At 40.9% G+C, this 243793-nt stretch overlaps 1 protein-coding gene and 1 long non-coding RNA gene across 5 annotated transcripts; one reads left to right on the plus strand and one right to left on the minus strand.

The window, feature by feature from the left end:
* Positions 1 to 44576: 44576 nt before the first annotated feature.
* LOC150056198 (cell division cycle-associated protein 7-like) lies at positions 44577 to 241473 on the minus strand. 3 transcript variants are annotated; one of them, XM_090342621.1, is made up of 27 exons: positions 241394 to 241473; positions 228142 to 228333; positions 172925 to 173012; positions 168713 to 168814; positions 163316 to 163381; positions 161424 to 161452; positions 160734 to 160871; positions 155822 to 155908; positions 150552 to 150626; positions 144109 to 144215; positions 137584 to 137719; positions 124656 to 124700; positions 122791 to 122821; positions 122548 to 122687; positions 119272 to 119334; positions 118063 to 118155; positions 98555 to 98671; positions 95996 to 96070; positions 55151 to 55273; positions 54466 to 54702; positions 51442 to 51669; positions 50216 to 50296; positions 48918 to 49118; positions 48430 to 48567; positions 47232 to 47381; positions 46732 to 46868; positions 44577 to 46243 (listed from the first exon to the last, which is right to left on the minus strand). In XM_090342621.1, the coding sequence occupies exons 2-27, from the start codon at positions 228298 to 228300 to the stop codon at positions 46213 to 46215; spliced, it is 2877 nt and encodes a 958-aa protein (XP_090198747.1). In that variant the 5' UTR covers positions 228301 to 228333; positions 241394 to 241473; the 3' UTR covers positions 44577 to 46212. The 3 variants fall into 3 exon arrangements, with proteins under 3 accessions (XP_090198747.1, XP_090198745.1, XP_090198746.1); XM_090342619.1 differs by lacking the exons at positions 95996 to 96070; positions 98555 to 98671; positions 118063 to 118155; ... (13 more) ...; positions 228142 to 228333; positions 241394 to 241473 and adding an exon at positions 57274 to 57551; XM_090342620.1 differs by lacking the exons at positions 54466 to 54702; positions 95996 to 96070; positions 98555 to 98671; ... (14 more) ...; positions 228142 to 228333; positions 241394 to 241473 and adding an exon at positions 57274 to 57551.
* Positions 100804 to 107168, plus strand: LOC150056199 (uncharacterized). 2 transcript variants are annotated; one of them, XR_016537249.1, is made up of 3 exons: positions 100804 to 100921; positions 102739 to 102880; positions 107073 to 107168. It is a non-coding gene; the product is annotated as an uncharacterized LOC150056199 (long non-coding RNA). The 2 variants fall into 2 exon arrangements; XR_016537248.1 differs by lacking the exon at positions 107073 to 107168 and adding an exon at positions 104218 to 104315.
* Positions 241474 to 243793: the final 2320 nt, after the last annotated feature.

The raw sequence follows: 243793 nt of genomic DNA on the forward strand, positions 1-243793 counted from the left end.
GCTCTAGAGACCAATTTGCTTGAATGCAGAGGCTAAAACACCTTTATAAATGTCAAATGTGAGCAGTCGATAAAGGAAACGCACAAGGTAAATGCAATTAGTGAAAACAGAAAAATTAGGAAAAGTAGATTCTTGGCACTTGTATTTCAACCTCACGTAGAGATAAGTGGGGCTGAGTCACCTGAGCCTCAGGACTTCTTGTCCATAGCTAGCCTGCCACTGTTGGGCTGTGGACACGTCAGTGGGAGGCGTTCATGTGCTCAGCTTCTAAGGGCCCTGGCCATTCTAGACTTATCAGCAAGAAAGCTAGAGAGGGCTACAGTGTCGTGTACTTCAAAAGCTAACCATGGAGCATGATGGTCAAAGCTACTAACCAGGCAGTTTTTGACTTTGATGAGTTATTTATATCTCAAGTCATTAACAAGTAGCATTTAAAGAAACAAGAACATATTAAAAAATAGTAAGTAGCTACACTGATATCATGTTATTCTTGAGACGCTCTCTGTAACTTTCTCTATTTTTCCAGAGTTAAAAAAAAGTTATTGGGGCCAGGAGTGTGGCCTAGTGGAAGAGTGCTTGCCTAGCATACATAAAGCCCTGGGTTCGATTCCTTGGTACCACATACACAGAAAAAGCCTGAAATGGAGCTGTGGCTCAAGTGGCAGAGTGCTTGCCTTGAGCAAAAAGTGTCCAAGGTCAGTGCCCAGGTCCTGAGTTCAAGCCCCAGGACTGGCAAAAAAAAAACCCCAAAAACTTCTCTCCCTTTTTATGTAACATTTTAAGATGGCCTTTAAACCGTAAATACATAACAGAGGATCAAGGTTCAAAGCCAGCCAGGGCACAACAAAGCCTACAAAGGCCTGAGACTCTTATCTCCAATTAATCTCTAGAAAATGGGAAGTGAGGGTGTGGCTCAAGGGATAGGGCGATAGCCTAGAGCTAAAGAGCTCAGGGACAGCACCCAAGTCCAGAGTTCAAGCCCCAATGACCAACCAAAACAGAAAAACAGAACAAAACAAACAAACAAACAAACAAACAAACAACAACAATAAAACCAGGAGCCAGGGCTGGTGGCTCACACCTATAATCCTAGCTACTTAGGAAACTGAGATCTACGGGATCGCAGTTCAAATCCAACCTAGAGAGGAAAGTCTGTGAGACTTTTATCTCCAATAAAATACTCAGGAAAAGCTGGAAGTGGTGCTGTGGCTCAAGTGGTAGAGTGCTAGCCTTGAACATAAAGAGGCTCGGAGACAGCATCCAGGCCCTGAGTTGAAGTCCTAAGATTGGCAAAAAAAAAAAAAAAAAAGAAGGGGGGTATTCAGGCCCAGCCAGGGACTGAGCTGGAAATCACAAAGACAAGGGTGAGAACAGCAGAGAGCAGTAGAGGAGTGACTTGGAAGTATCCAGAGTTCAGGAGAAGGAACAGTGGGAAGAAATTATTGGTAAGGAAGAGATATGAAGAGGACGGGGACTGGGTGAGGTGCCAACACATTCATGTGAAACTGTAAACAGAACTGAGGGTGATCTGAGAGCAAGACCTCCTTTCCCAAGACAGAGTTCTGTGGGAGCTGCTGTATGGCCTTCGTGGCAGGGTCAGGGAAGGAGGTGGAGCACTAGTTGTTAAAATGAAGCCCTCTGCAAAACAGCAGCATAAGGACCAGAGATGTTGATCCTCCAGGAGCAGCAGAGATGCCCCTGCTCCGGCTGGATCCCGCGCCCTCCAACTCAGATGGAAGTAGCAAATGCTGGGTCCTGATCACCAGACTTCCAGAAAAGCAAGCCTTTTGGAGTTGTAAGGGGCCTAGAGAGGTAATCATAGTTCCCACGACATTAAAATAAGACCCGAGGGCTGGGAGTTTGGCCTAGTGGTAGAGTGCTTGCCTAGCATGCACGAAGACCCGGGTTCAATCCCATGGTACCACATACTTGGAAAAAGCCAGAAGTGGTGCTGAGGCTCAAGTGGTAGAGCTCTAGCCTTGAGAAAAATCCAAGGACAGTGCTCAGGCCCTGAGCCTAAGCCCAGGACTGGCAAAAATAAGTAAATAAATAAATAAAATAAAATAAAATAAGACCCGAGCCAACAAACATGAACTCACAGGAGTTGATCGAACCTATCTCTTTCCAACTCTGTGTCAGTGGAATCACATTGGTTGCTGGAAATCAACAAGGGCCAAAATACTTAGAACATGCAAAGTGACAAATGCTCCTTCTGTCAGGGCTCCTTCTATCAGGTAGAACTGAGGACATGGGGATTTGCAGGCTGGAGGTGCAAGTCTGTAATTCCAGAACTCAGGAGACGAGAGCAGGACATCAGCCTGAGTTACACAGTAAACCCCTATCTCTGATTAATTAATACTTAATTACTTAGTTAATATTAAGACTCTATACAAACAAGAGTGCTTATACTCAATTTAATATGAGAGAAATGAGTACTCAAGGAGTATACACTAGTCAAACAAGGCAAGTAAGGCCATTAACCAAAGAAAAAGTTTGACTGCCACAAGTATGTCAACTTACAATAACTTAAAATCTACATGACAACTTCAATTTAAAATAGACAGTCCCAAGCCTTCTCCTCTCCTAGTTTAATTTAACAATTTAAATACAGCAATAATTTCCAAGAAAAGCATGAAATTGAATTATTTTTAATTACAGCAGAAGCCAGGTGCAATGGCTCATGCCTGTAATCCTCGCTATCCAGGAGGCTGAGATCTGAGGATCAAGGTTCAAAGCCACCCCAGGGGCTAATAACTATGAGACTCTTATCTCCAACTAATCACTAGAAAATGGGAAATGATACTGTGACTCAGGGGTATGGCAGTGGCCCTGAGCTGAAAAGCTTAGAGACAGCACCCAGACCGAGAGTTCAAGCCCTATGACCCACAAAATAATAATAATAATAATAATAATAATAATAATAAAGATAACTAAAATTACAGCAGATAAATTTCAGTGTTTAGAAAAAATTGAGCCAGACTTGGTGATGAAGCTGGTAACCATTCCATTTGGGAGACTGAGGCAAGAGGATCATCAGTTCAAGACCAGCTTGTAATACATAGTAAGACCCTATCTCAACAAAGACCTGATAAAAAAATATTAAAAATCAATGTATGACATTAACCCAAGATATTTGGAGATTAAATTTTGATTTTTCTTTATTAGCCTTCCGTAAGAGCCGAATTATAATTTATTGGGTATAAAGACAACAATACCAGATTGGTACATTCAGATTTTTAGTTCAATGTTTCTATATTGAGTCCCTAAGGAAATGAAAACAGTTCATAGTAATTTACCTTTCTAGATCTTAAAGACATTTTAGGTAAACATTACATTTGTAGAATATTTGCCTAGCATGCTGAAGATGAAGGTGTAAACCCAACAACCACAAGAGCAAAATATGGTTTTTTCCTTTTTTGTCAATCATTGGGCTTGAACACAGGGCCTGAGCACTGTCTCTGAGCTTTTTTACTCAAGGCTAGCGCTTTACCACTGGGAGCCACGGTACCACTTCTAGCTTTCTGGTGGTTAACTGGAAATAAAGAGTCTCACAAAGTTTCCTGTCTGGGCTATCTTCAAACCAAGGTTCTCAGATCTCAGCCTCCTGAGTAGCTAGGATTACAGGGTGAGCCACAGGTGGCTGACTTATAAATTTCTTTTTGATAGATGAAACAACTCCAGTTCAGTGACAGACTATTGAATAAAGTTTGGTTGAAAATGTATTCATTTAATGATGAATTAATTGTCTTGCCTTTTATATGCTACTCAAAACAGTGAAGTTACTTAAATGATAAGATTTGAAGATTAAATTTAAAATGTCACTAAATTCATTTCATTATGCCACACCCCACAATATAGTTCAAGAAAGTAATTCTGGAAAGAGAAGACATGCATTCTCAAAGATGTTTGGCCTCTGCATTATTTGTCAGTGAAAATTTCAAAGTAATCCACACATTCAACCACAGCAGAAAGAGAATGTAATCAGCTCCATGGAATGTCATGTGAAGGTCATAGCATCTGGGTCTTACTCTCAAGGATGTGTTAAAAAAAAAAATCAAAGACTCTCCCCCTCCCCCTTCTGTCTCCTTCTCTCTTTCTCTCTGCCTCTCTCTTCCTGTGTCTCTGTTCTCCTCATTTCTCTGGCTTTCTTTGTTGCTGTGTCTCTCTTTCTCTGACTTTCTGTCTCTCTGTCTCTGTCTCTTTTGCTCTCCCTCTCAATAGCAACGGTGATATCTTGAGGTTTATAACTCAATCCTGTTTCACTCAGTCTTGGAAATTACTGATGGTATGATCAAGTCAGACTACATATTTAAGAGAATGCCTGGAAATTCTGCCCACTCATCAGCACATTACAGAGCTGATTTGTGTGCTTGCCTAGAGAGAAGGGAATGTGGCAAGAAACCTACAGTACATTCCCAGTTGTGTGTGCTCTGGCTAGCTTTCACACTGGACAAGATTTGTTAACGTAATGTAAGAGTTCATTGCAATGCAGCACAAACAAGGTGCACCCATGGGCAGGCTGCTCCTCAGAGCTGCCCCCAGGGCTGAGGCAGCTGGTCCTGATCCTGTAGAGCTGGCTGCCTCATCTCCATGGAGTTAGCTCTCTGGGCAGTAGACAGTGTCGTTGCTGAGCCAGTGGTCTGCCTAGCTGCTCACTTCATAATCGACTTCGTACATAAGCTGTTGCTGAATGGAAAACAAATGCAAGCACATCCAGTCTGAGCACAGATGGCGCCTCGGAGTGATAAGACAGAATGAGGGTGAGCGGGACAGCAAGTTGAGAAAAGATCTGCTCTCTGCCCCTGCCCCCCTCATCTGCCTGGCTTCCTCTCAAGCTGCCTCCCCAGAGCCCCATCCTCCCCCCAGCTCCTCCCACCTTTGTGAGGCTGAAAGATGATGTAGGTTAGAGAGGTACACAACAAATGCTTAATCCTAAATCCCCTTTGTGGGGTTTGGAGTGCTCTTGTCTCCCAAAGTCAAATAAAGAGACAAGGGCAGCTGTAAAATAGCAATGAGGCCCAACACAAAGAGCTCAGGGCATATGGTGACCTTCCTTTCTCCAATGGGTTGAGCCTCAGTTGTCATGCTGGGGGTTGATCTTCAATATCATTTGGATGCTATTGTTTGTCGGAGGCCTGGAAAAATGTGACTGTCTTGCTGAGCTGGAGAGAAAAAGAATCTGAAAAGGATTTATGGAAATGTCTGGAAATTCTGCCAAGATGTCAGTGTTCTAATTGCGGAGTTACATCTTAGGGGCTCCATCTCCAGACATCTCCGTGCATGGGGTCGAGAGTGTTAATACTTTTCTGCTGTCCCCTGGTCACTTCTGCCTTGTTTTGGCTCAAGACTGTGGACTTATACTGCAAGTGGTGTGGTACATGTGACAATGGATGTGGCATGCTAGGTTGACAAAAAGCACACAAATTTTACTTTCCAAGGCAGTTTGCATTTCAAACGTTTTGTGTGTCTGTTGGAACACTCCCACTTGTCAGACCAAATGTCACCCAGGGTTTTGATGCCAAAAAAATGAATCAGCCAAGGTCCCTTCTTTATAATGAAACAAGTACATAATAGACATGAATAAATACTGAAGACAGGAAAAAATATATTTGTAATTTCTAAGTCCATGGTGAGTCTCCTGCTAAAATCCCAGCCTGGCCAAGACTACCAATGGCTATTGCTAGCCAGGAATAATTCTGCACCTGTCTTCAGTACCTGCTCAAGTTCCTTGGGTAGTATCCTGCGGTGAAGACAAAAGCAAACAAAATCACTAAGCTTTTGAAGGCACCAAAGTATATCATGAAATAGTGATTCAACCATTCTTCACCTACTGTCTCTCAAGTCCTCTGTATTGCTTACAAATCTTAAAAAAAAAAACAATGAGAGGCTATCCCCATTAGACACATATTTGTTCTAGCTTAGTCACTTACTTAAAGTTTTTTTCCATCTAGCATAAAACCTATTGCCAAGAGCTGGTAATCCTAGCTACTCAGGAAGGAGGTTGGTATATGTTTGAAGCCAGACTAGGCAGGAAAGTCCATGAGGCTTTTATTTCCAAATAATCACTAAAAAGCGAGGAGTAGAGTTGTGGCTCAAGTGGCAGAGTGCTAGCCTCAAGCAAAAATGTTCAGGGACAATACCCAGGCCTGGGTTCAAGTACTAGTACTGGTACCAAGACAGAGAGAGTGAGAGAGAGGGGGCGAATTAAGAGAGGGAAGAAGAAAGAGAGGGAAAGGGAGAGAAACAGAGATGCAGAGAGAAAACACAAAGTAAAAGCTGTTATATACTAAGCTCTACTACATGGTGATCTACACAGTTCACCTAATTATGAATTATTTAGTTCTCACAACAGCTCTACCATTTGCAGATAGAAAAAATATATATAATATATATAATATATTATATATAAATATATATGTATATATAATATGTGAAAGAGAGAGAATAGTTCAAAGAAATCCAAGTCTCAGAAGCTTGGAAACATATTTGTTCATTCTAAAGGCATTTTTCAGCAAAAAAAAAAATGTTAGTGTTTTTAATCTCCACTCCCACATGTTTAAAATAAAAATCTTTTATTGAACTAAGATGCAAGTGGTTTGAGAATAAAGAAAAAAGACCCTGAAAACAACCTGGCATCATTTTTCTTGGAGGAGAAAGTGAGGGCGGACATACATATAAGCACTTTCCAAAATCTAAAAAAATGTTATGAGGTTTATTTTGAATATTAATTGTATGTCTATACAGAGACAATCACCATTAGCATTTTGACATATTTCCCCCAACAGATATTTATTTACCCAACTGTAATTATACTGATGACATAGTTTAACTGTTTTTTAGTTCCTTTCTTTTCTTTAATTTTTTTTTTTATTTTGCATCTTGGAAGTAGCCCTCATTGAAGTGGAGTTGCAGTTTAGTTTAGTTGCAGAGCCCCTTGTCTGTGGTACGTAAGACTCTGAGCTACATCTTCAGCATGTCCCAAAATAAAGAAATAAATAACCCATACAATCTTGGGAGAAAGTGAATATACCAATACTTAAAGAGAAAAAATATGGTGCCTGAGTTGATATGTCAAAAATAATACACAAGGGCTGGGAGTTTGGCCTAGTGGTGGAGTGCTTTTCTAGCAAGCACGAAGACCCCAGTTCGATTCCTCAGTACCACATACATAGAAAAGCTACAAGTGGTGCTGTGACTCAAGGGGTAGAGCTCTAGCCTTGAGGAAAGCCCAAGGACAGTGCTCAGGCCCTGAGATCAAGCCCAGGACTGGCAAAAAAATAATAATAATACAGAAGAAATTCAAAATGCAGAGAGCTCCTTGCAGAAATTGGCTGTCATTTACTGACGTTCACATTTGGTATCTTACCTTTAACTTTCACCATTCCTCCTACACAGAGAGCTTGATTCTACTCATTGAAACAAACAGAACTCTGATGGAAAAGGAGTTCTGAGATGTTGAAATATGAGTAGAGAAAATTAACCACTGGAAATATCTAAGTTTAAAACTTTCAACCCCAAATTTTGACACTGTAGAGATATGGCTTCATTTGATCATTTTCTTTCCTGATTTTTTTTTTTTTTGCCAGTCCTGGGCTTGGGCTCTGGGCCTGAGCACTGTCCTTGGACTTTCTCAAGGCTAGAGCTCTACCACTTGAGCCTCAGCACCACTTCCGGCTTTTTTCTATGTATGTGGTACCAAGAACTCGAACCCGGGTCTTCGTGCATGCTAGGCAAGCACTTTAACCACTAGGCCAAACTCCTGGCCCTCTCCTGATTTTTTTAAAGTGTGCTCAGAACTACACATAACCATTGTCAGTATTTAGCTCAATACGTGTGTTAAAAAACATCCCAAGTGACTTTTAACTTCAGTTGAAATAAGAAAACAAGAGTACAGTGTATTGTGGGATGCTAAAGCATAAGAAGTTCATAGACAGGGTTGATCATTGTGTTCAATAATGCCCAATATTTCTTGTTTGCCCTGCTGTGCAGATGTCAGGCTATTTGTCAGCTATGCATTCTGTGCTTCAGAATGGTGTATGTGACTTATACCAGTGTTTCCCAATATCCTGGTAAACTGGAAATTATCTGAAGTAAAAAAGCACTCAATATACCTAAGCTACAACACACCTAGTTAAGCACATCTTGGAGCGGGGGTTGTTTCTCCCTGTGCTGGTAAAGCACAGCTGACTGGGAGCTGCAGCCCACACCACTGCCCAGCACCATGAGAAAATGCCTGATTGTATATCACTAGCCCAGGAAATATCAGAATTCCAAATTTAAAGCACAGCCATGTAGGACACTGTGTACGTGTAAACCAAACACCTGAAAAGAAAGCTCAGGCAGGAAGATGAGAGAGGCAGGAAAGGAGAGAGGAAGGGAAGGGAAGAAAGGGGAGAGGAGGGGAAATAAAGGAAGAGAGGGGAAGAGGGGTTGACTCAAACACTGTTTCTACTGTATATCTCTTGCGTTTGTTTGTAGAACCTTCAAGTCCGAGAGTCCTAGTCAAGGCAGCATAAGTGAGGCCGGGTTGTTGTTTTGTGGGTGTGTGATGGTTAACCCAGGGCTTCTTAGCTGGATTGTTTAGAGTCTCTGGTGAGCTCTTATAACTCCTGATGCCCTGGCCCAGTCCAGACCAACTGCTTCAGAATCGTGAGGAGCAGGAGCAGTTCTGTCTTCCCCACATGGCAGCATTGTGCAGTCTGTGACACGCTGAGACAGACCAACAGTCCACTGGAGCTGGGCTCACGTGATGCTTCTGCTCCACACCCCCCATCAATGGTACAAATTCTAGTTTTATTTTCTCTCTTGGAAAGGAGATCTAATTCACCGTCAAATGTAATAGTAACTATCAGATGTAATAGTAACTATCAGATGAGAAATATGTGGGAAATTCTTGGTAAACATAGATATTAAAGTTTCTTTTCCTATCTTTTTTAAAAAAATGTCCTTCTAGAGCTTGAACTCAGAACTGGGCATGGTCTGAAGTTTGTTGCTCAAGGCTAAAGCACTCTTATCACTTGAGCCATGGCTCCACTTCTAGATTTGGGGTAGTTAATTGGAGATAAGATGCTCGTAGACTTTCTTGTCTTAGCTGGCTTCAAATCACAATCCTCGATCTCAGCTAGAATTACAGATACGACCCACACACTGGCATCCAGCCTTTTCTTTTAGTCTTTAATGGTTGCTGTATACTGAGACAACCCTAATTTGTAAGATTATTTCATGAAAATTGTTCAAATATCCCATGTCTTTTCATCCTGTCCAAAGAAATAACTTTCCAAAAATTGTGGAGTCTCTGACTAAACAACATTAGGAAGCAATAAATCTACTGTATTAATCACTGTCAAAGCCCCATGGTGAGAGGACCAGGGAAGGTTCCACTCTTAATATCTGACTGGCTGTCCAGAGGATACCTACATATCTTCTTTGCTTCTAAACAATAAACAATACACTTCTACTGCAAATAGAAGTCAGAATCCCCCAACACATAATGTCCAATGTGATTGTGATGTAGACTTCATCTTTAAAATAAGGTACATATGATGTAAAAATCAACATTAATAAATTCTTTAAAAAAATAAGGTACATAGTGTGGGTCTTAAAACCACAGCAGTTCTCATCTTGATGACTCTGAGGAGTCCTGGGAGGTTGGTCAAGAGGCAGAGAGGAGGGGGGTGCTCTGTGAGTCGGCATTGCTGACTCGTACGCAGGATGGGCCTGTACACAGCAGGTCCACTGCGCCTGCCTGGCCCCATGAAGAGTGAAGAGTTCAAAGGGGTTAAAGTTTGGCTGCAGCAGCACTGTTCTATCTTCACCTCTAGTTTGAAACCCTAAGGTTTCCTGGCCTATTCATCAATCTAGAAAGGACCAAGCATGCTATTGGCTTCTAGTTGACTTCAGAAAGAACGAGAGAAATATTCCTATTTCTTCATATTAGCCTGAACTACATATTACATTGTCTTTGTCATGTTAGGCATTTTGTCATGAGAGACTATATAGATTTGGAGACTTCAAGTTTAGACTCGAGGTTTTACCAGTCAGAAAAGGCTCATGATGGACCCTCAGCTGAAAATCAAGAAATCTGGGCTGAGCATTCAGCTCAATGGCAGAGGGCTTGCCTAGCATGCATGAGGCCCTGAATCCAGTTCTCAGCACTGCAAGAAGAACAATAAATGAAACTTCATCGCAAATAGCCATTACAGCTACATTGAAAGAAAGCCAATGGGGTTCATTTCAAATAAGTCCCCATTTCTTTCTACATCTGTGATGTGCTCGCTACAAAACTGAAATCTAGCTTTTCAATATGTGTCTAGATCAAACAGTATTAAATTGTCATTAAAATCTGATTTTCCCTTCTTGAGGAGCTGCTTGTAGCCTCACATTATATGTGTATTAACAGAGCAATGAATATTGTAGAAAATGTGAATTGCAACTGTCTTATGTGGTAGACAGTTTACTAAAGTATCATCCAGAACACATGCTATCTGATGTACTAACATATTATCCATTAAGAAAAAACTCCCTGGGTAAATAAATGTGTAACTAAAAGGATTGTTACTCTGTATAATCAGATGAATAGATACAAACAGGGAAGATTGCTGTCATTATGTTGTATATTGTGCTAAACAGATGCACATGGTTTTTCTTGGTTTTTATTTTCTTTTTTTTTCCCCCCAAATAGAGTGCTGTATTAAACTGCTTCCTTCCGTCTGGGCTTTGCTTTTTATCAATAAGATGCTTCATATTTCAAATCAATCATTCTGAGAAGACTCTCCTCCCCATCTTTCCCCGTCATTCCAGTCTCCTGCCCACCCCCATACACCAAGTCTTTTAGCCAAAAAGACTGGGCATGGATGAGAAAAGATCAGCAATACCAGATCTATAAACAATGGTATAAAGAGACATTGTACTCATAAACTGACATGTTGAGTTGAGACCCCTTTCTACAAATACCTAATTACATATACATGAGTATATATTTATAATGTCTGTGTGAATGTATTAGTGAATAGGTGCCCTTACTCTAAAGAGCATATCCCAACACAGGTCACAGTGGTTAACAAATGAAATGACAGGAGTCTGAAGCTGAGTGCTTGGCTGTGTCAGCTGTCCTTGTAACTGCTCCAATCATCCGGGCTACCCCCACGAGCAGCACATTTGGGGTTCTCCAGTAGAGAATGGTGAAGGAGCTGTGTAGCCACCTGGCTCCTGTTCACTGTACCCTGACACACTTTTATAGTACTTTTAAACGAAGGCAGAGGTCATAAGCAGAGATTTTAAAAAATACAAGCCATTCCTTTCATCCACCCCTACAATCTCATCCATCCATCCATCCCTCCCAGCCAGGACTCACACATGCTCTGGTCCCTACAGTGGCCAGCAGAACACAAAGAGGTGCAGGCAAAAAGTTTCCAGATGCTTTAGAAGTGCATAGTAGAGGCCAGCCAGCAAGGAACCTGTCAGATACTGCTGGAGCAGACAGGAGAGGAAGCTAACCCTAGCTGAGGCACAACTTGTGCCCTAATCCTTGGATTAGAGGCAGGAGATGACTGTTGCACTGAAAACAGAGTGGGCATCAGGATGAGTTCTAAGGTTTCAGTTTGGCAAAACAGTGTTTGGTTGAACAGTGAAGGCATGTATTAGGAAAAACAAGGGGGATATGGCCTTGGCCCCACCCCAAAAACTAGCCACAGTTGTGTCCCCACTGCTTCTCTTGCGTTCTCTTTTTTCTTCTCTCTTCCTTTCTTTTTGAATAGGGTCTTAGTACTTAGCACAGGCTGGCCTGGAACTCCAGATCCTTCTGTCTCAGTTTCCTGTGAGATAAGATTGCAGGCATGAATCACCATACCCAGCCAAACATGCATTTTCTTAACAGAGCATTATAGAGATACAATTTTTAGAGACTGAGCTTGGGACTTGAACTCAAGGTCTAAGCCACAGCTTCACTTTGTGTGTGTGTGTGTGTGTGTGTGTGTGTGTGTGTGTGTGTGTGTGTGTGTACGCTTAATTGGAGATAGGAGTCTCATGGGCTTTTCTTCTTGGGCTGATTTCAAACTGTGATCCTCAGATTTCAGCCTAAGTAGCTAGGGTTACAAGTGTGAGCCACTGGTGTCCAGTATGAGATATAATTTACACACCCATACAAGTGAACAATTAAATGCATTTGAATCATATAGTTGTTACCTCCATTTTAGGACATTTTCATCTCCTGAAAGGAAGTCTTGTATTTATAACACTCCAATCTCCCACCCTTGCCCCTGAGGAAACAACAAATCAAATGACTGTCTATACAGATTTGCCTATCCCGAGCATTTCATGCAAACACATTATAAAATGTGGCTGGGTTATTTCACTTCAGCATGGGACAGTAGTATCATGGAAACATTCTTAGGCAGCCACAGATCCTCTCACTGGTCACCACAGATAGGTTGGGTCTGTGTGCTCCTGACCAAGGCTAAAGTCCAGTTGGGAGAGATGTGCCAAGCGATCAGAACTGTGAAAATCCTAAGCACGAGAAAGCCTTACAAAACTGCCTGGAAGATTCCATAAGCAGAGTTGGTGAGGAGAGGGAGAAGAGCTATATGGAAATGGGAAGTATGAGTGGGATTGGGATAAGTGAGAGGAAGCAAGTACCAGCTAGCACAGGCCGTGAGGAGAAGAAAAGGTGGGCCTCCTGCAGAGTGAACCAGACTCTCAGTAGCAAGAGTGACCAATGGCAGAACCTGAAGACTACTGACTAAAGTGGCACCTGGTCTGAGTGGCACCTCTTTCCTGCACTGCCCTGACCTAAGTGCTGCTAGAGTCCCGTTCTTCCTACCCCACTACAATTTTTCCTTTTCCGAGCCCTAATTTGGAGTTTGGGTTTTTTTTAGTTCTAACTAGGTTCTTCTAACATAGCTACCCTAGCAATAAAACAATAAAACAATCATTACTCAAAATGACTCCAGTAAGCTTTGAAAGAATGCCTAAGATAGGTGCTGGTGGCTCAGACCTGTAATCCTAGATGCTCAAGAGGCTGAGATCTGAGGATCATGGTTCAAAGCCAACTAGGTCAGGAAAGTCAATGAGATGTGTATCTCCAGTTAACCACCAAAAAGCCAAAAGTAGAGCTGTGGCTCAAGTGTTAGAAAGCCAGGGCTGAACTAAGAGCTAAGAGAGGCCTAGAGTTCAAGTCCCAGTATCAACAGCACACACACACACACACACACACACACACACACACACACAAACACACACACAGAGTGAAATGCTCCAGGCTGGACCATGCAGCGTACTCCAGGCTGAGCAGATGTGAGGCTCCATACACACCTGTGGGAGTGAAGGTGGTGCTGTGCAAGGCAGCTGTATTGCTTCAGTAGCTGAAGGCTGCACCGAAGGCGGAACTAGGTGGTCAGCGTGTGGGTGAGGACTGAGGAGACTGTGGTTTGGAAATCAAAACCACAGCCCTAGTGTCATTATGCTACAACCCAGCTGCCACCCGTTGATCTTTGTCATGTGACTTTCTGGGTCTTTATTGTCTCCTCTACCTGCTTAGGAGAACAGACACAGCCTCCCTCTCAGCTCTGATTTTCATGGCTGCGTGAAATGCTCGCTGAAGGCTAAGTGAGGCAAAGCTCTGTGCTGTGAAGACATCTGCACATGTGGAACGAGGTGATTTGGTCCCTAGACACAGAGCCCAGAGAGGCAGACCTCGTGCTTACTAGAAATTGATCAGGCATCAACAGGACACCAGGCTTTAATCAACGTCATAACCTTCTCAACAACGGGTACAGGAACCATGGCTAACCATCAGCTCAAAGCAGACAACACATGACACTTTCTTTCATTTGGTTGGTTGGTTTTGTGCTAGTACAAAGGCTTGAACTCATGACCTAGACACTATCCCTTTGCTTTTATTGCTCAAGCCTGATGCTCTGCCATTTGAGCCACAATTCCACTTCTGCATACTCAAGATGAATTGGAAATAAAAGCCTCACAGACTTTGTTGCTCTAGCTGACTTTGAACCTCAATCCTGAGATTTCAGCCTCCTGAGTAGCAGAATTACAAGCAGGAGCCGTTAGCAACCAGCCTAACACAGAGCTTTCGATGGAGCATTAGTCAGAAATGGCAAAACTTTGCTGTCTAGTAAGACATGTTTCTTATTTATTTATTTTATCAATTTTTTCCCCAGTTCTGGGCCTTGAACTCAGGGCCTGAGCACTGTCCTTGAACTTTTCTCAAGGCTAGAGCTCTACCCTTGAGCCACAGCACCACTTCCAGCTTTTTCTGGTGCCTAGGAATCGAACCCCAGTCTTCGTGCATGCTAGGCAAGCACTTTACCATTAGGCCAAACTCCTGGCCCAACTTCTTATTTAATACTGTGAGTATATGAGTGCAATTCCTCCTGTGTAATGAGAGTTGTTATTATCATCATTGTTGTCCACTTGCTGGTAAGAGGGGAAAATGACCTATTTATTATATTTCTTATTTTTCAATTTTACCTTATAACAGCTACCCTGACAACCACAATTCAAGGCAAGACACAGAGCAGGGGAGTGGGTTGAGGGATGGATTAGTTTGCTCCTCTTCCATACTTGCTGGGGAAATCATCTGACCAATGCCACACCACAACTGCCCCCACATCCTGGGTTCAGTGCAGGGAGAGGCATTTTCTAGTTCACTTGAAACTGCCCGAAAGTGTTTTGTAGATTACAAAAACATGGACAAACATTCCAATTTGAGAGACCTGACAGTGAAGACCTAAGTTCAGCAATGTGGGGGTGGTTTTAGATATTTACAATCAGTTTTTCACGCCAGTGAACATTTGGGTGGGTCACAGACCCACCTTAGACAATAACTTAAAGTGAGAATCCTGAGGTGGGACTGCACGGGAGGGGTGGGAAGACAGGGACCAAGTCATTTCCCCGCGGGGCCTCTGAAGAACCCCACCGAAGCAGCCCCACATCTCCTTGTAGGCCACCTGGAGTGCTGTGTCATCTATGTCCCCACCACCTGACCAAAGCCCCCCACACACCCATAATTAACCACCAAGTGGTAAAACAGAAAGCCCAAGGAAAGACCACAGGAGTAGAAGTTGAGATGAATCCAGACCACCCAGCAAGGCACTTAATTCTGTCAAGTTCACAGAATCTTAATATGCAATATTATCAACAACAAATAATAAGAAGCAACCCCCAAATCAGACCCTCTAATTGTAAAACCAACAGAAACCAGTTGAAATCAAGAGAGACATTACAGATGGTTGCCATGGAGCTCAAAGCAAGACACACACACACACACACACACACACACACACACACACACTGCTCGAAAACACAGATTATGACTCCAAGGTGCAGGAACCTGCCTTTTGGAGACCATGCGATTTGCTCCATGACGATTTGCTGTGATTTGATACGCTGTGTTTATAAAATGCACACTGGAGGCAGGAAAAGATCGTTAGACTCTCCTGGAGCTCACATCCTATTTAGGCATTCGCAGGAAACCACACAATGGGGGAATTTATAATGAGTTCTAAGTCCTTTAACCCAGCCATAACAATCTGGCCGATAATCAATTAAGGTTGGAACAATCAGGGAAGGCTTCATGGCAGAACCTGGAAAAAAAGGAATTTCTACTTAATGGGAATAATCATCTGGCACATAGTAGGAGGTTAATCGATACTTGTTACATTAACATTGCAGAATATGGCCATGAGCCATAAACACCATGCCACAAAATCCCATTTCCTTGGCTTCCTTCTGCTGTCACTGATCAACTTTCCCCACAAAGACACTGCTGGTAATTCCATTTCCCTTCACCATTTCCACTCCAAGTGATGGAGAGACAGGGATTCAGAAAACTAGAAAAAAAATGCCTAGCTAATACAGAGGACCTGAACACCTCAGCCACCATCCTTTCTAACCACTTATAAACATGCTACATGTATACTCTTGGCAGTTGTACCATTTCATTAATGTAGTTTCTACATGCTCTCTGGCTCTTCTTTTCCTCTGAGGAGGTGGAAGTCCTTGTAATGGCTGTGAAAGTTCTGAGCAATCAAATTCAATAATTCTATAAATTACAACAAAAATTCTTGTCGTCTTGTACAGGAAAAGCAAAGAGATCAAGGCAAGTAACTATCTCAGACTAAGCAAAGCAAGCAACCACAGGAGTGGGGGGACTTGTACTTTATAAACCAAACAGGAAGAAAGGGAAACAAAAACCATATTTCCATATGAGTTTTGTCCCTTGGCAGACAAGCCTCTATAGAGTGGGGAGATCGGCCTAGATGTGGTGTTACATACCTGTAATTCCAAGTTGTTGGAAGCTAGAAGCACGATGACTGTGAAGATTGTGAACAAAAAGCTTAAAAGAAACCATTTCCAAGTTCTTTTCTTTTTTTTTTAAATCAGTCGTGGGACTTGAACTTTGGGCCTAGACACAGATTGGGAAAATCATGTCTTAAGGCCAGCCCAGCCCTCCTCCCAACTCAACCCCCCCCCCCAACTCAACAGAAAAAGCTGCTACCCTCTGTTACCCCAGCTATCTGAGCAACAGTGGGAAGCATAAACAGGAAGATCACAGAACAGGTTAGCCTGGGCAAAAAAGTAAGAACCTATCTCAGAAATAACCAGAGCAAAAAGGGCTGGAGGTGTGACACAAGTGGTAGAGCCGCTGTGTCACAGGGCCTGTCTAATAAGCACACAGGCCTGAGTGGAGTCTCTTGACACCAGTGTAGCCACAGCTCTGGGCTTTCCTGTTTCTTCCCCCCTAGAATCCCTAAGTGAGAGCCACAGAGTTGGGGCAGTGACCACACAGTGAGCTGGAACACTTGGAAATCCAGTCCAGCCAATCTGGGACAGCTCTGACAGGTGGGGTACCTTTACGTTCTCAGAGTCCCTGATGGAGAGATTTGAGTTGTATTGCTATTTTCCGTCCTTTGCTGAGATCTAGTCACCTGCTCCCAAACCAACACTTTAACTGTGTTTCCGTAAAGGCATTAACTGCCTTCACTGTCCAGGGACAGTGTGCGAAGGGACATCTCAGTTTCTGGTTCACCTACTTCTATGATCCTAGTTACTCCATCCATGTGACCTGAGATCGCAAGATTGGGAAAGGTCTGGGCAGGGTTAACACGCCTTTCAGTGACCATGGTCGGGTTTCCAGAGTTAGAGCTCCTCCTGCTGGAATCTACGGCACCTTGTAGTCAGGCCCGGGCATTTCATCTTGACACCAGCCACTTAAAACACACACACACACACACACACACACACACACACACACACACACACACACACACACACGCTCTTCACAGAACTGACATCGTTCTGCCAATTGTGATTCTTCTTCTTGGATATGTCACCTTTATTTAAGGACACCCCAATTTGCCCAGCCTGAATGTAATCAGACTCCCCTGCACTGGGAATTTTCCAGATTGAAACAAGGAGGTTCTTGTAGAAGTTTGTCACTAATGAAATTACATTTTAAAAATATCAGACACATTGCATTGCTCAGCAGGATAGAGAGGAACAGAGAGGGTAAGAGAGGCCGGGAGGGAGGGAGAGAGGGAGGGAGAGGGGCAGACATGACTTTCTACCATGGGAAAAAGATGTCATTTTTTTTTAATGCTTCCCTTAATTGGGATCCAGGGGCTGAAACATGAAAACCTGCCTGCGTGGTGTTCCCCTCTGGAGTGGAGTGAGGTCTTGGCGCAGAGACTGGAAACCTCTCTGATTGCTAAGCTGGTACTTGTTACAGGACCTTATGGTCTCTGCTGAGGAAAGAATGAATAGTAAATCTTCCCATATTTCTGGTTTTATCTTTAGAAAGCAGATTCTCCAGCATCCCCAGTGGCTGAGGAATTTTATGGCCTTCCATCTGGGGACTCCCCCTGGATACTTGCTATTTGTGACTGACAACTCTGTGCTGCTTTTCATTTGTCAAAGGCGAAGATGAAGGGAAAGAAGGAAAGAATAGAGAGGAGATGGTTTGAAATGGATCGCCAGCTTTACCATGAGTGACGGGAGCAAGATTTTTCTGCTGGCTTTCTCCACCGGAAGATGATTCACCCTGGCACAGAATCTGGAGTGTATAGGACGATAGAATGGGGGGACTTGTTTGCTGTGTGCCTATTTGGGGGTTCATTGAAAGTAAGAAATGGAAAGATACCAAATGCAAAAAAAATCTAAATGAAGGCATACCTCTTTCAAACCCAGTGAATAATTATTCAGATTTACAAAAATGAATAATAAAGGAGCAAATCTTCATTTGACAGAAGAGTGCACCATGGGATTTCTTTACATTCCAAGTTCCCTGATGCATAAAACATATGATTAGATTTACAAAAACTTGATTTACCCAGTTTTTTTTCCAGAAAACATCTTTGCAGAAAGATTAAGTGTGATTAGATCCAAGAAGAGCTGTTCTCAGAGAGAAAAACAAGTGAACTTCCCTACAAAGAACCAGTAGATTGAACAGCCATTGGAGACCATTGATCAAGTTTGACAGTTCTGTGCTGCTTGTGGAGACTGCTTCTAGCAACAGTACTGAGAACAGAACTCCTCCAAGACACTGCTTCATAAATGGGTGGTGTTCCATTTTCTGTAATTCGTGACTTCTAGAGAGGGGGAAAATAAGCCAGTAACACTGAACATGGCAGCTGGAAAATGAAGTCTGCCCCCTACAGAGCAAAGGAGCCCTGAAATTCACCCATTTCTCTCTTCTGCACATCAGCTCTTCCATTGCTGTGACAAAAAACACTGAGGAGAAAGAAGACAGGTGGCATTAAGCGAGTCCATTTTGCTGAGGCTAAAACAAGAAGCATCTATTATGCATCAGTTTGTTTCAGGGAGGTCAAGGAAAACCCTGAGAGCTTGCAGAAAGGAGGTAGGCTTTCTAGTTGTAATTTCCACAGACTTGTCTTTCCTGCAAAGCTCTGTGATATGCATGGTAAATGGGCATATAACATCCTGGTACATAATGTATATCATGATTTCTCACATTGCTCCCTGAATGTATATCATGATTCGTCATTCCAACCTTTAAAAGAAAAAGAATTTGCATATTCCTTGTCTCCCCCCTCCCAATGTTTACCTTATTTTGTTTTAAAATGATTAGGAATTTCAGTCACATTATGATCTAATTCCTGTTTTGCTTTGAGTTTTCAGATCTGCAAAAAAGTAGGAACTATGAGAACCCACATCCGGGTTCTTTTCCCACTCTCCTATTCTCTTCTCCACAGCACTGGAAGATAAGGAGGCAAGGGTATTCTGTTGCCCTATCTCTTCTGTCCCCTCACAGATGCAAAGCCCATCCACATGTCCACTTGTGAGGGCACCCATCGTTGCTCATGCTGTGCTATTTGTTTATGATCTTACACCATTCTGGTAATGCAGCACATTTACAGCTCATGAATATTTGATACCAAATTAAACAATTTGTCATTCTATTACATAAAGCACACAATTTAATTCAAAGCAAACCATTTGAAATGGAACTCATTATTATGACACCACGACTTTATCTTATTTTATTCTAGTGTTTTGATTGTTAAATAGACAATACACGTCTTTCTCTTTTTCTCTTTCTCTTTTAATTTTTTCTTTGTCTAAAAGATGAAACCCTGCCTTTTCCTTTGCAAACTGTAGAACTCGTTTTCATTTAAATAAAGGAAAGTACTTTTCTAAAAAAATTAAATTGTTTAATTTAAGATAAATGGAATCATAGTGTTTTGCCATAAAATAGTGCTTCAAAAATTAGAGAAGGAATGTTTTCCCTTAAAGAAGAAAGACCATGTTTACATTTAATAACAACTTACCTAAGAGTTCCAAGACTGAGCATGAGCCCCACCCTAGTGTTGGTCAACGGAGAACCGCATCTTATGGACAGATTCATCTAGGCTCGCTTGGATGCATTGTGAGTGTTGAATGGCTTTCAACATGACAGCTCCAACAGCAGATCCATTTCTTTGCACGGCTGATCAGAGTGCCGACTACGAGCAAAGATGAAAATAGCTGGAGTTTTGTTAGGAGAGCTGGACATGTGATACAATCTTATTTCTAGAGCAGACTTAGGCTTGAAGATGAAGGACTGCCATGGAGAGCTGGCCCTGACCCTTCCCATCCCAAGGTAAATCCTAAATAGTTGACAGTGACTTTGGGCAGCTCACACTGCAGCCTCAGCATCCATCACTGATAACAGCCATGCCACTGGTGGCCGTGAGCACCGAGCTATGCTCATCAGTACACAAAGGGAGAAAATTGTTCTCAAAGTGGCAAGCACATATGTTTTGTTTGATTATCAATTACACTTAACATAGTTCTTTCGTTTTTTTCTTTTTCCTTTTAATTTGACAAAAGCAAAGCAGAAAATTGTTTTACAACTTAACTATACATACATGAGTATGTGTGTGCATATGCATCGAATAAAAGAAATCAAATTATTGAAATCACAGAAATGAACAATAAAGTAAATTAACTAAAAGAGAGAGGAACTCCAAAAAAGAAATCATAGTAATATTTCTCTTTCATTTACAACAATTTGTAAGACTTGGCCATGTGATAAAAAATACTTTATTAAGCTACAGAACCTGTCTTGATACACATTATTAGTTGTAACTTCACCAAAATTTTCATCTTTACATTTTCCTCTCTATTAGAACTTTTTCTTTCCAAGACAAGTTGCCTTATAAAGGTCAAGGAAAATATTCCTCATGCTCAGTAGTTACTAACTCACAAACCAATGTTGACGATTTTAAAACCAAAGACTTTCTTTGGTATATAATTAGATAAGACTTAACTGGGGAAAACAGACCTTCATACTGTATATTAATTAGCATGTAAAAATACCAAAAATATTTGGAATTCCTCTGTTGTCACTTACACATAGCAGTCCTACTGCATAATACTCTTTTAAAAACTAATAAAATTGTATAGTCTATATCTTACACGACATCTAAAATGGCAAAAGATTCTCGGCCATTTTTGTTAAGTTTTCAAGACTCTAGAGAAAAGGCTAACCTACTCAAATAATGTTTTCTCTTCTGTAAGCTGTAGTAAGTCAACAAGTACTATGCATGTATCTGTGATCCTTTTTCCTCAGCTACTTTGGTGTAGTAATTTCCCCAGAACATCTGACTTAATCAGATATACTGTTTGGCCTATGTCATAATGGTTTTATTGTTGCTGTTGTTGATGTTGTTGCTGTGTTTGTTGTTGTTTGCTGGTCCTGGGCAATGTCCCTAAACTTCTTTTGCTCAGGGACATAGTGCTACTTCTGGCTTTTGTTTGTTTGTTTGTTTATGCGGTACTGAGGAATAGAATCTAAGGACTTCATGCATGCTAGGCAAGCACTCTATTGCTAAGCCATATTTCCAGCCTCACAATGTGTATTTTAATATTAGTTGTCCTTTATTGATGACTAACTCTAAGAGGGAAACAACCGTAAGAAAGAATTTATTTTTAAAGTTTCATAGCCAAGTGAAGTGTGGTGGCTCACGCCTGTAATCCTAGCTACTCCGAAGGCTGAGATCTGAGGATCAAGGTTCAAAGCCAGCCCAGGAACAAAAGGACATGAGACTTTTTATCTCCAATTAACCTCTACAAAATGGGAAGTGGGGCTTGACTCAAGGGTAGGGCAGTAGCCTTGAGCTGAAGAGCTTAAGGACAGCACCCAGGCTGAGTTCAAGCCCCATGCCCCCCCCCCCCCCGCCCTGCAAAAAAAATTTAAAAAATATTCATAGTCCATGGGCTGGGAGTGTGGCCTAGCAGTAGAGTGCCTGCCTACCATGCATGAAGCATGGGTTCAAGTCCTCCGTACCATATACACCAAAAAAGCTGAAAGTCGTGCTGTGGCTCAAGTGGTAGACACTAGCCTTGAGAAAGCACAAGGACAGTGCCCAGGCCCTGAGTTCAAGCACAGGACTGGAAAAAAAAAAAAAGATTCATAGTCCACATTCTGGAGTCATGGAATGGGCAAAATGAAGGGCTATGTGTGCATGTTTCAACTGCATTGTTTTATGGGTTGGTTGGCTGGGCAAGACTGATCATTTGAGACCACAGTCCACAACTGATAAGCAATGGGAGCTGGAAGACATGACCTCTAGATGGCTTCAACTGGATTTCCAGATAGGGTTTTTTAAAATATAAAACTTAGCTTCAGGGAAGGGGTGAAATGATTTATGTAGTGTCATCAATCACCTGGGGTCATCACCAGATCACCTAGTAGGGTGAATTACCTGTAAAATTTAGGGCAGGATGCTATTCTCTGCCTTATTTGTTGTTCCTACTATTGATTTGTGGGTTTTGCTCAAGTAGTCTGATTTCTTTATTTGGCCATCTTATTATATGTTCTTTCCTCTTCCTACTCCCTTCTTAGTATTACACAATCTCTTTTGTGTACAGTGTCCCTGAGTCTGCTTAACAGCTTAAATGGTTTGCCTCTCTTTGCCCTCCCATCTTTGCAAAATTTTTCTTCTCTGACTTCTCACTCTCTTTGCCATTTCCTTTGAGTAGTTGTTTCCAAATCACGGCAAACCTAGGCCTCCTTAAAAACCGAGTGTACCTCAATATTTAAGGGTTAGAGAATTCCATAACCTGTAATGGAATCAGGTTGACTTACTTCTGTTTGGGTTTTTGGTTCTGAGGGGTTGATCCCAGGACCCTCATGCAAGCTACATGAGTGCTGTGCCACGGAGCTGCACTCCAGACCTGAGGCTTATTTTATCTCAATATTGTGACTGGATTCACACACAGTAAGACCAAAGGAGAGGAATTCGAAGGCACGATACCTATGTGCATCCGATCATACAAAATAATACTTATCAAAATGTATATTGTATATATGTGAATATAATATAGCTCTTCTATTAATTATAATAAATACATATATTAAAATAATACTTATCAAAATGGACTTCAGGAAATGGAAACAAGAGTTTTTTTTCTTTTTTGTTGCTGTTCTTGTTTTCTTTCTGTCCTATTTGTTAATTTATCTGTCTTTGGGAAGGCAAGGGGGACACAGAAATGAAGGGACACAGGTGAACAAATGCAGCAGTGGTACTCACCAGACACTGTGTTGCAAATGAACTACACACCTTGTGGGTGGGGACAGGAGGCAAAAACTGGGAGAGAGTACAGGAAAGGATGATCTTGTCCAAAAAGAAATGTACTCTTTACCTGACTTGTGTAACTGTAACTCCACTGCACATCACTTTTATAATAACAATAGAATATTTGCCAAAAAGAATGGAAACACACACAATCTAATTATCTAAAATAGGGGAAAAAAGAAAGATAGACAGAAAGAAAGAAGGGAGGGAGGGAGGGAGGAAGGAAGCAAGGAAGAAAGGTAGGAAGGAAGGAAGGAAGGAAGGAAGGAAGGAAGGAAGAAGGAAGGAAAGAAAGAAAGAAAGAAAAGGGGGAGAGGTAGAAGCTTAGCCTAGTGGTAGAGTGCTCACTTAGCATGCACAAAGCCTTCGGTTTGATTCCTCAGTACCGCATACACAGAAAAAGCCGGAAGTGGTGCTGTGACTTAAGTGGCAAAACACTAGCCTTGAGTGAAACATGTCCAAGGACAGTGCCCAAGCCCTGAGTTCAAGCCCCAGGATTGAGAAAGAAAGAAAGAGAGAGAAAGAGAGAGAGAGAGAGAGAGAGAGAGAGAGAGAGAGAGAGAGAGAGAGAGAGAGAGAGAGAGAGAGAAAGAAAGAAAGAAAGAAAGAAAGAAAGAAAGAAAGAAAGAAAGGAAGGAAGAAAGAAAGGGATGTGTCACGTATCAGGGACTCACATCAAATCCTAGCTACACAGTAAGCGAAGCTCTAAGAATGGTTCAAAGCCAGCCAGCTAGCCAGGGACAACAAAGCTGAAAGACTCATATATCCAATTACCCACCAAAAAAACAAAGTGGAAATATGGTTCAAGTGATAAAGGGCCAGTCTTAAAAGAAAAAAGTGAAGTAAAAATGTGAAGCCCTGAGTTCAAGTCCTAGTATTGGCTCTGTGTGTGCTAACACACGAAGGGAACCCCACATGTTTCTGGTTCCTCTTATAGAGGAGCCCTCCACCCAGGGCTTCATAACACCTTTCAAGACACCCACTTAATAACTGGTATAAGCTGACCACGCTATTCTCATTAAGGGAGAAAAGCAGACAACGTGATCCCACTGCTCCCGTAGCCCTCCATCATGTGCAAGTGGAGAGCTCCATCAGCTGTATTTACAAAAGCAATTTTAAGTCAAAACGTAAATCCCATGCAAATGAAAACGTGGTCACACAAAGATTCAAACTAGCCAGGAGTTTGGCCTAGTAGTTAAGTGCTTGCCTAGCATGCACGAAAACCTGGGTTCCATTCCTCAGTACTACACACATAGAAAAAGCTGGAAGTGGTGCTGTGGCTCAAGTGGTAGAGCTCTAGCCTTGAGAAAGCCCAAGGGTAGATAGTGATCAGGCCCTCAGTTCAAACACCCGGACCGAAAAAAAAAAAAAAAAAAACACAAGAAAACTACATACACAGGAAAAGCCAGAAGTGTTGCTGTGCCTCAAGTAGCAAGCACTAGACTTGAACAAAAACTGTCTAAGGATAGAGCCCAGGCCCTGAGTTCAAGCCTCAGGACAGGCAAAAAAAAAAAAAAGGAAAGAAGGAAGGAGATTCAAACTGCATCATCTCAGTAGACATTTGGGCACTTAAATATACAGTGAAGCCAGGAGCTGGTGGCCCACATCTGTAATTCCATCTACTCAAGAGACTGAGGTCTGAGGATCATGGTTCGAAGCTAGCCTCAGCACTAAAGTAGGTGATATTCTTATCTGCAATTAACCACCAGAAAGGCGGAAGTGACGCTGTGGCTCAACATGGTAGAGCGCTAACCACAGAGAAGAAAGAATAATAGATGGCCAGGAGTTGGCCTAGTGGTAGAGCGCTTGCTTAGCATGCACAAAGACCCAGATTCGATTCCCCGGTACCACATACATAGAAAAAAGCCGGAAGTGGTGCTGAGGCTCAAGTGGTAGAGCTCTAGCCTTGAGAAAGTCCAAGGACAGTGCTCAGGCCCTGAGCTCAAGCCCAGGACTGGCAAAACAAAAACAAAAACAAAAACAAACAAAAAAAAACCTTATTAACATAGCAAAATAAAATGAGATTGTGATTTCCATCAACCAGTAGGCATACAAGAGATCTTTGAAACCATACAAAGGAAAGCCTCCAGCTCAGTCAAGATTCTGTTCTTAACAACCATGAATAATAAAAGCTCCCTTCATTTAGCATCCCCAACCTTGGGACCAACCAAGCTCCACACACATATGTTGAGCACTATTCTGGATCAGACCCAAGGGCATTCGGGAGAGACTGCTGAGCCCATAGCCTGAATTTTACACGGGCCTGGGATCCATTCCAGCTTAAGCCAAAGGAGTCCCCTGCCACCTAGTAGAAGGCATCTGGTTCCCATTGGCCAGAGACTCCCCAGTAGCCCTGGCAGGGAATGCTGTGAAATTGCAGGGTGAGCAAGGAGGAAAGGGGAAGCTCCTCAAAGATGCCCTTGGACTTCAGCCATCTGTCAAAACACATCTCCAAGTGCAAACTGTTCACAGTACATGGACTTCCATGGAGCTTGAGGTGCAAGCCTACCAATGTGATGTGAAACCACCTGCCAGTAGTGCCGTCCTTGCACTTAATGAAGGACAACTGTGGTTGCAGTTATGGGCAAAGCCTCTGTGGGGGACAATTTCCTATGTGGATACACTCACCTTTATCCTGTTTATTTCTGCATCAAAATAAATACCCTCTGTAATTTCAGTCTATAAAACTCTGGTCTTGAAGCTCTGCTAAGCCCAGGCCTCTCATTCTGGATTGCAAGCAGGAAGCTTTTCCTACTGTTGTTCTGGTTCCACGTGAGACTCGGTGTTCTGCAAACAATCAGCAATCAGTTAAAGTGCCCTAGGGAAAAGGGGTTTGGATGGGCTGGAAAGGTAGCAGTCCTGGCTTAGAAGTATGTGTGCTGTCATCTAAGGCATTTGCAGGCATTTTCATTGTCTCACCCAGCTCACTTTTTTTTTTCTTACATAAACAAGTTTCATCAATCGTGTGCAACATCCCACTTTCACGATTCAGCTATCTGAGGTGTTTTTATGGCAACCTTCTTCCTATCCCCACCCCCACCACCCCTCCATTTTTTACGTCATTTTATCACAGTCTCTTTAGGAGACGCAAATAGCACACTAATGTTTCCTTTTGTTAGGGTGAGTTGTCAATCTCCTCTGAGAGAGGGAACAACTGCAGACAGCTTTTTCTTTTGACAATCTTCCTGACACTTGCCAGAGACTGGCTGATCCCTTGCTTGGGACTGGGCTCAGGAGAAAGGCACATGCCAACAGTCAATCAGTATGGATGTCATTTTGTGCCCATCAAGAAAATACATCATGTGAACTATCATGTATTTTGTTCTAGTAAAGAGCCTTCCTTTATCCTAAACCTTGTGTGTTTTTCAGGAGCTGACAGTGTAAATCAACACACAGTACTCTGCTCTTTTATCATGCAAGTCTGAAAGTGGCCCTCTGGGTGGATCTGAGCATAAGGATGCATCAAATGATTCCTGGAGATGGACAGGAAGGTTGAGTCTCCAACATGGAGGGTAACAGTGCTGTAAATTTAGATCAAGAGCCCCTTGGTAGATTAGGAATCCTGGGTTGGGATGAATTGCTCGGTGGTGCTCTCAGCCAACAAGTTCCAACATCTGGGGCTCTTCCCACTTAGAACCAACTTCACTTCCCAGGAGAACAATTCACTGGACCTGGAAGGGAAGACAAGGAATGTGGAGCCAGAAAGACATCATGAAGTCATTTTGCTGCAAGAATTGTACTGATTAGCCTGGCCCAAGCCCAAAAGCTTTTCTTAGAACTTTCTTTTACCATTTAATGGGGTGGGGAGAAATCTGCCAGGGCCCCCGTGGTTCCTACCTAGAATTCTGGCTACTCAGGAGGCTGAGATGTGAGAATCACAGTTCAAAGCCAGCCTTAGCAAGCAGCTGCATCTAACACTAATTTCCAAGAACCACTATAAGGCTAGCTGAAGTGAAGCTATGGCTAAGTAGTAGAATGCCGATCTTGAACAAAAAAGCTAAGGGATAATGCCCAGGCCCAGAGTTCAGGCCCCAGTACAAGCACAAGCAGCAGCAGCAACAACAAAAATCATGTTTGAGGAAAGGGGGAATAAAAAAGAAAGATTTTGAGGCTGGGTGCTACTAGCTCATGCCTGCAATCCTAGCTGCTCAGAAAGTTTGAGATCAGAGCATGGTAATTCCAAGCCAGCCTCAGCAAAAAAAGCCCATCCGACTCTAATGAATCACCAAAAAAGACAGTAGTAGAGCGCTAGCCTTGAGCAAAGGTTGGTGTGCAGGCTCAGAGTTGGAACCCCAGTATAATAAGAAGAAAAGGAAAAAAGTTATTATATTTTCCAGTCTGGCCTTGGACTCCTTGGCTCAAGTGATCTTACTGTCTCAGCTTCTAGTGAACTAGTACTATAGGCATGTACCACGGTAACCCGCAATTAGGAATATGCTTAACTACTCTGGATTATAAGTAGTATAAAACATTTTTATTGTATTTCCTTTGTTCCATGCTCTTTGTTGCAGCTCACACTACACTAGAAGAGAGGATCAACGTGTGTGTGTGTGTGTGTGTGTGTGTGTGTGCATACATATGTATAGGTGGGTGTGTAATTTCTATGCTGATGTTCTAGTACTTTCAATCTAGCCCAGACATGGAGTGGGAGACATAAAGCATATTTAGATTCACATACTGTGTTATATAGTTTTAAAAGTTGCTTTAAATTTCTCACCAGATGGCATTTGTAGTTTTGAAGAATTTCTTCACAAATTGTTCAATTCCTTGAAGTTCTAGGGGAGGAAAAAAAAGAAGCCACAATAACAAGTATGTGGCTTCAGGGGCCTGGCTGAGTGCCTGTACTGTCACGTCTTGTGCTTGACTGGTTCATGCTGGGTGAACACACACACACACACACACACGCACGCGCGCACACACACACACACAGAGCCCCTTTCTTCCTGCTGTAAACCATGAAGCTCAGTGCTCTTGCTCCTCAGCTCTCTCCCCAGGCTTTCCGTGTCATACTCTGCTCTTTCTGAGTCAGATGCTCTTCCAGCACTCCAGGGCTGGGGGTTGTGAGCATGTTTGCTGAATTTTCATTTGGGGATCACATTCCTGGTTGGTGATTTATTTTTTAAAACACATTTTAAAAATAACTTCCATCCAAAAAAACAAGTAAAAATAATTCCAAGATAATGTGTTTAATGTGGAGAAGGTTTTTATTTGGATGTTTGTTTAGATCAATGATACCGAATTCTCTTTAGTCTACAGAAGCCATGGGGATTATTACTTCTTTGTCACAGAACCACTAGATCTTTGTGGGAGGTCCAGAAGCGCCAGTTTCTCTTTTCTTTAAACAAATTCAATTCAGTTCCTAGCATTGGCAGAACACACCAAAATCTTATTTTTCTCAGTTACAAAAAGCAAAATTGATCTTACCATAGCTTGTTAAATTCACATTTCTCCCACTCCCATCTCCATACATGCTCAGAAAAGAAAAGAAAAAAAATACCCACTCTTCTCTAAAGAAATGAGGACATGTAAAGTTTCTTTTTGGAAACTGTTTCCTGATCCAGAGATTGTGATGCGTGAGTGAAAGTAAGTATCACTTTCTTAATATCTTAAGTAAATGATGTACTGGTGGCTGTGTAGTCCTAAGGCTTGAACAAACTCAGGGGTGTGATGCTGTCCCTGAGCTGTTTTAAAATCAAGACTAGGTGCTCTCCACTTGAGCCACATCTCCATTTCTGGTCCTTTGGGGTAGTTAATCAGAAATAAGAGTCTCATGGGGCTTCCTGCCTGGACTGGCTTTGTGCCATAATTCTCAGATCTCAGTTTCTTGAGTAACTAGGATTACAGGCATGAATGGCCAGCACTGGGCAATACTTATTTGCTTTAATTAAGCAAAATAAACTATGGCTAGGTCTCTACCATTCCCAAGGTTAATCCTTAACTGTTGGCGCTCGTGTCCTGCTTTAGAGAGAAAAGATGGCCTGTATTATCCATATTAGCATGCAGAAAGGAACTTTACATTGTAGGGACACTTCATGGCAAGACACGAAGATCTAGCTCATTCCTGAGTGGCAGCAGGGGATCCTATAGAAGAATAGCTTCCTATAATTTACTATTTTCTATTAATGGGCAGCTTGGTTTTCTGCAGAATTTTTATTGTTGTTTAAAATCCAAGATGTTGGGCTGGGAGTTTGGCCTAGTGGTAGAGTGCTACCTAGCATGCATGAAGACCCGGGTCGGTTCTAATCCTTGGTACCACATACACAGAAAGGCCAGAAGTGGTGCTGTGGCTCAAGTGGTAGAGCTCTAGCCTTGAGAAAGCCCAAAGATAGTGTTCAGCCCTGAGTTCAAGCCCCAGGACTGGCAAAAAAAGAAAAAGAAAAAAAATTCAAAGGGTTGAATCTGAGTAGATCCAGTTATATTGCAAGCACTGCCAAGCAGGGGAATTGTCACAATTGATGAGTGGCTACTTTTTCTATATCTACTTCTAAAAAGGAGAGAATGAAACATTCCAGATCCTGTGCCAGCCTGGCAGTACAGAAATGCAAGTGTGAAGCTGCTGTAGTCCGAGTTCTTGGAAAGCTGCACTGGAAGGATTGTAAATCTGAGGCCAGCCTGGGCTTCAGAGCAACAATCTATTAAGAAAAAAAAAAGCATCCTTTTTTGTTTAAAAAGAAAGCTTAAACCGAAACACTATTAAAAAATACTTGAAATAAGTATGTTCATCAGTATTAGCTCAAAAGTAATTTTAAATGATCATTTTTAGCCATCAATAGTTAAAAGTAGCCAACAAAAACATTATGGTGCCCTAACTACAGTGGGATGCAGCTCTTATAAAGAGTAATATTTGGGCTGGGAGTGTAGACTCGCAGTAGAGCGTTTGCCTAATGTGCATGAAGCCCTGGGTTCGATTCCTCAGTACCACATACACAGAAGAAACTGGAAGTGGTGCTGTGGCTCAAGTGGTAGAGCTCTAGCCTTGAGAAAGCTCAAGGATAGTGTTCAGGCCCTTAGTTCAAGCCCCAGGTCTAGCAAAAAAAAAAAAAGTGATGGTTTGGGGATGTGGCTCAGTGGTAGAATATTTGCCTAGTATGCAGAAATCCCTGGGCTCCATCCCAGCACCACATACACGCAGACACACACACACACACACACACACACACACACACACACACACACATGAGAGTCTAGTGTTATAGTTACTGACAGGAAGGTATTCTATAAAATGATAGTTACAGAAAGTATATACATATGAGGTTATTTTTATTATCTTTAAGGAGTTATACAAAGGGGTTTCGATTCATGAGTACAGTGCCTTTTGATCACCACCACCCCTCCCATCATTCTCCCCCATCTCTCTAAACTCCATAGTTTCATTGGTTTAAAGCAATTTGATAGAATTAAAGCATGTTTGTCGTGTGTGATATATAAAGTGTAATACTGTGTGGAAATCCGATCCATTTTTTAAAAGGAAGTATGTGCCGTACATAATGCAAAGTGTAAAAAAGTAAAAATATGGAGAAAACAACCTAAACTGGTACTTATGGTATATGAAATAGTGCATGTGAGCGATTTCACATTATATATGCATATTAGCAAGGAGGAGAGGACAAGCATGGAATCAGAGCATGGTCACTCATTCTTCAGGAGGACATGGGAGATGGGAGTGCTAGGAGACCTGATATCATTTGCTAGGGGACAAAAAAAACCCAATAGCCACTGACAGTATAGGTATGTACAAATTTTAAAACTATCTTTAATTTTTAATGTATTAATTTATTGTTATTATAGAGGTGATGTACGATAACGTGAGTCAGGTAAAGAGTATATTTCCTTTCCTACAGAGTCTTCTGTTCCCTCCTCTCTCCCTCCCATCTCCACCCATGAGTTGTATAATTTACTTTCTTCTGTGTCCAGTGAGCTCCACTGCTGCATTAAAACTATTTTAAATGTTGTAATGTCCATTTACTACTTGTACACCTTTCTGTATATATATGATATTTCACTTTTTTTAGTTTAAAAAAGCATAGATCCAAGATGTCAAGAATGCTTTCTTTGAAAGATAGGCTTGGTTTTTATTTTTCCTAGTCCATTTTTGTCCCTTACCTAAATGTTTTATAACAATTATATACAGATGGCTTTTCTAGGCTGCGCCACAAATAATAGTCATTATCAAAAATATCAAGCCATGAAAACTAAGCTCACAATGACATTTTGAAATCAAGATATAATTTCTCTCTGCAGGATTCTTTTCTTCACTTGTGATAGCCAGGCACTATCTGTATGGCACTTTCCGCCCATCTGAAGAATGTGCCCCAACCCCAATGAAATCAACAGTTTCCCCTTGGTGGTTAAAAGGTGTGAGTAACACGGAGACCTAATCCTCCTGCCTCATTAGGAAAATAGCCAGCCCAGAGAGGTCACAAACCAGAGCAGTGTCCAGCCTGGGAGGGAGGTGAATGGGAGATGGGATGAAGGAAGCCTCAGCTCAGACTCCTGCCGCTCTGGCCTACAAGTTGAAGGGCTCCGTTGAGGTGTGTTGCTGTGTACGTGCCAGGCTCTGTTTATTTCATCTTCTGAATGATTCCTTTTTAACCTACCAAGTATTTATAGCCCATAGAAACTCAGAGATGAAAGTTGTTCCGATGTGCAAAAGCCACAAATGACGAGATCTTGTTAGAGTGGCCAAAGCTAGGAGGGCTCTCCAGCCCATCTGTGTGCGTGCGTCCGTCCGTCTGAAGCTCCTGTTCATTACGAGGGGGCTTTTCTGGGCTGGTCCTCAGAGGAGAATGGATGACCCTGGGAAACCACTGCCCACCACTGTGTTGTGAGCTGAAGGAGAGCCATTGAACACAAACAGAAAGAATGCTTCAAGGACGCATGGCAACACAATCGGAACCATGCCACACGCTCTGATGGCTAGAGGGGACAGCAGGAGTGACACAATTAGGGACAGGAGTGGTTCAATTTAGGGGGGAAAAAAAACCAACAGAAGTGTGCGGTTTGCTGGACAAAGAGGCCGAGTTCTAAAGCACCCCCAGTAAGCGGCTTCCACAAAACGCTGACCATGTGTGTGGAGCAGGCTCTGCAGATGGCTCTTTAAGCCCCACTCAGAGCTGGCACTCTAAAAAGAGTTCAGGGGCAGCAGGCTGGCAGACCAGGGAGAGCGAAGCTGCATGAGGATGTGCGTGTGCCCTCACGTACCTGAGGCAGTGTGGGCAACAAAGCCTCACCTGGCAGGACTGGTGAGTCTCCAGCCTATTTCTGCTCTCTTCCTCTTCGTCCTGCTCTGTCCTTCCCAGCACTCCTGGCTTTATGCATTCTGAAGTAGTAAGCTACTTTAGAATTCCCACATCTCATTTGTTCAGTTCATTTTTGGTTACACTCAACCCACACTTTCCTTCTCAGTAACAACTACGGGCCTAAACCCCTGTGGGAGAATAGGTTGGAAAAAGCTGCATCCCATGTTCCATGTACAGAGTGTTCCCGATGATGGTGACCTGTTCAAGACTGCCTGAAGAAGATATAAATGATGGAGACAAGTGGAATTAAATATGTATGTTAACCTACTTGCTCTCCCGGAATATCAAGCCCAAGTGAATCTTCTGGCAAGAAGTTTATAGGCTCTGAGCGTGGTGGTACCAATCTCAAGAGGCTAAGAAAGGAGGATCAAATTCCAGCCCAGCTTGGTCAAAGTAATTCAGATCCTGGCTCACAAAATAGGCCAGGTGTCCAGGCTTCACGCCTACCTTCTACGAGGGAGGTAGCGGGTGGAGGAACCAACTATGAGCTTGGCTAAGCAAAAGCAGGAAACTCTGAAATAAAAACAAACTAAAAACAAAAGGCATGATTCAAGTGGTAGAGCACTTGACTAGTAAGTATAAGGCCCTCAGTTCAATCCCCACAAGTGCACCCCATCCCACCCCACTCCCCTCCCCCCCAAAAAAAAAAGGAAAAGAAAAAAGATATTTACAGCAAAATAAGTCTCCATCAGCCTTTGACATGCTGCTCCAGTGGGAAAGACAAGGACACTCTGAGCTTCACTTTACCATGCTGCCCTTGAATTTGAAGGAACAGAGCCCTTGGTCGCAGACAGCTAGCTCTACAGATCCTTAGGACTGATGTTTGTTTGAAAGTTTTTGGGTTTTTTGTTTGTTTGTTTGCTTGCTTGCTTGCTTGCTTTTGTGCTGGTCAGGTCCTGGGACTTCAACTCAAGAGTCTGGGCACTGTCCCTGAGTGCTTTAGCTCAAGGCTGTCACTCTACCACTTAAGCCACAGCACCACTTCTAGTCTCATGGACTTTTGTGCCTGGGCTGGCTTTGAACCTCGTTCCCTGACTTTTTTTCTCAAGGTTAGCACTCTACCACTTGAGTCACAGATCCACTTCCAGCGTTATGGTGGTTAATGGAAATGAAGAATCTCACAAACCTTCCTGCCTAACTGGCTTCAACCCACAATCCTCAGTGCTCAGCCTCCTGAGTAGCTAGGATTACAAGTGTGAACCACTGGCGCCCGGTAGCATGGGTCTTTCTTTTCCTTGTAGTTCATGGTGAACATCTTCCTTGTCCAAAGATAAGTACAGTTTGTGATAACATTATGGACTAGGTTAGCATCTTTTGGAAAAGATAAACACTGAAAATCCTATTTTTATTAGGAAAGAGACTTTCTGGAATCATTGGTGCAAAGGCCTTGAAAACAATACAGGCCACATTAAAAAAAAAAAAAATCAGGCCTGTTGCTGTTGTGTTTCTGAGTGTGGCCTGGACACAAATGTCCTGTATATACCCGCAGGTAAGTCTCAAACAGACAATGGCAAGAACAACTAATAGATTAGTAAATGAACGTGTGTGGTGAGTGCTGCGTGTTAAAGCTCAGACCAGTACCTGTTGCTACTTGTGTTGCATAGCAGTGCCAAGATGTGTGTCCCTCTTCCTTTATCTGTCCTATGCCTCCAAAGACCATGTACCACAAAATGAGGACAGGTATCTGCAGTGCCACATGGAAAGCTCACCAGCCCACCCATCGGTCTTGATCCTGTCCACTAAGAGCCAGGGCCTAGCAGACGCTACTATTTAATCCTTCACAACACATGGAAGTAAACTGGCCACATTTCTCATTTGTTGATTATAAAATAGGCATCACTTCCCTCCAGGTCCCCCAACCTCCCTTCGGTTCCTGGGGCTCTGAGCTTCGGCTGCTTTGCCTGGAAGGTCCTCTCCCATCCTGACTACTGCTGATCCTTTGGGTCCTTGGCTTCAGAATCATTTCCTCAAGCTAGCTTAGGCCTCTCCCGTCCTATTCCCTTCTTCCCCACGGCACTGGCTGTGGCTCTGGCCCTGTGCTTCTTCTGGGTCTGTGTTGTCACACTGAGAGCCTTGTGAGGGAGGATTGAGCCTGTCATATGGATGACTGGGTGCCCAGTGCCTGGCACATTGATCTGATGAACAAGTATCATGGAGTTGCCTTTAGATTACATCTCCTCTAGCAACATAATTCTCATTGTGAAGAAAGCTCGCAATCCACATTGGTTCCCTCTTTCAGAACCACTTTGTGAGCTGGGCACCAGTGGCTCACTCTCGTAATTCCACTCCGGAGGTTGAGTTCTGAGGACCACCGTTCAAAAACAGCTTAGGCTGACAAATCCATAAGACTTGTCTCCAGTTAATGAGCAAAGAGCTTCAAATGGAGGTATGACTCAAATGGTAGACCACCAGCCTTAAGCAAAAAGCCAAGAAAGGGCAGATTGCAAGGCTCTAGGTTCAAGCCTGAGCACTGGCACAAAAGGAAAAAGGAAATCATTTCTGGGTGCTCATAAGTGTTCCTCCTTGTGCGGCTTCCTCGAAGCAGCTGGCCTCTTTCCCCACCTGTCTCCTAGGATGGATTTCATCCATCCAGAGAGGGCTTCTTGACCACCTTGAGATTCTGGCCTCTCACCCACAGGGGATCCCATTTGTCTGCCTGCCTTGGATGAAACCCAGCCTGCTCACTCCTCTCCATATTAGTACGACTGGGTCCCACCATTAAGTACAATATTACTCCTTAGTTTCATGTACAATGATCATATTATGGTGATATAATACACTGTGACAATCTCGATACTTTCATTTGACAAGCCAACAAACCTGACAATCTCATTTTAAAGGCATCTACAATTTAAAGGGGAAAAAATGTACACTCTAATGTCATTGTACCCTCCCCACAAGAGGAGGGGTTGGACCCACTCAGAGTATGACATTCTGAGATGCTGTCAGGATTCTTAAAGTTAAACAAAAAACCCTCTGGGTGTTACAAGCAAGAAGACAATAGCAGCCACCACCTGAATAGATAGCTGTCACTCCAGATGACAGCCTGCCTGCCCGCTATTCAGAGATGCTGCTTTTGAGAGGAGCTGTGCTGGGGCTGCTGAGGGTGTTTCGACTGGGTACCCCATTCCAGCTGCCTTGCAGATAGGGTGGGAGGACCCTACCTGGCCTGGCGGGTCCCTCCTCCAGGCTGAGCTCTGTATCTGGGGAACAAAGGCTGCCAGGTTGCACAGTTAAACTGCAATTCCTTCTGAGCACTGCAACAAGGCTCAGTCCAACCAGGCTTCCCCAAGAGTTAATATTCCCATGTAACAGTATTTCCATCTGTTTTAAAAATCATACCTATCCCGAGATCAGTTTGTTTGGGCTTACAAATAGGTTCTCAATCCAAATTAATTATTTGCATTCTTTAATTTTTTTTTTTAAAAGGCAACCAGAAGCTCCATGCTATACATAGAAGAGCAAATATTGCAGCACTTGTGCTCCTTGGGAGTAGAAAGAGCACCCCCACCAGCCCCCAGGACTTGGGGAACCCCTCCATCGAGCTTGGATTTATGTGCCGGAGTGCCATGTTCCACAGGCTGGATTTGAAAGAGCCGGCAGATTCTGGCCTCGGGTGTTTGCAGGGCGGCAAGGCCGTTTGTGTCTGCAATGATTTCTCAGCCTTAATAAGAAGCAGCGTTCTGCCCAGGCGGGCGGCAGATGAGTGGCCCTGGGTGACCCCAGCACACAGCCGCCCTGTGTCCCGTGCAGAGGTGATGCTCACCTTTGGGGAAAGAAACGCTCTAATCTTGATGTGGCTCTCAGGGCTGCAGGAAAGCCCCCTGGGTCTGTGTCCTCGGCCTTTTTTTCTGGCTTGCTTTTGTGCACTGGGGACACTGATCCTTTCCTGGCTGGGTGAGAAAGCAGTGGGGCCTTGGGGCTTCCTCCCTTCCAACCGCCCACCTTCCCTCCCTCCCTCCGAAGCTCCTCATCTGGGTAGCAAGCACTTCCAACCCCCAGCCCTTCTTCACAGGTAGGAAGCACATCACAACTCATTAGTAATTTACTGCTACAGTAATTTTTATAATTACTGCCAGGAGGCCTCATTAAATTTGATCTAATGAATAAATATTGTATTTTTCAACGTGATTACCAGAACAGCTTAAGCTGAGTGCCATAAACAATTATTTTCCTCACTACTCAGGATGTCGGGTGAGTATTGATTTTTATTTCATAAAGAATTTACTGTGGTAATACCAATAGTAATGATTTCAGGAATTGATGAAATCCTCTGTGTCAAGGCGCAAACAACATCTAGCTCTAGAAACAGCCAAAAGGCAGGGCTGGGAGGCCAGAAGAGCACCACACCCAGGGTCTGTCCATCTAAGGATGGATAGCCTCTGGACCCTCTGATTTCTCACATGGTGGGTAGTGAGCTCCAGGGTTGAACAATAAAGACAGCAGTTTTTTGCCATTTTATAAAATAGTCCATGAACTCTGCTCAGTTGGAAATTCTCAAAGAAAATATGAAAATCAGGCAGCTATCACCTCATATCAAATTCTTGTTCATGTATCTGTGGATACTGTGAATTCTCTTGCCTAGCTTTTCCTCTGTTGATTTACTCTTTTCCTTTTCTAATTTCATGTAATAAAATTACGATTTTCTTTTTGTAAGTGTGTATGTGTACCAGTACTAGGGCTTGAACTCAGGTTTTCAAGTGCTCTCACTCAGGTTTTGTAGCTCATGATGAATGCTCAGCCTCTTCTGGCTTTTTGGTAAAGATGAGTCTCTGGCTCAATGGTTTCCCTCATTTGTCATAATCAGTAGAAACCTTGGGCTCTACTAGCAGAGATCTGCAATAGAGCAAAATCTTGATACATAAGGCCATATAATGTGAAGCTAATCGAAAGGACCTCCAGGATATTGAAACAAAAGCCATATAATGAATGATTGTTGTCCTTAATGTACTATGTTGTCTCTCATCTCCTTTGCTGTCCCTTGGTTATCTCATATTGGTATAGTATCTCACTTTGTTATCTGATATATTGAATTTATTTGTATTTGGATATTTGAAATTTGATAGGGAAGGGGGAAAAACTAAGACGGGATGGGGGTGTGGGGGGAGGAGGGAAATGGGTACCAAGACATGTGAAAGGGTATCAATCTATGCGAATTAATGCACCTTCTATCTGGCAAATATCATGTAACCCTTTTACTAATTACAATAAAAAAAAAGAGTCTCTGGGACTTATCAGGCTGGATTCAAACCATGTTCCTCACATCTCAGTTTCCTGAATAAACTAAGACTATAGGCATGGACCACTAGAACCCTGGAGAATTTTACATTTTAACTAATGGGATGGTTATTCCCTTGCTTCGTGATTCTTTTTATCCTCCCGATAATATAAACTGTGAGATATGTGGAGTTTCTTTTGATTCTAATTTCTCTTCCTCTAACCAAAGTAGCAGTTTGCTACCATGGGTGTCCCTGGCACCTGTCTCAGACCTCTTTCCTCCTAGGTTGGTGGGCCAAAACCCAGACTCCACATTAGATTTACCAAGGAATTTCTAAAACATGCGAATCTTCAGATCTTAAGGATAAAGGCAGGTTGTAACACATTCTCTTTTTAACTCACCAGGCAATTCTAATGCACAGTCAGGGGCTGAAACCACTGTCCTGCAAAGGGATCAAGGACTCAGTCTACATAAGAGCTCCAGCCCTGCAGAACTCCACAAAGCCTGCAGGTGGTCAGTTGGGCCCAATTGTTTCTTTCCAAAACTCCTTTTGCTAGGCTTAGTGACTCACACCTATAATCCATGCCATTTGGGAATCAGACAAAAGGATCAAAGTTGGAGTCCTAGGACCTAACAGCTAAAAGCAGAGATCCTAGAAGTAACCAGTTAGTTCCAAATCCTGACTCTGGAATATCCTTGGTCAAATTACTTCAGAAAGTTACATTAATAGCCTTTTTCCATACTCGTACATTCTGTGAGACAGGAATTTAGATGACATTCTAGTGGTGACAACCAGTCTCTGGGACACTGATTACCGGAAGACATGTCTTCTATCATGTCCAGAAACATGTACCTCCAGTCCTTTTTACTATGGTTTAGTTTTGATTTAGGGACTCACTTTTTGCCCAGACTGGCCGGGACTATAACTTTCCTACACAGAGTTTATTTCCCACAGAATGTATTTCAAACACTGCTTTTTCTGTTGAGATAAAGGTCTAATTAACATTTTGCTCAAGTTAATCAGAAACTATGATCTCGTTGATCTCTACCTCCTGAGAAGCTCAGAGAAAGGAATGATACAGGCTTGAAATTCCTAGCCTTTGAGGTCAGCATGCCTATGTTGGCCAGGCCTTGAGAGAAGATCAAAGGCCTCAGAGGCTGTTCCTGCCTGCCTGGAATTGTGACATCCTCCTCCTTCTCTTCCCCTTCAGCATCCTCTCTTGCCAGACAGGGCCAGGGACACACTGCTCCAAGCGCTATCCATGTGATCTCACAGACTCCTCCCCCAACCCTCCCACTTCCCCGCCTCCAGCCTTAACACTGGACATCCAGGGTTAAAAAACTGGACCTTCCTCCTTCCTCACCACTATTAATTCACTCACCCCAGGACAAACAGTCAGGGCAAAAACCTGAGTTGAAAAAAATCAAGTTGCAAAACAATACCTCCAATATGATCCCATATTTACTGAGGAAAAAAATAGCATATATATCGGATGCAAAAAGCTAAAAGTGCTAAATGTTAAAAATGCTGAGCCAGGAACTCATGGCTTACACCTGTAATCCTAAGTACCAAGGGGACCGAGATCTGAGGACTGGCTGCAGACAAGTTCATGAATGTTAGATCTCCAATCAACCAGCAAAAAGCTCTCAAGTGGTTAAAGCACGCGTGGAAAAGCCAAGCAAGCACTCAAGTCCCAGTAAAAACAAACAAACATAAAAAAGTGTTTGAGGGGCCGGGAGTTTACGAAGACCCAAGTTCGATTCCTCGGTACCACATACATAGAAAAAAGCCGGAAGTGGTGTTGAGGCTCAAGTGGTAGAGCTCTAGCCTTGAGAAAGTCCAAGGACAGCGCTCAGGCCCTGAGCTCAAGCCCAGGACTGGCAAAAAAAAAAAAAAAAAAGAATATATTAGAGGGGCCGGGAGTTTGTGCCTAGCATGCACAAGGACCCGGGTTCGATTACTCAGTACCACATGCATAGAAAAAAGCCGGAAGTGGTGCTGAGGCTCAAGTGGTAGAGCTCTAGCCTTGAGAAAGTCCAAGGACAGTGCTCAGGCCCTGAGCTCAAGCCCACGACTGGCAAAAAAAAAAAAAAGGGGGGGGGGTTGAGCTAGAAATGATCAATCATTTAGAAAGCATTTGTACGAATCAATCCACCAATCCTTCCATGTCTAGCCTACAGGTAGCATAAACCAGCCAGGAGTTTTCCCACAAGCAAAAACATTCTTGGTTTCCCCAGAGAAGTAGAAATGAACTATCCAGAAAGAACTAGACCAGTTAACCCATATGTTATCCCCCACTATGAAGCCTGCTTGCATTTGCAAGTCTCATAGAGAGTCAGCCCACCTACCCCTAAAGCCAGCCTGGCTTAGCTACGTGGGGCCAAAAGTCAGTCTTCCAATATCCCCATTCCCAATACAGACCGAGAGATCCCAAGATACTGAAGAAATCCTGAAACAAAATTAATTATAGAGGAAGGAGCTGAAAGATTATTCTCAAATATTCAAAAAGAACATGAGATTACTAAACATAACAAAAACAAAAAAACAACCAGCTAGGCACGGTGGCTCACACCTGTAATCCTAGCTACTCAGGAGGCTGAGATCTGAGAATCATGGTCCAAAGCCAGCCTGGGCACTAAAGTCCGTGAGACTCTTATCTCCAGTTAACCACCAGAAAACTGACAATGATACTGTGGCTGTAGTGGTAGGGTGGTAGCCTTGAGCTGAAGAGCTCAGGGACAGTACCCAGGCCCAGAATTCAAGCCCATGACCAACAAAAGAAAAGAAAACAAAATAAAAAGCCGTAAAATATAGGATGCTATGAAAAAAAAAATCATGGAACAGGAATGAACTTTTGGATATGAAATATATAGTCAAAAAATAACACAGTAGGGCCGGGAGTTTGGCCTAGTGGTTAAAGTGCTTGCGTAGCATGCATGAAGACCCGGGTTCGATTCCTCGGTACCACATACATAGAAAAAAGCCGTAAGTGGTGCTGAGGCTCAAGTGGTAGAGCTCTAGCCTTGAGAAAGTCCAAGGACAGTGCTCAGGCCCTGAGCTCAAGCCCAGGACTGGCCAAAAAAAAACAACAAAAATAACACAGTAGTAAACCGAAACATTTGAAATGGCAGAGCTTTTAGGTCCCATGTCAATAGCCACTTTGTATGATACAACGGACTCAATGGTAAAGTCAAGGAAGCTTCAGCACATATTGAGAAACAAACATTATACTTCATGAGAGATGAAAAAAAGGAACCATGTGATCTCTTTGCCCATGTGATGAAACTGAGTTGGGCACCGGTAGCTCATGCCTGTAATCAGGAGGCTGCTATCTAAGGATCACAGTTCAAGGCCAGCCCAGGCACTAAAGTCCATGAGACTCATATCTCCAATTAACCACCAGAAAACCAGAAGTGGTGCTGTGGCTCAAGTGGAAGAGCGACACCCTTGAGCTGAAGTGCTCAGGGACAGAGCCCAGGCCCAGAGTTCAAGCCCCATGATGGACAAAAACAACAACAAAGTATACAAAATTAAGATCATTTTTTTAAATAGAAAAAACAGTAAAAAAGAATTTACCCTTTATGGGGGAGGGATCAGAAGAGAAAAACTGGGAGCAAATAAGGGAAGGGGAGACACTGTTTAAAAAGAAGCTGGTAGGGCTGGGAGTTTGGCCTAGTGGTTAAAGTGCTTGCCTAGCATGCACAAAGACCCAGGTTTGATTCCTTGGTACCACATACATACAAAAAAGCCGGAAGTGGTGCTGAGGCTGAAGTGGTAGAGCTCTAGCCTTGAGAAAGTCCAAGGACAGTGCTCAAGCCCTGAGCCCAAGCACAGGACTGGCAAAAAAAAAGAAGCTGGTAAATTAGACTTCTTTCTTTCAGTTTGCCAAGCATACAACCACTATAGGAACTTTTTGTTGTTATTTGTTTTCTGGTCAACCCTCCAATAAAAATATCTTTTATTTCCCTGGGGGGGAAAAAAAGTATAGTCAGAAGTTTAGCCTAGTGATAGAGTGCTTGCCTAGCATGCACGAAGACCTGGGTTCCATTCCTCAGTACACATAAACAGAAAAGGCTGGAAATGGTGCTGGCTCAAGTGGTAGAGCTCCAGCCTTGAAAAAGCCCAAGGACAGTGTTTAGGCCCTGAGTTCAAGCCCCAGGACTGGCAAAAAAGAAAAGAAGCATCACTTATGTAACTATAACTCTTCTGTATACAACTTTACAATAATAAAAAAAAAGTACCCTACTAAGAATAGAAACTGCAATAAGAACAAATGAAAAATAAAACATATCAAGGCACATCATCACTGTGTCAGCACATTGCAAATAAATCTCAAAAGCCTTCAGAGAAGCAGACATATTCTCACTAGCAACAACTTCTCACTGGCACCAAAGACTGGAGGGCACACACAGTGTTGTGTGTGGAGGGAACACACAACAGTAAATATCCTGAGAGAAATCTGCTTTGCCTTCAAATTCTCTTTCCTACCAAACTACTAGTCAGGTTTGAAGATAAAACAACTTCTATGAGAGCAAGCAAGAATGCACTCCAGGAAAATGTGGGATACAGAAGTGATGACTTTTACTTATCCATTCCAGGAAGAGAGATGTGGAGCAAAATCAGTGATTGCACTGACTTCAGAAGAGAGTTCCAAGCAATAGGTGGATGAGAAAGGCCTATGGAAAAATATAATGACGAGCCAGCTACTGATCGATGACTCACACCTGTAATTCTGACTACTCAGAGGGCTGAGATCTAAGGATCACAGTTCAAAGCCTGCCTGGATAGGAAAGTCAGTAAGATTCTTATCTCCAGTTACACCAAAAAAGCCTGAAGTGGAGTTGTGGTTTAAGAGTTAGAGCACTAGCCTTGAGAGGAAAAAAAAAAAGCTCAGAGACATTGCCCAGACCGAGTTGAAGCTCCAAGACCAACACACACACTCTGATAAAGAAGGTATCCATAATTTTGCCTAGTTATTCTAGATCCATAGCATGTTTATCGTGATGATTGAGAAGAATCTGGCTGGCAATGAGACTTGCACAAAGGATTTGCATTGCAAAATTTTATTTACCTAGTTTTTCCTCCTTTAGCATCAGGATACTCAAATGGTCAGTCACATTACGGGAAACACAAGCTCCTATGCTATTCTGTAAATCTCCTATCAGATGGTAATTTGTACCTCATGATCATAATCCTAGCTACTCAGGGGACTGGGAGAGACTAGAAGATCAAGGTTTGAAGCCAGCTCAGGCAGAAAAGTCTGTGACTTTTATCTCCAACTAACCAGCAGAATGCTGCATTAGAGGTATGGTTCATGTAGATACCAGCCATGAGCAAGAAAGCAGGGCCAAAGCTCAAGGGCCTGAGTTCAAGCCTCACATGTGCATCTGTGTGTGTGCATGTGTGTACACACAAAGTTATTTGCAGCTACTGAGTTTGGAAGACAGACCTGAAGATCACTCTGAACACAGGGGTAACCAAAAAAATAAAGAGAAGCTGAGACATTCCTGAAGCTGAGACATTCCTGCTGCTCCTGGCTCTGGCCTCAGCTCTGGCCTCAGCAGGCGCTTACAGATTGTCCTTGGGCAAGAATAGGTTTTCTCCATTGTATGCTCCTCTGGAACGTTCATACCTATTTCTGTCTATTCATGGAAGTATACTTCAAAGTAAAATTTATTATGATTATCTCTCTCATATATAGCTAGAAGGGTAACAGATAAATTCAATTTTGAAAAATAAAAATGTCAATCCTAAAAAAACATTTTTTAAAAAATGGTCATTCATCCAGCAGGCGTGCTCAGGGTAAAAGGGGGCAGGGGTAGGGACTAGACTTCTAAAATTATCTTGCTTTGCAGATGTTATTAAGGCAGGGCACTGGTGACATGTCTATAATTTCAGCTACTTAGGTAACTCATCCCAAGAGGAATCGATTTATATCATAAAACTGAATCCTTCTGTGTGTGATGTGTACATACATGCATACACACATCATCCTAGGCCTTGAACTTAGTGTGGGCACTGTCGCCGAGCTTCTTTTGCTCAAGGTTAGTGCTCTTGGGCCATGTTCTACTTCTGGCTTTTTTGATTAGTTGGAAAAGAGACCTATGGACTTTTCTGCCCACGCTGGCTTCAAATCACAATCATATCTCAGCCTCTTGAGTCTGAGGCATTAGTAACCTGGGCACAACTTGAATTTTTTTTTTGGGGGGGGGGGCGCGGTCTTCAGCAAGGTATTGGTTTAAGTGGTAGAGTGCTAGCCTTGGGTACAAAAGCCCAGGGACCATGCCTAAGTTCTCAGTTCAACCTTCAAATATGGCACACACAAAACCATCATTAAAAGCAAAGGTAAACAATTAAATCCAATCATGCATATATACTTTTTTAAAAAAATTTAAAAAGGTATAGCCTGCAGCTGTAGCTGCCAATTCCTGGTCAAGCAATTGGGTTATAGGAGCCTTTTGCGAATTACCTTGCTATAATGTAGCCAAAGCAGGCTTCAAACCCCATCTTCCTGCTCCTGCTTCCCAAATGCTAGAATTACAGGTGTGTGCCACTGTTCCCAGCTAGGAGTTTAGAACATGCCTTCTCTGTCTTCTAGTTTTAATCATTTTGGAACAAGTAAGCACAGCATATATTTAGTAAATATCAGAATGGTTGGTAAAAGCAGCCAAATATTATAAAGTTGCTATTCTTTGGTCTGTAAATGCTAAAAGAAAACAATGGCATTATAAAACTTCACAAGGATGTGTGTGGGGGGTGGTTAATGGCTGCCTTCATTTCCTCATCAAAGCTAGTAATTACATCAAAGGGGACACTGTTCAAAAGAGCTGAACCTGGACCTCCAGAAACTTTAGCCAAATGGGAAACTTCTAAAAGGGGCAGACAAGGCCTTTCAAATTTAAAAATAAATAAATAAAAAGATTAAGTGCAATAAGAATGAGCATTTTTTAAAAAACAAACAGACCAGCTAGAACATAATGTTTTATTATTAAAATAAAAACTTTTGTATAAAAGCATTATGGATCAAAAGCTGTATTTACACTTAGTGATGCAAGGTCCAATTAAGCATCAAACACTGAGTGGTTCCAGCAACAGCTACACACTCGAGGAAGCCAGATAGAACACTTTAAGATGCCACCTCCTCCAGCCAAGTAACCTATTGAAAAGGGGGAGAAGAAGGTGACAGAATAACAAGGCAAGAACACCAGCCTGAAAGCAGTGTCAGCATTAACTAGTAAGTTAACAATTAGGTGAAAGTTACCCATTTCCAAAAAGGCACTTCTTATTGTTACAAAAGTGCTTAAAACCAAAACATAAGGCAACCCCCAGGGATGAATTTTTCAAGACGCAGGAAAGAAGAGACTAACTGTTAATTAAAAAACAAACAAACATTCAGAAACTTTATCTCAGCAATTCCAATCAGCCTGTTCCTGGATTTCACCATCCTAATTTTCAGAATGTCTTTTCTGCAATAATCTGACACAATACAGTTCAATGCTACTGACCATGCCATACACATGGCTGACCATATGTATGGGGCATAACCCTTAGGCTCAGGGTAGGTGGAATCAGCAGGGATCACATATTGGCATGGAAACCCATACACTGAGTAAAACAGAAACACATCCAAACTCTGTAACTCTGTAACTAATTCAATAACCTCTAACACAAGGCTTTAAGTTCTCTGTGCCTACATTTTACATGTTTTTTTTTCTTTCTTTTTTGCCAGTCCTGGGGCTTTAACTCAGGGCCTGAGCCATGTCCTTGGGCATTCTCAAGGCTAAATCTACCACTTGAGACACAGCACTACTGTCTTTTTTGGTGTGTGGTACCAAGGAATTAAACCCAGGGCTTCATGCATGCTAGGCAAGCACTCTACCACTAGGCTACACTCCGGCCTCCTAAGCTGCATTTTCAAAAAGTCAACCAGTCCTGGAATCAGTGGTTCACACCTGTAATGCTAGCTACTTGGGAGGTTGAGATCTGAGAAGGGCATTTTAAAGCCAGCACAGGCAGGAAAATCTGTGAAATTCTTATCTCCAATTAACCAGCAGAAAACCAGAAGTGAAACTGTGGCTCAAGTGGAGTTGAGCATAAAAGCTCAGGAACAGCAGTGATGGACAGACTCAGGCCCTGAGTTTAAGGCCCAGGACTGGCACAAAAATAAAAAAGCCAATTAGCGTAAACAACCATTTGTTTTTTTTATGTAAGCAAAATATAGGACTGCTCTCTGGAATTCAATGGAACGAGTAGTTGACATTAATATGATTCTAAGTGCTTGGATTCGTTTGGGTATATTCCACGACTACTTCAACATTATTGAAATGCAATATGTCTTCATGACTTTGTCACTTAAGAATCTGGAAACTAATTGTTAGGAAGGACCACTAGAATTAAGAAGGGCTCATCAGCAGGACTAGGAGAATTAGAAAATTACTGAAGGGCCAAAGAAAACTAGCAACATGCCTTCCAGGGTTCAGGAGTCTGAGTGTAATAGGATTAACCTGATTTGAGCTTCCTATAAAACATCAAGATTCTTAACTGGATTTTCAATCAAGAACAAAAATGAAAACTGTACGATGGCAGAGAAGAATCTTCCAGACATTATGCTTGCATCTCAAATTCCTGCTTCAGGCTGTGAAAGAGAAGGAAACACATTAAGATATAATTTGTGACCACAATTCCACTTTTAAAGAATGTTATTAAGTTACAATGTACATGGGGGGGGGCACCAGCAGCACATGCCTATAATCCTATGAGGATGAGATCTAAGGATCATGGTTTGAAGCCAGCCCAATTAACCACCAAAAGGCTGGAAGTACAGCTGTGGTTCAAGTGGTAGGTTACTAGCCTTGAGAGAAAAGAGCTAAGTAATAGCATGAAGTCCTGAATTCAAGCCTTTGTACTAGCACATTCAACACAACACACACGTTATCATGTACATACATATAGTCAGGTATGTGTGCCTCAAATATAACTTGAATTTTGCACAGATGTCTGTTTGGGAGGTTGGGGGAGAGAAAGAGGAGGAGGCCAGTGAAATATCTCCAGCCCTTTGCCCTGGAGATAATTACTGGTGTATCTTTTCATTAAGGAACATATAAAGAGAAAAACAGCCATTACCTTTTTAAGTAAGCATGCACATTCCCAAAGCCATGATACTTGGCTAAGTACACAAGGACCCCAGTGGCACACCGTCCATCTCGCTGGCGGCAGAAACTACAATTGCAGATTCCCCGGCATGGTGGGCAATGCCAGTTCTGAAGGTAAACAGTGAAAAGCACCATGAAACTAAACCTCAGCTTAATCATACACTACGGAAGTATCAAGTCACTAAACACCCTTCTCCTTAGTAGAGAACTCATAAGCTGGTTAACATGTAGTACTCACAGCTAATTTTTTTTTCCTTATGAAACCCAAAGAAGGAAGTTCTGTACAACTAACCAGGAGTAAGATGAATAAGAGAATAAATGTTCCTGAAACCGATGAGTGTGAGCCCTTTGGACCCAGCTCAGCTGCACCCTGCTTCACACCTGCCCATTACAATACCCCAAACATGCCTCTGAATACTAAAGATGCAACCTTCCCTTCTAGTACCCTCCTTCTTCCTTCAGGAAACACACCGGATCTAGCAGGGCCTCCTGGACCTCTTCTCCATAGCGGTTTCGAAGGCAGGGACCACAGAACTGGCCTCGCACACCCCAGCAGTCTGGGTTTCTACAGTTTGTTTTGGTATCAATAGTTTTCTGGCGGCACTGATGACAAGTAGAACCCTTCAAAGAAAGAAAAACTAAAAATCACTAAAAACATACCGCTATTTTATACAGAAAAAAACGGAAAAAAGGCACTGAAACAAGGCCCTCATTCCTACAAAAGTCTGACACTTAAATTTTATCTCATACCTGGGTACTGTTGACTCACATCTGTAATCTTAGCTACTTAAAGAGACTGAGATATGAGGTTCTGCAGTTCAAAGCCAGCCTACAAGAAAATCTGTGACACTCATCTCTAATTAAACACCAAAAGGCTGTAAGTACAGCTGTGGCTCAATGGTAGAGCACCAACTTTGAACATAACAGATAAGGGACAGTACCTAGGTCCTGAGTTAAAGTCCCAACAAAGATTGGGACTTCAAAAAATTACTTAACATTTACATACACAGGTAAATGCCAGGCCATAGAAACTATCTCAAACAAGGTGAATCAACTCAACAGACAGATATAATAGGTAACAGCACCAAAACTAATTTGGGGGAAAGGCTAAGGGCATAGTTCAGTTACATAACACACTGGCCTACCAAGAGCAGATGCCTAGGTCCCATCTCTAACACCACAAAAAATTACCCAGATCCTTTTTTCTTTTTTTGCCAGACCTGGGGCTTGAACTCAGAGCCTGAGCACTGTCCTTGGGCATTCCAAAGGCTAGAACTCTACCACTTGAACCACACCACCATTTACGGCTTTTTCTATGTATGTGGTACCTATGTGGTATCAAGGTCTTCCTGCATGCTAGGCAAGCGCTCTACCACTAGGCCAAACTCCAGGCCTCTCCAGATCCACTTTTATCTTTTGCAAACTACTGTATCGCAGCATCTATGTAATGCATATGCATGCAAGAGACTGGTAACAAACATAGGCTGAATCTAAATTGACTAAATACTGCTTCTGATTTACTAAGCATATATCTCAAGTAACAGAGAGCGAGTTTCTAGCACAGTTCTTTCCATGTATAGAACACACAGGCATGTGCCCCATGAACCCACACCACTGAGGGATAGAAGCCAGCCCTTCCATTTGCAGACACAAAGGAGATGGCTCTCACCAGTGACCGGCTATATATCTTCTTACGAGAGTTAGTGCAGATGTTCTTCAACTCTTCCTCTGTAATTTCTTCCACTGGGCGAATTATATGTGGAAGGGTCATGGATCCAGGGCGACGGCTCCTGGGCATGTCATCGTCCTGTGTGACAAGAAGCAGGAGATATTTCCTCAGTCCCTTTCCCAGGCTCTTACATTCCCAGGACCTTGCACTGGTAACAACTATTGCTTATGGAGAGGGGGCAAGGTCTAAATTGACTAAGGACAACTGAACTACAGAATGGACACAATTTGTACAACTGAGAAAAGCTGAAAATCAGACTTGCCTGATAAAGAAACCAAGTAAGTTAATGTACTACCTCCAGTGGTACTGCAGGGAATGAGAAAAATGTTCCCGTTGGATTATTTGGTGTTGTGAGGCTGTGCCATCTATCTGAGTTCACATGAGAGCTGATCTACAGAAGAAAGAGCACAGGAATTCAGAAAACTCACGTTCATGTAGCTGTCCAAACTCTTCCGCCTTCTCACTAATGCATACTTATCATCTTCCTCTTCCTCTTCCTCTTCTGTGGGTAGAGACCCCAGGGACCCCAGGACTCGAGACCTTGATCTGGTAAGAGGTCGGGCTTTCCGCTCAGGGTTCCTCCTGGAACTCACACCTGGGAAGGAACGCCTTGAAGGAGTCTTGGAAGGCTGAACAAACACAGGATAGAATTCATTTATTCCAGACCGGGAGCAGTGGCTCACACCTATAATCCGAGCTACTCAGGAGGCTGAGATCTGAGGATTGTGGTTCAAAGCCAGCCCATGCACTAAAAAGTCCATAAGACTCTCATCTCTAATTAATCACTAGAAAATGGGAAGTTTTCATACAGTATTTCTACTTCTTTTAAGTAAAAAGAAAGGAAAGTTCCACTTTTTCCTTTTCTTTTGTCCTTTTTATAACACATGATAATGAATCCAAAAGCCATACGATCATTATAATTGTTATGTATTCTGTTTAGCTCTTCTACTATATATTCTTCTTACACAAAACGTAAAAAAACAATTTTCAGTTTCAATTTTTTTTTATGACATCTCTTGACACTTTTCTGTGACAACACATGTGTCATACATATTGGACAAAAGGAGAACAGTAGGCTTTCCTTCTTCCCCTCCTCCTCCTCCCTCTGGGGAAGTTGGGATAAAGCAAGCTTTTCTTTTATAATATAGCAGATACAGCAAATTCTCCTTAGGTGTACCACCTCAGTTCTTCAAAATACAGTCACATTTGGTATTAGGCCAAGATCTAATTTTAAAAATTGTGTTTGCTTACATTTTCCTCATCCTCACTTTTAAAAAGGATCATCACCAGGCATAGCAGTGAAAGTCTATAATCTTCACTAATCAGGAGGCAGAGGTAGGAGGATTATGGTCTGAGGCTAGCTAGCACAAGATGCTCTCCTTAAAACAAATGAAAAGCAAAACTCCTAGAGGCATGGCACAATATGTGAAGTGCTTGCCTAGCAAACACAAAGATTATTTTTCCCAGTCTGATCATAACAAAATAGAGCATCTATTGTTCAGCTACTGTAGATAAGATTTAAGAGAAATGTGCTAAAGCCTAAGACAGAATAACACAGCTTCATCCTTCCCTGGGAAGGAGAGATGTGACCAAAGGCCACCCCACTGTCTAGAAGATTCTGCTACTTTCTCTCCAACTGTCTTGAAGACCAGAACCCTCAGTCTCACCCGAATCTGCCCTAGGCTTGCCGTGATTCCTTACTATACACACAAGCAAGCATACTTACTGGTGGTCTGGCGCCTGGGAAGGATCGTCTTCCTGGCAACGAGCCAGGGAAGCTTTCTAATTCTGACATGAGTTTTGCAAGCTAGAATAGGAAGAAATTAAACAGAAATTTCTGGTTTAGAATAAGTGTTAAAAAATGAGCAGAAAATAATGCTAGTCATAGAAATAATGCTAGCACATCTCAAGGCTTTGAATTTAGTGAATTGATAAGACAGCCTGTTACTTCTCCCTTAATCCAATCCAAGCCTTAAGAGATCTTTTTTAATGGAGAATAAAGGAAGGCATGACAATTGTCTAAGAAGCCATGTATTCTTACCCTGACATGGATCTGTAACCCCTTTGCACAACTACTTCATAATAACAATTAAAGCTGGGCAATGGCGACTCATACTTATAATCCTAGCTAATGCAGAAAGCTAAGATCTGAGGATCACAGTTCCAAGCGAGCCTGAGCAGAAAAGTCTATGAAACTTATCTCTAATTAATGTTGGAAGTGGAGCTGTGGCTCAAGTGTGAGTGCTGACCTTGAGTACAAAAACTCAGGGACAGCATTCAGATCCAAAGTTCAAGCTCTAAGACCAGCAAAATAACAATTCCCTAAGATGGCACTGATGGCTCACCCTTGTAATCCTAGCTACTCAGGAAGATGAGCCTATGATGATCATGGTCCCAAACCAGCCTGAAATGGAATGCTCATTGAGACTCTAATTTCCAGTCAATTAACTACCAAAAAAGCCAGAAATGGAGCTGTGGCTTAAGTGGTAGAGCACTAGCCTTGAAAAACAACAACAATAAAAACCTCTGACAGCGCCCAGATCCTGAGTTCAGGTACTAATAACAAATAACACCTCAAAACAAACAAACAAACAAACTACAGAGTACTGGTGGCTCAGGCCTGAAATCCTATCTACTCAGGAGGCTGAGATCTGAGGATCAAGTTTCAAAGCCAGCCCAGGCACAAAAGGACCTGAGACACTTTAATCACTAGAAAATGGGAAATGGTGTTGTGGCTCAAGTGATAGAGCGCTATTGTTGAGCTGAAGAGCTCAGGGACAGTGCCCAGGTTTAGTTCAAGCTCCACGACTAACTAAATAAAAAAATAAAAATATATAAATAAAACACCTTCCTGCATGCAAACAATTTAGTCTTAATGTTCTTCTCCAGACATTAACAAAGTTGCTTTCTGAAAAGCTGGAATTACAGCACACTCAAACCCAAATTACCTACCATTGCTTTGTTTTGCTTTATATTCAAAGCTCTTTTCTCCAGAAATTTCATGCCACTTTCATCTTCTGAGTCAGAATTGGACTCCATGGCAGAGTTCTCAGGGAGTTGGAGGGGAGTTGCCTTTTTGTTTGCTCCCCTCCTAGTGTTTCGCACTGGGAACTTCAAGGCTACCCTCAGAGGTCCGGACTGTAGGCGCTGACTGCGGGTCCTGCAGCCTTCCTGCCTCGGCTTAATCACAGCAATTAAGTTGTTAAGAACTTGGAAGTTTCATTAATGACTTTCAAATATAAGGAACTCAATTTGAACTCAATATTGGTAACAAAATCAAAGACATAAACAAACAACAGAGTGTACAGTCCCATTCCTTACAGCCTGTCTAGGACACAATGTTCTGAGCTACCTGGGCTTGGCATTCTAAACCATTTTGTAAAATGTAGTAAACTCCAGCCCCTTTCCCATTTCTTTAAAAATAGTTCTGTATGTATTTTAAAGGATTTTTGTAGGAATTGTGTATTCAACTACACACTGTGTGTGTATGTGTGCTGGTACTAGGGTTTGAACTCAGGTCTTAGACACTATGCCTTAAGCTTTTTCTATTCAAGATTAGCACTCTACCACTTGAGTAACAGCTCCACTTCCAGCTTTTTGCTGGTTAACTGGAGATAATCACATGGACTTTCCTGCCTGGGCTGACTTTGAACAGCAAATCCTCAGATCTCATTCTCCTGAGTAGATAGGATCACAAGTGTGCGACACAGGTACCCTGGTTTAAACAACTACTACTTTAAAGTCTCTATTTTCTAACCCATCTTGTAGGATGTAAGAAAATATACGTAATATAACATTTACCCTCTTAACTACTTTGAAGTATGTAGCTCAGTAACATTAAATGCGTGTTAATCACCTCATCTGCTTTAAAAAAAAAATCAAACTGAAAGTCCTCATATATTATATTAAATAACCTCCACTTCTGACTCTCAGCTCCTGGAAGTAATCACTAAATTTCTGTGTCTATGAATATAACTGGTCTAGTTATCTGTAATTTGTTTTCTAAGCTTAAAAGAAAAAATTCAGGCCTGTAATACTAGCTATTCTCAGGAGGCTGAGATCTGAGGATTATAGTTCAAAGCCAGACTGAGCTAGAAAGTCTGTGAGACTCTAATCTCTAACCACCAGAAAACTCGAAGTGACACTGCAGCCCAAAGTGGTAGAACAGTAGCCTTGAGCAAAAAAGGTTCAGTGGAGGTGCCGGGAGTTTGGCCTAGTAGTGGTAGAGTGCCTGCCTAGCAAGCATAAAGACCCAGGTTCGATTCCTCGGTAAAACACACACAGAAAAAGCCAGAAATGGTGCTGTGGCTCAAGTGGTAGAGCTCTAGCCTTGAGAAAAAGTCCAAGGACAGTGCTCAGGCCCTGAGCTCAAGCCCTGAGATTGACGGAAAAAAAAAAAAGTTCAGGGATGGTGCCCTGAGTTCAAGCCACATGACTGATGGGGGAAAAAAAAAAGATATTTAAGATTCCAAATGAAGGTATCAATATCAAAATGAGCTATCACTTCATGCCTATGAGAGAAAGTAAATCAAAAAATTTTGAAGTGTTGACAAGAGTTCAGAAACTGGGACCTTTATCCTCTTCCAGTAGGAATGTAAAGCAGTGTGCTAGTTCCTGGAGGCTGTCAGTTCCTCAAAAGGATAAAGTTATTATCTGACTCAACAACCTACTCTTTAAGAATATAGTTATAATAAAAACTTGCACAGACTAGTCCCAGCAGAAAAGACTAAAAAGCACACACACAAAAAAACCCCAAACCCTAAATATCCATCACCCGAAGGAATGTTCAGGAAGAATGGAAAATGAACAGTAACGGATACAGGGTTTCTTTGGGGGGGGGTGATAAAAATATTCTAAAATTGAGGGTAAACAAAAACAACTAATAAACGAAAGAGGTCAGACACAGTAGCTTAAGTCTACGATCACAGCTGCTCAGAGGCACATACCAGGAGGACCACGATTTGAGGACAGCCTAGGCAAAAAGTTAGTAAGAGTTTATCTCAACAATAAGTGAAACTTGGTGGTGCATTCTCATAATTCCAGTTGAATGGGAAGAGGATCAAGGTCTGAGGCCAGCCCAAGGAAAAACAAAAACAGGAAACCTTATTGAGAAAATAACAACAAAAGGCTGAAAGTAAGGTTCAAGTGGTAGAGAAAACCAACCTAGCTGTAAGATCTTGTGTGAATACCACGATACCAACGCACATGCGTGCACGCGCACACACACACCATCTTGGACCAGTATTGCTTGTTGAAGGAACACACCTCAGCACCAACAGATAAGAGGTGTAAACATGCCTGGATCAGGTGCTGGCATTCTTTTACCTGTCACTCAAGGGACTCATGTCAGAGCACTGGAAGTGAAGAAATTGTACCCTTTGTCATGAACACACTGCTGGATCTGGAGAAAGTCTTAGAGACAAGCATATGAATGCAAGGCACAGAACATGCTTGGAGAAAGTGGCTGGGTCCAGCAGCAACAGTGTGAGCAGGGTGAGCAAGCTGCAATGGCGGGAGTCTGCACCACAACAGCCCAGAGAGAGAAACAAGCAGAGAGAAGGAAGCAGGCCAGGCTGTGAGCAACTCTCTTGCCCTCATAGGCAGATGGAGCTAACCATGAAATCAGCCCTGGTCAAAGGACTGCTCTCTCTGCACCAGACACTGGGCTAGGCACCTAGTGCCCAGCTCGTGGATAGGACATGGCTGTTTCCTTGCATTAGGCTAGCTCTCTGAGAGAATGGAAATTTGAAGGCTGACCAACTGTATTTACTAAATTTCCAAGATGGTCAGAACCTACCAAATGTTTAAGACTTTCAAGTAAGACATTAGTTAAAATCAACTTTAAACCTGAGACAGCTTTAAAAAGTCAATAAAATCTTGAAAGCCACATGAAAATTGTTTTTCAAAAGTCAAATATCTCCTGCCTGTTCAACCAATGTCTCTTGCTTCTTCACAGTGGGAAAATCTCGGACTCACCATTCCATCTTGCCTGTCACTCTTTGAGAAAGTGCAAAGAGGTTCATCAGCAGAGTTGACATGAAAATCACTGGCCAGCACGTTAGTGACATCTGGCCTTGCTTTCTGTAAAAGTCCACAATGCTCTAACACATCTTGCACCTCACTTTCTGAAAAGCCGCAGAAAGATTCATTATCAGAGTCCTCATAAAAAACATTTGCCAGTTCTTCACTGATATCTGACCTGAATTTAGGTTTCTGTAAAATAAATAAATAAATAAATGTGACTGTGCATTTTTTTCCTCCCTGCTTTTTTTTTTCTTTTCAAGAACCCATTTTCCATAAACTGTGCAGAGAGCAAATCACATTTACAAGTGCACTACAAGAGAATAGCTTTTGTTACAAAGGAAAAATGGCTCAGAGGTTTACAAATGACTTGTGAGTTGTTATGGTAAATCATCAGGCATGTTAGGTTAGTCGACATTTCAAAAGGATAGAATAAGTAGCTAATCTACCTTCAACAATTACTACCTAGAACCACAGCAAAAAGTGAAATGAAATTACAGTGCGTACTGTATTTTCCTAAGGGCTGTATAGAAATGCAGGCAAAAAGCAAGCAGTTTTAATCATGCACAAAGCGTGTGAGGCGGGGGGAGTATTTTGAGCACTGCAGACTCAATTCTGTTTATTCTCAGGCAGCACTTACCGTGTTTGCAAAATTATCAGAAGCAAAGCTGTCACAACTGTCATCAGAGGATGATGAGGTTTCCATGGAAATCAACTTCATATAGCTGAATTTCTTTAAGTTCTTTACTCTGCCATCCTTTCGCTGCAAATGGAAATGGCAACACTATTAAGTGGGATGCTTACTGTGGGATCTAACTGGAGACATTGCTTTTTAGTTTAGCCCTACAGACAAAAAAAGATTTACAATTGCTAGAAAAAAACAAAAAGCTCGAACTCAGATCAAATCATATAAAAAGAAACCTGTTGAAGAACATTTTGATGGGATTGATCAATTTAGTCAAACATATACAGAACTACCTATTTTTCTACCTTAAGGAGCCCCTAAGCTCTTAGCATTACACTGAATTCCAGGAGTCTTATATAAAACTCCAAAAATTCAGCATTACTTTTTTTTAATTGAACGGTACTTCTACAAAGAAATATTCCTAAGTACAAAATGGCAGAGCCATTTTTCTCCACCAAAATTAACTAATGAGGTCTTCTTATTTAAGCTGTGGGCTCTGTACTGTGACGCTAATTTCCCAAACTACAGAAATTGGGCAGGACCTCTGCTTCAAGATGGCAGGCAGGCTTCCAAACAGGCTCCACTCCAACCGAGAAAGGAGACAAATCCTTACAAACCATATGTATCAATCCAGGAAACATAGGGTACAAACACCAAGTGAAAGACCAAATAGCACTGTAAATTCAGGTACTCCATTGGACTATATTTTAATAATAAATTACCCTGGGCTTCATTCAGCTCCTATATAGGCCTCTCAGTCTACAAGACTGAAGGTTTTAGGGATACCAATAGTGGAGGTGTTTGCCTTGTATATATGAGACCATGGGTCCAATCCCCAGCACAAGAGGAAAAAAGGAAACTTGTCTTATATCAGAGACCACAGTGCTCCTATAAGGTCAAATTATTTAATGCAAAAATGCTTTATTTGCTCACATAACAGCCCTGTATTGTTAATCAGAAAATGCAACTGGGAACTATTTTATGTAAAAAGGATAGAAATTTCTGTCGTTTCTGTCAAATTTCATGGATTTTTTTTTTTTTTTGGTCTGTATAATATCAAGGCTTGAACTCAAGGGAGCTCTGGTTTGCTAGGCAGATGCTCTACCACTTGAGCCACACCTCCAGCTCCCCAAGACTTCCTTTTATTTTCCTTTCTTACTCAATATGGGGGCTCTACCACTTGAGCCACACCTTCAGTCCAGCATTTGTTCATTAATTGGAGATGGAGTTTAATAATCTGCCTCACTAGTTGCAAATCCTAATCCTCAGGTCTCAGCCTCCTAAGTAGCTAGGATTACAGGCATTTTAGCCATCAGAGAACCTAGCTTTGTGTAATGACCTAAGAGTCACATGTGTGCCTGTGTTTCTTTTTTTTTTCTGGTGCAGGTTCTAGGGCTTGAACTTGGGGGCTGGTCATTACCCCCAGAACTCCTTGTGCCCAAGGCTAGCACTTGAGCCTTAGCTCCACTCCTAGGTTTTAGGATAATATACTGGAGATAAAAGAGTCTCTCAGACTTCCCCCTCTCCCCCACTTGAACCACAATCTTCAGCTCAAGGCCTCCAGAGTAGCTAGGATTATAGGCATGAGCCACCAGCACCCAGCTCTTTTTATTTTCTTAAAGAGAACCATGGAATAGCAGAGTCCTTATCATGAAAACTTAGAAAGGCCAAGTTCCAATATCTACTCTGGGAAAACAACAATGCTAACACTTAAACCTCAGGTACACCCTCAGCCTTCATTTCCTCCACCTTACATTTGGGAATTTCCCACTGGCAACCAATAGTTATTTCCATAAGGATGTCTTTCAATGTCCTTCCAGGAAGATAGGAAACTGACAATAGGCAGAGCTAAAAAGTATGTAGACAGGATATAGCATTAGGAGCTGAAGGGGATCTCAAAAAGTTTCCCATTTCACCTCTTCAGAAGAGAACATTCACCTAGGAGGGTGGAACAAGATTGCAGAACACCACTGTGCTGGAATGAGACTTGGAAGGTATGGGGAAGGGGCAGGCCCTATATATTGATTGATCTTTAACAAGTTAGGACTAGCCAAGAGTTATTTACCAGGCAAACTTACCTTGGAGGAAAAGGTATACCAAGAAGCAAAGCAAATGGCCATGGCTAAATGGAATGTTTCAGCAGACATAACTTTGTTTGCTGTGTTTTCCTTTATGCCAGGCATTGTGTACGTAATGCTTACACACCGTGTTTAATTCTTTGCGACACAAAGTGCTGTCACTGCTCTCATGCTGAAGTCATGTAGGTGCCCGAATTTTAACGAAGCCTGTCAGATTCCGAGCCAGCCAACCTGAAACCCTTCCCCTAACTTGTAATGATGCTGTCAAAAACTTAGCTCTTTTCCCCGCCCCCAGCCCCCACGCTCCCACCCATTCCCGCGCAGGAAGAACATTCTGGTTTCCGTTGCAACCAACGCTCCCGCACCGCGGCGAGTGCGTTCGGGGGTGGGGTCGAGGGTGGCGGGGAGCACCAGGGCCTGGAGCTGCCCTCGGTGATCACCACGTGGGCCCGCAGAAGCGCTCCTCCCCGCCGCACGAACCCAGTTCCAAAACGATGCTGCGCCCTGCAGGTTCACAACCGCAGAGCCTGAACAGCGGTGCGGATCCCGGCTCTGGGGACGCCGGGGCAGGGGGAGAGGACCCGGAGGCCAGCCGGGGCCACCAAGCCCGGCCGGAACGCCCACGGGACGCCCCACACCCGCCCGCGGCCCGCCGAGGGGAACTCGCTCACCCGCCCGCCCTAGGGCAGCGGCGACACGCACCGAGCCGCCGCCGCGGGCCTCGGGCGCTCCTTCCACCCCGCCCTCCCGGCCCGGGCGCCCACGTGCAGCCCCGGAGCACGTGCCTCGGGCGCCCCAACGCGACCCGCCCGCTCCCCCACCCCGCACGCCGGCGGGGGGATCCCCGGGCCCCCAGTCAGAAAAGTGCACAGAATCTGCAACTCGCTCCTCCGGGCGACGCCCTGGAGAGGGGCCGGGGCGGACCTCCGCCCGAGCTCCCTCGGCACCCCCTCACCCGCCCAGGGCCCCCCCGCTGGAGATTGCCCACCCAGCCCTCACCAGCACTCCGCGGGCCTTCATGCTGGTGGCCCCCACCCAAGCAAGCGCTCCGAGCGGGGAAGACGGAGCGGCGGAGCGCGGGGAAGCGGGACGCCGCAGAGCCGGAGGCAGTGGCAGCCGCGCGGTCCGCCGGGCGGGGCGCACCGAGTCGGTCCCGGGGGGCGGGGCGCGGGCCGACTTTCCCGCGTGAGCGCTCAGGTCCTGAAAGCTGAGGTAACAGCTGGGCCCCGCGGAGGACAGGATGGGCATGGAGAAAGAAAACCGCCGCCGTGTGTGCGTTTACGTTCGGAGCCCAGAGTAAGAGCGTCTACAGGCTCTCTTAGAACGCAGCTCTCGGAAGGCCTCGACGGTCGGCCCGTCTACAGAGCTGTGCAGTCCTCAGCGAGTGGCGCGAAACCGCTTCCTCCTGCCCCGGGCTAGCAGGCTGATGGGCGTGAATTCCTGGGCCGGGGTCCTGGAGGGCCTCGCTTGGCCCCTGTTAAAAACAGACAACTGCCCCAGATTGTGGGTGGAGCACCTCCTTTATGTGCAGATTTTAGGGTCACTGGGTGCATCTGATCTGGCAACTGAGGCGTTCTCTGAAATGATAAAATCCTTGCCAAATGCACGGTACAAATGACGGAGCCAACACCCCGGCGGGCTTTAAAGAGCAGCCACTGCAAGATTTTTTATTTTTAATGGCTTTGGGGATCATCTGCTGGAGATGAAAGTGGAGATTGTAGTAAAGTGATTTGGTGATACTTTATCATCAGAACTGGGAGTTATCTGAATTAGAGCTATTGTTTCATAGTCCTTTTAATCAAATCTGGCATGAGGACGGAGTAAAGTGAAGGGGTAGGGGTGTGTGTGTGTGTGTTTAGCAAAACATTTACCTTTTTAAAGAAGAAATCGGGTTGCTTTAAAAGACCTTGATTGTGATATTATATTTACAACAAATGCCTGAAGTGAAAACATTTCTTCGTGTTTGAAAACTTTTCTCTGGGGAATAATTCCTTGAGAATGAAGAGGGCGTGCCTAGAAGAGTTTCTGGATATAGGGACTGCAAAAACTTGTAAGTAAATAATGCACACAACCATGGTGCCGCCCCTGCAACCCGAGCTAGAGACAAAGAACTCTCTGATCTGAAGGGAAGGATCCCAGAACTGGCTGTTAGTCTCACTGCTCCTCAACAAATACTTGCTGGATGTAGAAACAAATGAACGATGAACTAAAATTAACTTTCAGGCACTGTCTCATAGAAGTAGTTAATGCATAGAGAAACATTTGTTTTTGCTATTCACATAAAATAAAGAAGCTAAAATCACTTTGCCTAGGAAAGGTTCTGATAAGAAAATTCAGTCCTGTGGGGGCATCAAAATAATTTACATGTTTTTGAAAGGATAATTTTTGGAAAAGGTAGACTTTTTTATTATGCCAAAAAAAAAAAAAACCCCACAGTAAAACAAGATGATACAGTTTTGCTCTAATGGGCAAACCTCTAAAATTTGGTGAGACCAAGAGTTGGTAAGAGGAGTCACTCACACACCATTAGTGGAAGAAATTGTTCACTAACTGATAAAACCTATCAGTTAATCCCACTGCAGGTTCAAACCTTACAAACCTCAATTTAGTGGGTTACAACTAACATATTATCTTATGTGTGTCTTTGTAATTTTATTTTACTGTGGTTGGTAAAAGTATTTGCTATCCTCCTAGCAAATTTGAAAGAGCATCATATTGCAGTACACATCCTTTAGAATTTACATGTCTTGGCTCACTGAAAGTTTAGGTTGATACTAACTTCTCACTTTCTCCTTCTTCTAGCCCCCTGGCTACTATTCGATTTGATTCTAATAATTTGACAGTTTCACATACCTCATGGAAGGCAGAAGACAGGAAGGCAGGAAGGAAGGGAGGTAGGATATTGCAAACATCTGTAAAAAATATTCCCTATGCAAAACACAAGCACAATGAGGTAGAAGTTAAGCTCTGGGGAGTGAAGGAGATGGCAATGAAGCCTTTGAATAAGGAATATTTTCTTTAAAAATAAAGACTATGTAGTAAAGATAGAATATTGGCCAATGTGGTCAATATGGGTACATGGATATTCTTTGTAATTTTAGTTTCTTTGGGGTTTTCTTTGTATCTGATACATTTCATAATTATAATTAAAGGTTGAAATATATATTTGTACATATGCATATATATAGTGTTAAATGTGCATTTCCTTTATAAGTACCAGTAAATAAGAACGCAAGTTTGCCTCAATGTTCAGTTCTTCATAATGTTTTAAGTGAGTGGATTAACCACTAAACAGGAAAAGCAGAGGCACAAGCCTGAGGGAACTTTTTACAAGGTAATGACAGTTCTGAGCCCTGGCCCCACTTTATCCCCTTAGCATCTGAGGCAAATGCTGTCAAAACAGTGGGTATTCAGTCAGCACTTATTATAAGTGTACTCTTAAATCTGTTGTAAATTACCAGTCTCCAATTTCAGAGCTTTGCATTTCTTGGGCTATTAAGAACTTTTAAGGATGGCAGTGTGTTGTCCCCTAGCTTTTATTCACTTTACACAAAGAACTCTTATTTCCTCTTGTTCAAATCTTGACCCAGAGGTTGTGAGCACCTGGAGCTTTTATAATGAGGTGAGCTGCAGTTAAACTTGTAACTCAGGATGATTGGCTTTAAAGTACTCCACAGTCAGTAAGATGTATCATTTTTAGATGAAATTCCCAAACAATGTTGAGGTCTGAATGGGGCCACACACCCCTCTCAGGCAGTGTAATGTGAACCCAGGCAGCCTGGGAAAACAGAGGCCTTGAGTAAACCAGACCCACCTAGAGACAAAGGGCTGGGAAGGGTCTTTACTGTGTCCCAGGTACCAACAGGTGGCAATTTGCCAAATCACAAATCTCTATTTTCAATAACCTTGTAATTACAGACTGACTTCCATGTATTAGCTTTCAGGATGTATATGTAAAAAAAGTCAGATTACCTTGCTAAAGGCTGCTGGATGGGAAGGCTCAATCTTACCACCCAGGCATAGCTACCTGGAAAAATGGACAGCTACAAATTTGAATATATATTCACATTATCTTAAGTACATTAGCTAACTGTTGTCCTATACTTGGTTAGAGAAAGGAATATGGGGAAATGAATGCAAATCTGTCCTTTTTTTTTTTTTTTGTCAGTCCTGAACTCAGGGTCTGGCACTGTCCTTGATAGGCCAAAGCTCTACCACTTGAGCCACCCACCACTTCTATCTTTTTTCTGTGTATGTGGTACTGAGGAATTGAACCCAAGTCTTCGTTCATGCTAGGCAAGCATTTACCACTAGGCCAAACTCCTGGCCCCAAATCTGTCCATTTTTAATGAGAGAAAAAAAATTTTTTCTGGGAAGAAATCTTTCTTTTCTTTTTCTCTTTCTTTCTTTCTTTCTTTCTTTCTTTCTTTCTTTCTTTCTTCCTTTCTTTCTTTCTTTCTCTCTTTCTTCTTTCTTTCCTAGGTTGTAGTGCTCGAACTCAAAGCCTGGGTGCCGTTTCCTGTTTTTGTTGTTGTTGCTCAAGACTAGTGCTCCACCACTTTGAGCCAGTTTTCTGGAGGTCAATTGGAAATAAGATTCTTGCCCCCATAGCTTCAAACTACGATCCTCAGATCTCAGCCTCCAGAATAGCTAGGATTACAGATATAAGCCACCAGCACCTAGCTTAGAAGAGTATTTTTCCTAGTTAAATGTTTAACTACACATCTTAAAGCATTGTTTAATAGTTTTGTTTGGTGTTGTTGTTTTTGTTTTTGTTAGCCAAGTGCTCTACTTTTAACCTATATCCCCAGCCCCATTAAATACTTTGAATAAAGTCAAAACTTGGATTAAGAAATCAGTCAATTCCACTATGGAAGCTGGCCTACAATTAAAAACTAACTCTGGCTGAGTGCTCATGCCTTTAATTCCAACTACTCAGAAGGCTGAGATCTGAGGATTGTGGCTCTCATCTACAGTTAAGTAGCAAAAAGCCAGAAATGGAACTATGGCTCTAGTGGCAGAAGCATAGCCTTGAGTGAAGAGGCTAAGGAACAGTCCCAAGGCCTTGAGTTCAAGCCCTAGTACCAGTGTGAGTTGAGGACCCCAAGGAACAGACCACAGACTCAAAACCGAATCTTAATTATGAAGAAATTTATTAATAGCAAGAAGGAATGATAATCAGCCAGGACTACCCCTAGGCCTCGGGAATCCAGAAGCTGTCCTGAGTAACAACAAGCAGGGATTTTTATACCCCAAGATAGGGGGTTCATCCATTAAATGGAATCTTTCCAACTCTCCTATATTATACAAGCTAAGCAAGATACCGAAGCAGCATACAGAAGCAAAATACCTGGTTTTCAGCAAGAATGTAGGCCCCAAGCTCACTTCTCAAAATCAGCTGCTCACAAATGATATCCTATACTTGTTTTTCTTAGGGGCTGTCACAAGCTTGTCTAGTGGTTTCTTGCCCTGATTCCCAGCATCATCATGACTCTTGCGATGGCTTCCCAGAACTATCATGTCTCCTCTCATGCAGAGTGCCTCGTTTCACCAGTGTGTGTGAGAGAGAGAGACAGTGAGAGAGAAATTGGTAGTCTTTCTAACTTGATAGGGCATTAAAAAAAAGTAGCTTCAAATTCTGCAAAAGACCCTATATTGAAGAATTCTGCTCACACTCTGCTCATACATGAGGCACATCCTAGAGTTCTGGCATGGAAAAAAGAACAAGTAATATTTCAGCTGCTGCCAAATGCAGAGATGTTTGCAATTGAGGCAGGACTAGATAACCTCTGTTCCAGCATAGTATCAAGAGTCTTTGGGAAAAGAGAAAGGAATCCAGAGTTTCTGCAGTGTATTCTCTACATTGCCTTAGATACAATTCAAAATTACCAGACAAAAGAAAGAAGACAAAAATGGAAAGACTTAGAAAAAATCACATTAAGTGAAGTAAGCCAGACTCAAAGGAACTTAGGCTCAATGGTTTCCCTCATTTGCCATAATCAGTAGAAACCTTGGACTCTTCTAGCGGAGATTTGCAATTGAGCAAAACCTAGATACATAAGGCCATACAGTATGACGCTAAATGAAAGGACCTCTAGGATATAGAAACAAAATCCATATAATGAGTGATTGCTGTCCTTAATGTACTATGGTATCTCTCATCTCTTTTTGTTGTCCCTTGGTTATCTCATATTGTTACAGTATTTTACCTTGTTATCTGATATATTGTATATATGCTTATCTGGTTATTTGAAATTGCACAGGAAAGGGGGGAAAACAAGATGAGGGTGGGGGTGGGGGGGAGGGAAATGGGGACCAAGACATGAGAAAGGGTATCCATGTATGTGAAATAATGGACCTTCCATCTGGCAACTGTAATGTAACCCTTCTATTAATTACAGTAAAAAATATATGAAAAAAAAGAGTCCCTAGATGATGAAACCAGCAAAAAAAAACTTTGTAAGTTGTTAAAATCATGTTCAAAAGATGAAATAGTTTATCATTAGTAAGCAAATAGGGGACACCAGCTGAAAGACAAAAAATGAGGGGGGAGGAAGAGCCAAATGAAAATTCTCGAGCTGAATAAAGGAAATGACCAAAATAGTAGGATTTCACAGATTATTGGAGGTGACATATGAATATGTGAAGATGGTGTGTGGACTTTGGCCTAGTGGTACAGTGCTTGCCTAGCATGCATGAAGGCCCAGGTTCAATTCCTTGGGACCACATACATAGAAAAAAGCCAGAAGTGGTGCTGAGGCCCTAGTAATAGAGCTCTAGCCGTGAGAAAGTCCAACGACAGTGCTCAGCACCTGAGTTCAAGCTCAGGACTGGCAAAAAAAAAAATATATATATATATATATATATATATGTGAAGATAACAACAGATAACTAGAAATTATTCAATGTGAGGACCAGGTAGAAAAACATTTGAAGTAGGGTTAAGTGAAGAGATTAGAGCAGGGGCTTCATGACCTACAGAACCATATAAAAAAATCTGATATGAGTCAGAGCCTGAGAATGAGTAGAACAATGATGGAATAATAACAGAAAATGTCCTAAATTTACAGCTTCAATAAGCTCAGTAAAATCTAAACAGGACAGGTGAGAAGAAAATTATATCTATGGTGGTATAATAAATTTCATGAAAACTAAAAAAAAAAGTCTTAAGAGCAATTAAAAAAAAACAAACCTATTATATGTAGGATATTGCAATACAAACAACTAGTGACTTAACCAAAAATACTAGTCATTTAAGCATAGCCATGTTTATAGTCTAAGTGTAATTGAACTTTAACAGCCCATGAGCCAGAAAAGGCAGTTGGCTGTGTATTTATGATATCAGTCTCTTAGCAGAATTCTTTCCTTCAGTCCCATCCTCCAAAATAGATCAAAGAGCCAGTTAGTCTACTGTAGATTACAAAAAAAAAAACCTAGTTGCTTAAGAAAATAAAACTGTGCCTTTGTGAAATAACTAAGTATTAACACTGGGTTGTCATATCAACCCTTGATAAGCTAGCATAAGAAGCTCAGGTAGGAAGAGATCAGGAAAAAAAATGCAGCTGATTAAATTGGATTATCATCCTTCCAGCTCCTTCTAATCTCTAGTCAATGCTGTCTCTCTGGGGGTTTATTTTCTTTATATTCTTTGGATAACAGAAGTGTTCATTTTTCAGGTGATATTGACCTGATCCAGGACTAGAGTCAAATGACTTAAAAGAAAATTTTATAACTCTTTTCAGGTTCAAGATCAATGTAGAAAAAAAAAAGACAGAGAAAGAAAGAAAGGTAACAATAGATACTTCTAAAATCGAAGAAGTTTTCATCAGAGCCATTCAAACAAATGAACTTATAGAGGTATTTTAAAGCTATCTTCACAATGGTTGGAGATATAAAGCAAAAAAAATCAAATAAAAAACATAAATCAGAGGTAGAATTGGGCATGTGATACTGATTCTTAGAAAAATGTATCAACGTATAAGGATAAAAACATCTCAGGGGACCAAAGACAGTCCCTCTTAGAATGGCTATATTCTCAACAATCTTCACATAAAAGTTGTAAAACATAATTCAAACAATGGCACTGGACTGAAGGTCTTCAGCCTTTGAGTTCTCAAATCTGTTTCTTGAATTTTCTTCCTAACTCTGGATGGCTACTCTCCATTTCCCATTCTTTCATGGGGAACTGTTTCCCTGACTCGCCTCCTTCCAGCTCCTTGGTCATGTTTTATCCTAACAGTGTAACCTCTGCATTCTTTATGTTGACTTCCACTCTTGCCTACATAAAAATTTTAAATCATGGCAACAATGAAAAAGACAATGTAAATTTCCATCAATAAAGTGATAGATAAATACAATATAAAACACAATTTTTACTTACATATGGTTGTCTTCTAAAATCTGAACTCTACTTTTTTTTGATGAATAAAAAGTATCCAATATTAAATAACATTAATGTCAGATGAAGTTTTCTCCTTGATGTAATTTTAAAGATTTTTATAGAATTAGTGAATACTGGTGTGTGTGTGTGTGTGTGTGTGTGGTATCCACACTGGGGTGTGAATTCGGGACCTCCTGCTCTTGCTTGGAGTTTTTGCTGGAGGCTGATGCTGTACCACTGGAAGCATAGCACCTCTTCCATCTTTTTGATGACTAATTTAAGATACGTCTCTCAGCTTCGTTTGTCCAGGCTGGCTTTGAATCTTGATCCTTAGATCTCAGCCTCCTGAATAGTAGGATTACAAGCTTGTGCCACCAACCAGCATCAGACAAGAACCGACAGACACTTTTTTGGGGGTCGGTCGTGGGGCTTGAACTCTGGGCCTGGACACTGCCCCTGAACTCTTCAGCTCAAGACTTCTGCCCTACTCCTTGAGCCACAGCGCCACTTCCACTTCCAGCTTTCTGCATTTAATTGGAGTTAAGAGTCTCTGGGACTTTAGACGTTAGTGCCTGGTCTGGCTTTGAACCGAGATCCTCAGATCTCAGCCTCCTGAATAGCTAGGATTACAGGCGTGAGCCACCGTGCCTGGATAAGAATTAACACTTTTTTTTGGGGGGGGGGTGCCAGTCCCAGGGCTTGAGCTCAGGGCCTAAGCACTGTCCTTTGGCTTTCTCAAGGCTGGAGCTCTACCACTTGAGCCACAGCATCATTTCCGGCTTTTTCTGCCACATATGACACCAAGGAATTGAACCCAGTTCTTCGTGCATACTAGGCAAGCACTTTATCCTGGCCCTCAACACTTTTTAAAAAGAGAAAAGGAAGAAAACAAAAATGGAAACCATCAAAATTGTTACACACAAAAATCAACTAAAATAAAGTAGTAAAGAAAATGGAAAGTAACTAGAATTAGATAGTAAAAGCAACTCTTAAATCACGTTGCCATTTTCTTTCCTTCCTTCTTTCTTTCCTACCTTTCTTTTCTTTTCTCTTTTTGTTGTATTGGTCACATGGCTTGAACCCAGGGCTGGACATTATCCTTGAGCTTTTATGGTGGAGGGAAAGGAGTAGTCATAGGACTTCAACTCTGAGCCTGGGCACTGTCCCTGTGCTCTTCAGCTCAAGGCTAACTCTCTACCACTTTGAGCCACAGTACCACTTCCAGTTTACTGGTGGTTAATTGGAGGTAAGAATTTCATGGACTTTTGTGCCCAGGTTGGCTTTGAACCACAGTCCTCAGATTTAGCTACGATTACAGGGGTAAACCATAGGTGCCCAGAGTCCTTGAGGTTTTTTCTTGTTGTTGTTGTTTTGTTTTGTTTTTTACCAGTTCTGGGCTTGAGCTCAGGGCCTGAGAACCATCCTTGGACTTTCTCAAGGCTAGAGCTCTACTACTTGAGCCTTAGCATCACTTCTAGCTTTGTTCTATATATGTGGTACTGAGGAATAGAACCTGGGTCTTCATGCATGCTAGGCAAGCACTCTACCACTAGGCCAAACTCCTGGCCCTCCTTGAGCTTTTTTGTTCAAGGTTAGCATGCTAACAACACTCTTTCTGGCTTTTCTGGTGGTTAATTGCAGATAAGAGTCTCAGGGTAGCTAAATTAATTCTAGGCACAAACCAAAACAAAAATGCTATCACATTCACAAGCCTCAAGTTCTACTACAGAGTTTTAATAACAAAAACAGCTTTGTCTTATTGACACAAAAATAGACACTAAGATCAGTGATGTAAAACCACATACTTACAGTTATCTGATATTTGATAAGATACACAGAGGAAAAAAGATAGCCTCTTCAATGACTGGAATTGGGAAAAGGCAGAAAGTTAAAATGGATCACAGTTTTTCACCATGCCCTGGTGTCAACTCAAAGGCCTCAACATCAGACCTGAAACTGAAATTATTGCAAGAAGGAGTAGGAGAAACACTAGAAATCATAGGCACAATAAGAAATTTTTTGAAGAGTCCCAAGGGCACAGCAGATAGGAAAGAGTTTTGACAAATGGGATTTTACCAAATTAAAGTTTCTGCACAGCAAAGACTAAACTAGAAAGATAGCCAACCAACTGGGAGAAGATCTTTACCAGCAATTTGCAGACCAGGATTCAATGTTCTTTGGAGAAATGTAACAGAAACCAGAGTTTCTACAGATGATCATCCACTAGGCCCAGTTACAAGGCATGGGAAAACAGGGAAACCAGGCCCCACACTGAAGAAGAAGGAAGTACACCATAGAGACATGCCAGGAGATGACCAAGATGCTGGAAGTAGCTGACAAGTACCTAAAGCTGTCACATATGTGTTTAAAGAGCTTTGAAGATACTCATAATGAGTGAACCAATACAGAATCGCAATGGAGAGACAGAAATGATAAGAAAGAATAAGTTGGCAATTTTAAACTTGAAGGCACAATTGCTGACATGAACCTGTCGGGATGAGCTCAGAAGCGATTACAGATCATGCAAGCTATCCATGGATGGTATATGCAGGTGTGGAAATACCACCGTGAATCTCATTAGTGTGTACAAGTAATATACATTCATAAAATACAAAAACAAGTGACACACTCTGGAGACAAAAGAAAAAAATACTTTGAAAAACAAACCCTCAGTCACACATAATACAATATGAAGTAAATTAATACACAAGTAGTTGATATCTTGGAGGGTGGGAGACCGCCAATGAGGCAGAAAATAATTTGAAGAAATGATGTCTAGATTTTTCCAAGGCTGATACATTTTTTTAAAAAAGAAAGAAACCACACGTACTAATTCATAGAGTGATTTATAACACTACTGAAATCAAAGAAAAAGAATAATTCTAGAAAGCAGCCAGTGTCAGGCCTGGGAGGTCCAGGATGGGTACACAGTGAGACAACAGTGGGGAGCTCTGCCAAATGTTTGATATGCCCTGAGAGGACTTTTAGAAAGGAGGCATCTGCTGACAAAACTCATCAGCAGTGAACCCATACTACAAATAAGAAAAAATGAAAGGAAGGAAGAGGGAGATATTTCAAAAGAAATAAAGGAAGGAAGGAGGGAGAAAAGAAAGGAGGGAAAGAAGGAAGAAGTATTACAGTAGAAAGGATATGATGCCATATAAAATTTGGATCAATTGGAAGGAATGAAGAAAAGAAAATTGGCAAGTATAAAGTATAAATGGCAAGCAAAAACCTAAGTATAAAGGCTGCTCTTTAAAAAAATTAACATGTATTTTTGGGTTTGTAATATATGTCAAAGTATATATATGATTCCACTAGCAAAATGATCAAAAGAAGTAGATGGAGGGCTGGGAGTTTGGCCTAGTGGTAGAGTGCTTGCCTAGCATGCACGAAGACCCAGGTTCAATTCCTCGGTACCACATACATAGAAAAAAAGCCGTAAGCAGTGTTGAGGCTCAAGTGGTAGAGCTCTAGCCTTGAGAAAGTCCAAGGACAGTGCTCAGGCCCTGAGCTCAAGCCCAGGACTGGCACCAAAAAAAAAAAAAAAAAAAGCAGTAGATGGAATTACATAATACATAATTACATAATCTAGATCTTGATTTCACATGAAGTGGCACAATATTAACTGAATAAAATGTGATAAATTAAGAGTCCTTATTGTAATCCCTAAAGCAACTATGAAAACAACAAGAGATACAGGTAAGAAGCCAATAAGAAACTGGGACTAAGTATTACAAGTATTTGATTTGCTAAAAATAAAGATGTAAAGGAAAAACAGATGAATGAAAAGCAGTTGGAACCAAAAAACCAAATAGTATAACTGAATTCACTATGTCAATAATTGCATCAAATGTCAATGAGCTAAATATACCAATCAAGCCAAACACAGAGCATCAAATTTGTTGTCCTAGCTACTAGACATACCACAGTGAGAGGATCACTTGAGCCCAGGAGACTGAGGCCAGCCTAGACAAACCAGTCAAACTGTATCTTTTTTCTTGTTGTTGGTCATGGGGCTTGAACTCTGGGCCTGGGCACTGTCCCTGAGCTCTTCAGCTCAAGGCTACCACCCTATCCCTTGTGGCACAGCCCTACTTCTCATTTTCTAGTGATTAATTGGAGGTAAGAATCTTAGTGCCTGGGATAGCTTTGAATGGAGATCCTCAGATCTCAGTCTCCTGAGTAGCTAGAATTACAGGCGTGAGCCACCTGCTTGGCTCAGACTCTCTTGAAAGCAACAATAACCTCTCCAATAAAAAATAAAAATATAAAAGCAAACAACAACATAAAAGCAAATATCAAATGAGGTATAGTTCAGCAGACTAGTGCTTGCCTAACATGTGCAAGGTCCTGAGTTTGACCCCCAGTATCAGACACACACACACACACACAAATACTTCATTTGCTTCCCAGTTCTTTAGGGCCTGTGTGATCCTGGCTTCCCCTTCCTTCCTTCTCTAATCTCATGACATTCCAGTGGTTCCCTGGCTCAGTGGCATCCAGTCACAGGAGGCTCAGATTCCCAACATGCTAAGGCCTGTTCCTATGCCATTCTAGCTGCCATGAAATGATTTTTGTACTCAGATACCTTCTCAGGGTCCAAATGTTATCTCTTCTATTCAGAGAGTCCGCCCCTAAGTTTTATTCTATCGAAGCATCCTGTTAATTTACTCCATAGCTCCTTGCCATTAGCTAGACTGCTGTCCTAATACCTGATGGTTGATGAGGCTCTTGTTCTGTGGAATGGTGAAGTGGTACTGCCTTGTGAACACAGGGCCTCATGGATGCAAAGTGCTCTAGATGACAGGTCTGTATGCCACTGAGTCCAGCTCTCGGTTGAGAAGGAGTCTCTTAAACTTATTTTTCTCTGAGCTGGCAATGAATTACTATCCTTGCTCTGTTAGATTCCCAAGTAGTTAGGATCACTGGCAACTGGCAGCCAGCAATAGCTAGCAAGGGTTTCTAGTACACATGTCATTGCATAGATAACCCCCCCATCCACCCCTTCTTGGTTCTCAGGTGTGCTTTTGGCTGGACCTTGGAGCCAATTACTTCTTGCCACTGGTAAATACAAGAGAAAAAAGCATAAAATGTTTATTAATCTTATATATATATATATATATCAGTCTTCAGAGGAAAATGACGTCAGAAGAAATGAGTAAAGTTTGATGCTTCTGTACATTTTACATAAAGATAGTACATTTGTGAAGACATGACAGGAAAAATTCATATCTGGTTTAGCTAACCAGGAAAATTCTGGAATGCTATTAGAAGACCCAGTGTAGCTAGCTAGTGTGGCCCCAGGCTCTGGTGATAAGTTTCTAGTGCTCAAGGCTACTTTTCAGCCTTGAATGTCAAAGGCATCTCTCCCAACAATCTTTACAGCTTGTTACTAGGAAAAAGACAGTCCCAATGGCCCTTCTGACGTTCCAGCAAAGGATTTCAACTTGAAATAATCAGGATGCCAGTTCCCATATTTCACCTTATATCCTTCACTCTATGATTCCTCAATGGCTCTCAAATGTTATTGAATAAAAACTCCACAATTTTAGCTCAGCCCAGCTTCTTTGTCTTTATTTCTTTGTCCTCTCCTGTGGCTGAGCTAGCTTTTCTTTGCATTTTAAAACTATCGAAACTCTACTAATCTACCAACTTCCACTTCTACTAATCTTCAACTTAGGAGTCCCTTTCTTCCTTCCCCCAAACTGTGGAATAGGTAACAGGCTCTTTGGAGCTCATGTACAAAAGCACAAAGGATCAAAATATAGCACCACCAGCCAGGAGCCAGTGGCTCGTGCCTGCAATTCTAGCAGCTCAGGAGGCTGAGATGTGAGGATTATAGCTCTAAGCTAGCCTCAGCAGAAAAGTCTGTGATACTCTCACATCTCTAATTAATGAGCACAAAGGCAGAAACAGAGGTATGATTCAAGCAGCAGAGCACCAGCCTTGAAGGAAAAAGGTAAGTGACAGCGCCCAATCCCAATCCCTGAGTTTCAAGCTCCAGTGGCAACACACACACACACACACACACACGCACGCACGCACGCACGCACGCACGCACAGAGGCCACCTTCTTTTGAGTAGGAAGCAACTAAGAATCAACAGATAGAAAAATAAATCTTAGCAATTTCCTTATTCCATCTGACTAAATAGAAACTTCTGGCATACATCCCTTCTTCCAAGGAGATTATGGTCGTGAGGAAGACAGAAATGGCAGCAAGATGGACTTCCACAAACAACCTAGCTTCTAGCACCTATTTGCCACATTAGAAACCCCATGTTCTTTTCCTTAGTTCGGTGCTTCTCTAGAAATCTGGACTCTCAGCAACAATAAGGCTAAGGTGCAAGCAGTCGTCAAAGCTTCCTCCAGCATGAAGTGTGCTGTGTGTGTGTTAATTTTGCACTGATCCCAGGGCTTCAACTCACCGCCTGGACACTGTCCTCAAACTCCTTTGCTCAAGGCTAGCACTCTACCCCTTGAGTCACAGCTCTACCTCCAGCTTTCTTTGCTGGTTAATTAGAGATAAGAGTCTCACTGGCTTTCCTGCCTAGGAGGTTCTCAACTCTCTCTTCTTCCAATGGGCAAACAGAGAAAAAGACAGAGAGACCTCTTAATACTTCAAGTACTGAGTTTGGTTTCCTTTGTGTTTTGGGGGACGCTATTCTAGGTGTTCTCCTTTAGTCACTATTCTGAGGAATCACATCTCATCATTCCTGTTATTTTCACTCCTTGTCAGTTCCTCTCTTCCTTGTTGGGGCCCAGCCTTGAGATTTAGGGTGTGTCTCCATTTTAAGAGAAAGTCAGAGGATGCCAATGACATAGTGAGACACAGAAGCCCCCCATGTTTGTTTTTCTACAAACTTGACTATTCAAAGGCTCCTGTCTCTGCAGTACACCCCCCCAGATCCGAGCCTAGGAACAAATCAAGTCTACTTGCATTCCTATGTCCCTTCACTACTCTCTGGCCAGAAGATAACCAGTCCATTTTTTTTTCTTTATAGAAGGCCTTCTTCCAAGAACACATCTGTCAAAGAGCCTCCCAAGCTAGGTCCTGTGAGAGCCATTTTTCTATTGTACTTTCTAAGCTGGTGATTCTCTCCCACAGCCACCCAGAAGCTCTAGTTCCATAGGAAATACCTAACCAATGCTATCCGCTGCTTCCTGGCCAGTCTTCCTTCTGGCTGAGGGCTGCTAGGTTTCTTGCCTACCAAAACCAACTCAGTAGCCCTAAAACTGCTCTATGGGAACTCCTTTGTGCCCCACTATTTTCCAGGTCCCCCAGAAATGACCCTCCTTGCTGCTTTCAACAGCCCTAACTCCTATCATATTTGACCCCTCCTTGTGACCGTGTGACTACCTGGATGGTTTCAGGGTCTCCAGAGGACATCAGTTGCCCACACCTCATCCACCAAGAACCCAAAGATGGTGGAGGAGTTCTGTGCGTAATCTGTGGCTGACTTCAGCTCATTAATTTTCCACTTTGTTTCAAACCCCAGTTAAAGCACCCACCACCCAGCCTTCAGCTCCATCATTTTGTATTGTACTCCACAGCCAGCTCCGTGTGCCCCAGGCTTCACCACCCTAAGCCACAGGAACTGAGAGCCCGTGAGGGAACCCAGCTAACAACTCAGCTTCAGAGCTCTTTCTTTTTTTTTTTTTTGCCAGTCCTAGAGCTTGAACTCAGGGCCTGGGCACTTTTCCTCAAGGCTAGCACTCTGCCACTTGAGCTACAGTGCCACTTCTGGACGCTTCTGTGTATGTGGTTCTGGGGAATGGAGCCCAGGTGTTTGTACATGCTGGGCAAGCACTCTACCACTAGGTCACGCTCCCCGTCCCTCAGAAGACTTAAAGTGAGTCTAATGGTCCTCACAGTTCAGAATGGCTCTGTGTACAGAGTGGTCCACTTTAATAATAGGAATCAGAAACACACTCCTGTCCTTGTGGTCTCACTTGCTTTCATAAGGGCTGGGGTTCCCTCCCTCCCTCCCTCCCTCCATCCTTCCTTCTCTATTTCTCCCCCCTCTTCCCTTACCCACCACTTTTCCTATTCATTCTCTCTCTCTCTCTCTCTCTCTCTCTCTCTCTCTCTCTCTCTCTCTCTCTCTCTCTCTCTCTCTCTCTCTCTCTCTCTCTTTCTCTCTCATGTTGGTACTGGACCCTGAACTCAGGGTCTCATGCTGTCCCTTAGCTTATTTTTTCCCTTAGCATTTTTGTTTAAAGTTCACTTGAGCCACAGCTCCACTACTGGCTTCTTGTTGATTAATTGGAGAGAAGAGTCTCAGGGACTTACCTGCTTGGCTGGCTTGGAATCTTGATCATCAGATTTCAGCCTGTCAAGTAACTAGGATGATAGGTATGAGACACTGGTACCCAACTAGACTAGGAGTTTTGACAGGCCCCTGCTCAGTGGCTGACCTGCCTGTCACACACTCAGAACTTTCCACTGGCTTCTCTTCCTCACTCCCAAAGATAATATTGGAGAAAAGCTTTTAATATTATATGGAAAGGAAAAAAAACAGAGACAGAGCAACTAGAATAAACACAGAGAAAAAATGCAGAGAAAAATGGACTTTTTGTTGTTGTTTGCTGTTTTTAGGACAGCAGGACCAAAAAGCTGCCATATATCTCCAAAATGATACTCCAGATATTTCTTGATGTTGATTCAGCATGAAAAGTGACTGAGTTTCCCTATGCATGCCACCCACAATGCAAACCTTACGTATGTATGTATGTATGTATGTATGTATGTATGTATGTATGTATGTATGTGTTCAGTCCTGGGGCTTGAACTCAGGGTCTGAGCACTGTCCTTGGGCTTTTTCAAGGTTGGAGCTCTACCATTTGAGCCATAGCACCACTTCTGGCCTTTTCCATGTATGTGCTACCAGGGAATCAAACCCAGGGCTTCATGCTGCTAGGCAATCACTCTACCACTAGGCTGCACTCTCAGCCCCATGTTTATTTTTATTTTGAAAAAGGCACATTTAAAAAGCAGAATAGACTATATACTCAGGAGATAAGAAACCACTAAACAAGGGTACTGAAGGAGCGTCCAGAAAAACACAATAAAAAAAACTTTATCAAATAAAAAGTAAATATGGCCAGGTGTGGGGCTCACACCTGTAATCCTAGTTACTCAGGAGGCTGAGATCTGAGGACTGAGGTTCAAAACCAGCCCAGGCACTAAAGAACATGAGCCTCTTATCTCCAATTAATCACTAGAAAATGGGAAGTAGGGCTGTGGCTCAAAGGGTAGGGAAGTAGTCTTGAGCTGAAGAGCTCATGGACAGTGACCAGACACACACACACACACACACACACACACACACACACACACACACGGAAAAGTGCTGGTGGCTCACACCCAATATCCTAGCTACTCAGGAGGCAGAGATCTGAAGATAATGACTGGAAGCCAAACTGGACAGAAAAGTCCCCATGAAACTGTTATCATCCATTAGCCATTCAAAAACCAAAAGTGGCCCTGTGGCTTGAAATGGTAGAGTGCTAGCCTTGAGCAAAATGGCTCAGGGACAACACCCAGGCCCTGAATTCAAGACCCACTATGGACAAAAAAAGTTGAGATAAAGATTTGGTAGAAAGTTTTAGATATGATTTGTGCAAATCAAATGTCAATGAGTCACTAACCTGATGGCTAACTACTTTTCTCAAGTTCACACAGATCACTGTGGAGACACCTGGTGATGAAATCTCTCTCACCCAACAGAAAATATAATGGAAATATTGAAAATAAAATGCATTTTATTTGGTTAAGCATGAAAAAGAAATGCATTTTGTTTCATTTGCCTTTTGATATGTGGCTGTGAGAAGAGGATACTGAACCTCTGGTATTTTCATCTTGAAACCTCACCTTTCTGCCAGGTTGACAGTGTCAGCTGTTCTGTATCTGGGAAACGATAGCAAAATGCCAGAGACTAGGAAGCTTATAGAAAATAGACACCAATGTTTCTCAAAGATGAAATCCAACACCAAGGTGGCAGCATGGTCAAATTACTGGTGAGCTCTCTTCTGGGTGACAGACTGCTGCCTTCTTGCTTTATCCAGAGGAAAGAGGGAGAGAGAATTTCTGGGCCTCTTAGTGTTCTGCTATTGTGACCTGGTCACTTCCAGAAGGCCCTGCCTCTCATTGTGGTCACTTCTGGTTTTCTGGTGGTTAATTAACAGTGGGATTCACAGAACACTATATTGGAAGTAAGCTTTACAACTTGGGGTGGGGAGGGGAGTCAGGGGGGAGGGAAAATAGGAGAAAACAAGGGAAGGATAACACTGACAAGAAATATACTCATTACATTGCTTATGTAATGTAACTCCTCTGTACATCACTTTTACAATATAATTAAATTAAATTTTAAAAAGGGAGTAGGAAAGAGTCTCACAGATTTACCTTCCCTGGGCTGGCTTTGAACCATGATTCTCAGATCTTAGCCTCCTGAGGAGCTAGGACTACAGGCATGAGCCACCAGTGCCTAGCTGATTTTTTAATACTTGGTTATTATACATTCTGTATGATATCAAGTCTAACAAAACATAGTCTAGAAATTTGGAGAAAGGAAAAGCAGGCTTTCTGTGAGTCTGGACATGTAGAAAAGCTTAGGAAATCACTAGGGTGACATACTTTCTCTGATAATCCCAGAAGAGAGGCAAGTAAACATGGGTTGTTCCTGCAGTCTTCAACTCAAATGTTCTATAACTTTCTAGTTGGAACTTTCTGGTTGGCTTGGGCCTATTGTGTTTTTCCGCATAAGATGTTTACACATGGCTAAACACAATCTCCCCTACTATTATAACTTCAGACATAGAACACTACTCCCACATAACCTCCAACCTGTCACAAGCAAGAATGCGGTTCTGGAAGCTTATTAGAATAAAAAAACAGAGAAAATTTGCTTGAGTACCATTGATGCAGCCTAATATAAAAAACATATTTGTGCCAATCTCCTTCTAGAAGGAAACATGGCTATTTTCTTGTAAATTATTGATAAAGTATCAGAAGGTCTTTCCTGATCAGGTTTTTTCTAGTTTGAAATAAAACAGTTTGGTCTCTTCAGGTCACAGGGCATTTTGCTTTGGAAGCAAAAACTCAAATGTGTATCTTTAGGGTACTATCAGTAGACCTGGAAGTTGGGTTTGTGGAAATTGCAGGCTTCAAGGACAAAGAAGACTTGAACACTGTTAATTGGACCTGAAAACAGAGACAGGGGGCGGGCACAGAAAAAGAACTGTGTCTGATTGACAGGCAGAGCCTGTGCCAGCCACCCTCAGCTCAGCGAGTTTCTAGACAACAGTCAAGAGGCAGTTCTAGTGTGTTCCCTGGTAGAGTACACTTCACCAAGTTTTCCTCAATTACTTCTCTCTCTATATGGAGACACCTACTGTGGAGGAGCTGGAATTAAGGAGATGAGACTGGGGTTAAAAAAATGCCCAGGGACTCTGCATTCAAATATTTGACTCAGTTTGACTACTGTGGCACCAAAATAGGGACTACTCCAGCTTATCCAGAACCCCCGAGTCATGTTTCTTCACAGGGACAATAAGGTCCTGCCACTTAACTGCCAAATTACTTGGGAGATTTCCTGTGTATGCCCTCCTTTTCTCCATGACAACTGCATGAGTATTTAGTGATTCTTTTTTTCTGATAATGGTTCTCAAGAAACAGAATCGTGTGTGTTGGTAGTTTGCTATTCCGGTGGAGTGATGGAGTCATGAAGGTCAGCAGAGCCTCTGTCATGGTTAGAATATCCATCACCTCAGAAAGAGCTACTTAGTCTTGCTGGGCTGTCACTGTTCTAAGCAATTTACCTAATGAGATGAAGGTGGAACTATTATCACCTTAATTGTTAAGGAAACTGAAACAGTTGAAGTAAGTAATTTGAAAGGGGGAAGCACCTAGGATTGAACCCAGGGCCTAGTGCAAGCAGAGCAATATTCTACCTCTGAGCTTCACCCCATCTTCTATTCCTACCTCTGAATATAGGATAGAAAAATAACTGGGGTGGGGAGGTGGGGCATGGAGCAAAGGAGAAAAAACATTGAGAAGTTTGGAGGATGTTCAAAACTAATGCCGCTCTGTAAGCTTTCTGGTTTGGAGCACTAGGGATAGGACCCAGGGCCTTGTACATGCCAGGCAAGTTGCCCAGATAGCTCTGAGACCACAGTCCTACCCATGACTCCTGAGTAGTTGGATCACAGGTATGAACCAACATGCTCTGTGATGGTCTGGGGCTTGAACTCAGGAACTGAGTACTGTTTCTGAAATTCTTTTGTTCAAGGCTAGTGCCCTCTATTTCTGGGTTTTTTGGTAGTTTTAGTGGAGATAAGAGTCTTACAGACTATCCTGCCCAGCTAGCTTCAAATATAATCCTCAAATCTCAGCCTCCTGAGTAGCTAGGATTAGGCATGAACCACCAGAGCCCATCTCCAGCCTTTTTTTTTTTTTCTGTTGGTTGTGGGGCTTGAACTCAGGGACTGGGCACTATCCCTGAGCTCTTATGCTCAAGGCTAGCACTCTACCATTTGGTGCCATAGCACTACATCTGGCTTTTGAGTGGTTAATTGGAGATAAGAATTTCATGGGAACTTTTCTGCCTGGGCTGGCTTCAAACCATGATTCTCACATCTCCTGGAAATCCGATCTCCTCCTGAATAGCTAGGATTACAGGCATGAGCCACTGGCACTTGGCTCCCAGCTTTTTTTTTTTTTCCAGTCCTGGGGTTTGAATTCAGGGCCTGGGCATTGTCCCTGAGCCTTTTTTGCTCAAAGCTAGCACTCTACCATTTGAGCCACAGCACCACTTTCAGCTTTTTCTGTTTATGTGGAAACAAACTCAGGGCTTCATGTTAGGCAAGCACTCTACCACTAAGCCAACATTCCCAGCCACCCTGACTATTTTTTAAATTGATATTTACATGTAATAATATCAGCTCAGAATCTTGGGAACCCACTAAAAAGTAATCAATTTTATATAATAAGTTACCATGCAATGAATGTTTAAGAACATGAAAACTTGTACAGCAATAGACAGTGCCTGGAGGAAATAGATGTATGTATTTTTGGTGAGGCTGAATGGTTTACAAGAATTTAAGGAATTCTAATAGTGATCCACCATTAACACAGTACTCTTAAAACAAACAAAGAAAAGAGCATGTGAGAATGGTTTAAACAAAGATTAACAAAATGGGTAAAACAAGTGTTTAAGCGTTTATCTGGATGGTACCAGCTTTTCCTCTCTGTTCTATATACCAACAGCAGCAACCATGGTAACAGCTATATTTTAACCCACATCAGGAGTCAAGAACAGACTGAGATACATACACCTGTGCATGTGTGTATGTATACTACATGCACACATATATGTATATAGTTATGTGCATGTATATATGTGGATGTACCTACACACACTTATGTGCATAATGTGCATAAGCACCTATATGCATCTTATACATATATGTCCATCCTCCTTCCCAATCCCCCATGCCCCTGTTTTCAGTGCTGGAGACCTAGCTCAAGTTCAGAAATGTGTCTATGTAAAAATGATGGATGAGGGAGAAGAGAAAGGTTGTTCTTTTTCAAGGAACCTGGCTAAGGAAAGCAAAGAATACAAAGGTTTTTACTAGCATGTAAACTGTGCTTTGAGAACCAAATTATCAGTCATATACCAAGCATCAAACTCTAAGAACAACAACAAAAAAACCTCTCAAGGAAACGACTCTCCAAGTGTCATTAATTCTTGACCCTAGCAATACACACAAAGGCCTTGTTCAGCGCTCAACTTTCAGGAATACTTAGCAGCCACTTAGCATGAAAAGCTGCCTCAGTACTGAAACTTCCACCAAACAAAGACCTGGAAAACCAAATGGCTAACAAACCCAATTGAAGACAAAGCAGAATGTGTGAAATAAAATTAAACATGTCACAAGTTCATGTTCATAAAGCATTTCAGGCAGAGTAAGCTAGGCTTAAATTGTAGTTTCAATTATTACTCGTCCAGAAAATAGAAGAGAGGAAGGAAAAAGAGAGGAAGTCTGGGAAAGAGAAATCAGAAAGTGCTTAGTTAGGTGATCTGGGCAAGCAGACATGGAAAAGGTCTACCAGGAACAATTTTAGAGAGGATGTGGGTTCAAAATCTAGCTCTGGTCTATCACCAACTTCCTGTGACCTTGAGTTCTATCACAATATACTGAGCAGCTGAGTTCTGGACACTTGAGATTAAAAAAAAAAAAAAAGATAATCTTTGTTCTAAGCAACTCACAGATTTCCTTCTATTACAGGGCCTTGTCCACCATCATAAAATGGATAGAGTTGATTGAAATTGCCAATACTTGAACAAGTTATACAAGGCATCCTTTTAAAGGAAAGGAATGATATTCTCTAAGTGTCATTTAATTACTCCGGCAATAATGCTATAAACACCACCACTGGGGTGTCTTTCAACTATACAACCCTAAATAATTTAAAATTAAATGTAAGCTGGGCACCAGTAGCTCATGCTGGAAAAGCTAACTACTCAAGAGGCTGAGATCTGAGGATCATGGCTCATCAAAGCCATTCTAGGCAGGAAAGACCATGAGACTCTTATCTCCAATTAACCACCAAGAAAGCAAGCTGGACGTAAAGCTGGGACTGAAGTGGTAGAGTGCTAGCCTTATGGAATCAAGTTCAGGTACAACACATAGGCCCTAAGTTCAAGCTCCAGGACCTGCACAACAACAAATGAACAAACAAATAAACATAACCCCCAAATATAAGCAAAACAATCTTTTTTATCTGGATTGGTTCTTTCTTTTTTTCAGATAGGATCTTATGTGTCTTGAATTTGAGATCCTCCTGCCTCCGTTTCCTGAGTACTGGCATTCCAGGAGTAAACAAGGCTATGTGTGTATATATATCTGTATGTGTCTATCTATATCACCTGTATCTATCTCTATATTATCTGTCTGTCTAATATCATCATCATATAATCATTAAGATGATTAGATAATCTTAAAGAGTTTGTGACCTTTGTATGCACCTGACCCCAATTTGAGGGACTTTGAACTAGTGATCCAAAATTTTTCCCAACTATGATTTGTACGTTTAGGAAGTTTATCCTTCCACAAAATAGGTGATTGACTTAATTGAGGACAGAGCAGCAGAAGTCTGCCATGAGAGGCTTCTTTATCTCATTGGCACCAGAGATAGAACAGGAACTAGAGCCATATATAACCACCAAAAGCCCACCTCCAGGCACCCACTTCCGCTACTTAGGCCCCACCTCCTCGTGCACAATCTCTCAACACAACATTTCCAGTGGGCACCAAGCTGTGAAATGCAGAAGTCCCTGAGAGTGCTTCATATTCAAAACTCTAACAGCCACCCAAGAAGCATCAGCTGTTCAACACTTACTGAAGACCAAGTGAGCCCACAGCCGACAGTGCTGACAAGTTTTATAAATAACAGAAAAGTTCCAGAAGCATGAGATTTAAGGAGAACAGTGCAGAAAGGAGCTGGGGCTGGGTGGCTTGGAGCTCTGTCTTTCTTTGAGATCTCAGGGACAGTGTCCAGGCCAAGTTCAAACCCCATGACCCACAATAAATAAATATTAAAAATAATTTAAAAAGATGAGGACACAGAACTTCTGTAGATACTCTTCAAGATACCCTCCTGTTCTCAATTCAACTGACCTATGAGCAGGTTAAAATTGTAGATTGTGGGAAAACTTAAAGCAAGAAGAAAGGGCAAAGTTCAGAAAAGAAGACCTCAAATGTCAACCTGTGCAGGGCAGCTTCAAAATTGTCATTGTTTCCTCTCACACTAAACGGGGCCCAGGACGGGGAACATGGCCTAGTGGTAGAGTACTTGCCTAGCATGCACAAAGTCCCGGGTTTGATTCCTTGGTACCACATACACGGAAAAAGCCAGAAGTGGTGCTGTGACTCAAGAGTAGAGAAATAGACTTAAGAAAACCCACCGACAGTGCTCAGGCCCTAAGTTCAAGCCCCAAGATTGGAAAAAAGAATAAAACTAACTAACTAAATAAATGAGGCCCACCTGTGGAAGCAGTGGGCTATTACAGGAAGAATGAGCATGATTTCTGAGAGTCTCTGGGCCTCTCACCTAACCACCATGGATCACTTATGCTGGATAAATCCGGTCACTATGTAATGAGGGCAGTTGGGCTTGTGAAGATGCCCAGGGAGAGGAGCAAGGCCTGGGCCTACAATAGCTTGGTCTCAACTTCTTGGATGCCGAGCCTTTAACCCTGGTCAGGCCTTTGGTTGAATGTAGCACATTCAATCCCCTGACTGACACTTCATTAAAAACCGGAGCCAGAGCTGGTCAGCCAAGCCACTTCTGAATTGCTGACCTTTAAATACCACGTAGGATCACACAGGCTTATTCTTGTTTGAGGTCATGAAGGCTCGGGTGACTTGTTATACAACAATCTCATAGCTACAGTTGTTCAAGAAGAATGTTTATATAACACACACGTAATTTAGTACTTTTTTTTTGCCAGTCCTGGGGCTTGAACTCAGGGCCTGGGCACTGTCCTTGAGTTTTCTCTAGGCTAGCACTCTACCACTTGAGCCATAACACCACTTCTGGCTTTTTCTGTGTATGTGATACCGAGGAATCAAACCCAGGGCTTCATACATGCTAGACTAGCACTCTACCACTAGGCCACACTCCTGGATTTTACCTTCTTTCTTTAATCATCCATCAGAACATTTTTTGAGAAGCCATTTTGTCCAAAGTGGCAGAAATCCAGGAAAAAAAATCAGAAGTAAAATTGGCTACTTTCAGCCAGGTGCCAATGGTTCATGCCTGTAGCCTAGTTACTCAGGAGGCTGAGATCGGAGGATCACACTTCAATGCTAGCCAGTCCAGAAAAGTCCCCATGAAAGTCTTATCCAGAAATAGTGAGCTAGAAAAAGGACAGAAAAATCCCCGTGAGACTCAGAATCCACTTGAGCTTTGTGCTAGCCTTGAACACAAAGAAGCACAGCACCAGGCCCTGAGTTCAAGGCCCACAACTGAACAACAACAACAAAAAATTGCTGATTTCAAGAAGCTCATCCTCACCAAATGCTGGTGGCTCACACCTGTAATCCTAGCTACTTAGGAGGCTAAGATCTGAGGATTGGGCAGGAAAGTCCATTAATCACCAGAAAATGAGAAGTAGAGATGTGCCTCAAAAGAGTTCAGGACCACACCTACACCTTCAGTTTAAGCCCCACAACCAACAACAACAACAACAAAACAAAACAAGAACCAAAACTCATAGTACATTTTTTTTTTGAAGGGATGCTCAGTGAAGGGACAGCTTAAGTGACAGAGTAGCTGTCTAGCAAGCATAAGGCCATGAATTGAAATCCCAGAAGTTCCACAAAATAAATACAAAAACAAAGTTTAAAGGATCACATCTTTCTCAGCTGTCCAGGAGGTGGAGATAGAAGGATCCTGGTTTTAGGTCAGTCCACCATCCCCACCTCCTAAAAAAATAAATAAAGCTTGTGAGACACCCTTCTCCCATCAAAGAAGTTAATCACAGTGACATATATCTTTAATTTGAGATACATAGGAGGTAGAGGTAGGAGAACGAAGCCTAGTGTCAACACTGGCTCAGAAATCCTGCCAAAATAATAATAACAATAATAATAACACATACACACGCACAAACCCAAGACCTAATTTAAATAGTAACTAAAGTACAAAGAATAGGGTATGTGGCTCAAGTGGTAGAGCACTTGCTAGTGACCTTGACTTCAAACCCTGTTTATACATACAACACACATGTACACATGAGACCTGAAAGAAGAGGGGCTATTTGAGAGGAAAGGTACCAGCTGGAGATCAAAGGACAAGAGAGGGTGATGGTGATAAATATGATCAAAATACATATACATGCGTGAAAATATTATGAAACCCAATTAACATATACTAGTACAAAATGAATGAAAAATGGGGGAAACTGACATAAAAAGAAGAAGCACTGGGCTAGGAATGTGGCTTAGTGGTAGAGTGCTTGCCTTGCATGTGTGAAGCCCAGGGTTGGACTCCTCAGTACTGAAAGTGGCTCTGTGGATCAAGTGGTAAAGTGCTAGCCTTGAGCAAGAGAAGCTCAGAGACTGTGCCCAGGCCCTGAGTTCAAGCCCCAGGACTGCCAAAAAAAAAGAAAAGCATCAAAAATTCTTACAGAATTTGGCCTTCAGATCCTAGGTTTTTCTTGGAAGGGTGGTCTTTTATTCCCAGTTTAATCTTGTTATTTGTGGCAGATCTGTTTAGTTGGTTTATGTCTTTCTGACCCATTTTGGCTATATTTATTTTATCTAGGAATGTACCCATTCCTGCCAGATTCTCCAATTTGTTGGCATAGAAACTTGTAAAGAATTCCCTTATAATAGTCTGAATTTTGCTTGACTCTGAATCTGTCATGAAGTTTCCTTCATCTGTGATTTTATTTATTTGGGTGGTTTCTCTTCTTAGTGAAGTTTACTAGAGGCCTGTCAATTTTGTTAATTTTTTTCAATAGAGCCAGCTTTTGGCTTTGTGGATTCTCTATATGAGTCTTTGAAGTCTCTAATTTATTTATTTCTGCTCTAATTTTTATTTCTTTCTGTCTGCTAGTTTTGTGTTTGTCTTGCTCCTGCTTTTTCTAGGAGCTTGAGGCTCATGATTAGAGCATATACAATAGAATTCTACTCTGCCATCAGAAAGAATGATATATACCATCTGTAAGGAAATGGAAAGACTTGGAAAAAATAAGTAAGCCTGACCCAGAGAAACTCAGGTTGCACTGGTTTCCCTCATTTGTGGGAGCTAGAATACATTTATAAATCTATAAGTAAACACACTGGGTGGTATGCAAGGGGTTATAAATGAATTAACTGAAGTATGGAGGGTAAAATAGTATAATTCAAAACCTAACAAAATAAGTACCAGGAAGTGGGTACTTATAAGAGGCAGGGAAAGGGTAGAAGGGTAGAAAAACGAACAAGGGAAAGGAGTAGAATGCAGGCAAAAATTCATTGTATATATCACCAAATTGAGAAACATAAGGGAAGGGGTGGATTGAAGGGGTAAAGATACTGAAGGGGCAACACAGACTAAGATGCATTGTATATGTAAACAGTTTTGTTATCTGGCAGAAAAAATTAAATACATCACCTAAAACTTAAGAGGAGCGAGGGAAGGGATGGGATGAGGGAGAATGTTGAAAGGGTTGACATTGATCAAGATGCATTGTATTCATAAACTGCTCTGTTGAATGGCAACTCCTTTGTTCAACTACTTAAAGATAACACAAATATTAAAGAAAAAAAGAAAAGCAAAGAAAGCAGCTTGTGATCCGGGAAGCTGGGGAGGTGGTGATGGCAAGCCATAAATGCTGGTAACAGATGTCACCACTCCCTGCTTGAACACCCCTTTTCAGCTTCTGCTGGGGTTCCAGGGGCAGCAACTTTGGCTGGGACTCCAGCGGCTAAAGAGATTGCTCATCAGCTCCTGCCGCACGAATGTGTTTGGTTTTAATAAGAGTGATCAATACCATCAGTTCCCCCTTTAAATGCTAATGAATGCTTTAACACAGCAGATGCAGACATACAGTACACTGCAGATTAAAATTAGGCACAAAATTAAATTGCTTACACATAGCAAAGGAGCCAGTTTGGACATCTTGATAATCAGCCACAACCAGCTGACAAGTCTTGAATTGTTCCGGCACCGACACAAAGCCTCTCCCAGCCTCCTCCAGAACAGGCAGCATCTGGTAGCTAATGTGCGGGCCTGGGGCCTTGGGCAGGAGCACGTCAACTAGAGCAGACATTCAGCAGCACTGTAGAGGGCAGGGTACTGGGATAGGAACTATTTAGATTCATTAAAAAGACAATCCTTGTGCATCCGAAAAGGAAGGCCAATTGTCTAGATTCTCTACATTTCCTAAAGGATTACTCTTGTGCACAAATCTTACCTCCCTCCTTCCTCCCTCCTTTCCTTCCTTCTTTCCTTCCTTCCTTCAATTCCTTCCTTCCCTTCTTTAGCCCTTTATTCACTCCTTCCTCCTTTCCTTCTTTTTTGGGGGAGATCTTAACCTGAGACTGTTGCTACTAATAGGTATCCTCACAGTTGGAAACTAATATAATCTATTTTTTGGTGTTGGGTATTGACACTAAGGCTTTGTGCATGCTAAGTCATTAAGCTACATCCCCAGCTCCTATTTCTTAAAATTTATTTTTGCGGGACTGGGAGTTTGGCCTAGTGATAGAGTGCTTGCCTGGCACACACAAAGACCCGGGTACCACATACATACAAAAAAGCCAGAAGTGGTGCTGTGGCTCAAGTGGTAGAGCTCTAGCCTTGAGAAAGTCCAAGGACAGTGCTCAGGCCCTGAGTTCAAGGCCCAGGGCTGGCAAAAAAAAGTTATTTTTGCAAGCTGTGTGTGGTGGCTCATGCCTGTAATCCTAGCTACTCAGGAGGCTGAGATCTGATGATCAAGGTTCAAAGCCAGCCCGAGTAGAAAAGGACCTGAGACGGGAAGTGGGGCTTGGCTCAAGGGTAAGGTGGTAGCCTTGAGCTGAAGAGCTCAGGGACAATGCCTAGGCCGAGTTTAAAACCCACGATTAATTTGATGAAAAAGGTCTCATTGATTCCTGCTCTGCTCTTGACATATTCATCTTTCTACCTGGCAAATCATTTTTGGTGAATAAGCATCATTTAGGGGAAAAAAGCCAGAAAGTATGCATATCCAACTCTTATTTCTTTACAACAAGAGGCAGACTGCAGACGTTCTTCTTTTGCTTTTCTTGGGCACACAGATGATGACAAGTATTTTTCCACAAGATATTACCAAGCGGTCAGTGCTGTAGGCTGTCAGGATAACTGCATTTGGTCACCAATTGTACTTAATAGAGCTGAGATTGTTGAAGTCATTTGGATCCTCAAGTCATGGTTCAAGCAAGCAAGACAGAGGAAAAGAGAAGGAAGCAAAGCACCTTTTAAACTAGAATCATCAACAACTCTCCAAAGAGCACATTTTAATAATTAAGGCCTTTTAATTCCTTTCATACTTCAATTCCTTTCAGAGTGCTTGAGTCAAAACTGTGCTCTACTACTTATGCAAACATTCTAATAGAAGAAAATACTGCATATTTGAAAAGTCTTATATTAAGAGAACAGACTTGGTATTAGTTGTTTTTTTTTTTGCCAATCATGGGTCTTGAGCTCAGGGCCTGAGCACTATCCTTGGACTTTTCTCAAGGCTAGAGCTCTACCACTTGAGCCACAGCACCACTTACAGCTTTTTTCTATGTATGTGGTAGCTAGTGAGGGATCGAACCTGGATCTTCGTGCATGTTAGGCAAGCACTATACCATTAGGCCAAACTCCCGGCCCCTTGTTTTGTTTTTTAGATTTACATGTATAGTGGCATACATCTGTCATTAAAGAACTGAGAAGGCTGAGATAGGCAGATTATGAGGCTTGGCTACAAAAGGAGACTCTGTCACAAAAGCCAATAACGGGGAGTAGTGACACATGCCTGTAACCTTAGTTATGTGGGAAGAAGAGATGAGAGAACTGGAGTTGATGGTCAGCCCAGGAAAAATTATTAATGAGATCTCATACCAACAAACCAGCCAGGCACGGTGGCTCATACTCAACTATGAGTGAGGTAAAGGTAGAAGGAAAGCAGTCTAAGGCCAGTACAGACCAAAAGCCCAACGCTCTGACTGAAAAATAACTAAATCAAAGAACTGGGATGTGGTTCAATTGGTTCAGTACCTGTTTATCAAGTGAAAGGCCCCGAGTTCAAACCCCAGTAATCCCCCAGTTCCTTCAACTCCCTTCTAAAAATAACAACATAAAACAATATGAAACATGAACATAGACATAGAGACAAGCTAATTGGGAAAAAGTCTGTAGCTGATGATAAATAAGCTTTGTGAGAAAGTCTCAGCAGAAGAGACTTAGAAAAATTAGGAGAAATTGACTTTCTGGGATGGAAACCACTACTTCATACTTAAGCAACTGCTTTGGATTTAACATTCTCACTGCTTTGCTTATAATTAATATAAGTGGCAAGCAAGACTGATCAAGTCAAGATGTCAAACCAATGTTTAGGTCATAATAGCTTATAAATTGTTAGTTCCTTTCCTATAACCTTGACTCAAACATAGCTTTCTCCATCAGTTCTAGGGCTGAAAACACAGGTAATACATACACCTTGGGTGGTTTCTACAGAGCTTAGAGAACTTGAGGACACTCGCTGTTTGGTGTTAGTGAATGCAGAAATGCATCTCAGAATAGTGAATGCTTACTGATTTCTCATAAAAAAGCTTGGTTGCCACCAACTTGCTGATTTGTAAAAGAGGAAGGGTTCTCCCTGTGATCCTAGCTACTCAGGAGGTTGCAGTTCTGAGGATTATAGTTCCAAGCCAGCCTGTGCAGTAAAATCCAAGAGATTCTTATCTCCAACTAACTAGTAAAAAGCCAGAAATGGGAGTAAAGCTCAGATGGTAGAGCACCAGCCTTGAGTGAAAAGGCTAAGGGACAAAGAGGCCAGAATTCTGAGTTCAAGCCCCAGTACTAACACACACAAAAAGAAAATGTAGGAAGGCTTTCACAGGCTGGATTCCAGTATTGCTGCCCTAACTGCAAGTGATCACCTCTTTATCACCTCCAGATGCTCAGTGCTGGCTGTTGCAAGGCTGGTATTTGCTGTTTTGTTCTAACAAGGATGTTGAGCCAGAAGCGGCTCACACATGTAATCCTAGCTACTCAGGAGGCTGAGATCTGAGTGAGGATCACGGTTCAAAGCCAGCCCAGGCAATACAAAGCCGTGAGACTCCTATATCCAATTAATCACTAGAAAACGGGAAGTGGGGCTGTGGCTCAAGGGTAGGGCAGTAGCCTTGAGCTGAGGATCTCGGGGACAGCACCCAGACCAGAGTTCAAGCCCCATGACCCTCCCCCCAAACAAAAACAAAAGCAAGGATTTGATCATTTTTAATGTGTCTGGCTTGTAGCTTGTGATGCAATTCTCTTGTTCTCTGTTTTCTTTTAGATTTTAGATTTCTGACACGGCAAAGGCCTTTGTATACTGCTGCTTTTCCTTTTCCTTCTCTTGTAAAATGTGAAGTCTAGAATGCTTAGGCCTCAGAAAAATGACCATGATCTCTAGGCATTTAGGTCATTGGTTTCTGATCAACATTTTTTTCTTCTTGTCTCCCCACGCCCTGTTTTTCCTTTTGTTGGTTGTGGGGCTTGAACTCAGGACCTAGGAGTTGTCCCTGAATTCTTTTGTTCAAGACCAGTGCTCTACTACTTCAAGGCACAGCTCCACTTCCAGTTTTGTGGTGGTGAACTGGAGAATCTCACAGACTTTCCTGCCCAGACTGGCTTTGAACTTCAGTCCTCAGATCTCAGTGTCCCGAATAGCTCTAAGATTATAGGCATTAGCCATTAGGGGCACACACTCCTCTCAGTTTTCATGACCATCAATTAGGTGTAAACAAGGATTTCATTTTGACATGTCCATGCATGCATACAATGTGCCTTGATCAGACTCCCTGTACCCCCACAGTCACTCTTTCATCCCTCCCTTCTCCCTTGCTGAAAAGCTTAATGAATGAGATCAGAATAACGTAATTACAATAGCCATTTTTTATTATAAAAAAATGACAAGCCAAATCAGTTCCATGATAAAAACACAGCTACCTTACTAAAATAAATACTACCTAGCAGGGCAGAGATGAGGTCGAGATGAGAAGGTACTTGGTTGGGCACAAAATTGAGGGAGGCATTAAAAAAAAAACAACAATCAACGTAAGTGATATTTGAATGCAATATTAAAAAATAAATCCAATGCAAAAAAATCATGAGGACAAGAGAAATACCAAGATTTTAAGACAGGGTCAATAACAGCGCCTTGCTAAGCCACACTAGAGCCTTAGCCAAAAGGAAAAAGAAATCACCAATACCGATCTTGTCTTTATCTTTGATTTCTCATAGACCTCACGTGCCTTGCCCCGGTCCCAGACCTGCTAAGCAGAACACCAGTGCTCAGGGTAACAAGATGGCCGAGCCTTAGTTTCCACAATGTGGATTCATGGAAGGCAGCATGGAGAATTGATTTCTAGTCTAGTTACCACCATTAAGGCAACCAACAACCATAATTTTGGGTCTGGTTTGGTTGACATCTCAATTAGAAAGTATTTCCCAATCCCCAAATTGAAAGAATTGTCTTTTTTCTTTTTTGTTAATTGAATTTGAAGACATCCAGCTGTCAAAATCCACTGCATGAATCAAAGAAACACACATCTAGTTCAAGGCATCAAAAGTTCCTCCGCCCTCGGAAGTTTCCTCTGGCTCTTTCTTTGCTGGTTTTGGCAGGAGAGGGCCTGTGGGGCTTCTTCTTGTATTCTACTTTGGTCCATCCTCCCTCACTCACTTTGCTCTCCTCCTCACTGGCTCTGGAGACTGGCTCTGGGTGCAAAGGCATCCCAGGAATGGTCCTGGGTGAGCGGCAATCATTAGGGCTTCTCTTTAAGTCAGGTGACTGGTGAGTACTGAATGTTGGTTGAGACACCTTGTAGAATTTCCCAGAATATCTTTCTCTTGATGGAGTGGAAAGCTGACTTTTCCCATCATACCTCCCTCTGGGGGAGGAATTGAGTGATACACTACCACGACCATACTTGTTCCTGCTTCGGTCTGAGTAGCGACCCCTCTCGGAAAAGCTATCAGTGTTGAGACTGGAAAAGCCACTGTCCCTGGAATTGAGCTGCAGGGAGGAGAAGTTTTTGGTCAGCCCATACTGAGTAGGAGAGGAGCTTCTGGATTGGTTGATAGGTGTGATCTGTTGATACTTCACGGGTACTTGGGTCCGCCTCACTGCAGCAGCATAGGAGCCCTGGTTAGCAAAGTATGGGAAGAAAGGTGACCCCAGGATGGGGTTGCTCTGGGAACGCTGCAGGGATGTGTTGGAGGCAATCTGGCGCAAGCGCAGCGTGTCTAACCACTGGCAGTCAGCACCTGCAGGAGAGAGGGGAGTGAGGTCTTCCGAGCCACACGGAGGCTGCCGGCCTCATTCATAAGCCTGGCTCGGGAATGCCAGGCTTCTTGGGATACTCCAAGCTCTTGCCTTCATAGAAATTCTAGGCTAGAAATAAAGATATTCCCTTTACTACTTAAAAACACAACAACGACAAAAACAAAAGACATGGTCATTGAGTCTATGGCATATGCTTGGTGTTTTTCCATGGGTTTTTCCTTATATTACGCCATTACTGTTCCAATAACATCAGGGAATTTTGTTGTTGTTTTTGTTGGTCTGGGGACATGAGCTCAGGGGCTGGGCACTTTCCCTGAGCTCTTTTGCTCAAGGCTAGTGCTCCATCACGTTGAACCACAACTCCACTTCCAGTTTGGGGCTAAGTTAATTGGAGAGTCTCTAGACTTTAATGTCAGGGCTGATTTTGAAGTACCATCATCAGGGTACAGGGATGAACCACCAGTGCCCAGCTTCAGGGAAATATAATGAACAATCTTCTATAAATGAGGAAGCTTAAGAGGCCAAGTTACTCGCCTGTGGTCACCCAGCCAACAATCACTTTGCATTGAAATCCTACATTCCTCTTATTTAGTTAGGTTGTAACTTCCAGAAATATTTTGCTTTTTAGGTGGAAGGGGCATGTATGATTTTTTCTGGCTGTACTTCAGGTGGAGCACACTGGCTGGTGAACATTTAGGACCTATCCAGTCCCTTGGGCAGGTCAGTCTTCAGGGTAAGGTACACGGAGGTGAAGCTCTCCAGCCTCAGGATACCAGCCCCCAAAAGTGATAAGTTAAACCTCTGGCTAACTTGTTTTCATACTTACCAAAGAAGCTCCTCATATGGCCTCATAGTTCTATTTTTCTCATGGGGGATAAAAGTGTACAGATCAGAAAATACATATTTTTGGTTTGTTTGGTGAGCATATTTCTCGTGGTAAAGAGGGAACCACATGAGCTTTTGCATACTTTCTTCTCCAATGTGTTTTCTAGTTTGTCAGAGCCCCACCAAGTAGTAGAGTTTCTGGACCTACACAACTGAGAGGCTTTCATGAATCTACCAAATAATGACCAGTTTGTCAGCCTGTCTGCTGACCTTCCTCTATGCTATTCTGTTTCTTTACGTGGGCTGTAATTACTGTCCCACTGTCCATTAGATGCATTTCAAGTTTTCTTTATCTTCTTTCTTTTCCTGCCTTGCCCTTACTAGTCCCTCCGTCTTTTTCTTCCTGCCTTTCCTTATCATTCCTGTCCTTCGATACATGAATGAAGCTCAGGACTCAGGGAATCCTAGTGATGTAATGGCTCTGTAGGCCTTCACAGAGCCATTTTGTCTAGCTCTGTTTGCTAGACATAGGAAAGAGTCTCATCTTTGTCTACAGAGAGTTTTGGAGATGAAATATGCAGACATTTTTATTTACCCATGCAATATAATCATTAATTTTTATCAGTTACCAGTCACCCAAATATTCTAGTTTACTCTAATATGCTCATAGATGTGTCTACCAGTTCAACTCTCCATAGAGTGTTATAGTCTTGTAAACATATAAGAAAGCAGTGATAGGTGAGAAGTCTGTGTCTACCCACCAGCCAGCACTATTTCCATGATGTGTATGTCAGAACCAATTCTGGTCAGCAACATACATGCAGTATGTAAGCACCAACTTACTCGAATCAGACCTGCTGCCAGGGTTACCCTCAGAATTGGGAAATACTGTCTGAATGGCAAGCTGTACTGCTTTCACTTCATCCTGGGGTTTGGTTCTACTCCACTGAATCGAATGGACATGTTTAGTGCTCTTGGGAGTTCTGACATCGCTCTGATAACAGAAAAGCGAACAGTAAATAAACAGGATCAAACAAATTATATACATCTACAAAATGAGAACAAAACAAGCCCAAGTTACGATCTCACTTTAATTAGCACATTATCATAATGCATTAGGTAAAATATTTTCAATAGCTGACCAAAATATGTGAATTTGATTAAGAGGAAAATTTTAGTCACTTATTCCCTAATGGATTATGGCATTTTATTTTTTTCTCCGCTCTCCTTCCTCCTCTTCTTCCCTTTCTTCTTGCTTCTTTTTTTCCCCTCTCTTTTCCTCTCTGTCTCTCTCTTTGTAGTTACTGGGGGTTAAATCCAGGTGTTACAAATGCTAAGCAGTACAAAAGCTACATCCCCATCCCATTAGTATTTCCTTTCTTAAAGAATTATATAACATGTTCTTTAGTAGGTTATTATACTTAATAACGCCATTGTCGTCTCTCAGAATTTGTAACATTTAGTGAATCTTAACTTACCTCTATGTATGATAAAAAGAATTGTGATAATAGAGACGGAAGATTGGCCTACTGGTAGAGTGCTTGCCTAGCATGCATGAAGCCTGAGTTTGATTCCCTGGTATCTCATATACAGAAAAAGCTGGACGTGGTGCTGTGGTTCAAGCAGTAGAGAGCTAGCCTGGAGAAAGCTCAAGGACAGTGCTCAGGCCCTGAGTTCAAGCCCCGGGACTGGCAAAAAGAGAAATGGAATATATCTTCTTCTTCTTCTTCTTCTTCTTCTTCTTCTTCTTCTTCTTCTTCTTCTTCTTCTTCTTCTTCTTCTTCTTCTTCTTTTATACTTAAAATAGTTTGGTTAAAAAAATCATCACTGCCTACATTTTTGCCCACAACTGTCTTTGGCCACAGAGTGATTCAGTGTGTGTTCTCTATAGGAAGATGTAGAGGGACAGGGTGCCAGTGAGAGGGATGGAGAGTAAGGAAATCAAGATCAGGAAAAGGAAAGGATACAAGATGAAGAAAGATACATTCTTGCCCTGAAATGTCCCCAAATAGTGTCGGTTAAAGTGTGCAGGGCTGAGGATGCAGCTCACTGCTAGAGCACTTGCTCAGCATTGTACTCGGCTTCCCTCCTCAGCATCCCCATCCCACCCCCACCCAAAAAGACCGGAATTCAGTTATAAAACAACACTTTTAAAAACTAGGAAGTGAGAAACACAGACGTAAGTGGTTTGTCAATATGTCTAAAGAAGATAAGGAAGGAAAGCAAGAGAACAAGCACAACACAGAAGCAGGCTAGAGTGTCTGCAGAGTTATCGGAGGCAGGCAGAGGTGAAAATCTGTTTCTTTTAACTATGGGTTGTGAGGACCAGTCAACAGATTTGCAGATGGTCTGGATGGTAAGAGCCTTAAGACCAACCAGCTTCCCTTGCACACAGAGGAGCTTGTGTCCTTTGCAACCTCTGGACAACTAATGCTACTTCTCAGGTGATTCGTCCCTGGCATCCTGTGGGTCCTGTGGTGAAGGTACATCCTTTCTGTGATCTGTATTGGCTTCATGGTGGCATAATGGAGGGGGTGTCAAAGGCTTGGAGCTCTAGTACTGAAGAGCAAAACCTCAAGAGCTCAGAAAGCCTTCCCAGTGTAGCAATTCCTGATGTCTTATTGAGGCTGACTTCCTGCATCTTATTGGGAAGTTACGAGCTGTGGGGGCCAGGCCCGAGTGGAAATTGTTTTCCAGCCAGAAGACACGGCTGTGATGGAGTGACCTGCACCTCTAGATTTTCTTTCACCTCTCCATATTCATTTCCCCTATTTGTAAAATACAGAAAACTGTCTTATCATCCAGTATTTGTGAGAGTCTACTTTCCTCTTACAGTTCCTGGTTTGTGGTATATCCCTGATAAATCATTCATGAACAAGTGAGTTCATGTCTTATGAATGGAGTTGCACATAAATATCTTCATGTGTCTTCTGTGCTCTGCTCACCCGATCCCCCACCCGCTCACATCCCCATCCTGCCAACCAGGACGATCTTGTTAATTTTCACGAAGGTATTAGCAATATGGAAATATACTTACAAAGAGACCAGGTAGAAAAAGTTCAGGGGAATTTTTTTTAAAGGGGAATCTTTTTTAATGACAATTTGAAATCTATCCTCTTAACGCCTCTTTAAGTGTAAAAATATTCTTAACTACATTGCACAGATAATCTTCTTGTTTGTCATCTTCTTGTTGGTCCATGGCTTAAAATGTCTCCATTTATAGGGCCAGGAGGATGGCTGAGTGGTAGAGTGCTTGCCTAACATGCATGAAGTCCTGAGTTGGATTCCTTGGTACCACATACACAGAAAAAGCCAAAAGTGGTACTGTGGCTGATGTGGTAGAGTGCTAGCCTTGAGAAAGCCAAAGGTCAATGCCTAGGCGCTGAGTTCAAGCCCCAGGACTGGCAATAAATAAATAAATGTAAATTAAAATGTACAGTATCACAATAAGGTACTTCAAAAAAGAGTATCCCCATTTACTTCCTATTGTGGTCTGAGTAAGTCCAAGCTCCCCCACTGGGGCACTGTGATCTGATCCTGCCCATTTGCCAAGTTTTGTCATTGTTCTCTTTTTTGCTCCCTTGTACTGAAGTTTAAACTCAGGACCTCACATTGGCTTGGCTGGTACTCCATTAGTTGAGTCATGTCTTTACCCTCCAGCTCAGCTATTTGCTGATTAATTGGAGGCTGAGTCTCAGACTTTTTCTGTCCTGCCTGACTCTAAACTATGATCCCCTGGATCTCAGTCTTCAGAACAGCTAGGATTATAGGCATGAACCATGAGCCCAGCTTTGTCAGCATACACTTGTACTTGCTACTGCTATTTACCATTCATCACTGACATGATTTAGTTATTCCTCATTTCACCTCATTGGAGTATGAGCCTTGAGGAGAGCAAACCTTTGCCCTCACCACAGAACAGTACCTGCCACCAGCCACTACTGAATTTAATGCCGTATGTTTTAAAAATAAAGTTTTATATCTTTCCATATCAAAAATATGCACTGACTGTTCATCTGGTTTTCATAACACACTTTCCAGATGGTGGGGACTCTGCTCTGATCTTTTGGCGAAGATGTGTTTCATTCACTTTTTGGCATTCCCAGTACCTAAATTATCATGTGGTGTGTGAAAGTCATGAATGTAGATTAGAGGTGTGGTTCAAATGAGAGAGCACTAGCTTAGCAAGCACAAGATCCTGAGTTTAAACCCCCTTATCAACAAAAACGAACAACAACAACCAGGAGTCTGAGTGAAGTGTCACCTGTCTCTACCAGAAAAGTTTATCTTGTTCTGTTCCTTTCCAACACATTGTTAGAGAATTTATATTGATCTCCCCATATTCATGTTGGCTATATAATTGGCTGTCCCAATAAATTCCAGTAATCTCTAAGAATTCAAGGGAGCAGATAAAAGTCAGTTTACACAGTGGTGGCGAAGCCAGCAGCCTTCTTCCCTGGTGCTTACCTCATAGGTTACTGTACACTCCACAGTCTGATCTTTTACCATTCCTACAATCCACTTCTCCATCACAAATGGTGGCTACAAAACAAAAGATAGGATGGTGTGGTACCACAAGACAGCCTGTTTTGTCATTGTGTGCTGTCCCCGAGCTCTTCAGCTCAAGGCTACCACCCTACCCTTGAGCCAAGCCCCATTTCTCATGTTCTAGAGGTTAATTGGAGATAAGAGTCTCAGGTCCTTTTGTGCCCCAGCTGGCTTTGAACCTTGATCCTCACATCTCAGCCTTCTGAGTAGCTAGGATTACAGGCATGCGTCACTGCATCTTTTTAAAGGCCAGTTATGCTGAGTACAATTTACAAATACAAGCAAAATAACAGATGATCATGAATCATGCTGGTTCACAACTCAGTGATATCTTGGGCTTTGCTTTTTGTAAGACATCGGCAAAACCAGTTTCCTGAATGAATGAATAAATGCTATGCATAGCCTGCTATGGCAGAGGGCAGGCCTCATTTGTTTGTTTATGTTTGTTTTTGAGACAGTCTTGCTATGTAGCCCACTCTGGCTTTGAACTCCCGCCTCTTGCGTCAGCCTCTTGAGTGCTGGGATAACAAAGATGTACCATGGGGGTTGACAGTCCACTCTTGTGGATATAATGTTTGCTATCACTCGGTCTCATCATTAGGTCATTTATTCATGCAGTTTGAAGCATCAGTAGACAAAGCCATAAGCATAGAAGAAGACCAAGAGCTATCCTTGAGTGCAGGCAGTGACTGCTGAAGTAACTCCAGCCATCATAGCTTTCCACTCTTTCAGGTGACCCTATGAAGCTGTATGTAAAATACATAGACACTGTAGTGATATTTACCCACAAAAAACCCAAAAAGGATGAGGTTGAGTGCTGGTGGCTCATACTTACAATCCTAACTATTTAGGAAGCTGAGATCTGATAATTATGGTTCAAAGTCAGCCCAGGCAGAAAAAAAAAAATCTAAAAGACTCTTATCTTCAATTAGCCAGCAAAATACCTCAAGATGGAGGTGTAGTTTGAGTGGTGGAGCATCAGGCTTAAGCAAAAAGGCCAAATGAGAATACAAGGCCTTGAATTCAAGCTCCAATACTAGCATGCACACAAAATAACAAACAGGATGAACAAGAGACCTATACCTATGGTCTCTGCTAATTTTAATTAACACAATCTCTGCTATTGCATTCTTTTCCCTTCTCTTGTTTAAGGCTGCCCAGGAATTGAGTAAAGAAAATGTGATAGAGATTTAACTGAGCATTTTGAAAAATGAATAAATTATGCTGGTTATTGTTCTTATTGGTGTTAAAAAGTTCTAAAAAGCTTGAAAGATCTACCCAATCCTGTTTTCCTGATAAGCCCTATGAATATTAGTAAATGATTTTACATATATGACAAATGATAGCCTTGTGGCTCAAGTGGTAGAATGCTAGCTCAAGAATAGTGCCCAAGCCCAGAGTTCAAGCCCTAGGACTCGCAAAAAAAAAAGATAAAGCCAAATCATAACCTTTATTCATAAATAATGCCATCAAAATAATATTCAGTTATGCAAAAGATTGCAACAATCAATATCGAATCAGTTGACTTGATGAATTCACTTGTATGTTTTTTAAAAAGAGCTTAGTGTTCAGCAATCTTACGCTGTGCAGAGAAGGCATTTACAAGTCTAATACCAGGCTTTGAAGCCTCATTTTACTTTCTACTCTGGGTTTTTCCTTCACTGCAACTAAAAACTCAGTGAACAGTGCATTAGAGTTGATGGTCATTTGAGGTGGCAATCACTGTCTGATATCACAGTTACCTGCCCGAAGTTACTGACCTTCTACTATTGATATTTTATATGAATTTTTTCATTATATTTGAAATAAACTTATTTTCTTTTTCCCTTCTGAGGAACATATCTGTCAGTCATTCTTTTGTGTTTCCATTGACCTGGGAGTGGTTACATGTTTTCTGATGACCCCAAGAATCCTAGGTGTAAACTCATAGAAGCCATTCATATTTCAACATCATCCCCTAAACAACCTTGTCAGGAGCTGTGGAGCAAGAGACAGAGGGTCAGCCTCAAACAGAAGTCAAACAAGAGCATGAGCTGAGTTCAAGCCCCAGGACCATCACAAAACAAAACCCATAAACCTAGCCTCATCTCCATGCTCCAAGAAAAGTCTTCCTCTGAAAAGTTTTCCAAAGTTTAAAACAATCCAAATGTGAAGTAAATATTGTAATAGGTTATATTTTCTTCCTTTTAACAAATGACAGAGTAAGCATAAAGAAATGTAGAAAGAAACTTAAAAAAAATGAAATGATCCTTTTTTTTTGCAGTGCTTTTTTAGTTCACACTGCATAAGTGGAATGTTAACAAAAAAAACTATTATCCTCTCAATCTGCTAAATAAAATGTGCCTTTCAACAGCCTGCTTGAGGCTGAGCTGATGTGAGCATGGACAAGCACAAAAGCACACTGCTGGGGTATTTTAATGTCTTTGTTTGATATCTGTGAATTCAAAAAAAGCTTTTGAGCTGTAAATAGAACCTTACCTTTGTCATCTTTAAAATCTCTGCATCAGGTAGGTTAGTGTTGAATGTCACATCTTTTATGTAGGTTATTGCAATTTCATCCCCATCCATCTCCATATACATTTTCCACTTACAGTCCTGGAATTAAAAGCAAAATTACAGAATTGAGAAAGTGAAACATTTTTTTTTTAGTCTCAATGTTTTATAACATACCAAGTATTCTGAATGAAATATTATGGGGATGTTTTTGTTTTCTTCTTCAATAAAAGGACATGAAATCAGATTCCATTGTATATCTAAATAATCCCCATATAATTGATGAGTTTTATTATAGGTGTTACAAGCTTAAAATCCTAAAGGGTTTAGGAAGAAAATAAAAAGTAAGTATAAGGTTTTAAGACAGAACCATTTAATTTACAAGCCAAACATAACAATTACTATTTTCTCATTGCTGCAAAGAAATGTAGTCTACTTATTTTTTAACTATGTGGCTTTCTTTGCCAGTACTTGGTCATGAACTTAGGGCTTTTTGCTCTCTTGAGCAGCTTTTTCTTATTCACAGCTAGTGTTCCACTGTTTGAGCCATGCTTCCAGCTCCAGCTTTTTGCTGCTTAATTGGAGACAAGAATCATTTAGATTTGCTGGCGTGGTGGCTCATGTCTGTAATTCTAGTTACTAAGGAGGCTGAGATCTGAGGATGGTAGTTCAAAGCCAGCTCAGGCATTAAAGTTTGAGAGTCTCTTATTTCCAATGAACCACCAGGGCGGTAGCCTTGAGGTGAAGAGCTCAGGGACAGTGTGCAGGCCCTATGACCCACACACAAAAAAGAATCATTTAGATTTGCCTGCCTCAGCTGGCTTTAAACCTTGATTCTCAGATGTCAAATTCCTGAGTAGCTAGGAATAAACATATAGGCCACAGTTACTTGGCTAGATATCCCTCTTTTTAAATTTATTTATTGTTATTGTAAAGGTGATTTACAGAGGGGTAAGAGTTACCTAAGTCAGGTAATGAGAGCATTTCTTTTCTTTTCTTTTTTATTGGTTGTGGGGTTTGAACTCCTGGGCATTGTCCCTAGGCTCTTTTGCTCAAGGCTAGCAATCTACCACTTTGAACCACAGCTTCACTTCCACTTTTTGAATGGTTATTTGGAAATAAGAGTCTCATGAAGACTTTTCTGCCCAAGCTGGCTTTGATCCTCAGATCTCAGCCTCTTCAGTAGCTAAGATTATAGACATGAGCTACCTGTGCCTGGTATAAATACATTTCTTTTTGAACAATGGCATCTCTTTCTTTGCTCTCTCCCTTTTTTTTTCCCTTTTTGTCCCAACCCACAAGTTGTGTAGTTCATTTTCAACATGATGTTTAATGAGTACTTCTGATGCATTTTAGATATCCCTCTTAATCTACATTTCATTTCTGTAGACTTTATGACATGGCCTCAGGTAACAGATCAATGTCTTTTTAATGGGGAGAAAAACAGCACTGTAACTGTGAGACACATGAAAGCAGCAACTGGGGAATGAAGGAAACAGCTAGAAGCTCTAGGGAGCTGAAGAGCAGTTTACCCAGAGGTAGGTCTATGAGGGGCTTGCACTAAATTTTCTTGCACTAAATTCTTTCAGTATTACGTATGAAACATATAGTAACAAAAATGCTGCAGTTCCAAGACAAATAAACCCATGTCTTCATACCTAGCTTGATTCATAGTCGGTCTTGCAGTTTTTGAAAAATGGAAGGTTTTTAAGTGATTAAGGATAAGAGATCAGGCACCTCACATGCTGAAACTAGAAAATGCCCCCATGAATGACTGTACACCTGGAATGCTTCCTAGAGCAAGCTCAGACAATTATCTGGGAAAAGGGCAACAAAGAGGCTGTTGAAATCACGTTGACTTCAACAGGAAGCTGGGAGATGATGTTCTGGGGCGCCTCTGGAGGAACTGTAGAAGCAGGCAGGGCTCATGTCTGAGGGGAGGGGCCCTCTTCCCAGCCACAATTCCAATAAGGGAAAACCAATTAATGCAGGAAAAGGTCTAGTCAATCAAATGAAAAACCAGCTCCTGTCTAGTATCAGTCAAATGAGTCACTGAGAATGAACAAATCTCTCAGTATTTCTTTGTTTCGAAGCCACTGCTACCCCGGCAACATGGGCCTTGAAGTAATAGGTCAGGCTAATGACTGGTGTCATGATTGTTACCTTAGTCAAAAGCATAAACAAAAGACTTAACTGTGTGAGAATGCCAGGACTTCCTCTGCTTTGCTCCAGTCTCAACGCTCTAGTCTCAAAGCTCTGGTACCTCCATGGTATCACGCTCCAAAACAGGGCCTCCTGACTGCCAGAGGAGCTCATCGTTAAGATGAGACTGACGGGAGGAAAGCCACACTGGTAGGGTGCTTACTGTTCTCTGGGCATGTGGTTAGTAACTTATGTCATGTTACTTGATTTTCATAATAACCCTGAACTTCAGGTCTACTTTCTCTTTGGATAAATGAGAAAATTAAGGCCGAGACACATGAAGGTGCTTTGCTGGGATTTCATGGCAGCAAAGTAGTGGGAGATGATCAGGATAGTGTGTCACTCCTGACTCTGAAGCTGGAGGAGAAACCAATGGTGAAGGCAGCTGGAAGGGGCAGCTAGGCTAGCTCATAGTTCTGCCAGGCTGCACAATAGGATGAGCCATTGACAACAGGTAGGAGCGGGAAAGATTTCACCAATCCAACTAAAACAACCCAAGAAGTCGGGAGTTCTCCCTGCAGGGATTGCTTCCCTGTTCATCAAAGTCCAACTTGAAGCAACTGATTCAAAATTAGGGTTATATAGACCTTTTATTTTTTTTAACTCTTTTCCTCTTATCTGCCAGAAAACCTTTTGCCTGAACCATAAAACAAGGCAGTTATGAGAGCAATAAAACCATAATCAAGGGAGTTATAAGACAAAAGAGCATTATCTAGTTCATTAAAAGATATGTACTGCTTGCTACAAAATTGAGTAACCAAGAAAAAGAATAGTTTTCACCTACAGCTGTGACTCCATTTGCCAATAGCTTGACATAACTCTTAGGGATTTTCAGAGTCTCCTCGATGTCATTGTTGCCTAGTTAGAAAAATGCAACCCAGCATTGAAATATAAGAATATCTTACTGTAAATGAATCTAAAAACAACCTTGGATAGCTGAAAAGGATTTCCAAAAACACAATAATAATTAAATCATCATTTAAAGTAACAATTGCATACAGTCAAGAACTGAACACAAGGTTTTCCTATCACAGTTGCTTCTGGCTCACAAGGATGACATAATTGCAGCGACCAGACAGTGAAACTGGGGTCTCTGGCTTGAAAACCACCCACTTTTCCAGGATGTATTAGAAATGTGAATGTTGGGTTTGAACGGTTCAATAGTGACTTTCACTGTGAACAGCTTGCAACCCTGACAGGTAGGTACAAATCAAAAATAGACAGCTCTAGAGTCTAAGAGATCCCATAGGGGCTCAAAGGTCTTTGTTCCAAAACCACCTCAGCACCGGCAGTGCAAAATGTCTCTGTTGTTCAATCAATTGACTCAAGATATTGATGATTCCTATTGAAACAAAAACATATGAAAAAGGTTATATGTTGGGGGAGTCTATGGGGGTAGGGTGGAAGATCACAAGTTTAAATGATCACTCCTGGTTTCTATTGTCTCTGCTTCACAACTCTAACCAAGTTATGCCACCTTTCTGAATTTCAGTTCTTTAGTCACAGCTGGGTTGCTATATTGTGTGATGATTAAATGAAATAACATGAATACATTTCCTGACATTATGTCAGCATTGAATTAGGAGCTCAAAAAGGAGTGATTATTATTATTTCTGATATGTTGTCAACACAACTCCATTTTGTTTACTAGATTAGCTGGCTTGTCATCCAGAAGTAATGGGAAGTAATGGGACAGAGGACAAGGAAAGGCAGCTTTGATGGACAGCCAGGTGCAGTGATCTAGACCAGGATCCTGCCTGAGTAGAAGGCTGGGTCATACTATCTTCCTTGGATAGGAAGGAGATCCAGGACTCTGAGATCAGAGAATAACCAGTGTTGAAAAAAAGAAAGTGTAGTTAAGAGATAGCATAAAAATGACCCATTGTAGGAAAACAAATATGAAGACTAAATACCTTCTTTCTTTCATAGATGGGTTATATAACAACACTTCTCTTCTATTTCAACAGATACCAATAAAGAAGAACTATCAGATATCTGGAGGCACAGTGGATATTACAAGTGACTGACAGCAAGAAAGCCTTATCAAGTTTAAGGCAACTGAATCTGAGAGAGAAACCGAATCTCAGTAATTTGACTGAGATCACACAGGTAAGCAAGTGATGAGGTGGGTTCAAATTTGAACCAAAGCAGACTCTCTTGCTACAGAACAGAATGCATGTACTAGTCAGCCTTGCCTCCCTAGAACGAACACCTGAGCTAATCACAAACAAAGGCTTGTTTTGTTTTAGCTTGTGGTTGGTTGACCAGTTGTTTTGGCCCTGTGGTAAGGCAGCACATCATGGTATATGTTGGAGCAAAACAGATAACCTCATGGCCAAGGAGTGAAAAAGTGATGAAGAAAGAGACTGGGGTCCTTTGAGGGCATGCTCCCAAAGACCTACAGACCTCCCACTAGGCCATGCCTTTTAAAGTCCCCACAACTTCCCAATAGCTCCAAGCTGAAACTAGGTCTGAACTATGCTTTTCCCCTCACTGTTTTTTTTTTCCTGGTATTGGCTAACCAAAGCAAAAACTAGGAAGTGGCTAAGAAACACTAAAAAGTACTAGGAATTGTCATCTTTCCAAATCAATATGAAAGGCAATTATTACAAATAGCTCAAGTTCTCCTGATGACTTCCTTTGCAAGGCATTAATAGAAAAGATAAAAATATTGTCTCTATAAATTCTAATATTGCCAGTCTTCCTTCCAGCCCTGTACAAGGCTACTTACCGACTGTGTAGTTCTGTGGAATTTCTATTATCTGAATGAGCTCCCCTGTCTTGTTTCAGATGCAAAACCAGAAAGATGGGTTTGGTCATACTTAATTTTCATTTTGTAACTAGATTCCTGTTTAAGAGGGTATGCATTGCTGGAAAATGTGTTTTGAGGCACCTTCCTAGGAATGTCAACTAATGCACAAGACAAAAACCCAGCTTAGCAGCAGAGTTAGGCACTGGAAATGATTTTGGGTAGGGAAAAAGAGTGACCTGAAACTTCCCATTAGATAAAAAGTTTGTGCCAGGTGCTGGTTGTTAACACCTATAATCCCCACTACTGAGGAGGCTGAGATCTGAGACTCACAGTTCGAAGCCAGTCTAGGTAGAAAATTCTGTGAGTCTTATCTCCAATAAACTACACAAAAAAGCCAATGGCTCTAGTGGTAGAGCACTCAGATATAAAGAAGCTCAGATATAAAACCCAGGCCCAGAGTTCAAGACCCAGGACTGGAAAAAAAAAGGTTTGCTTTTCCATACAAATTTGCAAGTGGATTTTTGTTGTGGGAGAAGAGGCATTTTACATTTGAAATTGCTGAAAAATAGAAAGTTCTAGTGGATGCCAAGATGTGTACATTTTTTCTGGACAGATATAGAAATATTTGGATAATTTTAGGAGCAAGTATGTGGTAAATAGAGGATGGGAAAGTAATCTGACTCAACTGCTTCAGGATGGCCAATTATGGGAACATCGCTTTCTCTCATTTTGGAGCTAAGATTACTGGACAACTGAAACGAAGTTTTACCCTGGGAAGAAAAAATTCTCAACAACACTTATTGCTAAGTATCTCTTTGTAAAAATCACTATTAAATGTTTTGTGAGCCGTTTAGAATTCTTTGGAATTCCAAGTTAGTACAAGTTACCCCAAACATAAACACCCTTTCTCCATTCTTAAAAGATAGGGAGAGAGAGAAGGAAAGAGAGAGAGAGACAGAGAGAGATGGGGGAGACAGTGAGAGGAAGAGAGAGGAAGAGATAAAGAGAAAGAGAAAAAGAGAGAAGAGACGAAGAGATAGAGAAAGTGAGAGAAAGAAGAGAGAATACAAGTGAAGAAAATTTTAAAAATCAAAGCCAGGACCTGGTGACTCATGCTTGTAATAAGATCTACTCAGGAGGCTGAGATCTGATCTGAAGACCAAGGTTCAAAGACAGCCAGGGCAAGAAAATCCATGAGATTCTTGTCTTTTTAATTTCTTAGGTCCAAGACTAAGATTCACACTGGGTACCTGGTGCTTTTACTCATTGGCTGGTACTCTACCAAATGAGCCATGCCTTTTGCCCCACTGTAGAGACTTTTATCTACCATTTACTCTCAAAACAAGCTGGAAGTGGAGCTGTGCCTCAAGTGGTAGAGGACTAGCCTTGAGGAAAAAAAAAAAAAGCTCAGGGACAGCACCTAAGCCCCAAGTTCAAGCCCCATGACTAGCATGAAAAGAAACAAAACAGAAAAAATTCAAAATAGCAGTACATTTTCCAACTAGGAAAAAAAATAATAGTTGGGCAATTCAGGGACTTTCTCTATATATGCATTTTTCCTCTACCTAAATTTATTTGGAACTATCATCAGAGTAGGAAAACCTTTTTTTTTTTCTTTTTTAATGTGGTATTGAGGAATCAAACCCATGCTTCATGTATGCGAGGTACTTTACCACTAGGCCATGCTCTAGGCACTTGACTGATTATTGTTTTTTTGGTTGGTCATGGGACTTGAACTCTTGGCCTGGGCGTGGTCCCTGAGCTCTTCAGCGTAAGTCTACTGACATACCCCTTGAGCCACAGAGCCACTTCCAGAGTAGGTAAATTTTTTTTCATATATTTTTATTGTAATTAATAGAAGGGTTACATTATATTCACCAGATAGAAGGTACATTACTTCCCAAATACCCTTTCTCATGTCATGGTTCCCCCCCTCCCCTCCCCCTGCTCATCTTGATTTCCCCCTTTCCCTATCCAATTTCAAATAGCCAATTAAGCATATATAAAATATATCAGATAACAGGTGAAATATTGTAACAATATGAGATAACCAAGGGATAGCAAAAGAGATGAGAGATAACATAGTACATTAAGGACAACAATCACTTATTATATGGCTTTTATTTCTATATTCTGGAGGTCCTTTCATTTAGCGTCATACTATACAGCCTTACGTATCTAGATTTTGTTCTATTGTGAATCTCTGCTAGGAGAGCCCAAGGTTTCTACTGATTATGACAAATGAGGGAAACCATTGAGTTCCTTTGAGTCTGGCTTACTTCACTTAATATGATTTTTTCTAAGTCTTTCCATTTCCTTACAAATGGGGCAATACAGTTCTTTCTGACAGCAGCATAGAATTCCATTGTGTATAAATACCACATCTTGTTGATCCACTCATCAACTGAGGGACATCTGGGTTGGTTCCATATCTTTGCTATGGTAAATAGTGCTGCAGTGAGCATCGTTGTGCTAGTGGATTTAGTATGTCTTTGTTTCTGGAAGATTGGGTAAATACCAAGTAGTGGAACAGAGTAAGTAAATCTTAAAACAAAAATTGCAAGTCCAAAATAATTTATGAGGGTCAGGAGTTTGGCCTAGTGATAGAAAAAGCCAGAAATGGTGCTGTGGCTCAAATGGTAGAGCTCCAGCCTTGAGAAAGTCCAAGAACAGTGGTCAGGCCCTGAGTTCAAGCCCTGGGACTGGGAAAAAAAAATTATGATACTTAAGGAGGCAACAGTTAGCCAAATTAGGCTTTCAGGCTTTTACAGTTCATCTTTACCTGAAGGTTAAAGACATTAAGAAAATGTATTATGCTCTCCTATTGAGACATAATTTTCAGATAATAATATGAACAAACTTTTAAATATAGTCTGCTGAGTTTTGATGAAAAAAATATATACCAATATAAATGAAACAAATAAGATGAGCTGGTGGTACATGCCGGTAAGCCTGTAATATCAGCACAAGGGAAGAAGAGGCAGGAGGATTTTGAATTGAGAACTAGCTTGAGTTATGCAAGGAGGCTTTTGATTAGAAAACAAAACTGAAAACCAACCAACCAACAAACAAAAAGAAGCTATTTCCAGAAATTTGCCCTCCCCACCCTCCACATGCCCTTTCCAGGCAAGTACCCTATATAAACAGCAATTCTTTCCTTTCTTTTTGCTTTTTCCCCCCTTTTTTTGTGTGTGCTAGTGCTAGGGCTTGAACTCAGTGCCTCACCGTCTCCTTGAGCTTTCTTGATCAAAGTTGATACTCTGCCGCTTGAGCCATGGCTTCACGTCTGGCTTAGTGCTGTTCAGTTGAAGAGTTTCTCAGATTTTTCTATCCAGGCTGGTTTCATACTATGATCCTCAGATCTCAGTCTCCAGGGTAGCTAGGATTATAGGCATGAACCACCAGAATCTGGCTACAGGTTGTGATTTGTCACCACAAATTAAACTCTATAGAATCACTGCAGTATGTCTAAAACTTTTGAGATCTAACTGTGTTATTTAACTCTCCTAATCTTACCCTGCTTTAGAGACCACTGTTTCCATCTTACAGATGAGGACACTGAGGCTCAGAAATGGGAATGGTCTGTGGCAAGGTCATTTATCTTCCAAGGACAGGAATTCAAGTTCTTCATGTGACAACTCCAGTATAAAGACATTCATTTTCAAAATCAACACTCACTTCTCTTCTCTTATAAATGGATATAAAAGCAAATCACCTGAGAAGGCTCAAGGTTCAAGGGAAAAGGCTGAAACTGAAAAATATTGTAAAATACACAATAGAGTGACCAGAAGAAACTTTTTTTTTTTTTAAGGCTCCAGAGTGGGCAGAGCAAGGTAATAGTCATCTCAAGCCACTCAGTGTTGCGAAGTCTAAGAAGTAATGCCAGATAAAAAAAAAGACGGGATGAAAATATTGGGTCCTGCTGGTAAGACAGTAGGGCAACACTGAGGAACCATGACCCAGGCCTGGGAAGGCTCCTTTGCATGTCACCACGGCGTTATTATGTAGCTCAGCTGCAGCAACCTGCTGGGTTAAAGGCAGGAGAGGAGAGCGGCCCCTGGTAGCACCTGGGTTATTTATCATTAAGTATAACCCCGCTATACTACATTTTATTATGTTGTCTTTAAAAGGCAACGAATACAAGTATGGTTAATTTGCCTCTCTCCTTTATCTATACAGTGTCATGACCCACCACGGCTTTGTCCCATGAGATTTGTTTTTCAACCCTAAAGAAATCCACAAGAAACTCTCCCTAAAAAAAAAAAAAATTCCATTAATAACCTCTTTCAGTGCGGTATAGGTTGCAGGGTCTGGAACTAAGAATGTTTTAATCTCTTCAGCAAAACAATGTCTCATAATGATGTACGGGACTATTGCTGTACTCATGAAGAATCATACATAATTCAGCACCTTTCACTTTGGCAACACTGTGATATCCTCATTAGCCGTGGCTCACAGTGTCTGTCAGATGGTGTCCATGCGAACGCAGGCATTATATTGTCTTTGAGATGCGCAGCTGCTTCCATGACACTGCCAGTATATAAAAACATGACGCCAGTTTGTTTTATTTAGTGCTAAACCTTCCAGTTTGTAAAAACAAGGCTGACACAGAGCCTGACATGAGGCAGTGAAAATAATTAGCTCTCATTTTCTCAGCCTCCTATTTCCTTCTCCCTGCTGCGTTCTCTTTCCACTAAACCACCACATGTCAGTCGAAATGGGAGGCAATTAGTGGGCTCATTTCAGTCCCCACAACTGTGCTGAAAAGAAAGTATTTATGATGGCACAATGAACAGCTGAAAGATTAAATAACATTTGCCTTTTGAAAAGAAAATGACTTCTAGCTAAATGGGCAATTTTTGATTATTCTCAAACAAGCTTAGAGTAGTTGGTTTTTTTTTAAAATACAAGAAAGGAAAATGAGTCATTTTTAGGTGAAAGAATCAAATAAAACTTGACACAGTAATGCAAATAACTGATGTTTTATTGCAAAATATGTAAATGTGTTATACCCTTAACAATGGCTTAGGTCTAAGGTCAGGGCAGATTGGTGCCAAGTAGACACCAGTAGAGATAAGGGTGTTGGAGTGTCTTTTGGGGGGCTGCTATTGGAGTCATCTATGAAAAAGAGACTTTAGGGATGATGTTAAAAAAATGAAACAAACCAAGTTATGTATTCCCTACTTGATGAGCTAATATCATTTGGATCTTGGGTGACATATATTTGAAATTAGAAGGCACTAGGTACTTGTTTTTGTTTTTGTTTTTTTAAAAAGAATAGTAAGTCTTAAGTCTTGCTGGGTTGTTTTTTATTTGTGGGTCATGGGGCTTGAACTCTGGGCCTGGGTACCATCCTTGAGCTCTTCAGGTCAAGGCTACCACCCTGTCAAGTCTTACTGTCGATTTTTGAGTAATTAAGAATCTATTCTGTCTCACACTAGGCTTCTTAACCAATATAGAAGGAAACCTGGCTTACCTAAATGTTGCTTCATTTGTTGTTATTGTTGGACAAAGTATAAAAAATATCTCTTCTATTTGCTAGGCTGTTTTTCTCTTACTTGCTATGACTGTAGGTTGGTTGTAAAAAAGACAATCTCATGGAATTATATGCTGCTGTCAGAAAGAACTATATTGCCCCATTTGTAAGGAAATGGAAAGACTTAGAAAAAATCATATTAAGTGAAGTAACAGTCTCAAAGGAACATAGGCCCAATAGTCTCCTTCATTTGTCATAATCAGTAGAAACCTTGGGCTCTCCTAGCAGAGATTTACAATAGAACAAAATCTAGAGACATTAGGCCAAACAGTATGACATTAAATGTAAGGACCTCCAAGATAAAGAAACAAAAGCCATATAATGAGTGACTGTTGTCCTTAATGTACTATGTTATCGCTCATCTCTTTTGCCATCCCTTGGCTATCTCAATATTTCACCTTGTTATCTAATATATTTTATATGTGCTTAATTGATTATTTGAAATTGGATAGGGAAGGGGGGAAATCAAGATAAGCAGGGGGAGGGTGGGAGGAAAATGGGGACCATGTCTGAGAAAGGGTATCAATGTTTGTAAAGTTATGCACCTTCTATCTGGTGAATATAATGAACCCTTCTATTAATCACAATAAAAATTATTAAAAATATAATTCCTGACTTAGTGGGTAGGTTGTTTATCAGTTGGGCTAGTCTATATTTAAATATGGAGGTCTAGATTCATATGGTGATCATACAGCCTTGACTTCCTTCCTAACAATGCTTTTACTTGTATTTTAAATAATTGGTCCAGTTTTGAGGTGATGTTTCTTAAGAACAAATGTTTGGTCATGACTGAGGGCTTCCCTCTAAAGTCCTTCCAGTGGTCCTCATTCTTAGGAGCCTGTTCTAACAGCCTCTGCCCTTGTCAACCACTTAGGATGGTCTTGACACTTTTCCAAAGATAAGCACCAATTTCAATTTTGCTTCTCTGTCTCTGTTGAGTTTAACTTTTCACAAACTTAAATCCCACTATTTGACTGCTATGTGCTGGTCAGTATGAGGCAGTATGACACTATAAAATAATGAGGACTCAAGAGGACTGAAGCTAAAAATGAATCCAGAATACTGGAGCTAATGCCTTTGAATATTTGTAATTTGGATGAACCTACATTTCTTCATAGATGTCTTATTGGTTTTTCTATTTTTGTTTTGTTTTGTTTTGTTTTGCCAGTCCTGGGCTTGAGCTCAGGATCTGAGCACTGTCTGGGCTTTCTCAAGGCTAGAGCTCTACCTCTTGAGCCTCCGTACCACTTCCCACTTTTTTTCTATGTATGTGTTACTGAGGAGTTGAACTCCAGTCTTCGTGCATGCTAAGCAAGCACTCTACCACTAGGCCAAATTCCCGCCCCCCTGATAATTTTTTTTCTTTTTTTGCCAGTCCTGGGCTTTAGCTCAGGGCCTGAGTTCTGTCCTTGGACTTTCCTCAAGGCTAGAGCTCTACCACTTGAGCCTCAGCACCACTTCTGGCTTTTTTCAATGTATGTGGTACTAAGGAATTGAACCCAGGTCTTTGTGCATGCTAGGCAAGCACTCAACCACTAAGCCAAATTCCTGGCCCCCCCTTGATAATTTTTAAAAGGAATTCATCATCTTGATTAAGAAGACTACTAGCAACCCAATAGTATATCAATGCCAGTTCTCCTGAGCAGAATGCTTAAAGTTCTTCCCAACCTCAAGTTCAGTGTTATCAGAGCCTCAATGTCTGAACCTCAAGGTCAGTGACTTCAGAATCTCAAGGTTAGTGAGGTCAGAGTGGTGACTTGAAATCAGCATGGTAGGAATATTTGCATCCTGGACATCTGCATTTGCTGAAAATCAGGTTATTTTCTTCAGATTCTAGGCATGCTTTGGCAGGCTGGCATGCACACATAACTGTCATTCTGTGAGCAGACATGCAGCTCACACCTTTTACCTCAATCAGGTCTGTGCAGCTTTATGGACAGCTATCTAACTGATTCAACAAAGCTCAGTGCCACATTCTTTCATTAGAATCCAGTAGTAAGTTATACAATTGTAAGAGCTTGAGCTGTATTTGCTTCTCTGCTATCAATTAAAACTTGGGGCTCATGCCTTATCCTAGCTATTTAGGAAACTGAGATCGGAAGGCCACAGCTCAAAGCCAGCCTGGGAAAGAACATCTGTGACAGACTCTTATCTCCAATTAACATCTTCTCTTTCACAAAACAATAGCAGCAACAAAAACTGGGTGGTGCTGTAGCTCAAGTGGTAAGGGATAGCTTTGAGCTAAACAGTTCAGAGATAGCACCCAAGGTCCGAGTTCAAGCCACAGACTGGCAGCCATCAAACAAAGAAAACCCACCTTGGGTTTCTTATGAAAGTGTGATTGATAGGCAAAAAGCTGAACATGGTGTTAATAACTTGATCCTGTACAGATAAGTAACATTCATAAAATTATCACTTCATCCTGTCGTGATCTTACCTACCACCTCCTAAGGTTTTCTCTGCTGTCTTACCAGCATCATGGTAAGAAGATTTAACATAAGATCTGCCCTAAGGACACATGATCTTGCTAACTATAGGCGCTATGGTGCCAGCAGACTTCTAGTATTTACTACTTATGTTGTATAACCAAAACTTTGTACCCTTGAACTGAGAACTGTTTCCTCTACCAACTTTTGTATTCCTTAGACCCCCAATCACTGCAAGTTTATATACTCGGCCATACAAAGACATGTCTGTGTCCATTCTGACACCCTCCCCTAAGTTGATCAGTGGAAATGAAATTCCTTTTGCTGAATTTTTAATAAATTCAACCTATATCAAAGCAGAGAAAAGCTTTGCTTTTTAGCTCTTCTGAAATTTTTACCAAAAAAAAAAGGTATCGGCTTTATACTTTCTTACAAAATCCTTTTCTTTGTGCCCTGTTATTTTATTCATGTTTATCTATCCATTTACAAAAATTACACAATAGGGGGAAAAAGGCCTATTTGACAGTTTTTGATATTTATAGTGCTTTGAGAAAGGGCCTGGAGATTCAATTAAGTTTATTAAATGCAACATTTTACAAGCAATCTAATAAAGACCTGAGCACAATGCAAGTAAGAAGCATTTGTTAAAAAAAAAAAGGAGCACTTAAAAAAAAAAGAAATAAAACCTATAGATGAAATGACAAAAGAAGTAGAATTATTGACTGAATTTCTCTTGGTGGTTGTTGGAAAAGTAGCCTGGGGTTACCAAGGCCAAGGCTGGCCTGAGGAAGGGGAGAAGGGCAATAAGGAGAAGTCCTCTAGACACCACCATCTGCTTGGAGGGGCTTTGCCAGCTGGCTTCCCCCTCTTTAAACTACTCCTCTTCTTAGAAAAGGAAAGTAGGCATGATGGCTACGTGAAAGTTTGAGTCTAGAAGTGCATCCAGGTCAGGGGTCCATGGGAGAGTGTTGGGAAGGTGCTGTGGACTTTTCCTCTAGTCTGTCACCTTATCTATGGCAAGTGGTCAGACCCACAGGGACCCAGCTCCATTAGATTTTACTTCTCACTGAGGAAAGGGAAAAAAGGGTCTGGATGGACCGAAGCTGGTCGTTCAGCACTCATGAGAAATGGATGAGTCCTGAGTAGTTTTCTTCCTCATTCTGCTTTTGATTTGTACCACACAAAATCTCAGAAAGATCTTGGTGAGAAAACTGCTAGGTGACTTAATCGTTTCTCCCTTAGCAAGTTGAGAATCAACATTCCTGACTGGTGAGCTGATGAAAGCTATAATAATAAACTCTATGCACCTGAATATTTTAATAATAAAAAAGAGTACTTGCTACCTGGAGAGGGCTTGAAGCTGCCTGATTTTCTAGAAGCGGCTTTCTGGTTTTTGGGTTCATTTGTTGAGGCAGGGTTTCACTATGTATTCTGATCCTCTTGCCTCAACTTCCTAAGTGCTGGGACTATAGGTATGCATACTTACATCTGACATTTTCTTATTTATTAATACTAATATTAACATTATTATTATGTGTGTGTGTGTGTGTGTGTGTGTGTGTGTGTGTGTTAGTCCTGGTGCATGAACTCAGGGCCTGGGTGCTGTCCCTGAGTTTTTTGCTCAAGGCTAGTGCTCTGCCACTTGAGCTATAGCTCCATTTATGATTTTTTTGTAGTTTATTGGAGATAAGAGTCCCATGAACTTTCCTGCCTGAACTGGCATCAAGCTGTGATCCTCAGATCTCAATCTCTTGAGTAGCTAGGATTACAGGCATGAGCCACTAAGGACCAGCTTGTTTGTTTTTTCAAACAGTCTCACTTCTTGCTCAGGTTAGTCTCAAACCACCATCTTCATCTGGCCTCTCATATAACTGATTCTCCTACCTCAGCCTGGTGACTGTGGCAATTACGTCCCCAAGCTGCTTTTCTTTTATGCCCAAGTTAAAGACTACCACACGAAACATAAGGCATTTTCCATATAAAATAGAAATTGTAGAACTATTACTGTAAACTGACTCAAACTCAACTGATTACCAGTGCATCTATTTTAAGGTGCACTCAACAATGGCAGTTTCCAGAAGGAGGCTGTGTGACACAATAGTTAAGACGGTTGACTAGACCCATTCCTTTCCAGATAGGCACTCTGGGCAGAGTTTCACCTGTGCTCTTGAGGTTCATCGGAGAGAAGTACAGGAATGGTGGTTTTCACCATGCTGAGTTATAATGGTGGCATAAAAAAATATTCGCCCCAGGGTCTGCTAGAAGTATGAGGGCAAAGACAATTATCCAGGCATTTCCTGTTCTCATAGGAGAAACATTCAAATCAAAAAGGATCCACTTTCTGCCAATTTGATTACCATAACTTCTAGACTGTCTTAATATACAGTGTTATTTAAATGGATAATTAACGTTACTCTTTAGAAACTGGTTAAATAGAGTTAAACCTACTTCCACTTATTAGTTGAAATTTCTCATGAAGCCCTTGGCTCAATCATGATTTTTCTCCCTGCTGGTTGGTTGTTTCACAAAAGGTAACAAAAAAGGGCATTTTGTTTGGGGGAGAAGTGAATGTTTACGGTGTGCATGAGGTCAGTTCTGGAGCACTCTCTCTGTAAGGACTAGTATCTCAGACAAGGTGTCACTGCAGTGACATTTGCCTCTGGCAGCAGAGGACTTTCCAACCTTTTGCAAACCAGCCTCATTCTGTGCCATAAACCATCTGGTTGTAAGATGAAAGCTAAGAAAAAGAATTTAAACAGGATCCATCCTCCCTTTGTCTGCCTCCCTTCCTCCCTCTCTTCTTTCCTTCCTTCCTTCCTTCCCTCCTTTCTTCCTCTCACAGCTGGAATTCTACCAGTTGAACCATGACTCCTGTTCTATTTTTTTTTCCCTGCTTGTTCATGGGAGACACTAGGCTTGTGGATTTGTTTGTTCAGGGTGCCTTCAAACTTTGATCACCAGATATCAACTTCCTAAGTAGCTAGTATTCTAGACATGAGCTACAGTCTCTAGGTAAACTGTATTCTTAGAACAAAAGGTTGATCTTAAAACAAAAAAGGTTCTTCCTCTTCATATTTGTGTCTTTGTGTTGTCATATTTTCATTGTTCTGTTTTAGTAGACTTAAAGTTATGGACCTGACATAGTGCTTCTAATGGGTAGTTGACTGGTGGGCCTCCTCAGAGGTAAAGAGGAAAAGTACCCGCCATCTTCTGAAAGTCACTGTCATATACCATGCCCAGTGGTTCCCAGTAGAACACACCTTCCATTTTACTTGCAATCAAGCAAATGACTCTGATCTGCAAACTCTTAGGTTTGGGGAGAATTTCCAAAGCTTCAACTACATGTAAGACTTGCTTTATCTGTAAGGCTTGTTAGGCTTATCTTAGTCATAGGTGGAGTGGGCATAAGACTTCACCTGTTCTGTGAAGATGGGCTCATGAGGACTGAGTTAACTGGGATTTTGAGGGAGTCCTTGAGTGTGGTAATTTGTGTATGCATGTATGTGTATATACTACATTTAAGTGTCAAAGTAACATGCAAAACACTTTTATGTCCAAGTATTTTATAATGCTTCCATATTTCCTGGTATAACTGGGGAGATTAGAAATGGCCAGTGATCTATTACAATATTGTTTTGCTTAAGTTTACATATGGATTAGCAGGTATCAGGGCTAACACATGTTCAAAACACAAAGAGAGAAATAAAGACATCGTGTCTGGCCTAGTGATGTTCTCATTGCCCCCTCTCACCTTCCCCAGCCGATGACACCCTTTCTCTTGTTATCTATTTCCTAATCAGTGATGACAATATTGTTCCTTCTGCATCTCATGCAGAAAGGAATCAATGGGATGATATTTGTAAAATCCTTCACACCTTTACGAGGAAGTATTCTCTAAACATAAACTTGAAACATTATCTTTAGACAGTTGGTTTGTAATTGGCTATCAACCACTTCAAGCTCCAATTCAATGTTCATTCCTTCTAAAAAGCTTTTCCTGATTAATGTGTCACTGCTTTATGCCTTTAATATTGGTTATATTCCTTAATATTGCTTTCCCATAAGATAGTTTACTTCTGATCTGTCATAACACCACCTATCTAGAAACCTTAGGTCCCATCCTGGTTCTTCCTTCTTACTCATCCCATTTTCTGCTAGTGACAAATCTTAACAGTTCTATTTCAGTAGATTCTATGACCTGTGGCACAGTGGCACAGGAATCTGTTTGCTTTTTCTAATCCCAGGTCTGGGTTGGCTTTGAACTGCCATCCTCAGATCTTAGCTTCTTGAGTTGCTAGGATTACAGGTGTGAGCCACCAGCACCCAGCTTCAATTTTTAGTTTAAGCATTACTTCTACCCAGAAGACTTCAATTGTGTACATCCACACAGTAATGTTCAGGCACTGGACAACACACATCTTTCTGCACTTTAACCGTTCATCCATTTCTCCCAATGAGCTCCTTGCAAGCCCAAACTGTACTTGTTGACTCTGTCTTCTGAGAATCTGGTATATAGCCATGAACTTAGTAAGTGCTCAGCAATTGTCTGCTGGAAGAATGGATGAAATTATTCTTTCAGCTAGGTGACCCATGACAGGAAAATCCCAAAAGTGTGGGAACTTTAGGCTTGTGCAAAACAGATCTGTGCCTGAAGAAGTATATATAATTATATTGAAAATTGATTATTGTGTTTGGTCTCAAATATTATCAATAGCTTCTGATTTTTTAAAACCAATGGATAGTAAAAGACATGATAAATTAAACAAGACTCCAAACTTTCACACAGTGAGAGGATCACAAGGGCTCAATAGCTATGTGCATAACCGCATATAAAATGATGCTTATCAAAATGAACTGCAAGAAATGGGAATATATTTTACTTTCCATGTATTTTTTGTTTTTCTCCTTTTGCTGCTGTTTTTGTTTTCTGTACCTTTTGTCTTGTATGTAAATTCATCTGATTTGGGGAGAAGGGGAAGATCAGAAATGATGGGACAAAGGGTGAATGAATTCCGCAGTGACACTCACTAGACACTGTTTAAAATGAACTATACAACTTGGAGGGGAAAAGGGTCAGGAGAGAAAAATGGAGAAAATGAGAGAAGAGGTGACATTGTTCAAAAAAATGTACTCAGTACTTGACATATGTAACTGTAAACCTTCTGTACATCATCTTTACAATAAAATTTTAAAAGAAATAAGAAAAATATATGTATTTTCCAGATTTTATTAATAAATAATTTCTTCCTTAACTGAAAACATTTTTTTTGTTTGCATTCTCTCCCAATGAAATTCTTCTCTCTTTTTATGACCTATGAGCCATAAAAAGGTTAGAACAAAGAGAACTCATAAATGAAGCACCATGGAGCTAAAGATACCGAAGAAGGCAAACTAAAATGGTTCCCATTAGATGGATTCAAGAGTGCCCACAGCTACAAAATTTCAGGATTAGAAAGACCCTTTGATGTTGCTAGAGAGAGAAACTTCCTCTCTGGTCCCTTTCTGGAATGCATAGAATGTGACTCAAGAAGAGAAAAGTCGTTGCATTAAAAAAAAAAAAAAAAAAAACCGAAGTAGTTTTGCTTCTACCACGTGCCAAGAAGCACCTGAGGTCAAGGGAGGTCACTCGTTCTATTAGACAGGGGAGGCATCAGTGCAACAACAGTGGGGCCTGGGCCATTTGAGTCTAGAAAGAGCATCTTTTACAGATTCAGGTGAAACTCAACCCTCCAACAACTTCCAGTCCCCAAGCACAGCATGTCTGGTTAAGCATTGGCCCATGGTCCAGTGGAGCCTGTCGAAGTCTTCCCCCAGTGACCCAGGTACAGGGATGAAGAATTGTGTTTGTAAGGTCTCTTAACCCTTGAGAAAAAGTACAAAATGCAGGAGTTAAGAGCTAGGGTTCTGGGGATAAAGAGGCTGGTGCTCTGCTATTTGCTAGTCAGGTAACCCTTGAGCAACTCATTTAACCTCTCAAAGCCTCATTTTCCACATTTGGAAATAGGAGACGACAGCATTTATATGTCGGTACGCCATGCTTTGCACACCATAAGTGGCCAAATTAATCATTACACTATTATTTGCTATTTATGGTATTCTACAGCAACTAAGGCCTATTAAAATTCTTGTGCACAAGATACCTAGACAAGTAGTTCCCCCCTCCAGCTACCACTCTCACTTTTAAAAATGACATAAAGAACAAGTCTCTGAATGAGTTCTGGTCAGATGCCTTGACACCCTATTTGGAGCTGCTATTTGGGTCTCTAGAGTGTCCCGAGCTCCAGTCTCAGTGCTGTTTTCCTCTTTCTGCTGGAGAACTAATTGCCCTAAGGAAACAGGTCTCAGGAGCAGCATCCTTTGCAAGCTACCGAGTTCCATCCTCACCCAGGCTTTGCTGTGAGCTATGTTGGTGCCTCTTGCAGCATTCTTCACCACTGGAGAAGATTCCTAGACTGGGGCTAAATCTTATTCTATAAAGTCTGTCAGTTCACTCAGAACCACACTGCCAGGTGATTGATTGCTACAGTGGAGTAAATTAGATCAAAATTTCCCCCAAAGGATTTGAAATATAATTTACCTGTGGGCCAGTTCCTGGTTTCAAGTGAAAACCAAAAACAAGTTCAAGGTTCACTACTTTTTCCTCATTTTCTTCAGGTTCACACCCAGAGTCCTAAAATAGAAAACCCAGCACCATTTATTTAATGTGAGGTTTTTACTTTGACTGATTCTGTAAAGTAAATCCCTCTTCAGTGCTACTTTTGGCCTTTTGGATGATTTTTGGGGTTTGTTTTTGTGGTTTTGTGTGTGTGTGTGTGTGTGTGTGTGTTTGGGTGGGTCTGGGCCTGGGTGCTGTGCCTGAGCAATTTGGCTCAAGGCTCCACCCTACCCCTTGAGCCACAGCCCCACCTCCCATTTTTAGTGATTAATTAGACATAAAAATCTCAGTTTTTAGTGCCTGGGCTGGGATTCTCAGATCTCAGCCTCCTGAATAGCTAGGATTATAGGCGAGAGCCACTGTGCCCGGCTTTTTTTTTTTAACTTTTGGTTATTTCTGAATTAAACAACAATTTCTAAGTACATAAAAATAAAATAAATGACTAATCAAGCTTGTGAAAATGTTGCCATCAGTGCACTTTGGGGCAATGAACATCATACCTGGAGATACCTTGTAAGATTTCAACTTGAGAATCTAAAGGTATTTATAAACTATTCCCAATGAGGAATTGTACAGCAGCTAGCACATGTGTGTGTGGAAGACCCAAGAGCTGTCTGTTTTAGTATTTATTATTGATGTTAATCTCTTATTATGTCTAGTTGATAAGTTTTACTATAGCTATATATACAAGGGAAAATAGTACCATGGGTTTGATACTAACTCCAGTTTCAGGCATCTACAAGGCATATTGCCCACAGATGTGGAGAATCATCTAAACGATAAACCTTCTACCCCTCTAGAGCAAGTGATAATCTAGAGTCTCGCTGTGTAAAATTCCTTCAGTATGCAGAGCCAGGTGAGAGGCCCAAGCCCTCACAACAACGGAAGGCAGTTAGATCTCCAAGTCACCGAGGAGAGATGTGCAGTTCTTATCATAAATGTGTTGTTAATATTCCAACTCCTAAGGAACAAGTGTGTTTGGTTTATAGCATCCTAGTCTTCAAAGGGCCTTTTGTTAGACGGTAAATTTCACTTCAAACAGAAGTTTCCCACCTGGGAAAAGTGAGGTGTGGACGTGCAGGTGCGCTGGCTAATGAAGGTAGCAGGCTCTCAGTAAGGAAAAAGTCTTACCTTAATTAGAGGTGGGAAGTGAAACAAGTTCAGGTAATCATGGGTCAGTTTCTCAATGGCTGACTGTTAACAAAAATCATAGGACTTTATTAATGATTCAGTAATATTGAGAGAAATAAAAGCATTGGCACATATATAAGAGCAATCCATGTGGTTAATAAAGTATTATGGGGAGATTAATGTCCATCATCTACTTGAAAACACACCTGGTTGTTCAAAATAGTACAGGCAGTTTGTATTTACTTCAGGGAATGGAAAAGTATTTTAAAAATGTTAAACCTCAGACTAAATATTAAATAAAAGCATCCTTTAGATAGCACCCAGGCCCTGAGTTGAAGTCCCAGCTATGGCACAAAATAAAAATTAATTTAATAATGACAAGTTAATGCCGTAGTGCGTAGAACATAGCTGTCATTCGGAGTAACTGGGAAGAAGAGGAAAGCATGGAAGACAGCAGCAGAGACCCCCAGGGAGGGTTGTATCTCACTGAAGGGCTTGGTGTACGGTGAGGGCTTTTCCGTGGAAAGGAAGCAAATGTACAAAGACATCTTCAGGGAGAGGAGGGAATGTAAATGATGAGATTTTGTACTCATCCGGTATTAGTTCTCTTTCCTGTGAGCTGATTGGAATACACACAGAGCCAAGGGGAGGATAACTCATTTGCATTTTTCTTGGAGTTGACAAGGCAATGAACACTTTCTGGATACCCAGTATTCCTCACACCCCTCTCTTCTACAGGAAGATTACCACGAACAGGCTGAGGGAAGTATGACCACAGCCTCTATGGTACTATAGCTGGGCAGTGAAGTGGAGGTCCTTGTCCCTGACCAGAGACCCATCCACACTTCTGTACATTGTTGCCTCTGTATCCAGGAGCCCAAGGGCAGTTTGGGGGCCCTTTGGATGCCGGTTGCCCTGATCTCAGGCACTAGGGTCAGGTTTTCCCACCCTGAGTACAGTTTCTTACAGTAGCTATTCTCCCCAAGCTTCTGGGCTTCTCTGCAACCTGTGACTCTGTGGATCATCCTAAACCGTGGCTTCCCAACCCAATTTCTGAACACCACTTCCTCCTGATTCCTCACTTTCTGGACAAGGGCTGCCCTCCTCTCTCTCCCCTGCACAGGCTCCTCTGATCCTTCTTGTTATGTGAATCTTTCTAGGGTTCATCATCCTCCAAAGACAGTTTCGAGTACGAAAATGACTTCCCTTGGTCACATGTCTAAGTATAACTATACTTTGCTCGTGTGTGTGTGTGTGTGTGTGTGTGTGTGTGTGTGTGTGTCCATGCATGCGCATGCACACATCTGCATGCATACTAATAGTGGAGCTTGAACTCAGGGCCTGGGTGCTGTCACTTTTTTGCTCAAGCTGGTGCTCTAGTGCTTAAGCCACAGTTCTACTTCTGGTGTTTTTATTTTGGCAGTTCACTGGAGAAAAGTCTCATGAATTTTCCTTCCCCAGCTGACTTTGAACCTGAATCTTCATTGCCAGCCTCCTGAGTAGGATTAGAGTCATGAGCCACTGGCACCCAGCTTTTCTTCCTTCCTTCCTTTCTTTCTTTCTTCCTTTCTTTCTTTCTTTCTTTCTTTCTTTCTTTCTTTCTTTCTTTCTTTCTTTCTTTCTTTTTCTTTCTTTCCTCTCTTTCATTTATTTTTTTTCCTGTCCTAGGGCATGAACTCAGGGCTTGAGTTCTGTTCCTGAGCTTCTTTTTGTTCAAGGCTAACACTCTATCACTTGAGCTACCGCTCTACTTCCAGCCTTTTCAGTAATTTATTGTAGACACAAATCTCATGGATTTTTTTTTTTTGGCTTGGACTAGCTTTGAACTAGACTTCTCAGATCTCAGCCTCATGGATACTTTGAATTACAGGCGTGAGCCACCAGTGCCCATCCAGCTCATATATTTTTTTTGCCAGTCCTGGGCTTGAGCTCAGGGCCTGAGCACTGTCCTTGGACTTTCTCAAGGCTAGAGCTCTACCACTTGAGCCTCAGCACCACTTCCGGCTTTTTTCTATGTATGTAGTACCGAGGAATCGAACCTGGGTCTTCATGCATGCTAGGCAAGCACTTTAACCACTAGGCTAAACTCCCGGCCACCAGTTCATATTTTTTAATGGAAGAAAACAGACACAACATAAAAGGCACAACTTTAAAGTGAGCATCTTAGCCGCATCAAGCACCTTTACAGTCTTGTATAAGCTCTCCCTCTACAATGAATTCCAAAACATTTCCACCAGCCCACTAAGCTAGCATTATGTTTTGGGATGTACTTGTCCATACCTAGAGGGCCAGATTCAATTCTTTGCTAACCTTTGAAGTGTATTTGTACGTCTGCTTTTGTGTTCAGCATGTAGAAGAGCATGGGTGGTAAGGTCCTGCTTTGTTTGGAAATGATCTCTGGTGGTTTGTGACAAGTTAGTCTCTAAAAGGTGCTTAGAGGCTGCAAAGATGATTCCTTGCTGGGTGCTGGTGATGACAACAATATTCTTAGCTTCTCAAGAAACTGAACTGTGAGGATTCATGGTTCAAAACCAGCCAAGCAGAAAAATCCTTGAGGCTTTTAGATATAATTAACCAGCAAAAAGCATGACATGGAAATGATAGAACCAGCCTGGAGCAAAAGAGCCACAGCAGAGAATAAGTCCTGAGTTCAAGGTCCTATACTGGCACAAAAACAAACTTAAAAACCCAAACACTCGTTCTCTCATAGATTTGAGGTCTGTGGAATGAAGTTAATAGGTTATCTTTGAACTTCAAGGATCTAGTGTGAATAGCTTCTGAAGGGAAGGGAAATCAGTTGGCATGTGAGCAGAGATTTGGGTAGGATGGGAGGCTGTTTTTATTTTACTCTCTGTTTCCTCTTTTGATTTCTCTGCTCTCTAATCTGTACAACTCCCCATGCATCCACACTAGGGGTAAGAAAGGTTTAGAAAGCCAACTTGGTTTTATCTTATATAATATTTCTCTTGAAAGAAATTTCAGAATCTTTCTGGCCACTTAGCTTTCTCCCATGCACAGGCAGGGCTTTTCAGGGTAACTATTGCCCCATCCCTGGTTAAGGCCTACAGCTCCCAAGCTCTCAGGGCCTTCATCCCTTCTTCACTGAAGCCTCCTCCACTCAACTCCATACCTCCTTTGTTGTAGGATTAAGAGACAGGTAGAAGGGCAGCAGAGGACAATAGCTGGTGATAGACAGATATGGAACCTTTCAGCCACCACAAGCCAGAATGGTGCTAGTAAAAACATGTTCGTGGTGTGGCTCTCCTTTCCAGGTACCTTAAAATGGATAATATGTCCTTTGGAGACAATGCCCATGTCTTTCAAATCCTCTTCATCCAAAAGCAGCAGCCGCTTGCCTGTGATGTTGTTTTCTTTGAACAAGCTGGCGTAGGCACTCATCTCCACTGAAGCGTCATCTGGGGAGGAGGATGGTGGGCAGAAGACAGAAGAAAATGAGAGAAAACTCACATCTACAACAAAGTTAACGCCATGAATAAGAAGATAACTTGTTCCACTTGCCTTGTATGATGAGTTGTTGAACCCAAAAATACTGTAAAGAGAGGACATAAGGGTTTGGAAGGTTTACATGTAGCCAGTGGCTTTGCTTATCCATAAAACAGTTTTCAATAGGTTAAAGATAGAAATCTATCTCCTGGCTTAGGAACAAGTGTAAGATGGAAAAACAAATTCTCCTTGTAGTTTTAAGAATCTCAACTTTTCAAATGGGAGCCATCCCTCCCATTGAAGGGTAGGTAGGGAGGGCTGGGTCCATGAAAGTACTTCCTTGGGAGATAATATAAATCTTTCCAATGGGGCTTTTACAGTGGTTTTGCCACATCTGCACTGGTCATCCCTAGATTGTCAAAAGCGCACTCAATGGGCACTGTAATGGATGGAATGGGTACTCTGTCCTGGGTTCGTCTGGTTCTGGTGTATGCACAGGGCCCCAGACCAGGCAGTGTAGCGCTCCCCAGTGGGGTGAGGCGGGAGGACCCAGACACTCCTAGTTCTTGGGTTTCACTTGGCACCTGGTCATCCATGGCCTCTGACATTACCTGGTGAAGGCAGGTTCGCTCAGTGTGTCTCAATCTCTTAGTCCCTTAACTCTGAAATTTTATTTAAATAGCCTGGAAACAATTTAACTTTAGAGCAAAAACCAAAAGCAACTATTGGAACTCAAGTGCTTTTGGAATGATTTCTTTTCAAAGAAGGTAGGGCTTTGCAGCTGAGGAAAACGGGAATAAAGAGAACTAACAGTCATCTTTCCATGGTAAGCTAGATGGCAGAGAGTTGGCCCTGGGGTCAGAGGCAGAGGATGCCAGCCATCCACACGCTTCAGGAGCCAAATAGAAAGATAAGACAGTGGGCTAATGGGACATCTCTTGGCCCCACACCTAGGTTGAGCCAGGTAACACTCTCTGAAGAGCTCCCACGAGTCAGTTCCTTAGGGTACTAGGCCCGTTCCATGGGTGGGGTCATTCCTGGCAGGCTAGCTCCCATCTTTATTTTCTCTTTCATTTGTAAAATGATCCTGAACAGGCATGTGACCCTGGGGTCTCAGACAAGGAATTCTGATGCCTGCTTTATCACAGGAGAGGAAAAAAAAAGATATAGCTCTAACAGATTAAATGGGATTACTTCCAATGCTTCTACCCTGAGCATAGAGGACTAAACTTTCTTTGGATTTCAATATCCTGCCCAAATTCTCTTGGCATCAAGTCTGAGAGTGCTCTGTCCACTTCTCGTGGGAAGGAGGTAAATAGGAAGCTGGGCCTTCATGAGCAGGGGAACCAGCCAGTACCGCCCTTGTGAGATCCATCTCCACCACGCCTCATGTCTATACCTGACATCTTAGAAAAATTTAAGATCTTTTCTTTTTTTTTCTTCCAAGTATGTTCATTTGGTTTTCTGAGTCATTACTTGTATTTTGGGATTGGCTTTTATCATTGCATTCTGGAGTACTGTCACTGCCAATAGAAAAGTGAAATCTTCCTTTAAGATACTTGCTTCGTTTCTGAGACCTTATTCCAAATGATTTTGGGTTTAAAAACAGAAAGAAAGTAATCTGTCAGTTCCTGCTAATGAGACATTTTATTCTTTTCTTTCTGGTGTTGAGGCTTGAACCCAGCCTTGCATGCTGTCCTTGGAACTTTTTTGCTTAAACCTAGCACCCTACCACTTGAGCCATACAGTCTCAGAACCTTCCTGCCTCAGCTGGCTTGAACTGTGATCCCCAGATCTCAGTCTTCTGAGTGGCTAATAGCTGTGAGCCACCAGTGCTTAGCTTAGACTTTGTTTTCCTATTTTCTAAACTTCTGTGGCAGCATTTTCAATCTGTGGACTCTCTGCCTGGGCTGCTATGAGGCATATGCAGAGTGGCTTACCACATCGTCTTCAGTCCATGCACCAATCTCAAAGGAAGGCAGCAGCTGCGTAGGAGATATGAATGAAATGAAAAAAGGAAGTAATGTTATCCTTGTCCTTTTGGTTTATCTTCTGGCCTCACTCAGCTCTCAGCCGCTGCTCCTGCAAGGTGAGGTTAAATGGAAAACAATTCCCCTGACCTTCAGAGGACGTTCTCAATGTTCCAAAGTTTGGACCCCAGAAACCAATAATGCACATCCATCTCCTTGAACAACATTCTGAGAATGGTTTCAGGAGAGACTTTGTACAGCTTGCTGTATTCTGTTTTTGATATGTAGCCTACTAGTAATGGTTTTACATCCCATAATAGGGTCTTGGAAGTCAAGCAATTTTTAACCAATGTGAGGATCATCTATCATTGAAAAATCCTAAAGCAGGCACATGGAAGCCAGATGACTTATATCCAATCTCACAGAAGAATTTCTGCGTTTATTATATTCTGAAAGCCAAAAATCAGGACTCATGGAGGACATGGAACATGTGAAATTGGAATTGTCCTAAGAAATCTAGGTACAGAGTTGCTCTGACACAGTCTAAACTACTTCCTTGCCAGAAGTAGCAGGAGGACTGAAAACTGCAGAACATTTTGGCCCATACTATCTCCATAGCCAAAGAGCTTCTCACTTCACCATACACTCCCTGGTCATTGAATTGATAGCCATTTGCTTTAATTACATAACTTGCCACATATTTGGTAATAACATGCCAATGAGTCACCCATCTTCTGTTATAAATATACTTTTTGATGGATGAGTTTAAAAAACAAGGTCATTGAATTGGTTGTGCTTGTTATCGGTATAAAAATCCATGGGTGACTGGATGAATCTTTCTAACTTATAGGTACTTATTTTGTATTCACATGGTCTAAGCTCTTCTAGGAAGGGCTGAGCCCCTGCAAGCTGCTTTTTAGCAAAATCAAGGGTGAGATGGGTATGAATTATTCATGGAGGATTCCCCAAGTCACTTTCTTCATGCTCTGTCTATTGCCTAGTGCATACTTGGCACACGCTTGTTGAACCATTTGCGGAATGAATGAAACTGAAGGATGTATGCGTTAAAATGCCAAAATCTGTGTCACAGACTTCAGTGTCAAGTTTAGATGTCTGATGAAGTCCCTAAACAGCTCTTTGACATACACTCAGGAACTAGAAGGCCAGTGGCTTAAGCTGGGTGCAGCAGGCCCAGGAGAGAGAGGTGATTCCATGTGAAAAGAAACAGGAAGGCAAAATACCAGAAAAGGAGAATGGCTGTGGCACAATTACTAAACTAGAGAACAGTGGTTGAAGAATGGGAAATGATGCAGATTTGGGAGATGAGATAGCAGGGTTTTGTTGTTGTTTTGTTAAACATGAGTGTGTAGGGTTTGAGTAGTAGAGATAAACTAAGCTCTAATACCATAAAGCACACTTTAGATCAGTTCTGTCCTGTAAGTACTCTGCTATCCCCACGAGCTACTATTCTGTCAGGAAGTGTTCATTCCCTCTTCTGAAACACTTGAGTATGTAAGAATCATTAAACACACTCACCTGCTTTAATAAGGTGAAAAGAAGACGAGGAAATCAAACCTAAAGCTGAACTTGGTCAAGGAGAACATATGACAAGTTTTACTTCTTTGCAGGGCAGCTGGGTACAGCTGCAGGAAAGTGTCATTCCCTTCTCTCTCACAGACACCAATGTGAAATGAGGTACTTTTGGATTGGTTCAAGAAGCGCCAGGCCGAGTAGCAGAAATGTTTCCCTGTGTCAAGGCTGGCTTTTTATAGGAAATGGTGTGTGTGTTTGATTTTTATATAGTCCCCCAATCTGAGAAATCATGTTTCTTCTATAGGGGTTGTAAAGGAAACAATCAAAATCTTTGTTTTTTTTAAAGTGAGAAGAGCAGAGAGCTCTCTTGTCTTCCCAGGCTGGTTTATCAACATGATGCCAGGGGAAAGACACTAAAAGACACGGCTGGCTGCAGCTTGCTCCTCCAGCAGGAGCCGGTGAGATGCTTACAAAGACCAGTGAGGGGAGGGCTGGAGCTGGCCACTATTGCAAGACTGTTTGAATTTGGCAAGACAGGGGATGAGAGTTAATGATCACCAGCCACACAGTATCTTACCATTTCCTTTATGTTTTCTATACCTTGTTAACGTATCAGTATATCTGTGGCCGAATGAGTTCTAAGCCTTTCTGCCTTTCTTTGGGGATTAAGAAGGAAAAATGAACACCGCAAACCTCATGACTGCCCCATCACTTTAGAAATTCATTATTTATACACTGACTGACTCCAGAAGACAAAAGGTAGCATTCATGTGCATGTATGTGACAATGGTTCCTTCAAAGCATGTTGCAAATTCAATCTAATGAAGATCTTAAATACACAGCAACACATAACAAAGGGATTTACTGTCAAAATGTTTATTGCAAAATGGAGTCTTAGAACAAAGAAAAGCAAAGCAAAGTTCACATCAAAATGAAATGTATGACACCAACTTGGATTCTGAATACATTGTGGACTTTGGTGCTGGAATATCGAATTCCAGCTATGAAGTCAGTGGCTGAGTAGTCTTAACCACAGAAGAGTAAAATGTATGTTCCAAACAAACATTGTACATGGTATTTGCCATAGGACTTGCTCAGAATAACATTGCATTAGACTAACTGAGAGGATCTGTTCTTGTTAAAAAACAAAAAACAAAGTGATAACGCCATCTATCCAAAGCTCACACTCAAAGAATATAAATATTTCCTAAGACTTAATACAAAATTTGCAAAGTGCAAAAAGCAAATAGGTGTAGTGTGTCATATCTGAATTAAAAGTTATAATATGATGCACACACTATAAAATAATGAATGCAAGTGCTGGAAACTCATTTTGAAGTGGTGAATCACATGCCAGAAAGTCCCTCATGGGCACCGCAGTGCACACGAAGTTGAAGGCTGAGAAAGCACAGCCAGCCCCCAGGTTTCCTGATAACTGCTCAGTTTTCATCATGGAAACACCTGTGTCTACACTTGTTGGGCTGTGCTGCAGCATTAAGAATAGCACAGATTATCTTTTCTAGCAATGCTTAAAATCTAAACAGAAAATGTTTTACTCAAAAGCAGCAGAAGGTGCCTGATGATAGAAAACATATGTTCTATTATAGATGTAGTTTAGTGACACTGGTTTCACAAGGCTGAAAGAAGTCTAGTGTAACACAACTCTCCCTCCTCCCCCAAGTATCAATATTTAACTCAGACTACATTTTAAAACTCTCCCCTATTCTAAGGAAAATTCTGAACATAGAGTTATAAACATAGTAAAGCAAAGAAACTATTCTGGATCTCTTTTCAATCTTCCCACCATCTCAACTCTTTTTATCTTAATGGGGAAATCAAGACCACAACTGGTGTTTAAAGTCTAAAAAGTTCAGTGCATGCTGAAAACAAAAACCACTGACAAATCCAGGCCTCAGTATTTCCAGAGTAACAAAAACTGTGTTATATGCCTTAGATCTCATCACTTTGGTAACTCATATAAAATATTAAAATGTAGTTTTGCTTTAAAAAAGATGACTTTGAGTTGGGTACTGGTGACTTATGTCTATAATCCTAGCTATTCAGAAGGCTGACATCCAGAAGAGCCTGGGTAGAAAAGTCTGTGAGACTCCATGTCTAAGAACCAGCAGGGCTGAGGTAAGACCCTGAGTTTAAATCCCTGTATTGGGAAAATTTTTTCTTTAAGTTTTAAAAGTTGTAGTTGGTAGCTTCTCAGAGCTTTTGCTATCTCAATGGAGGATTTTCTGTTTTACAAATTATGGAATAGCTGTGATTGGAGCAAAGCCCACCCTCTTCCTCTAGAGGTGACTTCAGCAGTTCCATGAAGTGTCTGTCCACCAGCAATCTTAAGGGGGAAGATACCATCTCCACAAATGGGGATTCAAGATAAAGCCACAAAGGCATGAAATGCAGTTGGGCAGTAATTAGTGTTCTGAAAATTTGCTTTTTATTTCTAACTTGGATAAATTTTACTTGAGGAAAAATAAAATTTACAATACAACCCTAAAACTGCCAGGTTTAACAGGCTTCTCAGTGGGGAGTGGGCACTCTGGATGAACTCTTTCCGGAATAGGGGGTGCTCAGGTCTTGGCAGTAGACTTTATTGCCCTAGCCTCTCCCAAAACACCAATGGCTGACAGCACTGCTCCAGCTGGGGAGCATGTAGATGTCACCAAAGTCTAAACACTCAACTTGGTGGGTAAGAACAAAACAGATAAAAGGCGATGAAGCCTCAATTGTGTGGCTCTCACAATGACTACTGCAATTGAGTTTCAGTTCTCCTTTGAATCTTTATAAATTTCTCACCATTTCTCTACTCCTCTCTTTCAAAATGTACATTTTTTAAGTCGAATAATTGGAACTAAATCTAACACTGATAATTTGCCATTTCAAAAACTGATCTGAAAAGTGAGTTAGAAACTGCACAATTATCGTCATCAGTAGAAACTTTGCATACAGCTAACAGACATTTCTTTTTTAAGTGAATACAATCTAAAATATTCTAAATAATCTTTACAGTCAGAACGAGAATACTGTAGAACTCTGGTTCTGTAATTCAGACTTCAGGGATATGTTTGTATTTTCAAACTACTAGAAGGACACTCATTTGGAACAGAAAGGAAAACAGCCCAGGCCAAACAGTCTAATTCCAGGCATAGAACAACTTTAAACCGTTGTGATGTCTCTTTTCCTTTTTATTTTTCTCTTTTTGATGGCTCAGGATCTTGTATTTGCTAAGCAAACATTCTTAGCACCACACCCCAGTCCTTTTTTGCTTAGGTTATTTTTCAGAGAGGGTTTCATTTTATTTTTTTTTAAATGAGGTCACCTGGACCAAAATCTTACTTCTTATGCCCCTGGCATAAATGGAGTAACAGATATGCACCATCAAATTCAGCTTTTTTTGTAGAGATGGAGGTCTCTCTTTTTTGTTTGTTTGTTTAGGTTGTATTTGATCCTGATGAGGAAAAGAGATGAGGGAAATATTTACTAAATGACGATTATCTTCGTCCTATAAATTCCCCTAATTTATGCTATTTGCCTGCTTTGAATATATCAAACTTTTATAAAAAGTCATATGAATTTATACATTTCAATTTATGTACCTAGACTTATCTTTAGTTGATATTGTTATGATTATTTTGACAGTATTATTGTATTTATTATTTAGGTAGTACTATTGTCTTGAACTCGGAATCATATGCTTGCTAAGCAACTGCTCTTACCACTGAGCCATACCTCCTGCCTTAATTTTTGCTTGTTTTGACATAGCATCTTACTTCCTACATGGGTGCAGACATCTATCTACGTTAGGCTGCTAAGTGGATATGGTAATAGGCTCAAACAACCAGCTCTTACTTGAGAAGGGGGTCTCCTGAACGTTTTTTCTGTTGAGGCTGGTCTTGCCCTGAGATTTCAGCAATCTTAGCCTCCCAAGTAATTAGGTTTCTCACCTTTGCTCAGATATTATTTTATTAGGCAAGATTTTTTTCTGATCACTTTTCTAAAACCTCAGGGCTCTCCTACCAGCCTTATCCCATCTTGTGTTTCATTTGTTAGCACGTACTTAGCAAATATTAACCTATTTCATGATGCCTGTTCTGTAGATTGTTGATTCTGCTCACTAGCAAGTAAGCTCCATGAGTGCAAAATGGTCATCTAGCCAGTCTCTACAAGGGTACCTGGCTAGGCAGTACCCGTCTAATGAGTATCTTCCTGGGAATATGTGCATGAGGCTGCTCTCATTCTGCTGCTCTCTTCCTACGGTCTCCACGGAATGCTCAAAAGGAAGGAGTTGCAACACCTCCTTTTTACTTGAGTGGCCTGGCTGTGCCTATGTATCTTCATCTATTCAGTTCAAATAGAGAATTGCTCAGATAGAGGATTATAGCAGAATGGGCATGGGAGGGACCCACCTTTCGGGGCAAAGGCCTACCTGCTCACTTCACTCTGTGTTTACTTAACCAGGGAGTGGAAACACAGTCTGTAAACCCCTCAGACCAGGTGCTCCTAGACAGGATACAGTTTCTAAAGAGCAACTGAATTAAAACTGGTTGTTGAGCTTATGTTTTCTGAAAGACATTCACTGTTAGTTTCATTTCATACTACTAGAAAAGTGTTCCTTGAAATTGATAGTTTAGTTTTCTCAGTGTCTTTTAACTTGTACAGTGCTAATGTTGACTGGCTACTACCTTGAGCCAGGTACTGCTCTAAGTACTGCTTTCCACATTTTTGATCCTTACAACATTTCCTTTGAAGTAGATTATCATTGTTTCCATTTTGATGATAAGCAAACAGACTCACAGACATTAAACTGCCTGAGATTGCCTACCAAGTAAACATTATTAGCTCTTTTTCCCTACATAAAACTAGGCAGAGCATATTTGTTCATTTGGTGGTATTTTTCAGTTCTTGGTAGTGATCAGAAGCTTACCATATTTCAAATCCCAATTTTTTTTTTTTGCCAGTCCTGGGGCTTGAACTCAGGGCCTGAGCACCATCCTTGGGCTTTCTTCAAGGCTAGAACCCTACTACTTGAGCCACAGCACCACTTCCAGCTTTTTCTATATACGTGGTACCAAAGAATCAAATCTGGATCTTCAAGCCTTCTAGGCAAGCACTCTACCACTAGGCCAAACTCCCGCCCCTCAACACTTGTATGATCAAATATACCTGAACATAATATTAGATAACATGTATGATTAGGTAACATGAAATTTGTTAAAACTTATAAAGAACAACCAAAAGTATTTAACAGTCAAATGAATGACATTGTTTTCTGATTTAATGGCAAAAAGTATTTGTTCTTTTGCCTTAACTAGTTACATTTTTTTTATTGTTTTCTTTGAAAAACATGTGAAAACATTCTAAGATTATCTCTGGGGTACTCGGGTTTTCAGAACAGCACCTGTATCTATCTCTCTGAAACACTGAGCAAGATCTAAAAAAAAAAGGAATAATCTCTGGAAAGCTGATTTTGACATAAAAGTATCCTTTAGAATGTGCTTTGTACCTAAGTAGGATAACACGTTTGCTATTCCCTTTGTAGTATTTAATTTCTCCCTTAAGGAATCTGTATGCCTACTTAGTACACAGTATGACTGTCCCTTTGCAAAACAAAGAAATAGTCAGCCACACCAAGTGCAGCTGCAAGCAGCATGCACACCTGGATGCATGCTTTCGTACCACATCTCCCTCCAGGAACGGCCAAGCTAAGCCTCAGATGGGGTTGCTTCTGGGCAAACGTGCCTTATTGCAAGCCCACGCTAACTATTGCTGGCTTTAAATTAGCATATTCCTCCTTCCAATTACTACCTACAACATTGCTCTGGTTTTACTTTGAGTAGCTGTGCTATTTAGTATCTTGGCAGTTAGGTTATTTCTGAAGGAGTGCTTTGTTATAACCTTCTTTCATCTCAGTATTTTTTGTGGCTGGATTTTACAGTCACTATCAATCATTTCTGCCATTACAATGTACTATCACAAGAGAAAGAAATGTCATATATTACAGAAAAATCAAGTGTCAAAGAAGAATTAGGAGTGAAGAATGCCTGTTGCAAAGGTAGGTTTTCTCAACCAACTGAATAAAGGGAACAAAATAAAGTCAAATATGAACTATAAAATATTCATTAAAAAAGAAAAAGCTAGAATGTCACTAGTGTAAAAATGCTCTATTGTGTGTACAAGCACAAATTTCTATGATCAGGCACCGTATTTGCTGATTCATAAATATACTTTCCTTTTTTTTACTTAACCCAAATCCCACTTTTCTGAAAGCAAAAATAAATTCAAAATAAAACTGATAAGAAAATTGTTGACATGTAAATGTGATTGTCTTAATGCACTTTTCTCCTCCCTGCCTCTTTACTGTTTTTGAACAGACTGAGATAATGTGTTTCTTTGGTTTTGGCTTTTGGCTTTACTTTTCTCCCAATTTTTCTTTTTTCTATTTCATCACTTTGCTTTCTGCTTTCATTCACTATTATTATCCACGTCATTCTCCTCCTCCTCACCGTCACCATCATCATCGTCACCTTCTGACAAGTCAAAATCACTGAACCCCAGGGCCATGTTGACTTTCTTCCCCCTTCTCTTAGATGTGGTTTTGGAAGAATTCTGCTTGGCTTGCATGTTTATCTGCATCCCAGAATGCAGCACAGCTCCTGCTTTGTTCATGGAGAAGATATCTCCAAAGCCCATCAGCATCATGGCCTGCAGACTTGGGTTCATGCCATGGCCCTCCCCGTTACTTGCTGCTGTGATCTGACATGACATCTCTGCACTGTTTGACTCCTCTGTTTTAGATTCAAAGTAAGACTCCTCAGACATTCTTGCAGCAAGAGGCAAGAGAAGCTATCAAAGGGAAAGAAAGGACAGAAGTAAAAAAGAGAAATTAGGACCAATTTAAATCAGGGGAATAGATACCACACAATTAGTTGGTACAATGCAGGAGGCGAATGATTAGTGCAATGCATGAATGTAAGAAATGATGTGAGAACTTATTTCATGGCAGATTTGGCATCCGTGCACTTGCCATAACCGACAGATGACAGAGTAAATCATAACCACAAGTTTGCAAAGCACCACAGCAAGCCATCTTTCAAATGGACAGGAAAGTGCATGTTTTAAGCTCATGTTTTGCTTAAAACCAAAATTGCATTTAGGATTTCCCTTCATTTTCCCCAATTTCACTTTCAGTTGGAAATATTTTATTAACCATTATATTCATTAAAAAAAGAAGAAGAAATCAGGCAGATATTAAATCTCAGGTAACAAATGAAGACTCTGGTGCCAAGGAAGAACAAGTATGAAAACAGTTCAGCTGTCCACGTGCTCTGCAAATCTGGTGAGTCGACCTCCTTCCCTATACCCTTGTTCTGACTTCACATTCCAAATGAGTAGAAGTCACTCACTCCTCTTGATATTTACTACAGCCGGATCTGCTATCTCATAATGTACTCAAATTATTCAGCAGTTCACTTGTAAACAAATTCTAGATTCACTCTATCTTTTTGAAGACATACTTACACACATATATGAACACATGTGAAAAATGGAGGAAAATTCATTAATTAGTATTAATACTAATTTTGATTTTATTTTTTAAATATTCAAGTGTGTGTGTGTGTGTGTGTGTGTGTGTGTGTGCATATGCAAGTACTGGACCTTGAACACAGGGACAGGGTGTTCTTCCTTAGCTTTTTACTTGCAAGGCTGGTGCTATGTCATGTGAGAGACAGCTCCACTTTTTCTTGGTTAATTAGAGATAAGAGTCTCAGGGATTTTTTTTTCAGCCCAGGCAGGTTTTGAACCAAGATTCTCAGACCTCAGCCTCCTATGTAGCAAGGATTACACGCAAGAGTTACTGGTGCCGGGCAGTTTCCTTCTTCTCACAGAACTTTATTCTATGAGTTCTCTTTTTCACAGTGGAGACAAACATTTCCTACCCTATGTAGTTATTTTGAGCAGCCAGCTTATTCTCATAATCTTTCCCATAAATACTTCCATGAAAATCATACTTATTTTCAGGGATAAAGCTGTTAAAATGTGACAGCTTCTTCATTTGATAAATAAGCAAATTACGACTTTTTTCATATGAGTATACAAGTTATATAACTCTATGATGAACTGTACATTTTGAAGGTAAAGATATCTAACATTTAGTATCAATTTCCTAATTTTTAAACTTAAATATTAATTTATCTATTTTTGTGCTGGTTCTGATCTTGAACTCAGATCTTGAGCTCTGTCCCTGAGCTTTTTTACTCAAGGCTAGTGCTCTACCAGTTGAGCCACAGCTCCTCTTTTGTTTCTTTGGTGGTTAATTAGAGATAAGTGTCTCATGTACTCTTCTGGCGGCTTTGAACAGCAAGCCTCAGATCTCAACCTCCTGAGTAGCAAGGATATTACAGTCTTGAGTCATTTGTACCAAGCTTATCTTTTTATTTATTTATTTATTTTTTTGTTGGTCATGGGGTTTGAACTCTGGGCCTGGGTGTTGTCCCTGAGTTCTTCAGCTCAAGGCTATCACTCTACCTCTTGAGCCACAGCACCACATCCAGTTTTCTGGTCGTTAACTGGAGGTAAGAGTCTCAAGGACTTTTTTTCCCAGCCTGGCTCTGAACCTCAATCTTCAGATCTCAGCCTCCTAAGTAGCTAGGATTACAGGTGCACCAGCACCCAGCAAGCTTATCTATTTTTATGCCAGCTTTTTCTATCAAGAATAGTTCTAGATATGCAAGCTTAGTAATAACTTCAGATAATTCAGGTAACAAGTTGCATATATATGAAAAAAAAAGCATTGCCTTAAATCCTTAAGCACTAGAAATAGAATCTTATTTTCTCTGTAATTGTCTGTTTTCAACTTCTCAATTTTGTTCTCAATTATCAGATCCTTGTAGGACATCTGTGTTGCTTATTTATTATTGCATAAATCTTTATATTGGTCACTAAAATAAACAGGTAAAATTTTATTCCTAAAATGTTTACAGCAAGTTGTGGCAATTAAAAAAAACAAAGAACATTATTGCTATTTAATGCATAGAGACTCATCTTCCCAAATACCTTTGTTGTTTTAAGTAAGAAAATAATGTCCCTGAAATCAATTTAATAATTTTTTTGACCCAGGTGAGATGTTTATTGCTGAAACCATAGATGAATTAAATCTCCAAATCTAACCAGCGACTCTGGACTTTAATAACATTTTTATAAAGCTACATAATGGTTAGACTTTTATAATTAAGATACAGCTATCTACAGAAACCTAAGCCTGTAGCCATTTCTCTTTTAAGACTTATTTTTATAGTTCTTGCAGTAATCTCATTTAAAGCCAACTAGAAAGTGAAATGAGGATAAAAGGAAGTACCTACATATGAACTACCTGAACATAAACTTGCCTTCCTTCAGAAGTAGCAGCTGTAGGCAGAGAACACATTAAAAGCAAGAAAAGAAAGAAAATTCAGCTCCTAAGCGGAAAAGGGAAGGAAAAAATCTCACTGAGCTTGTGTTTCCTGCTGTCCATTGTTAGCTAGAAGTTTTCTGGAGTTAAAATGCATGCATGCAACCTACTGAGCACTCGCTGTTTCATTATTTAGTATACAACTATGTTACCAAGAGCGATAATATGCACAAGGCAGCCCATAATTTCTCTGCAAAATGGATGCCACTAAACTAAAGAAAGGTTTTAAAGCATACTCTAATAGGTGGCTTAAAGGTGGTTTTCTTTTTTTCTTCTCTTACAATCCTACATTAAGAAAGCATCAAGCCATGCAGTGACTCATTAGCTTAAGATTTCAATGCATTCAAGGAAAAAAAGCAGGAGACTTCTTGGATTTCAGAAGATGCAGGGACAAGGGTATCCTGTCACTCCTGCCCCTGCCTCACCCCCCTGACAGAAGTGTGGGGGGGCTCTTATGATGACCCCGGGGGCCTCTCCCTGAGCCTGCTTGCTGCCACCCGTTTACCTGGAGCAGGACTCCCTGTCCCCACCCCAGCTCTTTTTTGAAAGTCAAGTTAAATTCAGGAACTTACAAAAACTTACACATAGCAAGTCAATTCTTATTTTGGGATTACCTGGATTACCAAAGTCATCTTTGCAAAAGTTAGATCTGATTACAAACAATTAACTTTATTCTAACCCCCTTAAAGATACTGGGCTGTTTCTCACACAAGTTAGAACAGGTGACAAACTATTTCATTCATTCTTTACATATTAGAATCACTCTGAAGCTGCTTAATGGAGTCAGACAGTTGAGATAGGACAGCTTTCTGGAGATCACTGAGGAGAGGCATTTAAGCTAGTTTTGGTTTTGTTTGTCAGTAAGTTTACCCACCATTCCCTGTACTGAGTCTTGAACTCAGGGCCTCGGTGCTGTCCCTCAATTGTTCTTTGTTTGTTGGTTTTTATTTTATTTTATTTTATTTTATAAGACTGGCATTCTACCTCTTGAGCCACAGCTCCACTTCTCTTTTTGGCTGGTTAATTGGAGATAAGAATCTCACAGAATTTCCTGCCCACGCTAGCTTTGAACTGTGATTCTGGGATCTCAGCTTTCTGAGTAAGTAGGATTATAGGCGTGAGCTACTGGTGCCCCACTGAGTTAAGTTTACTCTTAATCTCCCATTTCATTTGTGATTTTATACAGTTACACATTAAAAGACATGGAAAAACCAATTCTAAATTGGTACTTAATTCCTGAAGCCACTTAAATAGACTAATGTGGAAGTTTGATTCAATGTTAAAAATCACATGAGCTCAAGGTTAGTATATGGACAACAAAACTTTTAAAAGGAGGACGCCTTCCTTAATGTAGAACATCCTGGAAGCTTGTCCTAAGAGAGGTCTTTTTTCAATCTTTTGCTGTCTATGATCATATCATTGAACAGAGGTAGAAACATCAATATCAGCATTGCCTATGTCATCAGCCAGCTCAGTGTTAGAAGTAAATTGTGGTTGAGTCTGACACATCAAAGATGTTTTTCACTGCCTTAGAATGGCAGCTATTAATTACTGATCAACTAGAAGAAGTTAAATCAGCATTTAGGCACTTACTCCAGAGAAATAACAGAAACTATATCTGACTTATTTTCTTTGTAAATTCAAATCTACAAAAAATATATTGAAAAATAACAGTGCTTAATGAAAGAGCTAGAATGAAAATAATCTTTTTCTTTTATGTTTCTGTCATGTTGGTTAATTTATATACCTTGCTCCAAATTCCAGCCTTTTGGACACAGGCACAGGCAAGAAACAAGGAGGTGGTGGCAGGGGCAGGAGGAAGACTGGGTGGCCATGCTGCCATGCTGCCATGCTGCCATGCGGGCTGATCCTACATACTGCATGGGCTCTGGTGGGGAAGACACTTACCGGGGTGTTGGACTGCTCAGTCAGTTTCTGCTCCCACATTTTTAACCGTCTTTCCCGTTCTTTGAGCTCCTGCTCTTTAAAGCTGAGATCACGCTCCAGTTTCTTTAGCCTCTCAAGAGTTGCCTCAATTTCACACCTGCACAGAAACAACTGGGTTAAGTGTCCATGCTTCTGAAAGGATAAATGAGGCTTGAATGTCTATTCAAACACCAATCAATGCAAAAGACTAAGGCACGCATTAGTGTGTGTGTGTGTGTGTGTATTAGGGCTTGAATTTAGGGCTTGGGAGCTGTCTTGAGCTTCTTTTTGCTCAAGAGTAGGGCTCTATCATTTGAGTCACAGCTCTACTTCTGGCTTTTTTGGAAATAACAATCTTATTGGAAATAAGAATCTCACGTACTTTTTCTGCCAGGTTGGCTTTGAACCTGCATCTTCATATCTCAGCCTATTGCGTAGCTAGGATTACAGGCATGAGCCATTGGAGCTCAGCTTTAAAACAGATTAAACATTTCTTAAATTAAATATTTCTTAAATGTTTAATCTGCTTTAAACTTTAATCTGTTTAAATATCTGTGTTAAGTATTTCTTAAAACATGATTGTGATTCAGAATGCCCAGTAAGACTTAGAATTTCACTTTTTAGTAAAAACCTGGGTTATCTTTACAATTTGGAAATCATTAGGGGCCTAGGAGTCACTCAGAAGCTCTACAAAGCTCGTCATTTCTAATGGAAGTTCCCTGCCTCATTTCTGGGCCAAGCAACATCATACTTGGAGTATGACCAGAAACAGAAGTCTTCCTTCATAGAAATTGAACTTGTAAGATGGCTGGGCACAAACTTTGCCTCCCCTCCCACAGGGCTGTCACAATATTAATGTCTAAATTTATATTCTAAGAACTAGAAGTTTTTTTTCTTTTTGTTTCTGGAGAACTTGTAAGTAAGCTACAGTAAGGAGAGAATGAGGGACAAAATGGGGGAAAGACAGAAGGAAAAAAAGCCAGAAAGGAACATAAATAAAGAAGGGACAAAAACAAGTTAGACTTTAACTCCTTAACTCTTTGTTCTTTTTTTTTTTTTGTACTCTGCTACTGTGGCTTGAACTCAAGTCCTGGATGCTACCTCTTAACTTTCTCCACTAAAGGCTGGCACTCTGTCATGTAAACCACACCTCCACTTACAGTGTATTGCTAGTTAACTGGAGATAAGAATCTCTCAAGATTTGTCTGCCTGCCTGACTTTGAACCATGATCCTCACATTTCAGCCTCATAATTATGGAGCTAAGATTACAAGTATGAGAAATCAGTGTCTGGCAACTGCTGGAACTTCTGAAAGAACTTGTCAATAGGCTTCTAAATGCCAACACCAGCTTTCAGGTGTCACTGAGACACTCCTGAATTATAATAGTCTACATCGTTGTGGCTAACACCTGAAGTAGAAGGTAGAAGCCCCCCCCCATCTAAGCTAATGAATATGTATAATTAAATCTGCCTCTGTATTTCCATGGAAACTCAGAATAAGTGGCTGCCTTATCCCAATCCTCTTATAGACAAGAACTCTGAACAAAATCAAGAAGGTTCTAGGTAATAACAAGGCAAAATCCAACTGAAAGAACAGCTTGGAGGTGGATCTCCTTCCTCAGAGCAAGGCAAGCGTAAAAAGTACTGTGTTACTCACAAACTGGCAACATTGTCCTTTACTGGTGTCACGTAACAGAGCATAAAAGGGTAGAGTCAGGTCACAGCACAGCCCTTATAAAAGGCACTAAAGCAACTATCTTCTATAATTACGGCTGTATCATAAAATCCAAATTTAATCCCGAATATTAGGCCCAGTCACAAGGTTGTTTTTAGTTTTCAAAAGGATTAAGATCTGGATGCTGGTGGTTCATGCCTGTACTCATAGCTACTCAAAAGGTTCAGACCTGGGGATCTGAGGCTGAAAGCCAGCCAAAGCAGCAAAGTCCATGAGACTCTTATCTCTAGTTAACCACAAGAAAAATGGAAGTGGCACTGTGGCTTAAAGTGCTTCCCTATTGCTGTCCAGGACGTGAGTTCAGCATGACAGACAGTAACTCGCACCTGGTCCACAGCCAGAAGGCATTCATCCTGCCACTCTCTTTACCTTGTACATCTGTTTGTATCAGATGCATTTATATAACCTTCCTATTCTAAAGATATCATGTAAGTGTCTAGGTTGAGGAAAATCAGTATTCTTTTAAATTAAATGGAACCAAGTTGATTTCAATTGTTAATTTTCCCTTTACTAACTAGGCTGTGTATGTGTGTGTGTGTGTGTGGGGTGTTCTTTTGAGGGAGTTACTTGTTTGCTTTTCAAAGATGAGATCTTGATATGATGCCTTTTCTGGGTTCGAATTCAAGATCCTTCTGCCTCAGCCTCTTAAATTGCAAGGCCTATAAGTATGAACCACAATGCTTGACTTTCACTTTAAAATAATAAAAAAATACATTTTTGAATCAGCTAATCCAAGCTTAGTTTAGGAAAAGTTTAAACAAAGATATACAACTAGAAAACCATCTTTCAAAATCTTATTGCCCAGTGATTTTTTTGATACTTTCTTTTGTATGAAGATACACATATATGCTAATATATGGAACATGCTTTATGGCATATGGAATTCTTTTAAACAGTTTAAACTAAGTCATAACCTCCATTTTAAAATATTTGATCAGATCTGTGAATGTTTTTTACAAGATGCTATGTGGAAATATCATTTACAAGAATAATTCCCCTTCTGTTGTAGGTCTACATTTGTATTTTTTGTCAGTGATGGGACTTGAACTCTTGGCCTGAGTGCTGTCCCTGAGCTCTTCAGCTCAAGGCCACTGCCCTATCTGTTGAGCAACAATGTCACTTCTGTTTTTTTGGTGGTTAATTGGAGATAAGAGTCTTACAAACTTTCATGGGCTGGCTTTGAGCCACAACAGATCTTAGCCTCCTGAATAGCTAGGATTAAGGACTGAGCTATGGGCATCTGGCTTAGATGTGCATTTTTAAATGAGCCTTGTTAAATGAGTGCCTATATATCTATTCCGTCTTTCTTTTTTCTTTTTTTTTTTTGCCAGTCCTGGTCTTGAGCTCAGGGCCTGAGCACTGTCCTTGGACTTTCTCAAGGCTAGAGCTCCACCACTTGAGCCTCAGCACCACTTCCGGCTTTTTTCTATGTATGTGGTACCGAAGAATCGAACCTGGGTCTTCATGCATGCTAGGCAAGCACTTTAACCACTAGGCCAGACTCCCGGCCCCTCTTCTGTTTTTGTATTGAGACTTGAACTCAGGATTTCATGCTCTCACTTGGCTCAAAACTGGTGTCCTACCAATTGACTTTTTGTTGGTTAAATGGAAAGAATAAGAGTCTCATGAAGTTTTCTGCCCGGGCTGGCTTTGAACTTCAATCTTCAGATCTCAGCCTATTAGGAAGCTGGGATTATGGCTGGGATTACAGCCAGTGCCTGCTTTCCATTTCTCACATGGCCTTCCTGCTTGTTTTGTCAGGAATAAAGTGAAGTGGTATGATTTCCAGAACGAAGAATATAAACATTTTTAGGGCCTTGATAAGGCCAGTGATTAAGGCCAGTTATTTTCCCACCAACACTGAGTGTTTTCACAATGACTTTTTGCTAATCTGGTATTATGATTCCTTATGTTAATTTGACCACTGAGGTTGAATAATGTTCATGAGTTTATTAGTCATTTGATTTCTCCTACTGTGAAATGCCTTTTCATGTTCTTTAGCATATTTTAATTAGCATGTTATTTTAGAGATAGTAATTGCTATCAGAGAGTAGGTTTCAATACGTGGTCTGGAGACCTATGAGACATTTTCAGAGAATTCTTGATGTCAAATTGTTTTCAGAATAGTACCGAGACAGAACTTTCCTCTCCTATCTCTTCCTTTTATAAGTTTACAGAACTTTTCAGAGGCTTCATACATGTGATAGGATCATAGGTTGAATGTAGAAGTAGCATTTATTATAGCTTTTTAGATGAATCAGTAAATACACAAATCTTTCTTAGCCTTATTTTTGAATGTGCTAAATATGGCAGATATGACTCATGGAAACATAAGTTCTTTAGAGTCTTAGATAAATTTTTTTTTGCCAGTCCTGTAGCTTAAACTCGGGGACTAAGTACTGTCCACTTGACTCACAGCACCACTTCTGGCTTTTTCTGTGTATATGGTACCAAGGAATCAAACCCAGGGCTTCATGCATGCTAGGCAAGCACTCTACCTCTAGACCACACACCCAGCCCTAGAGTCTTTGATAAGTTTTAAGAGTATAGTAGAGTTTTGAAACCAGAAGATTTGAGAGATGCTGATCTATTGCATAAGGAAAATTGTAATTGCATATATTTCTCTTGAACATTTAATATTTATGATGGTTATTGTTTTGAGCCATATGGAGATTTGAAAGTATTATACAGAATACTTACCAATTTTGCTTTGTTTTTTAAAAAATTATTGGCATATGCTAACTAGTTCTCTAGCTCAGTAAATTAATATGATTATTAAAATCCCACAAATCCTCTAGCTAACAAGATCAAATAGCATTTCCTCTGGGAATCCTTTTATTATAACCTCAGACTGGATCAGATTTCACAGTTAATGCCCTCAGACATTCGGTACTTCTCTGTCCTAATGCCTGTCAAAACAGCCATTGGAAAGCTACTTGTACACTTATATTTAGCAGTTTACACGACACACCCCTGCAGAGTGCATCCAGTGGGAACAAGTGTGCTGGCCACTGTAGCTCAGAACCTCAGAAGGCACCAGCCCTTCCTACATGAGCACAAGTTCAAGGAACAAACAAATGAGTGGCAGAAGCAGTTCTGTCACAGCAAACATGTTCACATACATTTATCTTCTCTTGTTCAGGAGTACAATGTCTTCACGTATTACTACTACTGTGGTGCTTTCTCCTTTCCTTCCCTGTGTATTTATTGGGCAACTGCTGTGCCCAAGGCATGTCCAGATGCTGTGCAGTGATTCACAAAGATATTGTTGGCTCCCTCAACATGTCAGCCAGGGGGTACACGAGAAATGGTGAAGGACTGAGAGCATACAGGCAGTACTGTGTAGCCAGAGCACAGGGGACACACTCCTTCTACATGTTACTAGTTTAGTAGGAGCTGGGAAGAGTGGTTCAGGAGAATGGGTAGCTGGGTCAGGATGCATATAAACAAAGCAGATTGAACTTGCAGAGATCCTCAGTGAGGGAGACCGTTTCTTCCCTTGAGGGATCAAAAGTCAGCAACTAAAGGATATATTGATATCTTTCAGTGAGACTCATGAACCTGGAGTACAGGGCCTCTGAATCTTCGTCACTTCTGCCTTCAGAGCAATTAGATTTTTAAGTGGGGTGATCTGATTAGATGGAACTGATCCAGTACTGTAGAAAACATTACTTCCAAGTTTTGTTGTGTTAATTACTTTGTCACAGACAAAAATCCCTGGCACTTAAGACTTGAATTCATTGTGTTTACTTTTAACCTTAAATATTCATTAAACTCACCAGTCCTAATCATTTGAAAGAAATAAAATGAATATGGTCACCTTAAAACATTAAATAGAAAGCTGGAAAAAGTGTATAGGTAGAGAGGAGCCAAGTGATTTCTAAAGTGCATGCAGTATCGTTTAGCGCCAGCAGATGGCAGAAGGCATTGTGTTCACATTATGGCTATCAGGAATGAAGTTTCTTCAAATCTCTGCTGAGTCAGGGAGGAGTGTCAGCTCCCAAGCACACTATTTATATTCCTGCATCATGTGACCCACTCAAGTATTTCATGCCGGGCTTACGTTTTTCACCCATACAATACAAGTCTCTTGTTTGTTACTGAGGTTGTTTTATATTCAACAGGTTTTAATGAGACTTACAAAGTTTTCCTTTAAAAGTGTGTTGCTGTCTCCCTGCCCTTTATACTAGTAAGTTCACTGTTTCACAAATTTCAAGGCTAAAGTGGTTCTGGGGTTTAAACTCAAGGCCTGGGCACTGTCCCTAAGCTGTTTTGCTCAAGGTACAACATTCTACCACTTGAACCATAGCTCCACTTCTGTTTTGTTTTGTTTTGTTTTTTTGTGGTTAATTGGAGAAGAGTCTTATAGACTTCCTTGCCCAGACTTGCTTTGAACTGAGATCCTCAAAACTCAGCCTCCCGAGTAGTTAGGGTAACAGGTATAAGCCACCGGTACTCAGTTATAAAAGAATCTTTATTTCTTACTTGACAGAGGCCAAATCTATTTCCTACTTGACTCTTAACACAAACTATATACGGAGAAAGGTCTGGTAATCATCTTTTGCCTCAGAAGATACTATTCCAATGCTCTTTTCCAAATACTTAGACAAATACACTAAGCCAACAAGCTTAGAGAAGGTCTTTGTTGCTTGCTTATGAAAGGCAGGACTTTTCTCTTTCCCTAAGCTGCATCTAGAAGTCAAGCCTGCCATCCACATACATTTTCTCCACTGAAGTGGGGAACCAGCATTGGAATTGGCAACGTTACTCACCGCCACTCTGCCTTGTTGTGCAGGAATGAGTTACACTGGTCGGGAAGGTTTGTATCATTTGACATGGACTCCAAAATCAAAATGATTTGCTTGAATGATGGTCTTTTCTGCAAAAGAAAGGAAAACAAAAACAAAAACAAAAAACAGCAATCATGTGTGGGGACTTCAGAGGAAAGGTAGACAGACACAGCATGGGAGTAAGCTCAGCCCATAATGAGAGACACCATGAAATAATGTTATGATCTGGTTATTGTATAACCTCCAGACCATGTGGGCTCAGGGAAGCATGTATGTGTGTGTGTGTGTGTGTGTGTGTGTGTGTGTGTGTGTGTGTGTATACACATATATACACACATTTTCCTGGGGCTTGGACTCATGCACACATGCACACATGCACATACACATCTATGTGATAAAGCTAGTAAAAATTGAATGGTAAATGTATGCAATTGGCATAACAGTGCTCACTGTAAAATTCTTTCATCTTTTGTGAGGTATTAAAATTTTTAGTATTAAAATTTTTATATAAAATGTTGGGGGACAAATCAAACCAATGCATTGAGTTAATAAAATCTCCTAAATCAGCTGGTCAAATGGAAAACAAATCTATTTTAAACCCATCTTAACTTTATTATTCTCAATGTTTAATTGATATTAAAATGAGCTTTGGTCCAGGATTTCTGTAAGGTGTTGGGTGGTAGAAACTGAAAAAGCCACAGTTAAGTACTAACTACACTAGTCATCCTTTAGACTCGAGCCAAAGTGGAGACAAAAGGTTAAAACAAAAATGGAGAAAGATAATAAAAGGATGATGCAAGTTCTCTCTTCATCGGGCCTCATAATTATACCATTTCTGCACAAATTACAGTTGCAGCAATTAAAACATGCATTTTAATTTAGGAGCACAAAAACAAGAAGGAACGATGTTGAGGAGGCTTGCTCGTGGGACATGACTGCGTCCTACATTATTAAAGAAAAGCAATTTTTCCATTTCTCAGAAATGAAAAACTGGAATATTTTCTGGGTTGTCATTTTTGTGTATATGTGGGTGTATATGTCTATGTTTTAAGGACCTGTACACAATAGTGTGTGTGTGTGTGTGTGTGTGTGTGTGTGTGTGTGTACTGGGCACATGGAACATGTGTGTGTATTTGTGTCTACAAAAGCGGGCATGTTGAGGCTGGGAGTTTGGCCACGTGGTAGAGTGTTGGCCTAACATGCAGGTTCAATTCCTCAGGACCACATACACAGAAAAAGCCAAAAGTGGTGCTGTGGTTCAAGTGGTAGAGTTCTAGCCTTCAGAAAGCCTGGAGCCAGTGCTCAGGCCCTGACTTCAAGCACCAGGACTAGCAAAAACCAAAACCAAAACCAAACAAAACAAGAGTGGGCACGAAAGCCAAACCCTGGTACCCCATGCCTGTAATCCTATTTACTCAGGAGGCTGAGATCTGAGGATCATGGTTTTAAGCCAATTCTAGGCAGAAATGACTATGAGACTCTTAAATATAATTACCCATCAAAAGGGCTAAAAGTAGAGCAGTGGCTCAAGCGGTAGAGTGTAAGCCTTGAACAAAAGAGCTAAGGGATAGTGCCTGGGCCAAGTTCAAGCTTCACGCAAGTACACACCCACAAAAACAGACTATGCATGTGTATGTGTGCATGGGTGTGCATTTGCATTTCAAGTACAAGGCACAGCAGGAGGCATGATAGAGCATGTGCTCAGGAAGCACAGACTCCTGAGTTCAAATTCTATTACTAAGGAAGAAAAAATGGTGTATGTGGTAAATGGTAACAAGGAACAAATAGGAAAAATGCCTTTAGTAGGAAACCTGAAAAATATTCTGTCTTCTTTAGCTGTTCCTGTCTGAATTTCTTCCACCATGTGTAACTTTTTAAAAGAAAAAAATGCTTTAATTGTTTGAACAAGATCTAATTATATAATAAATACAGGGCTTTCCTTTTGCAAGGAAAAGCAGCAGGAGGAGCCCGTGAATCTTTAGAGAACATTATTTTCCCTACATTTGATCATTTGAAATAAAGTAAAACTCTTTTGTAATTGGGTGACAGGCATCCCTGGGGGGGGGTGAATCTTAATTTTATAGTTAGAATCTATTCTCAGAGGGAGCAAAATGAAGCTTCTGAAAGCAGCAACAGCAGAGCATCTGGTGCTTGCCTGTATTCCCAGCTACCTGGGAGACTGAGGCAGAAGACTGCTAGGACAGGGCTTTAGGCCTGCCTGGACAACACTGTAAGACCACCCCCTCAAATATCAACAATGCTGAATTCTGCAGAGATGCTATTATTTGGGATTCAGAAAATATCATATGGTCTAAGATCTTAGATGTTCCTCTGAGGGGGATTTAGGTTTCATTTAGGAGTATAATGCAAAAGATGGCTTTTTGGGGGCTGGGAGTTTGGCCTAGTGGTTAGAGTGCTTGCCTAGCATGCACGAGGACCCGGGTTCGATTCCTCGGTACCACATATAGAAAAAAGCCGGAAGTGGTGCTGAGGCTCAAGTGGTAGAGCTCTAGCCTTGAGAAGGTCCAAGGACAGTGCTCAGGCCCTGAGCTCAAGCCCAGGACTGGCAAAAAAAAAAAAAAAAAAAAAAAAAAGATGGCTTTTTTGTTGTTGTTCTGGTCCTGGGGCTTGAACTCAGGGCCTGAGTTCTATCACTGGACTTTTGCTCAAGGCTAGTACTCTACCACTTGAGCCACAACTCCATTTTCAGCTGTGTGTGTGTGTGTGTGTGTGTGTGTGTGTGTGTGTATGGGCATGTGTGATTAACTGAAGATAAGAATCTCATAGACTTTCCTGCCCCATTTGGCTTTGAAACTGGATTCTCAGATCTCAGCTTCCTGAGTAGGTTTACAGGTGTGTGCCTACAGTGTGCAGCTAAAGATGGCTTAAAAAAAAAATCACCGCTAAGACCATTTTTAAGCAAGCATCTGCCTTCTTTCTCCATTTGCTATTTCTATGTTGTAGACAAGGACAAACTAGTGCAGAAAAGTAGAGCCGCCCCGTATCTCTAGGAGGTGAGTCATAGGATCAAGCTAAGCTTTCAAATCCTTGGCAGCTTTTATCTCACAAGGGTATGACATTACTTCCTATCAACCTCATGGCTTTGCCTTGTTTCAAAATTTCACTTAAGACTTACCTTTCTTTTCTTTCCTGTTTTCTTCAATAAAATGCTTTGAGCTGGGCCCCAGTGGCTCATGCCTGAAATCCTAGCTCCTCAGGAGGCTGAGATCTGAGGATTGTAATTCAAAGCTAGCCCAGGCACAAAAATTTATGAGACTCTTATCTCCAAATAACCCCTAGAAAACTGGAAGTAGCACTGTGGCTCAAATAGTAGAGTGCTAGCTTTGAGCTGAAGAGCTCAGGGATAGTGCTCAGAGTTCAAGCCCTATGACTACCACTATCACCAACAAAAATGCTTTGAGCACCAGTATAAGCCACAAGAAGAACATGATGTTTACCTGATACCAACTTTCTCTCTTATACTTCTACCTAACAGCAAAGGGATATCAGGCCCACAGGCCAACTGATTGCGTGTGTGTGTGTGTGTGTGTGTTCTACAAGTTGAGCCACAGCTCCACGTCCCAGTTTTTGCTAAATAACTGGACTTTTTCTACCCAGGCTGGTTTTGAGCCTCCATTCTCAAATTTCAGTCTCCTGAGTAGCTACAACTACATGTGTGAGCCATCAGTGCCGAGTGGGCTATTTTAATCTGGGCATTAGTATTGTGAATTCTAATGACTGAAAAACAGTGCTTGAACCAATCCCGGCTCTACATATGTGCACAGTGCTACACCAACTTTTGGCTGAATTGCTCAGATTTCCTGCCACAGAACTGAAATATGCCTGCCAGGAAGTTTACAATGATCAGGCTTCAGCAAAGAGTTGGCTTTCTATTTACTAAACTGATGAAAAGTACAATAGGGAAGTACTCAAGGAACTTAGCGATTCCCTGACAGAGTTGCCATCCATTTGCAAGAGAAGATTTAAAAAATGCCACAATCCAAGGGAAGGCAATAGCCTAGACGGAGTTTGGAAAAGAAGTCTAAGTCTGGCCTGGGGCTGGCAGAGTACACAGACAAGAATCAGTGAGGGTTCAGGAAAAAGACCAAAGGAAGAGAACATGTTCAGGAGTGAAGGTGTCTAAGGCGTGCCTGGAAGATTAGTAACGGCAGGTGGGAAATGTGAGTCAGCTATATAATTGTACTTAGTACATGGGCATGGTTTATCAGAATAGAATGTTATGAATTTAAGAAATTAAAAAAAACTTTATACTTTATACTTCATGCAACTGGTACATAAGATTCTTTGTTCTTCTAGAAGAGTCAGCACATTACATAGTCATGACATACCAACTTCATAGCTTCAACATTGGACCCAGTGTCCTTCTCATGGGAGGGGTTTATACCATCCTTTAGTCAATGCACATTTAGTTATAAATGTACATTTTTGGAATTTTAATTAATATAGTACTGAGCTTCTGGTTAAGAAATTAAAAGTTTACTTTACATACTGAAATTATAATTATAGACATCCAGTTATATCAATCTAATATAATGCCAATAATTCCAGATAAGATTTCTACTTAAGTATCATACAGAACAATCCTACCAAAAAAAGTGTATGTGTTACAAAGGACATAAAACTGGTAGAAGAGTGACTAAAGGGAATATAACACTATTTAAACAGTAGAAAATACATGTTTTAAAACAAGTTTGTAAATGCCTGCATATCATTTCTACTGCATTTGTTGTAAAGTATATTTTTCTAGTGCTTAAAGATACTCTTCAAAATATCACCCTAAAAACAACAAGGCCTATGTAAGCATTAGAGCTGACCATTCAAAATGCATGCTAACACTGTCATGGAGAGCTCCTAAAAACGAACACAGTTTTGAAACATGCTACCTTCTTTAATTAAAATAATACCAAGCAGATTGTGTATTTTAGCCTTTTTCAACTAGGAAAATTGTTGAAGAAACCTGAGTGTTAGTGGAAGCAAAATCGAGCTTGAGTGACTACAGGACAAAGGTGAGGTGGGGGAGAGGGGAGACATGGCTGCCATAAAAATACACAAACCTTCCCAACATCCCATGCAAGAAGAGCACGTGGGGTAGAAGGCCTCTGAGCCAGGGGCTCCACCTGCCTTGCTTGCTTCATTATTATACTTTGCTCTCCGTGGGGGAGAAAAGTCTGCTTGAATCCATAGAAATTCTGTTTTACTAACATAGTAAGCAAGCCCACTAATCGAGCTACTCTCACTAGAGAAGCATGTTGCAGAAGAACAGACTGTATTTTGTAGGGGTCAGGCTGGAACTGGGTCTAAATCAAGAAAGAATTTCATTTGTTTTTAGTGGGCCTCTATTTCTAAGGTCAATTATAATACTTCCATTTCCATGAAAAACTAGATAAATGTCAAGTGTAAATTTTTGTATCCTTCTGGAATGTAATTGCTCTCATTCTAGTGTTTAATATGTAAAATTATTTTTTGATATTTTACTTTTTTCCATAAGGCAAATTCCAAACATGCACAAAAGTCGAGAAGAAAAAAACACCACCACCACAATGAACCTCATTTTGTTCAATCCATACCATCATCAACTTTTGAAGCAACTCCAAGACTAGCTATCACGTTATCTGTAAATATTTCCGTATGTTATTTTGAAGTTTCTCAAACTCTGTTATGATAGCCCAAAAGCCATTCCTAATACTGGATAGAGAGGGCAAATCAAGAGTCTCTAGGAATGCCCTTTGTGTCTGCTCTTTGGTGAGAAAGGCCACATAGAGTAACAGGTGAAGAGCAGGGCATTATGCCAGATCTCTTGGGTTTATGTGCAGCACTATTGGGTACTTTCTGTATGGCCTTAAGTCATTATTAAACTGCTGGGTGTGTTGGTTCTTCTGTAAGATAAGGAGAATATGCTTATATCATGCTGAGGAACAGGTGACTTAACATATATAAAGAGTTTGGTACAGTGCTTGCATTTAAATATTGTATATATACCTCTTTTAGAATATGGAAATGCCTTTTTTGTGCTGGTACTTGAGCCACAGCTCCACTTCCTGCTTTCTTCTGGTTAATTGGAAATAAGGGGCACATGGACTTTCTGGCCTGAGCTGGCTTTTCAGATTTCAGCCTCCCACCAGGTACACAGCATAATGATTATTGTTTTTAAAATTAAGAACAAAACTATTTTTTACAGAGTCAAGAATACAAGAGCGCTGTAAGGAAGATTTGAATCCTCAGAGACTGCTAAATCTTTAGAGATAAGCAGATGCCAAAAATCATGCCAGTTAACCCGGGGCTCACAGAAATAGCAAATTACAACCAAATCCAGCATCCGTGGTTAATACGCTTGGCTACCTCAAGTCTTAGAAACACGAAATCATACAAGTGAAACTGAAGAATTGTGAACAACAACCAAATACCTTGGCATCAGCTTCCCAACACTGGTGTAACAGCTCAGCAAAACTTCTGGGGCAGCTGCTTGGAATGGTCAGCCTCTAAAAGAGACAGAAGAACAAAGTAACCATCATCAAGACCACCTGAAGGGTCACAAGGAGGTTAACTTAGGAGCAGACGTGGGACATGAAATTGAATATCTCCATGGACTAATACACAACAAGGGAGAATTTACGTTGAAATTTGGAACATCTAATCTCAAAAGACTCTTACTTTTCTTCCTAGTGGGAATAGTAGTGTCAGCTTCAGCATGGCAAATGAAACACAACACAGGTCAAGGCAAGGGGAAACTGCAGTAGGAGAGGGGCAAATTGGAACTAGGTATAAAACCATAAATTTAGCCATGTCTCATGCCTGTAATCCTAGCTACTCAAGAGGCTGAGATCTGAGGATCAAGAAGTTTGAAGCCAGCTCCTCACTGGAAAGTCTGAGATTGTTTTTTATCTCCAATCAACCACAAGTAGAGCTGTGGCCTAAGTAGTTGAGTGCTAGCCTTGAGGAAAAAAACGCTCAAGGACAGTGCCCAGGTCCTGAGTTCAAGCTCCAGTACTGGTACCACCATCACCACCACCGAACACCACAATTTATTACATTGTTTTCATACACAACTTGCAATGCTGGAAAAGAGGTCAGGTAACTGGAAAATGACTTTATTTTGGCAATAGGGGTACAATTCTGAAATCAGCTTCAACACAGCAGATCACAGAGATAATTTGAAAGAATAGTGAATTTTCTTATGGGTAAAGTATGATCTTCTGAATGTTAAGACTCATGATGGCTTTGGTTTTGATTATACCCCGATGTTTAAAGAGTCTGATCCAACCTGTTAGTGAGAGAGTCCCTACCTAGCATGCGGAAGGCCCTGAATCCAAGCCCAAGTACCACAAACATAAATGACATCCTTCAACAGGCCATCAAATCCTGCATGATCAAGATCTTTCTTGATACCCAGCAAATTGCCAAGACTCTGTATGCATTTGTGTAGGCAAAATAAGCAAATAAGGGAGATTTCTAATTTTTTCCAGGTCTAAAATCTAACTTGGATTTACAAATAAATATAAATTAATTTTTTGAAACACAGTTTCAACACACAACCAGCTTTCTTAGTATGCAGCTTCCAAATAAGCTAAATCAAAGGCAGACTTTTGCATTATTCATATTTTTTCCCCAAGATTTCCTCAAAAGACTGTCGCCAACAACAGTGCTACTCTTGATACTCTAGCAGGCTGCATTAGCAGCTGTTGAATTCTATTTATCCGCATGTGCAACCCCCTGCACCTGCCTTGTTATCTCCTGTAGTGTCGTCATGCCTGAGCATCTATCTGTACATTACAACGTGTTTGTCTAAATTTCCTTTCTGAGGAGTAGGGGTGTTCGCATAGTTGATATAAAGAAAGCACTGGGAGCTAGGAATGTGGTCAGCAGTAGGGCACTTGCCTAGCATGTGCCAGACCCTGGGTTCCATCCCTAGCATTAGAAGGAAGGGGTTCAGGGGTGTGGAGGAAGCACACTGGGTGTAATGGAGTTGAGAATAACTGGGCTGTATACTATTACTATTTACTCCCCAGTACTGTCAGCCAAAGAAGTTTTGTACTAGGAAACTATAAACTGATCTTAATTGGATTGGTGGGGGCGGGGGTGGGGAAGCTATGTATAAAACGAAAAAAGGAGTTGTCTTGACAAGGAAACTGACAATTTATGTCTGCAATTACACATAATCTTAAAATCGAAACAAAAGGAAAATAAAACAACGCTCTCCAAATTAAAGGCTAAACTAAGTGCTTTTAAGCTTGTAATCTCATGGAATAGAGCAAGGCGTATTGCTGTTATTTTATGGCACTGTGAAATGTTTTGACAAAGGTCAAAAGGCAGATCAAGAAAAGCAAGATGGGAACTAATACAAAGAGACTATGCAACTTCAACATAACTCCATGTATAATGAAAAGTAAGTTTTCAGAAAAGGAAACATGTTTCAGGATAACCTTGTGTCATTTTCTAGAAGCTTAAATGTCAACTGTCAACTGGCTGAAAGGGGTTGATCATTTCTGTCATCTTTTTTTTTTTTGCTGGAAATCTTTCTAGACACACATTTGTGAAATTACACAAAGAAACAGTCATTTAAAATAATCAGACACGGTCAAGTATCAGTTAAATATAGACTTAGACACTGAACTAAATTAGGCATGACATTAAAAATCATATTATTTCTTACACCATTTTCTACATAGGGAGTAAAAATTATTTTTAAGTCAAGTTTTCATCTTTCTGAAAGTGCAGTCAAGAGCAGTGAATTAAGTTTTATGAAGACAAAACACATTTTACATAAGAATCTAAGTATTTATGAAAGAAATTATACAGCCAGAACATCCTGAATGCCTACTGATTGAGTTTCATGGAAACGACAAAAGAAAAAAATAGGTATCTCTAGATTTCCAAAATGTCATAGTAATATTCGCTTTACTTCATGTCTTTGCTAAAGGTTCATTGTTTACTCTGTAAAATTTAAAGCACCTTATCAATCTAGTTTTAACAAGACTTAATTAGAAAAAAATAATTAGTTAAAAATTAAGGGCCTTATTTCAATAAGGGTTTTGAAGCAAAAATCTTCAGATATAATATTGTAAAGCACTGATTTTCTTATACACTCAAAAAGCAGTTCTTCTGTGGTACAGGGTTGAACTCTGTACCACTGCCATGAGAAGTTGTAGTAGGGCTTGAACTCAGGGTCTGGAGCTTGCTGTGCAGGTGCACTGCCATTTGAGCCTCACCCCCAGGTTCAGTGTTGTTGTTGTTGGTGGTGGTTAAATAACTTCCTGTGAGTTTTTATTTATTTCAAAATAAAAAGTTAAACACAAAAGCGAATCCCGTATTTGGACAGACATTACAGGGTGACCGAATCACACTTAAAGTTTCTTAAAATTCCTTCTTGACAGTCTAAAAATATCATTCTTTATTTAAATGGAGCCTGTTGCAAACAGAGCCACCTTTTTCAACTGCAAGCATTCAATAGAAAAGATAAATAATGGAAGGGGTTTTGTTAGTCGCGTTTCTTGAAGTCTCAGCTTCGTTACTCAGGAAATCAATCTTGGAAAATTACCTTAATGCTATGTCAACAGAATTTGTTTGGGAAACAAGTGCCTCTATTGATGAGACAAAATGAACACTTTAATGATAACACTAGACATTGATTTTAATTTCCATTATTTTCATTCATTTATTTTAACAGATGAGTACCATGTAGAATGAGACTGGCAGACAAATATTCTTCTGATACCCAATCTTACTTAAGCTCGTTAGAAAGAGGACGGAACTTCTGCCCTGTGGGTTCTGTCAACTTCCTACTCCAGTTAACATACGGGAGGTCTCTTGAGTACTCCTGGGGAGTTATGAGCTGATCCAGGGTACACCATGGATAAACAGACTGTCTACACCATGGCACCTTACTCTAGGAGAAGAGAGGGAGACACCTCCCTTCCTCATGTCCTATGTGAAGGAGGCTCTGAAGATCGTGTCAACGCAGTCACCAACCCTCAGGCAGCAGTGGAGTTCATCTTTCTCTTCAGCTTTAAATATTTAGTATTTTTTAAATGCTTAAAATTTATATCTATTTTGCCATTGTTTAGCCAAACTTTTAAGCTATGAATTATTCAATCTTGTTGATTTGGGGGGTGGTGGTATCGAGTTGGCTTTAAAAATCCTCTCCGTTGGTTTCTTTTTGTATCAGGCAGAGGTGGAAATCACAAAGGATGCTCAGCTCCGGAGTCAACCCAAGGTCAACAATTTTCACTCTCATTTGTAAACCCTGAGCTAAACATGCAACCACTTCACTGACAGAAGAGACAGAACAGAAAGGAGTAGGCCCTTGGATCCTACAAATATTAGTCATTCTGTGTGTGAGGTCTTATTAACAGCATACCATGAATGACTAGCACCTGTAATTAAAACCAAACAGCCCTGTAACACCATGAACGAGGTCCATTCTAGCACAAACTCCTTTGCATTTCTTAAACTGGCAGCTTTCTCCCATCAAGTTCAGCCACCATCAACATTTCATTAATTCCTGATGAGTCAGGAGGAAAGCTTAGTCAGGTGGCTCTAGATTGGATGATGTAAGAGATAGAAATGTGGCTTTTTCCGGTCAATGGCAGTGATGTGATTAACCTGGCTCGATCCTGTGCTCTCATGGCAGGTAGATCCATGTCATTCTGTGAAAGCATTAAAAGGGGATTTTTTAAAAATACATATATTCTCCTTTTGGGAAATTATTTTTTTCCTTCAGGTCGTTGTCTTACTCATTGTGAAGGGCATGGGCACAATTGGAAACTTCTCTATAAGTTGTTTCACCTTGTAAAGACAATTGCAGGTTTCTATTACGTGCTCTAAGTTCTTCTAAAACCTTGACAGCGGAGGCTTCATCCTGAGGCTGAGAATTTCCATGGCTGTGCGTTTCAGTCCCAATTTTAAACCTTTCAAAAACGTAGTTGCTCTCTTTGATATGAATGTGCCATGTTCTCTGATGTAGGCTCATAGGTCCAACTAACTGAAAGCCTCAATTTGTAGCAAGAAGAAAAGCGAGGCTGGGGACACAGCACAAACGGTGTTTACGCCACTGAAGTTCTTTTGAAATGGAAAGGCTCTGCATGAGGAGGCGAACAGTTATGCCACTGCCTCGCCAATTCCAGTGAGGAGCTCATCTTCAATGTAGTGTTCAACGTAGGTGGCAAAACTGTAATTTTTTCCCTTTTTTGAAACTATTTTTTTCTTCTTTTATTTTTGAAATTCTCATCTAAGCGACAGTTTCTTGTACTATAGTGACTCCTGCTGGGAGAGGTAAGTTGAAGTAGCTGAAGGTCTCTTACAGATATATCAACTCCCGGCCAGTAAAAAAGATGTCCTAAACGCGGGAGATGGAGTTAAACTGTTCCCCTACCTTGGACGCAATGGTTTCTTTCATCACTAAGAACAAACCCCTAGGTTTTACAATTGAGACTGAGAAACTAGTACAGTACTTGTACAATTTTTGATCTACAGCATCACGACGTGAAGCTGCAACAATTAGATGTAAAGGGTCCATTCATGAGGAATAACATCACTTTGACCCTTTGTGTTAGCTCCTACTGCTAATCTTTCCATAAGCGTGAACTTACTTTCAATTTGAAGAAGATGAAAAAGTCTTTTGCAAAACCCCAATACTGTTTTCTGATCTATGTACCTGAATGGAGAAGCGTAGTCTTACCTCGTTTTTTTCCACTACAAGCCAAGCTACTTGTAATCCTTCCAAACCTTTAAAGGGGACCTCTCTTGTTAGCATCTCCCAGAGAACCTGGAACAAAAAAGAAAGTGGAATTTTTATTCTAGTGCTTTATACTTTGAGTATATTACTGAAATTTTTATCAAACATTAATTGTATCTAATTATCAGACATAACCAACTCTATCGGTAGAAACGTGGAATACATACATATATATATATGCTCACACATAGAATGTCTTCCATATATTATATACTTCTTATATTTTTATATGTAAAGAAAAAAAACTTAGGTTATGTAAAACCAGACTTAAAAATTTTTATAAAATGGGCCTAAGTTACTTAACTTGATCTTCTGAGATATTAGAATTTTCACAAATTACGTTTTATTTTGTTAACTAAAAACTATTTCTAACTTCAATTTCTTACATATTTCTCTGTGAGAAAATAACTGGAAATTCAATAATATTTTCAAATCTCAGGCACATTTCTCTGTAAGAAGTAGCTGCGAATTCAATAGTATTTCTCCATAATGGCCTCATCAAAAATAAATAAATAAATAAATAAACTGAATATCCAACCCAAATCACTGCCAAGCTTACCTACCCTAAACAATAGATTCTTGAAAAGATTACAACATTTAGCTTTTGTGTTTTGGACTAATTTCCCTCAAAAGAAGTCAACCTAAGAATCTATTTCCATGTACCTATACTCTAAAAGGTACTTATACACACGATTGTGCATATGGAAGTTTATAAGTCTATTCAACTCTGTGCAGTTCTTGAGATCGATACAGTTAATACATCTGCCCAGAGAAAGTATATTGGTGTTAGGAATGCTGTGGATGCTGGTTTCAGGCTGAATAATGGTCATCTGGATACTCAGGAACTTTCTCTATTTATATAAATGGATATCTTAAAAAATGCTGTCAAGACAGCTCAGGCTGTCCTCAAACTCATCATCTTTCTGCCTCATCCTTCTGACTTCTGTGTCTACCATCACAATTCTCTGACATACAAAGTCTGAGTCTACCAATACTTTGTAAAGTGTAAAGACAATCATCAATAACAATCAAAATAATAATGACTAGCTTTTATTGAGAACCTTCTATGTTCCAGGTACCTTAATGTGTTCTTAGAATCAATATCAATCCTATCAGATAGACATTATCCTCATTTTATAGGTGAGAAACTAGGACTCAAGAAAGTTAAATAAATTTACCCAAAGTCATTCAGATAACAAGTGGCAGAGCTGGAACAGGAATTGCTACCTCACCGTGAAATGGTGAGCCCACAGAATCTAGAGAAGAAGAGGAAGACGCACTCACAATATCACCTTGTTAGCATGGACTCATGGAGGAGAGGAAGACTAGGCAGCCTGGGATAAGGATTTCCTAGTTTAAACACAAAAAAGCCTATTTCTACAAAGTACATATACTTTTTATTTCAATAAGTGTTATAAACCTTTAACCGTAAAGCCCCCATTTCTTCAGCTGCATGTAGCCTTATTGAAGGCATAATATGGGAAAGAATGCTGGCTAATATGAAGATAATTAGCAAGAAAATCAGGGAAACTGGCAGATGCTGCTCGAGCAGGAGGAAAAAAAACCTCACTGAAGCCTCTTTGGGCTTTTAATCAAGTGTGTAAGGTACTTCTTCAGAAGAGCTACTGAATAATTCTATCTGAGTTGCATAAGTGATTAGGAAAAGGTAAGGGGCATCCCAGAAGGAGACTAGTGTAGTGATGGCTGCAAGACCGAATAGGGTGAGGAGAGGCAGCACAGGTAAGCCTTATGCCTGCGTAAAGGAGCGGGGAGGGGCCGCAGGAGGGCTGCGCGGGAAATGAAACTCCTCAATTTACTGCAATTGCTACACCAAGGGGCAAGATCAGCCAGAGCAGGTAAATGAATAGATGTGGCTTTCCTACAGAGTTTGGGAATAAAGAAACAGCCTTAAATAAATCAAATGCTCCAGATCACCAAATGTTCTAGTGAACAGCCTCATGCCCCTGCTTTTCTTAATCTGGCTGGCAAAGATACTTCACACACATGTGTGCGTGTGCATGCACACACATACAAAGGCTGGATTTGGTGGTGATAAAGTCTAACATTAAGCATTTCAGGAAATAATACCAGGAAAAAAACCAATTATTCTTTTTTTACTGTTTGTTCCAACATATTCTGTTGGAAAGTAACCTAATTCTAATAAGACCTGAACTGTATTTCTTGAAGAGTTCTTACCCTGAAAAAATAAGACAGTTTCATTTCATATCTTGTGTGTTTGTGGAGCTACCACAGCCCAGAAGTCAGCTGATAGATGAAACAGAGGAAATCATCTTATCCATGAGTTTGCCATGAACTTCCATGTTCAAAACCTCTAATGAAGCCTTCAGTTTGATTCCAGTTCCATATCTTATAATGATTTTCTGGTATGTACTTACATATGCATGCATACATATACATGTATGTATATATGTGCCAATAGTGGGACTTGAACTCAGGGTCTGGGTGCTATCCCTTAGCTTTTTCTGCTCTAAGCTGGCACTCTACCACTAGAGCCATAGTTCTACTTCTGGCTTTTTGGTGGTTAATTGGAAATAAAGAGTCTCACAAACTTTCCTGCCCAGGCTGGCTTGGAACTACAATCCTCAGGTCTTACCCTCTTAAGTAGCCAGCATTGTGAGTATGAGGCACCGGTACCCAGTTGCAATTATTTCCTTTTATTAATTCTCCAGGTTTGGAAATGAACCAAAAAGAAGGCAAAATGAGATAGGATAACTTTTCGTACATTCAACACAATGATTTTTGGCACATAAAAAAAGAGAGAACTCTGTTGAAGAAGTCACTTGGAAGTCTAAAAATACATTAAATGACGCTGTAGAGGGTGCAGGCCAAACATTACTGTGATCTTTCACCTTAAAAATATTTTCCAACTCGTTGTATATTGAGATGTCCTCAGAGCATAACTGGGCTCACAAGGAAAATTTCTATTTCCAGTTTGCAGAACAGAAACTTGGACGAGGCTGTGTGCTTCTCCTGTCTTTTCTCTTGAGAACAATAGAAAGCCATTACCTGAGCCCGGCTTGTTCTGGAACAAGGCTCTCTAACAAGAGAGGCTGCGTCTTAAGCTACTGGGTTTTGGCTAGAGAAGCTTCCAGAAGCTAATCCTTTCTGCCTTGTCATTAGGCTGGCTTTGTTTCGAAACAGTGGCCAGGCCTTGTGTTCTCAGAGGGTTCATTTTTTTTTTTTTTCAATGATTTTTGTTTGCTGAAGTCTTTTCTAATGTGTATGTGTGTGTGTGTGTGTGTGTCTGTGTGTGTGTCTGTGTGTATGTGTATCACACACTAAATGTACTTCTGGCTCTATCTGCAAGAGAAGTTTTCACGAGAGTATACAAAAATCTCCCTTCTTACAAAATGGAGAGGAACAATAGTAATGTTTATCTGCTTAGAAACAAGGATCATGAGATCCATTTCTGGCACTGGCTGGGTGTTTATTTTAAGGCAGTCCACAGCTAGCTAGTTTTCCCATGTGTTGTTGTAAGAAGCAACACAGATTTATCCATCTGGAGTGGGTTAGTACTGTTAAGAGAGTGTAGCAGGGACTAAATTCTTATAGCAGTCTAAAAAACAAAGAAAGAAAAAGAATATCCCAGGAAAAGAAAAGCAAAAACATATTCCAGTTGGAGGGTAACTTTTATCTTTTTCTTTTTTAAATCATCTTATCTATCTGTGTGTGACTGCTTTGTGTAAGAAGAGGTCTCAATCAACATAGTAAGCTCTTAATGAACTTTGTGTAACCGGATGCTCCTCCTGACAGTCTTGGGCATGCTCCTCCTTTAGAAAAGACACCAAAAGTTCTAAGAAACGACACTAGACAGTCACTTTCAAAGACATTACCACAAACCATAGCCCCACTGCAATGACCATTCTCTCCTCTTCATAGATGTCATCATTATTTTGAAAGCACAAATACTTTCTTCATTTAAAAACTCTGTCATTGAGGACTGGGAGTTTGGCTTAGTGGTAGAATGCTTGCCTAGCATGCATGAGGACCTGGGTTCAATTCTTCGGTATCACATATACATAGAAAAAGCCGGAAGTGGTGCTGTGGCTCAAGTGGCAGAACGCTAGCCTTGAGAAAGCCCAAGGACACTGAGTACAAGCCCCAGAACTGGCAAAAAACAAAACAAAACAAAACAAAACAAAAAACTGTGTCATTGATCAAGCCAAGAGAATCTGGCCGGCATGGTTTGTACTTTCTCTTTCACTAATAGCATTTGTTTAGAACGAGCAGAATGAAAGGGGTTAACATTAAATCCAATCCTGAATTGTTTGTAATTAACATAGCATGCATATATACTTCTCTGAAGAGAGGTCTGCTGACAGAACTCTATCTATGATGCAAACCAGCATTCTGTAACTGGGAATTATTCCCATTTACTAACTCACTTTGGTAGACCATTTGGTAGTCGGATAGCACTTAAGCATCCATGGAACAATGTCAACTTGTTCCAAGGGATCCAGTCCACTGCATTACAGAAATAGTCTACAGTCTTGTTTTCCCCAGAAAAAAAGAAAAAGAAAAAGAAAAAAAAAGCCCTCTCCATAGAGTACATTAGATCAAACATGAATTCAAGTTCCATCTAACTTGTTTCTTGTTGTTGCTGTTGTTGTTGTTTTATCTCAACACAGGACAAATAACTTGGATACATAGAAGTAATCAGAACAGACATTTTGTCAGTTAGGAAGCTATCTTCCTGTGCCCCTGCTCTAGGCATTTCTCCAGAAACAGCAATCCTGTCTCCAGTACAACAAGGTTAAGTTGTGTCATCTTTTTTCTTCAGGCTGATTGCTCCATGTATGTACTTTGGAAGACAAGAAATGAGAAACAAACTTACCACACCATAGGAATATGTGTCACAGGTTTCAGACACAGGGAGACTCTGGATAACCTCTGGAGCCATCCAGGGGAAAGTTCCAACCAAGGACATGTGTGTTGTATGGTTATGGAACCGTGAGGCACCGAAGTCACAGATCTGAAAACAGAAGGATCAGAATCAGCTTCCTATGGACTGCCTTATTATATGGGAATTTGTGATACTGATAAACAGAAATTAATCAAGAATGATTTTGTTGGGGGGGGGAGGGCTTAAACTCAGAGCATGGGCACTGGACTTGAGCTCCTGGTACTCACCTCTTGAGCCACACCTCAACTTCTGGGGGAAATAAATCTCAGGGAAATTGCTGCCCCAGTGGGATTCAAATCTTGTTCCTCAGATCTCAGCTTCCTAGGTAACTAGGACTATAAATAGGTGTGAGCCACCTGCACCTTTGTATTTTTTTTTTTTTTTTGCCAGTTGTGGGCTTGAACTTAGGGCCTGAGCACTGTCCTTGGACTTTCTCAAGGTTAGAGCTCTACCACTTGAGCCTCAGCACCATTTCTTGCTTTTTCTATGTATGTGGTACCGAGGAATCGAACCCGGGTCTTTGTGCATAATAGGCAAGCACTCTACCACTAGGCCAAACTCCTGGCCCCGAAGCCACCTGCACCTTTAAAAAAATTTTTTAATTAAAGAAAATAGTCTTACCTTCAATACTCCATCAGCAGCTATAACAACTAAAGAAAAAAAGATATGACAATGATTATTTTGTTTGAACAGTTGTATACTAAAAATCTAGCTTCAATATGAAAGTATAGAACATAAAAAATTTAAATCTTCTTCCTTCTCTTAGGGGTAATTTTCAGAAAGTTAAGCCTATATGTTTTCATAAATACATAGGGTTGGTAAAGCACCTGCCTAGTACCTGGAAAGTCCTGGAGTTCAATCCCTGTCACCACTACAAAATGCTATAGTAATAAAAAATAGTGGTATTATAGAACCTCCATGCTATTTGTATGGATAATTGATATTTTCAATTTATTTTATTTACTTATCTTTGTGCTTGCAGTGAGGCTTGAACTTAGGGTTCTCACTTGGGTTTTTCACTCAAGACTGATATTCTACCATTTGAGCCAAATCACCACTTCTAGGTTTTGCTGGTTAATTGGAGGCTTTTCTTCCCTGAGGCTGTGATCATCAGATCTCAACCTTTGGAGTAGTTAGGATTACAGGTGTGAGCCACCAGTGTCTGATTAACATTTTCCATTTGTTTATTAATCATAGGTTTATGTATTGATTTAGCTAAGCATTATTTTCTCATGGAAGATCTAGAGTCAAATGATTTAAGTCAAATGATTTCTGTAGATTGAAATTCTGAGCAGGAACTGACAATGTATAGTCATTCAACTCTGACAGTTTCTAGTAGATTCTAGACTATTTCCTAAGAAGTTCAGATTAGCCAAGTATGTGTCACGAGTGCTTGGTTCCACAAAGCTTCTGTTTAAGAAGAGGCAAAGGTTAAGTGATGACCTGGAGGAAGACAAGACAACCAGGTAGAGCCACCTGGTAGGGCTACTGTGTGAGTGTTGAGGACCACTGATGAGTGACAAATGCCAACAATTTTCCCTGTTTGGCCCTCCACCCTCCATCAGGCACATACTTAGTCCTGAGTATCAACAGAAGGCACTCAACCATGCCTGGGTCTTCTTCCTCTCCTTGTCCTCACTACTTATTCTAAGGACCACACTACTAGCAAATATCCATTTTTGCTTCAGTGGTCTAAAGGTTTTCTAAAATAGAAAACAGTGGTTCTTCTCTACTGAGAAATACTTAGGGGCACAGAAATCATTAACTGATTGCAATGTTGTTTCCCCTCCTTATTACTTTTTAAAGTAGCCACTCTGTTGTTTCCTTAGCTAATTCTGTTCATGCTAAATAATCCTACTGCCTTGCTCCAATAACTCTCAAATGATGTAATGGAAGAAATCCTGTTACCATTCCTACTTGGAGGTAATGTCTAATCCTGCAAGTTATTTTAAAATGCTCACACTCCAAAATGTACTGTCCAGGATGTTAAATAAACTCAAAGAGAACAGAGAGAAGAAACTCACAAGCATGCCAATCATTTGGGGGGGCACTTCTCCAGAAAATGAGGCACAAGTGACATAAAGAATTTTTCACTACACAATTCAGAAGTAACAAAATTCAAGATTGTGGATCCAGAGAATCACCTAAAAATAGAAGACTAAAAATACACTCCTGTCCACTCTGACCTAGCAGTGCCTCTTTCAGAAAATAGAGATGTGTTAAAAATTTGCCTGGAAGGCATTCAGCTAAACAGTTCTTATAATGGAAAAAAGATGTAATCAATCCAATGTCTGCATTCTGTGCTATTCATACAGCAGAACCCCCAGCAGCTTCTCCAACTAATATTTTGATTTCTGATATTTACCAAAAGTAGGAAGACTTCGTGGTAAGGCAAACAACAGGTTACAAAAGAAAGCACAATGCTTATCCCTATACACACACAGGGGCACATAACTTACAAAAAAAGTAAACAAACCAAAAAACAAGTAAAATAAATGCACAGGGCCACATACCATTTCGTGACTTGAGATCCCTGTGAATCACCTTGACAGGGGCCTCCATGTGTAAGTAGTGCATTCCTTTTCATGAAAAAGGGAAAAAAGGCCTATTAGTGTTTTCCAGCATTGCCTCTGCATTGCCACTGATTTTTTAAGAACTTAGTAAAAAACTCTTCTTCATGATATTTCAGAAACACCGTAGAGTTCTATATAAGTCATAGAATTTAAGCAAAATTTATAATGAATTTCACTAGGAATAGGGCTTGTTTCTTAAAATACCTAATCAGGACACCTTAATTTTTTTTGTTTTTTTAGAATCTTCATGGAAATAGCTTCAGTAACTTTTGGAAGAGGCACTCTGTAACTAAGCTAGTACACTATGAAGGGCCTTCTACATCTGCCAGAGTTTTGTCTAGGTGTTCAGTTTTCATGTGGATGCCTGCTGTTACCTAATTCAGCTTGGTTTATTTTCTCAGTACTCATTCAAAAGACCTGAGGGCCAAGATAGGGTAGAGGTCAGGAGCTAAAGGATTGATAACTTATAGCTGGTAAAGGGTTTTGTGATTTTCTGATGGAAAAAATATAATAGTAAAAAAAATGTTTTATTGTCTTCACAAAAATAAGTCTTTTTAGAATTTAATTTTAATTTTTATTATTTTGCCAGTCCTGGGGCTTGAACTCAGTGCCTGAGCACTGTTCTTGGGCTTTCTCAGGCTAACACTCTGATACTTGAGCCACAGCACCACTTCCGGCTTTTTTCTACATATGTGATCTACCTGGGTCTTCGTGCATGCTAGGAAAGCACTCTACCACTAGGCCAAACTCCTGGCCCCATAAAAATAAGTCTTGATACAAACTATATGTAAACACACTCCAAAATTATCTGTTTATTTTTGTAATCTTATAAACATACTCTAACAAGTTATTATTTTGAATCAAAACTTGCACTTTAAAAGAAAGTGTACTTCAAAAATGGTTGATCTTTTTCTGTGTTTATGTACTATCTACTCACTTAGAATAAAGAAAAGAAACTTTTTAAAACTAAATACTTCCTCTCCCTTCATTTCTTAATTTCTGTTTTCTTAACAATGAAGAAACAGTCCCTCTCTCCACCAAATCCAACAGGTTCCTTTTAATAATGGGCTGTCCATAGATGTTAACTTAATAACTAGGTTTGGGTTTTTAACATTTATAGAACATTTCAATTTTATAAAGCTTAATTAATGATCTACTACTCTTCTCCTATTCAGATTGTTATATATTGAGAAATCATGAAAGAATAGAAAAATTAAAAAGGAAACATGCTATATAACAATATCACTGAAAAGAATCACAAAAGTATTACTAATTTGAGTGATATTCTACATACTTCAAACTGGAAAAACTGCTACTTGAGTGGCATTTAACAATCTTTCTTTTTTCTGGTTCTAGAGCTTGAACTCTGGGCCAACATATTGTCCCTGAGTTCTTCAGCTGAAGGCTAGCGTCTATCTCTTGAACCACAGTGTCACTTTTACATTTAACAGTCTTTATGAAAGGATTTCATAATTACCTTATTCTTGTTAGAATCAAATTCCTGAATATGTTTTCAGGCAGACTATTTAACTACTAGTAGAGGTAGTGATAAACAGTTTCAATATTTGCTGACAAAACACCTGATTTAAGTAAGGAAGCTTAAAATAAACATACTTTCTTCTTCATGGCAGATTATTGTAAGAAAAATACTGTAAGTGTTTTGTGTACAATGAGTATGTGTGTGTATAGACACACACATACATATATACATACCTATGTATATGTACTGGACAGGGCTGAAATCATATACACACAGAATTTAGCACATTACTACCGTAGTACTTATAATCTTATAAAATTCTATTCAATTTATTGGGTGCCTCTGGCTTACATTTGTAATCTTAGCTACTCAGGAGACTAGAGGTCTGCAGGGGAAAAAAAAAAAACCAAATTCTTCAGACTCCATCATAAAAAATAACCAGCAGAGGGGCCGGGAGTTTGGCCTAGTGGTAGAGTGCTTACCTAGCATGCATGAAGACCTAGGTTCCACATACATAGGAAAGACCTTGGTACCGCATACATAGAAAAAAGCTGGAAGTGGTGCTGAGGCTCAAGTGGTAGAGCTCTAGCCTTGAGAAAGCCACGGACAGTGCTAAGGTCCTGACCTCAAGCCCAGGACTGGCAAAAAAACAAAAAACAGCAGAAAAGAATAGCTGGAAGTATGGTTCAAATGGCAGAGTGCCAGCTAAGAGGCCCTAAGTTCAAACTCTAATATAAAATAAATAAGTAAAACCTCCTCTATGTTCTTGTAGAACCATTTCTCATGTTTTTTTAAATATTATTACAAACCATTGAAAAGATTGATCAAGCCCTGAGTTAAAAAAATAAATAAAATAAAAAACTGGAAAAGGCTGAAAAAAGATACTTCCATTGGATTTAACATGCAACGTTTCCTTTAAAATATGTGACATGGAAGCTGGGTGTGGTGGCTCACGCCTGTAATCCTAGCTACTCAGGAGGCTGAGATCTGAGGATCGAGGTTCAAAGCCAGCCCAGGCACTAAAGTCTGTGAGACTCCTATCTCCAGTTAACCACCAGAAAACCTGAAGTGGTGCAGTGGCTCAAGGGGTAGGGCGGTAGCCTTGAGCTGAAGAGCTCAGGGCCAGCGCCCAGACCCAGAGGTCTGGCGCCCGCCATCCCCCCGCCCCCTCCCCGCAAAGAAAAATTGACATGGAGGAGATTTTGTAGACAATTGAGGCTGATGCAGATTGATCTGCCCCAAGTGCAGGGTGGTCTGCAGCAAATTCAGATGTCTTTGCGAAACACCCTCATTCTCTTCAAGGAAGAGAATTCTTTCTGAATGTGAGGCTTTACTCTCTCAACAGCAATGATGTTGAGCAATGCCTATTTCAAAATGCAAGGGCCAGCTCTTATTTAGGATGAATTATTCATTCTTTGATTTCAACATATTGTTACTTCAGTGGTTTCAATCCTGGTCAAAGTGAAAGGTATACAGGCTAAATTTGAAACAGGGTCAACAAAGTCAAATTTTCCTACTTAATCTCTATAACTTCTACACTTTCACTGTGTTGGATAGAGCTGAAGTCACCCCCAACTCATTGACTTCTTGCTCCATGCATAGACTAAGAGGATTTGGCGATGTTACACATTACTTATGACTTAAGTAGATAAGCCTTTAGACTCAGGGAAGCTATTCCTATTCAGGACCTCTGGTTCCACTCTGCTACTTAATCCTGTTTCTTCTCTTCCCTCTCTTCTGGTGCATAGCGCCAGCCCTCTTGAGAAACTGCAGGTGATGGCAGAGCTATTCTGGAGCCAAGAGACTAGTCCCTTGATCAGGAATAATGTGGCAGCACAGGGGTGGGTGGTGGTGGTACATGCCTGGGTCTAGGGCTCAGGTAAAGCACAGCTGGAAGCACAGTGGCCCATGGTAGTTAATTTATCTGATGTCCCTCCATCCTAAATGCCATTAAATAATACTGAGGTATAATTGCCTGAGCACCTTACATTGTTGAAATTTGAAGTGCCCCATGTCAAGGACTGCATGCATGTACATTTACATTATACAAGCACAGTATATTTCTTCAGTGCTGCAGACAGCTCCCAATAGCAGCAGTCCCTGAGATGCCGAGAAGTGACTATGATGTTTCATGAAACTATCTGGAAGAATATGAAATTTTAAGGCTTACTTGGATACTTGATACATGAATACATGGTTAAGTTCATTAACCCAACCAAAGCTTTGAATACTCCATTCTGAGCATAGAGTTGTTGCTCCTTTCCCCCTCTTTTCCCTCCCTCCCATCCTCCTCCTCTTCTCCTCTTTCTTTACCATATAGGGACTTGAACTCAGGAGCTGGGAGCTATCTCCCCCTTCTCCTCTCCTTCTCCCCTTGTCCTTTGCTATGCTGGGGCTTAAACTCAGAGCCTGGGTGCTATCCCATAGCTCAAGGATGGCATTCTACCACTTGAACCACACCTCTACTTTTGGCCTTTTCCTGATTTATTGAAAATAAAGAGTCTCCTGGACTTTCCTGCCCAGGCTTCTGCTAGCCACAATTCTCACATCTCAGCCTACTGATTAGCTAGGATTACAGGTGTGAGCCACCAGCTCCCGGTTGCTTGCTATTCTTATAATGTAATAACCTATCATTCATTGGCAGCATCTTACATAAAGCTTTGAGGGAAAAAATTCTTTTTTTTTTCTCCTCCTCGCAGGCCCCATTTCAAGAACATGACAGGTGCAAAACAGTCAAGGAAATACTCCCAAAGAAAAACTATTATTTCTGAAGGCACTGTGTGGCTTTGCCTTGCAGTGAAAGCAAAGCTGGGACTGCTCCCCTTACAGAGTGCCAAGGAACATTATATTTGCTTTGTAAAAGAGATGTTTGTAGAGAAAGAAGTAATAAGATGCAAAGAAGTTAATTGCCCCAGTAAAATATGGACACACTTGCTTCCTAGAGGTTGCTAGAATACAAATGTAACTATCAGCACTCATTACTCAGATCAAGTTGTTTCCAAAGCAACTATGACAGTTATAAATAAAACCCCAAACTGTTCAGTTAGGAAAAATGGAAAAAAAGATAAAAATAAATGGAATTTGAATTGCTTTAGAAAGCATTAGTCTCTGCTGGAATTAGTGGGGAGAAAAGAACTAGGCACCTTGTTTAGAGATTTTGTGTGGTAAAAAAATATTTAATTTCCAAGGGTGGTATCCAAGCTTACATTAAATATAGAATAAAATCGGAGTTACTTTTATATAGCAGAACCAATAAAAATGCTTACAAAATGATTACCATTTTGGGAATATTATTCGGCATACAAAATAAAGATTATTAGTCCTATGAACAATTATGATTTTTGGTACTATAAAGAAACTTCCAAAACAACATCAGAATTTGTTTATCCCATTTGATGTATTAAGCAAGCTTATCGATTATGTCACAGAAACAGCCAAAATACCTATGCTGGGGTTTGGCTGATTTTGTTGAAATTAAAATGAAGGAGGAGGAGGAGGAGAAGAAGGAGAAGGAGAAAGAGAAAGAGAAGGAGAAGGAGAAGGAGAAAGAGAAGGAGAAAGAGAAAGAGAAGGAGAAGGAGAAGGAGAAGGAGAAGAGGAGGAGAGGAGGAGGAGGAGGAGGAAGAGGGAGAGAGAGAGGAGAGAGGGAGGGAGAGAGGGAGAGAAGCAAAGAGAGAGTGAGAGAAAAGGCATTCAGGAATGGAAAGACAAGACCTAAAATATCTGTCTTAAAATATCTGTTCAGTAAGTTGATTGGTCTAAAACAATAAAGTATTTAAAGACAGAGAATGAACGTTCTGGCAGAATACCCCGTGTGCAGTTGTACGGAGCTCTGTAGGTAGAGCAGGCGGCTTTACCTTTGGCCACGTCGGTGGCCCAGGTCATGATGTGATCCATGTCCATCTCCTCACTTCTGTTACTGTTAATGTAATCGTACAGGGACCCCAGACAGGCATATTCTAGTGTACAAGGACAGAGAGTGCAAAATTAAAACCAAGCTACGTTTCAGGCAGGTCTTCATCCCCTAGTGAAAAAAATATGTTAGAGACCTTAGGAAAAGACATCAAACATACACATAGATATAGATATATACATACATATGTATATATGTAGTATATATAGTGTGATAGTGTGCATACAGTGTGTGTGTATAGAGTAGAATATAGCATATATACTATATATTGCATATATACAGACTGTGCACATATACTATGTATATATATTTCTTTTAAAATGGCTTTAATGTAAAACTGCATGCCATCTAATCCGTCAGCTTTCAGTTGTGAGTTGTTTTGGAAGTGGGCTGGACAGTGATGCTTCCTGTCATATCACACTCCTCCCAGCCCTCACCCCTGACCTAAGAGAGGCCTCCCCTTTCTTTGCCCTTTCAGGTTACTTCAAATAGGACTACACCAACTGTGGTCTTTGTGTGTCTAACTCCATCCCCTTAATGTATTATTTTCAGTGTTCATTCTCATTGTGGCATGAATTTTATTTCTTAATATGGATATACATTTGCCAGCTGATAGACATTTAGATTGTTTCTAGTTTGAGGTTATTAGGAATAATGGATATTCATGTCTGTTGTGGGAATATGTTCATTTTTCTTATGTGGAGAGATTAGAATTGCAGGTCACAGGGCAAGGTTAGAAGCAATCAAATCGCACTGCAGAGAGTGTGTATCATGTAATGGTGCCACCCGTGGTGAATGAGGGTTTCGGTCTCTTCACATCTTGGCCAACATTTGATACTGTCCTTTTCACAGTTAGTTGGTTGAGAGCATTTCTGACATTTTCTACATGCTTGATAATTCTGCTTACTCTATCAATTATGGAAAAGATTGAAAGTGGTTATTGTTCAATTGTCTGTTAAGTCTGAATCTCCTTTTGATTTGATCCATTCCTACTTCACTTATTTTATGAGTTGGTTGTTAGGTGTACATTATTTATAATTACTACAAATTCCTGATATATGGACCACTTTATCATTATAAACAATGCTCTAACCTCATAACCTGCCCTCTCTGCTGAGTGAGCTGGGGTGGAAGCTGAGGATGAATGAAGACAAACTTGGGCAAATGGTGTTTAATATTACCTCCAATTCAGCAGGTTTTCAAGCACAGCCAACCTCAGATTGCTATATATGCTTCAAAAACTGAGACATAAGGAAAGTCTCACTATAAGAGTCCATCTAAGAAGATGGAAGAGTCTTTCAAGACTAGGTCTCCCAACTTCCAATTCCTATTCCAGTGTTCTTTCCATCACTCTAATAACTGGTTCTTCTGCATTCTCAGCATTGAATGGCAATAGTGCTTGGCTCCAATAATGTTCTCTATTAACAACAACAACAAAATCTAAGTTCAACTCAAGTCATTCAAATGTTTTCCCTCCAGGTCTCCAACAACTGACACAGATAATGAGGTTCATAGAAGAATATCTAGATTAAGCTGACTGATCAAGGTCCATGGCCTGCCATCTCACATTAAGATTTACATGTGTTCAAGAAGTAGGGTAAGTGCCACTGCTCCTAGCCTGCTTGATCCTTTAAATCCCAAACTCAATATGGTTGGCATGGATACTTCTACCCATGCAGAGACTAGGCTTTGCCCTAACACTGCAGAAAGTTGGCTGAAAAGATTTGAATAAGCATTGGCCTTGAGCAAAAACAAAAACAAAATAAAAACAACAACAACAACAACAAAAACCTCAGGGACAGCATCCATGTCCTGAGTTCAAGCCCTAGGACTGCAAAATAAATAATTGAATAAACAAACCCTTATCTCTAAGAATACGAACAGTAATATTAATTAAATTTAAAACTTCAAAATGTGGCTAATAGGACATAAGAAACCTTTAAAAGTATAATTTTAACATCATAATTCATAATGTGCTATTTAAGAAAATTAGCCAAGCATTGTAGGCTCACATCTGTAATCCTAGATATACAAGAAGCTAGGATTTGAGGGTCATGGTTTGAAGTGAAACCAGGCAAGAAAGTCTGTGAGACACGTTTCTCTAGATGGCACCACAAAAGTTAGAAGTTCAACTGTGGCTTAAGTAGTACAGTACTACTGCCTTGACCAAAAAAAAAAAAAGCTCAGAAACAGCACCTAGGTCCCGAGTTTAAGTCCCAGACTGGCACATACTCACTCATGCATGCCTGTGGGTGTCAGCGCATGTGTATGTGCACACACACGTGCACACACAATGTGAACAATTACTACTTATTGTTTCTATAGAGAAACAAATAAGATCTATGAAGAAATGACCAATTTAACAAAAATAACTGGTGGTTTCAGGTATGAGTAGGAAATGATGAGATACAAGAAATGAAAGGCTGACTAATCATATGGGAATACTAAGTAGTATCAAGCATCCTCATGAAATGACTTGGATCCTTTCTCCTGGATGAGACTCAGAATGTGCTAAAAATGGGTGATTCGTATCTACTTCAGGACTGACAGAAGATGCTTGGAAAAGGAACTTGAGTCTCTTTTTCTATTCTTCATCCCCACTTCAAACAACAACAACAAAAACCTAGAAAATTCCAGGGACAGCCATTGACTTAGTTCAGCTAAAATCTCCCTTTTCCAAATCATTAAACCTCAGGGTATAAGAGAAGAGAAGCAGTTTCTAATTTCATTGGTAGACAGGAGCAATATCTGTCAGAGAAGAAGAATAACAGCCATAAGCAATGATCCAAAACTGAATTCAGATATAGAAAGTAAATATAACAAGGAAAAAATAAAAACACTAGACTTGGGGGAAAACAGTCATGATAACTGCGGCAGAGAAAGACAACTTTAAGTCAGAAATCTGATCCCAAAGATCAGTTGAAGTTCTCCCTAACAATACAATCCATGCAGGGATATTTACAGTAATTAATAAGACATGCAGGCTCCAGAAAAAAAATTACCATGTTCTTCATTTCCAGGGCAGATCTCAGAATAGGAAATGGATATAAAAGACTGTCCACCTAAGAACCTACTACTAAAGAGCAATGCATGTGAACATACACTCCACCCAAGGATGCAAGTGTCAGAAATGATGTGACCAAGACAGAGAAAGCCCAGCCTCCCAGAACCTGAATGCCTTCAAGAGGAGTCAGGAGAAAAGCAACATAAAAAACTTGTGTCACTCTATTTCTACCACTTGAAGTTGTTCATGGGGGAAACTAAAGTCAAAGAGTTTCACAAAGTAAAATAAAAATGGTTTTACCCATCTTGTAGCGTTATTGTCAGTGGCAGGTAAGATAATTGTATTTGAAAGTTCCCAAACCAATTCTTTCTCCTGTGAGTGTATTGTTCATTTGTTTTTTTCTATAGATAGTCCAAGTTGTTAGGTTGACTCTTTTAAGGTTTCCTGGATTGTTTTTCTTTTAATCAAAGAACCACCATGATAAAGAACCTAATTAAATATATCTAATTTAAAATGAAAAAATAAAAGCTGCTCATGAGATTGTACAAAACAAGCATGCAATGCTAAAAAGTTGTGCTCTTTCCATGTTTTTGTGAGGAAACTTTTTTTTTTATCACATTCATTTTTGGAAAGGGTATTTAAAAACTCTGGCTCCAAATTATGTGATAATTTAGCTCAAGGTCATTAGCAGCTCAGATGACCAAACCTTAAAAATACTGTTCTCACATCAGAGACCTTGAGGAAAGAATCCTCTAATGGGATTAATATGCCTTGCAAAGAATTACAACAGGAACAGTTCAAGAAATCTTAATTTATAAAAGGTCACAGAGTGACAAAAAACATCTCACAGTTCAAGTAATTAAATGAAATTTTAGTTAAATGGCACCTTTAAATATTGGCATTGCAGCTGCGAGTGCATTTAAATAGCATTTACACAGATATAATTAGCACAATTAAACATGGGTAGAAGTGGAAACACCATTCTTAATTATATTGATATAATCAGTTTTATTAATGCTTTATGGCAACAAAAGTGACATCTGACAGTAGCACACAATTCATGACTAAACCTGATATTAAGCATTTTAGCATATTAAGGAATCTAAAGCTAGATACCTGCGGAAAGAAAGAAGGCAAATCATGAGTCCGTACCTGTGACGATGCCATAGTTGGGAGGTTCAAGAATTACTCCATAAAACTGGATGATGTTTCTGTGACTGAGGACACTCAGTATTTCTGCCTGTATAAAAACCAAATGCAAAGCTGTATAAAACTTTTTTTTTTTTTTTTTTTTTTGTGGGTCACAGGGCTTGAACTCGGCCTGGGTGTTGTCCCTGAGCTCTTCAGTTCAAGGCTATCGCCCTACCTGTGGATGAAGCCCTACTTCCCATTTTCTAGAGGTTAATTGGAGATAAGAGTCTCAAGTCCTTTTTTGCCTGGGCTGGTTTTGAACCTTGATCCTCAGATATTAGCGTCCTGAGTAGCGAGGAACCACTGTGCCCTGCTTTTTTACATTTTTAATAGTTATACTAAACAGGCTTTCTAATTTCCAGTTTTCTTTTACTTATATTCATAAGATACATACACACTCAACAACTATGTGATGCTGATAAAACTATCTATAATAGCATCTCCGAAAGTTCAGTTTTTCCTATGGATGCTTTATTTACAAAGTCTAGGTCTTAAAAAGCTGAAACAAGTTTGAACTTCTGTTGGCTGAGCCAAAATTAAGGTAAGGTTTTTCAAACATTAATGAAATACATTTACATAATAACCACATATAATTTATATAAGTTATGCATAATATAGTGGTCTGTTTTTGCATGTATGGTAACTATAAGCATAGAATGGTAGATTCCTGGATGATATGACAGGAAACCTTATTAATAAACTTTTGAATGCATTAATATTAGAAAAATATTCTAAAGAATAACAAAAATACAGTATATTTAGTAACCTTAATTTTTACAGAATACAGAGATAACACAGTGTAAATCTACAAATACCCACATAAAGACACTCCTCTCTAGATAAATCACTTATGTTTTTAAAAATTTTATTGCTTTTATAGATAAAATATAGCGAAACAAGAACTATAAATACCTGTAAAATCATGTAGAAAAGGTCTAGTATTTTAAGTGAAAGACTTATTATTGGCAGTAAAATAGATTATATATAATTTTTATTATCTTTAAGTATTGTATAAAGGAGTTTCAACATGTCTGTTTATAAATACAATGCAACTTGATCCATTTCACTACTTCCAATATCCCCCATCTCTCCTAACTCCTCCCATCCCCTCAAGTTACTGGATTCCATTTTCACATCTATTCCTTGACTATATTCACTCATGCTCAAAATAGGATTTTAACTTCTTTCTCTAGGAAGGGGCTCATTAAGAATGCCAGCAATTGGAACTGGGAGTATTGGCCTAGTTGTAGAGTGCTCACCTAGCACATAGGAAATTCTGGGTTCCATTCCTCAGTACCACATACACACAAAAAGCTGGAAGGAGTGTTGTGGCTCAAGTGGTAGAGCACTAGCCTTGAGAAATCCTAGGCCATGAGATCAAGCTTCAGGACTTCCAAAAGAATAAATAAAAAAGGAATGCCAGCAATTAAGACAATGAAGAAGGTAAGGTCAGACAGTAGATGCAACTGTTTTGAAAATCTGTATGTTATGAGTTGTTATTTGCTATACACATTGTTCCACTGGTCAAGTTGAGATTTTGTTTGTTTTTTTGTGTTTTGTCGGTCGTGGAGCTTTAACTCGGCCTGGGGTCCCTGAGCTCTTCAGCTCATAGCTAGTGCTCTCTACTTGAACCATAGCACCACTTCTAGTTTTCTGATAGTTAATTGGAGGTAAGAGTTTTATGGACTCTTGTGTGCCTGGGCTGGCTTCAAACCACAATCCTCAGATTTCAGCCTCCTGAGTAGCTAGCTCAAGTTGAAATTTCTTTAAAGACACACTCTATGAACCTAGTTTTGAAGGTGATGTAACTAGGTCAAAAATAGACCTGAGGATTGTCACAGGATTAATATGGAAAGGAGGGAAAAAGCAATTATCAGTGATTAGATAATTATTGATAGTTATTTGACAAGTTTCCTATTAGCAAAATGGGTGTTGAATGGAGCTACCTCTGCTTCATCAAATGATTCCTTGACACTACAATGCTGCTTCAGGCAGAAGCTAAGTCCACCAAGCATCTGGCCACTGTTCAGTTTCTCCCATAGAGGAAAACATATTGATCACACATCAGAATTATTTAAATGCATGGCAATTTTCATTCTCATTATGAAACAAAGGTGCTTAGGCTGCACTGGTTGCTCCCACCTATAATCCTGGCTAAGCAAGAAGCTGAGATCTAAGGATCAGCTAGTCTGGGGAGGGATGAAAGTCCGTGAGACTCTTAATTCCAACTAACCACCAAAGAGCAGGAAGTTGACTCTAGCAGATGTGGTAGAGTGCTAGCCTTGAGCACAAAAGCTCAGGGATAGCACCCAGGCCCTGAGTTCATGGTGTCCCAGGGCTAGTGCTACACATGTGCACACACACAAAGGAGCTTTGTTGTAAAAAAAAAAAAAAAAAAAAAAGGTCCCTGTGAAGTTTGGAAATCATCCTGTTACTCTATTTTGAAGTGGCAGCTAACTAGTAAAGCATTAGAGTTCAAGATGAGGAAAGCAGGAGAATTAATGTTTGTACCAGACTGTCTAACTAAGGAGAAACAAAATGGCAGAGGGCACAGAATTGCTCCCACATTCATTCTGTTCTTGTACACCTGGAAAGTCACCTTAGAGTGGATTTCCTAAAAATAATGGCCAGTCCACTAACTGCACAACTGCAGCAAAAGTCACATTGAAAATTTATATTCACTAGCCCATTGTTGACAATGACAATTTGGAAGGCAATGCATGGCCTCTCGTAGGCTCTGCAGTCCAAGACAAAGGAGCCCAGATTCCTAAGAGCCTGTTCCTGCTATACATGCATGCTTCCAGCAAATTCTTGTCCTCAGCATTGGAGTACTTCAAGGTTAAGGATACAGAGCTTTTGAAGTCTTCAACTTTCCAATCCCAGTTTTCTACACAATGCATTTTGTCATGTCTTTCCAGAAGGCCCTCTCTAGGTGAACAAGGCTTGTTTCAAGCCATACCTGTTCTTCTCCTTGAATGTTTCTGCTGATGCTCTTCCATGAGGGCTGAGAAATGTAGCCTGATTCTCAGCCAAAGGACTGCTTGTCACCCAGACTGCTCATGAACTAGATGTGCTATAAAACTTGATGGTAGCTGGTGGTTCACATCTCTAAATCCTAGCTACTCAGGAGGCTGAGATCTGAAGATCACAATTTGAAGCCAGCCCAGGCAGGAAAGTCTGTGACACTCTTATCTCCAATTAACCCTCAAAAAGCTCAAGTGGTAGAGTGCCAACCTTGAGCAAAAAAGCTCAAGGACAGTAGCCAAGTACTGAGTTCAAGCTCCAAGACCAGCATCAATAATAATAATAATAATAAAATAAAAAGGGGGGGAGGGAAGACTTGAGAGATTTTCAGTCCTGTATTTAATCACCAGAGTGTCATATACAGGTCATGCTCCTGGAGTCACTTTGGGTTTAATGAGACCTATTCAGTATCACACAATGAGCAGCAAACCTCACAATTCTATAGGCTCTCTTTCAAATGATGCTCTTCAGAAATTCAGAGAAATAAGGAAGGATAAATGAATGAATTCGGATTCTATAACAGAACCCAGCCACCCTTCCTAATGAAAAAGGAAGGAAACTGGTTACAAATGCTAAGAAAATGTAAGCCAGTTATTATGTTCATGCTTCTGGAAAAGTGACATGCAGTTATGTGGAATTAACCATCAGGACCACGACGTCTCTGGTTGACCAGTGGTTGCTCTGGGTGAGACATCACTACAAACTCACCACATGGGGAAGGGCCTGGCCTCTCTCCCGCCATCATGCTCCTCCCCCATTAAGTCAGCCTGAGTCAGACTAAGGGCAGACTAACCTAACATAGAACACGGCTTTTGACCCAAATGTAGAATATGGCTTTCCACTAAATAATTTATATAACTTAGTCAAAGAGATGGCTGCTATGGGCTCAGTTATACAAAATGAACTTCATGAAATCACCAAAGGTTTACCTATGAACTAATGAAGGCCTAGATCCTTTAAAAAAATGAGTAGCAATATAATTTAACCAAACACTAAACTAGGTGAATAAAACTTTGAATCCTCATTCCAAAATGGATGTCTATAAAGTTACTTGGTCATTCTGGACCTGACTCTTGTCCTAGAAAATGTCTTAGATGAACAGGCATCTTCCAGAGTTCTTCATGCTTTAAATTCCTATTCATTTCTGTATTAAAAAATAATGTATTAACTGGGCACAGTGGCTCACACCTGTAATCCTAGCTATTCAGGAGGCTGAGATCTGAGGATCAAGGTTCAAAGCCAGCCCAGGCATTAAGGGATGTGAGACTCTTATCTCCAATAAATCACTAGAAAACTGGAAGTGGTGCTGTGGCTGAAGGGGGAGGGCGGTAGCCTTGAACTGAAGAGCTCAGAGACAGCATCCAGGCCCGGAGTCTAGGCCCCAGGACTGACATACATAAATAAATAAGGTATCATTATGACTATGTTACACTGAATACATGCTTAATAAATATCCACTAGATTGAATGGAGGGAATTCACCATGGTGTATTAGGACATCCTATGTAGATCATCTGGCTCTGGCAGGCATCTTGGCTGTGCTGCTTACTGGCAAAGGAAACAGGTAGTCTTGAATGTGGTTACCAAGGCCCATATTCTGCTAAAGGCTTAGTCCTCAGCTTGGGCACTAGGAGGTAGTAGAAACCCTGAAGAAGCAGGGCCTATTGAGAAGTCTTTAGGAGATGGAAAACATACCTCGGAAAGGGAAAATTGGACTCCAGCCTCATCCTCTTCCTCTCCCTTGCACTCAGCCGTGAAGTAAACATACTTTCCTGCCGTAATGTATGGTGTGCACCACACGCCCAAAGCAAGGAAGTCAAATCATTTAGAGGCTAACACCTCTCAAACTGTGAGCCAAGGTAATGTTTCTTCTTTTCAAGTTGATTTATGCCATGTGTCAGTAACACTGACTTGCTAAAGGCCTGGTGAATATCAGTAATAAGACATGACTTTCTTGGGAGAACCCAACTCTTCCACTTCTGCCTTTTTTCTTTCTTTCTGATATATGCCTGTTTTAAAAAGCAAGGTTAAAATAGCATGCTTTTCAACATTTTATAATTTAAAAATTAACTTGCATGAAGTGAGTGCAACCTGAAGACGTTTCAATACTAACACTAATGTTTCCATGAGACTATTATGACTCAAGCTAAGCATTTTATGAAACGTGGACTTTAATCTCATAACAAACCACAGACTAGGCTGGTATAGTAGCACATGTCAATAACGTAGCACTTAGAAGGCTGAGAAGTAAGGACTCTGAATTCAAGATTACCAAAAGCTATCTAGCAAGACGCTATCACCAACTAACTAACAAAAACCATAGGCTTGAACTTACTAATGTCACACTTTTACAAGGAAAAAAAATCCAGACAAACAGAAAACTTTAAATTTGTGTAAGGATACAGTAAATGGCAAAGCCAAGATTATAATCACCAAACTATACTTTATTTCACTAATCTTATTTGAGAATATAATGGAACATTAGCTTGTAGGACATCCAAACATAGCAAAAAGTCTCAAAATTTCCAAAGGTCTCTGTAGTCAAAACCTGTGAAGGCAAGGTCCTCAGGGCCTCTCTCAGGGGCTTCACTTCACATTGTCATGTGTCCTGGCATTCTACCGTGCACATCAGGTCAATAAGCAAGGATGAATTCTTTTCAGGCACTGGGACTTCAGGCCAAATTTATAGCTAATAAAACCAGTTAATTGCACAGCAGGAGGCACCCTCTCTCTATGCAAAAATTACATGGTAGGAATTTTGAGCAACTCTCACAATCTGATTAGCTAAGTGCTTTATAATATTACTCTACAGTGCAACAGAGTTTGATTATTTACATCCCATAAGAGAAATGTTTTCCACATTTATTATGGAAATCTACAAAATCATTTACAAGAGTTTAGGCATATTTAATTTTAAAATAGTCTGAAAAGTCCTTTAACGTCTTTTTTACACTCCAATTAAACAGAATCTTGAATACTTGAATTCTTTTCAGCTAAGCTAATAAAGATTTTACTATTTTGGGGTTCTGCTGGCATATCAAATATTGTTTGGGGGTTTACTGAAAAGAAGGAAGAGGGAGAAGGAAGGAAGGAGAAGGAGGGGAGGGGGAGGAGGGGAAGGGCAAGAAGAAGGAGGAGAGGGAGTGAGGGAGGAGAAGGGGGAAAAAACAGCAGCAAACACTTTCAGGTAATTTGGAACATATTCGTTGGAGAATGAAGGATTTAATATCTTCCAGTTTTTGTCTTTGCGGCCCCCAATTACAACCCCATCTTAATGGAATTCTACTCTTAACAGGCAGAGATCACTTCTCCTCTAGGAGCTTGATGAAAAGACAGCCTCCATTTAACTAAAGCCTCTACTACTTAAAAACCGCCATCTTCCTTCTTACCAACCTCCATGCTGAAACCATGGAGACAGGATAATTTTTACATTAGCCCCAGTTTTCCCAAAACTTAAAATTCTACTTTTTATCATTTTCCTTGACATATCTTATTTTTAGTCTTGGTTATTTTACCCATGCAAAGAAAGATATCTGTCATTATGAAGACATAATTGGTATTAGATAAAATCACTATGCTGAATGTAGCTCTTGTCAAACCCATCTTTAGCTGGGCTTCAGTGGCTTACGGCTGTAATCCTAGCTGCTCAAGGAGGCTGAGACCTGAGGATCATAATTCAAAGCCACCTCAGATAGGAAAGTCTGAGACTTTTACCTTCAATGAACAAGAGTGCCAGCCTTGAGGGAAAAAGCTCCTTGAGAACACAAGTCCCTGAGTTCAAGCAAACACCTATTGTCTTTATTTCCTCCCATCTAAAAGACAAGAAACCATTGGTATTCTTACATTCAATTACATGAAAAGTTAAACCTTTAAGTATAATGATCTTCGTAAAAAAAGAATATTTATGATTTTTCCCAAATGATTTGTTTTTATCCCACTGCTTCAGTGGTTACTTTACAGCTCTGCTGTTCAAGTTCGTTGCTAGGAATGTTGGACCCAAGTTTGTTGCCTTTATCCAGAGAATATACTCCTAGGTGTGTATTTACCACATACACACAATCGAAGATTTTCTGTGATACCTTATCAGGCTGCTTGTGACTCTCAAGAAATGAGGTCTATTCTGCGTGTAACCAAATATAACCTGGTGGTGACTGATGTGAAGTACTAGCCTGTACCACAGCAACATTCTGTAACCTGAGATACGAACAAAAAGCACACGAGGTTATTGCTGGCTGGAGCTGAGACAGAATAATGGCCCAGACATAAGCCCAGAGATAAAGAAGAAAACAAATTAGAACCCCAGTCTGCTTTCCAGGAGACAAAAGAGAATGGACCACGAAGCATGACAATAAAGGTTCTGTTCGTCTTTAGAAAGACATATAAAAATTGGATATATATGAGCCTAACTACGTAGTTTCACTACTATAACTCTTTTGTAATTAACCACTGTAGTAACTCTTGAGTTTCAGAACTTGTAAGCCGAGTACATGCTTACTCATTCCCTATAATAGCTGTCCTTCATGGAATACTTTCTATAGATCAACATTGTCTCATCACTTCACGTACATTAACTTGTTCAGTCCTTGAAGTAAGCACCAGAATTATCCCTTGAGAAACTGGGGAATAGAGAAGTTAAGGAACTTATTCACAATATTCAAATGAGACAATCTTACTGCAAAGCCAATGATTTTAATCACAAAATTATGAATAGAAAGTCTTATAGTCATACAGACGTACATACCTAAATCTATCTATCTATCTATCTATCTATCTATCTATCTATCTATCTATCTATCTATCTATCAATCTATCCATCTATCTAGCTTGCTCTTCGTTCTTTCTTACTTGCTTTCTTGCTTTCTGTCTGTCTGTCTGTCTGTCTTTGTTTCTTTCTATTTTTTTTTTGTCTTTTCTTTTTTGGTTCTGGGGATTGAACCCAGGACATTGACTTGCTAGGCAAATGCTTTGCCACTGAGCTACATCCCAGACCTATCCCTACATATTTCTCCAATGTTAAATGTGAATAAAATACTCCTGTGACAGCATTTATGACTAGGACTTTGTGTATACTAAATGTCTTCATGTGGGTGCCAATGGCTCATGTCTGTAATCCTATCTTCTCAGAAGGCTGAGATCTGAGGATTGCTGTCCAAAGCCAGCCCCAAATGGCATTTCATCATTGGGCCTCTCAATATGCAGCGCATTATCCATGCTCATTTACGAGGACCACTGACTCCAGGGCAATGGGAAACACTTTGAGTCCTCTTGCCAGCATGACAACGGCCCATCTGTCAGGTAAGAAGATGACTAGGAAATGCTAATGGCCTGCATCATTGTAGGTATATGGAATGACCACACTCTACCTAGAAATAGGCACAATTTGAAAAGTTTTTCAAATCTTTCTATTTTTTTAAAGAGGAAATAGTATCCATTCCTTTGTAGACCTTTATAGTAACATTTTTTTTAAAAAAACAATCAAATAAATGTGAAAAGACTTTTGAAAATAAAAACTATGGGAATACAATATACTACTGTTAGGCATAAAAAGAGTTAGTATATGCAAAATAGCAGAAAATTGTATGTATTAAGTTCCAATTACTGGTTAGCATTATCAAAGTAATTATTTATATCCTCCCCATATTGTATCCTACTGCATATATCTTCAACAGTTGTCTGGAGTTCAGACTTCCTTGTCTGGCTAGCAAAGTTACTTTATTTGTTTACTTTTTTGCCAGTCATGGGGCTTGAACTCAAGGCCTGGGCATTGTCCTTGGACACTTTTTGCTCAAGGTTAGCACTCTGCTGCACAGTACCATTTCCAGCTTTTTCTGAGTCTGTGGTACTGAGGAATCGAACCCAGGTCTTCGTGCATGCTAGGCAAGCATTCTACCACTAGGCCACACTCCCAGCCCCAGCAATGTTACTTTCTGCATAAGGAGACCACCTTGGAGAAGCATCCTGCTCAATGGGAGAGAGCAGGAAAGACCAGAGGCACAGAAAAGCAGAGGCATTCATGGAATCTCAGAGGTTTCACTTCAGACCCAAATGCCAGTCTTCAGCCTGGTGCCAGCAGCTCACATTTGTAATCCTAGCTACTCAGGAGGCTGAGATCTGAGGATCACAATTCAAAGTCAGACTCGGGCCCTTTTGGTAAAGCACAAAATCCAAGAGGGACATGACAGAGACCAGCAAAGGACTCAACCAACACCCAGACTTTTCTTGTGAACTATCTGCATGCGGCTTCCAAGAGTCATAAGGAAGAAGTTACCAAGGATGAGGGCACAGAGCTGTGAGCTGGCCAGGAAAAAGCTTCTTCCACCACACATGCCACTCAGAGCACATATCCAAACATCAGGAATGATGGGCTCAACTCAGTGGCTTCACCACAGTAAAATAAAGGGAAAGCTTTCCAGCTGGAGCTACTCCAAATGCCACTATACATTCTGCCTCTTGTAGCAGAAAATTTAATCAGAAAGTACTCCAAAAGGTTTATAATCCAAAAGCCAGGAAGACGCTAAGTCATGTTTTAGTAGAAAAGCCAACATGTCCACTTAAGGGTATGTTTGTCTAACCCATTATTTTTTTTAATGTAATGTTAGCAGACAAAAGTGGACAGATGAAAACTACAGTGTGTGTGTGCATGTGTGTATGTGTGTGCGTGTAGACGTGAGGGACTCCTACTGGGGACAGGTAGGGAATGGAGGTATAAGAAACAAAGAAATAATAAATTCGTTAACTGAAATAAGAGTCCCTTCCAATTCTCAGCATTATTTTCCTGAAAACTATACTGTCAAAAATCAAGGACAGTTTTAAAATATCACTTCTAAGACTTCTTGATTATGCTCTTAGTCTTTGAGAGGTTAGAAAAAAACAAAAGTAACAAATAAAATTAGACAATTTTTTTCTCTAGTCATTTTTAAGGCTAATTAGAGAAGACATTTCCTAATCAAATTATATTTTAGAAACATATGGACAGCTCATGAAGTTTGGTAGTATGTTATTCTGAGTTAAAATTGAAAGTATTATATGTAGTGGCAATGCTAAAATTTCAACAACCCCACGACACTATTGTTCACATGCCATAAAAGAAAAAAAAAACACATAAAAAGAAGTTGGACATTGGAAGTTCCCTCACACACATGTAACACTAAAGATAGATTCTGGCCATCACACTATGTACTACAACTGTTAAAATCCTAGAAGAAAATACAGGAAATATCTCCATGACCTTGAATTAGGAAAAGCCTTCTCACACAGGACATACAAAGTACAAGCAATCAAAAGAAAGATCAACTGGACTTCATAAAAAAAGTAGATGTATTTCCATTTCAGTAAGGAACAATCAAGAAAGTAGAAGTAACTCACAGAATAGAGCTGTGGGGTTGGGAATGTGGCCTAGTGGTAGAGTGCTTGCCTAGCATGTGTGAAGCCCTGGGTTTGAATCTTCAGTACCATATACACAGAAAAAGCCAGAAGTGGTGCTGTGGCTCAAGTGGTCGAATGCTAGCTTTGAGCATAAAAAGCACAGGGACAGTACCCAGGTCCTGAGTTAAAGCCCCAGGAATGGTTAAAAAAAAAAAAAAGAAAGAAAGAAAGAAAGAAAGAGAGAGAGAGAGAGAGAGAGAGAGAGACGGGGGGGGGAGAACAGAGCTGTCAATTTCTCTAAGTCATGTCTCTGTCTCTGCTAAGGGATTGGTATCTAGAACATATAAAAACCTTACAGCTCAACAATAAAAAGATAAAGAACCTTATTAAAATAGCCAAGAACCCAAACAGTGCTCCAAAGAACAGCATCAGGTGCAAAGAGGGCCCTTGTGTTTCTAATGAAAATTAGAAACAATGCAAATGCCTATCTCATGACTGGATAAATAACAAATGGTATGGCAAGGTAATAGAGCATTACTTAGCAATGAAAATAGATTAACCAGATATCCACGCTAACCAGATGAACACTAAATACTGAATCAGTGAGAGAAGGCGAACACAAAAAGGCCCCATATTATGTGATTCTATTTATATGAAACATTCAGAATAGGCAAATATGTAGAGAATGGAAGCCAATTAGTTGCTGCCTGAGTGGGGTAAGGGGAGCCACTGGGAAATGGTTGCTGATGGGAATTAAGTTTCTTTGGGGGTGCTGAAAATATTTGAAAAGCAAGACTCTGTATGTCTATGTATTAACCATTTACAATATGGCACATTTCAATTTTTGCATTTGCCTTTCAGTAATATTCACCTTCATGGGCTCTGTTCTGCATTCTAGAACAGGTTAATTATGCCTTTTATTGAACTTCACATAAACAGAATTTGCCTGGCTTTTTGCTTTGAATTTTTTTGTGTGTGTGGGGGGGGGGGTCATGGGGCTTGAATGTGGCCTAGGCGCTGTCCCTGAGCTCCTCAGTTCAAGGCTACCACCACCCTAATCTTGAGCCAAGCCCCACTTCTCATTTTCTTTCTTTCTTTCTTTCTTTCTTTCTTTCTTTCTTTCTTTCTTTCTTTCTTTCTTTCTTTCTTTCTTTCTTTCTTTCTTTCTTTCTTTCTTTTGCCAGTCCTGAGCCCTGAACTCAGGGCCCGAGCTCTACCACTTGAGACACAACACCACTTCCGACTTTTTTTCCATGTATGGTACCGAGGAATCAAACCCTGGTCTTCATGCATGCTAGGCAAGCACTCTTCCATTAGGCCAAACTCCCAGCCCCCACTTCCCATTTTCTAGAGGTTAATTGGAGATAAGTGTCTCAGGTCCTTTTGTGCCCGGGCTGGTTTTGAACCTTGATCCTCAGATCTCAGCCTCCTGAGAAGCTAGGATTACAGGTGTGAGCCACCATGTCCAGCTTTTGCTCAGAATTTAAAAACTTAATCATACAGGAGATTGTCTATAACATTAGTTCATTCTAGCATTCTGCTGTTTTGAATAATTGATTTTAGTATTTGATATTTTTGGCTATTATGAATAAAGCTGCAGGGCTTGTACACACTTGAGTCACCCTTCCAGCCCTGCTTTCCTGGTTAATTGGAAATGGACTCCTACAGACTTTTCTATCCAAGCAGGTCTTAGAACCACTGTCTGGATCTCAGCCTCCTAAGCAGCTAAAATTATAGGTGTGAGTTACTGGTCATGAGCAAGACTCATATTCACCTTTTCTGAACATTTGCCTTTGTAAATACCTAGAAATTGATTGCTGAATCCAGGGGTGTTGGTTTGATTCCTAAGACGCACTGAAAAATCAATCTTAATATGTCACATCTCACACTCCCTCAAATAATGAATAGAAATGGGCTCATTCACATTCTTGCTAACGCTTGCTGCTGTTGCTATAATTTGCCCATGTGCTTCTTGATTAGCCATATATCCACTTGTGAGACCACTGTGGTAACATTTCATTTTTTAACTTACCTCATTCTTTTATTCTCAATTTGTAGGAATACTTAAATACTCTGGAAACCAAACTTCAGTAGATATATACATTGCAGGTATTTTCTTTCACTCTGCAGATTGCCTTTTTAATGTTCAACTGTTTCTTTCTCTGAGCAGGAATTTAAAATGTGAAGTTCTAGTTACTGATTTTGTGCTATTTATAGTACTTGTTGTTGTGTACAGCTCTTGGAATAAAGGAGGAGTCAAGGTTCATTTTCTCACATGTTTTAAAAACCTGTCAGTTTGTTTTAGAATGACATTTTAATACCGAGTCTTATAATCCATAGACAAAGCTGTAAGCCTTTACTTAAACATGTTTTTTTTTTAAATACCCTTTAGCTACAGGCAATACTATATTTGGGTTAAAATACTCATGGTTTATCATGTCAGATGTATAATTTTTAAAAAGTTAAAATATTTCTCAGCAATGCTTTGTAGTTTCAGCATAGAATTTTCATGTCTTTTGTTAAAGCTATTTCTATGGTTTTTTTGTTTGTTGCTATTATAAATAAAATGTTTCCTTGATTTTGATTTTTGAATTTTTTTGTTGCTAGAGTATGGTCTAGGTACAATCAAACTTTTTTCTTTTCTGTTTTTTTTTTTTTTGTGTGTGTGTGTGCCACTGTCCCTGAGCTTTTTTGCTCTAAGGTAGTGTTCTACCATTTGAGCCACAACTCTACTTCAGGCTTTTTTGTGATGATAAACCAGTAACTCATAAGGCTGAGATCTGAGAAACGGTTCAAAGCCAGCCCGGGCAGGAAAGTCTATGAGACTCTCCTCTCCATTAACCATCAGAAAACTGGAAGTGGTGTTGTGGCTCAAAATGGTAGAGTACTAGTCTTGAATAAAAGTTCAGCCTAGAACTCCAAGCTCCCCAACAGAATTTTTTTTTTTTTTTTGTGAGTCATGGAGCTTGAATTCTGGGCCTGGGCATTGTCCCCGAGCTCTTCAGCTCAAGGCTACCACCCTCTCCCTTGAGCCAGAGCCCCACTTACTGTTTTCTAGTGGATAATTGGAGATAAAGAGTCTCATGTTCTTCAGTGCCCAGACTGGCTTTGAACCATGATCTCAGCTCCTGAGTAGCTAGGATTATAGGTGTGAGCCACTGCACCAACTCAGATTTTTTTTTTAAAGGTATTAGCTGTAGATTATTTTTTTTTGGTAGATGCTCTTTCAAAGAAGTTTACCTTGGCCACTTGTATGTACACCTGAAAGGAATGTTTATTTTATAGGTGTTAAGATCATGTTTTCAGTTGGTTTATTAAAGCTGGGCACCAGTGGCTCATGCCTATTGTCCTACAATATTTGGGAGGCTAAGATTAGAAGGACAGGATTTTTAATGCCAGCTTGGGCATAAAAATTTAAAAGACCCTTTCTCTACCCATATCTGGATTCAGGGAAGTGTACTAGTCATACATTTAAGGATGTGATAGGAAGGTTGGCAGTTCTAGGCCAGACAAGCAGAAAACACAGTAGAAGAAGCTAAGCATGGGAGTTGTATACTTGTCATCTCATGTACAATGGGACACCTAAAATAAGTGAATTGCAGTCCAGGTGCACAGCTGAACCGGTGGGCATGCACAAAAAGAAATACAAGTATTGTGCACCGGTAGAGTGTCTATTTAGAAAGTGCTAGGCTCTGATTTCAAACCCCCTTGCCTCAAAAACAAAAATGAAACAACAACAACAACAAAAACAGAAAAAGCTCTTCTGGAACTGAAATTATACACAAATTAGATTGATGTTATCTCATATATAACTGAGCATTCAATTTTTTACTTTTGTTTCATTGTGCTTTATAATAGTCTCTGGGTGCAGATCATAGCCTTCAATTTATGATATTCTCTTCCTTGGCCTCCTGAATAGTTGTAATTACAGGTGCGTGTCATCAGATCCTGCTTTGAATTTTCCATCTTTTAGTCTTTTTTTCCCTTGCATTCTTCCTTCTTGATAAATTGTGTTCAATTCTATCATACACTGATCTTTTTTGCTTCCTTCATCTGCTTCCCTTGCTTAAGTAGGAACACTTTTAATCTCTGGAAGAGATCCCCAAAAGCAAGAAAAACATTTCTTAAAATTTACAGAAATGAGCTGGGTGCTAGTCACTCATGCTTATAATCCCAGCTACTCAAATGGCTGAGATTCTAGGATTCCAAGTGGAAGACAGTCCAGGCAGGAAAGTCCATGAGATATTTTTCTCCAAATAAATACCAAAGGGCAAGAAAAAGCACTAGACCTGAGTAAAAAAAGATAAAGGACAGGACTCAGGCTCCAAGTTCAAGCCCTAGGACTAGCACAAAAACAGAAAGGAAGAAGGAAGAAAGGGAAGGAAAGAAAGAAGAAAGGGAAGGAAGGACAGAAGGAAAAAAAGAAAAAGCTAAGGTAAGTGTAGTTATTCTACTCAATAGGTAAGAATCAAGAGACAAATGGGAACTTAGTAAATATCTTTCTATGTGAGTTTTCTGTATAGTTTTAATAAACTTTTTAAAAAGATTTTATTAACATTGATTTTTACATATTTCAAATGTCATGCTTAACAAATAAGTATTCAAGAAGGGAATCTCTGTATACAATCACTGGCACATAGATTTTAGAACATAATTAAAATTAAGCTGAGGGTTTGTATGCCATAGATACATATTCATCTATAAAAAATCACATTGCAATAATTACATGAATCCTTTTATTCTTGTTCCAAACAAGGGTGGTTGGCTGGCATGTGTGCCAACTCAGAATAACACAGAGAACTTTCTAGCAGTCTAGCTTTCCAAAGATGAAATGGACTGTTGGAGAAGGTCAGTAAGTTCCTATCATTATTAATCAGAATTCAAAAAGAAGTTCAATGCCCATTTGTGGCAGGAATGTCTCAGAGGACATCCACAACATCAGAAGCGTGGTCATTTAAGGGCTTTTCTGAAGCTGAGATTCTATCAAGGGCAAAGATGACTAAGTTTACAGTCAGAAAACTTAGGAATAAGTTCTGGTCTCTCCAGTGTGATTCTGAGGCCAGCCCCAGGACTAGCACAAAAATAGAAAGGAAGAAAACGAAGGAAGGAAGGAAGGAAGGAAGGAAGGAAGGAAGGAAGGAAGGAAGGAAGGAAGGAAGGAAGGAAGGAAAGAGGAAGGGAGTAAGGGAGGGAGGGAGGGAAGGAAGAACATAAAGGAAATAATGTAAGGCACACAGCTTCACATGTGGTAGAACATTATCAGAGTGATATCACTTACCATCACAAGGGTTAAAATTACAAGAGAAGGGCCGGGAGTTTGGCCTAGTGCTTGCCTAGCATGCACAAAGACCTGGATTCAATTCCTCGGTACCACATACATAGAAAAAAGCCAGAAATGGTGCTGTGGCTCAAGTGGCAGAGTGCTAGCCTTGGACAGTGCGCAGGCCCTGAGTTCAAGCCGCAGGACTGGCAAAAACAAAACAAAACACAAACAAACTACAAGAGAAGTTACTTAAAGCCAAATATGAAGCAGAACTTGTGAGTGGAAAGGTTTATAGAACCTATTTTCCAGACAGCTTATGGAAATAGCAGATATATAATTCTCAGTGTCTGAGACAATTCAGGTACAGTCTTGATCCAGAACAAGAAGCTGAACTGTGATCTACAGGTCACTAGCCTGCTAGAAATACCAGATGAAAAAGGAAAACAAATGACCTCCTATTGATAATGTTAATGTCTCATCAAATGCCTTTCATCAGGAAGATTCAACGTTCTCTCTCATAACAAGCACAGATAAGGCAGACAAGTGTCATTGCAAAAATAAATGCCACACCTGGCTGTGGACAAGCTCCAGAGGAGCAAACTAAAGGCCTCGCCCCTTCAACTGAATATTCTTTGCCCAGCTTAATCTATGTCAATGTCCAATTACTGCTAAAAAAAAAATAAGGGTTTGAGGATCTTGAACTAAAACGGCTATTAAAATTCAGCATGAATATTATACTGCATTTCTAATCTAATAGATCATTTTATAATTACATGTAAACCCTCTCCTTACACAAAGCATCCAACACAGTATCAACACTTCATCTATTTCTTTTTCACCTTTCTCAGAGTATACTGCTGTAATGAAGGACATGATAGTCGTGTGTGTGTGTGTGTGTGTATGTACACATGTGTGCATGCATGCACACTGATTGGGGCTTGAACCTTTGAGCCTTTGTGCTCTCACTTAGCTTTTTCACTCATGGCTTGAACTCTACCACAGGAGCCACAGCTCCACTTCTGGCTTTTTATTAGTTAACTGGAGATAAGAATCTCATAGAATTTTTCCTGCTGGGGCTGGTTTTGAACTATGTTCTCAGATCTCAGCCTCCTAAGTAGTGGGGATTACAAGTGTGAGCCATCAATGCCCAACAACAATCAATTCTTGACCTATCCATAATTAAGAGTTCAAAAGACAAAAGGGAAACAAATATTTTTCACACTAAGGACTCTCTGATGCTTTAAAGAGTCCCTTTAAAATCACAAATACTTTTAAATCTATGAATATTTTAAATGAGCTACACATCGGAAATAGATTATTAAAGTAGAAAAAAATGCTAGATAATTATTCAAATAGATTTGTGTAGATTCGTTGGTGGAAGAGCACTTTAGTTTTCTTTAAATTGGTTTCTATGAAACCAATTGTCCTAATATTAGGAAATAGGTAGATTATTAATCAAGTATATACATGCTATATACATAAAATTAAACTCTTGTTTTTGCTCATAGATTGTCATTTCGTTCTTAGGACACACAGATGTTTTACAGAGTATTTTGTGAAATACAGTAAAGCAACATGCTTAGTGACTAAAAATGAAAGAAAAAGAAAAGGGACAAAGAAAACACATTTCCTTTTTACCCTTATATAGACAATTCCCTTACACATAAAACTACTCATCCAGAAAAAAAAATATCTTCTCAGACTGACATCTTAATTAAAATAGATGCTTCTGCCTTGTGCGTTCACACTCTCGCTTGCCTTTCCAAACAGAGAACTTAGGGTATTTATGATTTACTTCCTTACACATCTGCCCGGTACCACAGCCTTCATTATCAAGGTGACTACCAAAGTATAAAAGATTTAACACAGTCATAATCATTGTTATTGTTTGCGCTAAGGGCTTTGACAAATTCCTAGTCTAGATTCAGATAGCAAATGAGGAATCTGACATATAAATCTTAGGATAAATCATTACTGCACTTAAAATGTAAAGAAAAAAAAATAGAACAAAGCTGAATGCCAGTGGCTCATTCCTGTAAGCCTACCCAGGAGGCTGAGATCTGAGGACTGAAGTTTAAAGTAGCCTTGACAGGAAGGCCCATGAGACTCTTATTGCCAATTAGCCAGCAAAAATCCAGAAATAGAATTATGGGTCAAGTGGTATAGTAACAGCTTTAAGTGAAAAAGCACCCATGTGTGTTGTGCACATACGTGCACAACAGAGAAATACACACAGAGAAACACACACAAAGAGCTTATGAAAATATAACAGGAAAATATAACCCAGGAAATCCTGGAAGTGGCGCTGTGGCTCAAGTGGTAGAGCACTAGTCTTGAGCTGAAGAGCTCAGGGTCAATGCCCAGGCCCATGCCCCAAGACTGACAAAAATAAAAACAACAAAAGAAACCACAGGAAATCCTGTTTTCCCATGCAAAGTTCACATACAGAGCCAATGATCCATTTGGGACTGAAAGAGAAATAGGAAAGACCAATCTTTTGGATATTTTCATAGCCCCCCCCCACCAAAAAAAGCCCCCAAACTGGTGTTCCTTGTAAGAAAAGGATGGAACAAAGATCTTAATGTTGCAGGTCTGAAAGATATCTACATCAAAACCAGGTAGAGTGAGCCTAACCTGAGCTGCTGGCAAGCCACAGGATGGATGTGGGCACTCTTCTGCCTAATAAAATCTGAATCAAACACTTTGCATCTGATTCTCCATGTGAGCTTTTATGCAAACTTCTAAAGTGCAAGGAATCCTGGGGTGGAAGAGCTATTCTGAGAGATTTCACATAGTTCATGTAATTAGGGAAACCACTTTCTTTGATTGTAAGTGTTCAAAACAGCCGAATTTCTCCTATCAAAGGCACTCTGTGATTTGGGTCACCTCTTTTACTTTCTCTTTCATGTTTCTCAGGATGTGAGGTGAAGCTGGAGAGCACATTATTTAGGGGAAAAAAGATCTACCTTTTTGTTTTAGGGATTGAACTTGCACTATTCAAAAGACTGGCATTTAGTCTGCTCTCTCTCTCTCTCTCTCTCTCTCTCTCTCTCTCTCTCTCTCTCTCTCTCTCTCTCTTCCCCCCCTCCCCGTTTCTTTCCTTCTTGCTGAGGTTCTTCAGGTGCTGTGGAACATACAATCCAAAATGCCAATTTAAGGCTGGTAGAAAACTGTCATATTGTGTAAAAGAATTCTAACATTCGTGTTTGGAATGAAAGCATAATTAGAACTGTAATCTGCAGGATCTTGATCTCATATTATGCAGAGTAAGAACCTGAAAAGATGTCAACAGATCAGAGCGTGAGTCCCATACATGGAAATGAAAAATCCCACATGAAAAATCCCACATGAAGTCTCTTGATAATCAAATACAGGTAGAGGATATTTTACTTTGTATTTATTTATGTATATTTTCTTTCTCCTCTTCTCTCTCTTCTTTTTTTTCTCTGTCCTCTTTACGCTCTCTCTCTCTCTCTCTCTCTCTCTCTCTCTCTCTCTCTCTCTCTCTCTGCCTGTCTCTCTCTCTCTCCTCATCCCATCATACACACATAGACAAAGAGAGAGGGAGAAGAGGAGGGCAAGGGAAGAGGGAGGGGCGGGCAGACGGGGAGAAAGGAGAGAAAAGAGCCCATTCTACTCACCCACCCCCCCAAAATCACAAATAACCATTAAGCAAATAGTGCAAAAGCAACTCCCACTAGTTTCTTTTTCCTATTCCTGGGGTATCCTTTTTCCCTCTAAGGGAAATATTGTGTAGCTTTTGCTACAGCTTATTTTAGTGCTGATGTAGTAGGAGTTATCCTAAAACACCTAAGTCAGTATAGTATGGTTTTGCAGTAGATACACAAATGAAAACAGAAAAATTAATTTATGACTTACCAGCCACTGCAGTGCCCATATATTTACAGGATATAAAGCAAGTCTAACAATAGTCTACACTTTACAATCTCTAAGACTTTAATTTTAATTTCAGTTAATTAAAATTTCAAATATCTAAATGCTAGTGATATGTCTCATTGCAAACAAACAAACGTAAAAAGGTTTGGGACTATATGAATGTGACAGAATTGGCTAGCTTGACTAGTCACTAGTCACTGGTGCAAATGAGTGACTTGCACTCACTACATTTGAGTTTTACAATTAGGGGGAATATTAGTGGGCTGGAATTATCCCCAATATTCCATGGAAGTAGGCTAATGTGTTGAACCCTGCTAGTGTGTTGGAGCCAAGCCAGTGTTGATCTCAAACTCGTACTGAGTAGAACAGAGCATGACTCTTCTCATTTGGCACTAATTTCTATCACAATTTGAAAATAACATTAGCTTTTCTGGCAAATATCTAGTATGGTTACTCACATAAACCAAACAGAAAAGCTGAGCATGGCAAATAAGATTGAAGCAGGAAGATCATGAATTGAGGCCAACTTGAACTACTTAGCAAGTTCCAGGCCAGTCCTTATATCAAAAAAACAAAAACAAATATATACAAGCTGGGTGGCTCATGCCTGTAATCCTCACTACTCTGGAGGCTGAGATCTGAGGACTGGGGTTCAAAGACAGCCCAGCCAGGAAAGTTCATCAGAATCTTATCTCCAATTAGTCAACAAAAACCTAGAAGTAAAGGCATGGCTCAAATGGTAGAGCAATAGCCAAGTGAGAGCAGGGCCCTGAGTTCAAGTCCCAGTACTGGCACAAGACAAGTAAAAATGAAGCTGTAAAGTAAGTAAGTAAATATAAATAAAAATGTCCTATTAAGTGACATCTTCATCATTCTCTGTGCTCATTTAGCTTTCTAGAATCTGCCTGTGGTATTTACAGCTCTTGCTCTGATCTATTAACTTCTTTCCAAACTTGAACTCAGTACCTGAGTGATATCCCTATGGGATTTTTCTTTTTCTTTTTTTCCTTTTTAAATATTTTTGGTTCAAGGCTAATACTGTACCACTTGAGCCACGGCTCCCCTTCCAGCTTTCTGGAACTGGAGATAAAGGTCTTTTTTTCTTATTGTGCCTTCACAAGTCAGCTACACTTTCTTGAGTGAACCAGGCGCCACCTAAATCAACACTGGAAATGCTGAACAGGACACTGGGTAAAATTACTTAGTTCTGTAAGATCTAAGTGCTATCAATATATTGTAGAATACTGTTTAAAAATCCAATTAATTTGTTTATAAAATCTTTATTTCAATGTTTTATTTCAGCACACTTTGCCTTCCAAAGAGTAATCCAATCTCTTTGCTTCTGGTACTGTCATGCCCTTTCACATATTTTTTGATTAAAATATATTGGACACTTAACTGTACACCCAGCATTATACCAAGGTAGTACCATAATTTAGAAATGAGGACACTAAATCACTTTACCTTTGCTATGGACTAAGCCACAGACCAGCAGGAGGATTTCAATAGAGGTCTATCTGACTCTAGAAACTACACTTCAGCTGCTCGTCTCTGTTCTATACAACCTTGTAGGTGACCCAACATCTAGCCCAGTTCTGGCACATATTAATCACTTCATAAATGGCTTCTGAATTCAGCTAATGTATAGCCAACTAAAGATGGAGTGGGCTCTGCAGCCTAAATAAAGTGACAGTGAAGCCAGGTGCTGGTAGCTCATGCCTGTAATCCTAGCTACTTAGGAGGCTAACATCTGAGGATTGCAGTTCAAAGCTAGTCCAGGCAGGAAAGTCCATAAGACTCTTATCTCCAATTAAACACAGAAAAAGCTGTAAGTGGAACTGTGAGTCAAGTGGTAGAGTGCCAGCCTTGGGCAAAAAGGAGCTCAGAGACAGCACCCAGGCTCAGAGTTCAAGCCCCAGGACTGGCACAAGAAAAAACAAGTAAATTAAACAGAGCATTATGGCTGTTTCCAAAAACAGCACACAAAGGGTGCCAGGTGCGGGAAGTTTCTAACCAGTTATGCAGCTTCAGAGAACTACTAGAACCAACAGAAGTCAAGTGCAATTCCACTAAATTCTATTCTAAAAAAAGGCTAAAGAGGGAAATGGGGACCAAGACATGTGAAAGGGTATCAATGTATGTGAATTAATGCACCTTCTATCTGGCAAATATCATGTAACCCTTCTATTAATTACAATAAAAAATAAAAAGAAAGGCTAAAGAGAACAATGGCAGATAATTTTTAAAAATAAATTAAAAGATAACAGAGCTTTCTGAATTAGAGAGAGAGGAAGAGAGAGAGCGAGAGAGAGAGAGCGAGAGAGAGAGCGAGAGAGAGAGCGAGAGCGAGCGAGAGCGAGCGAGAGTGAGAGAGAGAGAGAGCGCAATGCAAAGGAAGAAAGAGTATTTTAATGTAAGATTCCTACAGCCAAATGGAATTCAAATGTCCATGTAACCAGAGGATGGAGGAAGCAACCCCGTAGTGAGGATTTCTGCTTAGATCAGTAATTCTCATACATCAGTCCACTGATCTGCTGCAATGAGTATGGTTGTTTAAATATATACACACTTGGGCTGGGAGCATGGCCTAGGGATAAAGTGCTTGACTAGCATGCCCTGGGTTCTAATCCTCAGAACCACATACATAGAAAAAGCTAGAAGTGGTAATATGGCTCAAATGATAGAACACTAGCCTTGAGGAAAAAAGCCTAAGGACAGTGCCCTGAGTTTAAGCCCCAGGACTGGAGAAAAAAAAAGAAAGAAAAAAGAAAAAGCTCATGAACAGCATACAGGCCCAAGTACAAGCCCCAGGACTAACATAATAATAAATGAAAACATAAATATATATATATGTACATATACATACATATACTCACTGTCACACACACACACACACACACACACACACACACACACAAGCATAGTAGGCTCTTTTTCTGAAACACTGAATCAGAATCCAACAAACCTTTCAGGACAAAATTAGGAAAACTGCTCTGTGAGAAGGTGAACACTCAACTGTCTCTTAATGCTATGATGATGTTTAAAATTCTCAAAATACCACAGATGCTGCAGTCTCTGAGGCACTCACCTTTTACATTGGTCTCTTCTCACATTTCACTACATACTTTTAATTATACTTAATACCAGGAAGCCTCCTTCTGGAAACAGTTTGGGAAAAGTAGTATCTCAGTATCTTTCTACATGTTAATCAGTTTTCATGTATTACCCTGGAGCTTGAATTCAAGGCCTAGGCACTGTCCTTGAGCTTTCTCATGGCTAGCGCTCTACTGCTTAAGACACAGCACCACTTCCAGTTTTTTCTGTGTATGTGGTACTGAGGAATCAAACCCAGGGCTTTGTGTATGCCAGGCAAGCACTCTACCACTAGTTGATTCTCCCAGCCATTTACACATTTTTTATTGTCGTGGATAGGACATTGTGTGAATATCAATCTCTATAGGAAAAGGGAATCTTAAAAGTTTACATTGCTTTGCCACTATATACAGTTTTCTAAACCTCCATAATTAAGTTTAAAAAAATGAATCCTTCATTAGGCTTCCTGGGTGCTGTCCTTGAGCTCAAGACTAGTGTGGGTTAACTAGCAAGTCTGAGATTAGGCTCAGCTACCTAAGGAATTGTCTAAAAAAACAAAACAGAGTCGGGTGCTAGTGGCTCATGCCTGTAATCCTAGCTACTCAGGAAGCTGAGATCTGAGGTTCAAAGCCAGACTGGGCAGGGAAGTCCATGAGATTCTTATCTCCAATAAACTACTTAGAAAAAGTTGGAAGTGGCACTGTGGCTCAAAAGCTAGAGTGTTAGCCTTGAGCTAAGGAAGCTCAAGGACAGCACCCTGGCTCTGAGTTCAAGCCCCAGGACTAACACTCATACACACATACACACAAAACCAAAAAACAGATCACTCGGTATATATTTCTACCATTTATTGAATGGTACAAGGTGTTCTGTACTATGCTTAGTGTTTCCTGTGTGTTTCTTACACACTCAAGAAGTGCTCATTTCTTTAACAAAACTGTTCATTGTGTAACTTGCCTTGGGTCAGGAAGCTAAGGCAGATTCAAACTAAGGTCAGCTATGTGGAAGCCTGCACTTGTAACATTAAACGATGTGTGTTGATGAGGGAAAGGAAAAAGCTTGCATGAAGCAATCAAGACAAGGGTTTGGTGGAGAAGTGAACAGATTATGAAAGCACAGAGGGAAAAGTTAACCCTGCTCAGGGGGTGGACAGGGCCAGGACCTCTCAGAAGGATGGGTATTTTAAGGACACAGGCTTCTGACAGACAGGGAGAAGCAAGAAATGCACCTCAGCCACAGGTCAGCAAGCACAGTGGCCATTTGGAGAATGTTCTGTTCTCACTAAGCTGATAACTCAACCTACATGACAAGCAGTAGCAGGAGAAGTTGGAAAGTCTTGTTCAGGTGACTCTGGGTAATAGAATATCATCAAAGGCTCTGGTACAGAAGTAACATGATCTGATCTGGTGTTTTGCTTTTCCTCTGTATGATAACCATGTGGCACATGGGTCAAAAAAGAAAAAAATATTAGTAAATAATGGTAACTTGAATTAAAGAAAGCAGAGCTGTAGATATGGGAGAAATATATTTTTTTACTTTCCCTATTTTCAGTAAAGTCGAGTGCTTTAGAATGCAGAGAGATCAATGGCCATTTCTGAAGCAATCTGTCCAGTTATCTCCAGGGACTTTGTTCTAGAAACCACCAGATAGGAGATGAGAACTCCCCCTTGGGGGGTGAGAAGAGGAGGGGGTTAGGGAGAGTAGGGTCACCTCCAGGAAATCCAAGAGCTTGACAGCCAGTCTTGATCTCAAGCTATGCTTAGGAAAAGGAAAAACGTGAAATCACATCACACCACTTAGCTGCCATTCTTGCCGCTGTTATTCTATGTGTTCTCACATTTGTTCTCAAAACTTGCTCCTTTCTCAGATCAGTGTGTTGTCATCCACCTAAAGGCAACCTGAAGTTCACAATACTGTGCATATGTGTGATTCTTGGATAACTTACTGCCTACTATCCTCCCACAATCTTCTCATTACTTATTTACGCTCTCTCTCTCTATATATATGTATGTATGTAATTAGACTATCTTCTTCTAAATATACCCAATCTGCCACATCGTTTCCTAGTTGAGATAAGGAATTCTGTCCAGCTCTTTGGATTACAAATCAGCCGCCAATATTAAGTTACTGTCATTAACTGATACTCATTTTGAACATGCTTCCCTTTTAACTGACAATTCTGGAAACTACTTATAAATACAACTGGTCTAATGGTTCCTATATCTGGACAGTTTATTTTGCACACCATGTCAAAATGAAATCACTGGATTCCTAAGCAACTCTTTCCTATCTCCATCACACTGAGTATCCATGGCAACAAGTCGCAAAGAACTGGTACACTGTGGCATGTCATTGTTTAATGGAGCACCTAATGTCAATTACTATACATATAACTTTTTACGTGTGTGTTACTTAATCTCCTTTATATTCTCTAGGGCGTAGAGATAGGCTCCGGTTCCCTGGAGACAGTACATTATTTCCTCTTGTGGGTAAATGCTAGAGCAGAAAAGCAAAACGAGAGCACACACTGGATGATTTGAGATCTCTGGGCTGCTGCCATTTCTGCCATTTTCATCAAGTCAGAAGGAACAAACAAGCTTTTTATCCCAATACATTAAACTGAACATATGCCACCATTCGGTGAATTATAAATTCGCTAGTGAATTATACATACACGGTTGTTAAGCATGTTGACAGACATAGCAAAAATCTATTTTAGCATATGTCTTATTTTATTTAGTTATACTATGTGTTTCAGTAGATGTTTGGTTGATTCTGAAACCCTGGAATCCTGTCACATTGGAATCCTGGTATGGTTAAGAGTTCTACACTGCTGTGGTGATATGACTGTGGCCACAATAATTAGTACCTGGTCCTGGCCCTGCTCTCATTTTATCCACTAGACAGTCTGCAGGACAGAAACACCAAGTCTCTCTTTCCAGAGAACTTAATTAGAGCCTCTAATTAAACATTTAGTTTGTTTCTGAGTTGTCATACAAAAACAAGGGAGTATCATTGCATATTATCACATGTATTTATGTGATCACAACCTCAGGATGCTTTATTGTGAATGCCCAGGCCAAAAAGTATGTCACAAATGTAATCTTATGTTTTTACCAGCAGTTTAAGAGGACATATTAGTTTGTGCAAGCCTTGTCAGAAATATCTGCATTTGTTCTGATCTTTATTAGTAGTATATTTATTGCCATTTCCATGAAATGTCACTTCATGTCCTTTTATAACTTTTTATAATAATGCATTAAGTCCTAAGTTTTGACTCCACTTCAGTTAAGTGGGCTTCAATTATAATTTCCAGTTTGGGAAAAGGTAATTTCAACATGGTTTTAGAGAGGTCAAACGGAAGTAAAACATCTGATTAAGTATCACTTTTAAATATCCCCTATCTGTTAATGAGATCATTTTTTAAAAGCTCAAATGAACTGACCTAGCTTGCAATCTAGGCAAGTTATCCAATTCCCTGCCGGCTTCTTCAAATGCAAACAGTATCAACCCATACTGTGTTTCAGGTTCTTAGAATCATGTGCCTTCTGGTGACACTGAAATTAGGCTTGTAGTACCAACAGGGATATCATTCCATTTTTCACTGGCAGTACTTTTTTTTTTTTGCCAGTCCTGGGCTTGAGCTCAGGGCCTGAGCACTGTCCTTGGACTTGCTCAAGGCTAGAGCTCTACCACTTGTGCCTCAGCACCACTTCCGGCTTTTTTCTACATGTGGTACCGAGGAATCGAACCCAAGTCTTCATGCATGCTAGGCAAGCACTTTAACCACTAGGCCAAACTCCCGGCCCCACTGGCAGTACTTTTTGACATTTGATTTTATTGTTGTTTGTATGCAAGTACTAGAGCCTGATCTCAAGGCATTGCATTCTTGCTTGGCTTTTTCACTTAAAGATGGTAATCTACCTACCACTTCAGCCAGAGCTTCACATCCAGCTTTTTGCTGGTTAATATGAGATAACTATCTCAGAGACTTTTCTACTTCTGTGGCTTTGAACTGAGATTCTCAGAACCCAGTCTTCTGAGTAGCTAGCATTATAGGCAGGAACCACCAGTGCCTGGTTGTCTATTCGATTTGTAGTGGTGTATCTGTTAATTCATTTTTATCTCAGATTTGATGAAATATAATAATGTCTGCCTCACAGGATTGTTCAAAGATCAAAATGTAATGAATTTAGCATAGAAAACACTCTCCAAGAAAGCTACAAATTATTTTCCTACTCTTACATATTTCTATAATTTTGTTTCAGTGTTTGAAGATGTCTAAAATTGATTTGAAGGATATTTTTACATTCCTTAATTTCTGTGGCACATTCAAAATGGTTTTATTCTGAAAGTAATATATTCTTAAACTAGTTAGAAGTGGTCTACTATTTTGCACTTTTAAGAAACAGTCCCCAAATAGTTATGGCAGAACTATTATATCAAATGGCATGGAAATTTCTGATTAGGGTCAACTTAAGCACAAGATTTTTCATGCGCTGTTTCGTCATAGTATCAGTGTAGATGCAGAAACTCAAATCAACATCATTTCTTAAGAGTTGCAGTTAGATTAGGCATTGGTCAGAATGTGAGTCACAAAGTAGCATTTGAGGGGAAAAACATCTTTCTCTTGTAATCTCAGCTAACTTTTATGATGTCTTTGCTTCAACATGCAGTCCTTACATTTTATCTTGTTAAAAGTCATAAAGAAATGGTGACTTCTTTGGGGAAGGTTTCAACCAGTACAAGAGAGGAGGAAAGACCTGGAATGCTGCAGTTACGGGAGAAAGTGAATGAATGAGAGAGAGAGAGAGAGAGAGAGAGAGAGAGAGAGAGAGAGAGAGAGAGAGAGAGAGAGAGAGAGAGAGGGTCTGGATTCAAATCCTGTACCTATCACTTATGGACTGTGGGATGCATTTCCTCACCTGTGCCCTGGTTAGAATGCCTCACTCAAGGAGCACAGCTCAGTGCCAACCATACAAGCAGAATTCCATGAATGACTGCAGGTACTACTACTGTTTGTTGATATGTGTAAATTATGGGGCTTTTGACTTTCACTTTTTTATTTGCTCTAATTGAGGACAGATTTTACTTACACATTCCTAACCAGTATATGCATTCCGAAATTAGTGCTTTCCTATTCCCATCTCATTTAGGAATTAGACAACCACCACAACAAGAAGTTCTCCAAGAAAGAAGAAAAGTCTGGTTTAACATATTTCAGCTTTTCCCCATCTCTCAGACCAGCTGCTTCCCCACCAAAAACCCTTTCAAAATGAAACTGTGCTTATTTTTAGCTCGGATCCTAAATTTGAAAGATCATCTTTTTTTTTAACCAGACTCCTCAGAAAGCAAAATTTCTGTTTGTGAATCCTCAGAAAAGCAAAATAAACATATTTTTCTTCCATCTTTCCCTCTGCAGGAACAGTGGAATACATCTTGGGAGATGGAGTGAGAGAGCAAACAAATCAGTAATTCAATATCTAAATCAAAACAAATGGGGTAGGCAGTGGGGTAGGGGACAGGATCCTAACTTCTAGAGATTTTACTGTCAGTTAATATCCCTCTTCTCAGGCTTTCTAGACTTGCTGGGTAATCAGAGAGAACTGACCACTGGGTGGTCCTCAGAAATGGAAATTTGCTTTAATAATCCTTATTTTATTCCTCTTGTCATCAAAATCCTTCTGCTTACTGTATGGTCATCATGCTAATAGGTCATCCCTGCTTCCTGTTGTATGTTTAAAAAAAAAAAAACCACAAAACCAAAATGAACAGAGCTGTGGTTTGGCAAGGAAGTATATGTCCTGAAACCACAGAGCCAGGACAGGGACTCATCCATCTTCTGAAATCCAGAAAAGAACCATTTCCTTTGGTTACCTGGCACATGCCTATCTGGATACTGCTGTCTGAACATTGACTCTGCTTCTCTGAGCCTGCTCAGGGAGCCTGTAGGTGCATTCTGCAATCCAAGCAGTTCCCACACCTTCTCTCTCAGACTGACAGTAACAACATTGACTATTCTCCTCATAAAGCCCCATTCTTGTAACTTTAGGCACACCCTTACCCCAGCCTCTGCTCAATGCTGTAATTCTAAAATGTATTATCCTGTCATCCTTTTCCCTACCCCAACTACTTACTCGGAAGCTCTTAAAATTCTATATCCTCTCTAATTTATATAAATCCTACTCAGTAACACCAGCAAAAAAAAATCATCAAAGTGCTTTAAAAATATATACATTTAAAAATAATGTTTCATTCTCTGGATTAAACATATTGTAATTCCATAAAGAAAAGTAATTACATTGCTTTCAAAGCATTCATTCTTAACCATCCTAGTAGTATAATTTTCTGCTCACTTATAATGAACAGATTACTGGAAAGCAGGATTGGGGAGTGTATATCCTTCAATTTTTTTAAAGGAAAAAAAAAGAGAAGCTTTCTGAAATATTTCCTGTCTGAAATGAAATGTTTTTCTCTTCCACTGCAGAGTGTACTGATTATTTTTAGTGTTTGACAGAAAATACTAGTATATCCAGTTACATGAAATTTAACTACATTTTCTATTTCCAAAGAGTGAGGTAGAGATCTCTGGGCAGAGCTCTAAGAGATCTCTAAGGGTAACCTCAGCAATGTTTGCTCTGAGACAACAGAACTCAGCAAGTTCAAAGACTCTGAGGCCAAATGGTCTTTACCTGTACTCCCAGAACTTGTAACAATATTAATCATAAGAGGAGGCCAGGCACCGTGGCTCACGCCTGTAATCCTAGCTACTCAGGAGGTTGAGATCTGAGGATCAAAGTTCAAAGCCAGCCAGGGCACAAAAGGACCTGAGACTCTTATCTCCAATTATCCTCTAGAAAATGGGAACTGGGGCTTGGCTCCAGGGTTGAAGGGCTCAGGGAAAGTACCCAGGCCCAGGGGTAGGGCTGTAGCCTTAAGCTGAAGAGTTCAGTGACAGAGCTCAGGCCGAGTTCAAGCCCTATGATGCACAAAAAAAAAAAAAAAAAAAAAAAAAAAGTCAAATGCACAGACACAAATACGTTGCTCCCTGAAGGTGTTTTCCTTTAGGAACTAGTAACACATAGCATTCTACAAGGGTTATTTGTACTTTTTGGACATGTATTTTCTAGAAATACATAAGTAATGACTATTCAGTGAATTTTCAACATGTGGAGGTAACATGGTACATTCTATTTCTTCTCAGAATGATTTCTTACTTTCCCTCTAGTTCCATATACTTCAGGTTTTGTGATTTGTGACATTGGAGGGTGGTCACAAATGAAGGGGCTTCTCTTGCTTAATCCTTGGTTCCTTCTCCTACCTTATGGCATGGCTGCCAGCAATGGGCAGGAGATCCAGTTTTCAGTTCATTTCTCCAACCCCACAACAGCTAGGTTCCCGGGCATAAGCTGCAGCATGCAATACCTTATTGAGTGACTTCCTGTCTACTTATTCTGTGCCCAACTTCATGGCCCTAGTCCATGGGCCACCCAATAAATGGCTTCTCAAGAAACAACTCCAACCCTATGTCAAACTTTACCAGTATGCTAGCAGGTAACTTGTGGAGTAGTTCCAGCCCATGGAAGCCCAACAGATACCCCATCAATCAGCTACATCTTCTCCAGAGTGTCAGGCGCAGTTGGGAGAATGGGTCCTCTTCCAAACTTATTCCTTTCTTGAATGAATTTCCTCAAGGCTTGAGTTATGAACTGTTCTCTGCATTTCTTATTCCTTAATTCTTTGGAGTCCTTTTCACCCCCATTTACTAGTTAGCAACTTTTATTACTTAGTAATTCTCTATATTAAGTAGAGTAATTCTGGGTGAAAAGATGAGGGTGGGATTGAATTTGCATGTATTGAATTATCACAATGAAAACTCCAGATGCTAACAAGAAAGTAAAATGAAAGAAGAGGAGAGGGGGAGGAAGAGGAGAGGAGGAGGAAGGAGAGAAAAAAGGGAAGGAGAAGTAAAGATGGAGGGAAGGGAAGAGGAAAGGAAAGAGAGAAAAGGAAGGAGGGAGGGAAGAAAGCAGAGAAGGAGGGAGAAAGGGAGGGGAGTTTTCCATATTAGTTTTCTTGACTAAACTGTGATTGATACAGGATTAGTCCCAGGGACACCCCCAAGTTACAACCCCTCAGAATTTGGGGATTTGTGTGTTCATGAATTTGGACTAGAGTCTGGGCAGTGCAAGCTTCATGTTAATTGGATACTAGTAATATTTGGTTTAATGAGCTCCAAAGTTAACTAAGTTATCAGCTGTGACGAAGTGTAAGGAAGCTCCAACTGAAACCAGGACAGAGTTAAAGTAGCTGCTGTTCTTGACCATTATGGCAAGGGCAAGTGGGATGTACTCCACTGAACACCATGAAGCCTTTCTTGAGTCTAGGAGCGAGCCTAAGTCACTGTCCAAGAACCTGAGTTTGCAGGACAGTTTCAAAAGGACCTTTTATTTTCTGTAATCACGTGCCTAATAGTTCCAGGAAGCAAAATGAAAATTTATTGTGTGTTGCTAAGTTACAACACCTGCTCAGTTGATAATCGTACCGTTTCTCATATGGCACTACAAATGAATGGGATAGAAGGAGACCTAAAACCTCACAGCTAGTTGGATTCAAGCTGTAACACAACGCTGAGCATACCTCAACTATCGGAACTTGTCCTTGTACATCTCAAGAGAGGGGTCACCTTCATACAGGGGATGCAAATTCTCCTGAAGGTCTGTCATAGCCACTTACTGTTTCTAAATCTTAACATGTTCCCAGGTTCATAGCATCAGTTTACAGACTAAAACACTGCAAGACTTTGTTCAACAGACATTGCAAAAACCTTGAAAATACCAATGGTGTGAAACAGAGAAAGGCAAGGAAATATGCAGGTTAAGCTAGTTTCAGGGATACAAATGCAATGAAATTACAATGATTCCAAAGTTAATGTGTTAGCTCATGAGACTAAAAGTGTCCCTAAAAGCTTACCTGGTTAGGACTCCCCTACCATGATCTGGAGAAGAAAAGAAATCCAAAGGCTTAGGGAAACCAGAATGTTGGGATGATTTATCATAGATAAAAAACACACCTACCCACCTCAACTATACCTATAGAAAAGGACAACAGACTCTTCTTGCACAAAGACAATGAAAAAGGGACACTAAATGTTTGAAAACTTGAGGTTCTTCTCTTTGGTATGACCATATGACCCATATGATGGGCTTCTTGAGCTCCTTGGACTGATGGGACATAGAGATGGTAGCACTTAACACCAAAGGATACAATCAGCACACATCAGAGGCAGCAGGGACAGAGTAAACCAAATGTTCTGCCCAGCAGGAATCTCTGTTGAACATTCATTTATCCTTGTGTCTCCAGGCACGGTAGGTGTAGAGCCTATGGAATACTGTATAGCCCATATAATAGAAAACTCTAGGTCTAGAGTATGCTCAGCCTCTGGCCCAGAACTCCGATGGAAGGGGAGGCCATATTATCATATTACCCTGGTGCATTCCAGGTAAACTTCATAAATCCTCCAGGCCATCACTAAAGGGACATGCTGCCATTTATTAGATGAACAGTGTATGGAGGGCAAAGAAATATTCAGACATATCAGGGATGACTGACTACGACGCCTAAATCCAAATTAAGTTCTGCCCAAGTACATTGAAAAAGAAATGTCACAGGCTCAAATTATCAGTAGTACTGGAAGTTATGTTGTTACCAACTGAATACAAGTGTATGTCCGCAGAATTATATCCCCAAGTAGAGATGGCCTCCAAAGAATAGCATTTCAGGAGAATCCTCTCATGGGGCAAAATTTTGGCAATATACTTGGTGACTTTGTCTGGGCTGACTTTGTTTGGAAATAACCTACAGCATGAGCTTTTACTAATTCAGGATGCTAACCATTTGGCTGGATGATCAAGGACTTTAACAGGACCGAATTAGAAGAGCTGCGACAAAGAACTTAGGGGGAGGAGTATATGAATAGAACTTTGACATTAGACATGGGCTTCCTGCCATGTGAATACTCTCCAAAGGGAATCCACTGAAGAAATGCTCAATAATTGACTAATGTCTATTATCCTAGTCACTCAAGGCCAGTCTGGGCAAAACCCAAGACTCCTTCCTAATATACTTAAATATGGTAGCACAGGCCTGTTACCTCCATTAACTGGGACACAGACTGAGCATGATTCCAGGCCAGCCTAGGCTAAAAAGTTTACAAGAGGCCATCTTATAAAAAAATAAATAAATAACCTAGGTTTGATGGTATATGCTATCATCTGAACTATGGAGGGAAGTATAAAAGAAGAGGGTCGTAGTCCTGGGCAAAAATCAAGACCTATCTCAAAATAAATGGGGTGAGAGGAGGAGAGTGTTTTGTGGCTGTCCTTCAAACTCTTTCCTAGCCATCGCAAAGCTTGCTCAGTGGGCTCAGCAACACAGTGACCCAGTGGCGGGGAAGTGTCCGCTGCTGTTGCTGCTGCTGTTTGGTATATAACTGATGTGCCAACTGGAGAGATCCTGAGCTGAGTGTTAACATTTCCAGGGCAACAGATTGACAGGTTTATCCTCACTGCTGTAGACATATGTCCTGGATATGACTTGGTTCTGCCTGCCTAGCGTGTTGCCAACAGTCTTCATCAGTTGCTCATAGAATGCCTTCCTTAGCATTTAGTCTTCCCTACTGCAGGCTTCTGAGAAAGAAAACACTTCACAACACAGTGTGAAGCATTGGGCTCATAGCCACAGAGTAAATAATTTCACATATCCCTCCTAGAGGCAGCCAGCGAGGAAGCAGATGGATGGCTTACTGAAGACCCAGCTATGGTATCTATTGAGGGACAAGATGCTGATGGCACTTTGACTCATAAGATGAATTACATGCTTTGAATCAGAACGCATGAGTGAAAGTCAAGGATGAAAAGGGGAGGGCCTCCTATCACTGTTACACCTAAGCATCCATTCACAGAACTTTTGCTCCCCATTCAGGTAATGAGCTCCACTACTTCAGAGATCTTAGTATCCAAGGATGGAGGGCTTCCACCAGGAAACACAATAATGATTGTATCCCGTGAATTAGAATACAAGAATGCCCTTGGGCCATTTTACATCCTTTATTCCCACTGAACTGACAATCAACAACAATGAAAAAAGGTTTCTCTACCAAAAAAAAAAAAAAAAAAGCTTTCTCTACCAGCTAGAAAAACTGACCCTAAGGGGGAAAAAAATAAACATGGGTTGTTGTCAAGAAGTGGTATCAGTCAGCTTGCTAGAGTAAGTAGGACAACAGACTTGATGTAATCAACTGAAAGGAAGGAAAGGTTTGTTATGGCTCAGGGTTTCCAAGGTCACAGTTCATAGTTGGCCAGAACATCTTGGCAGAAATGGATGGTTAAACAAAGCTGCTCATATGATGGTGGCCATGAAACAAAGAGTGAAAGAGAGAGAGGGCATGAAACAGAGGGAAAGGGAGGATGAGGAGGAAAAAGTGAGGGTCCTATTGCTCTCTTTATAGTGTCATTCCAGGGACAATCTTCCTTCCACTAGGTCCACCTCCCAAGGGCTCTACCATTTCCCAATGCACAACTAGCTGGCAATCAGATCTTTCACATATAGGCCTTTGGGTGACATTTAAAGTCCAAATCATAACAGAAGTCTATGTCTCAAACCTAGAGGATTCTGTGGGCTCTTCTTAGCACTTCTATAGCCAATAATCAAGGTTAATGAAACACTATAATCACCAATAAAAGGCAGGACTACAGAGGACTTAGCCAGGAATGAAAGTTCACATCACCAGGTAAAAACATAAGCCAGCTGCAGCTTTGGATACCGGAGTAAGGAGAGATAGAATGTACATTGAACTAAAGAAGCCAGAGCTGGATTACAGAAGAAAGAACAGGAGCTTTGTATGTTCCTCTGTGTTTGTTCTTTTGTGCTGATATATGTCCTCCTTCACACTATTACAATTTCATATACAACTTGTTAGGGGTTAACTTTACAAGTTAGTCTTTTGGTAACAATAGTTCATGTACCTGCAATGAAATCTGAGGGGAGATCAATAAATGCAGCAATGTACTCTGTGAACATCAGGACTGAGCATCTCATTTGGGTAAAGGGGAAGAGACTTTCCCCTTGTACAAAGGGTTGATCTTTATGGCTGAACATACGAAGTTGCTCCATTGTTCTGTTAGTTCAAATGGATGTGGAGGATATATAATAGAAGCTGAGTAGCTGAAGAGATGAACAGTACTAGTTAACCTCTTGCCTCTCAGCACTATTGCCCTGCCTTGTAGTAGCAAAGCAGCCCTCAACATACATTTCTCCTCGGACAGGTGGCACAATGTTAACCAGTCACTGCAGGGCAGCAGGAAATACTGCAGATAAAGAGACTCCCTCTCTGTGTGGTTTTCTCCCTCCAGGAGCTGAGGTTACCAGCAAAAAGTGCAAGACCAGGCCTGGTGAGGTTGCTCATGCCTGTAATCCTAGTTACTCAGGAGGCTGAGATCTGAGGACCTCCATTTGGCCACCCTGGGCATTACAAAGCCTTGAGACTCTTATCTGCAATTAATCATCAGAAAATAGGAAGTGGGGCTGTGGCTTAGGGGTAGGGCGGTAGCCTTGAGCTGAAGAGTTCAGGGACAGTGCCCAGGCCCAGAGTTCAAGCCCCATGACCCACAAAAAAAAAAGTGCCAAACCCAGGGCTGTGCACACTCAGTCAGTCTTTCTAGCACCCAGTGGCACCCAGTGATTAAGATCTTGGTGATTCAGCCACAGCCTCTTAGCACCTAGAAAGTGACTTCCTAACATCAGTGCCAGACCACAATGCCCCTGAGAACACCATGGGAACCCCAGAAGATGACTTGTAAGGAAGCAGCTCCAGTCTAGCACCACAGCAATCCCCTGCACATCCAGCAGGCACAGTCACAGCTTCTCAATGAAGCTTGAATTTCAGCCTAGGTGGGGCTTTCCCCAGTCTGTTCCCTCCTTGGGCACCTTCCTTCTACTCCACGAGTAGCAGCTGCCCTCAACAGTGGCTAGTTCTGTATTCTTTATTGCATTTAGTTCTCTTGCAAGGCGCTAGTCACGCTTGTAATCCTAAATCACGCTTGAAATCGGACAATCATGGTTCAAAATCAGCCAAGGCAGAAAAAAAAAATCGGTGAGACTTATCCCTAATTAGCCACCAAAAAGTCAGAAGAGGCTTATTTTTTTTTCTTGTTCCCTCAAGGTGAAGGGTCAAGCCTTGAGGGGACAGCACCCAGGTTCTGTTAGTACTAGTACACGCATGCATGCAGGAATGCATGCACATGAACGTGTGTGTGTATGTATGTGTGTGTGCACGTGCTACCTTTACTTGTGAATAATTTTAATATCAAGATTTCTGTTCAAGGTAGTGCTTCGGACTGGACTCTGCTTTTTTAAGGAAATGACAGTAAGAGGTTCCTTGAATGAAAGGAGACAGAATTCAAATTCAATACATCATGTAATGCAAAAGCAAAACCTGGTGGTGAACTAGCATAATTACTAGTAACTTCTAGGTCAAGCCTTGCCATTTATGGTCTATATATCTCTCTGTTGAATATAATGCTCCAGACTTTCCCGTATGGTAGAAAATGACTGTACTCAAATCAATGGTGTGAAAATCCAAAGGGAATCCACCAGGCATGCCTGCTAACTCTACACACTGCTGGCTTCATGTCCTCAGTGACCAATGCAGAAAACAATCACCTCCTTTACCTGCTGCTTTTCTAAATGACACTCTCTACAAACCTGGAACACAGTGATACAAATCTGGAAAGTATTTCAAACTTTAACAGTCTGTAAAAAAAATGTATGGTTCCCTAATGGTAATAAGTCAGATCCCATTCCTTTTTGGCACATGTCCATAAAGGAAGTATTTTATTTCCTTAAAAATATAAATGCGGGGCTGGGAGTTTGGCCTAGTGGTAGAGTGCTTGCCTAGCATGCATGAAGACCTGGGTTCGATTCCTTGGTACCACATACATAGGAAAAAGCCGGAAGTGGTGCTGAGGCTCAAGTGGTAGAGCTCAAACCTTGAGAAAGTCCAAAGACAGTACTCAGGCCCTGAGCTCAAGCCCAGGACTGGCAAAATAGATAAATAAATAAATAAATGATAGCAATCAACTAGAATTCAAATATATATATACATATATATATGTATATATATATACATACACACACACACACACACATACACACACACACACACACACACACACACACACACATATGCCAGGAGCTGGTGCTCACTCCTATAATCCTAGCTACTCAGGAGACTGAGATCTGAGGATTGTATTTCAAAGCCAGCCTAGGCAAGAAAGTTCTCCAATTAAGTGTGTGTGTGTGTGTGTGTGTGTGTGTGCGCGTGCGCACGCACACACACACACACACAAAAAGCTGTGGCTCAAGTGGTAGAGCACTAGCCTTGAGCAAAAAAAGCTCAGGGACAGCACGCAGGTCCTAAGTTCAAGGTCCAGAATTTGTACCAAAACAAACAAACAAACAAACAAACAAACAATGCAGTTTGACTTGATTATAGGAAAATGAAATTATAAGGGGAAAACAGACATAATTAATCTTCAGTCCAATGAGACAGGGGACCTTGCATTTGTGAAATCATGGAAAGAACAGATGCCCCAAAGAGCATTCCTTTAGGTCCAGATTTCCCCAACTATAATTGCGTAAAGACTTGAAAACTTCCTGGGGTAAATCTGCCACAACAGGGATTAGTATTACCGCAGTCTGGTTACATCTTTCCATCCACCACACCCATAAGTATTATCCACCCCTTCCCACCCTTTTGGCTGTGATGAATGGCAGGCACACTACTGGGAGACAGAAAAGGCCTTTATGCAACCTAAGTCTCTTAACATATTCACCTCAGCAAAGAGGAGAGTGGCTTTTTACCAAGTGCCAAGAATCTAGATGGTTTCTGTCAGTCTTGTTCAGACTCATTTTCTGGAGGTCCCCTTCCATCCCGTCCCCTTCCCTCCCCTCCCCTCCCTTCTTTCTCAAGTAACCTAACATCTGTTCTATTCTGTATTGTGTAACCTTGGAAATTTGTAACCCCAATTCTTTTGGGACAACTTAGAGCAGCTATGATATGTCTTATTACAAAAAAATAAACAAAGAAGCTTAAAAGTTTATAAGAACACTTTTCTCCCTCAAAATAGGAACTCTTGTTATTCATTTCTTTGGCGTTTTGAACAGTGTTAACAACCAAACCCAGAGCCTCGAAATCAAGCTCAGGGCCTGGAATATGCTTTTTTTGTGCTGTTCTTAAGAGACTTAGCTTATATATCACTCGATTCTTCAGATATATTTCATGGGCACATTTTAAAGGAATAAATTCTTGTATTTATTTCATGTCTGCACTGCGAAACACTAGTAAAAATTAGATCTTATTAATATGAGCCAGATCTGTTTTTCCCCAGATCCTTTGGTACTCGTCCCTCATCCACGAATGAAATCCTCAGAGGCACCCCTCAAGGAATGAGATCCACTCTGCTTCTTTTCAAAGCAGGCTAGAAATCTACATTTAGTGCACAATCATCTATATTTTAAACATTCTCAATGAATTTTTAGAGATTAAAATGATATGTGGCCCAAACAGATTGCAGACTAACACCTACAATCCCAGCTACTCAGGAAGCTGAGATCTGAGAACTAATGGATTGACATTGGAAGGCAGTCTGGGCAGGAAGGTCCCTGAAACTTAACTCCAGTGAACTAACAGGGAGTCACAGGTGGAACTATGGCTTACGTGGTTTGAGTGAAAAAGCTAAGGGATATTGCTCCAGGCCCTGAGTTCAACCCTACAAAGAAAAAAAATGATATGAGGACCAAGCAGAACGTATTTGGAGGACAGATAAAACTACGCACTATGGGTTCTTACCTGCCTTAACAATAATGGCCTGAACTGCACTGAAGAGGTGCCCTCTCTATATGCCCTCTCCATGTGCCTATAGTCTTCACTGCCTCCCATTGTGCAATGTTTGCAACATTTTATTCTTGGACATCACTGTGGATACACTCTGAGGTTTGCTGACTCTGATTTAAACTTCAAGCCATGCAATTTCATTTGTTGGCTTTATAGATGCTGATACATTTGTGCTCTGATGGTGGGTTTAATTTCTCACAAAACTGAAAGTTACTGAAACCTGTGAGTAGGCTTGCTAACAGTCATTTGTTTTTAAGAAAAATAATGAATACGGAGGTAGGTGATACATCAAGAAGAAAGGAACATTAATAGAACTAAGAGGAAAGCATGATAGAACATATCCAGGTGTGGAGACGAGTGAGGGCCAAGCTTGGGTCTCACAGCTGGACACTATGATCGGGATGAAGAGACAATTCAGCTGCTGGCAGAGTGGATAAGATCAAGTCCAGATGGAGCATGGACACCTAAGCTTGGCACACTGAAGGCACAGCAGCTGAAGCTCTTACCAGCAAGAAGCTGGAGGGAAATAGAGCTGAAGGTCACCGTGTGGTAGAGATTGAGGTCTGTGATGGGCTCAGAGGTCACTGAAGCAGACCCCAAGCTCACTCATTCCGAGTGACAGCTGAAGATCTGAGGCAAGTAAGGAAACAAAGAAGGTAGAGAATCAAGGCAAAACCCAAAATGGTGTACGCGGATAGTTGTATGGAAACAAAGTCTATGGCCAGGGGTGGTAGTGGACAACAAAGGCATCAATTCTGCAATGGTTAGTGACTGACCCAGATGAATGTTAGCAGGGGGGTGAAATGAACTTGGGGGAGATTCTGGCCAAAGGACGCATGTTCTACTTAGAATGAGTAAGTTCAAGCAATCGATCTCCTATCATGGTGAATGCAGAGAATAGGAATACCACTTAAAAGTTCTCCCCACAGAAAACACGGAAAGTAACACATATGGTGAAGTAGCTGACTTAGCCATTCCACAATGCGTACGTATTCCAAAGTATTATACTGTAGATCTATACAGTTTAAACTTGCCAATTTAAAAGACCTAATAAAAAGTTTTCTCGAAAAGACTAGTCATTTCACTGTGTCCCACTCATGACTGAGTGAAGAGCTACAAAGGAAGTGAGTCATCACCTGTTTCCCCGGGAGGTAAATATGATCACAGCTCACCCCCAACTAAAAGTCCTAATCACTCAGGCTGAGACACATTCAAAAATAATTTCATTTTTTAGAAATCTGAGCCATCCAGTGAGTTTCTGGAAGGTATTACAGATGGATCTTGGGATTGTGAACAGTTCTACCAGGTGAACGGCAAAGGGTGATGCCAATGAGCTCAACAAGAGAAGGGGGAAATGTAAGAAAGGGTTTGTTTATAGGCTGCTGAGTAGTGCTCCCAGAAAACAAGCACCCCCCCTCTCCCTTCCTCTCTCTCTCTTCCTTCCTTCCCCCCTCTCTCTTTCTCTCCCTCATATAAACCTCTCTCTCAAAGGAGGCATACTCTCTTCTGCAGACTCTGCTAAGATAAACAGGTGCAAAATTCTTTTCTCTCTTTATGCTGAATTCTTCTCAAGAAAAAAAAATGTCCTACTCATCTGGAAAATGGCTGTGGATAAACATTCCAATGTCTTTTATATGTTTGCTAAAACAAACAGGGCAGGGGGAGGGGAGGAGGGGGAAAGAGAGAAAACCCGCCGTCGTAAAGAACAAGACTATTTCAAATACCATCGAAGTACTGGCTATGCATTCTTCATACATTTCGCCTCCATATTCTTCCTTTACAATGACCAGACCTACAGCATGCTATAAACAAGTGCCAAATTCTAAAGCATTATTGGCTAGTAACCAAACGTTCTATTTGTATTCCTAAAGAACACTGAAAGTACTTAGTGCTCAGATAAATGCAAATTAAATTTATTTTTAAATGTCTGCAATGTTTCTTTAAGTATCAACTAAGACGTACAGAAACTCTTAAACAGAACTCATGTTTACTTTATATGAAAAATACACAGCACTTCCTGACAGCAAAGAAATCAGAAGGGGAAAAAAAGATAAAGAGATTAAGATTCGGAGCCACCAATGATATTATAGGGGCAGTGAAATGGAAAATATCAAAAGCATGTAACTATACTTTCAAGGTACTTTTTTCTGATTCAGAACTAAACATGGGTGGATTGCCAATCAATACAAAGCAGACCAATTATAATGTTTCCATGCATTTGATTTTCTTTTTTTTTCTGATTAGAAAAGAATGTGCTCACCGATGACAATTTGCATTAATTCAACAATTGTTAACATATGTATGTGTTAATGTATGGTATGTACTTTTCCTTTACCACCAATTCATAAAAGAGAAGAAGAAATTCCATTTTTGTTTTGCTTTGTTGGTTTGTTGGGTGGTAGTGGAGTTTTAACTCAGCCTTCCACTTCATAGGCAGGTGCTCTACCATGCAAGCCCTGCCACAGCCCTCTCTTGCTTTAGTTATTTTCGGAGAAGATCTCACGCGTTTCACCCAACCAGCCTTAGATCAAGATGCTCTTATAGCCCTTTTACCTGTGTTTCTTTGTGTAACAGATCTTCCTAACTTTTTGCCCAGGATGGACTTGAACAGCAATCTTGCAGATATCACCTTCTTGGGAAGCTGTGATTACCAGCATGAGCCGCTCTGCTCAGCCTCTCAAAGGATTTTTTTTTTTTTTTTTTTTTTTTGCCAGTCGTGGGCTTGAGCTCAGGGCCTGAGCACTGTCCTTGGACTTTCTCAAGGCTAGAGCTCTACCACGTGAGCCTCAGCACCACTTCCAGCTTTTTTGCTATGTATGTGGTACCAAGGAATTGAACCCGGGTCTTCGTGCATGCTAGGCGAGCACTCTACCACTAGGCCAAACTCCCGGCCCCTCTCAAAAGTATTTTAAGGCTTTTATCAGCCTTCCAAGATCTGACTTCTAAGAGCAGTACACTATTTCAAATTCAAGATAATGTTCATGTCCATTACATATTCCTCATCAGCTCTAAGTAATAGCCTTCCTTTTCATGCCACCAAGTCCATGCATGAAAAATACACCTCCAGAATGTTCTATTACACTTATAGCAACACTATACAACAATGACTCTGAAATAGATCTACTACCAGAGGACAGAAAATGTGTTAAGTTAAAAAGTAATCAAATATCCAGTTAGTAACAAAAATGCAGTAAATAAATCATAAACTATGATTTGCTAGTGAGAAAATGAAAAATAGGATAAAAATATCATCAGGACCCATTTAAAAGTGAGGACATATACTGCAGAATGATACATTTATAGCAGGTTATTTACAAATCTTAAAAAAAAGGAAACTAGGCCAAAATACTGTGCTAACAAGGTGCAGAGGAGAGCATAGAACACTGAGTAGGCTAAGTTGTTAAAGTAACAATAACACAGTCGATGTATGCAAGCTGACCGTGTGCCAAGAACAATGTACATACCTCCGCAGATTACCTCACCCTACCCTCATAACAGCCTGTGACACAGACCCTATGATTATCTACATTTTATAGAACAGGAAACTAAGGCTAGGTTAAGTAACTTGTCCTTGCCCCTAATTAGCAGGAAGCCAGGATCTGCATCTACATTGTCTGATGCTAGCACCCAGGCTCTTAAAACACTAAGCCTTAAGCTTAGTGTTTAACAGAAATTAAATGTCTCCGTTTCCAACAAAAGCCAAAGATGCCATTGTGGATACATACGTTTGAAACATGCAGATCCCAGCACTTGAAGTTAAGGAACCTATGTGGAAAACTCAGATTTTCACAGGCAAGGTGATCAACCCTTGGACTCAGGACCAATTTCTGAAGCCGGGGAAGCCCTTACCCTGTCCCTCTGGCCCTTCCACTGTCTTCCTGGAGCACCTTGGATCTGATCTCATTGTGCATACTTAACCAGGCTGTAGCACTGCCATAAGATTGCTTTGTGGCCCCTGGTCCCATCTCCCACACATATCCCTGGGATTGTACATTCCAGCTTCCTCCCATCTACCAACTACTGACACCCTTCCTGCATGTCATGCTCCCTCACAGCAAGAGCTTCCCTCGTGAAACTCCACCCTTACCTTCCCCACTCCTCAGAGAGAAGCTGGGCACGCCCAGGCTTGAGCTCCTCCTCAGTTCATGCACAAATACTAACAACTCTAGGTCACCAAGACCTCTAGTCATCCTGTCTTCTAGGGCAGGAAGTTTTTCATGCACAAAAGGGAGCCACTGACTCATTTCTTTCCATTCTCAAACTCTTCCCCCTCAACCACCCAAACCCTGCATTCTCAGCAGGAATTAGGTCATACTCTAGATCCTGTCTTACCATTAATTGTATCTCTCTACCATCCCAAATCCATGCACCTCCCTTGCTGAGCCCCACTTGCTGTATTTTTAGCTTCCTGTTTCCAGTACCTGTGCTCCCATAATCCCTCAACCTATATCCCAGCTCCTATACCTGTCAGTGTTGATTCTGTCCCGGACGACTTAGCTTCCTCCTCATCCAGCTTAAGTGCCACTGCAATCACACACTTCTTTTGCAGACGCTCTCTGGTGTTTGCTTCTATTTTACTGTTCAGGAGAAGCCCCGACCTGAAACAATCCTATTCTTCTCTACCCCACTACTCCTTCTACTGAGGCAAATATGGAACTCTATTGCTCCTCAGCCACCACACCATATTTCCTTACCCAGTGACTCTCAATGCGTTACACACAGACACTAACACTAGCACTAGTTGTTGAAAATGTGAGCGTTTTTCTCATTGCATTGCCATGGCATTGTCAAAAACTTTTATTAACCAAATATATATGGCTCTATTCCAATCCCTCTACTGAGTGCCACTGGTCTAGCTCTACATGAATACCTGCTGCCTTGATTACTACAGTTTTGCGGAAAGTAATAGAGTAAGAGTAGTGTAAATTCTCCAATATTGTTCTTTTTTTTTTTTTTCCAGTCGTGGGCTTGAGCTCAGGGCCTGAGCACTGTCCTTGGACTTTCTCAAGGTTAGAGCTCTACCACTTGAGCCTCAGCACCACTTCCGGCTTTTTTCTATGTATGTGGTACCAAGGAATTGAACCCGGGTCTTCGTGCATACTAAGCAAGCACTTTAACCACTAGGCCAAACTAACAGCCCCAATATTGTTCTTTTTTCAAAATTGTTTTGGCTGCTTTAGGCCCTTTCATTTCTGTATGCATTTTAGGATCTATCACCTTCCACAAACAAGACAGGAAAAAAGCAACTACTAAAATAAAAACTGGCTTGTGTGAGAATTTGGAAATGATGTAAACTGTGGTAGAAAAGAAATCCTACGATCAAACATCCTGATTCATGAACATAGCATGCCTCTCCACTTTTTTTTTTAATGCCTTACAATATCTCTCAGCTGTGCTAAATTTATCCCTGGTATCTAATTTTTTTCAAGAAATGTCTTTGAATAGTGGTACATAAAACTTACCACTGTAGGGCTGCAAGTTTGTCCTAGTGGTAGAATGCTTGCCTAGCATGCACTGGTTCGATTCCTTGGTACCACATACATAGAAAAAAAGCCAGAAGTGGTTCTGTGGCTCAAGTGGTCAAGCTCTAACCTTGAGAATTCAGGGCCCAGGACTGGGGGGGAAAAAAAGTCGTTCAGGTGACTGTGGCTCATGCCTCTAATCCTAGCTACTCAAGAGGTAGAGATCTGAGGACTGCAGTTCAAAGCCAGCCATGGCAGAAAACTCCATGAGACACTTATCTCCAATTAACGACCAGAAACTGCAAGTGGTACTGTGGCTCAAAGCAGTAGAACAGTAGCCTTGAGCAAAAACACTCAGGAAGAGCACCTAGGCCCCAAGGTCAAGCCCCATGACCAACAACAACAATAAAAAAATGTCCTCTAGAGCTAGGAATTTGGCCTAGTGCTTGCCTAGCATGCACGAAGAATCAGGTTTGATTCCTTGGTACCACAAACAGAGAAAAGCTGGAAATGATGCTGTGGTAGAGCTCTAGCCTTGAGAAAGGCCAAGGACAGTGCTCAGGCCCCGAGTGCTAGGCCCAGGACTGGAAGAAAAAAAAAAACTTACCACTGTAATCATTTTAGATATGCAATTCAGAAATGTTCAGTACAGTGTAACTTTTTTGCAACTCTTAACCACTACCAATTACCAGAACATTTTCATCATCCCAAACAGATGAAGATCCTTTTAGCATACCTAGTAATAGCTACTCTTCTTCCTGGCTTTGTATCTGACTCTTTTCAGTATCTCATATTAGTGTAACCGTGTAATATTTGTCTTTTTGAATTAAATTTATTTTACTTAGTAAAATGTTATCAAGATAATCGTTTTGCCCAGGCTGGCCATAATCATCCTGATCCCAAGATAGCTATAATTTCAGCCAAAAAAGAAAAAAGAACTCTTGATTTTTTTCACAAACATGTTCCACTCGAAATATTTCTGGTTCCCATCTAAAACTCTCTTTTCTCATTGAAAAAACCTCTTGAGATTCTCTGACTTTGACTTTCATAGCCTATGGCCAATCAGTGAGCAAATCTAATTAACTCTACCTTCAAAATACATCTACAATTCAACCCCATTTCCCACTACTTCCTGTACCCTCACTGCCCCCATTCACAATTATCTCCCATCTGGGCATGGGCAGGTCTTCCCAGTCTTTCTGTCTCTGCTTCTGTACTGTGGAACCTTTTCTCAGCAGAGTATCCAGTGTGCCATGTGAAAATATGTCAAATAATTTTACTTTCAGTTTCAAAATCATGTGATTGTTCACCATTTCCTCCCAATTTAAATCAGAAATGTTTACAATTGTCTATAAGGTCCTTGACAACATGGCTTCACCAGTCTCATTTCCTGCTTCTCCCTTGCTATTTCTCCAACACACCACATATTCCCATCTGCCTTTCCCATTGGGCCTTCCAACACATGGCTCTCTCCTCAGATCCCTTCAAGTCTTTACTCAAATGCTACTTTTTCAGTGAGGCCTACTCTGACTACTCTAAATTTGCAACCCTATTCAAGAGGCCCTGAGTTCAAGTCCCAGCACCAGAAAAGAAAGAAAAAGGGAAAAGGAGGGGAGAGGAAAGAAGAAAGGAAAGCACAGCAGCTTAGAGTAACCTCCCTCTATAACAGACATAACAAATATAACCATTTTCATCCTTCTCCAGTGGCTTATCTCATGCAAATAATTTTATTCAATAGCCTTCTGATCAGGGAGAGGATTGTGTTTTTACGACATTAAAATTCTGGCTTTCTGGGGTGGGAGTTTTGCCTAGTGGTAGAGTACTTGCTTAGCATGCATGAAGACCGGGGTTCAATTCCTCGGTACCACATACATGGAAAACAAATAAAAAAAAAAACCTCAAGAATCCTTCTGAGAATGTATTTTACTCTGCAAAACAGAAAGTACTTCGGTTGGGATTAAAGCTTCTTAAAAAAAAAAAAATCCTGGCTTTCCCATTCACTAGGACATCTTCCTTTGTCTCAGGTAACTCAGTGCGTTATCTGGTGTCAGCAGGGCTAAGAGAGCATGTGCTGGATTCTTTGTGAAAATAAATCAAAAACCAAAACAGGTAACAGCCATGACCAGGAAGATTCAGCATAGCTGCTATAGAAAAGAACCGTTCACTCAGAGGCAAAGGAAGGCTGAAAAAATTAATTAACCCTGCCAGGGCAAGTCTTCTTTGTAGATGCAGAAATAACTTAAGTCTTACATAAGGGAAAAAGACTGCAATGTGATCGCCGTTTCATTTTACTCGCTTCCACATTACTGCACTTATTGACTGCTTACTGCAGACCAGGTACTGTGTGCAATCCAAACAACACAGATCCTATCTTCAGAAAGCTGCCATCTAATGCAAGGTAAGGCTTGATCTTGTGTGGCCCGAGTCAAAGGCTGGAAGTTACATCTGGTGGGTGCTGGTGACTCACATTTTTAATCCTAGCTACTCAGGAGGCTGAGAGCTGAGCCACAGTTCAAAACCAGCTGGGGCAGAAGACTCTCCATGAAACTCTTATCTCCAATTAACCACCAGAAAAACCAGAAGTGAGGCTATGGTTCAAAGTGGTAGAGGACTAGCCTTGAGCAAAAGAGCTCAAGGACAGTGTGCAGGCACTGAGTTCAAGCCCCATGACTGACAAAGAAAAAAAAAAAACAACAGAGGTTTCTGAGACTTAACCTAGAATAAAATTGAGCAGCCTACATCCCTTCTTGCATCAGTGGAAAGGTTCCAAAAGAAACCGGATGCCCCACTCAGAAATCAACTTAGTCACATGGCCTCTATGCTAGCGTAATGTCATTACAATGACTTCCTGTCTACACTAGAGAGCAGAAAACTCCAGATACTTTTTATTAGCTAACACAGTACATTCAAGTTTTGAAGACAAAGAACTGGCCCTATCTACTCTGAACAATCTCTCCTCCAATTTTTCCATTGTCCTCTCCCTAGTGAATTTCTCCGTGATTCAAGTCATACTGCTTACTGCTCTTCTCCAGAGGAAGTCCAGCTTTCTATAAGTTAGCAAGACATAATGTCTTTAATGGAATAGTTACTTTGATTTCAGCACAATGTTGAGAGCATCGGTGGAGAACAAATATGAACTAACGAAAATGTTTATTGTTCAATATACCATAATCAATAATCCTTTCATGGAAAGCTAGCAATAATGTTCCTCTTGCACCAAATGGAAAATACTTCACTGTACTACACTGTAACTAGGTAATTCAACAACTTTCAAAGGATTTCTTAAATCTGAAAAGACCAAGTTACAAAACTAAGAAAGATGAGGAGGATTTTGCTTGTAATCAGATATTCTTATGGCCACCTCAATAATCTAAAAGAGCTCATAGAGTGATGTCAAGCTTAACGTAGCTGTATTCACATAACCGAGTTATAACATTGTTTATAATTCCAGTACTTCCTCAATTTTTCTGGACTCTTTTCCTCATCAACCTCTCCCACTTGGTTCAAGTTCTCCTCAGACATATTAATAATACATACTTGTTTAATTTATATATTTGTTCAACATGTGTCTATCCAAGTTTCTGTTTCTTTTATAGCAATTCACCTTGGAGTATCTAGAATATAGATTCCCAATAACAGACATGTCTCATAGAAAGCGCTGAGTGATGTATAGCGACTCAGTTTATCCTTTTGGAGGATGACTATGTTAATTAGCAAATAAAATGATTCACTATTTTTTTCATATATTTTTATTGTAATTAATAGAATGGTTACATTATATTCACCAGATAGAAGGTGCATTACTTCACATACATTGATACCCTTTCTCATGTCTTGGTCCCCATTTCCCTCCTCCCCACCCCCACCCCTCATTAAAATTGCTTATTCTCTGCTTCAAAGCAATGATTTATATATGCAGAACGAAGTTAAAGCATAGCCCTGAAAAATGTTAAGAAAATAAAAAACTTAAGTAGAAATGACATACCAGGCTAAAATGTACAAAACCAAGGATATCTGCACATTCAAATACCAGGTCTCTTAAAGCAAAAGTAACCATAGAGAGTTCCATTAGTCACTAGTACTAGTGCCAGAACACAAGCCTGCCATCATGTTTATAGCAGGTTAGTAAAGACAAGTGTGTTCTGCTGTACTCACAACTCAAAGCAGAACAAATTAGGAAAAATGTAGATATATTCAGAAGAAAAAAAATAAGATATCTCTCCTGGATGAACAGCTGAGATCACAGGATGAAAGTTTGAAGCCAACCAAAGCAGAGAAAAATATAAGACTCTTCTCTCTAATCTGCCAGCCAAAATTGGAAGTAGAAGTGTGGCTCAAGAGTACCAGCTATGAGCAAAAAAAAAAAAAAAAAACCAACAGGGAGAGAACAAGGTCCGGAGTTTAAACCTGGAAAGACAGCCCCAGCTCTCTGAGAGCTCAGTCTACTTCTCAGGACATGGCACACTCCACCCACAGCATTCGCACAGAGCCTCACCGGTGGCTTTGTTTTGCTGACTGCCATGTATCACCTCTTTCCAGGCCTGAATTCATTACAATCATCACAAAAGAGGATGTGTTTTCTATTCTGGCTTTGGAGTTCAGTTGTGAAAATACAGCTGACAGTTGCCGTTATTCAAGTCTTCCCAACATGTCCAGCACTCTTCCACATATTTATGTGTATTATCTCTTTAATCCACAACAACCTTATGAACCACAATTAAGACCACTTTTCAGCTGAGAACACACAGCATGCTCAGGTGAAAAGTGACAGTTCCTTACAGAACGTCCACAGTCATGAGGAAGTTCAAACCTTCTGTCAAATGAGTGGTTTGGAGGTGAAGTAATAATATACAGAAGAGGAAGGTGGTACGGTGGAGCTGACTGACTGTTTCATAGAGAAGGAACAAATTAAAGCTGGGAAACAAGTAGAATCAGCCCACGCAGAGAAGAAAGACAAAGGGAATTACACGCGAAAGACATGGCATGATAGAAACAAGGAATCGGGAAGGAAGACACAACAGCTGGACAGGAGTGGAGAGACCAGGCGAGAAAATGAAAAAGCCAGGAAACTAGAAAGCTAAGCTCTAGAGTTGGGTGGGCCTCGAACCTGAAGGCCAGCTCCTGAGGTTTTCATATGCTTGCATGCCTGCGTCAGTCCTTATTTCTTCCCGCTCAGTGGCTAAGCAGGGCCTGTGCACAGACGCTCATCTACACAGGCGGAGCTTCCAAAGCCTCTCACCCCCAGGTCACGAGCTATCCATACCAAGTTCTAAACGGAAAGGAACATACTGACAATCTGCAATTGACATGATCTAGGTACAACGTGAGCAGTGACCTTTGAACTAACCGGTTCCCAGGTGATGTTCCTTGAGCCACATTTTGACAGTTGTCCAGAAAAAAAAAAAAAAAGTTTCTCATAATGTTGTCTTAAATAACTCATGAAATGACTTGTTGTGTGAAAGGAAAACAGGCCAGGCAGGTGAAGACACTGTAACAAACAAGGACTAAGATGGGACAATTGGATAATAGCTCCATAATATTTAAGGCAGCTCTCTGCAGCAACCATTCTGAGGGCCAGATTGTCATAGAAAGCATGTCAGAGCTCAGTGGCAGCTGTCAAGTAGTTCCCAAGACAACAATGCTACAAATCACACACACACACACACACACACACACACACACACACACACACACACACAAAGTATTGATAAAAGGTCACAACACAAATGCAAAGAAAAAAATAGGTCTCCCATGAGTTATTAAAGTGATCATGTTTACTGACTGTCTTATCAAACCCTGGATATTTACCATATTGACAAACAACGAACAACAAAGCTTTTTGCATTCTTAGTTCCGCGTAAACTTTTAAGACTTTGGGTTCTAATTTACATGGCTATTTTCCTTTTTTTTTTTTTTTTTTTTTTTTGCCAGTCGTGGGCTTGAGCTCAGGGCCTGAGCACTGTTCTTGGATTTTCTCAAGATTAGAGCTCTACCATTTGAGCCTCAGCACTATTTCTGGCTTTTTTCTATGTATGTGGTACCGAGGAATTGAACCCGGGTCTTCGTGCATGCTAGGCAAGCACTCTACCACTAGGCCAAACTTCCGGCCCCTATTTTTCTTTTTTATATAAAAAATTATTAGTTCCTGTTATGACCAATACACTTTTTTCAATCAATGTTTACAATGTAAAACAATGTTGAAACTTAAATGTATTTGGCTTTCAAACAAACATTTCTACAATAAACTTGGTAGGATTTTTTTTCCATGGGTCTTGAACTCGGCACGGGTACTGTCCCTGAGCTCTTCAGCTCAAGGCTACTACCCTACCTTTGAGCCAACTGCCACTTCCCATTTTCTAGAGGTTAATTGGAGATAAGAGTCTCCGGTCCCTTTGTGCCTGGGCTGGCTTTGAACCTTGATCCTCAGATCTCAGCTTCCTGAATAGCTAGGATTACAGGGATGAGCCACCATGCCCAGCTTAGACCTACATTGAATACTAATGGGATGAGACACATCTTTGAGTACATCTCAAAGAAGTTTCTAGAAATGATTACCCATGAGGGCAGGGGGATGATCCTGAATGTAGAGGCCACAGGCCATCCACCATGTGGACCAGCTGCCTTCTTCCCTCCCTGCCACAGTGGACTGAGACCTCTGAAACAATGAGCCAAAATAAACCCATTCCTCCCTTAATAAAATGTTTTCAGAGTGACAAATAGCTGACTTACGCACAGATTTCTTTCAGGTTTCTTCCTCTCCCAGAGAAGAAGAAAAAAATGTCCTGTGCAGACATGTCCGGTGCAACACATCATCAAATTTACTGCCAAGGTAAAATTAAGCTGCTGTGTTTAATCCTTTCTTAAAAGTGTACATTGTAAGTTGGTGAACTTGTTGGGTGGGGACTGCTAGAGAGCAGTAGCTGTAAAAAAAATTACACACTGTGATCACGTGTCTTTCCCCTCCATTCCCATTCCCTGCTTAATCTGTTGCCTAAGCAGTTTCGTGGAAGCCCATCTCAGCTGTCATTTACCAAAGAAATACAAGAATGGTCCTACTGCCTATCTTAGGTAATACGCTGAGATCCTAATACCTTTCCCTGTGGAAAACGCTTTTTCAGATGGAAACAGGTAACTTTGTAAATAATGTCAACAGCACTGCTATGGAAAAGCACTTAAACATGTGAGAGGCACACATGAGCCGGGAAAATTAGGGCTGTCTGATAAACTAAGCAGGGTGGATAATACTCAGTGCCCAGGAATATCCTGGGCAATGCAGCTTGTTAGATGTGTATGTGGAGGTTTTCTATGTGCCACATGACGTTCGTCTTTCTCAAAACTTAGGGATATGTGTTTCATTGTAGGTAGTGATGTGTTTTACCACAAAAGGAAGTGAAAATCAAAATTCACACATACTGAAGTATAGTGAGTGTGAAATGGTGCATTATCGGGAAGTAAACTGATTCCTTACAACTTAGCTGAGGTGCTTCAAAAAGCCAGGAGGGGCAAAAGCACAGAAAGAGGACCACGCATGTCCAAACTCACCAGAAACCCCACAAGATGTACATGAGCATCTTCACTTTTATGCATGAAATTTTACATAAGCATCTTCACTTTTATGCATGAAATTTTTCATAATAAAATATTAGAGGAAAATATGTTATCATCTTAGAAAAATACAGATGTTTTGCTAAAATAAAAGCAACAGATAGACACCAAAACAAATACCTGGGATAATGTTATATACGGTGTTTCACAGATCAAGCTTTCACCCCCCCCAGCAGCTAATATGAGCATTTTCCTAGCTTTTTATATATTTTCCAAATGGAATGGAATTTCATTGTATAGCCACTGGCTATTGGCTTGTTTGTTACAGTTTCCAATTCATCACCTTTGTATATATGAGAGGAACTCTTACTGTAGTTATCTGCCTATATGTTTCTGATTATTTCCTTAGGATAAAAGTCCTTAGAAGATTTCTGGCCCCAAATAAGTAAACATTTTAACAGTGAATTTTCTTTCATGGAATATATTTGGGCTAAACTTTTCTCCAGAAAGGAAAATCATATTAATATCCATTCTATCTAAAAGAAAGATTTTAACATTTAAATGTTTTGGGGTTTTTTTTGCCAGTCCTGGGGCTTGAACTCAGGGCCTGGGTACTGTTCTTGGACCCCTTTTTGCTCAAGGCTAGTGCTCTGCCACTTGAGCCACAATGCCACTTCCAGCTTTTTCTGAGTATGTTGTACCACAGAATCAAACCCAAGATTTCATACATGCTTAGCAAGTACTCTACCTCTAGGCTATACTCCTGGCCTTTAAATTAAATATTTTCATTTAAAAAAATCTCGATTGAGACTGGGAGCATGGCCTAGTGACAAAGTATAGTATACACCTAGTATACACGAAGCCCTGGGTTCGATTCCTTAGTACCGCATACACAGAAAAAGCCAGAAGTGGTGGTGTGGCTCAAGTGGTAGAGCTCTAGCCTAAGGAAAGTGCTCAGGCCTGAGTTCCAGCCCTGGTGCTGGCAAAAAAAAAAAAAATCTCTATTACCATCATTTCTGCTTAAGGAATAAGTACTTTTTCTTTTAAAGTCTAAACTATGTGATCTTAGTACTCATATCTGGGTTCATACATTATCACACAGGTAAACAAACAGACTCAAGACTTCTGCTAGACATTGCCAACCTGGGACTGGAACAGGAACTTGATGAGCCTGGGACATAACTTCATGCCAAGAAATGAAAAACTCATCACAACTCAAGGAAAACATATCCCAAAACCACACAGAAGCCAGCCTGAAGTTCAGAGTTTTCATTTGGGATGACAATTTAAACACAACAATGAGCAGCAACAGTCAAGAACTTTGTATAACACTTTGTATTTAGAAAAGCTTTAAAGTATATAAACAGTGAGTGAATAAAGGTAAGACAGAAGAAAAATAATGAGATAATAACAGTAAAATACCATAAACTAGAAGGCAAAAATCAATGGTATTGGGTAAGTGTTCAAAGAAAAATATTTACATAGGCTCAAAAGTATCTACCAAGAGCTTAACTATTAATTACAAAGGAAAAGCAGGTATTTTTATGACAGAGAAATTGAATGAAGTCCTCTTAACTAAAGGTTCACAATAATGAGACAAGGTGACATCATTCAACTCCAATTAAATTGTGTGGAGGACGACCAGGGACAAATGACCATGTAACATTCCTACCATACACTTAACCTAGGCAAGGGGAAAACCAGACCCAAGATGTCCTGTCACTTGAGACACAGTGCCACTTCTGGTTCTTTGGCTTTTTCATGGTTAATTGAAGATAAGATTCTCATAGACTTTTCAAGTCCAGGCTGGCTTTAGACTGTGAGCCTCAGTCTCCTGAGTAGCTAGCATTAGAGTCGTAAGCTCCAAGTGCCCAAGTCATGCATGGGCTTTAGCAGCTCTCATTTCTCAATGCTTTGGAAAACCTACAGACATCTAAGGTGGAGACATCGTAGTCCTGCTGACTGGCTGGTGAGCCACAGACATGAGGCACTCCAAGAAAAGACCCACAAAGTGCTACCATCGGGTTGCCTTCTCTAACCAACTGCCATGCTTTGCCGATTAATGACAATGGTAAAATCACTCGGAGAGGAAAGGGCATTTATGGAAAAGTTCACTCCAAATAGGATAAGGAAAGGAATCCTAATTAGCTAAAACCAGACATAAATAGTAATGACCAAAACAAGTTGCAGAGGGTAACTATTAAAAGTTATCAGCTGGATGACAATAGGTAATTATGTTCTATACATTTCAAAAGCCAGAAGAAAAGAGTTCAGATGCTTTCACCATAAAGGAAATGATAAACATTTGGAGAAATGGCTACGTTTGGTCTGATTTAAACATTATACAATGGATATGTGGCCTTAACCTTTACATAGTATACTATATGTGTAATTGAAAGATTTTTATGTGCCTGTTAAAATACATATTTAAATTTTTGGAAAAACTTCTTAAGTTACCAAAGAAGCTAAGCCCCTGCAGTCAGCTCTGGCAAGTAGTTTTATTCTTGGGGTACCAAAAGTGAATGATGGAACCATGTTGGGTCACATTTGATAGGAAACTTCTAAAAGTTAAGAGTTCATTTAGTATCAGCCTGTATTCACATGGAAGGTCAAACCTTTTTCTGATTTTACAAGGAAAGGGAAGCTCTTTGTCAAGTATCTACTCAAGCTTTCTTACACAAACCATCACTATAGGCCTTAAGCAGAGGTGAAACCCAAAAGGCCAGCATTGCTTAATCAGCAGAAAAATGGTTCTCCTATTAAAAATGCTCTTTAAAAAAAAGTGTGCAGGAGGGGAGGGGAGGGCAATGGGGACCAAGACATGTGAAAGGGTATCAATATATGTGAATTAATGCACCTTCTATCTGGCAAATATCATGTAACCCTTTTATTAATTACAATAAATATATATATATATATATATATATATATATATATATATATATATATATATAAAGTGTGCAATCCTAGCTGTTCAGGAGGCTGAGATTTGGCAGTCCAAAACTATCCTAAGCAAGAAAGTTGGTGAAACTCTTACCTCCAACTAAGCATCAAAAAGCCAGAGGTGAAAGTATGGCTCAAGTGACAGAGCACCAACCTTGAGTGAAAAGGGCACGAAGCCCAGAGCTCAAGCCCCAGGACTGCTCTCTACCGCCTCCTCCTCCCTCCCCACGATGCTCTTTTTAAAAGACAACTCTTGAGGACCCCAAATCTAAGGGAAGAAATAGCCAAGAGATGAAAATATCACACATTACCTTTTACTGCCCCCTCTTGGCTGCCCTAGGGAACCTCTAAAAGAACTTATATCTCTAGGACAGCCAGCTCAGAGAGCACTAGCTCTTTCATGCTCTGGAAAGAAATCTCTCACTTCAGATGACCACTAATAAAACTCAACTCTAAGGCACACGCTGCAATAATTTCTATTTCTGGGACTCCCAGAATGGAAATTGGAAACAGCCTCATGGATTTGTCTCAAAGGACTTGCTAGGTCCCTTTCAGCCCTGTGACCCAGTGTTAGTTGAAAAGCTTGAAGAGGTAGTATGGTAACCATTTCTGACAGCAGGAAAAGCTCTTACCTCTTTCTCTATTTTGAGCAGCTTCTTCACAGCCACCTCCTTGTCCTGTGATATCCATCTGGCTCGATAAACACTCCCAAAACTCCCTCCACCGCAGTTTTCAAAAAACTGCAAGTCATCAAATTTAATTTGTACAAAGGAGGCACCGAGAGACGACATCTCATAATGACAAGGATTACCCTTGCACACGACCTGCAGGGAGAAAGAAAGGATATGCTGAATTGCAAATAAATGAGGAAGAATCTTCTGGAAATCGTGTATAAAAAGTTCCGTGAAACTTCCAGAAAGATTGTGAGGACTTAGCAAGGAGAAAATCTAGACAAACAAACCGAAAGGAAAACACTCACCCTGGCAACCAGTGCAAAATTCAAGAGCAACTTGTCCAGACTTTGAAATGCAGCTGACCAGGGAGAAATGGCTCTGATTTCCCCTGACACAACCTGTCCGGGCACATCCCAGGGAGCTCTGCCTAAAGGCTACTGTGTCACCAGGTCTCTATTGGGAAGGCCTGACAGACAGACGGGAAGCGTGCTTTCAACAGCAAGCTTGCACAGCCCTCAGGCATGTGTGGCATGCTGTCTCTCCATGTTGCCCTCTGACTCTCACAAAACTGACATAACCTGAGTCCCTGTCCATCTGCCAGCACGTGGCACACTGGACACACATTCCATATTTATTTAAAAAAAAAACTTTTAACAATAGAAAAGTGACTCCAGGACTGTATTTCCTAGCAGAACTTAATTAAAGAGTAGGAAAATTACCCTTGATTACATTAAGTCATCCCCAACACAATGCAAAAGATGTTTAAAAAAATCTCAGGGGTATTATCCTTGTATATAATATCAAGATTGCAGTAATGGTTCTTTTCTGTAGCTGAAGGAATCTTGCTAGTCTCCAGGTAAGCATTCATTCTTAGTGTTCAATGTCAGGAAAAAAATAAATAAAACCCAAAACATACAAGAAAAGAAGCTAGTGGACTTCAATTCTGAACCGATGTAAAAAACTAAAAATGGTATCTAAAAAGCTTTATCTAGCATATGCTTGCTAGATTTTGTAAAGCAGATTATGAGGAACAGAGAGATATGCTCCTGTTTGCAGGACATTCTACAAAACTCCTCACGACTGTCAATCTCATAAAATATTTTTGTAAAAAGCAGAAAAGTGGTAGGGCCCCCATAGATCATGCCTGTAATCCTAGTTACTAAGAAGGGTGAGATCAGAGGATGTGGTTCAAAGCCAGCTCAAGCAAGAAAGTCCCTGAGACTCTTACCTCTAATTAAGTACAAAAAAGCCAAAAGTAGAGCTGTGCTATCCTTGAGTGAAAAAGCAGACAATGCCCAGGCTCTGAGTTTAAGCACCCTCTCCCTCCCTCTCCTACCCTCTCTTTATCTTTCTCTCTCTTTCTCTTTTTCTCTCTCTCCTTCCCTCCCCCCTCTCTTTCTCACACACACAGAGGCAGAAAAAAGGTCTACTTAAAAGCTTCAAGAAAAAAACAAATTTTTAGGGAAGTCTGAATAGTAAATACACATTAGATACTATTTTTATACATTACAAATAATGGCGTTTTGGTTTTGTAAGAAGATGCCTTTGTTTGGGGGAGATTTGTAGATAGATTAAAGTGATAATCTCCAACTCACTTAAAAAGTATAGACACCATCCCCTGGGCCTCTCGACCAAGTCCCACTCCTAAAAATGTGAGCTAGAGAGGAAACCCAACCCAGGCAAGAAAGAAGCATGGCAAGATGCTAATATGTGACAAATTTAGGTGAAAGACATAGCATTTTACTGCCCTTTCCATCTTTCTGTGAGGTTTCCTTTTTTTTTTTTTTCAGAATAAAAAAAAAGCAGAGGGCAATCTGCTTCAGTATAAATTTACAGTTTCTCCATAAACAACTCGAAGCTCTGCCGGGTGATGTAAGCCGTCTGCTGAAGGATTTTAATGTGCAGCTGACTAACCATCCCCTTTTAGGAATATCAGCTCACCGAAGAAGTGGAACTCTGTTCTACTTTGAGGAGAAGGCAAGAAGTGATTTTTGTTCTAACATTTAGAAGACTAGTCTATAGAACAAATACAGCAGGGTTGAAGGAACCTTGTATTCAGGCACAGTCCATAAATATCTATAAATCAACCACTTTTACTACAAATGATGTTCAATTAATTGTACAGAAGAAGAAAGTTTAGAGGAAAGTTAAAAAGGCATCAAAGGTAGGTATGTAGCATATAAAAGGTATAAACATTGTTCAACAAAATGCAAAACACCATATAAGAGATTTCCTTGGAATTACAGGTGCTAGGTCTATTTTTTATTATGAATTTTATCCAAAAATTTTTTAAAGGAAATAAGTCTATAACATTTATAATATAAAACACAAGCCCCTGCCCTCAATGCTCCCTAAACCCAATTCTCACTGCTAAAAGTAATTAATTCCAACTGTTTTAAGAATGTCCATCTGGTATTTAACTCCTCATTTCTAAGTTTACGCTGCCATTTCTTGAGCTTAGCATCTTAGATATTGTCTATTCCCTGAGAAAGATAAGGATTTATTTCTCATGTATCATCCTTTATCTCCCTACATACAAATTTTATCCTCGCCTAAACATTTGTTTCCAAGATATTGTAACATTTGATTAGAGCAATATTCAAGGTTTAAAGTAGTCTGAGAAAGTAACTAGCAATTCTTGTAGTATCATGTAGCCTTTAAGTGACTATATTTTCCTTGTTGGATAACTTTTTGTTTTACCTAGAATTATTAGTTACCATATTTTTATTGTTGTTTTGCTTAGTTTTTACTACTACTAATTTACTCAGCTCCTTAAGCTCTTAAAAGAATTGCAAAATTCCTTTCAATGAAGTAAGACTCCAGGTTCCTTTTATTTTTTTCCTTCTTCCTAAATCTTTTTGGAGGGGGGAAGGCCTGTTCTTTTCTTAGAGACATTCTTTCTAAACCCTTCATCCCTGATCTAGTCAGGCTGGAACGGTTCTGTAGGCCTGACTTGAGCTGGGATTTTCCCTTCATGACAATTCTAAGAATCTCCTTCATCTTTTCTTTGGAGGAAAACTGGCCTTGGAGCTGCCATTTTGTCTTTCTTGGTTTTATTCCTGTGTCTCTGAATCCAATGAAAAGAATGTAAAAAATGGGGGAATCTGCATATGCTGAAAGCCTTGACTATCTGCCTGAATATGCACTTCTAGATCAGAAACCATTTTCCATGTAATTTTGGAAGTATGACTTCATTTTCTTCTAGTTCTAACATAGTTATGGAGCAGTCTGATGCTACTCTGATTACTAGTTCTTTTCTACATTTATTTCTTTTCTACGTTTACCCTGATAGCTTTCAGAATGCTCTACGCATCCCTGGAATCCTGAATTGGATTGGCCTATGCTTTGGGATGAGTCTTCTTCATTCACTGGGAGGATACTCAGAAAAGTCTTTCAATCTGTAGTTCATGTCATTTAATTCCGGGAAATGTTATTATTCCCCTACCACTTACAGGCACTTTCATACATGCACAAAGCACCCTTGGCAGTTCCCCAAGTATGCCAACCTCTCGCATCTCTGCTTATTCCCCATAAGCTAGTGCTGCCTTTGCCCAGCAAAGCCCTATCCCTGACTACTTCTTTGCGTTCCACAAGGAGAGTCACATTCTCCCTCTTTTAAACCAGCACCTCGCTGGACCATCCATCTTTCCCACTAAATCCCCATCACACAAGTCATCCCCTCACTGCCATTTCCAGTTGGTTCTCAGAATACATAGTATGTACCTTTTCCATTCAAAAGTATTTGTTGTGGGCTGGGAGTTTGACCTAGTGGTAGAGTGCTTGCTTAGCATACACGAAGACTGGAGTTCGATTCCTCGGTACCACACAGAAAAAAGCTGGGCCAGGCACAGTAGTTCACGTCTGTAATCCTAGCTACTCAGGACGCTGAGATCTGAGGATGAAGGTGCAAAGCCAGCCCGGGCACAAAGGGACCTGAGACTCTTATCTCCAATTAACTTCTAGAAAATAAGAAGTGGGGCTTGGCTCAAGGGTAGGGCAGTAGCCTTGAGCTGAAGAGCTCAGGGAGAGTGCACAGGCTGAATTTAAGCCCCATGATCCACACACACACACACACAAAAAAAACTGAAGTGGTGCTGTGGCTCAAGTGGTAGAGTACTAGCCTTGAGGAAAGCCCAAGGACAGTGCTCAGGCCTTGAGTTCAAGCCCCAGGACTGGCAAAAAAAATTATTTCTGATTATTCTCTCATTTTGGCTTTTGAAACTGAGAAAGTTTCAATCATATTAAATAAAACCTGAGACCTGCAAGGTACTGGTGGCTAAAACCTATATATAATCTTAGCTACTCAGAAGGCTGAGATCTGATGATCATGGTTTGAGGTCAGCCTGGGCAGAGAAGCACATGAGACTCTTACCTCTAATTGCCCGTCAAAAGCTACAAGGAGCGGTATCACTCAAATGGTAGAGCACCAGCCTGGAACCAAAAAGCCAAGTGAGAGTATAAGACCTTGCATTCAAGTCCCAGTACCAGCACAAAAAATAAATAAGTAAAAAATAAAATCCTGAGGCTTGTAGTCTTTACAGGTACTCCAGAGGATTCTGGGGCAACTCCCGATTTTGAACCTACTGCATAGACTCCTTGGGATAGGTATAGATGGGGCCTCCCATATTGGTGCCTCTTGAGTCTTGGGGTGGGGTGGGTGAAGGAAAAGGACTTAAAGGTAGTGATCTGAGCCAGGATGGGATCAACATCTGAGCCTGAGGTAAAGCACCTTTTCAAGGGTTTTTCTTTACCCGTTGACATAAGGCAACTAGCCAAGTTCTTTCCAGAATCACTGTTACTCATATTGTGATGCACCCAACTATTCAGAAATAGGCTATGAATGACTGGAACTATGCAATTACTTGAATGGTTTATTGAGACTGTAAAAAAATTAAGTCCTGCCTGATCACCAAAGAGATGAACAATTCTAGGGTATGAATCTCAACTCCAGGGAGCCAGGCAAAGTATCACACAGTTGGATGAAAATTTTGGTTGAGGTTCCCATTCTACTCTACACCATACGAATATCAGATTAAAACGTATGTTTTTTTCTCCTTGAGCTTTCTTTCCTTTCATTCAAAGTCATTATTCTAAAATTAACTTATGACTAGAGTGTGAAAAATCTGAGTTACTAGTTCATAATATCTACAGCATCTTTGGGAACACTGCTACCTGATCAAATTATCAGATGGATTCTGCACTGACTACACTACACCTGAAACTTATTTACGTAGTCTAGGAAAAGAAATGTTTTTACAAACATGGGCAATTTCCACCATGGAACATTCTCAGAATTGATTTTATGACATTCTCAAAAGCTATTATGAATGCTAAGTATCTGCCAGCATTCAAGGCTAAGTTAAAACAGGAAAATCACAAAACCAAAGCATAGTAAGATGTCACAAATCTTGAAAACAACAGCAGAGTGGTTGAAGCCAGTCTGCTGAATACTTGACCAAAACTCCAAATTTTCTTAATTTTCCTTAAATTAAAAAAGTCAAAACATCTTTAGCTATTAACTAAATTTCTGAAAGCATTTTCCTTATCATCAGCTAATTCTCAAAACTAGAAATATATGAAAACAAACAATCATAAAAGGAATACTATTTTACTTTTCCAAGTGTTTAGTTTCTTCTCCCCAAAATGGACTTAGTTTTCCTACTCACAGATCTACTTTGCCCCTTGATTTGTCAAAGTATGTAGACTTCAAATAAGTCATTTGTCTTCTCCTCCCCTCCCCAAATTTAAAACAAGAAAGACACCACTAAAGTTCTAACACCTAAAAAGGCTATAAAATGAAGTAGAGCTGGGTCAAGTGGAAGAGCATCAGCCTTGAGCAAAAAACCTAAAAGAGAATGTGAGCGCCTGAGTTCAAACCCCCACACTGACACACAGTACTTACTATATATCCATCTATTATAACCTTGAAACAATCATTTTTTCTCAGATTATGGCATTTCCAGACCTAATAAAAAATGTAAATCCTTTCCATGTAGTATCTCAAAAATGGATGATTAAAAATGGGTTATGTATGCTGTACATTATTCAATTTCTTAGATGTCTAATTTCCAAATAACTATGATTGCATCACAGTAGAGGGGAGAGATCATTGCAGGGAGCTCATGTGGCAAATCTGACCCTTTCAAGCTCCTGCAGCTGTTGTGACTCAGTTTCTTCACTGGAACCAGCAACTCTGTATAGGTTCAGGGAAGTATGACTCCACATAGTACATAGTATTTGCCCAGTAAATGGAAGCTGTGGTTTCCCGTTTCAATAAACTTCCCTACCATATTTAGCCATTATTCCTGCATGGTCAGGTATGCTTTCCTCAAATCACCTTCCTCTCTGAATTTGAGGAATTATTTTCTATTGTAGCTCCATCACTGCTGCAGCTTCATCACTAACATGCAAATGTACTACTGATTACTAGCTGCTTTTCCTTGCAGCTCTTTCCCCCTCACCTCTCTGTTTGCTGCCTTTTTTGGTGTTGATCACTTCTGTAAGACGTATTTTATTAGCAATTCCTAACTTTTTCTTAAGACAAGGTTTTACTGTGTAGCTTACCCTGGCCTTGAACTCTTAACCTTCTGCCTCAGACTACTGAGTTCTGGGATTATACGCTACTACCACACCTGTCCACCACTAGAATTTATTTCTTTCACATTGTTTTTCACAGGGAGAATGTTTACATTACTAAAAGCCAGTATTTTTCTTTTGCACTTTTTAGATACTAACACCCTCTAGGATCTATTTATGCAAGCACAGCATTCACTTTCGTGGAGTTACAATGTGTTCTCCTCCCAGCTGGCCACTGTCCCTTTTCAGAAAGGACACATGACTGCCTGACTCAAGAACTTTTTATCCTTAATTTACACTTTCATTTTTCCTTCTTTCACAAAAGTAGTTATAAGCTTGTTTCTGACCTAACACAGAAGAATTAATTTACCAGGACCTAGATACCATTTATTTTTGCCAGTCCTGGGGCTTGAACTCAGGGCCTGAGCACTGTCCTTGGGCTTTCCTCAAGGCTAGCACTCTACCACTTATGCCACAGTACCACTCCTGGCTTTTCCTATGTATGTGGTACCAAGGAATTGAACCTGGGTCTTCATCATGCTAGGCAAGCGCTCTACCACTAGGCCCAACTCCTGGCCCCAGGACCTAGATAATATTTTCTTACAGATTTTTTTTTCTAAAACAACCCTCAACCCCTTAAATAATCACGTATGTTGGAGTTGTCTCACTCTCCTTAATATAGACCAGGAAATGAATCGATAAAAACGTGTGTACTGCCATATATATCAAAACAAAGCCACAGGGAAATCACCATTCTGTGATTTGTTTTTAAAGTCATCTCTTTAAAAAGACAGGGGAATGTTTTGGCTCAGTGTATTTCTTCAAAATTCAAAAATGCAATTCCTGAACACGACTATTGCTCTATGCTGCTCTCTTTGAAAAAAAAATCACAAAAAGATAAAAACAGCATGACTTTCTGAAGAAGACTGGGCATAAGAATAAAACTAAGTAATGACATGTCTGCCATAGCTATCTCCTTTAAGGTTGATTTGAGTAAACAATCTATCTTATATGGAACAGTTTGGGACCGGTGAGCAGGACTGTTTCAGGCATGAGTAGCTGAGAAGGCAATTTTAAATGAAAGGAAAGTGAGACAGAACAGCTATTGTTTCATGTTCCCCCCTCTATCTGTGCTTTACCATATAAGTAGTACAACTCAACAGTTGGAACAAAGGTTAAAATGAAAACAAGCTAGTTAAAAGAAACATTCTTATTGGTACCTTAATATTCCAATAAATGGAAATCAACTTCCATGCATGCTTTCTTGCCAGAAATGTGACTACCACAAGTGAATCCTGGAGAGCAAGGAGCGTGACTGGTGGGAGCAGGCAGGCCACAGAGAAGCTATGGGGAATGAGCTCCTAATCAGAGCTCAAGAGGAAATGAGGCCAATCCATGCCACAGGCTGCTACAGAGACTTCTCATGACGTCAGGGGGAGAATGGGGCCCTCCTGAGTCAAGTGGGAAAGCACAGGAGGGGCTGGCCTGAAGGGGGACACACAGGTGTTTAGGGTGGCGCTCATGAGCACTGGAGGCCGACTGCCTGGGCCAGCTGCCACCTATGTGGAGCAGCTGTTCACTGCTGTTTAGCTGTCTCTCCCTTAGAACAGTTTTCTACACAAAAAAAAGGATGCAACGAGATACGATTTGGGACTAATAACTTGGAATGAATGCCCTTTGTAAGAAAGGAAAATACACAGGTTAGAACCTGATGGTCTGAGGTAAGACAAAGTGATTTCAAAAGAAGAAGAAGGACGCTGTTAAAACTAGAAGACACCCAAGACCCTGGATTATGCTTTGTTAATCATGAAGGAAAATTAGCTGTGGTTACAAATTATAGAAAGAATCCTGGTTATTAGGACGCTGCACAAAAAATGCCTGACCCTCTGAGTAGTGGGTGACCCAGCAGGAAGCGGGGGTGTGAATGGAGAGCTGAATGTGTAAGTGAGCAGCACTGATGCTTCTTTAAGATTCATACCAGGCTCACCACAAGAATGACGTCATAGCCAGCCCAGCACTAAAGGTCTCTGTCCCCTTACACGCCATGTAGTCACCAGCCTGACAATAAACGGGGATGGTTGTCCTTGATGGAAGTGACAGGACTGCTCTCGTACAGTTCACCTCCCAGGGCTGGGAAGGTGAGAGCTACACGCCACATGGTCATCCTTCAGGGCTCCTCCTCTTCTCCACATCCCAAAGCCAGGTGCTCTCCATCTTGAAAGCCAGAAAACCAGAGACTACACAAAAACTCTTTCATGTACCTCTATTCGTGTGTGCGTGCGTGAGAGAGGGGGGGGCCGGGAGGGAGACAGCATCTTGCTATATAGCCTAGATCTTCCTGTCTCAAGTGTGATTACAGGCCTGGTCTGGTGTGCCCATCTTATCTACCCCTAATCTTTTCTCATCAAAATGGAATTGCATTACCCTATCTGAGAGCTGGGGTATGAAACTAAATGAGGTGAGACCATTAACCCCAAACCCAATTTTCTCATGCACTAATTCCCAAAAGGGAGCACACAGCACTGTGCATGTATATGAATAAATACACACACTGACTTTACTGAAAGAATGGGAGGAACCAATATGTCTGTGTGTCTTGGCTTGATCAATGAGATAAAAACAGAACAGGAAAACAGGCAATTTGAAAGTCACATGTATTTTTAAAATACAAGATTTTAAGTAAATGCTTACTTACATAGAAGGTACTTAGGGCTGTATTTAGAGACACCCCCCCCTCAAAGAATTCATTCCTTTTTTTCCCGACAATAGGGTAGTTTGGTATAAAAGTTTAAGCAAAGATTTGCTCTGTCACTTACAGAGATAATTCTTTCCTTCTCTTGTTGGATATACCGAGTTCAAGAGACAAGTCTAGAAAGAACAGTATTGGGTCCCAAATACAATGTGTGTTGAAATTAACTAAGAATCATTTCAGGCAGGAATTGGTGGCTCATATCTTTCATCTTAGCTACTCAAGAAGGATGATATCTAACAATTCTGGTTTGAAACCAGCATGTGTGGGAAAGTCTCTGAGACTCTAATCTCAAATTAAGCAGTAAAAAGCAAGAAGTGCAGGTGTGGCTCAAGTGTAAGAATACAATCCTTGAGCAAAAAAAGCTAGTACACAGTGCTTGAGTTCAAGCCCTAGTATCCGCACAGAAAAAGAAAGAAAGAAAGAAAGAAAGAAAGAAAGAAAGAAAGAAAATGATTCTAAGTGATTTCAGTTCTAACACATTAGCTTTAAGATTCACCCCTCCCCACACACACACACACTACCATATAGATAGTACCAACTGTATACAGGAGCAGAGGGGCACAGAGCCACTTCACAAACTCTCTACTTAAAAGTATGGAGTGAGGAATGTGGCTTGGTGGTAGAGTGCTTGCCTAGCATTCATGAAGCCCTAGGTTTGATTCCTTTTTGCATGAAGCCCTGGGTTTGATTCTGCGGTACCACATAAATAGAAAAAGCCAGAAGTGGTACTGTGGCTCAAGTGGTAGATTGGTAGCCACTTGAGAAAGCTCAAGGACAGTGCCCAAACCCTGAGTTCAAACCCCAGGACTGGCAGAGAGAGAGAGACAGAGAGAGAGAGAGAGAGAGAGAGAGAGAGAGAGAGAGAGAGAGAGAGAGAGAGAGAGAGGGGGGTGGGAGGGAGGGAGGAAGGAAGGGAGGAAGGAAGGAAGGAAGCAGGGAAGGAAGCAGGGAAGGAAGGAAGGAAGGCAGGCAGGCAGGCAGGCAGGCAGGCATAGAGGGGGAGAGAAAGCAAAGAAGAAAACAAGAAGAAAAAAAGAAAAGAAAGCCTCCTATCCCAACACACATACTTAAATATGGCATGGGAACTGGGCAAATTACTACAGGCAAACCTCACCTAGGAGAGGCAAGACCAGCGGCTTTCTCTGAATGAAGTTTGTGGCACCCCCCTCTCGTCACCTGCCTGCCATTCAGTTTCAGGGATTGGTTTGAAGAACTTCCATTTGGCATCTCATATACTTATCATCCTTAGGAACAAGTAGCATCACTGTCCCTAATTTACATGTGAGGAAATAGAGGGAGGATCCAGATAGTGAAAGTGCCCAAGCTGAGCAGTTCATTTCCAGTGATACCACTTCATTTCAAATCAGGTCCAACTCCAAAGTCATATTTTACCACCATATGTCTTTTTCCCACTATATCACTCTGCTGCCTCCTTCTAATACTCCTATTTTCGTCGTCTTCAAACAGGCCCTTTTTTTATTATAGTAATTACTGGATTGCTTACTGTCCACCTGAAGTTCCATGTGAGACTTTAATTTCCTATTAAATGATTGTTGCGATGGGGTTAGCAGTCAGTTGTGTGGCTGTTTTGTTCTTGTTTTCCCGGTGTTGGGATTATTTAACTGTGATTAGAGCCTAATCGATGCTTCAGCTGTCTGTAAAAGGGTCAGACACAAAAGCCTGGAATATCAGCCAAACCAATCTAAGCTATGGCATTTACAGCTCTCTTCCCCTAACTGGCACACTTTTCTGTTCACAGCTGGAACTCTGCTTATTTGTGCGTAGGAGGGCAAGGTTAATAGCCACAAAAGAAGTAGCCTAAATCTTCCCTGCAGTAAGATGGAAAGGTGTCTTAGCTATCTTATTCAACAACCATTACATCACCACAAACACTTTTTTCTCATTTAAAAAAAAAATAGTCACCAATTCTCTCTCTTCTCTGAATCTGTCAATTTCTAAAATCCTCTGCCCATTTTGCTCTTCTTTGCCACACTAATCTCTTCACTTTAGGGGTGACCTCCTTTCCTGAAACATCTTTGTCATTTCTCCAGTGTTTTCTCTGATGATTCAATTATTCACTCCACACCCTTTGTAACTCCTGCTTATAATTCTGCAACCCTATCACAGTCAGTTTCGCTGTGCATTACAGATAGGCACTGGGCCAATGTATTGCCAATAACACTCATCCTGCGCTGACTTAAAATACACAGTGCAGCTTGCCAAGTTTCCTTATTTGGCAAGAAGTTCCCTCAGTTCCCAAGATCTTTGACCATCCCTTTTTAGATCCAAATCTGTGTGCTTAATATTCAGTTATTAATGCATCCTAAAGGAATAACCAAAGGATTAGGCCTTCTATTTGCTTTCCTAGATGAGGAAAAACTTCCTCACTAATGTGTACTGGCCATTTACTCTGGAATGTCTACCACTGACACTTTTCATTCAAACAACATTTTCCACTTCACACACACACACACACACACACACACCTTCCAAGATACTCCCCAAAAGAGCAGACATTAAATTGTGAGATTAAAATAAGCAGTGAACACTGTTCCAAAAGACCATTTGTTAATTTTGTTTTCAAAAAAAATGCTGTTTATATTCATTTAAAAACCTCCCAAATCTCTCAAAATTGTAGCAGGAATCTAAAAGAATTGTGCAAATGACCCAAACCACAATTTAAACGCAGTCATGATAGATAGATAGATAGATAGATAGATAGATAGATAGATAGATAGATACATAGATACATAGATACATAGATACATAGATACATAGATACATAGATATAGATTTAACTACAGGGACATTCAGATTTCACTGCGGAGAGGGGCCTACAACAAAGGCGACCTTCACTGGTCTTGAAGCACTTGTTTTATTTTTACCTTTAAACCCCGGGGTAGGTTTGGACCACTAAGCACTTTCCTAAGGCCAGGAAAGGGGAAAGCAAGAAGTCCTGCCTAAAACAGCTTTCAGCAGTCAAGGGGGAACTGAACTTTCACAACTTAAAAGCCATCCTGTAACAGGATCCTGCACGCGTTCCTAACGAGAGCTGCTGATTGACGGGGATGGGCCACTCAACGGCGTGCTTTCGTTATTAACGAAAACTCACAAAAATAGGAATTAACTTTCCCAGGCACAGCGCTTCCGCAGGGTCTCGGGGCGCATCAGAAACAAGCGTTTTCGGCAGTCCCTCGATGACGCCCCAGTGTGTGTGTGTGTTTGGGGGGTGTTTTAGGTAATTCGGTGTCGTCTAGCCAATTTGGATTCCCAAGTTTTCCCGGAAGCCGGCGGGCGCGGCGGGGTCGGCGCGGTTCTCGGGGGGCTCCCGGCGGGAACGCCGCGCAGGGGCCCGGGGGTCTCCCGGAGGGAATCCCGCGGCAGCGCGGGGAGCCGTCGCCCCGGGTGGGGTTGCGTGTATCCGCGGAAGTTTCCGCCGCTCTTCGCCCGCACAGACAGCCGGGGCGCCCGGCGCGGGGCCCCGATTTCCAGGACGCCGCTGTCCCCGCTCCCGCCGCCCCGCGCTGACCTCCGGGGTCGCGGCCCACCCACGGCCCGGGGCGCGCGGGCTGCGCCCCGCTCGCTCTTCTGGGCGCCAACTCCTCGGCGGGATCCGCCCGGACTCCCGGGCGCGCCAAGTGTGGAGAGGTCGGACGCCGGGACAATCGCCCGGCCGAGGGCTGGGGTTGGGGCTGGGACCGGGCGCGAGGGGCCCCGGGGACCTTCAGGCCGCAGGCGCTCCCGGCCTGGCCCCGAGCCGGGCCTCAGGGCCCCGGGACGCCCAGCTTTCCCCGGACCCGGCGCGGCGGACCAGGCACCGGCTGTAACTCCTCCCTCCGGCCCTCCCGGCCTCCCTCCGCGGCCGGCCGGTCTGACCCCTACCTGGCTCCCGGACCGGGCGCGAGCTGCAGGCGGGGCGCGCAAGCCCCGCGCGACCAGGGCGGCGGGGGTCGGGGACGGGGTCGGGGACGGCGGCCCGCGCGGCTCCCACGCTTCCGCCGGAGTCAGGAGTTGAACATTCCGCCTCTCCGCGCGGCGCCAATGAGGAAGACAGGCACGGCAACAGCACCACCTACCTCCCGGCGCGGAACCCTCGGGCCCAGCAGCCCTGCCTAGCGCCACTCGAGGCCTGGCGCGGCTCGCCCGTCCTTCCCCCGGGGCACCCGAGTCCGGTCCGCCCCAGCGCCCCGCGCCTAGCGCCTGTCCCACCGACTACGCGGGGCAGCCAGCGTCCTCCTGGTTCCCGGGTACCTTAGCATCTTGTCCACAAATGAACACCTCCTACTGCGGCCACTCAGTCCTCACCAACACACCTAGGCCCTGGGGGGACGCAAAGGACTGGGGCAGGTGTGTGTGTGTGTGTGTGTGTGTGTGTGTGTGTGTGTGTGTGTGTGTGTGTATGTGTGTGTGTATGTGTGTGCATGCGTGTGTGTGTGTGCGTGTGTGTGCGTGCGCAGTCAGTCCTGTAGTTAGGAAGGGAACAGGCATTGATGGCGAAAGATGGGGCTGTGTCGGTGGAACCATCGGTAGATAATTGGGGTTTTGAGAAGGGTCCATGGCCTGCTGCTCTACTTGTGACTTTAAATCCAAGTACCTTCTGCATGCCAGGAGACCTAGGATGAGCAAAAAGCTGGCCGAGGCCTTTGGGGAGAATGGTCTGCGGAGAGAAATGAGAGGAAAGAACATTTCCAGGACTCAATCACTCACCAATACTGAGGGAATCGTGGAAGGTTGAGATTAGGAGTAAAATGGATGTCTGCATTTCAGTGATGTTTCAGAGAGCCGCTCACTGGGGTGGTGGTGGTGAGTGGGTAGTGCAGTGATGACTGAGGATGGGATCAGGGGAAATCCCCGGTTATTGGGTCTTGAGAACCTGAGTTAGAGGGTATAATATGGAATTTAAAAGAGAAGGCATGGAATTGAGAGATATGTTTCAGAACGAGGTCAAAGAAACTGGTGACCCACTAAAATTAGCAAAGAAGAAGAGGGAGAGATGATGCTAAGCCTTCAGCCCTGGGTGACTGGAAGAATGATGGTGTCACTGACAGAAATAGGAGTCTGTGGGGAAAAACTGGCTCCCTGCTGAGGCTGAAGTCAGGAGAGGAAAAACTAGTAGATAGGCAGCAGCTAAAATAAGAAACTGAAATTGAGAAAAGAAGCCAAGGGAGAAATATAAAATCTGTAAATCACGGAAGTTACATATATATGAATGGGGGAGGGGCGGGATGAGCAGGCCAGTAAAGGACTATGAATTTTAATCATTCCTGTTTTGGGGGGACAACGGTGGAAGATGAATGACATCGATCAGGATGTTTTGTACAGCTACTTAAGGAAAAATTCGTAAATGCTAACTTCAGTTTTTGTAACTAAGACATTAGTACTGATATAAACTGTCACGATGAAAATTCTTTTCTGATGTAGGTAATAAAATAATTCTAAAAGCAATCTGCCCCCAAACGGGAAAACTAGGGCCCTTTAACAAAGTCACAGGCATAAGGAAAGAAGAGTGTAGTCATTTTACATTGCCTTCAAAGGCACTTGATTGTGAAATGGTGTTAGACTGGGGAGTCAAGAGACCCTGGCAACGGTCTTCATTCTGCCAGTTATCAGCTGGAGTACTTTGACAGAGCTCATCTTCCTCTAGCTGAAAATAAAGGAAGGTCTAATTAGATGCTAGCAACTGGTTCCAGCTTTAAGCATATGTATGCATTGCTTTATATTAGAAGCACATGGCTTAAAAGCCTTAATATTTTTAGCTGCATTACCCTTCCTCCCCACCCAATTTTTCTTCATTCCATTTTCCTCACATAATTAGGCTCAGAGACTAACCAGCAGGAACCATGAACCTAAAAGGTAGTCTCACAAACATAGTTAAATGATCATCTGTTAATCATCCTCTTGTCTTCCTAATTACATTGCCTGCTCTTCAAGGTCATATTTTATATTCTATTGTATTTATCCATAACTGAAATAAATGCATCATAATTCTGAGATAAACCAATTGCCTCAAGTCTGATTTTTCTTTCATTAAGTTGCCCATTACTTTAAGACTATATTGATCTCTTTACGCCCCAGAATGAACAGGTACAATCTAGTCCAGTGCTTTTTCCACCCTTTACTCTGAATCTTTACTCTGCATTTGCAAACGTTCAAAGTTCATTGGTTAATTCTCATCAGGCAGAGTATAGGTTTACAAATGAAAACAGCAATAACAAGAGGCCTAGCCAAAATTCTATCAAGTCTCTTCTTCCTTTACTTCAAATGCTTCCACACTAAAAATAG

Source organism: Megascapheus bottae, chromosome 12 (assembly GCF_031878675.1).
Source record: "Megascapheus bottae isolate mThoBot1 chromosome 12, mThoBot2.hap1, whole genome shotgun sequence".
NCBI classification, from domain to species: Eukaryota; Metazoa; Chordata; class Mammalia; order Rodentia; family Geomyidae; genus Megascapheus; species Megascapheus bottae.

Bases quoted from the DNA above. Each gene is read 5' to 3' on its own strand.
- LOC150056198 (XM_090342621.1), bottom strand. From the start codon at position 228,300: ATGTCGTCTCTCGGTGCCTCCTTTGTACAAATTAAATTTGATGACTTG. The intron at 122,688-122,790 runs GCAAGTGGAACA...CCTCCTCCCCAG, and splicing joins TCAACAACTCATCATACAAG to ATGACGCTTCAGTGGAGATG. The intron at 48,568-48,917 runs GTGAGTTTTCTG...CTTGTCACACAG, and splicing joins GTTTGGACAGCTACATGAAC to GACGATGACATGCCCAGGAG.